The sequence below is a fragment of the Acomys russatus genome, chromosome 23 (genome assembly GCF_903995435.1).
Source record: "Acomys russatus chromosome 23, mAcoRus1.1, whole genome shotgun sequence".
Lineage (NCBI taxonomy): Eukaryota > Metazoa > Chordata > Mammalia > Rodentia > Muridae > Acomys > Acomys russatus.
Window position 1 is genome coordinate 24671865 of NC_067159.1, and position 250287 is coordinate 24922151.

The window sequence follows — 250287 nt, forward strand, 5'->3', positions numbered from 1 at the left end:
AGGGTGATTCTCTTGAGGGCTCAGAAGACAACTGTATGGAAAGCCTGGGCCTTCAAGAGACCATTTAAATGGTCATGGAACTATGAGGTCGAAGGATAACTTGCAGGAGTCATTTTTGTTGTTGTTGTTTGTTTTGTTTTTTTATTCTCCTGCTTCTACTATGGGAGTTCTAGGAGTTGAGTGGCCACCAGCTTCTGTAGAAATTGTCTTAACCCACGGAACCATCTCACCAGCTCTTTCTTCTTATAAAACCACGAATGCAATCATGGGAATGGTGTGTGTGTGTGTGTGTGTGTGTGTGTGTTTCTGTCCTCGTAATCTCATGGAACCCCAATTACCTCCAAAGATGCCACCTTCAAATACAATTGAATTTTTAAGTTTTCGTCCTTTGAGTACAATGGAGATTAAATTTGGAGAGGGAGAGAGACAGACAGACAGACAGACAGAGACAGAGGCAGAAGCAGAGGCAGAGACGCAGACACAGATAGAGACAGAGACAGAGAGTGAAGCAGGATTTCAAGTTGCCTAGGCTGGCCTTGAACACCAAAACTTCCTGCCCAAGGAGTACTTCAATCACTGGTGCGGACCACCGTGCCCAGCTCTATTCCTGCTTTTTACTTGTAGTATTCTAACATTTGTAATTATCATTTGGTATTCATATCACGTATTATTAATTTACTTAAAATCATAAATCAAGGAGCGAGAGAAACGGCTCCATGGTTAAGAGCACTTTCTTCAGATCTGGGGTCTGTTCTCATCACCTATGTGGCAGGTCACAAGTGCCTGCTACTCCACCTCCAGGGACTCTGATGCCCTCTGGCCTCCCTGGGCACTGCACGCATGTACCAAAGCATTCATACACATTAAATAAAATAAATGGAAAAATACCATGAACCAGCAACTGTGCATCCTTCATGTCAGAATCTTATACCATGTAAACAAATCCTTGACAATGTCTTTAGTGGCAATAACGATATGCTGTGCTGAAAACAAACATCAGGGTTAGAATGAATGTTAGGGTTAAAACAGCGCAGCCGGGCACACGGCAGAAGGTAAACACAACTTCAGCTGGGTATATGACCAGAAAGGAGAAAGGACAGAGTTCAAGTCTCCAGGAAGTCCCACTCCTATCCCCAGCCCGGGCAGGTGCAATGACCACTGCCCTTTCCCCTAGTAAATGTCTCAGCTCCGTGGGTGGTTAAGCGCTCACTGAGATTTGTGCAGTTGTGGGTAAGGATGGAGCCTAAGAAATCCTCCACTTGTTCCACAAACGGCATCATCCCAAAGCATCCCGAGGATGGGAAAGGGGAGGAGAGATGGCAGATCAGACCCTGACATTCAAACCAGTCCACCCTCCACTCTGGAGGTCGCATAGACTTTCCACCCTTGCTTTTTCATCTGTTCGAACAAGCCTTGATTATTTGCTTGCTCTACCTGGGACTTGGCATGAATCCTTCTCTTTAGAGAAGACCACAAGGCCCCATAGAACTGCCCTGGTTGGGGTGAGAGAGAGTGTGGGGGTGGGGCATCACTCCTCACCCACAATTTACAGGTCCTCTACTCCAGACTTAATTAGGATTTTTGGCTGGGGCTCAAACCTAGGACCTTGCACACAGCAGGAAAGCACTCTGCCACTGAGTTTTATTCCTAGCTCATTTTTAGCTAAGATTCTAATTCCCGTTCCAAAACCAACGTAGCTCAGACCTTAGGCGTTTCTCAGGGAGTTGGTGAGTTGGTGCTGTCATACAATGTATGCCACCCAGGTCACCGCTAACACAAGGCATTCTGGGGAATACTGGTTGGACTAACTTCCCACCAATAAACATCTTCTCTAACGTTCTAAAATTTAGCAGCTAAAACCACAGGACTGCCCCTTGAATTCAAAGTTCAGAAGTCGAAAGGATTGCCTAGAATGGACTCACACAATTAGGTGTCAATCAGTGACGCTGACACATTCTGAGAAATGTCCCCACTAGGCAGTTGCGCTAAAGTGCATTTATCTTAACTAAGACAGGGATTCCACCAGCTGAAATCTTATGGGGCCTCTGTCATGTGGCACATGGCTAGACTAAAAAAATCATCTTGTTATCCAAAATTAAAATATGTTTTTCAATTTCTTCTACTTAATGTATTATTATTGGGGGAAGCACACATCACAAGGGGCCGAATACAGAGGTCAGAAGTCAATTCCCTGGAGTGGCTTATAGTTCTGCCTTTTTTTTTTTTTTTTTTTTTAAAGATTTATTGATCATGTATACAGTGCTCTGCCTGCATACACACCTGCAGCTCAGAAGGGGGCATCAGGTCACGCTATAAATGGCTGTGAGCCATCATGTGGTTGCTGCGAATTTAACTCAGGACCTCTGGAAGAGCAGCCAGTGCTCTTAACCTCTGAGCCATCTCTCCACCCCCCCCCCAAATTAAAATTTAATAGAGAATCCTGTACTCTCTCTGGAAACATCAACTATCCATGCATTAAACCCCAAGGCCAAGGGCTTCTGAGTACATTTACCTGCACCATGGATTTCAGAGAGTTAGAGAATCCTTGAAGTTGCCCCTAAATGATGCCTCTTTGTTTGTTGTTCAAGATGGGGTTTCTTTTAACCCAGCCTGCCTCACACCCACTCTATATTAGTCAACAAAGACCTTCATCTCCTCATTATCCTGTGCCTACCTCCCAAGGCCCAGAATTACAGACGTGAACCAACAAGCCTGCCTTATATAAAAATATTCTTAATGGTTGTATCCGTAGTGCTTTTCCTGGGGAACAGAAGGGCAGCCTTTATTCGTGAGTCCTAACAAAGAGCTTGCCTTGAGATCTCTTAGGGACCTTTAAAAAAATTAAAACATCTGACAAGGTTCAGAACAGTAGGTAGAAGGTGCCTTGACTTCTCTCTGAAAGAGGAAGGAGCATGGGGCTGGCGGCTCATACCTGCAATCCCAGCACGTGGGAAGCCCAAGTAGCCTGACGGCCCTCAGTTCAGAAACAGCATATCGTACATAGTGAGTTCGAGCCCAGAGAGAGAGAGAAAGAGAGAGAGAGAGAGAGAGAGAGAGAGAGAGAGAGAGAGAGAAGAAGAAGAAGAAGAAGAAGAAGAAGAAGAAGAAGAAGAAGAAGAAGAAGGAAGAGGAGGAGGAGGAGGAGAAAAGGGGGGGGCTTTTAAGTTCATACAGAATACCTGTGGAAGGACTCCCAGGAAAGGAAAACAGGGGAACTACGAGAGATTGAGAAGAAAACGATCTTCCCGCCCACTTAACTTACTCTTTTGTGCTATTTGATTTCCTCACGAGGTACGTGTTTTGTTTATTTAAAAGAGTCTGCAAATACAAATTAACAGTAACGAATATTAGCAGTAACCCAGGCCTCCTCCAGGGACTAGAAAGCCGGAATGTCCAATTCTACAAGTGGATTAGACGTTAGGAGCACACACATTTCTCAGTGCCGTTTACCCTACCAAACAAACAAAACACAAATGCGTACCACTCTCACTCAATACACATCCTCTCTTGAAGGTCCCAGGAAAGAGTCAAAAAGTAGAGTGACTCTCCTCAAGCGGGGCCAGGGGACTTCTGTTTCGAACTGTTTAGAACTGAGCCAAAACACTCGGCACCCCACCGTGGCCAAAACAGGATTCTAGGAAGGGGCTCAGTTGCAGTTGCCGGCTCAGGACAGCAGACTCCTAATTAATGTTTTTAGTCACCAGAGCTTGACAAGAGGTAATTGAGCCTTTATTTATACCCCTAATAAGCAAGCTGCCTTTCTACGCTTGCACTGGGCAGGGCCAAGAATAACAACAGCCGGATGTCCTGCCACTCCTGGAAACTTCCCCTTTCCGGAGTCTTAGGAATCTGCCCAGCCTGCTTCAAGGTGACTCGCCACCTGCTCTTATCTGACTTCACTGCTGCTTATTACCTCGCAAACGCCATTGGAGTGTTAAAAGATTTCCCGATGGGAAACTGCGTCGCCAGCTAGGTTGCCTTGAACAGCCCTGAGATAATCTGTTCTGGAGTCCGCTGCAGAAGTACTGTGTTTTTACTTGTGCCTTCCTCCGTGTCGGCAGAACTGGCAGCCCCAAAGTTCTTTGTGCGCAAACACGCAGTCTGAGGAAACAAACCAAAACAGAACCAAAACAACAACGATGATGACAACGACAAAAAACCCTGCTTGTGGGGCCTGGAGAGTTGGCTCAGCGTTTAAGAGCGGTTGCTGCTCTGTTGCTCTTTTAGAGGACCTGAGGTCGAGTCCCACACTCATGTCAGGCAGGTCCCAACCACCTGTAACTCCTGCCCCTGTGGCTCTCTGCCCTCCACAGGTACCTGCACTCACATGCAGAAACAGACACACATACAAAGAATTAAAAATAAATACAAAAAACGTATGCACACAGACTGTTAAAAAATAATCTGTAAATAATATTCCTTTTCTAAGTGTTCCGTTTTTGCCTCATGTAGCCAGAGGAAAAAAATGCTGCAATTGATACAACACAGTGCGTTTGATTACATTCACAAGGCCACCGCTGCCACTGCGAGGAACCCATGCCCTAGGAACTACGCTAAGTTTCTTTGACAGTAGTCCCAGGATTCTTCCGTCTCTACAGCAGGCCATCTCTGGAGACCATTGTAAGTATTTACTGTATTCTTTAGGAGGTAGAGGTCTAAGGCTCTCTTATTTTTTTTATTTTTTTATTTTTTGTGGGTATGTGGGTGTGGGTGTGTGGGTGTGGGTGTGGGTGCTTTGTCTACATGCATCTTGTTAACCATGTATGTGCCTGGTGTCTGCCAAGACCAGAAGAGGGTGTCGGATTCCCCAGGAACTGGAGTTAGAGGCAGCTGTGAGCTGTGAGCTGCCGGGTGGCTGTTGGGAATAGAATAGCCAGAACAGCAAGCAGCCTAGCTGCTGAGCCGTCTCAGTCTTCTCAGGTGATATTTTAATAAAAAAGATAAATTATAGCAGTGTGACTTTTATTTGTGTGCGGTGCACACATGTGTGTACACGTGTGTTGCTGAAGTTGAGGCCAGAGGTTGACATCAGGTGTATTCCCCCTATCATTGTCCATGCTATTTTTTAAAATTAATTTATTTATGTGTAGGAATGTTTTGCATGCATGTATGTCTGTACACCATGTGTGTGCCTGGTACTCTCAGAGGCTAGAAGAGGAACGTCAGATCCAAACAGTCTCTGTCTGTCTCTCTGTCTGCAGGCATGTGGTTTACATTACAGACAAGCAGGCATACAAACATACACATAAACAAAAATAAATTAAAACGAAAAAAAAATCTTAAAATAATCACCGTGGGATAATATTAACTAGTTACTCTTTGCAAAATAAGAAAAACGACAAGTGCTAATTATTTTAGATTTGCATAATACTCAGAAAGGGGCGTAGGTTACCCTTGACATAAACAATATGTACCCTGGACTAGCCTTGACCTCACAGCCCTTCTAACTAAGCCTCTAGGCATGTGCCACAAGCCCAGTCATAGATCTCTGAAGTAAATAAATGTTCTCAAAGTTGAAATTTTTTGACAGTTCACATGAGACCAGTGTCTGCGATTGCCATTTTAAAACGTGTTCAGAGATCCCATCCCAGTGAAAAACCTTTCCAACTGACTGTACTGACTGCATCCAGGACATGAGGGAGGGAGATACCAGGCTGGAGACAGCGAGTTTGAGGCTAATCTGGGCTATCTAGTAAGATACTTTCATAAAAGCAACCAATAAACAGAATTCAGAAGGATCAAAGCAATGTGACTTCAATAATCTGAGCAGTAAACCAACATGGGTGATAGATTTGTTAATTGTACATTGGACAAAACACAAAAGACAGCAAACTTAAAGTACAGAAGACCTGCCAACAGTGACTCCCAAACTTTTTGGAATCCCCCCTCCTTTTTTTCTTTTTCTTTTTTTCAGGACAGGGTTTCTCTATGTAGCCTTGGCTGTCCTGGACTTGCTTTGTAGACCAGGCTGGCCTGGTCTCTACTCATAGAGATCCACCTGCCTCTTCCTCTGACCCCCAAACTTTTAACATAAACTATAATTTTTTGAGATAGTGTCCAACTATGTAGCTCAAGCTGACCTCAAACACATGATGCTCCTGCCTGCCTCTGCCTCCCATGCAATTACAGGTATGTGCCTCCAGGCTTCTCACTTAACTTTTTCTAGTGCTGCCTTCCAAGAAATAGATACTTGCAGATGACTAATACAGCATATCAAAACAACACATTCCATGTATTCTAGCGTAACAGATACTTTAACAAGGTTTGGATAGGTGTGGAAGACCATAGTAAAAAACCATCCGTGAAAATATATATCCAAAACTCTCAAGAAGCGGGAAGCAGATTAGCCTATATGGAAGGAAATTAAGTTATAAATGCAGAGATAATTTCAGGTTGTGATAACTCTTGTTCAAAATCACACAATGAGGCCTTTACTTTTAGTATTTATTGTGGGGTGTTTGGGGCTGCACACCACGGCACACCTGCGGAAGTCCAAGGACAGTTTGTGGGAGTTGGTTCTTTCCTTCCACCTGCTAGTCCCAGAGAGGGAACTCATGTCCTTAGGCTTGGCCAGGAGCACCTTTGCCCCCTGAGCCATGTCACTGGCTGAGCAGTTAAAGAGTCCTGCTACCACCGGGAGCTGTGATACACGCCTGTAATCCTGGCACTCAAGTAGGCAGAGGCAAGCAGATCGCTGTGAGTTCTAGGTCTACGAAGTGTTTCCAGGACAGCTGAGGTTACACAGAGAAACCTTGTCTCAAAAACAAAACAAAACAAAAACAAAAACCCAAACCAAAAACATAAACAAAAAAAACAAAACCCCAAACACTACCTGTTACCCCAGACCCCATATGGTGAAGGAGAAAAAGGACTCCTAACAGTTGTCCTGAAAATTACACGCTGTGGCACGCGTGTGCCCACACAACATACACAAACTATCACGAACTAACTGATTAATTAAGCACGTTTCTAATTAAGTAATAAGAATTTAAAGTATGGCTCTTACTATTACATGTGTGGAAACAGGATCCATGTTTGATTGACTTTTGACTTTTCCCACTAAGAGGAGAGGGGAGTAGTAGCATTTGATTTTTGCCATGTCTATATTTTCTTTTCTTTTTCTTTTTACATATGCATTTACATTATTACACATATATACAATAAATGACCTACAGCAAGAAAAACCATGAAACAATCAGGAATTATATAAATGTTACATTCATATGTCTATATTTTCAAACAAGTTAGTATGTTGGTATTTCCCAACCATCAAAGGCTCGAGTCAGGTCAGTCACAAAGGCATATTAATCAATTTTTGAGGATGGTAATTAGCCCTGAAATATAATACCTAAGCCTGCATAATCTACTTTGCTTCATTCAAGTTATTTCTTTGAATTCCTTTAAGGAAAACAAAAAGATTTTAGACTTTCCAGACAATTCAATACATCTTGGCTAGTGATAAAGTCATTCCTCATCATAATCAGACAGGACCAGTGTTTGACATCCCAACTCTCACGTGAATGGAGTCGGAACAGCCATATGGGAGTGTGGGCTCTCCTGTTTGCACAACTGTTCTAGCCACATGTTGGCTTGGATATCCTTGTCCTCACATCTGCCATGTCCTTGTGAGGCAGTTTGGTGACCTGCATATGCCTGTTTCCATACCTTCCGTGTTCCAGGGCTGCCCCGGAGCATCTTGTACATGCCTGTTTGCGTGCTGGCCATGTTCCCTGCATGACGTCATCTGATGGCCTGAGCACATCGGCTTGCACGCGTTCTGTGTCCTGGCACTGTGCCGTGGTGGCCGGTGTGTGCCTGTTCACACACTTGCTGTCTCCAGCACTACCACATGGTGGCCTAGACTCCCCTGTCTGCACACGAGCTGTGTCCTGTAAGAGGCCACACTCATGTCCGCCATTACAAGATGGCGTTGACAGCCTGTGCCTCAAACGGATAAACGGATAACCTGCGTGTGAGCAAAGGGACCTTCCACTTGTTGCGCTCTGCCTCTCCCGTGGCGTCATCTCGCCCGATGAGCAACAGCCAATCAGGGACTGACACATCCTAAGCGGAGGACAGTGTCCTATATAAGGAATGGGTTTCTTCAGTTTGGGGTCTCCATTTTACTCGCTGTAAGCTTATGCTCTCCCTCTCAAGATGCATTAAAGCTTTGCTGCAGAAGGATCCTGTACGTGTGCCGCGTCGTTCTTGCTGGCGAAACGGTTACGCGAGTCACAGTGTCCCCAGACAGCCACATAACAGTTCGAGAACAGACTTTCACTCACCTGCCATGCTCCAGAGCCACCAAGTAATGGCATATAGTCACTCCTGTTCTCACTCAGGCTAGGTCCTAAAACTGCCAATTGTCAGCTTAGGCTCACCTGTTGGAACACATACCATTTCCCTGTGCTGTCTGTCATGTGTCAGCATGAGTATATTTGTTCCCATGCCTGCAGTGGCACAGGCACCTTTGTTCACAAGCCTGCGGAGTCACAGCCCATTCACAGGTGAGCCACCATGCTGCAGAGCACCTGGCTGTCATGTTTCAGGGCTGCCAAGAAGGGGAGTGAGTTCACTTGCAAGTTGTGTCCCAGCATCTCCAGGTGGCAGCCAAGCTCACCATGTGGTGGTCTGGCCATCCCTGGTCACAGGCTTGCTGTGTCCCAATGCTGCCACCTGGTGGCCTGTGTGCTCCTCTTCACATGTCTGTTGTGTCTCAGTGCTGCCACCTGGTGGCCAGTTCGTGCCTGTTCCCACATTGGCTGTGCCCTAGCAGTGCCACCTGGTGGTCTATACATGTCGGTTTACTTACTTAGCATGCTCCAAAGCCACCATGTGATGACCTGAGCATACATGTTTGAAGGCCTGTGTTCCAGTGCTGCAATTAGGCTGCCTGGGCATATCTGTTCACATGCATCCTGTGTCCTTATGCTGGCACATGGTGGCCTAAGCTCACCTGTCTATATGCATGCTGAGTCCCGGGGCCAACACACAACTCAGCATGTCCGTACTCAGACCTGCCATATCCTTGCGCCACAGCTTGGTGGCATGGTTGGAAGCCTGCCATGTCCCAGCACTGCCACTTCCTGGCCTGGAGACACGTTTGCATGCCTGCTGTGTTACTGTACCACCAGTGTGATGGCCCGGGCAAGCATGTTACATGATTGCTGTGTCCCAGTGCTACCACACTGTGGCCTGGGTGACCGTATTTGCATGCTTGCTGTGTCCAAGGGCCACAAAGTGATGGCCCTGGGCATGCCTCAGTGTAAGCTCTTGGAGGTCTGAACATGCCTGTTGGTATTCATGTCATTCCCAGAGTCACCATGTTTGGGTGCAGGATCCCCTGTTTGCACATCCACCACATCCCAGTGTGATCCGATGGCAGAGTGGCCACTGGAGATCAAATGTGTGCCACGCTCCATGTTCTGGTCCCACCTGTTCTCATGGGAGCCGTGTCTCAGTGCTGCCATGTGGTGGCACTAGTTTTCCTGTTCACATGATAGCCATGTTTTAGCATTGCCATGTGGGAACTGTGCTTACCTGTTATATTCCAGCTGTGTCCCAGTGCTGCCATGGGCACTGGTTCTGACATGCCCATTTGCTGGCCTTCTGTGTCCAGTGCTGAAACATGGCTACCTGGGCATGCCTGTCACATGGCTGCCATGTTCCAATGCCACTGTGTCATGCCCTGTGTAGGCCTGTGATGACCCAGGGCCTTGACACACGTGCTATTTTCAAGTGCCAACCCATGTTATCACAGGCACACTTGTTCTTATGCCTGCTATGTCCCAAGTGCCACCATGTGTTGGCACAGGCCTCTTGGGTCAGGTGCTTGCAGTGACTCAGGGCTGGGCTGTGGAGGTCTGGGTGACCCAGCTGCATGCAAGCCCCATCCCAGTTCTGCCATGTTGTAGTGCTGGTTCTCCTGTTAGCATGACAGCCATTTTCCAGGGCTGGATTCCCCTGTTAGGAGGCAAGCTGTATCCCTACACCCCCATATGGTGGCAGTGCTTGCTTGGTTGCTCTCCTGCCTTTTCCTCTTGCTGCTATGTGATGACCTAGGTTTCCTGTTTGCATGCCTCTCCTGTTTCTTTGCTACCACCTGTAGCCTGGGCAGGCCTGTCAAATGCCCACCATGTTGTAGTGCCGCCACAGGCACATCCGCTGCATGTCTGCCATATATCACTGATCCCAGGTCACAGCCTGGGCAGCTCTGTTCACCTGCTGTGCCCAGGGGCTGCCAAGTGACGGCAGGCAGGCCTGTTAGCGAACACACTATGCCTTAGGACCATTATGTTTTTACCTGTGTGTGTGAGCCTCTGCAACTATGTGGGACATGTGGACTGTGTCACCAAGAGAAATCAGCATGGAGCTAGAACAAACTGGAGTCGTGTCCAAAGCGTGAAAATTTCAATCTTAATATGGGCAGGAGTAAAAATCGCTCCCTCCCTGTTCTGTGCTTGCATGCCCTGGGAGCACCAGAGCACGTAGGCCCGTGACCCCCACCCCTGGAATTCTCTAGGTAGTCACGTAGCCTAGCTCCTGGAATTCCTCTCTGTGCAAAGGAAGCATTCCCAGCAGCTTGGACCCAGCCAACAATGTTTCACTCACCCGAAAACCCCTTATCTACTTCCCCAACGTTTATATATAGCCCTTATTGGTCCCAATAAAGAGAGCTGTGTCACTGGAAGAGCTGTGTCGCTGAAAAGCACCAAACTGGGATCTAGCAGACCCACCCGCCTAGCTAAGCTTCATTCCTTTGAGCCCAAAACCTGTTCCACTTGGTGCCTGGAAGCTCTGAAGGGAAGGAGCGTACCTGGGCTCTGGACCGCCGTTTATGGGTTCACAAACGTGCTGTGTCCCAGTGCTGCCACATGGTGGCACAGGCTTTTGCACAAGAGCTGTGTCCCAGGGCCACAAAGTCCTGGCTCTGGGCATGCCTGTATACACACCTGCTTTGTCCCAGTGCTGCCACAAACGGCCTTGGCACTCCTGTTCTTAAGCTTGCTAAGTCCTAGCACTACTGCCTGGTTGCCTGAGTATCCCTGCCAAGCACCAGTGCTGCCACGTGGTGGGGTGAGCACACCTATTTGCACACCTACCATGTCCCAGCACTAGCACATGGCAGCATGGGAACGCCTGCTGGCTGAGTATCAGTGCCACCCATGGCTGTATATGCATGTCTGTTTCCACATCTGCCATGTTTGAGTACTACAACTTGGTGGTGAAGGCACTCCTGTTCACATACACACTGTGTCCCAGCACCACCCTATGAGCTCATCTGTTTGCTCAAGTTTTTATAACTAAAAATATAAGATATAAAGCAATTAGATAATCAGGTACTGGATGCCAGATATTAGATTATATGAGGTTCATTAAATGAACATAGGGGAGAAGGAAAGGGGGGAGGGGTACCCCAGAGAGAGAGGGAGAGAGAGACGGACAGACACAGAGAGACAGACAGAAAGAGACAGAGAGACAGAGACAGAGAGACAGAGAGACAAAGACACAGAGAGACAGAAAGAGAGACAGAGACACAGAGACAGAGAGACAGGGAGAGACAGAGAGACAGACAGAGACCGAGAGACAGAGACAGAGACAGAGAGACAGAGACAAGGAAGAGAAGGGAGAGAGAGGAAGAGTAAGAGGGGTAGAGAGAGGGCCACCAGGAGGGTCTGTCCTTTTATATAGCCCTGGGCAGGGCCACACCCCCAAGGCGGGTAGGCAACGACATCACAGGTAAGCAGACTGAAGCCGACTCCCGACACATGTTCCATGCTCCAGCACTGCCACATGAAAATCAGTATCCTTTCTATATATAAATGACAGATGGAGAAAGAAATCAGGGAAACAACACCTTTCACAATAGCCTCAAAAGTATCTTGGGGTAACTCTAACCAAGCAAGTGAAAGACTGTGGTATTTTAAATAGGAATGGCCCCAACGGCTCATATACTTAAATGCTTGGTCATGAGAGAGTGGTGATACTTGAGAGGGATTAGGAAGTGTGGCCTTGTTGGAGCAGGTGTGGTCTTGGAGTGGGTGTGGCCTTGTTGGAGTGGGTGTGGCCTTGTTGAAGGAAGTGTGTCACTGTAGATGGGCTTTCAAGGTTTCAGAAGTTCAAAGCAGGCCCAGTGACTCTCTCTCTCTCTCTCTTCCTGCTGCCTTCTGATCTTGGTGTAGAACTCTCAGCTACCATGTTTGTCTGCCTGCAGCCATGCTCCACACCATGATGAGAATGGACTAACCCTCTGAAACTGTAAGCAAGTCTCAATTAAATGCTTCCTTTTATAAGAGCTGCTGTGGTCATGGTGTGTTTTCACAGCATTAAAACAGTGAGTAAGGCAGACATTGGTACCAGGGACTGGGGTATTGCTGTGACAGCCCTGACCATGCTGTTTGTTGGTGGACTGTGGACTTTGGGACTTTGGATTAGGAAAGCATTTGAATGCTTTATGCAGGGCTCAATGGGCCTTACTAGTAGGACATGGAAGACAGTGGTACTGAGAACAATGTAGGTTATAATAGGCAGGCTCAAAAGGCTTCAAAGAAGAAAAAATATTAATAACTGGCATAGAGACCAGACCATTGCTTTACTGTGGCAAAGAATGTGGCTGCTTTCTTTCCTTGTCCAAAAATCTGCCTGAGGCTAAATTGAAGAGTTTTTGGATAAATGGGTTTGGCAGAGGAGATTTCAAGGCAGTCTAGTGTTGACTCTGCCCTGTGGTTATCAGTGGTTACTCTTATGCAGATCTATAATGGAAAGGAGCAAAGTGAACAAGTAAAAAGACAAAATGTACAGTTTGAGGAGAAAAGGAATGCCAGAAAGTGTAGCAGAGCTGGTCCAGTGCTTAAGGAGATTTTAAAAAGTTGGAAGAAGGCCGAGTATGGTGGCGCACACCTCTAGTTCCAGCACTTGGGAGGCAGAGGCAGGTGATCACTGTGAGTTCAAGGCCAGCTTGGTCTACAAAGAGAGTTCCAGAACAGCCAGGGCTATTACACAGAGAAACCCTGTCTCGAAGAAAAAAAGTTGAAAGAAAAGCCTGATCCTAAATGGAATAAAGAAAATGATTATTTAAGCACAAGATCCCACCCAGCCAAGCCTCCAACTTGTGAAGAGGAATTAAAGAAACACTGACCAATGAAGAAAACTGTCAGTGACAGAAAAACGATACAAATGTAATTGAACAAAGGGGCCAACAAGCAGTAGAACTTGGCAGCTTCAGCCACATGGTTCTGGCTTTAGAGCCAGGGATGGAAGAAAAAGGTTGTGGACTCTCTCTCTGAGACTAAGGAAAGCCACTGAGGCCAGGCATGTGTCAGGGGTGCCTTTGCATGGAGGCTGAGAGAGGCCAATGTGTGAAACTTTGAAGGTGAGGCCTGGGTTGCCTTGGGGACCCCCATGCCTTAGTTAGGGTTTCTATTGTTGTGACCAAACACCGTGACCAAAAGGCAAGTTGAGGACAGAAGGATTTATTTTGGTTTGCACTTCGAGATCATAGTCCATCCTTGGAAGAAATCAGGACAGGAACTCAAGCAGGGCAGGAACCTGGAGGCAGGAGCTGATGCAGAGGCCAGATAGGGATGCTGCTTACTGGCTTGCTTTCTATGGCTTGCTCAGCCTGCTTTCTTATGGAACTCAGAACCACAGGTAGGGCACTTCCCACCTGGGCTGGGTTCGACATCGTTAATCACTAGTTGAGAAAATGCCTTACAGCTGGATCTCTTGGAGGCGTTTCCTGACCTGAGGCTTCCTCTTCTCTGATGAGTCTAGGTTGACACCCCAAAACCAGCCAGCACACCCCAAGATGTTGGAGATGCCAGAGCTCTGAGATACATGCTGAGGAGAGCTGTGGACTGGGTGTGGAACCAACCCAAGGGAGAGAAGTGTGCTGCAGTCAACAAAGCTGGAAGGAGTTGGGGATCTGAAGAGCACTTTGGCATCAGCCATGGAGGTACAGTTTGGAGTTTGCTGTGTTGGTTTTTTGGTTTTGCTTTGGCTCAGTATTTTCCCACTGTGCTCTCGTTCCTCCCTTTTGGCATGATAATGAATAGTCTGTGCCATCGTATGTTAGAAGTATGTCATCTGTTTTTTGATTTTGAATTCACAGAGGATTACAGTTAAGAGATTGCATGAGTCTCAGAAGAGACTTTGCACTGTGGACTTTTTCATTTATTTTATTTTGTTTTATTTTATTTTGTTTTTTGCACTATGGACTTTTATACAGTGGTGTTGGACTGAATGCATTTCTGAATTATGAGATGGCTATAAGCCTACGGGGGCCAGTGATTGGAATGTGGTGAATAAGGATGGCCCCATAGGCTCACATACTTGCGTGTCTGGTCATTAGAGACTGGTGGTACTTGAGAGGGATTAGGAGGCGTGGCCTCATTGGGGGAAGTGTGTCACTGCAGATGGGCTTTGAGGTTTCAAAAGCTCAAACCAGGCCGAGTCTCTCTCTTCCTGCTGCCTTCTGATCTTGACGTAGACCTTAGGTTTCAAAAGCTCAAACTAGGCCGAGTCTCTCTCTTCCTGTTGGATCTTGACATAGACCTTTTAATGACCATGTCAGCCTGCATGCAGCGACATACTACACCATGGTGAGAGTGGACTAAACCTCTGAAACTGTAAGCAAGCTCCAGTTAATTGCTTACTTGTGTAAGAGTTCTGTGGTCATGGTGTCTCTTCACAACAGTAGAACACTAAGACAGATTTGTATGATAAACATTTTAAGACATCGAAGAAAGGAAGTAAAGATATCAGACAATGGAAGGATGCCCCATGTTGATGGATTGGTATGGGTAATATAGAACGAAAGTGGCCATTCTACCAAAAGCAATCTACCATTCAATGAAATAGCAACCAAAATTTTAACACAGAATTTCTTCACAGAAATTTAAAAGGCAAGTTTTGGCTTCATATCAAGATACAAAAAACTAAGCATAAGTAAAACAATTCTGAATAATAAAAGAACTGCAGGAGGTATCACCATTCCAGATCTCAAATCGTATTATAGAGCTATGGTTAAAAAAAAAAAAAAAAAAAAAAAAGGCATTGAAAGAAAGGAAGGAAGGAAGGAAGGAAGAGACGCATTGATCAATGGAATCAAATTGAAGACCTAGACATTAGTCCACAGACTCAGGGACACCTGATTTTCTATAAAGAACCCAGAAGTACACACTGAGGTAACTAAGCATCTTCACCAAACAGTCCTGGCCAAGCTGCATGGGTGCATGTAGAAGAATTCAAAAAGATCCGTGGTCATCACCCTGCACAAAATGCAACTCCAAGTGGACTGAAGGCCTCAACATAAGGCCAGATACTCTGACCCTGATAGAAGAGTCATTGGCACAGGAAAGATGTTCTGAATTGACCCCCGATGGCACAGGCACGAAGAGCAATTAGTAAATGGGACCTCAAAAGCTTCTGCATGGGAAAGTACAGCGTCATTCAGACAAAGTGGCAGGCTACAGAAGGGGAAAAAGGTTTTTGTTTTGTTTTGTTTTTTTAAATTAACTACACATCCCAAACAGGGCTAATAACCAAAATATATAAAGAACTCAAATAAATAGCTATCAAGAAGACAAATAACCCAATTAAAAACGGGGTACAGATATAAACAGAGTTCTAAAAAGAGGAAACACAAATGGCTGAGAGACACTTAAAGGAATATACAACATCTTCAGCCATTAGGGAAATACAAAATCAAAGCTACCTTGAGATTTCATCTGACACCTGTCAGAATGGCTAAGAGCAATAACACAAGTGACAACTCAGGATGGCGAGGATGAGGAGTAAAGGGAGCACTCCTCCATTGCTGGTGGGAGTGCAAACTGGCCCAGCTGCTGTGGGAAACAGTGCGGTGGTTCCTCAGGACGCTGGGACAGTGGTACCTCAAGATCCGCTATATTACTCTTAGGCATGTACCCAAATGACTCTATACCCATGTTGACTGCTGCTGTGTTCACCATAGCCAGATACTGAAAACAGATTAGATAGACGTCCATCAATGGATGAATGGATAAAGAAAATGTGATACATTACGAAACAGAATATTACTCAGCTGTTTAAAAAAAATCACGAAGGGCTGGAGAGATGGCTTAGAGGTTAAGAGCACTGACTGTTCTTACAAAGGTCCTGAGTTCAATTTCCAGCAACCATATGGTTGGCTCACAACCATCTACAATGTGCTCTGACGCCCTCTTCTGGCCTGCAGGTGCACATTCAGGCAGAGCATTGTATACATAATAAATAAATCTTTTTAAAAATTCATGAAATTCACAGGTAAATAGGAGAAGCTAGAGGGTATTTCCTGAGTAAGATAACCCAGACATAAAAGGGCAAATATGGTACGTATTCTCAGCACTGATATAGAGCCCACAAAACCCAAGTACAAGAGCAGTTGCAAGCTCTTGATGTCAGTTTTGCTACAGGGAGAGAAAATGTTTCTTTTTGCCACCCAAAACTACTGAGCTTTGAACACATTCAGACTTGTGAAATCTAAAACTTATCAGTTCTTTAAATTGAGATTAAGTTCCATCCTAGTGATTTATTTCATTGTGTTTTGGGACTATTTAGCTTTACGTTGGCACACACCAGAAGGTGTTGGTGTATTTTCCAGTGCTAAGAAGTAGACTGGGCAGTCAAGTACTAAGTCTATAGCTAAAATATAACATATTGACGCATTCCCTCCCCAGCGGCTCATTCCTTAGTTACAGGACACTGCCACCAGGTGGCAGAGGAGTGTTTCATTTTGTGAAATGGACTACTAAGCAAAAATGATAGCGCTATTTCCTGTGGTTATTTTATAGATTAGACTCAATTGGAGGCAGTATTAGTAACGTAGCACAGTTAACAATATTAATATTAGGAAATTTAAATAACCTCTCTCCTCTATACACCCATGGACTTTTGAACGCACATGTACTGTAGTTAAAAAAACAAAAACAAAAACAAACTAAAACCTTGTTCTTTTGTTGATTGACAAGTGTGCAAATCTGCAACACTACTTCAAAGTCATTTTCTCAAAAATTCAAAAACATTATTTGTCTTTTACATTCTAATTGGGATAAGACTTTCATCTTACTAAAGGAATGCACTATTAATGTATGGCTGTCTTTAATTTTTTTTTTGTTTTGATTCTAATACAATGCATACTAATAGCGATAAGCTATCCTAACAAACATTCCTTGGGACCCTTGGTTACTTTTAAGTGTAAGTGAGTGTTGAGACCAAAATAATTTAGGAGTATAGCTCAGAATTGTAAAGTATCTCTAATTAAACATGTTTCTTTTTCTGTCTTTTCTGTGGACAAAGGTCTCATATTTATATTTGGATTTCATCCTATCACAGACATAGTATGGACAGTGCAAAACAGACTCTTATGAACAGTTTGTTGAAAAATAAAGTATGCCCGAGGAATATTAAAATGAAATGGATGAGGAGACATTCAATATAGTTTTTAAAGGTTACTTATTAAAACCAAGCATTTAAATATTCATTTAAAAAAAAGATTTAAGAATGTGTATGTCTGTGTGGATGTATGCCACATGTGTGGGTACCCTCAAAGGCCAGAAGTGGGAGTTGGGTTCCTTGAAGGTGGAGTTACAGGTGATTATGAGCCATGTGCATTCTGGTCCTTTGGGAGAACAGCAAGAACTCTTAACTACTGAGCCATGTCTCTATCCTCAGGTAAACTTAAGTGTGATTTTGGAATATTTTCATGCCTTTTCATTGTACTTATAGAAAGATACTTTTAATACTAATTAGAATGTATCTCTCCTCATCATTATCTCAACCTGTCAGGTGATGTACCTCAAATAGCTCCAACTGTTCTCATATCCAGCTCTGTTAGAAGACCATGCAGACAGTAAACCTCCTCCAGCCATCAGCTAATTAGCTCTTATTCTAAATTTCTACCTTTTCTTTCCTTCAAATTAGAACAGAGGAGCCTGCTGTTGACTATGACTTTCATGTCCTACAAATATTTTTAACTTGGATATGGATCTTGCTATGTATGTTAGCCTATTTTTAGTATGACATATCTTATTCCGAATACCTTGATTTCCTATGAAAATAATGAGGACTTTTTATAAAGAGTGTGTGCGTGCATCTGTGCACATTCACACCTGTGAGTGCAGGTGTGCACTTGCCACAGCACAAGTGTAGAGAACATAGGCCAGTCTCAGGTGTTGGTTTGTAGCTATCCGGTGCATACAGTAGGCTATCTGGCCTATGAGCTTTGGGAGTTAAAAAAAAAAAAAATCTCTAACTACCATTTTTTTGGAGGAGCAATGAGACTGCAGGTGCACACTACTGTGTCAGACTCTCATGTGGGTGCTGGCAATTAGAGCTCAGGTCTTCACACTTGCACAGTGAGAGTTTTATCCGGTAAAGCCATCTCCCTGGTCCACAAAACAACTTAAGTAAGAGTGCTGTAATAACTTTGAAGTTCTAGCTAGTGAAAGTATATCAGGAACCATGAAAACTAAATATGAGGTTATAATTAATTGTATGCAGGGCACATAATAAATATTTAAGTTGTCTGAGACATGATGGACGGAATGTGGCAACATGTGAAACCGGAAAGGGATGGCTTAAGACTGCAGTGTTGTTTTAGGCTCCGCGTAGAGAGAGCACCCTTCCAAACATCAGCAAGACCCGTGCACTCTAAAGGAGGACGAAGAAGTAGAAAGTGTACAGAAGACCCTTTCTCAAGAAAGGCTGGAGGGACTTAGGGTTGAGCACTCTAGCTATTAAAAGTATCATTAAATTTCATTCCGCTTCTATATGAAAACTACTTGAAGGCTTTCTTCATTTTTCTTTCTAAAATCCTGAGTTAAAAACCGGGCCCTAACTGTACAATAAAGGGAAGGTTTTCAAATTAATTAACTTATTTATTCACTTTACATCTTGATCATAGCCCCCTCCGTCCTCCAGGCTCCCCTCCCTCCCTCTTCTCCCACCTCACCTCCCTTATTCCTCAGAAAAGGGGAGCTCCTCTTACCAACTTGCCCCAGCTCATCAAAGCACCTCAGGACTGAGCACATCCTCTCTCAGGGTGACCTGGCGTGTACCGTTGCTCACAAGTGGCCTGATATGGAGTGAAGGCAGCATCTACTTTCTTCTTTTGTTCAGCACGCGTTCTGGATTTCTCTACAAAGGATGAGGCACCATTCCATGTATGCTTATCTTTTTCTTGGAAACTATCTTTTTTCAAAAAATTTTATTTTATTTACTTATCTTTGTATGTGCATAAACACATGCCTGTGTGTGTGCAGATGTGCTCATGTGTGTGTATGGAGCTGGAAGAGAGTTCTGGAACCCTTGGAGGTGGAGCTGCATGTTGATTAGAGCTGAACTCTGTTCTGCATGCCTGCACAGCACTCTTAACTACTGAGCTCTCCCTCTAGCCCCTGAGTCCATCTGTGTATTTGTCTATACAACAGAAAGTCTTATACATCCAACCCATTATATTTTCATTTATGTTATTTTTCAAAATGTTTGACATAAAAACTGCCATTAAAACTATTGAGAAGTATATTATGATCCTATGATGTTCTCTTAGATAACCAAAACCCTCTTCTGTATCCTGAAAATATTTTACGCATATTATAGTGCAGACACACCTTTCAGTGTGAAACCCTTATATTCCTAACGTCACCTCATTACATTTCCAAAGATACCCGTATATCTAACAACAATGTAACTTGAAAAGAAAACTTAGACTCTTGTCTAGTTGTTAGTGTTGTTTGTTGTTTGTCTTTGTTTTTGAGACAGGGTTTCTCTGTGTAGCCTTGGCTGTCCTGGACTTGCTTTGTAGACCAGGCTGGCCTCGAACTCACAGTGATCTGCCTGCCTCTGCCTCCCGAGTGCTGGGATTAAAGGTGTACACGACCACGCCCGGCCTGCTCTTGTCTATTTTTGCGTGCAACAGAACAGTAAAACATAATTGGCCTAGAAAGAAATAAAATGTTGTTTTTCTCATTTCTAAACCCACAAAGTTTTGTTGTTGTTTTTAAAGGCACAGTTATTGCACTGTGAAAAATTATCAAATCCTTTCCACCACCAAGAGACTGATAGTAAAATTGCCAGTGGAGCTCATGAGTCCCTTCAATGCCTACTTTTTTTCTGGCTGGGTCTGAAAAAATACTTCCGATTTATTTGAGCCATGCCTGGGAAGCAAAGTACTAGTATTGACAGGAGAGAGACTTGCGACTACATTCATTCGTCACATTTTCTTTTTCGACTGCTCCACTTTCCTTTTTGCTTTTTGTATAACAATAATCCTATGATTGTAGTATCAGCCCAGGGTACTCAAATCCACCGTAGATCAGAGCTTGGGGAACTAAGTTAAGACATTAGTCAACTACTGTCTACTGGTGAGTTCTGGAATCCTTTTGAAACTGTGTTCACATCTTTTGGACTCTCCCTCTTCTCTATGATTTGATGCCAAACATTAGAAAATCATCCTTGTGTATAATGGCCTACTGCTACAATTCCCTAGCTCTAGCTGGTCTCCCAAGACAGCAGGAATTGTGAAGCAGATTTTTGGGAGGGAGTTGACACTCCTGTCTATACACTAGCTCTTGATGCCCTTTCATCACAAATCTCTGGTTTCTTCTCAAGGTTAGTGATAGCAAGTTAATACAAGAGTCAACTGTTAAGGTACAAAGAGATGGAAGACAAGTCATACATGAACTGGTGTGCATAATCACTAAACATTGATTTGATAATACACATTAATCTCATAGTCACCTCCCTCTCCCGGCTCCTCAAGGTCCACCTTGGTCTTTGTTATGGTTTCCATGTTGTGATAAGAACACCATGGCGAAGAATGACTTGTGGAGGTAAGGGTTTATTTCAGCTTACATTTCTCAGGAACAGGCCGTCACTGAGGGAAGTTAGGGCAGGAATTCAAGCAGGACAGGAACCTGGAGGTAGGAACTGCATCAGAAACCATGCAGGAGTGCTGCTTACTGGCTTGCTCAGTAAGGCGTATTTAGCCTGCATTCTTATAGCACCCAGGCCCACCAGCTCAGAGGTGATGCCGTGGACAGTGAGCTAGGCCCTCCCACATCAAATATTAATCAGTCAAAAATAAAAACTCAAAACCCCCAAAACAACAGCAGCAGCAGCAGCAGCAACAACAACAAAACCCCACAGGCTTTCCCACAGACTAACTTGGTAGATAATTGAGTAAATAAACAGAAAGAGCTAATTGGCTATGAAGCTAAACTATATAAATACAGGTTTATTGGAAGTGGCACAGGAGGTGGAGAGAAAGGGGGGGCTCACATGGGGCGTGGGGCGTGGGGGGTCGGGGAAGGAGAGAGGGTAGGGAGGTGGGAAAAAAAAGGGAGGCCCTGGAACAAAAATGTCTGGTTTACATAGCGAATCTCTGGGAGAGGGGAAGCTCGGCGCCTAGGTAGAGGGCATGGCCGGCACGGCCTGCCTATAGCGGGACCTAACAGTAGAGATATTTTCTCAGTTGAGTTTCTCTCTTTCCAAACGACTCTAACTTGTGCCACTGGCATAAAACTAACCAGCACCCGTCCATCTGTACCCGTCCAACTTTGTGTCTTCATTACAAAACAAAAGCAAAAACCACAAAACCAAAACCCCTCATTGAGTGCAATTCCTGTTACGCATATGCTCTTGTGCGTATGGCCGTGCACTGGAGCATGTTCCACAGACCAGGGTGTAGGCTCAATTTTCTTAACCAATATATTTTATTACATCTTATTAACCGAGCATACGTCACTTATAACCTGACTAACCGAAACAATAGGAAAAGAGGATTAAGGAACACAATAACAAAACCGTAAGGATATCAGTTCTAAGGAACGATTCTCCTGGCGTAATCAGCAGGATTTCTTCTGCTGGAACCTGGAGTAACCAGCACCCGGAACCTCAGCAGGAGCCTGGAGCACCGAAGCCTTCCCTCAAGCAGTTCTCTCTAGGAGTGTCTCCAAGTGGAGCGATGAACAGCTGAAACTATCCCAGGTCTCCAAAGGGCCCACCTCCAGTTCTGGGCTCATTTATACATCTCCTCCCAGAGTCTGTTCACGGGATCTTTTCAGCTGGCAACAATCAAGCTCCCACACGAGGTGGTTGGTCTTCTAATGGATTAACCTCACCTGTTCTTTCACAAGACCGTTCCGATCCTGTACTTGGGATCCTAAAAAACAAGGTTCTCTCTCCTTCACCAGGGGACACAGCCTTAAAGAAAACCTGTCCTTTCCCAGCAGCTGTCAGCTACCTCAGCTGTGAGTAGGACCACCTCGTCTCTCAATGCTGGGATTTGTTTGGCTCAGGCTTATGCACACTGTCACTACTACTGCGAGTTGATATGTAAAACTACTCTGTAGTGTCCACAAAACATTGTTTCCTTGTAGTCATCCATCGTCTCTGGTTCTTACAATCTTTCTGCCTTCTCTTCAACAATGATCCTTAGGCTATGGGAGGAGGAGGAGGTCTGTTACAGATGCCCCATTTAGGGCTGAACACTCTGAAGTCTCTGGTCCTCTGTACACTGACCACCTGTGGGTCTCTGAGTTAATCATCATACACTGTAAAAAAAAGAGTCTTCTCTAATGAGGTCTGAAAGACACACTAACCTGTGGGCATAACAAGAGGTCACTGAGACTCTGTTTAAAGCCAAGTCTCTTTAACAGAGTAATAGTGTAAGTGCTCCTCGTGTCCAGTCTAGCCACATGTCCTTGGCACCAATAATAGTGCTAACTATGGCTTCCATCTTGTGGAGCAGGCCTTATCTCCCATCAGAACATGGTAGATTACTCCTGTGACATTCCTGCCACTAGTGCGCCAGTGAGTATATCTGCCAGGCCAGGTATTGGAGTGGGTGGGTTTCACAGCTTAGTGAGATTGATGATGACTTTTCTCCTCTCGAATGGCACCTTTCAACACTTTGAAAGCTAGTTAGTTAGGAGGGATGAAGCTTCCAGGTCAATACCAACTGGATCTGTCCACATCCTCTGACCCAAATATGTGGTGTGTTAAACAGTCTGGTCTTATCATCAAACCACGTAAGGAAAGTCAGAACTGTAGGCTCAGGCTGGTTTCACTCTACACCTGCCACTGTCCTTGGCAGTTATTACATGGTCTTAGCATTGCCAGTGTGCTGGGGTCTCCACTGCAACCGAGTCACACATACACATGTCACAGCGACACCCCACTCATGATACCAATCTCTATCTTAGTTTATTTTCTATTGCTGTTATAGAATGTGGAGCTGGGAGCTGTGGGTGCAAGGGAGCTGGTCCAGAGCAAGAGTGGGGTGGAGATGTATCCAAACCCTAGAAATCTGCCTTGAGATTGGCAGGAGCAGATAGCTCTCTCACTTGCCTTGGGCCTGCATGCCCCAGTGCACATAGTCCTGTGGCCCAACCCTTTGCCTTCCCCGAGGAGGTCACATAGCCTGGCAGTCAGGTTAAACTTCCTTTCCCTTTACAAAGTAAAGTCCAGCAGCACCTGGAATTCCTCCTTATGCAAATGAGGTATTCTCAGCAACCTGGTCCTGGCAAATGATATACACTCACCCAGATAGCCCCTATTTATCTCCCAAAGGTTTAAATAACCTCTGTTCCCCCCCATTAAATGAGTTATCTCACCGGAGCTGTTTCCCAAGAATTTTGTTTAGGTCTCCATCCTTCGGTTACTCCTTCCTTGCTCTCACCATCTTAGGATCCAATGTTTGTGAGGTTGGGATCGCCAGCAGGCAGTTGCGCGGTTACAGCTGGGGGAAGTGGGCCAGAAAAGGTGATAGAACACTCTGATCAAACCAACTTAAGTAGAAAAGGGTTTATTTGACTTACACTTTAATATCACAGCCCATATTTAATAGCTCTTATTCAGGTCTACAACTGAAAACAACATGTGGGGCAGGGAAAAAAAAAAAAAAAAAAAAAAAAAGAAATGTATGGTTTGTAGAGAAAATGAGCCCTAGGATGCCTAAGGCTACAGGAAGGGATGTGCTGAGAGAAAGGCTGTTGGAAGAGAATAGTATCACTAAAGAGGGGTCTTCTCAGTACTGAACAGGAAGTGTGCCCTCAGGACAAAACTACTCAGGTCAGTTTTCAACTAGTGAAAGGAGAAAGTGTAAGTTACTTCAACGCACAAAATCTGCAGATAATCTGGCTAACAGGGAAGAGGGTCTGTCTCTCGCAGGAAGTCAATGTTGGCAGTGTCACCCATGTGGTACTGGCTTGGGAGGGGTGAAAGATGTAAGACTGTGTATTGTGGGCAGGGGGTGGGTCGTGGATTCTTCCTCTGTCTTTTCAGAGACCTCCTCCTCCATCTCTTTCTTCTTCTTAACAAACAAACGAAAAACAAAACAAAACAAAACAAAACAAAAACAGAAGAACAGTGAGCTATATTCTTAAACTAATTTTTATTGTTTGTGTATTTTCCTTAGTGTCTATTTTTATAGTTCTGTTCTGCCCTTTTTATATCACCATGACTTTAAAAAAATGTGAGCCTTTAATCTAACCTAACAAGGAGATAAAATGAGTGCCAGACACTTTGATGGTGGTAGATACAGAAAACAAAACATGTCAAGTCATCTCTGATGAGCCTTCAAATTAAATATATTAAACACGCTTTCATCTAATGGCCCCATTTTTTATATCTGATACCACAAATTATTATTAAAGTGGGCAGCAAAAGGCAAAGGCCAGAAGGTGACTAGTTATCAATCGGAAGATAGGTACTTTTAGCTGGTGATTTTTAGGAAATAGTTGGCACCCACAAGTACAAAATAAACGGCTTGCCTTTGCAGGTTCTGCATGGCAATTAATAATAATTCACAGTCTGTGTTGCTGTTGTTTGAGAAAGCTAAATAAGCAACTGCCTTCTCATTGTGATTGGTTCCCAGTTTCGATCGCTCATTCTTAGGGACGAGGGGCACTTAGGGACGAGGGGTACTTTCCTCTGAGCCTCTGAAAGCCCTCTTTAGAGCCCTTTCTTTCCTTCCTCTGTGTATGAGGCAACATCTTTGAGAGCATCTAAGATCTTTTGGAATGCAAACGCTTAGCCTCCACCAAGAGTGTTATCATACAGGGTCTGAGGACCATGGGAGAGATTTGTTTTTCTTTTTTCTTTTTTGGTTTTTCGAGACAGGATTTCCTTTGTAGATCCGCCTGTTTCTGCCTCCCGGAGTCCTCGGATTCCAGGCGTGCACCACTGCGCCCGGCTCACAAGCAGAGATTTTTTCATTTTGCTTTTAACCTATCTTACCTAATGTTCCTACCAACAGCTCTGAAAAGTGTCTTGATTCATGATTTCCTTTGTTCTGTTACTCTGAACGCTTCATGAAAAATTTCACACGTTGGAACATGAATCTGGACGAAAGCTACATCTCTTGTCCCCTCTGAGTTGACAGTTATGTCTTTTGTGTTAACAGTAACGAGGCCAATGTGCAGCACTGAGACCCATCACTGTGATCTCCAGTGATGGCCCCAGCGTGGACCCACTGAGTCTATGAGCTTAAGGATCTTATTTGGTAAATGTGTGTTTGTTTCTTTTTGCTTTCCTAAGTGTTTGTTTTAAGGTATCCATTTTGTTTATTGGCCTTGGAAGTGTTTTGTTTTCTGGCATTCGGTTTGGTTTTGTGTTTGCTTACAGACCTTGGAAGGCGTTTTGGGTTAAGCTTGCTACTGCTCTCCTCTCCCCTCCCAAGGACATTCCTCCGTATATTATCTAAGGAGAGTGTTTGGGGAAACGGTATTTGGGTACTTGGTATTCCAGTTGGTTTTATGTTTGTTTGTTTAGTTTGTCATGAGTGTTATGTTTCAAACAGCAAGTTGAAAAAAAAAGTGAAAATCCAGCTAAATTTAACTTTATATTTCCCTCAATAGGGAACACTATTATCTCTAAAGTGGCTTATTAACTAAAAAGCCTTCAGCAATAAAACTTTTTTAAAAGTCAAAACTGTTTAGCCTGCTTTAATTGGAAAACAAAATAATCTTTAAAAAAGAAATGATAAAATTAGTAATTTACAAAAACAAATAGCTCTAAAACTATTTGTGAGTTTAAAGGTGATACTAAAAGTAAAATAACATTTTAAAAATTTTTAGTGGTTATAAAAGAACTATAGTTAAATTCTGAAATGAGTCTTTTACCTCTTTCTCTGACCTGTTTGTACAAATCTACATCAAAAGAAAAGATTATTATTGACTACTTTAAGACAACATAGATGATGGTGTGGTGGTGGTGGCGCACGCCTTTAATCCCAGCACTCGGGAGGCAGAGGCAGGCAGATCGCTGTGAGTTCAAGGCCAGCCTGGTCTACAAAGTGAGTCCAGGACAGCCAAGGCTAACACAGAGACCCTGTCTAAAAAAAAACAAATACCAAAACAAAAACAAAACAAAACAAAAAAACAGAAAAGATTTTACACTGTATTTAAACATTCCTATCATAAGCCAACCTTGGTAGTGCATGCCTTTAATCCCAGCACTCAGGGAGGCAGAGGGAGACTGATTTTTGTGAGTTCGAGGTCAGCCTGGTCTACAAAGCAAGTCTATGACAACCAGGGCAGTCACACAGAGAAACCCTGTCTCAAATTGGGAAATCTATACTCACAGTTGGATAGCATGTTTGTGTTAAATTTAACATGGTCATTTGCTCTCTATATGCAGACCAGTTGTGGTTTTCTGTGATAGTCTCTGACTGCTGCAAAGAGAAGCTTCTTTCACAAAGAGGGAGAGCCTCACTTTCCTGTGGCCATAAGGGAAAATAATAGAATATAGTTAGGAATTATAGTGGCTTAGTAAAGTGGTGCTAGTTCTCTAAAACTCAAGACCTCACCCAGCATCAGCAGCTTGCTGGGTTTCTCTGATGTTCAGTGGGTCTTACATCCAGTTAGACAGCTGTTGGTTACCGCCCAGATAGGAATGCCACTATTGCACCTTTAAGGTCATTGTTGGAGTTCACAGGTGTCAAATCTGGGTAGGATTATTAGCTGCCTCCACCCCTGAGTTTCTGTGCAGAAAATGAAATAATAATTAGGTCAAAAGCCAGCATGCAGACCATAGAAAAAAAATTTTCCTAACCATGTATCAAAAAATGATTAATATCTATTACATAACGAACCCACAAAACTAAATACCAAGAAGCCTAGCAACTGTATCAATAAATGGGTTAGTGACAGCACAAAGTTCTAATGTCACCAATATGAGAGAAAAGAAAAAGAAAACCTGTCTGGAGAAGTGTGAAGCATTACCAGCAGCAAAAGCTATGACCGGCAGAAGTCAACGTGCTGTTCCCTAGGTAACTGCAGCGCTTCGAGAACTGCATCTTGGTATGGAAGCTTCTGTGAGGTGCAGAATTCATCTTTTCAGAATATTCCTTCTGTGGACTAGCTTCGTCACCACACTCCAGAACTACGGGCACGCTGAGCACTGCCAGGAGATAGGATGGTTTAGAACGTAATTGAATCAGTTCCCTCATCAGAGTAAGAGGAAAGGCCTGAAAATCAGAGGCCGCTAGAAGAAGAAACCCAAGAACAAACTCTAGTTTAGATCTCTTTTACTACACCTCATAGTTAGGTTCTGATGTGGCCTGACTTTTATAAAGCTGATGTGGAAAAGACACTAAAAAAAATAAAAATAAAAATAATAAAAAAATAATAAATGGGTTAGTGAAACGAACAGACATTTCTCAGGATATGAAATACCAATAGTCAATAAAGATATGAAAGATCTCAGCATTCTTAGCCAGCAGAGAAATACAGACTAAACCTAAGTTCAGATCCCAACTCACCCCAGGCAGAATGGCCATTATAAGAAAACAAATAACAAAGGCTGACAAGCATATGGGGAAAATAGAATTTGAGTGCACCCAAGGTGAGCCTGTAAATTTAAATTTATCTAGTCAGTATGGAAATCATTCTGGAGGTTTCTCCAAAAACTAAAACTAGAACTACAGTGTGATACCACTTCTGGATATATATCTAGAGAATTACAGGGCAACGTACCATGTTTATAGACGTCCAAGTTATGGAAAAAACCCTAGATGCCTACCAAAATATGAATGAAGAAAATGTAATAAATATACACAATGGAGCTTTATTCAGCCATAAAGAAAATTTAAATTATGTCATTTGCTGGAAAATGAATGCAACTTGAGAACATTACATTAAGTGAAATAAGCAAGACTTAGAAAAATAAATATTGCACATTTTCTTTCATCTGTGGGTATACGCACATCAGCCATATATACGCAAGCATGTCAGTGTGTGTGTGTGTGTGTGTGTGTGTGTGTGTGTGTGTGTGTGTGTTACTTCAGTTCCTTAGCAGCATCATGGGAGGAAGACAGACATTCTACTTTTTAATAATGCTTTCTTCAGGGTGTGTGTTGGTCCGCAGTAAAACAGTCCTAAATCATAATTGAAATAATACACAGTATAAAGTCATGTCTTTTTCTGTGTCTTGAGTTATGAAGATTTTCCCCCAAGTGTCCCAGTAGATTCCCTTCCATGGTTCCTTCATCAGAAATACATTACACATACTGCTGGCAGGAAGAATGAGATTACCATAATTTTATTAGGAAAACACATGGCCGTCTGAAAGAGGTTAAGTCATCCAAACAAAAACTGATGTTCTGTGGGAAAGTCGGGAGAAGGGACACATGGTGGATTTGTATCCAGCACTAAGGCATTAGCATCTAGCAAGTGACCGACACCAAAAGATACCCCATCCTTCCCCAGGGTTAAGGTATAAAATTAATTTCTGAAAGTAGATTTCATTGGGAGATTCTATGATAAGACAGTCTGAATATTTTCAGTCTGTGGTTATGAAACAGAAGGGACACGATCATAGAACTTGAAGATCAGGTCACAATTGGAGACAAGCTTGTAGAAGTTGAGGAATTTAGTCCCAGTACCTGATAGGAGGGCAATATTCATTGTGTGACCCTGGCTGATGGAATTTGAAGCCTTCTTCCAGAGTGCAGCCATCTCGCTCATGAAAGATAAGTTCCAAGTAATATAGTAGCCAGCCAAATAGCATCTGCCTGCCTATCCCTGCTTCGTTCTTTTGTCAGCTTAGTCTACACATATGCTTTTAAATATCTCATTGGCTTTGCATTCCTCTTATAAGTTTGCTACATCTTTGGCTCTCTTTGTTCACAAGTCTATAATCTACGAATTTTCATGTTTTACTCTTGTCACTGGCAACCAACACTTTTCTTTGCAGTTGGAGAAGTAGAAAGCACTGTAGAAAAATGGGCAACATATGTTTTACCAATAGGACTGGCTGATTCTCTTTGGAACTGACTAATGGGAGTGGCCACATGGGCTAAGTGGAAAATTTAAAGTTCTCAGGAGAAATCTAGAGACGTATATGCTCATAATAGCATGCAAAGCTACTGGGGATTGATTTGACCAATGCATGAAACTTTATGAAAACTCTGAGACACACACTTTGATTTGTGCCCTATAAAAAGTTAATGCAGTTTACTCTAAGGGAAAGAATCTAAAATAGAACAAAGTTAAATTTTCTAAAGGACTGAGATATGACATAAGAGTAAAAAATTGTAACTCTCATTGGTACTGTGTCTCATAGCTTGAGATCAACTTGCAGTCAGAGGGAAGATTTGGGGAAGGAGAAGTCATTGGGTTATCAAAGTCATCAGGGAAGTTTGTCTATTTTGACCTTTTTACACTCTATATCCCACTTTCAATGTCTACCAGCGGCAGAAAGAACAGAAAACTTGACAAGAAAACACAGTGTTCCTGGGAGCTGGCTGATGGTGGAAAAGGTCAGAAAATTCCCATTTCCTTTTCTCAACTATTCCCCAAAGTAATAAAACAAAACTTATTCCAACTCTAACTCTGGAGAGCTATTCTAAACTTTCTAAATGTAACAAAAAGCCTCTCAAGCACATTTCTTCTGTGTGGCTTAAGATTCTAGGGTAGAAACTGATACTTTATAATACATATCGGGGCCTGATATGTTCCTGTTTCAAGGACAAATGTAAACATTTTAACCCATGAGAATCTGCTTATAGATGGCAGAATGCTTTTAAAAGTTGTTATTTGAACAGGAAAGATCAAGGCACTTAAGTATGCCTGAATATACATTGCATGAGAGTCTGTGAAAAATCACAACCTGGATATGTTGCAATTAAACATAAATAAATAGGAATGCAAACGAGCTTTATTGAGGTAAGTACATTGCAATGGTAGTGTGGATACTTTTAGTTTCTAGGTAGAAAGGAAAAAGTTATTAATATTAAACTTCATCAATATTTCAACCTAAAGGTAAATGTAACAAGATTTTTAAAAATTATTTTTATTTTGTTCCTTTAAACCATTAAATTATACACATCTTTAGAAGATGAGGGGATGTTGGATAGATGCACACTAATATGCAAATCAATATTAACATTTTTTTTCTCCTCAAACACACACTGTCACCAAAGTTTTTAGCACATAGTCCAGCAGTTTCAGCAGATTAATCTCCTTGGCCTCCCACCCTGATATGTCAATTAAAGATATAAACAGTGGCAAAAAGTAGGAAAAAAAAAAAGAGAGATGTTTTCTGGTCACATTGGAAGGAAGAACAAATAAAGTTGCCCAGTGACCTTTACTCTACTTTCAGGGTACTGACATGATGTTTAGATTTAAAGAAAGAGCAGGAGGTATGCGTAATTTAACTGTCATGGTCAAAGTTTGGTCTCACTCAACACTGAGCCATCATTGTCTCTACTTCCATCTTGCAAAGTGATCATTAAAGGTGATCTTTTAAGTTGTAAAATCTGTTTCTCATTGTCATGAGCCAGAAGTCCAGTCGTCTTCTGTAAGATGTCCACTTCTGTTCCAGGGTCATTCTCACCCTTATGAAAGTTGTCCTCATCTTGGAGGAGATCAATTCCTGAGGAGTTTTTACTCTTTTTGGAATTCAAAGTGTCTCAAGGGGGAAAGGCTGGTGATAGCTTAGATCTGTGATTCCAGACACAAAATGAAGGCTGAGATGCCAGGGTTTCATCTTGCTTTAAGTCACTGTTGGTGCAAGTGAGCAGTCAAAGGCAGCTTATGAGATCCTCTTTCAATATCTTCTGACTGTATCCTTACTGTGCCTGTTCTGATGTCTTACTCCCATAGCTATAACTTACTACTCATTGGTCATTTTTCTTTGTCCCTTGCATGTACTCTCCACAAACCTAACCATTATTTGTGGGACACATGAAACGTGCATCTGTGGGAACCAGCCTGGAGCAAGAGTGAGCTTGAGATGTGTCCAAACCACCAAAATCTCATCCTGAGCCTGGCAGGAGTAAGGATTACTTCCTCCCTGTTCTGGGCCTGCATGTTCTAGTAGCCTTGTGACCCTCATCTCTGCCACCCTTGAGGTAGTCACAAAGCCTGGTGACCAGGTTTCAGGTTTCCTCATAAAGATATGTCCAGCTAGCACCAGAAATTCCTCTCCATGCAAATGAAGCAATCCCAGCACCTCAGCCCCAGACAATGGTGTACACTCACCCTGAAAACCCCTACCCACTTCCCCAAGGTCTATATAGTCCGTATTTCCCCCAATAAAGGGAACTGTATCACCAGAAAAGCTGTGTCACTGAAAGATCTACATCATAGAAAGCTTCCTCCCTGCACTGAGCACTCACTGGAGGACCAAGATCCTGATAACCCATCTTACTGGTGAAGCTTCATTCCTTCAAGTCTCGCATCTGTACACATCAGTATCTGGATGCCCTGAAGGGAAAAAGCAGGCCCCAGGCTTTGGGACGACAACTATTCGTCTCTCAACTTCTACGAGACATACCTTTTTTTATTCCACACAGCACACAAGTCTTGAGACCTTTCTTTTTTTTTTTTTTTTTCTATGCCTGGCTTATTTCACTTAGTGTAATATCATCTAGATTCATACATGTTGTCACAGGCGATAGGATTTCATTATTTTTTATGACAATATTCTATGTTTGTACATATGCACATATATATGCTGGTTTCTTTATTCTTTCATTATTTGATAGCTTTTTCAGTTGTCTTTACTTTTTCTGACTTTTTTTTTTAATTGTGCTGCAATGAACAGGGAGCTCTTTCGCAATATTCTTCCTGGGGAGATAGAGCAAATATCTGTTCATCTTATATAGAGCACTAAGAATAGACAATGAAACAGCTGTTGACCGCAGTAACTAATGTGAAGTATAATGAATAGTTGTTTTCATTTAATGAAGGGGAAGGAAAGAAACTTAGTGCACAAAACGTCTTCAGACAGCACATGGTACAGAGACCCAGGTAGCTCTTGCCTCTCCCCATTTCAGATCTCTTGTCGTTGTCTGCTAGGGACTGCTATTTCTTTTCGGCCAGTCTCCTTCCCTATTAGATTTGCCTGATCCAAGCCTCCTGATACTAAGGACTTTCTAGCTCACATACATTACTCTCCAATCATTATGGGTGACTCAGTGACCCTCAGCCTTGCCTGCTACCTGACAGGAATACTGTAGTTGCCCATATCATATCCCGGATTGAGACCTAGGACTAGTTCACACTATCAAGAAAATTTGCCCAAAGCTCTTTGATCAAACCACTGCTGTTACAAGACTGTAGCAGAGGAAAAACCATAGAGTTGGGGTGGAGGATTTAGCCCCAAACACCAGACAGGGGACAACAAGATCCCAGCCTTGTTAAGAACTAGTCCCATCCCAAACATTGTAAATACCTCTGCTGGAAAAAGAAAAGTGACTTGAATAACAAAGAAAACTCAACCAACAAACTAACTCCAGGTGCAGAAAATCACAATGCAGAACAAACACAATCCGAAAAAAATCAAAATAACACATCACTGCTAAAAATGACAAATACTACATTGGTGACCCACACTGAAAATTACCTGGAAGAACCCTCAGAAAAATAACTCAAAAGAATGATTATAATTTTGGCTGAACAACTCAAGAAGACAAAGAGATGGGTGAAATAAGGAAGTCAATCCAAGGCATGAAAATGGAGTTGGAATATTTTAAGAAAGCCCAAACTTTGAAACGATGCTGGAAATGAAAAACTGAACAAGACAATTTAAAACCTCAATGGAAGCCTCACTAACAAAATGAATCATGAAAAAATAAAAAAGGTGAGTCAAGGATGGAAGGAATTAGATCACCCAGTAAAAATCTGTGAGCAATTTAGTGTATAGAAACAGAACATGGGAGAATTTTGGTGCACCATGAAATGGCCCAACCTTGGAATTATGGGTATAGAAGAAGAAGAAGAAGAAGGAAGGTATCAAAACATAATTCTCAATAAAACATTTTCCACACCTGAGAAAAAGATGTCCATCCACCTATCAGAGTCCATATGTAGGTGAAGGAAACCAGACACTTATCTCTCATACTGCACAAAAGTCAACTCCAAATAAATGCAAGGTCTCGTTCGAAACCTGAAACTCTAGAACTGCTACAGGAAAAATCAGACAGCACGCTCAAACACACAGGCATGGATAAAGACTTTCTGAGTAGGGCTCCATCCACTCAGGAATTAAGGTCAACAGTGACAAATGGGACTTCCCAAAAGTAAAACAGTCTCTGCATAGCAAAAAAAACACAACAACAACAAAAAAAACCAACAGTCAACGGAATGAAGAAACAGCCTGTAGAATGGAAGAAGATCTTTGTCAACTATACATCTGGGAGAGGATTAATATCTAGGCCATACAAAGAACTCAAAAAGAAAAGCATCAAGAAACCAGACAATTCCTACCTCAAAACAGGCTATAGCTATGAACAGAGTTCTCAAAAACAAAACAAAACAAATAAAACAACAACAACAACAAAAACACAACAAGTTTTCAAATACCTAACAAACATTTTTAAAGTGTTCAACATTATTAGCCATTGGAGAAATGTACATTAAAATGCTCTGAAATTCTCTTTTACCCCAATAAGAATGGCTATTAAGAAATCAAACAAAACAAAACAAGTTTTGGTAAGGACATGGGAAAAGAAGAATTCCTTATTAGTGTTGGTAGAAGTATAAACTGGTACAGCTGTTATGGAAATCAGTATGTAGGTTTCTCAAAAAGATATCAACAGAATTACAACACTAATTATTCCTGGCCACATACTAAAAAAAAAAAAAGAAAGAAAAATCCTACAGTACACTATGGAGACTTTTTAAAAAATCCATGTTAATTGCCATTCTATTCACAATAGCTGGAAAATGGAATAAATCTTGATGACTAATTAGCTGATGAATCTGACTATGAAAAAACATGGTCCATATTAAAGTAATTTTATTCAGTGCTACAAAAACCCATAAATGTTCACATAAATTCACAGAATTAGAAAAAGTATACTGAGAAAAGTCACTAAAAGCTAGAAAGAAGAGTGCCACATGTCCCCTTCACATGTGAAATGAGAAGTACAAATGTACACATAGAAAGGGGGAGTACCAAGGGAGGAAAGGCTGAAGCACACATGCACATGCCTACACACAGGTGCTCACATACATGCAGTTTTAAAAATAAAAGAAGTCATTTAAAAAAAATAGAATACTGGATATTGAAGTGGAACGAGTATTATTTGATTCCAGATTCAGGTGAGATTTATTTACAGGACTCTCTGTCCCCATGCACTTGCACACACTTTTCTAAACATTGTTCCACTTGTCAGAACTGTGAGCCGGCAGCACTCTGTGCTGTTCCCCTCTGGCGGTTCCCTCACAGCTTCTGTTGGGTTGGTTCCCCAAATATGGTGTGCCAATCTCTCCAGCCCATCCCCTATAATCACCAAATTATGATCCCCACTTGAGCCAAACACCATATCTAATTCCTTTCTACTCATTCTTGCACACAGTGTTTTACACATCAGGGCTTCTTAGGAGTTCTGAGGAAACAGTTACTAAAGCTGTATCTCAAGAGATGCCTCCAACTGTCCTTTCTACCTCAATTATGTCCTTATTTTGAATATAAATAATACTGAAAATCAGCTGCATTGGTATCTTCACTTGTGTTTCTAGAAACTGCAACATTTTGGATTCATTATAAAATAACGTCAGAGCACATTTTACAAAACTGTAACGAATAATTTCTTCAGTGTTTTCTGATTTCCCTCCAGTCCCGATGTGTGCTGGGCCTTAAATACATAGGCATGGGTGGTGGTTTGAAGCTGTCAAACTAGTTCAAGGCTAAAAAGTTTTTAAAATCTATAATTCTCATCATTTATTTTTCCAGCATATCTTACCTATAAAGCACATATGTAGAATGATACAATGTCTCCTTTTAATAACATGACTTCAATCCAACCAACCAAAGAATGTTTGTTACAAGTCACTTTATTTGAGTCTTTGGAGGTACAAAAAAAAAATGACCTTTGTCTCCTTTCCCCAGAAAGGAGTTCAAGTAGATAAAGTAGTTCAAGTAGATGCACGCCTCAAAAGCAACACAGTAACTTCCGGGATCAGCATGCCCGATGAGTGTGGGGGCCGTAGAACAGAGGGGAAGAGGAAGCCTAAAGAATCATTTATACGTGTGCTTTTAGGAACATATAGGTCAGATCAGAAGTAGATGCATTTCAAGATATAATTTTCATGCAATCAAGAATATGCTAACGATGAAAGCACTCTTATTACATCTTGCCGAGGCCATGGGAGGAGGGACAGAGTGCTATGGATGACGCCTCCATGCTTTCTCTGCTGTTATCATCAGTCATTAGTGTTTGCGTAAAATCACACAATCTCTCCATTGATGCCTATGAATACAGTTTGAATTTTGGGTTAATAAGTGATGAAACACAAAAGACTTTTAATTTTTTACTCTTTTATTGATGCTCACCTTTAATTATCTCACTGCATATGCAAAGGCACTGAGATTTCAGGATAGGAAATATATGCTGAGCTGTAGCATTGACTCATAAAAATTTTCAAATTGCATCTTGTAACTGCCATCAAGTAAATTTATTGAAAGAAAAATATCGGTTTAATAAGATTTAATGTTAGTTTTTATAATGAATATGTTTGAGAAAGTTCTTCGATTTCTAAAAATATTTATTGCTATTAGTTTAAATTACACATAGGTGTGCATGGCAACATGTGGATATGTGCACATGAGTGCAGGTGCCCTTAGAGGTATTTGGTCCCCTGGAGCTGGAATTGCAGAGGGTTGTGAGCCACCTAATGTGGGTGTTGGGAACTCAACACTGGTCTTCTGGAAGAGGACCAGCAGCAAGTGCTCTCAACTGCTAAGCCATCTCTCCAGCTCCACAGTTCTTAGATTTTTTTTTTTAAATGTCAAAATCCATCTTCTAACAATATTTTTAAAGTTCAAATATGAGGGTTGGTAACAGTAAATCAGTTATCCAAAAGCCTTAAAAACCCCCCAAAATTTACAGAAATAAAACTTTTTGAGATAGGGTTTCTCTGTGCAGCCCTGGCTGTCCTGGAACTCTCTCTGTAGACCAGGCTGGCCTCGAACTCACAGAGATCTGCCTGCCTCTGCCTCCTGAGTGCTGGGATTAAAGGCGTGCGTCACCACACCTGGCTATAAAATTTCTTTTTACCTTATGAATAAGAAACCCAAACTAACTGAGTAGGTTAAAGAATGACAGGAGTTCAAATGCTACACGTGTTGTCATATACCTGTGGTACCATCATGGAGAGAGGAGCCTTGCAGGGTCACAGTTTTAAGGCCGCCTGGGTGACAGAACATGGCTCTGTATCAAAAAACCAAAAAGGAAAAGAGCAAGGAAGAGAGGAGAAGGAAGCTAAATAAAAAGAATATTTAATTACTTTCTCATATATCATGTCCTAAACATCAATTTAAAAAAAGATTTAGTCTTGAATAATATGTATGAGTGTGTGTCTCTGTGAGGGTATGTGGGTGCAATACTTTTTGTTTGTTTGTTTTTTGATACAGTGTGTCTCTTTGTAGCCCTGGCTGTCCTGAGCTTGCTTTGTAGACTAGACTAGCCTTGAACTTACAGCAATATGTCTGCCTCTGCCTCCCGAGTGCTGGGATTAAAGGCATGTGCCACCATGCCAGGCTTGGGTGCAATACATTTTAAAGTGTAGTCTCTGTAAAATTTTGAAAAATTTGAAAAATGTTAAATAGCTACATTATTCTATACCCTTGTTTTGCAAAATCAATCCTATTAGCCATATACTGCAGGATAACCATACTACAATTCACAGACCCAAAGAAGCGAAGTAACAAGAAGGGCCCACTCAGAACAGAAAATAGAATAGAGAGTGGAAGTGGTTGAAAATACAGAATAGGGTAGGAGAGGAAGTGCTGAGGAAAACAAGGATGGAGTTGAGATGTGGGAGAGTAGAGGCAGGAGGACAGAGGGCTTGTGGAGAGAACAGAAACTGGTGGGCAGGGGTTGTCTCTTAGAAAAGCCAGAGACCTAAGACAGGGTAGGCTCCTGGGAGGACATGGACATGACTCTGAGGCCCCTAGTAACAGGGGTCGTGGAGATTGAAGAAGCCACCCTCTAACTAGACAAAACCTTAAGTGATGACACATGCTGGCAAGGATGTGGAGAAAGAGGAACACTCCTCCATTGCTGGTGGGAGTGCAAACTTGTACAAGCACTTTGGAAATCAATCTGGGACCTTCTCAGAAAGTTGGGAATAGCTCTACCTCAAGTCCCAGCCATACCACTCCTGGGCACATACCCAAAAGATGCTCTACCATACAACAAAGGACATTTGCTCAACTATGTTCACAGCAGCTTTATTCGTAATAGCCAGAATCTGGAAATAACCTAGATGTCTCTCAACTGAAGAACCGATAAAGAAACTGTGGTACATTTACACAATGGAATTAGCTCTTAAAAACAAATAAATCATGAAATTTGCAGGCCAATGGATGAAACTAGAAAAGATCATCCTGAGTGAGGTAACCCAGACCCAGAAGGACACACATGGTATGTACTCACTTATAAGCAGATTTTAGCCATATAGTACAGGATAAACATTTTATAATGCACAGACCCAGAGAAGATAAGTAACAAGGAGGAACCAAGGGAAAAAGCTTAAATCTCACTCAGAAGGGGAAATAGAACAGACAGAGGTAGTGGTTGAAGAGAGCAAACAAGGCAGAAGAGGGGCACAGAGGGATATGAGGGGGAAGATCAGACCTGGGGAGAGTTGGAGGGGGGAAAAACAAAAGTCCTGCAGAGAAAAGATAAACTGTGAGTGGGGACATCTCTGTGACAAGCTGGAGATCTAAGTCAGGGCAGGCTTCTGGGAGGATATGAGAGGGACTCTAGCAGAGACTCCTAGTAGCAGGGACCATATTTAGAGGACACCCACTAAGTAGACAAGACTCCTAGTAGAGGAAGGGGACACCAACTCACACATAACAACTTCAACCCAAATTTCACCCTGTCTACAAAGATATGCAGGGATAAAGATTGAGCAGGTAGAGCAGAGATTGAGCGAATGGCCAACCCAATGTCTGGCCCAACCCAAGACCCACCCCATGGGAAAGAGCCAACCTCTGCCACTATTAAGGATAATCTGCTATGCTTGCATACAAGAGCCTAGCAGAGCTGTCCTCTGAGAGGCTTTACCCAGCAGTGGTTTGAAACAGATGCTGAGACTCACAGACAAACATTGGGTGATGCATAGGGAGTCTTGTGGCAAAGTGAGGTGAGGCTGGGGGGCGGGGGGGAGAAAAGTACCTGGAGGTGACAGGAGCTCCACAAGAAGACCAACAGAGCCAGCTCACCGGGGCCCAGAGGGGCTTGCTGAGACTGAAGTACCAACCAAGGACCATGCATGGACTGGACCTAGGCCCCCCACACAGATATAACTAACAGGAATCTCTGGCTTCATGTGGGTCCTTCAGTAAGGGAAACAGGGGGTGTCTCTGACATGGAATCTGTTACTAATTTTTTGATTACTTCCCCCTAGCAGGACTGCCTTGCCAGGCCACAGGGGAAGAGGACATGCTCAGCCCTGATTTGACTTGAGGAGATGGGGTGGATGGGAAGAGGGGGTTCCCCTTTTCTGAGGAATAGGGGAGGGGGAGGGGGAAGAGGAAGGGAGGGTGGAACTAGGAGAAGAGGAGGGATAAGGCTAAAACCAGGATGTAAAGTGGATAAAAATAATCTTGGCTGCAAACAAAAAAAATTCTCACAAGAGCAATAAGAGCAGATTGAGCTCTCCTCCTTTGTTTTTATTTTTTTTTAATGATGGGTGCAACATTCTACAGCCCTCAGATGAAAGGAACAGTACTTCCTTTCTCATGAAATCAAAGCTCCCTGAGAGGTTGGAGTAAACTGACCAGGATGTTTCACTGTCTCCAATACAGCACTTACGTCAATCTCTCCAGCTGCTGGCTGGTCCAGCCCTCCCAGGGCCACTCAGTTCATCAGCGCATCAGTCATACCAATACCAAATTCTCTCTTCTCCCAGGACTCAGAAGAATTCACCTCCCTCCAGAAACACATGCCCCCTCCTTGGACAGAGGCGGTACAGAAAGCCTGCAGACCCCTTCACACTAGAGCCTTGTCTAGTCTTTTGATCGACCTGTGTAATCCCAGACATGAGTTTGATCTCTTCTTTCTTGACAGAACAAACAGCTGAAATTTTCACACTGGAGGAAAAAAACTGTATTTATTACATTTTCCATTTATTTTCAGAAGAAAAAATTCCATCAGATTTAAAATTGGCAGGTCATATTGAAGAATAAGAGTTATTGAAGTAGTTAAGTCTCAATAGCACAGGTTATTTTTAATACTATAGCATGTGTGTGTGGTTGAGTATCATTTTTGTGGCTTACTGTTCTTCAAGGTCTAGAAGAATGTAACTAAATTACTTTGATGTATGCCTAAATTGCACGGACAACTTTTATGCAATACCAAACCAAAGCAACCCCCACAAACCAATCAACAAGCCAACCAACCAACCAACCAACCAACCACAATAGAGCTGACTGTAAAAATAATAATGGAAGAGCGAATATGTTCAAAATACATTCACAGAATTATTTAGTGTGAGCCTGATCAAAGCAAGGCTGCAGACCACTTTCTCTAAGGAAGCATAAAGGCATGTTTACATTCTTAACTTTCCTTCTCATCTCGATCCAAGTCTGAAGACTCTAAGAGTTAAAGGTTGGTTGCGTCGCCTTTAGAAGAAACTGCTAGTGTAGAGCGAAGAAAACCGCTGAGAGTGGAAGGAAGTCCTTTCAGTGAGAATGTGGGAAGCTGGCGGGGCAAAAGAGAAGACAAAGCAGTAGCGTCAAAAAGGAGAATGAGGGGCTGGAGAGATGGCTCAGCGGTTAAGAGCGCTGACTACTCTACCAGAGGTCCAGAGTTCAATTCCCCAACAACCACATGGTGGCTCACAACCACCTATAATGTGATCTGGTGCATACTGTATACATAATGAATAAATCTTTAAAAAAAAAAAAAAAGGAGAATGATTGCAAATACCTCACCCTCTTCTCATCTGCTGCGTTTTCCCAGCTCTAACTCGAGGCTGATACATTTCTGGCAATGATTCTTTTTTCTCTTTCATTTTTCTTCATTAAAAATTTTTTATTTTAAAAATAATTTATTCAGGTTACATCCTCTCACTTGTATCTTCCTCATTCCCCACTCCCCTACATCCCTCTTTTACCCTATTTCCCTCCCCTAGACCTGTGACAGAAGGGGACCTCCTCCCCCACCATATGATCACAGCCTATGAGGTCTCATCTGGATAGCCTGCTTCCCCTTCCTCTGACTGCAACCAGGCCTTCCCACAAAGAGGAAGTGGTCAACTAGGGGGCACCAGAGTTCATGTCAGAGGCAGACCCTGCTTTCCCTACAACCATGGAGAATGATCTGTCCATTGGCTAGATCTGAATAGGGGGTCTAGGTTTACTGCACGCATTGTCCTTGGTTGGTCCAGCAGTTGGGTCATGCCCTCCTGTGTCCAGATCTGCCAGCCTTGATGGACTTCTTGTAGGGTTCCTGGACCCTCTGGGTCCTTCTGTCTCCCCATTCTTCCATACCACTCTCACCTGGAGTCCCAATAGTGAGTTCCAGGATCTGTCTCAATCCCCCGCTGAGTGAAGACTTTGAGGACATCCATGTTGGTTTAGTATCCAATTATAAGTGAGTATAAACCATGTGTGTCTTTCTGGGTCTGGGTTAACTCACTCAGGATGATCATTTCTAGTTCCATCCATTTGCCTGCAAATGTCAAGATTTCCTTGTTTTTCATAGCTGAGTAGTATTCCATAGTGTAACTATACCACAGTTTCTTTATCCATTCTTCAACTGAGGGACATCAGAGGTGCTGGCAGAGCCTTTTCATCACCCAGTGCCAGATCACCCACTGCTTTCTAGACCAGAGCCTCTGCAAGTAGGACATGGGCATGGGCCTTAAAAAATAAGCTCTTCTTGTGGATCTCCTGACACCCTCCCCCACCCCACCCCCACCTCTGACCAGGCTGGTGGATCTGGACCCAGAGAGGCCCACACAAACTGAAGCTGCACTAGCCAAAGACATTGTAACCTAGGACTCTCCCACGCACCCCCCCCCATTCAAATGTAGCCAATGGACAGCCTATTCTCCACATGGGGAAGGGGGTGCGGAACGGGGGACTGCCTCTGCCACTAAGACTGGTGCCCACAATTTGATCATTGCACCTTGGCGAGAGGCCCTGTGGGAACACAGAGGAAGGTGGGGATGCAGGCTATGCAGATGAGACCCCATAAGCTGTGATCAGACAGTAGGGGAGGAGGACCCCACCTGTCAGAGGTCTAGGGGAAAAGAATAGGGCAGAAGTGGGAGGAAGAGTGAGAACAGGAAGATAGAGTGAGGGATTATACTGTGAATAAATTATAAAAATTTTTTAAAAAGAAAAGAAATAATATTTTCCACCAGTTATTCTGAAGCATGCTTTAGTGTAGAAACTATGTTCGCATTGCAATCCCAGCTTCTGGAAAGATTTCACTACCCGAACAGAACCGGCACAGAAAAAGCTCAAACTGGTGGGCATCCTTGTGTGGCTTCATACACTTACTTCTTCTGTAGCTTCTACATTTGTTGAACAAAGTGGGCAAGCCAAGGAGGCCAGCGGCTCCCAACCTTCCTAATGCCGCGGCCCTTTAATATAGTTCCTCACGTTCATTGCTCCTCTATTTATAACACACAGAAACTGGAAATTTTAAAATGAAGATTGCCACATGTATTCACATGTATATAAACAACATCTTCTTCCAAATGCAAATGCCTGTGTTCTAGTCTTTTCTTGTCCCTTTTCTCTAAACTCTAAACTACTTCTCCACCGTCCCTTTGAAAGGGAGCTATTGGTTAAATAGCCCATCCAACAATCACCGCTGGAATTTCCACAGACCACAGAACAGCACCACTTCCTCTTTGATCTTCAGTACATCAGCATCTCTTAATAAATGAAGCATAAATTTACGGCATTTTAAAGATAAAAATAAACAAACGAAACAATGACTGATATTTGAGAATTCTCCTGCAGTTTGAATTTCAGAGATCTCATCTGTAAATTGAGGATAAAACGATGAATTTGTTGAATGTAGAAAACAAATCCAGAAATATATAAATTACATCCTTTATACTGTGCTGGACACATAGTAGTTATCTTTTTCCTTTAATAAACCTCAATAATGTCCCAAAATTAGAAACCAAAATGAAGACATATCCTCAGGGGGTGGGGAAAGGAGAATATTTCACATAGCAACGCAATGTCTTAATATGCTTGTTTAAAATGTCATTGTTTATCTGCCATTAGATGTCCAAGGATGTATTTGGCTTCATTATGAATTCCAGTTCTTGAAAACCTTGGAGGGAAGTCTTTAGTAATGTAGTGTGTCAAATACAAGGTCTGTTATGCTTATTTATACTAAGTAGTTTCTAATCACCAGCTCACTATGCTGCACAAGGTTTATTTGCAAAGCCTTCGGGCAGAGCTAGAGCCCCTCAAGTCCCGAGGAGAGACAAACTCACCACCAGCCCGTGGCTGTGGGTCAGCTCTTCTGATGTGACTGATTTCGGTGTGTTTGCCCACTTGGGTTCAGAAAAATACGGAGTTGTGAATCATGTTTTCCAGCGACAGCTCTTTCATGTATGAAGTATACGATTGAGAATGAAAACTTCACTTCATCGATTAAAGTGCTACACAGATTCTAAGTTAAATTGTGAATACACGAATCTTATATCATCGCTATTTCAGAAAATTGTGCAGTTTTCTGAGTTGTTCTAGTGAACTCAACAGGCTCAGGCTTTGAATATTCAAGCCCGTCCTGTGGATTAACTTGAACCACACCCAGTTCACAGGGTCCTGTTACCCAGCTTTCCTACCTTTTACACAGTAGGAATGAAACTATGTCTACTGCGTAAAGTACACATGACTCTTTGAGATAACTGGAGATGATTTTAGACATTTATTTAATTTTGGTATTCTCACTAAGAGACAATACTAGCTGAAAGAAAACTGGTTTTAAAAAAGCATAAAGGGAATCTAAAATTTAAAAATTTTCGTCTGTGTCTTCAGTATTTTGCCAGGTGTTTTCAGAACATTACCAAAATATAAAAGCAAAGTAAGCATATTTGATTCATATGATTCATCTTGACACTATTTTAGTAGTGAATTCATAAAATTATCTTGCAATTGAGGCACTAACATAATGAAAATTCAGGAATTGGAAAAAACTACTTCCTTCAGGAATCTTAGCTACAGATTTAGTAATAAACTGAGACACAGAGGTTTATTTTGGGATGCCCAGCTTTTCTGCATAATAATATAACCCAAACACATGTAAAATTATACTATTTAAAATTCTTTAATATATATTATCTTAATCATTGGGTTACAAACTTCCATGTATTGAATTCTTTAAAATGTAGGAAGAAACCTATTTTCGTTCTTTATCATTTTGTTTTGTTAGAATTTTTCTGATCCAGAAATAGAGGATTAAAAAAAAAGAAAAGAAAAAAGAAAAAAAACCCAAATAAATAAATAAAATAAAAAAGTGTTTTTTCCTTGCCTGGGCAGCACATTGCCTGGTGGCAGTGGCAGTGGTGGTGGTAGTGGTGGTGATGGTGGTGGCAAAGGTGGTGGCAAAGGTGGTGGTGATGGTGGTGGTGATGGTGGTGGTGGTGATGGTGGTGGTGGTGATGGGCAGTGATGGTGGTGGTGGTGATGGTACTTTCTATGCCCAAACTGGTATTTTCTGTCCTTTCCCTACTGCATTTTGAAGTTAGTGGAAATGAGATGTTACATGTTTGTGTGTGCATAGCAAGGGGATTTTTGTTTGTTTGTTTGTTTCTTGAAAAACTGCCATATATATATATATATAAACACACACACACATACACACTTAATGATAGGGCACAAAGAACAATTGATTTGCAGTAAGATTAGTTGGCTTCTCAAGCTACGTAAAACTCATCTTGGGCAGAAGAACTCAAAGGTTCCCATTATGAAAGCCTCGTGTCAATTTGGTCTCTGGGAGAATTTGCTTATCTCTAGTTAATTACCTAAAAGATGAGTGATACTAACAGCAATACTGTCGGCCCCTTTGCCTCATGGCCATCTTCCAACACACACACGCACATGAGAATCAAATTGTGTCTCTACCATCCTTAGCGCCTCCTAGTCTGGGGTCAGCGGTCCCCCCTTTGTGTTGTTTCTGCTCTTTACTCCGCACAGAGTCAAGATTTTTGAGTTCCCGCATGTGTAGACACATAGGCAGTCCCTAAATAGTCTTTTGGCTAACAGTGAGCAGATTCCAGTACTAGGAGGATTAACGACTCACTGTATTTCTTTTGGAAGGCTTGGCTGTAACCAGAGCCCAACATTTTGTTTATCTTCCAGTGTTTATCTTCCAAGGAACACACTCAAATTCATTCACCATGACAAAGTGCCTGCTATGGAAATATGCCTTAATATTGTGAGGGCTTTTTGATAGAAGACGGATTGTATCTAATTTTGAGAGTGTTTTAATCCTTCCTGGAGGTGGGCAAAATATAAAATTCTTAGCAACTTTAAACACAAAGATTTTAAATCTTCGTTGAAGCAGTCTTTCTAATCACTCTGTAATGTATAAAGCTAAGCAGACCTACCCTTATGGTAAATGGATAATCAAAACCTATAAATATTAACGAATGCTTTTGACCTCCTGCTACAATACCTTTTTTTTTCTTTGACAACTGCTAAAATTAGGAAGAGAAAAGCCTGTGTTCTTGGTCATGTCACAGTGTTGGTTCTAATTAATAGCAAGACCAGAGGCCAGGATGAGAACAAAGAAAAGCAAAAATGAGGTGATGGCAATTAACAGGTTGTACAATTAATCCCTAAATGCCTGAAAATTTATTATTAGTGGGTTTATTTTTTCAATTCTAATTATAGCTAGAAGAATGTAAAATGTATTGTAAGATGCAATTGGAAGGCTCGCTCAGCGACCATTCCTCACCCACAGCATCTTCTTTTGCCCAAAGTGCACTCACATTATTGGAACTATTTAAAGAAATGTATAGTGGAGAGATAGTAAGTTTTTTTTTTAAAGTTTCTTCTCTAAATGTATTTTTATAAAAGTAAGAAATAAAGGAACTCAGTGATTTTATTGTTTGTCCCAATGACTGGGTTTTGGATTTAAACATAAAAAACTCAAATGTGATGTAGGTACTACAATTCAAAATGCATCTTAGAAGACAAAGTACTTTAATAAGGATTAAAATATACACTCTTAACATTCCTTTGACTAAAATTTTATTTAATTAATATTTAACATTTATTGAATATTATATCATCTATTCAATATATTGAATATTATATATTATATGCCAGAATTTTATATTTTAAATATAGGAACTATTATTTCTCATTCCCTTTGCGAACAAATACTATTGAAAAAGTGAGGATTATTGGAAAGAGCCAATAATTTGCCTTGGGGATATGAAAGGAAGAAATAAAAAAAAATTGGTAGAGATCAAAGTTCTGTTGCTAAATGTTAAACAACTGTTATGCCCAGATCATGAGACCCTAAAAAAACCATCAGGAGTCCAAGTCATATGTAAAAGCAAAGAGCCTTTATTCTAGCATGCTGAGGTCTACTGCTCAAACCAAATGGTGATGACTCTGAAGAGAACCTGCTCTTTTAAAGGCCAGAAAGAGGAGTTCCAATGTGGTTAGGTAATCTTTACTTCTATTGGCACAGATCAGGGGCAAGAGTAAGAGTACATCTGGGATTGGTTAGGGCTCTGGTCTGGTGAGAGGGGCTCTCTGAAGTGATTCAAATTGGCCCAAACTGGTAGGTGTTTTGAGGCTACATGAGTGGTCAGGAGATAGGGGCTCTTTAAACTGGTAACTAAGCAACTCTATATTTCTCAGGCCAGGCATTCTCACTGCCCCCCAATTGGCTGTCCGTTGCTAGGGATGATGGTCAAACAGTATCAGAAGTAAGTTGATGGGAAGCACATTCCTGTGGGCTTTCTGACACTGGAGTTCATGCCCAGGCCATTTTCCCTTTAAAATGGAGTTTCCTTTTCAGAAACTGGGTTACACAGGCCTCACACAAAGCACTGAATCTCCATAATTAATATTAACAGAAGTTTAAATGGCCAGTTATCATGGTGTCAATACGAACTCTGTGTCAGATTTCAATCTATCAGTTCTACCAGTTTGACATTTCTGACTGTGGCATAGGAAAGTGGCACATTCTGACCATATGAGGCCATGTCAGCAGATTACTGCTAGTGACCATCATCTAACAACTTTCCAGACACCACAGGAGCCCACTTATGACCACAGAGCCAGAAGAACTGGGGGAATGTGGGTCGGGAGACTGAATCATGTCTGGTAGATGCACTGTGTACCCCTTTACTTGTCTCCTTTATCCTCTGGAATTTAGAGCACCTCCGCACATTAATTTTCTCTATATTTCTCTGTCTTTCTGTGCTTCTGTCCTCTCTCTCTTGCCCTCCTTTTCTCCCTCCTTCCTTCCCTTCCTCCTTTCCTCCTTTTCTTCTTCTCTCCCTACTCCCATTAAGCATTAAGCAGCTGACCTCTGGTTATGCTTTGGGAGGCTAGCACTTACTTCAACCTAGTGTTTCAACTAAGTGACTTCAACTAAGTGTTTCACAATTTTAAAATGGTATGTTGTGGAATCCTACTGTTAAGGTCAAAGTCTGCCATTTCCTAATAACATCTGAGCTAGACTCCCTTTCTCAGCTGGGTTCCCTCTCTGCCTGATCTGGGGAACTCCAGATACCCTAAGGAGTATCATATAACCCTCAGGGAGATTACAAGGCCCATCCTTAGCTGATAAACCCATTCAGCAAGCACCTGGTGATTCCTGGAAACAGCCACCCTATGCTAATGAAATGCCTTGGTGTCTTGGCTTCTAACCAATGACCTTTAACCATACCTGGAGTTCTTCCCCCACCCATAGTGTAATTAAGTACTGCTTTCCCCCTCTCATGATAGGGCTGTGTTGTTACATGTAGATGAACATCCTTGGCTCCCCTAGTCCCAGTGAATCAAACACATTCACCCTCAAAGCCTCTCCCACTGCCCAAGGTTTATAAGTCCCTGTTTTATATGGAATAAACAGGCCAGCATTATCTGTTTCACCAAAGATCATCTAATACTAATAATTTATTCTGAGGAAGGATTCATTGATGAACCCCTGGGGTCCATGTGCAGCTGGCCACCCTTTAGCTTCTGGCATTCACCAAAGTGTCAGTACAGATGGCTGCTGCCATCTTTCTAGCACTGCTCTGCCCACTGCAGTGTCTACCTGTGGGAGCAAGCAGCTGGCTGTTCTCAAAGCAGCCATTTTGTCCGCCATGACAAAACCAGAATGACACCTCTGTATCTCTTGGTTTGGGAGCTCTGACCGAGCCTCTGTTACTGGCTGCTCATGAAGCAGACACAGACTTTCCCAGGCTGGGCCTTCATTGCTATCTGACTTGGGTTTCAGAGCCCTGAGTTCCTTTGACCATGCACTTCACCCTTTCCCACCTCAGAGCATGTCTTTCTGCTTTTATTCTCAAAAAAGGAGTACTGGACAAAGCCTAGGTCCCCACTAGATGCAGAAATGGTAGTATATGCTCACCCACCAATGACGCTATCTCCATGTGACAATTGATTCAAAACACTTTTATGAATCCAATCACTCTTGGGACAAAGTTAAAATGCTTGCAAGAGCTGACAGAGCCATCCATAAGCCAGTCTCTGCCAACTGCTACAGTCACCTCCCCAGGTTCTCCTCCTGGATCTTTTTGCAATACCTCCTTCCTATTTTTCGAACATACTACATATAACATTATACCAGGGTCTTGACATATGTCCTTCATTCCTGAAATGCTTTCTCCATATGTAACATACCTGATTAACTTCTTATCCTTCACCCATCATTCTAAATCTCACTTTAAGAGAGGCATTCCTTAATATTAGCTTAGACTTCTCCCCATTATATGATCTCACAAACACTTATTATTTTATAAATAGTGTGGTACTACATATGTTTGAAGCTAGCTTCCCTCATGAAACTATACCAGATCAAAGACAGTTGATCGTGCTGTTCATCATATCCCTAAACCTTGGCACAGATTCGGAACTTCTAATATTGTCAGAGTTTATTGAAAGATGTCATCTAAAATAAAAAGAAGGATTTGGAAAATTGCTTATGTATATGTATCAATTTGTCTGCTTCTTTGACTGCATAAAATTGACCCTGTAGCCTCATTTTATAGAACATGAAAGAATCTGACTCTAGATACAAGCTACCTATGAAAGACTTCGCTATTAAAAAGAAAGGTTGGCAAACAGAAGATACAGAACATCTCTCTTATCTCCACAGCAATTAAATTTGAAAGTCTACCCTAATAATAAAGATTTTGTTATAGGGATTAACTTGTTGCACATTAGTTTCTCTTTATATTAAGATAATGAGTCTCTAAGGAGATTCCTGAGTTCTTCACTTAAATGGGCTACATAAACCCTGTAGAAATATCCATCAGATATTCCTTATCTATCTTGTACTCTAGCAGAAAATACTGAGCTCTTCTAATACATCTGAGACAAGCTGGCAGTTTCTTGAAATTCTAAATAGTGTTATCATGTTCCCAAGCTAGCATTAGATGTGTCTTTCATTTCCAAATGAAATTAAAATATTTGTGCCCCTCTTAGTTCTTTTCCAAAAAATTAAGGAATTCCTGGAAAGCTACACGTTTTCCAGATTGTACGTATGGCTTTGGTGGCTTGCACAAGTCTCACGCCTAGCGATGACCAGTAGGTAGGAGGGTAGGCTAGTCTAAGAAAGCTCACCAGTTTTCATTATTTTTTCTTGAAGCCAAACCAACACACCAAAACAACACAAAACTTCAAAAAAACCCTTTTATAACATCTATCTACTAATTCTACTAATGGTAAATTTGAATTATATTATTGCAGCATATGAGTAAGTCATAGGGGGTTAAAAAACCCACTGAAGAGATAGCTAAGTGGGCAAACAATCTCTAGACTCACATAGTCTCATGTTCCTCTGTAAAGCAGACGTTAGAGATAGCATCTGCAGAAGCTTACAGGCCTGCTAGCCTGGCCCACAGATGAGTGAACAAGAGACCCTGTGGCAAACACAGAGCAAGATGAAGACTGACACCTGAGATTGTCCTCTGACCTCCACACGAGTGCCATAGCATGTACATGCTCTCTCACACACATGCATTAAGGACTCATGCCAGCATCAAACCTGAAATGACAAAATTTAAACACAGCAGAGAATTCTTTCACAATAGTGTCTATTTCTTTTGCTCCCCCTTGCCAATTTTTTGAAATAATATTTATTGCATTGTCTTTGAAAAGGAGACAACAGAATCTAGCTTGAGAAAGAGATGGTGGTAACCGAGAGCTAGACTAGAAATGGGTCAGCTAAAAGGTAAGATTGAGTACATTTATAATGTACTCATAATGGGAGATGGGGAATACACAGCTAATAGTCTTCCATAATCTTTTAATCAGTTTCTTTTTATGTTAAGCTTGAGGGGAAATAATCTTAGTTGGACAAGTTTACAGTAGGTAGACAATGTCTAGAGCAAAGCTAGTGATTTGGATACTTAGACAAAAGAAAGAAAACACCAGGAGTCCCAGTCTTGTCCATAGAGGCATCAAGGAAGAAGAAAAATCAACCCTGTGGAGCAATAGAAAGACAGGGTCATTTAATGGTGTGGAAATTGCCTTGTTTTTTATATCTTTAACTAGAGTTTTAATCGTGTACACTTTAGTCTTAGGCTAATGGCCCAACTGAGTCACATGGTATTTCAAAGTACCATCATTACTCACTGAAGGAAGCTGTAAAGATTCGATTTCTCAAGTGCACTGTATAGCAGGTCCCTTAATGGCCTGTGAGCTGGAGGTATGATCTGGGTGTCACTTCTTTCCTACTTGCTTTCTTTAGGCTTCCAGCTTGCTTAACCCATGGTTAGCGTCTTCTCCAGAGGGAGGCCAAGGGCTCACAGGACTTACTGCTCAGTGCTCAAGGGCTCCACTAATGGAAACCTTTGAAAAAAATGTAGAAAAGAAAAAAAAAAAAAAAAAGCTCACCAGTAAGTTAGGCCAGTGAATTATTTTTGACATAATTAATTCTGGCCATAACCCTCCATTTTAGAACAACACTTTTGATGGGGCTTCTGTGACGCATTCTGAGAGGGCAGAACATTCTGCATTGGGCTGCTCAGTGTGGTGACCATCATGCGACCTACTAAATTTTAAATGCTATTTTACTCTAATCAATTTTTATATTTCCAAATGGCTCCTTGTAGCTAGTAGACAACACACAGAGCTACAACATGCCCTTCTCTACCTGGAAGGGCAGCACACACTTGTAATCTCACTCCTGGGAAAGCAGAAACAGAAGGACCAGGAGTTTAAGGTCATTCTTAGCTACACAAAACTTTGAGGCCAATCTGGGCTGTGTGAGACCCTGTCCTTTTGTCAGAAAAAGAATGATTATTAATGCCAATATAATTATAAAATTAGTATAGTGGCAGTTCATCTGCAGCCATCTATTTACCTAAATAATGCACTTGTCCTTTATGTCTTTAACTAGAATTTTAATCGTGTACACTTTAGTCTTAGGCTAATGGCCCAACTGAGTCACAGGGAGACTATGATTTATTTAATTTAGCCTAGAGTAGAATACTGAGAAGTTATTACTCCATCCCAATCCTCCAAGCTAGCCTAGCTTCCTCTTAGCGAAAACCCTCATCATACCTGCAGTTTTTAAATCCTCGCCTGGCTCTGGTTCTCTTCTCATGCTTCCTGGACCTCTTCGCATGGCTCAATCTCTTACTTCCTCTCTTTTTCTTCTCCCCTCCCTGGACCCAGATGTCCCACTCTATTCTCTTTATAGCTGAGCATTGCCTGGTCAGCATTTTATTAGCAATGTAGAGAACAAATGGCGAGCATGTTTACACAGACTTGAGACAGGAAATACTTAGAGTAAACATATAGCGAAGCCATGTCCAGATTGAAACCAGACAGTGGGGCAGAGAAATCAGCTTTTGAATAGTATGAGGCTAAGCTATACACCCTGCATAATAACATTATGCTAACAGAACTTCTCTGTTTCTTTCTTATTTTGCTTTCATGTTTGTACAATATAATATTACTAACTGAAAAATCTATTCTTTTGGAAATATGATCACCTTGCATAGATTGAACTATCCTATTGATTCTTGTACTTTGAAGAAAACATCTCACAGTCACATTAATAATATAAAACATTTAGAAGTCAAAAGTTCAACTTTCATACTTGCATAAACCAGCTATAATAGTTAGCTTATAATTATTAGAATTACCTATGCATTAGTACAGATGATTGGCAATAAATTTATTATATAATGGAACAGTTTGCACTGCTTATTAATGTGAAGGATACACAGATAAACTGTGCTTCTTTATCTGTTTATTCAAACCCTGTGCCATGCACTGACCTGGCACTTGAGCCATTTAAAAAACTTGTCCCCAGGAAACTCATTTTCATTTTTAAAGGTATAATAGATACTTAACTGATGTATTTCATATTTTATATTTTATCATAAATAATATTAAACTTCTCCCAAATTAATATGAGCCAATAAAGAGTTTGATATTTTATTTGTGTAATTTATACTGATTACTACTTGCATGACTGCTTTTAGTCTAATATATTTACACATAGTAGCCTATATACATATTTGCAATATTTGCTAAACAGTTTTTCTCTAATCAGTTTTAAAATGTCTCAGTATTTTAATGTTGGTTTAGCCATGTATACAGTATGCCACACTCATGTTCTAATGTAATTGCACAAACCAGTATAAGTACCGCACTGGTTATAAGTGCTACAGACTCAGAAAATTAAGAATAATTTTGCTATATGTACACATGTAAAGAGGAGTCCTAACAGTTTCTTCCTGTGACTTCTTGCAATAGCATTATTTTCATAGTACATATCATTGGTTAAAATGATGAATTGGTTTACATTTAATGAGGGTGACTTTACGTTTTCAGTAATCTAGAGAATGGGCTAAAGAGCCAAACCGTCAATGTGTTCATTCCCAGCTACTTTCCCACTACTAGATAAGGGCCTTGAGCAAGCCATCCAATGTGTCTGTGCGGAGAATGCCTGTCTTCTTATAGAGTTACTATGAGAAAGGAATGTAATATTCATCAAAGCAATTTACACGCCCTCGACACATGGTTAGTATTTGGCAAAAGTTTTATTATTATTTACTATTGCTACTATTATTATTACATGCATGTAAGGTTACATGCATGCATTTGAGACTGTGTCACCTCAGAGGAAAGACTTGGAGCTGAAGGGCCGTGAACCAGACCTGGACATGTCACCTCCACGTCAAAGGAAAGACTTGGAGCTGAAGGGTTGTGAACCAGACCTGGACATGTCACTTCCATTGTCAGCCTCTCTGCAAGGGAAGCCTAAGAGATCAGACTAGAAAGAAAAGCAAAGTGCCACACACTTCTTGATGTTCTATAGATGGATGTAACTCCTTCTTCTCACTCAATGATTAGGTGACCACCCAGAAGCCTTTCTTACCCTCGGTGTAAACAGGAAGCCATCTTCTTTATTGAGTCACCATTATATGCCAGTCTTGGATACACATTTTATATTACTGTTTTATATTTTTGTTTTACATATACATTTATATTATTATACATGTATACAATAAACTAGCTACACCAAGAAGAACCACAAAACAATCAGGAATTATATCAGTGTTACATTCATAGTGTTTTGGCTATTTGCATTTCACAATCTTGAAGAAGACATCTTTCCTATCTTGGTGCCTCTAAAATTCTGAATGTAAATTAATTTCTATCATATCTCATCTCTACCAATTGGAAGTGGAAGTAAATCTTGTATTCTACTTGAGTTGTATGGTTACAATACCTCATGTTAGAGTAGAAATATATATAATGTGTGTGAAGAATAATCTTACATTTGAATTCTATAACAATGCATCAAAATTAAACTTATTTTACATCAATATACAAAATTCTATTCCAGTGAATTAACCTAATTTGTCAGTAACAATTAAGGCATTAAGTTGAGAAGTAGATTCAATAATTTACTTTTTGTCTTATCATCCCTATATAGTTCTATATTCCCCCTTCTTTCTTTCCAACCCCTATCTCCAAACCTAAGAAAGAAAGATAAAGGCAAAGAGAGACAGCCCTGAGTCCAACCTTGTTTTCTCTCTGAATAAGACCTTGGATACACATTTTGAATGCCAAGGTCTGTAGATTGATTGCTCACTTCAAAAAAACAAAGAGAGCTTTATCTTTTTGTTTTTTTATTGGTATTTTCACTGTTTTCTATAGGATGGGATAAAAATTATTTTAATGCATAGAAAAAAGTTGTAAAATGCTGTCGCGCCGCGTGTGGTGACACAGACCTGGAATCTAAGAACCTGCGAGGCTGCAAAGGAGGATCCCAAGTTGAGCCCACCTTGGGCTACATAGCAAAACATTGTCTCAAGAAACAATAAATAAATAAAAATATATTGCACTTTTAAATAAAATGGGTAGAGTACCAATTGAAGGGTAGATATCCTCAGTTCTAATAGTGCAGTCCTTTAATCCCAGCACCCTGGAGGCAGAGTTCAATGTCAGCCTGGTCTACAAAGTGAGTTCCAACTAACTCAACTAAACCAAACCAAACAAAACAACAAACAAAAAACCTCCAAACCAACCAACTAACCACTACCACCACCACCACCACCACCACCAAGCATAAAACAAAAAATAGATATTAGAAATAGCATATATCAGTTCTTTTTCTTTTCAAATATTCACAGATCAGCACATTAGGAAGCTGGTTCCTCAATGATATTGGTTTAATGATCTACGCTATAGCACCAATAGCAGAAGCAGTCCCTGCACTGAGTGACAAGACACCTAACGAATGAAAAGCTAACACACTCCAAAACTGAGAGGTCACTTCCCCTGTATAGTCCATCCACATCTTTTTTCCTTCTTTACTGATAAACAGCAGCAAAATGTTGTAGTCATTTTAGTTTCTCCCTTTTCTCACATCTCTTATCCAAGCATCCAGGAATTCCTATGACCACATCTTAAAGTGAAGAAACAACAAACAAACAAACAGAATATGAACATTTCTCTCAATCTCCACTGCTGCTTCATACATTCTCTCACCTAGATAACTGAAATAGCATGCTGCCTAACACACACACACACACACACACACACACACACACACACAGACAGACAGAGAGGGAGAGGGGGGGGAGAGAGAGAAAGACAGAGGGAGAGAGAGAAAGGGAGAGAGAGACAGAGACAGAGAGAGACAAAGAGAGAGAGAGAGAGAGAGAGAGAGAGAGAGAGAGAGAAAGGGAGAGAGAGGGGAGGGGAGTGAGAAGCGAGACAGAAGGGAGGAGAGAGAGAGAGAGAGAGAGAGAGAGAGAGAGAGAGAGAGAATGCCTTTTCTATATTCTACCAATATTTCTATATTCTATCAATACTGTTCCTCTGGATAGCCCTGACCAATACTGTACCCTATTAGATGTACCACAGTACTACCCACCCATCTACCTACATCTCCTTAACTTACTTTCCTTTTATATGATTTATTATGCTTTCAGATCTACTTTATAATTTGCATACCATTATGCTTATTGCTTGATTCTCTTCCAAAAGCAGGGTTTTAAAATTTTTCACTGCGGTTTCTCTAGTACCTAAAAGAGTACTTGGTCCATGGAAGATACACTACAAGCATTTAATAAATGTAAACCAATATACATCAACTTTATAGATTTCAATATACAATTTGAATATTGTTGGTCCCTCCAGTTCTACTCTCTTAAAAATCACTATTACCTACCAGAGAAATTTAATTAAAATTCTTGGAAACAAAACATCTGAAAACAGTGTTTCTCAACTTGTGGGTTATGACCCCTTTGGCAAACCTCTGTCTCCAAAAATATTTACATTATGAGTCATAACAGTAGCAAAATTACAGTTATGAAGTAGCAATGAAAATAAATTTATGGTTGGGTGTCAGCACAGCATGAGGAACTGTATTAAAGAATCACAGCATTGGGAAAGCTGAGAACCACTGACATAAAGTGTGGTAGAAAGTTTGGAGAGGAAGCGTCTGGTCCCATAGCAGCCTGATATGCCAGGGCAAGTTGACATCCATCAGTGGCCTCCTCTTCTCTGGGCAGACGGGGAGAGGGAGATAAGGAAGATGTCAGAAGGGAAGACTGGGAGAGGAGGAAGGGGCACCACAATCAGGATGTACAGTGAATAAATAGAAATTGATTAAATATGTAAATCAAAAGAAAATTAGATTACATGATGTTCTTGACAGATAAGTGCAATACCTCACTTGTAGAAAGTCACAAGTCATATTATCTTCTCTTGTATATTTTGCTATGAGAAATAAGCCTAACTTCAAGCCAGCATTTCCCAGACTTACTTAGTTTCCTTCCTTTTACACAGAACAACTATGTCTTAATTAGGGTTTCTATTGTTGTGATCAAACACTATGACCAGAAGCATCTAAGGAGGAAAGGGATTACTTCAGTTTACACTTTCAGGCAAGTCCATCACTGAAGGAAGTCAGGATAGGAACTCAAACAGAGCAGGAACCTAGAGTCAGGAGCTGATGCAGAGGCCATAGCGGAGTGCTGCTTAGTGATTTGCTCTCCCGTGGCTTGTTCAGCCTGTGTTCTTATATCACTCAGAACCACTTGCTCAGGGATAGCACCACCCACAGTGAGCTGGACCCTTCCACTACATCAATTTTCAGTCAAGAAAAATGCGCCACAAGCTTGCCCATAGGCCAATGGGGGAATGTATTTTCTTAACTGAGGTTCTCTCATTCCAAATGACTCTGGTTTTTTCCAAGTTGATATACAACTAGCCACCACAAACTACTAGCATTGTATGGAATTATGATCTGAAGATTATACTTGGCAATCCCTGCTCTAGGCCAGTGAAAATAATTTTACAATAAATTGGGTTTAGCTTTGGGATGCATATCTGGTTCAAATGTGAAAAGCATTAATTGTGATAAGCCATGTTCCTGAACAAAGACTGAAAAACACATGATCACCTCAATATATATTGACAAAGTATTTTACAAAATCCAGAGCCTTGTGATATAAAAGCACCGAATAAATTAATGTATATTCATTATATATAAATATACTCAGTGGTAAGAATCTGAATGGCTTTCTTCTATGTTCAGTAACAAAAAGAAATATCTACCTTTTTTTAACGCAACAATAAAATGAAGTCCTAGCTAAGTGACTAGGTGAGGAAAAAAAGTTTTAAATGGAAAAATAAAGATATCTTTATTGCAGTGTTTATTGTTTTTGTGTCATCCTGAGGAAAAACTTAGGACACACTAGGACATTCATACATTCACACACGTGCACAGATACATCTTTATCCATTACAAATAATGCACGAGTTCACTCTATGTTCTATGCCTATTCCTGGTGTGATGGTTCAAATAAGAACGGTTCATATATTTGAGTGCTTAGTCACCAAGGAGTGTCACTATTTAAAGGAATCACAGGGATTAGGAGGTGTGGCCTTGTTGGTGAAACTGTGTCACTGGGAGTGGCCTTTGACTTTTCAAAAGCTCACACTAGGTCTTCTCTCTTCCTGTCCTCTGTCTTTTCCTCCCTCTCTCTCCCCCTCTTCCTCCTCCTCCTCTCACACACCTTCTCTTGGCCTGTCGATTAGCATGTAGCTACTGCTTCAGTACCATGTATGCCGCCATACTCCTGGCATAATAATAATAGACTGACCCCCGGAAACTATAAGCAAGGCCCTAAGTAAATGGTTTCTTCATAGACTTGCCTTGGTCATGGTGTCTCTTCACAGAAATAGAACAGTGAGTAAGACACCCAGGGAACAGTAAACAAATGATATTCACCCCAGATAGGACAGTGACAGAGTAAAGAAATTATTCCATCAAGGTCCAGCTTGGTTCAACAATGAGTACATTGAAGCTATTTATGGACACATGGGTTTATTTACAAGACCATAAGTGACTCAAAAGCCACTGGATCACTGAAAAGTACCATCCCAACAAGAGTAACCCCAAATCTACATCCTAGTGTCTCACCCTCAGCCAACTATACAAATCCTAGTTTTTCCGCTAGTCCCTCCAAAGATAGTGTTTATCTGGAAGGGAGAGAGAAGGTCAAGAAGTGGTGTTTGGGACCTCTGTACAGGGGCTGGTGACCCTTCACGTCTCCTTCCGCTGTGGAATGTCTACAGCTCCGTGGCCTGTACTTTAGAGCTAAACAAAACAATTGTATTGTTTTGCTTATTTTGTTACCATGACTACAGCTCTGCTTCACGATGGCAATGGGCATATTATGCCTGGAGGAAATAACCATACCGTGACATAATGATCATAGAATTCAAGGCCCATGCACAACAGTCAGTTGTGTTACTATCCATTAGCACTGACTAAAAGAGAAATGAACTTGAGAAAATTGAATCATTTGTAACAGTATCAAAAGGAATGGAATATGTAGGCAATCTAACAAAAGAGGTATAACAGGAGTACCTTGAAAATACATAGGACCTTCAGGTAAATGAAAATACAATTAATGATCCCTTCTCCTAGTCCTGTCATGGCTTGTGCCCCTCCCCTCATATAGATGTACTCCGAAAAGGGGGAGTCATCTGGCAAGAATATGACACTGCCAGCTGTCTTCAAAGCTCCCATTCAGCCGAATATAATGAATTTTGTTCACATTAACTTGAGGAAGAACAACAGACATCCGTACGCCTATCAGTAAACCAGCAGGTCATCAGACCAGTGCTGAGTCTTGGGGTACTGGCAGAGCTGTGGCTTGAATTCCCAGAGTTTGAGGAGGTGGGACCCATCATTCTGGCCAGGGTGCCTTTGGAAACATGTGTCGCGGGGCCTGAATGTTCGCACCAACCAAAACCTGGCATGGTTGGCACCTCAGAGTGAACACAACCCAAAAACGATATGCCGTCTACTTTGCTCCGGCTGCCTCAGCCTTAGCAGCTTTGGTAATGTCATCGTACTGAAGACGTTCCTGAGCTGCCTCTGGTGGCTGAAGATAAGGTTGAAGGTTACAAAAAGATACAAGGAGGCTGTTCAGCTTTCTTAAGAAACTTAAAGCTTGCAGTGACATCAGAAAGGTCTATACCTCTCAGAGAATGAGAGCTGGCAAGGGCAAAATGAGAAACCAACGACGAATCGAGCGCAGGGGGCCCTGCATCACCTATAATGAAGCTCATGGTGTCATCAAGGCCTTCGGGAGCATCCCTGGTATTCCTCTGCTTAATGTGAGCAAGCTCAACATTCTGAAACTTGCTCCTGGTGGGCATGTGGGGCATTTCTGCATTTGGACTGAGAGTTGGATGACTTGTACAGTGCTCAGCGTAAGGGGGTTTCTCTCAAGAGTGACTATAACCTTCCCAAGCACAAGATGATGAGCCTAGATCTCAGCAGAATCTTGAAAAGCCCAGAGATCCAAAGAGCCCTCGGAGCACCACGCAAGAAGATTCAGAGTAGAGTCTTTTTTTTTTTTTTTTTTTAAGATCTGGAAATCTCTTTTTTATTATAATAAATTTACACATATTAAATGCCATATTCAACATATCTCGGACAAGCATGAAGGTTGGCATATTTGAGGAAAGGAATCTTTTTAAAAATATATTTTATTAATTTATTCATATTACATCTAAATTGTTATCCCATCCCTTGTATCCTCCCATTCCTCCCTCCCTCCCTCCCATTTCCCCCTTACTCCCCTCCCCAATGACTGTGACTGAGGGGGTCCTCCTCCCCCTGTATATGCTCATAGGATATCAAGTCTCTTTTACCAAGAGGAAGGATAGCAGCGTTGAGTCTTGAAGAAGAAGGCACTGAGGAGCCTGAGAATCGTGTTGAAGCTGAGCCCTTACGCAAACACTATGCGCAGGAACAGTGTTCTTCGCCAGGCCAGAAAGCACAGACTCCGCGTGAGGAATCTAGAAAACAGCAGCATCGGCAGCCACATCTGAGAAGGTCACTACAGAGAAAAGGGACTGCAGATGAGAAGGCTGCAGAAGGCGAGAAAGAGAAGCCTGTCAATGTCAAGGAGCTGAAGACGCCTGCAGGCAAGAAGGCTGCCCCTGCCAAGAAACAGGCAGTGGAGAAGAAACCAGCAGAAAAGAAACCTACTACAGAAAAAAAAAAAAAAAAAAAAAAAGCCTGCTGCATAAACGACTAAAATTTCTTTCATTCCATAAAGCAAATAGAGACAAGCCTATTTGAATAAAAACCTAATCAAAGATGCAGTGAGAAAAAGAAAAAAGCAATTAATGGAAAGACAGCTTTTGCCCATGCTCCAAAAGACTTGTTTATCAAGATGGCAGCTCTTCCCCTGAAGAGTTGTACAGATGCAACACACTGACTACCCAGTTACACACTGATAGTCATGAAAAAGATAACACAGTCTATAAAAAATAACTTTCTTATAGAAACTGACAAACTTGTCTTTAAAATTTGTATGGCGATTCAAGAGTTATAGCAGACATTCTCAAAGAAAAACAAAGACATACTTTGCTTACTGATTTCAACGCTTTTTACAACACTGTAGCAATGAAAACAAGAGAGAACTCGCCATATGTACATCTCTAAACCATTGCTTCTCAGCCTTCCTCTAGAGGTCTTCATGTTGTGGCCATCCCCAACCTCCAAATTACTTTTGTTGCTACTTTATAACTGTAATTTTGCTACTGTAATGAATCATAATGTAAATATTTTTGTAGATAGAGGCTTGCCACAGGGACCACAACCCACAGGTTAGGGACTGCTGCTCCAGACAGGCAGATACAGAGAAAGGTATATATAGATTTAGACATGGATGATATACAATATTATGGTGGGGATTTGGGGTGGGTTGGTGAAAGAATTCACCCTGTACACCAGAGCGGGAAAAAAAGTTTTCATTAGCATACTGCAAAGAGAACCAGAGACAGCAGCAACATAAACGTCTTTTGTGTACAGCAATAGGTTGTGAGGCCTCCATTATGAAGGGGTACTCATCCTGTCGGTCAAGATGAGTCACATATGTAGGTAGTTTTCAGGTATATAATTCTTGACATGCAAATGGCAATGGCCCATGGTATGGGGTTGAAGATAATTTTTGGGATGCAACATTCTTCTATTCTACTTTCACTGATTGAGTAGAATGAGGTCATAGGTTTTTCTTTTTGGGGATCTGCTTTGAACCTGGCTCACACTAGTACTGTGTTATTTTTCTGGTCTTTCAGTCATAGCCTTCCAGTACATTCTACTTTGACGGAGCAAGAAACCCAATCTTGTAACATCAGAGGTCTCTTCTTCAGTAGCTTCTTCAAACTGAGCTGACACACTGACATGCTCACACACACACTCTCTCTCTGTACCTACCATTTGTTTCTCTTGTAGAGGTTCCATGAAGTGCCACAAAAAGTGAACCATACTCAAGGGCAGTTGTTCTCAGTGGTCTGGGCTGTGCGCTGCAGGTGGTTTAAGTAGTGCATCTCATGGCAAAGGTCAAACGCCTGGCTGGAGAATCATCTGAAGATGGAAAGTCTGAACCCCGGAAAGAACAAACTTGGTTAGAAGGTTTAAAATGTGGAGGTAAAGCATAAGATGATTATGAGTGGCCCCAGGAGGGGAAGCAACCGGGACAACTAGGGCTTTTGTTTTTGTCTCAAAATCCCACCAGTCAAATATTCCTTTTGTTCAGTACTCCCCAAGGTCATTGGTGTATGTAATGATATTTTGTTGATTTTGTTGCACTGCTTTGCAGTTTCAGATTTGCTTGTGTGAAAGCAGCATTCTTCTTATAGCATCATGTACGTTCTACCATTAGCTGTAGTCAGCAATTCTAGAGCGGATTGTGCCAGGAGTGTAATTGCTGATATGAATTCAATTGTTCCCCGTGCTGTTGGAAGTTCTTGGGATAGCACAGCTGTTTGGTTTGTGAGTGATATGGATAGTCTTTGAATAATAATAATAATAAAGAAATAGAGGAAAAAGCTTGGCATTAAGGGCAAGTATTTCCCATTAAGGAAGGCACCGTGAAGACAAGAGCCTGCTAGCGTGAGGACAAGAAATTTGGAATTTGGGGAAGACATCATGAAACAGAAGAAAATAAACAGATTTTCATATATGACAATCAGTATGTACCAGTTGCCTTGGTATATATTGGGGATCCTTTATGTCTTGGCTGAAGTTGCTTATCTGAGTGACTGCCTTTGCACGTCTTTTGGGTCACCAGGTCCTTTGGCTGACCTGGGTTATGATAAGCATCATAACTGAAGTCTTGTAGGAATTAATTTTTAGTAATAGTAACTTTTACTCTTTGGTTATTCTTTTCTACTGAATGTTTAAGACTGTGTAGGTGGCCAAGACTAACCTCTTGGTCATGCTGAGACTCCACAAGGGTTGTTTTTGTGGTTTTAGGAGGAGTTCTGTGTGTCCTGCAGTTTTCCTTTACTGGTTGTGTCACCTATTGCGATAGATTGGCTTCTCACAGGCGGTCTTAGTGGTTTCTATTGCTGTTATAAAATACAATGACCAAAAGCAGCTTGGGGAAGAAAGGGTTTATTTCAGCTTACAGCTCTCAGGTAAGAAATTCCATCACTGAAGAAATTCATGGCAGAAACCTGGAGGCAGGAACTGAAGCAAAGGCTATGAAGACTGCTTACTGGCTTGCTTCTCATGGCTTGTTCAGCCTGATTTCTTTTTTTATTTTTCTCTTTTTACATTTACATTTATATTATTATACATATATATAATAAACTACCTACAGCAAGAAGAACCATGAAACAATCAGGAATTATATAAATGTTACATTCATAGTGTTTTGTATACTTGTATTTGGCAGCCTTGAAGAAAACATATTTCCTATCTTGGTGAGTCTAAAATTCTGAATGTAAATCAATATCTATCATATCTCATCTTTATCAACTTAAAACATCTATCAAGACCTAAAAAAAAAAAATCTTAATTCCTAAACAACAAAGCTTAATTATAAAACTAAACTATCTGGTCTTCAAATCCATCAGAGACTTGAGAAGAAATAAAATTATTTACCCGGGTAAACAGGGAGTGCAGGTTAGCAGCTTCCAAAATGAGAAGATGACAGAGACAGTTTGCTGCCTGAACAGTCACCCAAAATTCTCTAAACCTTGGAGCATCATCTTCAGCCTTCTGGCCCAGTATATCTGGCAGACATATTTGTGAGGCAGGAACTATTGAGAACTTGCTTACCCTGTCTTGACAATTCCATCCAGGACCCTCTGCCCAGACATGGCACTGTCCACAGCGTGTGAACCCCTCCACATAAATCATTAATCAAGAAAGTGCCCCCCTCAGGCTTGCTTACAAGCCAGTATGGTGGAGGCATTTTCTCACTTGAGGTTCTCTCTTCCCAAATGATGCTAGCTTGTGCCAAGTTGACATAAAATTAGCCATCCCACTGACCATGCAGCTTGACTTGGAAGTGTTACAGACATTGCTCACTGTAATAGCTTTCCTTTTTTCAGACTGTACACTAGTTAGACTCCATCCTCTGGGGTCTTAGTGATTTCTCTGATCAAGAGAACAAATGACTTGCTAGATTTGTAAGGCTGTTTCAAAGGTGTCCAACCTGGTTCCCTGCTTCCCACTCGATCTGGAAGTAGCTTTCAAGTGAGGTTGTTGGATCTATTATAGCAATCTTTATTTTTCCAAGACAGGGTTTCTCTGTGTAGCCTTGGCTGTCCTGGGCTCGCTTTGTAGACCAGGGTGGCCTCGAACTCACATTGATCTGCCTGTCTCTGCCTCCCTGAGTGCTGGGATTAAAGGCGTGTGCCACCACACCCAAAGAAGGAATAGTAGTTTGAAATTTAGCTGTTTAACATTTAGATAGAGCATGACAAAAACAATCAAACTATTAGGCCAAACTTAACCTGGTTATACTAAGTAGTTTTAATCCTGCTAAACTTCTCAGAAAGCATAATTAATTCTATTTTAAAATGTTTTTATTTATTATTTGCCCCTCTCTGTCTCTCTGTCTCTGTGTCTGTGTCTTTCTGTCTCTGTCTCTGTCTCTGTCTCCCTCTGTGTGTATGTGTGTGTAAGTACATGTGCACATGTCAGAGGACAGTCTTGTGGGGCCAGTTCTCTCTGTCCACCTCGTCATGGGTTCTGGGGACTGAGTACAGATTGCCAGGTTTGTGCAGCAAGCACCTTACAACTGATGTACACTGCTGGCCCATGAGTAACTATGATCTTAGGTTTTTAAGCCAGTTTTTGTAAATGTTACTAAAGTAGGCAGGAAACTGTATTGAAAACAGAAAACTCTTAAATAAAAACTCTAAGAGAAATGTATTAACAGCTTTATAGGTATTTTATGTTGTTTTTTAATCAACAAACATAATAACTAAATTTATGTACTTTTTTATTTGTATGCATTTAAATGAATTTGGACTAAGTACGTACACATTTTCTTACTTCTAAGTCAATTTGAGTCAAACCTTCTTAGGGTGGATTTTATCATTAACATATAGCAAAAGGTAATATACAGAACAAAATCATCAAATTATAGACACAGGCTACCAGTGAGCCAGGAGACGGGATACATGTAATCAATTATATTAAATCAATAATTATGAGTATTCTAATGTGGAAACTCAAAGGATAGTTGACATAGTTATTTTTAATCAGAGTATGCCATTAGTAAATCCAATGAAGAGAATTTTGCAGCCTAAATATTGAGAGGGAGTCAATGAAAGCAAAAAAGCCACAGGTAAAGTTTGTTATGTAGACTTGGGTTAAAGAAGTGAGGCGATTAGTGTTTGAGAGGAAATCCTGAGACAGAAACTAGAAGTAGGCCTTTTACTTTGTGAGGAGAGATATGAAGGCATTTTAATGAACATAAGGCATTTATATCTTAGGGTCTGAGAATTAGATTTACTTCAGTTTCTTTCTTTCTTTCTTTCTTTCTTTTTTTTTTATTTAAAGATTTATTTTATGTATATGAGTGCTCTGTCTGGATGTACACCTGCAGGCCAGAAGAGGGCATCAGATCACAGCATAGATGGTTGTGAGCCACCATGTGGTTGCTGGGAATTGAACTCAGGACCTTTGGAAGAACAGTCAGTGCTCTTAACCTCTGAGCCATCTCTCCAGCCCCTTACTTCAGTTTCTTAGACTACATCTCCGTGGTGAGTCTCAACAGCCAGAAGGGACGTGCGCCATGTTGAGACAACGACCAGTAGCTCCAGTTCCTGCAGGCTAAAGGATTTGTGGTGTTTCTAAGGGACTCAAGACACAACGTTCCAAAAGCCTGTTGTTTCCTGAAAGGAACTCCTGATGGTACCCTTGTTTCATAATAGCTGTCTGGTGCTGGAGCCAACAGTAAAAGCGAGGATGCTGGAACAAGGGAGATCCACCAGATATCAGAGAAATGCTAAGGTGAGTGGGAAGATTGTAGCTACACCTCAGAAAGGACAGCCAAATGTAGTCACAATTTTTTTAACCAAAATATCTTATTAACAACTTATTGACCGAGCCTATGTCAAATATAACCTGCTGAACCAAAACAGTAGGAAATGAGGATTAATTGACACAACAACAAAACCTTAAGGATATTAGTCCCCGAGGAACGATTCTCCGGTCGGGAGCCACAGGATTTCTTCCACTGGAACCGGGGGTAACCAGACCCCAGAGCCTCAGCAGGAGCCGGAGCTCTGAAGCCTTCCCTCCAGTTGTTTTCTCTAGGAGCATCTTGAAGGGCAGCGATGAACAGCCAAATCTATCCCAAGTCTCTAATCCGCGCTGCTGCCAGTTCTGGGCTCATTTTATATCTCCTCCCAGAGTCTGTTCACAGGATCTTTTTCATCTGGTAGCAATTAAGCTCCTGCACGAGATGGTTGCTCTTCTAGTGAATTAACATCACCTGTTCTCTCACTAGACCGTTCGATCCCACACTTGGGATCCTAAAGAACAGGTTTCTCTCCCTCAGTCAAAAGAGAAGGAAGGGAAAATCGACGCATATCTTCTGTAAACTGAACAAGTCCATCCAGCAGTAGCTGCTGCTTGTTATTCAATGGGGGCTGAGAAGAAACAAACAAATGGTCCTGGGGTTCCAGATCCCAAGGAAGAGTTACTTTGGCCAGAGCTCTTTTCTTTCCAGAGGAGGGGGCCCTTTCCACTGAGATATATGTTAATAATGTCAGGTCCTTTGCCCCAGAGGCCTGTGGGAGTTTTTCAAGAGCACAACAGTTTAGTGAAGGTCCTGAGGAAGCCAGAGAATGTTTCCAGAGCAGGTGAGAATTAGTAAGGACCCAAGAATTGAGAGTGCATAAGACAGAAATAAAGACTTTCTCAAACTTAAGACCCATATGAAAATTAAACCCACTGGGAGGTTGAATATATGCTAAAATTCAATTACCATTGTACTATTGTTAAGGATAAAGACCTTAAATTACTGCTCTAGTCTCATGAATTTTTGTGGCTCTAGTCTCATGAATTAATTAATGCTGTTAACACAGGATTGGGTTAAAGATAAAAACAGTGAATTTGGCTTATTTTCTATGTTTTTAATCTCCCCACTCTGTATGTCTATGTATATATGTACATGTGTGTATATATATGGATGAGCATATATGTGCATGTGTGCATATATGCATATGTGTATATGTGTGCATAGATGCATGTGCTTCTGTGTACATGGAGGCCGGGAGAGTATTGGATCCTTCAAAGTTGCAAGCATTTGTGAGATACAGAACTTGTTACATGGGAACTGGGATCCAAGCTCTGGGTTCTGTGACTACCCGGAGAGCAATCTAAGCCACCGAGGCACCTCCCAAGCCCTGGTCGAATTCTCTGTATCTTGTGCATGCTCACTGACCTTCTCACCATGTTGTGTAACAGAAGAAAGGCCTCATGAGATGACAGTGCCATGCTGTCACCCTTCCCAGCCTCCAGAATTGTGAAGCCATTAGTTTCTATCTTTGTAAATTACCCAGTTGATGGTATTCTGCTGCCTCAGGAGAAAAGGGGATAAGATATCTGACATTCTCATCTTTCTTGCCAACATATCACTTTCCACAAGATCAAAAGGAGTGTTACTATGTGGAAAGGAGAGTTTTACATATATGCGTATGCATAGACAATTGCTCAGAACGCTTTGAAGGGCATCAGAACTCTGAAGGTCCTTGGAAACACTTAGTCTCAGAACAAATTTACTAAAAAGACCATCCGAAAGAGTTATCCTCATTCACCGGTAATGTGCAACATTACAAACCTGTCTCATCTGCAACAGAGAGGAAAATGAAATATTCCTACAGTCAAGCCCGAAGCTGACAGTGTTGGAGCACAAAATGGCTTTCTTAAAAAAAAAAAAAAAAAAAAAAAAAACAGAAAACAAAAAAAACAAAACCCTCCCTACTTGACCAATATTCTGTCTTTCCCTTGTCTTAGACAGTAGATTCGCCCACAAGGACGCTGCACAGTCTCTGGCTGCTCAGAGAATACAAAGCCATGTTATCTGCCTGCCAGGAAGCTGTCTGGGGTGGGAGCCTTGTATATCCAGCTGTAGGATTATACCAATGGCAGTTGTTTGACAAGACAAGGGAAGGGTGGCCAGAGACGATTGTGGGGTCATCCTAGGCCAAGCTTCTCAGGTTCTCATCTGTCTCCTTTTAAAGCTCGTAGGGCTAACCACATGTGGGTTGAAGCGCTGATAAAAGTGAACTGTAGGGTGGAAATAAGCACTATATCTGGTGCGCATTTTAGCCTCATTTCTTTGGACACTGACTCCAAACAGTTGCCTTCTGTGGGTGTAGAAATGACTTAGCAATTATTTGTAAAAAATTTGAATTTTACCCAACTATCTGACATAAATGATGTCATTTTAGATCAAACAAATAACATTGGAAAATTTGTATTTCATAGGTTAATAGCCTATTAAATGAATTGCTGAAAGTGCTTAGGTTTCTAAAATTAAAATTTCCCTGCTTATAAAATAGCAATGCTGAAAATTCACCCTTCTTTCTCTGTGTTGATGATATTATGGCGCACACTGTGTATGTGTTTAGGCATGAATGATGTTGCTGAGGGCCAAGATTCCAATGCCTGCTGGGAAGGTTGGGAGCCAAATGTGGAAGACTGATTTGCCATCTTAGCCTTGTTTCTATTTTAATCTTATTTTATTAGCTTTTAACTTATTGTGTCAAATATTTTATAAGCTATCTGCCCCTAATCCTTTTGTAATAAAATAAAGCCACAAATAATCACACTTTAGTGAGGTAGTGAGGTAGTTAGCTAGTTTTGGTTTTTCTGGCCTGTGTGGTATGTAATTATGGGTGTAATTACGGAACAGGAGACAATCCACTGTTTAGGAGCGCCAATATAGTCACCAATTTAATATGATGCAAAGGTTACAAAAAGGAGGTTCTCCGTAACTTCTGGGAGAAATTTTCACCTTATTACGTGGTAGAAGTGACTAGTAAGTCTTGGCTAGTATCTTGGTATATGGGGTACTGTTATGCGCCATAACTGTCAGTGATCTTCTAACTTAGATTCTATTGCTTTCACGGAAGAGAAAAGAGATGTGCGCATGGCTAACTGTCTAGCCCAGACTCTCTGGTGAGAAGCGGCAGCCAGGACCCCACGCCAGCTGGCTGTGGACGAGTGTCTTATGTCACATCATACAACACACAAAACGTACACCATCACTCTGAACAAGACAGCTACACACATCACTTTCTGACTCTACCCTGAAGGCTCAGTCGCATCGACTAGAAAGGGGAGGATAAAGTGTCATTAGGAACTGTGTTCAGATACCATAGATTTTCTAGGAGGCCTATACATGATTATTTTTCTCATGCTCTAGGTGAGAACCACTGAAACAGATGAGTCTTTGGTTTCTATTTATAAGCTATAATATACTTCAAGGACTATATTCTTCTCAGCCTTGTTTACGTCATATATATATGACTGAAATAAAGACAGTGTCATGGTGACAAAACAAACCATGAACCAAAGGAAACCAAACCATATTTAGGTCCTTCACTACCACTCCCTGCCAATAAATGATACCACAGTTGTAATGGGACTGACCCATATTCTAGGGGCAATAAAAATTAAGTAAGAGTGACAACATCCTGAGGAGTCTTCCGAGGACTTTCATTTGTAAAGCATTGCACTGAATAATTTGAAATCCACCAAATGGCAAGGAAATGGTACCAAAAAATCCTGAATATTGGTGACTCAGGCAGTGTGGTACTTTGATTGAGAATGGCTCCCAAAGGACTATGTGATTGAATGCTTGGTCCACAGTTATTGGAACTGTTTGGGAAGGATTAGGAGGTGTGTTCTCTTATTGGAGGAGGTGAATCACTGGGGAAGAGCTTTGAGGTTTCGAAAATCCACTTCAGGCCCAGTCAGAGTCAGTCTGTCTGTGTGTCTGTGTGTCTGTGTGTCTGTGTGTCTGTCTGTCTGTCTGTCTGTCTCTCTCTCTCTCTCTCTCTCCCCGTACTCCTTAAGCTACTGCTCCATCACCATGCCTGCTGGCCTGCTGTAGTGTTTCTTGCTATGACGTTCATGGTCTAAGCCCTCTGATACTCTAAGCAGCCCCTAATTATGTTCCTCTCTATATAGATTGCATTGGTCAAGGTATCTTGACAGGCAGAAACTAAGTTAACATTTTCCCTGACAGAAAACAAATAGTTGACAAGATAGGCTAAAGAAATGCTTTGTAAGATTGCTGAACAAACAGTGCCTTTGTCTGTTTGTTTGTTTGAGACAGTGTTTCTCTGTGTAGCCTTGGCTGTCCTGGACTCGCTTTGTAGACCAGGCTGGCCTCGAACTCACAATGATCCAGCTGCCTTTGCTTCCCCAAATGCTGGGATTAAAAGTGTGCTCCACCACACCCTGCTCATGAATTAAGTGAATCTTTTCAAGGCTCTAAAAGCATCCTCTAGTAACTGGCTTGCTCCCCATGCAGTGTGGAAGGGGCACTATGAAGAAAGGTGTCCACACCTTCACGAATTGTGTTATTCCAGGACTTGGCTTGCCAGGCAGGTCTGATCTATTCTGGAGCTGACGGACATAGAGGCAGATTGCAGAGTGCTGCCCAGCACAGAAGGCTCCATGGCCTGGCTTTGCAATTCAGTGAGCAAACATAGACATTGTAACCATGACGCCAAGCCTTCCATATGCTGACTCATTGTTTACTTTGCTCTTTTGTTTTTTTTTTTCCATTTATGCCTACTTTCAGAGGAAGGAAAAAAAAAACCCAGACTCATTGATGATTAACTTTCAATGGTCTCTTTAGTCAGTTGCTCTGTTTTTTAAATTATTTTTACTTATAAAATGAAGATGCTGATCACTACAAAAACTTTGTTTCATTTTCAAGGGAATGGAGAAATGGTTCAGCAGTTAAGAGCCTTGACTACTCTTCTAGAAGGCATCGGTTGGATTCTCGGAGCCCACATGGCAGCTCACAAACATCTGTAACTCCAGTCCCAAAGGATCTGCCTATCTCTTCTAGCCTCTGCAGTCACTGTACATACATGATGCTTAGACACACAACCCCCCCCCCCACATACAATAAAAATAAAGAGAACAAGAAAGATGTAGATACAAAATAAGTTCTCACACACATAGCTTTGAGTTAATTCCCACCAAAGGAAATTTAACAAATATTTTCATGTTTTTAATCCCATCTGGAATATGAGTTTCATGTGGAAAAAGAAGGGGGGAAAGTCATGAAAAGCTACTTGATGCTGACATGTACTCGGAAAATCAATATCCCATGGCCTACTGTCTCCAAACCCGGAGTGCTGTGACACTTGTCAGGATTGCAAACTATCACAATGGCATAGTTTTTGCCTAAAAAGGAAAAGAATGAAAAGAGAGTTCATGTTTCGAACATGCAGATGTGTTAAATATTATGACAGGGATGTTTACATAATATATCATCTAAATCCCAATAATGGTTTTGTGACATAACTATTTTTACAGGAAAGCCACTTGAAGTGCAGAGAAAGCAAATCCCTTGTCAAGAATACACTGTTAGTAAGCTAGAATTTGACTCTCTAGCTGAAGAGCCTAAGACCCAGCTAAGTCTTTCCGGCTCTCTTGCCTCCACACCATCATGGCTGTGTTTGGTGAGGAGAATAATCTTCACACAGAGAGGTAACAGGGTGTTCTGACTTCTGGCACAATAAGCCTTTACGTTCTCATCATAAAGGCCCCTTTAGAATAACATATATAAAAATACATATTGCCCTCGACAGTAACCCTGTTCCCATAGACAATAGATGGGCTGAGGTCTCACTTCAGCTCCAGGGTGAGTGATCTTTGTTTAATGCCTGGTAATGCGTTTGTCCCATGGTCAAATGGAAAAGTGACAGCAGTGTCAGGTCATAAGTGAAAAAGGAATACAGAAAGGGCACAGCCTGGGGACAAGAAGGCAGCAATGGAAATGCACTTTACAAATGCTGTAGAAAAGTGTCTCAAAACACATCTCAGTTTTGTAGAACAGAGAGGAGGGGGGAGGAGGGAGAGAGAGGGAGAGAGAAAGAGATAGAGGGAGGCAAGGAGGGAGGGAGGGGTGGGGGAGAGAGAGAGAGACGATCTTACTCCTTTGCTATAAAAGGTGGGAAAACCCATAAAGTGACATTGAAAATAATGTTTATATAATTTAAACTCCTTTATGTGTTTGGTTTTTGTAGAAAAAGAATGTACTTATAGGAAAGTCTATAAACACACACACACACACCACAGACATACCGAACACACTACACACACCCCATGCATACTGTCCATGCACACACACCCACACCACATACACGCATAGCACATCCACCCACCACTCACACACACACACAAACACACTCTCCCTCTCTCCCCACCCTCCGTGACTTTTCTCTAAGTAAACACACATAGGTTGACTTTTCTCTAAGTAAACACACATAGGTAACCACTATCCAAGTCAAGAAATAATAATTTGTGATAGCTCCAGAGGTTTCCTCTTGCTGCCAGCCACAAGTCTTTGACTTCTAGTACAGCCTTACTTGAGTCTGACCTTACAAAAAGCAGAATCATGCAGTGTGTGCTCTTGGTGTCTGACTTCTGCTGGGCATAATGGTATGAGCTGTATCATGTAGAAGTTGTTTGTGTTCAGTGCTGAACAACGTGCTGAACAACAAGTAAAACACAACTAATCCATCCTTTCTGAGTTCATGGACATTTCGACTACTGTCAGTTTTTACTTTTGTAAAGGTTTAAGAGTGATACATATTTATGTACCTGGCTTTTGCCACTGTCATTCCCGTATATCCATTGCAGGCACACCTAGAAATGGAATTGCTAAGGGATTGCCTGTCCATTTGTATAGCTTTCATATTTATTTTGGAAATATTTTCCAAAATTGCTTTAATCATTTACACTTGTACTAGGACCATGTTCCAAGTGCTCCACACCTTTCTCGGGCTTGGGATGGTCACTCTGTTAAAGTTTAGCTGTTCTTGAGAGTATGTGGCGGTGTCTTATTGTGGTTTCAGTTTGTACTTCCCCAGTGAAAGATAAGAAAGATAAGCTGAGCACCGTGCACACCACAGTCCCAACACTTAGGAAGAGAGGATGAGTCAAGAGGACAAGGAGTCAGAAGCCAGAAGCCTCAGCTACATAGTGAGTTCAAGACCAGACTGAGCTTTATGAACCTCATGTCTAAAAAATGGAGAAAATTTTATGACTATTGGCACACGGATATGCTTCTTTGTGAGGTGCCCATCAAGAATTCCAGCACCTTTCTGTGTTCTGTGTTCCCTATCTTTTCTTCTCTAAGAATTGAATTGACAGTAAGTGTCCCCCTTTTCTTCTTTCCCATTGGTATTCTGACTGTGAGTCTTGTGCTGTGCACTGTAGTAGTGTGAGTGAGAAATGTCCCCGCAGTCTCTGGCACTTGGACACTTGGGCTCAGTTAGTGGCACTGGCTGGGATGTGCACTTGCTGGAGGGGGTGTGTTACTTGGGATGGGCTTTGAGTTTAAAAATCCTCAAGCCATTGCCAGTTTACTCTTTCTGTTTGTGCTTATGGCTCAGGATGTGAGGCTATGTGTCCCCCATGAAGGACTCCTCTCCCTCTGGAACCACAAACCACAGTAAACTTTGCCTTCCATAAGTCGCTGTGTGTAATTACTAAGTGCATGTGTCATGAATATCATCATTTGTCTTATGAGTTTTCTTTTTACATTCTTAAGTTTATTTTGTTTTTTTAACCAACAGATGGTTTAATATAGCACAATTCATTCTTGACTGGTGTCTCCTCTATCTTGATGAAGAAGACTGTACTTCTCGAGGCTCATAGAGACATTCTTACTTCTGCAAACTGTACTATTTTCTGTTAAATTTTAATCTCAATACCCAGTCTTCTGTCTATGGTGTGGTTTTCCTTTATATTTTCATCTTTTGGAAAACTATCAATTCTAGCCAACTATCCAGGATAAAAGCCAGAGATCATAGTGAACACAAAAATGAAGAAAAATATCCCATTCAGTAGGAAGCAGTCTAAAAATATTCATTATGTTTGGGCTTAACTCTGAGATCCTTCAGAAAATGTATTGGGAGCTGTCACTGCTACCAGTAGCTTTATTCTGCAGAATTCCAAAAGAGAAATAGGGTGATATTTGAACAACAGGGACCATGGAACTGCCAGGTTCTCACTGTGGCAGGAGGTAAAGGTACTACATACTTGGAAAAAAGTTCAGAAGCCTCAGCAAGGATTTTTAGAAACAACAATAACAAAAATAAAGTGGCTCATATGTCATATCTGTCCATGGCCAGCTGGTACCAAGGCAGCTATTCATCTCACTGTGGAAAGTAACACATATCTCCCGGTTGGAAGGGAGGAAGACAGTAGTTGCCACTTCCTCATTCCCAGCAGTCACAGTTCTGCAAGACATGTCATGGGGGGAGAAATGCTATGTGGCTTCTGCCTCACATTTGCTACTCCTCAACTTGACACATTTAGAGGCTTTGGTGAAGGTAAAGCAGATGATGACAAGGTCACTTGGGAACTAAGGAAGTCAAAGATGGACTGCGTTTATAGCTTTGTCAAAGCAAACCTAAATGAAGCAGCTTAATGTTAATATTCCAGAAACTCCGTCATTGTTAAGGGCTCTTAAAAGACCAGAAACAACCTTAAAGTGCTCTCCCAAGTCCAAAAGGTCTAGAAAAGACTGATTTAATTTATTTTATGGATATCTGGCAAATAATATTGATAAATAGAAAGTGTACATGCAGTCTCTTTCTTTATTCATGAAAAAGGGCTTTCCTTTCATTGTACCTAGTATTCCTGAGAATGTTAGGTTTTCAGCTTCCACAAAGTGTAAACCTTGGCCCCAAACTGTAACATCAACCTTGGCCCCAAACTGTAGTGTTGACGTCAGTGTCAAGCTTGTTGAAAGCACTACCGCTCCTGTGAGATGGCTCAGCAGTGACGAGAGCTTGCTGTTTTTGCAGAGCTCTGACTTGGATTCAGTTCCTTGCACCAATGTCATGATGCTCACAACCACTTGTAATTTGAGCTCTCGGTGATCCTTTTCTGGCCTCTTTGGATACCTGCACATGTGTGGTATACACACACACACACACACACACACACACACACACACACACACACTTAAAATTAAAAGAAAGAAACCAATTCTCAGCCCTTCCTTTGATCTACTGACCGAGGACCAGCATCTTAATAAAGTCCACACATGATGCATATTGGCTCTGAGGAATACTGGGCCATGTAGTTAAAATGTCCACTAATATGATAACCAACATCTTTAAGATAAAGTTGAGAGTGGGAGTCAGGGGTGACGAGATTGTCTCAAGAGTTAAGGGCACTTGCAACAAGTCTAGGACCAGATTCTCCTGAGTTGTCCTCTGGCCTTCATGCATCCAGGCTTGTACCCACAGAGAGACAGACAGAAATACAGATAGAGAGACAGACAGAGACAGACAGACAGACACACACACAAACTAAGTATAATTAATTAAGAGCATGAGTAAAGATGTCAAGGCTTATGAAACTGAAGACATTGACGCCGTGTTATGAAATGCTCGTTTCCTTTCACAAAGGATGCTTGGCTTTGAACACACTGCATACTGCATACTATGTTCACCCTTAGGGCTTATGAGCTCCCGACTATGAGTTTTTGGTTAAATGGATAGTAATGGGCATGCGTTTCCTCCTGTAGAGCAGGCCTTAAATCCAACCCATAAGTGGTTAGTGATCCTCCTATAACATTGCGCCTATTGGCATATCTTGCCAGGCCAGTTATTATTATAGTTGGTAGCACTTACAGCTGGGTAAGACAGCTGAGAACTTTCCTCCCGTAGCAGTCTATACAGAACCCTGGCCAGCAGGGAGGAAGCTTCCTGATCATATCAGCTTGTTTTCTCCATGCCCTGGGATCAAAGGGTGTGCCATCTTTAGCAATGGGATTTTACTGTCAAGTTTTGGTGGATTATGAAGAGCAATGTCAATAGCTTGCATCGTTTTGGGGTCTCTGAGATCCCTTTGATCAACAGCTTGAAGAGATGTAGCCTACACCTGGCACTGGCCATTTTGTTTGGCAACCTATGCTTCTGGGATGATCATAATCCTTTATGTAGGCTCTCTCTCTCTCTCTCTCTCTCTCTCTCTCTCTCTCTCTCTCTCTCTCTCTGTGTGTATGTGTGTGTGTGTGTGTGTGTGTATGTGTGTATGTATATGTGTGTGTGTGTGTGTATGTATATGTGTTTTGCCCTATCATCCCATTCTCTTTCCCACCTAAATCTTACTCTTGATTATTTCCCTGTACTCTTCCCTTAAGATCTTTCTTCTTGCCACAGTGGACCTCTTCTTGCTTATTGACTTCCATGGGTTCTTTAGGTTATACATATAGCTCAAATGTTCAATGATAAGGACCCTAAATTTCTTTCTTTCTTTCTTTCTTTCTTTCTTTCTTTCTTTCTTTCTTTCTTAAATATTATTATTCAGATTACATCCTGATAATTATCCCCTCACTTGTATCTTCCTGTTCCCCCCTCCTTCCCTCTTTCATCCTATTCCCATCTCCTAGGCCTGTGACAGAAGGGGACCTCCTCCCCCACCATATGATCACAGCCTATCAGGTGTCATCCTGTTAGTCTGCTTCCCCTTCCTCTGAGTACCACCAGGCCTATCCTCTAAGGGGAAGTGGTCAAATAGGGGGCACCAGAATTCATGAAGGACCCTAAATTTCATCTGACCTTCCATGTATCCCTTTCAGGACATACTCCATGTTGATAGTAATGGGGGAGTTGTGCTTTTAGGTGGTATTTTTGGTCAGTTATTTGTGCAAGAAAACTCTGATGAATAGAATAAATAAAATGACTGAGATCACTGTAGTTCCAGGAGCCTAAAAGTTTGTGAATTTCCGGATGGTATAGTAAAATCTATTAAGTGGATATACCTCTCCTCAAAACTGACTATTAACTGCTACTTTTACTAGAAAAAGTTTGTAAATAAGAACTAACAGAACGGTATTAGTTACTGTTCTATTGATATGACAAAACACCACGACCAAGGCATTTTATAAAAGAAGCCTAAGCACAAACTGAACAAGATAACACTAGTAGACATGCTAACATGGACAGGAAGCCCCCAAGGCCTCAAACCCACAGTCAATTACAGGCAACTAAGGAGTGCTGAGAGTGGGAGAAATAGTTTTCCCTAGGGAAGAATACACCAATTGATTATCCAGTACAAAATGGTCAGCTCTGAAAACATATATACAAATAACATTATACAGATTGAGCAGGTTGTCAAATGCCCTAGCAATGGTTTTACATACATTTTGTATGTACATTCTACAAATCAGGAGGCCTTTCTATCAGTTCTCATTTACTGTACTCCAGAAGTTAAGCTGAATGTGAAGGCCACTATGCTATGAAATCAAAACTAATAGGTTAAGCACTTATAATGTGGGTTCCTACTCAAACAAACATGAAGCCTGCGTGAAAATGATAGTTTCTTGAACTGGCTTCATCCCAGTTCAAGGGCCAAAGAAGGGGAGAGTGGTAATTTATTTAACCTAGTTCATACGTACTTAGTTTGAGATGAGGCCTCTCTGTGTATCCCCAAATGGTCAGCAAGTCACTATATAGCCCAGGCCAGCCTTAAACCTGTGCTCTTTTTGCCTCTGCATACTAGAACAGAGCACAACTTTGAACTTGGTAAAGATGATTTCTGTCCTCTGAGAGGTTCCACCAATCAGTGGATCCAGACAGATGTTGAGACTCACAGCCAAACACTGGGCAAAGCGTAGGGAGTCTTGTGGAAAAGTGTGTGGGGGGGATGCATAGGAGGACCTGGAGGGGACAAGAGCTACACAAAAAGACCAACAGAGCCAACTAATGAGGGCCACAGGAGCTTGCAGAGAATGAAGCACTAACCAGGGACCATGCATGGACTCATGGACTGGACCTAGGCCTCCTACACAGATGTAGCCGATGGGCAGCTCAGGATTTATGTGGATCCTTTAGTAAGGGGAGTGGGAGCGTTCTCTAACATGGACTCTGCTGTCTGCCTTTTGATCACTCCCTGCCCCTGGCAGGGCTGCCTGGCCAGGCCACAGGGGAAGAGGACCAGCTCAGTCCTGATGGGACTTGAAGAGTTGGAGTGGATTCTGGATGAGGACCCCCTTTTTCCCCCTCAGGAATAGGGAAGGGGAGAGGGGGAAGAGGGAGGAAGTTACGATCGGGATGTAAAATGAACAAATAAATATATTAAAAAAAAGATTGGAATGCAGTTGAGATCACAGGCAAAGGCAATGAATGCCTAAGATCTAGTAGTCAGTAGTAGCTCATATTCTAGTTAATAACCGAAGAAAGAAAAATTGGGAAACTGTTGACAAGATGCGTTACTAGAGAGATTGACTTAAATATCAAAGGATTATTATTCTGCTTTTAAAACAGTCTCAAGAGAAAGTTGACATTTTACCCTATTGTCCAGTTCAAGAAAATAATGAAAAATTAATACCAGATTCATTATTAAGGCTAAGAAATAAGTAACTTTTAGATATAACATAACCATGCCTTAAGATGAACTCGTTTTCCCAGAGCTGAGCTTGAAGATTTACGGATGAATTTTCAAATTACTTACAACATGCTATGAAAATGTTTGCTACTTTTCAGTGTATTCATCCTAAGACAATTTTTCTTCTGATATTGACCAGGTAAAGAGCTTTTTTATGTTTCATTATTATTCCTTTTGTACATTAAACAGCAGGCTGGCATGTACTTCACAGTTCACCAGATCAAGGCAGGCACAGTCTGAGAGATCCTAGGAAGTACTGCTTCCAAGGGAGAATTCTGCAGTCACCCAATAACGAGAATTATTGTTGTAATATCAAAAAGGTAGAATGTCAGCTTGGTAAGATTAGAGAGCACCTGGAGCCGTAAACCCATCCTACGATGATGTTCACATGTTTGGACCCTGAGTATGTGATTGATTACACATGCAATTTGAAACAAGTGACGCATCCCCATAGGGACTCTGGGGAGCATTTTCCACTTCTAGGCATGCCCATGAGGCCCATACTTTACAGATGTCCATGCTAATTAAAATAGTGAAAAAAGCTGCATGATGAATTTGCAGGGCTTTACTTATATGAACTTTGGCCTTTCACGTGTAACCTTGTCATTCTTCCTCCTCACATAGTCGAGAGACATTAGTCTTCTTCATGTGACAAGCTGGATTGGCATAACGTCCTTGGGGGACAAGGGAGTAGAAGAAAAGACTATTTTATATGATCTATTACCAGGGATCCTGTCAGGCAAATTAGCTGTAATGCTGTAAGAAATGAAAATGCCAAAATAAGAAGTGTATTTATACAAAACAAATTTGAACCAGGGGAGCCAGTTGCTTATTAATATTTAATTCATAGAGCAACTAAGATTGACAATCTCCTTCTCAGGAAAAGTTAATGTAAAAAAAGATATTGAGAAACACAAAATTAAATGTTTGACAATCAAAGTTAATTAATAAAGATCATGAGGTCAGAGTAAAACCTGGCAACCTATAACAGATCAGATACATTTAAACGAATAGCTCCCCAGTGTTTACCATGTTTTATGAATTTCTCTTCCACGTATGTACTTTTATTCAGTTCTTAATTACTGCATATTAAAAAAATCAGAAATACAAATATTTTTATTTCTTTAATTCTACAACACAAATAATGTGTACAGCTATGACAATTAATGATAGAGTAATTAAAGTTCGGTTTTACATATATATGAGAGTAAGTTACACAGCTTAAGCTCAATACTTATTCACACTAAGAAAAGAGAAATTAGCTGGGTAGTAGTGCACATCTGTAACTCCAGCACTTGGGAAGGCAGAGGCAGGCAGATCGCTGTGAGTTTGGGGCCAGCCTGGTCTACAAAGCTAGTCCAGGACAGCCAAGGCTACACAGAGAAACCCTGCTCGAAGGAAAAAAGAAAGAAAGAAAGAAAGAAAGAAAGAAAGAAAGAAAGAACTGTGAGGAAAAAGAAAAAAGAGAAATTATATTTAAGAATGTTTCAATGTATAAACATACAGGGAAAACAACTGTTTCATCAGAAATATGTGGACAGGTCACAGAATCGTCTCATGTGTTCTAACACTGTAGGTCAACAGTGGCTCATGCTGTCTGGCCACATCTTATCAGGTTGGGAATGCATCCCAGAAAATCATTCTTTTAAAAAAAAACTTTTTAATAAACTGTAAAATCACTCTCCTCATCTAGAGTTAGACTGCTGTAATCACATTCAACTAACTTATAAGATAAAATCAGGGGACTATTATGCAAAGGTACAAACAGCTGCTACAACAAATGTCACTCTAGCCAGGTATTCAGAAATATTATGCAGTTTCCAGCCCCCCCCCCCCGCCCAACGCTTTCAAATACTCCATGCCAAGATGTGCAGGAAAAAGGCCTTTCATATGTCTTTGAAGTTTCAAATAGTACTGGCAAAGGAACTAAATATAGCCATATGTCTATTGCTGTGAAGAAACACCATAACCACAGCAACTCTTCAAAAGGAAAACATTTAATGGGGGCTGGCTTAAGTTTCATAGGTCTAGTCTCTTATTGTCATGGTGGGAAACGTGCAGCATGCAGTCAGAAATGGTGCTGGAGAGGGAGGTAAGAGTTCCACATTTTGGTCAGCAAGCAGCAGGAAAAAGACTGCCACACTGGGCATGGCTTGACCATATGGGAACTGAAAGCTTGCGCTCAGTGACCACTTTCTCCAACAAGGCCATAGCTCCTAATAGTGCCGCTCGCTATAGGCCAAGCATTCACAGACATGAGTCTATGGGTGCCATTCCTGTTCAAACCACCACAACATGCAAAGTAAGAGCAAGTTAGCAAAAAAAGTTGAATTAAAATAGAAGAAAACAGCATACTACATGGTTATAAAGGACCACAATTAAATGTCTTATCCTTATCCTTAGTCCTACAATATCACAGGACTCTTGAAAAGAGAACAAAAAAGGACCCAAAGTTAGAAAGTATTTTTTCCTAGTAAAATTGCATTTGGAGCCTTATATTTTTTTTTTAAAGTGAAATATAGGAGAAAAAATGTTGTTTCTTCTTAAATGCAAAACTTCCTCTTATTTCAACTCAATATAAGTTGGTAAATTTGTTTAATGGCTTTAGATAAAATGGAATGTGTTGTATAGAAAATTGCTATGAGAAAGTGATAGCAAATCTTTCATAAACTAAGATGGCAATAAGAAAAATGGGCGCCAGTAAGTTCTGAAGTCATGGCAAGAAACTGGACCCCTCCCACATCACTCAAGGGAATGAGAAGCGATGCAACTGTTGTGGAGAATGATTGGACAGTTCTTCAAAAGTTAAACAGATGGCTGTCAAATGGCCTGGTAGTTATACTTCTAAATGTTTACCTATGGAAACTGAAGACATGTGTCCTCACAAAATGTGTACATGTTCATAGGGGCATTGTTAATAATGGTCAGAATGTGGGGGAAACCCTAATATATGCAACCAGATGAAACATGGGCAAACAAAACTCACTGTGTCTTCATAAAAAGGAATGATACTACATGCTCAAACCTTGAAAACACTGTACTGTGTGAAAGAAAACAGGCAGTTGCTTTGCAAGCATGAAGACCTGGGTTCAGCTTCTGTAATCCATATAAAAGTTCCCAGGTTCCATGTTATGTGCTTGTAAGCAAACCACTTGGGCATCTCTGGAGATTTCTGACTAGCTGGCCTACTCAACCAACTCCAGGTTCAGTGGGAAACTCTACAGCAAAGGAGATGTTCCTGAAGATGACACCCAAGATAGGCCCCCATATACATGAACACACATGTGTATGTACACACACATACATACACACTGACAGACACAAACATTTAAAAAAGAAAGCAGGTACAAGAGGCTACATGTTGTATAATTGCATTTTCATTAAATAGGTACAAATAGGTAAACGTCTCCCAGTGTGTAGGCTGTTGTTTTGTTCTGTTGACTGTTTCCTTCGCCTTACAGAAGCTTTTCAGTTTCATGAGGTCCCTTTTATTGCTTGTTGATCTTAGAGCCTGAGCTGTTGGTGTTCTGTTCAGGAAGTTGTCTCCTGTGCCAATGTGTTCAAGGCTCCTCCCCACTTTTTCTTCTAACAGATTTAGTGTGCCTGATTTTAAGTGGAGGTCTTTAATCCACTTGGACTTTATTTTTGTGCATGGTGATAAATATGAGTCTATTTGAATTTTTCTACTTGTAGACATACAGTTAGACCAGCACCATTTGTGGCAGATGCTATCTTTTTTTCCATTGTATAGATTTAGCTTCTTTGTTGAAAATCAAATGCCCATAGGTATGTGGGTTTATTTCTGGGTTTTCTGTTCGATTCTACTGATCAGCCAACCTATTTCTATGCCAGTACTATGCCATTTTTTTATTACTGTTGCTCTATGGTACATCTTGAGATCTGGGCTTGAGATTGCTCCAGAAGGTCTTTTATTGTACAAGATTGTTTTAGCTCTTCTGGGTTTTTTGTTTTTCCATATGAAGTTGAGAATTGATCTTTCAAGGTATGTAAAGAATTGTCTTGAAATTTTGATGGCAATTGTATTGAATACCTAAATTGTCTTTGGTAAGAAGGACATTTTTACTATGTTTATCCTCCCAATGCACAAACATGGGAGATCTTTCCATCTTCTGATATCCTCTTCAATTTCGTTCTTTAGAGATTTGAGTTTTTTTCCATATAAGTCTTTCATTTGCTTGGTTAGAGTTAAACCAAGATACTTTATATTATTTGTGGCTATTTGGAGATGGATTCAAAGGTGGCAAACCAACCACTGGGCAAAATGTCCTAGTTTCTGCAACAGACAGAATTCTGCCTAAAGCTGGGCAAACTTGAATGCAGGCAGAGTTGACTGCCAAACTCTGCCAACACAGGGAAGCAAGCCCTCAATAATTTCTGCCTCACAAATATGCCTGTCAGGTATTGGGCCAGAAGGCTCAAGATGATGCTCCAACATTTTAGAGTTTTGGGTGACTGTTCAGGCAGAAAACTGTCTCTGTCATTGTTTCATTTTGGAAGCTGCTAACTTATACTCCTGGTTCACTCAGGTAATTAAGTTTTATTCCTTCTCAAGTCTCTTATAGTATTGAAGACAGATAGTTTCATCTTACAATTAAACTTAGTTGTTTAGGGGCTAAGATGATTTTAGGTCTTGATAGATATTTTAAGTTGTTAGAGATGAGCTACGATAGATATTGATTTACATTCAGAATTTTAGGCGCACCAAGATAGGAAAGATGTTTCCTTTAAGATGGCCAAATAAAAATCGCCAATGTACTATGAATGTAACATTCATATAATTCCTGATTATTTCATGGTTCCTCTTATGGTATATAGTTTATTTTATTTATGTGTAATAATAATAATGCATATGTAAAAAAGAAATATAATAAAAAGAGAAAAAAAACCAAATAGATAAACTTATAAAGGAAGAAAATTGCTTCACTGCCCTTAATAAAGGGAGAGTCAGTGTTTGTTAATAAGAACAGAGCTTATTCTGAGGACCATAGAAATGTTCTAGAATTATTGATGATAGTTCATCAAGTTTTCTACTGAAAACCAATGAACTGTGTACTTCGAAATATATTGTTTATATTATACTATACAAAGCATGGAGGGAAGAACAGAGAATGATCCATCTCTAACTTAGGCTAGACCAGTATCGAGCTATGTTTGTATTTAATGTGCAATGTTGTTTTGAAACATGTGTTCTAAGTATAGAAATCTGTAAGGTAGAGTTGGATTCTACAGCACTGTGAAGAACTTGAGAGCTCATTAGAACTTATCTGAAGTAATGGGAATTAATATACTTTCCCAGCAAAACAGGACACAAAAAGTCAAAGGAGCGAAAGCCATCAGAGTCCAGATGTTGGAAAGGACCGCATCAGTGAGTAAGGAGACATCTTATTTGGTCCTCATAAGAGCAGATGAGGTAATAAGTAGAATGTTAGATGGGGGGAGGAGAGGGAGAGGGAGAGGGAGAGAGAGAGAGAGAGAGAGAGAGAGAGAGAGAGAGAGAGAGAGAGAAAACAGACAACAGACTTTTCTAATGGTTTTTGTATCACAGGAATAGCCTCAATTTTGTCTTGCTTAACATTATCTAGACATACAATTTGGGACATTTTTGTGCTCAAAGACAAGACTGCAAAAGGAATGAGTAATAAAGGGAAGAAGATTAAATCCTGGTCAGGAAGAGGAGATGGATCCAACAAAATGGCAATAAAAACAGCAGCCCCTGACACAGAGCTACAAGTGTGTCAGTGTAGTCTCTGAAAAATTACATAGAAAGAAAGAGAAGTAGATGGTGGGTCCTGTGAAGGCAGCTGCTGCATGAAGCAACGTGAGGACAGAGACAGCTATGCTCGCCTTGCAGAACAGAGGCCATTTGTGGGTTTGCTGGACGCTTTTCTGTGGAGTGGGAAGAGAAGGCAGCACAACAGCAGTGGGTTCAGAAGTACGTCCTGTGAGAAAAAAAAAAAAAATAGAAAAACAGCCAGGGCGTCCAAGTAAAAGAGTCAGAGTACAGACATGAGCAAAGCAAGGAGGAGGAGGTAGAGAAAGCAAGATGGGTATGGGGCTCTGGGGCTCTGCCAAGGAGGTGGGCGAGGAAATAGGCAGAGCTGGCATGCAAGGCAGAGCCAAACAAGCGTTCTTGTCCTGTTTGGTTGTTTAATAAACAAAAGAGAAGGTGTGTCTTAGTTACTATTCTCCTGCTGTAAAGAGACACCATTACCAAGACAACTTGTATAAAAGAAAACATTTATTTTAATTGGGTGGCTTGCTTGCAGCTTCAAAGGATTAAACCATTATCATCATGTGAGAGACTGGGGCAGCAGGCAGGTTCTGGAGAAGTAGCTGAAAGCTACATGCCAGTCTGCAGGCAGCAGGCAGCAGAGAAGGATAAAGATTGCGGGAGGGGGGGGTGAGTGGGAGGTGGGTGGATAGGGGGGAGGTGGTAGGGGGGAAGGATCCTGGGCCTGGTGTAGGCTTTTGAACTCTCAAACACCCTTCCCCTCCCAGTGATATATCGTCTCTAGAAAAGGCCTCATCTACCACCTAATCCTTCCCAAACAGTTCCACTTCCTGGTAACCGAGCTTTCAAACACAAGCCTATAGGTCCAAACTCATTTAAACCTCCACAGGGCAGCTTCATGTTCTGCAGACATTTAATACATATCAGAGAATGAAGTTTCAGGACCGGTGTAGTCATCAGCCTCTCACAGTAGCTTAGACTACGCCCATAGGGGAGGAGCCACAAACTTAAATCCGTGGAGCAGCAGGAAAGGCTAAGTGTGTGGGTCCAGATGTAGAAAGGGTCATAGAATCAGTGGAATTTAACTTTGAAGATAAGGGGGAGAAATGGCTTTAAATCCGTATTTATTTATTCTACGTTCTTATCTCAGCTTCCTCCCCCTTCTTCTCTTCTCAGTTCCTCTCGCATATCTCCCCTCTCCCATTTCCTCCTCCCCTTCTCCTTAGAGAAGGGGAGGCCTCCCATGCATGTCAACCCCTCTCTAGTTGCAGCACAACTAGGCCCATCTTCAATTGAGGCCAGACAAGGCAGCCCGTCTAGGGCAAAGGTATACAAAGTCATGGGATAGAGTCAGGGATCCAGTTGTTCAGGGATCCACATGAGGACCAAGCTGTATATCTGCTACTATGTCTAGGGGACCTAGTTCTGTCCCACGCAGGTTGGTGGCTCAGTTTCTGTGAGGCCCCTATTGACCTAGGTTAGTTGATTCTATAGGTTTTCTGGCCCCTTCAATCCTTCCTCCCTAGTTTCCACAAGGTTCTCCGGGTTTCTGCCTAATGTCTGGCTGTGAGTCTTTGCATCAGTTTGCATATCAGGCGCTTGGCGAAGCCTCTCCGATGGCAGCTATTCTAGGCTCTCCTCTGCATGTAAAGGAGAATAGCATTAATATTGTCAAGGGTTGGCTCTCTCTCATGGGATAGGTCTCAAGTTGGGCCAGTCATTGGTTGGCCATTCCTTCATTTCTGCTCCGTCTTTATCCCCGTGCCTTTTGTAGGCGGGACGAATTTTGGATAGAAGATTTTGTGGGTGGGTTGGTGTCCTCATTCCTTCCATTGCAAGTCTTGCCTTGTTATAGGAGGTGGCTATTTCAGGTTCCGTATCCCCTGTTGCTTAGGAGTCTTAGCTAAGGTCGTCCTCATAGATTCTTGGTAGTTTCCCTTGTCCTTGGTTTCTGGCTCATCTCAGAGATGCCTCCTTCCCCCGATTTCCTTTCTCTCTCCCAGTTCTTTCTTCCTCTGTCCTCCCATGTTTGAGCAGTCCTTTCTTCTGCAGCCCTCTGTGGCATCTGCCTCCAAGTTCTTGCCCTGCTTGAGTTCCTTTGTTGTTGAACTGTGATGTGGAAGAGTAAGCGAATACTCACTCTTCTCCCCCAGCGCCCGCAAGTTGCTTTGGTCATGGTGTTCATCACAGCAAATAGTAGCCCAGACTAGGACAACGGTCATAGAATACCTGTGTCAGCTTTGTCCTTTCTAAGAAGATGAGTCACTGGGAGGTGTGTATATTGCCTAGAGTAACACAGCTAGCTAATGCGAGGACAATACCAGTTTTTAATTTATAGAACAAGTCTAGTAATTTTATAAACTTCTTTTTTACTTCACACACACAAATACCCCCTCACACTTGCCATAAAGCAATAGGCGACTTTTAGTATTTAAAGTATATAAAACAACAAATATGTTCCTCTTAAAGGGATAAACCAAATTCTTGTCATTGCTGAGGAGATCAAAATATCTGCAGATTTTGAATGCAACCTAAAGAAAGATGTTTGCTAAAATGGGTTTTAAATTATTTCTTTTATTTTGGAGATTATAATATAATTACATACTTTCCCCCTTTCTTTTCCTCCCTCCAAACCCTCCCAAGTAGCCCTCTTAAAAAAAAATCAATGACCGGATGGGGAGACCGGGTGGCACTCAGAGGAAGGATAGCAGGCTACCAAGAAGAGACTTGATACCCTATGAGCATATACGGGGGGAGGAGGTCCCCCTCAGTCACAGTCATAGGGGAGAGGAGTATGGGAGGGAGGGAGGAATGGGAGGATACAAGGGATGGGATAACCATTGAGATGTAATATGAATAAATTAATAAAAAATAAATTAAAAAAACCAATGGCCTTATTTTTTCATTAATTGGTGTTGCATATGTATTATGTGTGTATATATGTAAATATATGTATATATATATCTAAGTACATAAATACAACCTTTTCAGTTTGTATAATGTTTCTTGTATGTGTATGCTTTCGTCACTGACCATTTGGCTTTAGATAAGTAGTTGGTGTGGTTTTCCACCACATGGAGACTATTTCTTCACTCTCAGAATTCCTTAATTCTCTATAGTTCTTTCTGTAGGGTTGAGGCCTCTGGGGTTCCCTCCATCCACGTTAGCATGTCTGTTATTGGGGTTGTTCTACACGTCATGTTTAGGCAGTCACATTAGTGACATTTTATGGGTGTAGCTTCTGACATTTCAAGGAGGCACCATCTCATACCAAATGTCCTAGTTATCTGTCTCTTAAAGTCTTTCTAGCCCTCTTCCACAATGATCCCTGAGCCTTAGGTGCAGGAGTTGTGTTGTAGACGCATTAGTTAAGACTTGGCTCCACAGCTCTGCATTCCGATGGACTGCCATTTTCTGTAATGTAATCCATCTGTTGGGAAGACAATTTTCTTCAATGAAGGGTGGAGACTGCATTTATTTGTGGGTACAAGCACAAATATTTTGATGCAATTAGAGATTATGCAGATTTAAGAAAGTTCTGGCTGTAGGCTCTTCTCCAAGATCCACAACTCACTAGCTCTTGAAGAGTTTGCTAGACTTCCAGCACAAAGCAAGATTTCCCTCTTGTTGAATAAGCCTTTTGTCCAACTAAAGAGCTGTTGGTTATCAACATGAGTAACTCATGCTTGTCTTTTTGGGTCTACCTTATCTCACGCAACACAATCGTTTCCAGCTTTATTAATATACACATAAAGTTAGTGATTTATCTTTTTTTTTTTTTAACAGCTGAATTGTATTCTACTGTGTTTAGGCACCACATTTACATTATTCACTTGTCAGTTGAAAGACATTTAGGCTGCATCCATTTCCCACCACTGAATAGAGCAGCTGTGAACAAGGCTGAGCAAGTGTCTGTCGATTAGGTTGTAGAGTTCTTTGGGCATATGTCAAGGAGTGGTATAGCTGGACCATACTGCTAGGCTTATTTATTTTTAGCTTTTAGAGAATTCTCCATACTGATTTCAAGAGTAGCTGGACCCATTTGCAATCCCACAAACAGTGAGTGAGGGTACTTTTTTCACACTTGCCCTCCAGCAGTTGTTACTGGTTGTTTTGCTAGTCTTTGCCATTCTGAGAGGGGTAAGATGAATTTTCAAATTTAAAAGTGGTTTTTATTTGCATTTTCCTAACTGATAGGAATGCTGAACATTTTTTGATGTATTTCTTAGCCATATTTTTCTTCCTTTCTTTTTGTTCAGGTTCCAGGCTAATTTTTTAAAATGGGTATTTTTAAACTCTTTTTAAAAAAAAATTCTTTATATATTCTAGGTATCCTGTCAAATTCATAGAAGCCCATTGATTGATTCTTTCTACCTCTGTGCTTTTTAGTTTTCTGAGGGTCCACTTACCAACTGTTGGCCTTAATTCTTGGGCAAATGAATTCAGGAAGCCCTTCTCTACACCCGTGTCCTGCAGGGCTCTGCCAATGCTTTCTTCTAGCAGTTTCAGCATTGAGGTTCCATATTTAAGTCTTTGGTCCATTGGAGTTGGTTTTTGTGCAAAGAGATAGATAAGGGTCTAGTTTCATCCCTCTGCATGTGGGCATCCATTTACGTTTCCCCTTTCAATTCTGATTCTTTTATTTGGGTTCTATCTTTCTTTCTTTTGGTTAGTTGGACCAAAGGTCTATCAGTCATATTTAGCTTCCCAAAGAATCAATTCTTAGATTCTTGATTTTTTTTCCTACTCTTTTTGTTGTTGTTTTTTTAATATTTCATTAATTTCTGTTCTGGTTTTTAAATTTTTTCTTGCTGTCAACTGAGTTTGGACTTTGTTTTTGTTTTTCGTGTGTGTGTGTGTGTGTGTGTGTGTGTGTGTGTGTGTGTGTTGTATCATTAAGTCATTAGTTTTGTTCTTTTTATTTTTATTTTTGAGATTATAATTTAATTAAAACATTTATTCCTTTCCTCCTTTCAAACCCTCCACATACTTCTTCCTGCTCTTCTTCAAATTTATGTGCTCATTAAAAAAACTAATAGCCTATATATTCCTAAGTTAACTGTTCATTCCATATAATGTTACCCATATGTATCATTTCAGGGTTAACCCTTTGGCATTGCACAAACAATTCATATGCTCTCCCCTGGTGCATTCCACCTTTACCATACCCAGGTTTCTTTGGTTGCCTTTGGTTCTTTATGTAGGGTTGAGACCTTGTTGTCTTTCCTCTGTTTGTTTAGCATCTTCATTTGGTGCCAATCTTGTTCACTTCACATTTGGGCAGTCATATGGGTGAATTTTTATGGGCATAGCTTCTTCATAAAGGCATTCATAGCTGTAAATTTCCCTTGTGGGACTGTTTTTGATGTGTTTCAGAGGTTTTGTTGTGCTGTGTTTTTGTTTTCATTTAGTTCTGGGAAATTCTTTATTTTCTTTCTCAGTTTCTTCTTTGACACATTCATAATTCAATAATGAATTGCTTAATTTCCATGAGTTTGTGTTTGTTTGCTTTTATTATAATTTATTCAGATTACAACCCAATTGTTAGCCCCTCACTTATATCTTTTTTGCCATATTCCCCTCCCCTAGATCTCTGACACAAGGCGGCCTCCTCCCCCACCGTATGGCCACAGCCTATCAGGTCTCATCTGGATAGCCTGCCTCCCCTTCCTCTGTATGCCTCCAGGCCTCCCCACCAAGGGGAAGTGATCAAATTGGGGGCACCAGGGTTCATGTCAGAGGCAGTCCTCACTCTCCCCACACCTTGGAGAATCAGCCGTCCATTGGCTAGATCGGAATCCATTTGCATTTCCCTGATGACTAAGGACATTAAGGATTTCTTTGTGTTCCTCAGCCATTCACTATTCCTCTGTCAAGAATTCTCTGTTTAGCTCTGAACACTATTTCTTAATTGGGTTATTTGGTTTGGTGGAGTTTAATTTCTTCAGTTCTTTATATATTTTGGATATTAGCCCTTTGTCAGATGTACGGTTGGTGAAGATCTTTTCCCATCTGTAGGCTGTCATTTTGTTCTGTTGAAAGTGTCCTTTGTTTTACAGAAGTTTTCAGTTTCATGAGGTCTCATTTATTAATTGTTGATCTCAGAACCTGAGCGGTTGATGTTCTGTTCAGGAAGTTGTCTCCTGTGCCAATGAATTCAAGGCTCTTCCCGATTTTTTCTTCTAACAGATTTAGTATGTCTGGTTTAATGTTGAAGTATTTAATCCACTTGGACTTTAGTTTTGTACATGACAATAAATATGAATCTACTTGCATTTTTCTACATGTAGACATCCAGTGAGACCAGCACCATTTGTTGCAGATGCTATCTTTTTTCCATTGTATGGATTTGGCTTCTTTGTCAAAAATAAAGTGTCCACAGGTGTGTGGATTTATTTCTGGGTCTTTACTTTGATTCCATTGATCAACCAGCCAATTTCTATGGCAGTACCATGCTGTTTTAATTAATGTTGTTCTATGGTATAGCTTGAGATGGAGATTCCCCCAAAAGATCTTTTATTGAACATGATTGTTTTAGGTATTCTGGGCTTTTTTGTTTTTCCACATGAAGTTGAGAATTGATTTTTCAATGTTAAAAATTATGTAGGTATTTTGATAGGAATTGCATTGAATCTGTAGATTGCTTTTGGTCAGATGGCCATTTTTACTAATGTTGATTCTCCTGATCTGCAAACATGGAAGATCTTCTCATCTTTTGATCTCTTCTTCAATTTCCCCCTTTAGAGACTTGAAGTTTTTTCCATACAAGTCTTTCACTTGCTTGGTTAGAGTTACACCAAGATACTTTATATTGTCTGTGGCTATTTTGAAGAGTGAAGTTTTCCTAATTTCTTTCTCATCCCATTTGTCATTTGTGCACAAGAGGACTACTGAATTTTTTGAGTTGATTTTGTGTTCAGCCACTTTGCTGAAGGTGTTCTTGGTGGAATTTTGGGGCTCATTTATGTACACTATCTGTGAAGAGAGATGCTTTGACTTCTTTCTTTCCAATGTGGATCCCCTTGATCTCCTTCTGTTGTCTTACTGCTCTGGCTAGGACTTCAAGTACTATATTGAAGAGATACGGAGAGAGTGGACAGCTGATTTTATTGGAATTTCATTGAGTTTCTCTCCATTTAATTTGATGTTGGCTATTGGCTTGCTGTATATAGCCTTTATTATGTTTAGGTATGTGTCTTGTGTTTATCCCTGATCTCTCTAAGATTTTAAACATGAATGGGTGTTGGATTTTGTCAAATGTTTTTTCAACATGTAAGGCGATGATTATGTATTTTTTTCTTTCAGTTTGTTTATATGGTGGATTACATCGATGGATTTCCTTACACTGAACCATCCTTGCATGCCTGGGATGAAGCCTACTTGGTCATGGTGAATGATATTTTTGATGTGTTCTTAGATTAGGTTTGTGAGTATTTTGAGTATTTTTGCATCAATGTTCTTAAGAGAAATTGGTCTGAAATTCTCTTTCTTTGTTGGGTCTTTGTGTGTTTTAGGTATCAAGATGACTGTGGCCTCATAGAATGAGTTAGTAATGTTCCTTCCATTTATATTTTTATGAAATTGTTTGAAAAGTATTGGTATTAGCTCTTCTTTGAAGGTCTCATAGAATTCTGCCCTGAAACCATCTGACCCTGGGCCTTTTTTGGTTAGGAGACTTGTGATGACTGCTTTTATTTACTTAGGTGATATAGGATTATTTAGTTTGTTTATCTGATCTTGATTCAACTTTGGTAAGTGGAATCTATGTGGAAAATTGTTCATTTCACTTAGATTTTCAATTTTTGTGGCATACAGTAAGTAAGTAAGTAAGACCTAATGATTCTTTGGATTTCTTTGGTGTCTGTTGTTATGTCTATTTTTCATTTCTGATTTTGTTGACTTGAGTAGTGCCTGCTTTTTAATTCATTTGGCTAAGGGTTTGTCTATATTGTTGATTTTCTCAAAGAACCAGCTCTTTGTTTCCTTGATTCTTTGAATTGTTCTTGTTGTTTCTAATTTATTGATTTCAGCCCTGAGTTTAATTATTTGTGGCCATCTAGTCCTCTTGGGCATGTCTTCTTTTTTTTTTCCACCCTTAGGGCTTCCAGATATGCTATTAAGTTGTTTGTATTAGATGCTTCCAATCTCTTTATGAAGGCACTTAGTGCTATGAACTTTAATTTTAGCACTGCTTTCACTGTGTCCCAGAAATTTGGGTATGTTGTCCCTTGATTTTCATTGAATTTTAGGAAGACTATAATTTCTTTATTTCTTCTCTAACCCAGTTGTCATTGAGTAGAGAGTAGTTCAGTTTCCAAGTGTGTGTAGGCTTTTTGTTATTTGTGTTGTTGTTGGGGTCCAGCTTTAGTCCATGGTGGTTTGATAGGCTGCAAGGTATTATTTCCATCTTCTTGTATCTGTTGAGCCTTGGTTTGCGACCTACTTACTATATGGTCACTTTTAGAGAAGGTGCAGTCAGTCACTGATGTCCTGCTGATCAGCCGTATCAGACAAAGTGTGTGTTCGGCACTGCAATTAAGATTGTATGAATTCTTCCACTTGAAGTTTTTAAAGTGTGACTTTGAGTATTAACTAATCTGTATTGCCTGCATTTACAAGAGAAAGGTGAGTGATTCTCTAAACTACAAATTCAAAATCAGTAAACTTCTACTTCTATACATTTGCTTTGAAAATGTCATATCTTTATACTGTTCAGTTCTAGAATCTATTTTACTATATGTATATGGATGTTTTGCCTGCATGTATGTCTCTGCATACTTGGTACCCATGGAGGCCAGAAGAGGGCATTGGATCCCTTGGAGTTATAGATGATTATGAGCTGCTACATGGGTTCTGGGAATCAAATCTAGGTCCTCTATAAAAGTAACAGGTGCTCTTAACTGCTGAGGCATCTGTTCAGCCCCGAGGCAGTGGTTCTCAACCTGTGGGTGCAATCCCTTTGGGGTCACATGACCCTTTTACATGGTTAGCCTAAGACCATTGGAAAGCACAAATATTTACATTATGATTCATAGCAGTGGCAAAACTACAGTAGTGAAGTAGCAACGAAATTATTTTATGGTTGGGGGTCACCATAACCTGAGCAACTGTATTAAAGAGTGGCAGCATTAGGGACGGCTGAGAACCAGTGCAAAAGTCTGCTTTAAATGACTCACGTTTAACCTGCTGTTTACTCCAACATGTCACACCTTCATAGAGTTGACATAAAATTGATCCCCTCTTTCCTATTTCATTCTTAATTAGTCATTTAATGTTTAATCATTCTGGTTAATGTATGGTATTTTCTTTAGAGAATAGAATCAATCTCTCTCTCTCTTTTTTAAAAAGATTTTATTTATTTATTTATTTATTTATTTATTTATTTATTTATTATGTATACAGTGCTCTGCCTGCATGCACGCCAGCAGGCCAGAAGAGGGCATTAGATCACATTATAGATGGTTGTGAGCCACTATGTGGTTGCTGGGAATTGAACTCAGGACCTTTGGAAGAACAGGGGTATAGTCAGTGCTCTTAACCTCTGAGCCATCACTCCAGCCCATAGAATAGAATCTCTTTAATAGAAAGAGAGATGGATTTGTTTCTGGCTTCCTGTTTGTTAAATTTTTTTTTGAGTAGCTAATATTATTTATTAGTAAAAACATGATTCCTCCATTTAACATAATATCCATGTGCAGGCGAAAGGGAAGCTCAGCCCTTCATCCATTTCTTAGGTCGATCTGTGTCATAGACAAGACTTCAAAGCATTGCCAGCAGATGGTTGCCTACACTGTTCATTAAGATCCCCAGGGAAAAATCCCACAGTTGTTTCTCATCCTAAGTCCATCCATGTTGCATCTGCTTGTCAGGAAAATGTGTCTAATATCTGTCCTAAATCACCCTGCATTAATGTGATTTTGTTTCCTCTACACATGACTGTTGTTGATATGAAGAACAGCTGCTTCGTGATCTGTCCAAGGCCTTCCCCTGCGGATATGCCTTGGTACCTCAGGTTAAGTTCCTGGCTGCTGTGAGAGACTTTTGTGAAAAAACTTGTATGTTTGATTTGAGAGAAGGTACCCTGTCTACTCCTGGGATCACTATGACCCAGTTTTATTACGGTTGAGCTGGTTTTGTTCTTTAAATTGAGACTCAGGATCTGACCTAAATTCATGCATTTCAAATAAAAGGATGCACTTAAAAGTTTGTCTGATATTAGGATGCTTGTGTAACAAGTTCAGATATGTACTCCATCAACAGAGAACCGCACCTGGCCCTGTTGCATGGGGAGGTGGTTTTCGTAAGTCTGGTAGAAATCTCAAAGATCACCAAACCAAACCAAACCAAAGAAACTAACAACCATTCAAAGTTTAATTGCTGACAGTTTAACATTCAGTACACTGAAGAACAGTCATTGTACGCTAAGAAATGTCCCATATTTCATTTTAAATTGACCCAACAAATTCCTCCCTAGCAAACCCTTTGCGTGGGTTTCCATGTTGTAACTGTGAAATTTTCTGTTGATAGTGACGGAACACACATTCTAACTCATTATGCAGGCACCCTAATATGTAAGCCTAAAGATTGACCTGCACCCTCATAGTTTAAATGTGAGAATTCAGGTCAGATTCTGACTCTCAGCTTAAAGGACAAAACACACTTAACACCAGCAATACTGCATCTAGGTGTAGTGATTTGGTGAGTGCACAGAATTCCTTCCTTCAAGTTGGTGTAGCAAAGGCTCTCTTCCGTTCCGTGCTTTCCTTCCTCACCCAGTCAGTTGTTTCTTTCGCTGTAGACAAGCAGTTTGGTTTCCTGTGCTCTCAGTCATCACTTGTTAAATCCTAGGTAAACGGAGTTTGATATTCAGAAAGTCCTTTTCTACACTCACATCTTGTAAGGTGTTACCTATGTTTTCGTCTGGCATTTTTAGCACCTCACCTTAAGGTTCAAATTGAGGTCTTTGGTCCACTTGGAATTAATTTTTATGCAAGGTGATAGATGCAGGGATAATTTCGTTTTCATGTATGTGGAAAACAAGTTTTTCAAGCACTACTTGTTGAATATGCTGTCATTTCTCTTGTGTATAGTTTTTTTTTTTTTTTCTGTTTGTTTGGTTGGTTTGTTGTTGTCATCAAGTGTCAGCTGGCTGTAGTTACACAAACTCATGATTGGCTCTAAGTCTGTGTATGTTGAGACATCCCCACCTCTCTTCTGGGATAAACCAACTTGATAGTGGTGGATGAGCTCCTTGATAAGTGCCTATATTCTGTTTGCTAGCATTTATGGAGGAGTTTTTAATCTATATTAATCAGGGTTTTATTGTTGCTTTTCTGTCTTTACCTGGCTTGGATATGAGAGTAATATTCCCTTGTAGGAAAAGCTGGGGCATGCTTTCTTTCTTTCTTTTCTTCCCTTTCTTTAATTCTTCCTTCCTCCCTTCCTCCCTGTTTGTCTGTCCTTTTGAATAATTTAAAAAGTATGGATTTTAGATCATCTTTTAGGGTTTGGTAGAACTCTGCTGCTTTGTTTCTTAGTTTACTCAGCTATCTATGTACTTTGAAGAGTCGAGGCCATTAATAATTATTAACGTGTCTGGGTGTGGAGGTACATGCCTTTAATCCCAGCACTCAGGAGGCAGAGGCAAGTTGATCTTTATTAGTTAGAGGCAGCTGGGTCTACATAGCCAGCCCACACCAGCCGAAGTTGTATAGGGAGATCCTTTCACAAACAACAAAACCTCCCCCCAAACCAAAATACCCAAGGAAAGGCGTATGTAGGTTGTAGAGATGTGTGCGTTTATGTGTGTTTGTTCAGTCTTTGTTTTTTTTTGTTTTTTTGTTTTTTTGTTTTGCTTTGTATTTCATTGATTATAGCTTCCTTTGTTCTCTTCATATAGTTGCTTAGCTATGCTAGCTCCTCTCTTCGGTCTGGAGCATTGCTTCTAGTATTTTCTGTAGAGCAGTTTGGTGGACATGGATTCCTTTTAAAAAGCTGTTTGTATCATGAAAAACTTTTCTTTCCTCTTCCATAATGACAAATAGTTTTGCTGGGTATAGTAGTCTAGCTGGCAGTCAGATTTTTTTTCTTTTCTTTTTTTTTTTTAAAGAATTTGGAGTGCATTGATAGAGAACATTCTGGATTTCAAAGTTCCCATTGAGAAATAAAGCTGCTATTCTGATGGGTTTCTCTTTGCATGTGACTTGAATTTTTTATTTTCTCTCTTTTAGCTTTCGATAATCTTTCTTTGTTCTGTATATTTAGTGTTTTAGTTATGATGTTCTGTAGGGAATCTCTTTTTGTAGTCTTTCCTCTTAATGCTCTGTGTGCTTCTTGTACTTTTTTGAGTGTTTCTTTCTCTATGGAAAAGAGTTCCTCTATGATCTGTTGAATATCTGGTCTATGCTACTGACTTGGGGTTTTTGTTCTTAATCTATACCGGAAAACTTAAGGATTTTGTCTTTTCATGGTGTTATACAGTTTCTGCATATTCATTTTCTGTACTTTGAAGTTTTTTCCACATTCTTTAATTGTTTGGCCTCGTTCCTATATTTTAAGTCTGTTCTGCTTGTGAGGCAGCCTCTTGAGTTCCTTAGCAGGGTTACTGAGTTTCTCCATTCTATTTCCATTTTAACTTGAGTTCTCTTTAGTATCCCCTTATTTAATTCTGATTTCAAATCCTGAATTGTCTTTGTCATTTCCTTCAGACACATATTTGTATTTTCTTGGTCATCTCTCAGGCATTTATTGGTGGTTTCTTAAAGTTCAATGAGGTGTCTGTGTCTTCCTCAACTTTCTGGAATTCTTTGCATAAAGTTTATGAGTGTCCTTTTAAATCTTGTGTTCCGAGGCTTATCCAGGTAATTCTCATTAGAAAACATTTCTACAGGACTAGTGGGTTTGATGGGACACACATTATTTTGTCCGTTCATACTGCGTTTGCAACATGGCTTGTGAAAGTGAACCTCTTTCTGTGGTTGTATGTTTTATGTACGAATTGGCCCTGCCTTAGACTGGGTCAGTGCAGGAGCTGAGTGAAGTGAGCTGGCCCAGGTGGAACACCCACATGACTGCACCTAGGCTAGGCAAAGCTGGTATTCAGACCGGGTTCTGCACTAGACCTGGGGGGTATGGAATTGGCGGCAAGGCTCATGGGACATTAGGAGGAGTGATTTATCAGGCAAAGATGGCTGCCAACCATAGGTCTGGAGGTAGGCCTGTGGGTGTGGAGATGACAGACAACAGAGGAAAGAGTGGGAGAGGGAAGAAACAGCAGCTTGGGAGATGAACCTCAACCCATGCAAGAGAAGGAAGGACCCTTTCCTGGGGGCCTCCTCAAACTAAGGCACCAGCCAAGGAGAATATAGGCAGTAAACTTCGAACCCCTACCAAGACCTAGCCGACAAACAGGATACTCTCCACCGTTGAGTGGAGAGTGAGATCTGACTCTCACATGAACTCTGGTGCCCCTTTTCTGACCACGTTCCCTGGACGGGGAGGCCTGGCGGCACTCAGAGGAAGGATAGCAAGTTACCAAGAAGAGACTCGATATTCTAAGAGCATATATAGGGGGAGGAGGTCTCCCTCAATCACAGACATAGGGGAGGGGAGAAGGGGGGAAATTGGAGGGAGGGAAGAATGGGAGGAAACAGGGGAAGGGCTAACAATCGAGATGTAATATGAATAAATTAATAATAAAAAATAAAAAAATAAAAAATAAAACTATTACTCAAGAAATACATATAGAAATAGATATGTACATATGAGAGAAACCTAATGAATATGGTGATACTTGTGTTCTGTTACTGATTTTTCTCCTTTTCCTAATCTTTGTCTTTCTGTTTAAGTTTGTCTCACACATAGTAGAAAAGGACTAAATTAAGAACTGCACAATTGAGTGGAGAGTGGGGACTGACTTTCACACAAACTCTGGTGCCCCATATTTGACCATGTCCTCTGGAAAGGGAAGCCCGGTGGCACTCAAAGGAAGGATAGCAGACTACCAAGAAGAGACTTGATACCCCATGAGCATATACAAGGGGAGGAAGTCTCCCTCAGTCACAGTCATAGGGGAAGGGAGTAAGGGGAAAATGTGAAGGAGGGAGGAATGGGAGGATATAAGGGATGGGATAACAATTGAGATGTAATATGAATAAATTAATAAAATATATTTTTTAAAAAAGAAAAAAAAGAGAGAGAGAGAGAGAGAGAAGGAAGGACCCTTAACCACTGAGCCATCTCTCCAGCACCTTAAACTTCAAAATGAAGTTGTGTGTGTGTGTGGGGGGCGTCACATAAACAGTCAAGGCCTAATTTCTACTATTATCTCAAAGAGTTTAGTTTTAAATTAAGTGATTTCCTGGTAGGAGGAATGCGTGTGTGTGTGTGTGTGTGTGTGTGTGTGTGTGTGTGTGTGTGTGTGTGTTATAAAGGACACTCGCTAATGAGGGAAAACTCCCTATTCTCTAAGTGCAATTAACATTACTATTGCATTACAAATAACAAACAATATCAGGAGAGAACTGTCATTTTAAAATCTAATATAATTTATCTTGTGTTGCCTTGGTCATGGCATTTTATCACAGCAATAGAAACCTAAGGCAATATTATTTCTGAGATATCGATGTCAGTTAAATATAAATGAGTTAATTTTAAAATAGCCTTATTGGATTTTTTCAGTTGTAAATGAGTAGCTAGTGTTGGTGTTTTCTTTCTTTCTTCTTCTTTTTTTAAAAAATATTTTTATTTAATTTTAATTTATGTGTTTTGGTGTGAGGGTGCCAGATCTTGGAGTTACAGACAGTTGTGAGCTGCCATGTGGGTGCTAGGAATTGAACCTGGGTCCTTTCAAAGAGCAGGCAGTGCTCTTAACCACTGGGCCATCTCGCCAGCCCCAAGTGTTGGTGTTTTCAAGTCAGCATAATCATACAGAGGTATTCTTATTTTCACAATTCACAGGCAAGGACAGGTGGTTGTCATTTTTAAAGTCCCAGGCCCCCTTATCTTGTGCTTTGAAAGGGGAGGTCTTTGGTGTAATTAGTCAACGCACTTCATAACTGATGTCAGCATTAAGCTTGTGTGTGTGTGTGTGTGTGTGTGTGTGTGTGTGTGTGTGTGTGTAATTTATTCACTTTGCATCCTGGTCGTAGTCCCATCCCTCCTCACCTCCCAGAACCCCCCTCCTTCTCTCCCATCCCCCTTCCCCTAGTCCTCAGAAAAAGGGAGCCCCTCCCACCCCACCCCCTTCCACCCCAGCTCCTCAAGTCATATCAGGACTGAGCATGACCTCTTCCCCTGTTGTTGGAAGTTACATCATGAAACATCCAGCAGATTTGTCCTAACGTTTTATGCCTCACTTCTCTCCCTAGCTTGTAGGGTCGGTGGTAGGAGTTCTTGGAGTCACTGGGAGCGCTGGGAGCACTAGGAGCACTGGGAGATAGGTTCTAGGTCCTCTCCTCCAAGAGTTGCTTTAAGGAGAAAAGTAAGGTGCAACTGTTACTGTACTTACTATTAAGAACAAGGAACCCGCTCAGGTTAACATTCTCTCTCACTTTCTAAAGAACCTCACCACCTCTTGCCTTCTGGACTCGGGATGAGTCCTCAAAGTGATCTTCCCTTCCTAGAGAGTAGGACATTGCAAACCCACCCACTGTCAACATTGCTTGCCTAGGGAAGCTGGCTCGGCCCACAGCGCACCCCAGCGGCAGTCTGGATTCCCCCTAGCCCGGGCTACTTGGCTTCCGGAGATTTCGCCAGTCAGCGCCGCGCCTGATGGCTGCACGTTGATCCCCGCGGGACCCCTAGGAAGGCGCCCGCCACCTGGGAACCTCGGGGACCTGGAGGGGCGGGGCAGAGCGGGCTGGAAGGCCCGCCCGCGCCTCTGTGACTTCGCTAAAGGACCGCGGGGCTGAAGAAAAGCAAAAGGGGAGGGTCTCGATCACCGCCGGGCTCTTCTGAGAGCGGGACTCGACCGGGTGGAAATCCTGCACTCGCGAGCCACAGAGACGCGCTGCACCCAACATGGAACAAACCGGCCCCAGCTCCGTGCGGCCGCAGCAGCAGCGGGACCAGGACTGGGTGGAAGCGTGGCTGGATGATCACCCGGACTTTACCTTCTCTTACTTTGTTAGAAAAGCCACCAGGTAAGAAGAGGAGCCACAAAGGACACGGCCAGGGTCTTGGAGCGTGACCTGGGGCTGATCTCTCTTCCCCATAGAATTTCCCCCTTGGTTCAACATTAAACAATCCCAATTCCCAGGCCCTTTGCTTCGGAAGTAGCTTCTTGGTCCCAGTGCGGACTGGAGTCTTCGACTTAAAGCGAGCACAGTTGAAAACTGAGGCGTCGGACTAGATACGACTTGCCCAACGAAGTTAAAAACAAAAGGGTCCACCCGGCCTGGGAGCAAGATTACTTACACGCACGCTCACGGGCCTTCCCCCAGCCCCTCTACACTCACGCCCCCCGCCCCCCAACCGGCTTAGCAAAACCAAAACAAGCCAGAGCCCCTTCCCAGCGGCTCCGGAAGCACCCGCTGCGGGCACGTCCCTGTGGCTGCGCTCCTCCCCTAGCCGGCTTGCTCCGACCCTGGAGGGGCGGGGAAGCCCGGGGGGTCTGGACCGGGCCACCGAGAAGCCAGGGAGGAGCAGCGTGCAGGGGTCGCCCCCAGTAAGGGCTGTCGCCTTTGGGACCCCATGAGGGTCCTCTGAGATCATCCCTCCGTAGGGCTGTGTCGCCACCAGGAGGTTCTTCGCGGAGCGGACACAAAGGACGGGAGGGGGGCGGCCACGGCGGACTCCGGGGCCCCGGGCCCAGGACACCCCAGAGGCCACTTCTTCCTAGTCCCTGGCCAAGCGCCCGGAGGCCGCTGCGTAGGGCGTGGAGGAGGGAGCCTGTCCTCTAGGAGCCCACTGCAGCTGGGGCAGTCGGGGCGCGCACAGACTTCAGAGTAGAACGGAGGGACGAGAGGGTGGAGCGGAGTGCGTGGCGGGCGGGTCCCCCGAAGCTCCTGGAGTCGCTGCGAAGCCCGCGCGCGCGCTTGCCTCCCGCGCGCCGACCTAACAAGCCCTGCTTTGCTTTGGAGAAGGGGCTGGAGCCCCGCCACCGGCGCCTTGGGGCAACGGCCGTCGAGCAGCTGGTGCTGGCCGCCCGAGCCGGGAGGGCGACTCTCGCCGGGCGGGGATGGTGGACAAGCCGGCGGGGACTCGCCCGTGCGCGGCCGCCACTCCGCCGGGCGCTGCCCGCCAGGGGGCGACGCCACGCGGGGTCTGCAGCCGGCGACCCGCAGCGAAGAGGCGGCGGGGGCCGTAGGGGAACCGGCCGTGCACCCTCGGGACTCCGCCGGCCCCCAGAGTCTCCCGAGTTCACCATCCCAGGAGTTCGGAAACGAGCGTCCCACGTTTGCTATGTTGCCCTTTGGAGACAAAACGAGGTATTTCCCTCAACATCCCGCGGGCCACTTTGCCTGGGGAGGGGTGCGGGAGTAGCCAGGGCTGGCGCTGGCACCTCGTACACCTGCGGGGGATTAAGCCTCAAGGTAGATGGGCAGTGTGACTTTGTGTCTTTTCTTGTTTTCTCTCAGAGATACTACTTGGGGGGTCAGTGTTCTCTTTTCCCACCAACCCACTCCCGGACAGTTTCGGCGTTTTGCTTTTGAGTCTAGCCTTTAACTGCTGAGCCATCTCTCCAGCCCAGATATATTTTAAGTACTCAGGTCCCTCCTTTCAAAATTTTCCCCCAGATTATGCATTCTTCCTTCAAATTCTGAGGAGTCAGAAGATAACGCTGAAGAGAGAGCGGTTTCTTTCTAAAACATTACTGGGAGTTTGAGCTGAAGCACCAAGACTGACCATCTCGACCTAGAATTATCGATTCCTGTGAACCAACAGTTTCCAGGGGTCACTAGCTACTCTGAGACCATCTGTCCCCAGCATCCCTTCTCTGCACACTCCCACCCTCTGGTCCCTTTGAATTAGAGCACAGAAAATGGGGGCATGCCAGAGAGCTGGGCTGAGTTTTCAAGTAAGCTTTGGAGATGTTCTTTAGATAGGTTAACAGTTGAAAGCTGAAAATACAGCCAAAAAAAAAAAAAAAAAAAAAATCCCATTCTTTGTTTTCTCTCACCGCTTGAAAGACATAAACATTGGATGGATTACTGGAGGTTTTTGACTAGTCCTAGAAAAGGGCTCTGTCAAAACCTTCCAAAAACCTTGAAAGTGTAGCAACATTGTATTTGACATTATAAAGAGTCGTTTGGTAGATTTAGTATTTTTTTTTCTCTCAAGCAGAATATAATAAAACTCTGAATTTAGACTGAGATTGCAAAAGATTTTTTTCCAGTTAGGGCATTATTCAGTGTGTGTATATTGTGTGTGTGTGTGTGTGTGTGTGTGTGTGTGTTCGCTCTTAAGAGTACAACTTGGAAAATGAAAGTGTAAAATATTTTGAAGCAATTCAGGTCTTCATTTTTAGAAGAAAGTTTGGAAAATTATTAGCATAAAGAATAATAAAATAAGAAATTTTGTGTAGCTTGAGGCCTTCTTCTTGGCCCTGAAGTTTGGCTTCACGCTGGTGACATTAGCTGAAGGCTTTTAACAATAGCCAGCTGAATACCAATTGATTACTATTACTTAAAAAAAAAAAAAGTCACATTACTGAGGCCAGTGTGGATCACGTTGTTGAGATAAAAATTTATTGTATGCGTTTAACTTCAGAGCACATTTCTTTTTAAACTGGAAGCCCGCATCATTTTTGGTGTGCTTTTAAAGTGTAATATATATGTACGTATGTAAAAAAAAAAGTATGTGATTCAGGTAACCCATGAAACAATAGTTCTACAGAGAGGCATGTGGAACATTTAAAAGTTTAAAATAAATTTAGATTCATTTAGATTGCCCATCTGCATCAGAAATCAGGCTTACTGTTGGAAAGGTTTCTGCATTTATTAACTGTTGTAATTTGATACAAATGTATTATACACTCTCCTGTCCCCAGGCCCAATTATCTACATCCACGGATAGTCCTGGAACATAGTGAATCTTCTGGCATTCTTGAATTTTCAAACACCTATTAATTTGGCTTGACCTTGATAGCGGTTATGTTGTCTTTTTTTTTTTTTTTCTTAAAATTACCTTCAAATACACAGCTACACGCTGCACTAATGGCCATATTCTCCAACAAAGGAATGAATGGATGCTTTTTAGTAGTCACAACCTATTTGTATGAATTTGAGTATGAAAGTTGAACAAGTTGTACCGTAACTTATTGGCGTGAAAATTAAACTTTGTTTTTCTAGTGCACTGCAAGTGGAAACCTTCCACCCTCACTAATCTAAACAATTTGGAATCCTCCAGGACTGAGTTAATTGGAGGTTTTACTAGACAGACATTTACAAAGGAAACCTTGGTGTTACAGCCACTCAGCAGCTGTTGTTACTCTTGACAGCATATTTGAATAGTGTTACCTTTCATTAATTACTACTCAGGTCTGTGATGGTGGGTGGTGTTTTAAGCCATGTAGTATTGAAGGGGTGAGATGGTTGGATTTTACTGCTTTGTTTTGTGCCAGGCAAAAGCCTGAGAATGTTTGGCATATAATGGAAAGGAGATTTAGGCGAGGACAGCTTTTATGGCAGGGTAGATCAAAGTCCAGAAACAGAAGTTTTACGGGTCCGCGTTGCCTCCTGTGACATATCTGACACCACAGTGCTGTGCGGATTCGTGGAGTCTCTAGGTCCTGTGTGTGGGATTCTTTGCCGCTCTCTTCTTGACTTTATGTGTTTATTCTTTTCGGTGCAGTACTGGGAACTGATTGCGGCCTTCTGCCCACTGAGCTATATCCTACCCAGCACTCAAGACTTTGTTATTTTTGAGATGAGGTCTTGCTAAGTTGTCCTGTGGATTTGAACTCACTATGTAGCCCAGGCTGACTCTATCTCAGCTTCCCATATACTGAGAAGCTGGTATTATGAGCCTGGGCCAGTATGCCTGGTTCCCTCTTCATTTCTAAAAGATGTGACCACTTTATTTGTCAGGTACATATGGGGGGGGGTGTGAGATAAATATTGCTCTCCCTTTTTAGAACTTATTGTTTCTATACTTACATAAGAATGGAAAGTGTTTTACAGCGTGCAAACAGATACTTTAGTACGCATTGGGAGTGGTGGGGGGGACACTGGTGTTAAAAATAATAAAGTCTTCAGAACATAGGCCCAGTCTGAGTGTGATTGTGTGTGTGTTTAGCTCTTTAGAGCAGTAGTTCGCATACTGTAACAAGTGTTCTTGTGCTGTCCTGTGCTCTGGGTATCTGTGCTGCCTTCTCTCTAGTCTCCTGGAAGCTTCTGACAGGTCTTCCTGCCCAGAAGAACCCATAGACACCCTCTCCCCAGTGCCCTCCTCACTGTAATGTTCTCAGTGTTCTAGACCCTTCTTAGAGCCTGAACTACATGACCGAGATTTGTCAACATGTGTAGTTTTTATGCAGCATTAGTCACGGATGGCTATCTCGAAATAAAGTGTTGTCTGTGTTATAATATAAGCTTAATACGCTTGTAAAATTCTATAGAAACTGCAACTGTCTTCATGACATCACATCCACAGTATTTAAAGATTAGGAACTGTATTGGTGTTTTGCTTACTCTAGGCATCGTGAGTTTGACTTATTTTTCATGCACTTAGACATTGTGCATACAACCCCCAGTGCTACAGGCAAGTAGGTGCGCCACTGGGGAACTAGGTATACACTCAGCCCCCAATTGCCTTTTAAATAGTTCCACCTATGTAGATGATCTCTAGTCTCTTAAATTGCTTCTTTTAAGATAATTAAACTAGGGGCTGGAGAGATGGCTCAGCAGTTAAGAGAACTGGCTGCTTTTCCAAAGGTCCTGAGTTCAGTTCCCAGCAACCACATGGTGGATCACACCCATTTATAATAGGAACTGATACCCTCTTCTGTCTGATGCCCTTTTCTGTCATGAAGACACACATGCGGATAGAGCGCTATATACATAAAAATATTTTTTAAAAAGATAATTAAACCAAAGCACTGTATAAAGTTGTGCACTCACCCCTTGTGGATGACAGACATGTTTCAAGGAGACCCTTTCCACTGCATTTGGAGACACAATTTACAGCTTTGCTCAAGCTGCCTTCGATGTTTTAATAATTCTCCAGAACGATTTCTTTTGTAATGGAAAAGACTAAACAGAGCTGGATAGTATTTATTTGTTTTTACCCCAAACACAATTTATTCAACTTTCAGTTGTGGTTTCTGAGTGACATCTGTTTTTGTTGTTTTCAGAGCTGAATGTAGGGTAAAAATCCTCTTCCAAGTGATGAAAACTTCTCTAGGAAGCCGAGGGACAGTGGGATAAGTCAGTGAGCTTGATTGATCCGGGAGAGTTGAAATGATTAACTTCTGAATCTAGAGAGCAGAAGACCTACAGACTTTCCAAGACTTCCTGTAACCTTAGTGCAGAGGCACAGATGTGGGCTCAGGCGGACTGATGCTACACCCGTGACTGGGAGCTAACTTTCACCTCAGGTTCTCAGGAGTAAGTGAGGGCCCGGGAGCTGCAGCTACAGGAGTCAAAGTGAAGAGAACCTCTCCACATCACCCATTCCTTTGATATTTAGCTCTATAATACTAGTTGCTGACTTGTGATCATATCTTTTTTAAACAACATAAGGACTTTATTCACTTTTTATGAATAATGAATGTAATTTTTGTTTTGTTTTTTGAGATGACTTCTCTGTATAGCCTTGGCTGCCCTGGCCTCACTTTATAGACCAGGCTGGCCTCGAACTCACAGCGATCCTCCTGTCTCTGCCTCCCAAGTACAGGGATTAAAGGCGTGCACCACCATGCCCGGCCTATGAATATAATTTTTAATTACTGCCAATCGAATATTTAAAGTAAGCAAACAGATTGAGTGTTAAGCTTCTAATAAAAATGTTGACAGTTATTGTCATTAGTTTTGGTTTACCGAGACATAGTTTCTCTGTGTAGCTCTGGCTGTCCTGGAACTTGCTCTGTAAACCAGGCTGGCTTCAAACTCACAGAGATCCATCTGTTCTGCCTCCCTCTATTTGGGAGAGGAAAGGATTTTCATTTTATAAAATGTCTTCTCTGAGTAGCTTTGTGTGTTTATTTTTGTCTATGTGTGTGTGGTGGGGGCAATGCTTTAACTGTGGAGGAAAATGATCATCATTTGATATTTCAGTGATATGTGTATATATATACATACATACATATATGTCATCTTCCACATTCACTGCTGAAGTCCTATGTAAGAAAATAAGAATAATATCCTAATTTTGTGAATCATTATAATAATTAAACCCTCCAGATACACACAGAGCAGGATGTGGGGCAGGGGCGGGCAGAGAGTGTGCAAGGGAGAGAGAGAGAGAGTGAGGGAGAGAGAGAGTGAGGAAGAGAGAGAGTAAGGAAGAGAGTGAGAGAGAGTGAGGGGGAGAGAGAGTGAGGGAGAGAGAGTGAGAGTGAGGGGGAGAGAGAGTAAAGGACAGAGTGAGGGAGAGAGAAAGTGAGAGAGAGAGAGAGTGAGGGGGAAAGAGAGAATGACGGGGGGAGAAATGAGGGGGAGAGAGAGAGAGAGAGAGTGAGGGAGAGAGAGAGTGAGGAAGAGAGAGTGAGAGGAAGAGGAGTGAGAGAGTGAGGGGGAGAGAGTGAGGGAGAGAGAGTGAGAGTGAGGGGAGAGAGAGTGAGGGAGAGGAGGAGTGGGAGAGGGAGAGAGAGTGAGGGAGAGAGAAAGTGAGAGAGAGAGAGAGTGAGGGGGACAGAGAGAATGAGGGGGAGAAATGAGGGGGAGAGAGAGAGAGTGAGGGAGAGAGGAGAGAGAGATTAAGAGAAGGAACTGAAGAGTTAGAAGAGATCATATAAGGTAGTGTCTTAAACTTGAGTAATATACCCCGCATGCAGGAGGCCTTGGGTTCAATCCCCAGCGTAAAATAAACAAAAAATAAAATAAAACCCCACTTCTGTTAAACAAAGGCATTCCTACTGATGTCTGGTATAATCGTTATTTGTTCACAAATGACCGAAGCCCAACCTGAGCTGGTATAAAATAGATTGGCACTTGGAATGACCAAGAGTCGCATCAGTTGTGAGTTTACCTGGCAGATAATTTTGTTGAGGTTCTGTTTATTTATTTGTCTTGTCTTTTGGCCTTGAACTTCAGCTCTATTTTCCTGCATGCTCTCTGTGCCTATTGGCAGAGCTCGTCTTTGATGAGTCTTAAGCTTGTGCCCTCAGAGAGGCTCCTCTCACTCTTGGTAGTGCTCCCCACACCACTCTACCCTTACTCAGGTCATCTTCCTACTCTGGACTGTTCACTGTATCCAAGAGTAGGGGAGTCTGACTGCTTTAATAGGGTAGGTAGCCCACCGCCTGAGTTCCCCTTTATGGACAGGCTCAGGGGTGGGGTAGGGAAGGAGAAGGGAGACAAAAGGAGGGACTGTCAAAGTGATGTGGACAGACCCAGTACGCCAGATGCCCCCACCCGCCACCCGCACTTGTTTTCTTTTTGGACAGAGCCTTACTCTGTGTTGCGGGCCGTTCTAGAACTCACTGTGTAGCTATGTAGCTACAGATTCCCAGGGGCTTTCCTGCTTCAGCCTTCTGAGTGCTGGAATTACAGCTGGGAGTAACACCCATCTTTTGGCTTCTTTTCATTTCAAGGTTAAGCTGAATGTGGAACTTTTAAAAGTAAAATAAAAAGATATAATTTAATCATAGTTACAACATTTATGCAATTGCACCCCTAAATAACATTTTAAGTTAATTATGAACAGAATGATAAAACTACAATCAAATGCAGATTGGCAGCATTCATTAAATATCCCTTGCAAAGTCATTATGACCCCCACTGGGATGGTGAGCAGTACAACATGGCCATGAGGCCTTTTCCATTTTGTCCTGCAATAGCTCACTTCACGCACTGGCCCTTGCAACACTCATGTACCTTTTCGTCCTATAGCACAACAGTTTTACGTTTGGATTTCATTTGTCCTGTGGTATGAATGCCTGCTTGCATATTAACTTTGCTTTTCCACTAAAATTGAAGAGCAATACTTGGTAATAAATTGGTGATTCCAATCACGATAAGACATGCTTTTTCTGCCTTTTAATGCTTTAATTATCATCATCATTTGAAAAATGCCAACCTATGCTATAATACCAGAACGTAGGGAGGCAGAGGCAGGTGGATTGCTGTGAGTTTGAAACCAGTCTGGTCTACAAAGCAAGGGCAGGACAGTAGAGGCTATACAGAGAAACCTTGCCTCGAAACAAAACACTGCTCCCCCACCCAAAAACAAAAACAAACAAACAAAACAAAACAAAAACCCAAAAAACAAAACAGCAACAAAAAAAAAAAAAAAAAAAAAAAAGAAAGAAAGAAAAAAAAAGAGAGGAAAAATCAAACTAAAGCACATTTATAGAAATGTACAGATCTTCAAGCTATACTTGTCTTGCGCTCTTAAGACTTTGGGTTGGTAAATGTTCACTTAGCTTAGTTAATTTCTAGACTGCAAACCAATCTATTTATTTATTTAGTGTGTAGGTTTCAGTTCCTGTGCTTTCTTTTGGATTGTAGCAGGTTCTTCTTTAAGCGGTATCGTTCTTTTTTTTTTTTAAGATTTATTTATTTATTATTATGTATACAATGCTCTGCCTGCATGTATACCTGCACACCAGAAGAGGCACCAGATCTCATTATAGATGGCTGTGAGCCATCATGTGGTTGCTGGGATTTGAACTCAGGACCTCTGGAAGAGCAGTCAGTGCTCTTAACCTCTGAGCCATCTCTTCAGCCCCCAGCGGTATCATTCTTACATGCATGCAATTAGGAATGTAAGGAAAAATCCAAAGCAGAATGACTCTTGCAGTCTGGACGTGCAGGCTGCTGGAAGCTGTTCTGCATTTGCTGCATCTGGTCTCGGTACGCTTCCCCTGGAGGGAGCAGTGGGGAAGACCCAAGGACTTTAGGCTGAGGGTTTGTTTCATCGCCATGTCAAACCAAGTGAGGTACTTACTGCCAGCGCATAGACTATGGAGGGTGTGAGGTGCCTCAGATCTACTGTTTCCTTTAATATCCTGATAGCCAGCTAAGTTTTACTCTCTTAAAGTGTGGTGGTACGCATGCCGGTAACCTAGCACTTCGGGAGGCAAAGGCAGGCAGACCACTGTGAGTTCGAGGCCAGCCTGGTCTACAAAGTCCAGGACAAGCCAGGGCTATGCAGAGAAACCCTCATCTCAAAACAAAACAGAACAAAAGAAGACACAGGAAAACAAAACAAGCAATACCAACCAAAGTGCTTCTCAAAAGTGGAGTTTGGGATTTGCCTGAGATGCTTTCGGCCTGAGAAGCTGTCTGTCAAAACTGCAGGGTGAATTGCGTCCTCAGGCCCCGGGCCCTTAATGCCAAGAACGTGCCCAAGATTGTGAAATCGAATCTGTTCCCACACATTTCTGGATTTCCCTCGAGGGCTGCCACCACGACTCAGTTCAGAGCTGTTGTTTTTAAAACCTTTGGAACACATTTCTGCTTGTGGGAATTAGGACCCTTCCAGGTGACAAACTTGGGTGTCAGTTCCTAAGCCATCTTTCTGAGAGAATGTTATTTACTGCCTGTAAGTTAGAGCTGATGGGCTTGGCCGCATAGAGTTCTCAGGACAATTAAAGGAGAGAATGTATGTTCCTGGTTTTTTGTTTTTTTTTTTTAAATAGTCTTTGTTCTTAGTAGTACTTTGGGTTTGTTGTTGTTGTTTGTTTGTTTCTGGTAGTTTATAATTTTCTCACTGAGAATTAATAATACCTAAACCTTGATCATAACAATTGAGAGCCATTTCCTTTTTCTGATAAATGGACATCAGAACAACACAATAGGGACTTCAGAAAGCTTCAAGTGCCCCTCATTTTTAGATGGGTTTTTATTAATGGTTTGAACAAGCCTTATTTGGGGATTGTGTAAGGTTCTAGCAAGCTAATTGGAAGGAATTAGACCGTGAGGTTTTGCTCCCAGCTTCACTGTCAGTGAGGAGGGGGCTGTAAGGACCTGAGAGACAGGACACAGGTTGACTCCTGTGCTCGGATGGGCCCCTCCAGCCGTAACATTTCTTGCTTCTGAGGCGAGCACAGCACCAGCTTCTCTCAAGTTAAACAGTTTCACTCTTGTATTTTTCCAAACTCCAGTAGAGGATCCAGGTCAAATTATGCAAACATTGTAACTAAAACTGTATAAAATAAGGATCTAAGAGCAGGAAAAATAGCCAGCATTATTTTTATGGGAGTTATTTTTGTGGGTTTTTTTTTTCTCCCACAAATAATTTTAGCAGATTTCTTATACAATCATTTTTTCCAGTCTGAGGATTTAGTAGGCTCTTTCTAATTCAGGTAGTAATGATTAATTGATGCAACTGGTGGATAAAGATCACTGGAAAGGACAGAAAACATGACATTTAATAGTATACTTATAAGCACGACCGTGTGCTTGTGTGTTGTGGACTAGCCACACCTGCAAATGTTTCCTCTGTTTTGCGTAAGGCACCCTGGGAAAGCTCTCTTAAAATTCTTTGCTCCAAGAGCTGCTCGGTGGGTACCCTTGAAATCCAGGGGTGCCATTGACCTGCCTTTAGTGTTTCCCTTAAGCTGGGTAAGAGGCAAAATGGGCCACTTCTAAACCCTAACTGCCTGTAACATTTTCATTAAGTTAAAAAAAAAAGTATGCTCAGGTATAGAATTATCATATTTTAAAATATTGCTGTGATTTAGTTATTGTGTATTTTCTAATATATATGGCTAGATAATTTTACCCTTTTAGGAGTTATAGAAAAACAAATTCATGCTTGTAATTTGTTTTCTCAATTAAATGTTTATCTCATAATCTTTATGTAAGATTAAAAGAAGACTGTCATATATTAATGTGGGGGATGTATTTCTTAATTTTGATTTGAAAAATATGTTAAAAATTGTATTTTTCTGCATCTTAAGAGTTTCTGTAAAGATGATGCTTTTATATTTAGTGTGTGTGTGTACAGGTGCACCACAGTCAGTTTACAGAGGTCAGAAGTCAACTTCTCTCTTTCCACCATATGGGTTCTAGGCGTCAAGGTCAGGTCCCCAGGCTTAGAGGCAGATGTCTTACCTGATGAGCCATTTGGCCTACCCCAAATAGTGTTTTTAAATTAAGTGCTTAAAAGGAAGACATGAAGGGCTACGTATGATGGAATATACCTGTAACCCTGGCCTGTGGGAAGCTAGGACTAAGAGATTGTTAAGCCCAAGTCCAGTCTTGATGATTTCTAAACAAAACAGAGGAAGTAACCATAGTTATCCTGTTTAAGTAAATCGAATAAACTCTCGTTATTTAAAAAGGTCAATTGATTTAAAATGTATACAACATTTAGTGTTCAACTAATTATATCATCACTGTATGTACATTGAATTATTTCGTTTCCTGGAGTGAGTGAAGGAAATAATATCTCATTTTGCTGTGGAAGTAAATAATGCACTTACTGTCATAGTCTTTGAAAGAGGTGGTTTGGTTTTGAGTCATGAGTCTATGCAACCAGAGCCCCTTACTAAATACCACACTACACTGAGATTTATTATCAGTCTCATTGGAAGAAAAGCCAAAGCTCACAGATCTAATGCCCTGTGAAATCTCACTCAAGACAGTACTGTCCCTGAGTGTACATTCTTCTGGCCTTCAGATGCACCTGAACATGTTGGTGTGCATGCAGATAGTCGGGTACACATGCCACAAAATAGGTAGGGAGGTAGATCTTTTAAAAATACTAAAAAATGCAGTATACTTTCAATTTAAAAGATTCCTTAATAACATTTGTTTGGGCTGGAGGGATGGTTCAGTGGTTAAGAGCACTGGCTGCTCTTCCAGAGGTTCTGAGTTCAATTCCCAGAAACCACATGGTGGCTCACAACCGTCTATAGTGGGGTACGGTTCCCTCTTATGGCCTGCAAGAGTGAATGCATACAGACAGAGCACTCATATAACTAAAATATTTAAGTAAATGAATCTTTTAAAATGTAACAATAGTTTGGGCAAAAGTATAAAATGCATTAAATTAGTTGCTTTGTAAGCAGATTTTTATCTAATTATATTTTTAACTCAAGAGAGTCATTGGGTTTATATCACACTTTTTTTTTTTGTTTTGTTTTTTTGTTTTTTGTTTTTGGCCTTGTGAGTTTTCCTGTTTCCTTTCCTTACTTTTCTAGATTCCAGGAAATATTCTATGAAACGTAGGCAAAATATTTTATTTTTCCCTGCCAAGACATCTAGAATATTTAGTATGCCTTTGATACCACTGGGCTTGGTTTTATGCAGTTCTGGGGTTTTCTAATGATGGTGTGCTGGTTAGTTTTATGTTAATTTGACAGAAGCTAGAGTTATTTTGGGATGAGAGAACCTCAATTGAAAAAAAAAAAAAATTCCCACCAAGTAGATCTGTGATCAGGCCTGAGGAACCTGTGCCTGATTGGTGACTGGTGTGGGAGGAGGGCCAGCCCACTGTGGGCGGGGCCACCCCTGGGTAGGTGGTCCTGGCTGAGCAAATCATGGACATCAAGCCTGTAAGCAGCATCCTCCATGGCCTGTGCAGTCAGCTCCTGCCTCAGGTTCTGGCCCTGCTTCCGTTCCTGCTGTGACTTCCTTCAGCGACAGGCTGTCACCTGGAGATGTAAAACAAAGAAACCCTATGGCTACCAGTTTGGTTGCAGTGTCTTCTCAGAGCAATATTTAACTCTTAACTAAAGTAGTAGGCAGGCACTCTTTATACTGAGCCGTGTCACTAGCCTCAAACTTAAACGTATTTAAGCTTACTCTCTTTAGATGGCGTTACTAGTTCGGCACCATTTGTCCAACTATTAATTGAATCTATCACATATACTGTTAAATGGAAGCATATGGGATGTGTAAAATGAAATGCATAGCATTTTATTTCTGCTTGTGTGTGATTTCAGCTGTTAAGATCACTGTCAAAATTAATGACAACTCACCTCCTAATCACTTCCTAATATTCCTCTGAACCTCCTGTGATCAACAGTCAGTTGACTCATCCTTCTGTGTACTGTAAGACCTGACTCTCACATCCTGGAGTACATTGCAACTGCCGGAGCCTGGCTAGCACTTGGGATGGACCCCTCATCTCTTCCACCCACGCAGTCACAACATCATGAGACTAAGACTACAAAGAAGCCTGTCTTAGTTAGGGTTTTATTATAAGGCGAAGAAACCCCATCCATGGCCACAGCAGCTCTTACAAAGTAAAACATTTAGTTAGGGCTGGCTTACAGTTCAAAGGTTTTAGTCCATTCTCATCATGGTGGGAAGCATGGCAGCACGCAGGCAGACATGGTGCTGGAGGAGGAGCTGAGAGTTCTTCATCTGGATCAGCAAGCAGCAGGAAGAGAGGGTGACACACTGGCCAGGCTTGAGCATCTGAGACCACAAAGCTCCCCCGCCCCCAGTGACACACTCCCTCCAGCAAGGCCATACTCCCTAATAGTGACACTCCTGTGAGCCTGGGGGGGTCATTTTTATTCAAACCACAAGAAAGCCTCATGAATTGAAAATGTGCTAAGTATGTTCTCAAAGGCAGTGATTGTTACATTAAGTGACTGCATGCATGTTTTGAGATACCAAGCGTCTTCTCTAGAGTAGAAACTTTGAGTTATATATTTCTGGCTAGAGCCATCATCTAAAAGGACTTGAGCTTTAAGATTTAAGTCACCCTTAAGACAGGAACTCGAGGCTTGCTGGTGATAACTTCCAATTGATTTCACTTCTCCTCATCTTACTTATATGGATCTTTGGGTGTTTTCCATGTTAAGTGTATGCTTAATGAGCCCGAACACCATCTATGGTAGACAAGTTTGAAAATACACAGTGTATTCACCATTAGTATTGCCTGAGAGTAGTCATTGCACTGGCACTGATTTTGAGTCCCCAGCTTTGCTTTTGTTATTTTAAGACATACTGTAAAAGCTGAAAAACAAAGCCTAATTCCCCCAACTTGGAATGTGTGTACCATACCACTCACTTACGAAGTAGGAAGTTTGTGTGTGTGTGTGTAATAAGTGACTAGATGGAAATTTGGTGGTGAGGAGAGGGAACATTTTGGACGGGATGTCAACATGAGACCTTGGGCATCAATTATTATTACATTTTTCTTGGTTGTTTCCTTTTGGGTATCTGTCTTTTATTAGCAGCCTTGTAAACGTCAAGATCAAGGAAAAAGATTCAAGCCTCCTGCCTTCTGATGGCTCTCAGGTTCGAAGGGCAGTTAAACATAGGCTTGTATGTGAAAGCCACACACTAAACTGCCAGTGCTTATAGTAAAGAGTAAAAATACCTCTGAGCTTTTTATTCCTTTGCCCAGCTGTTTGTTATGTAATTTAAACCCTACTTCAAGAAGAAAACAAAAATAAAACAAAGCAAAGCAAATAGAAGTGTTCTGAAGAGGATAGTACTTAGAGTGTCTGCTTTGGCCGTGGCCCCGAGTGCCCATGATGGGTGTGGCCAGCATGCACCCAACCTCACTTGTCCCTCTGCCTGTAGGCGTGTCCTATACTTTCCTGATTGGCTGAACTTTATGAAGCTTTATTAGGGTGACGCTTAGGAGATAACACCACCTTATATATTCAGTGACGTTCCGTTCCCTGTGCTTTCTCTGCTTAAATCTGATTTCAACTTTAAGGGAAGAGGTTATGGACTTCTTGCAGATGCATGGTCTAGATTGATTCGCCCATCAACCCTGTGTCAGGAGTCAGGGACTCAGGAGTACTTCCTCCTGTTTAAAAGTGAAGAAGCCAAAGAGCAAAAAGAGGTTCAGTCGCTGGACCCACGACCACCTGCTGGCCGTGGATAACTTAAACTGTCGTGGGGGTCTTAGCTTGTCAGTACAACTGCCATTGTTACCACTGAACAGTTTGACTTCCAGAGTTCTGGGGATAACTGATGGTTGAAAGCTGAGCCCTAACTGGTATCTCTAGGTCATCCCCTCCAAGGCTCAAGGAACATTGTTTTTCCAAGGAGGGGTCAGAAGACTGTAAGAGCTGGAGGAAGGGAAAGGTGTCATGAAACACTTCTTTCTGGATGTGGCACGGCTGCTCACTCTGCGCACCTGTGACCATCAGCATAAGAGCTGCACAGGATCGGGTCCATCCATGTACTGTTAGGGAGGAGAGAGGGGTTCATGAGTCCCCTCCCACCACCACGCAGCTGTGAGGTAGCCATGCTCCTGTAAAGAAGCCCTCACACACACATCTATAAGCAATCTTAATTAAACTCAGTGGGCCACAAAGAAAGAGGCAGTGGGGGGAGGGGAAGAGGAGAGAGGGCGGAAAAGAAGTTCTGACAAGGAAAGAGCGACTGTTTGGGAAGAGAACAGGGCTTAGCAGGAGTGGGGGGAAGACAGGAAAGGGCTGTGGAGGCACAAATATGATCAAAGCGCATTATATGATGAATGAACGTGTCTTAACGAAACCCCTAATTGTAAATAGTTAAGATATGCTAGTAAAAAACGTTTACAAAGGGACTACCTTGACCATTAGAGAAATTGCAGCGTTTCTACTTTAACTTGTATGTCAACCCTGTGTCTCATTAGTGTAGTGTTGAGATTGGATCTGGAAATATCCCCTTCATGCTAGTTGATGTTTTTAACCTCTTACTCTACTGAAGATGGTCCTGTGTCTTTTCCTTTTTGCAGTGAAGTTGGGATGGGGTCGGGTAGAGAGATAGCTCAGAAGTTAAGAGCACTGACTGCTCTTCCAGAGGATCCAGGTTCTAGTCTCGGTGCCCACATGACGGCTCTCATTTGTCTGTAACACCAGTTTCGGGGGATCTGGTACCTGTGACTCCCACAGAGGCCAGATGCACACATAGGGCACAGACATACATGTGGACAGAACACCCGTACACATAAAATAAACAGAAAAAAAGAAGCTGGAATGGTTGGTTTGTGTTTTATGGAGGATGAAATTGAAACTAAAAAAAAAAAAAAAAAAAAAAAGAAAGAAACTTGCTCATTATTGTTTGTGTATCCCATTAGTAACAAATGCTAAGTTTGGAACTTAGAATTGGAGACTGGAAATTTATAAAATTTTGGCAGTTAATAATTTCTCATATTATAAGACCATTTCAGTTCCTGTGGGATATATTATAGATGCAGGTTTGAAAGCAAAACCGGAAAGCTTGGCTTAAGGAGAAATTTTATGCTCTAGTTTTAACGTAACTTAGTCCAAGAACTTTGAAAAGGTCCAGTTATCAGAAACAGAACCACTGTAGTTATCTTTTGTGTGATTTTTAAGTGATAAAGTCAGCAACCTGGCAGCCTGACAACTCATTGGTATACTACATAAAATTTACCTTATCTGTTCAGCAGCAATTACAGGGGAAAAAAAAACCCCAACAACACAGAATGACTAAAGAGGCCAGATGAAATACAGGTCTCCTAGTTAAATTTAAATTTCAAATACCACTTAATAAAATAGTTACTCCTTGTTTTCCGCAAACCCAACATTACCTCGGTCCTTAGTATTTGTAGATATTTTTTTGGTACAGTTTAAACCTTTAGAATGACTATTCTTTCCAATATACACATATCCATTCTTTTCAGTACAATGCTTTTGACTTATAAAATATGCCCTGTTTCCATAGAAACATAGACATGATGGGATTTCCGTAGAGTTTTTTTTGATACAATTCTCAAGAATCTTTTTCTCTGGGTTCTCTGGGTTTTTATTTTTTAATATTATATTTTTAATGTAGCATTAATAATGATCCAATGTAGAGGATTAGAAAATGTGTTATCATGAATGATCATAGCCTCTATGTGCCTTTGTTGTTTAAACTTGTTTTTTAACTCGTCAACTTGCTTAAATCGATGAGCTAGCTCCCTTCTTTATGACAGACAGTGATGGATACTCTGGGGAAGTTTACTCCTGTATTACAGCACCGGAAATAGGAGACCTGGTTTTGCCATCAAATCACTGAATGGATTTGGTTTAGATATGTAAATTCCTTTCATAGTTGAGAAAGTAAGATTGTTAATGTCTGCCTCACCAGGTTTAAATAAAATATACTTTTAAAAAAAAGTAATGGCTATTTCTCGAAATTCCCTAGTATCAAGGAAGAGATAGCAAAGTAGAGAAACTATTCTAGCCTGTAGTGATGATTTACCTTGCCGTCACTAGCACCAAGGCCCAGTGTGAATGAGAGTAGCCCCATAGGGTTGTAAGTTTGAGTACCCGGAACCAGTTGGTGGAATTGTTTGGGAACCATCAGGAGTATGGCCTTGTTGAAAGAAGAATGTTACCAAGGTCAGGCTTTGAGGTTTCAGAAGGCACCATCCTAGTGTGCCTTTCTACCCCCAGCTTGTAGGTCAAGATGTAAACTCTTGGCTGTTCCTGCTGCCACTTCTTTATGGACTCTAACCCTCTGGAACCATAAGCTGCATGTTAAATGCCTTCTTTTTTATAAGTTGGTTTGGTCATGGTGTTTTATCACAGCAAATGGAAAAGTAACTAAGAGAAAAGCTGGAACCAGGATGTGGACTATTGCTGTGACAGGCTTGACCCTAGTGGGTTTTTGGAGGAATGTGGAAGACAAGACCTCGGGACTTTGGATGAGGGAAGCATTCGGTTGCCGTAACCAAGGCTTAATGGGCAATATTAGTAGGATTTAGAAGACAGTAATGCCAAGAGCAGTGTTGGGCTACGCAGGCCCAATTCAAGAGCTTTCAGAGGGGGAACAGTATCAGCAACTGGGCTAGATATTTTGTCAAGAAATATGCCTACATTCTGCCCTTGTCCTACAAATCTGCCTGAGGAGAAATTGACAAGTATTAATATCATTGGTGGAGGAGATTTCAAGACAGCTTAGTATTGTCTCTGACCCATGGTTGTTGGTAATCACTCTTAGGCAGGTCCACAGTGAAAAAGAACAAGCAGGGCAAAAATAAATAAATAAAGAAAGAAAGAAAAATAAAAGGGTAGAGAATGTACAGTTTGAAGAGAAACATATAACCAGGAAATTTAATGTTGCAACCAAGGCTTGTGCTGAAAGAAATGAGAAAAATGAGAGCATTGACCTGATTCCAAAGGGAGAAGGGCTGTCAGGGCAAGACCCCCCCCCCCCCGTCAGCTAAGCTCCCAAGGGAGTTTTCTGTTCCTAAAAGGACACAACAAAGTAAAGCTTCTGCAAAGAACCCACAGTCTGGCACGTGTTGATGACACACTCAAGCTCTGAGGCCCAGTCCCAGCCCATGTGAATATCATTTATGTTAATGTCATACTACTGTTAATGTCAGCCTAGTCTCCATTTGTAGGTACTGCAGTGTATGTAGCCAGCCATCAGCTGTCTTTGCTACAGCAGATAGCACTATAGTCAAATAGCCTTTTGTTTACTTTGTCACCTGGAAAAGGAACTTTAATTTCTTAGAGAAAGAAATTTACACACACACACACACACACACACACACACGTATATGTAAGGATTAGAGAGTGACTACAACTATACATTGACACGATTTTTGCAACTTTAGAAGATGGTACCCATTTTCCTCCAATATCTAACATGTCTATATGTTTTGTTCTGCAGAGAAATGGTCAACGCATGGTTTTCTGAGAGAGTTCACAACATTCCCGTTTGCAAGGAAGGCATCCGAGCCCACACCGAGTCTTGCTCATGCTCTTTGCAGCAAAGTCCTCATGCAGACAATACCAACCCTGGAGCACCAGCCAGAAAAATCTCTGCCTCTGAATTTGACCGGCCCCTCAGACCCATTGTGGTCAAGGATTCCGAAGGAGCCGTGAGCTTTCTCTCTGACTCAGGAAAGAAGGAACAGATGCCACTCACCCCTCCAAGGTTTGATAGCGATGAAGGGGACCAGTGTTCAAGACTCTTGGAGTTAGTAAAAGATATTTCCAGTCATTTGGATGTCACAGCCTTATGCCACAAAATTTTCTTGCATATCCACGGACTTATCTCCGCCGATCGCTATTCCCTGTTCCTTGTTTGTGAGGACAGCTCCAAAGACAAGTTTCTCGTCAGCCGCCTCTTTGATGTGGCCGAAGGTTCTACGCTGGAGGAAGCTTCAAATAACTGTATCCGCTTAGAGTGGAACAAAGGCATTGTGGGACATGTGGCGGCTTTTGGTGAGCCATTGAACATCAAAGATGCCTATGAGGTGAGGAGGGGGCGATAGGGAGGAAAGCGTGGTTAGAACATCCAATAGCGAAGGTGAACGAATGATGAGGCCGTAAGCAAATTGAGATGCAGTCACTTGCACAGTTATTTAAAAACTGGTGTGTAGCCGGGGCTGCAGCTCCGTGGTGGAGTGCTTGTGTGCAAAGTCTTGGATTGAGTCTCCAGCCCTCAGGAGATTGGGGAGATTAAGAAATAATAATAACCAAGTGTGTAGGGTAGGGGCACTATTAGCTTATCAATGCCGGGCTGCCTTCCCTCGTGCTTTAGTTAAGGACAGGGCCCAAGGGAGGAGTTTTCCCTTCCCTTTAAATATAATGTGAGCAACTCCATCTCATATTCGTAGTCTTATGATTCCATGTAACCTATGTAGCTACCGCTATATGAACTTTGTGGTTTTAAACTAAGATTCTAAAGTGATAGGTCTAAAACCTGTGGAGATCAATGAATACGCAAACCTGTCATTTTCTTTTTTTCTGTCGTTCAGGATGCATTTAAGAAGTCACTGCCATCTTTTGAAAGTCGTATTGATACCAAAGTTTAGTTTTCTTTCTTTCCATTTTCGCTTGTCTTTTTTTTTTTCTCTTCAGATGGTACATTTAGGGGCTTCAGCGCAGTTGCAGTTAGGTGGTGATTGAGTTCTGGGAGAGTTGGATGTCTCTCAACTTTTAATATTAAGGTTTTATTTTCAAAGATACTAGGAAGCTTTATGTCCCTACATCTCTGACGTTGGAAATATTGTCAATAAGTAGTCTCATTTTCCTATTTTCTTTAAATTTATAAGAATACACTTTTTTTGGTTTTAAGAATACACTTTATTTTAATGAGCTTACAAATAACAATATCATGCAGCTAGATTAACATAGCCACACAGACAAATACCTGGCTAGTCCCCAACTCTCTATATTTAATGAATAGATAGTATTCTATTAGAATAGCCATTCTGAAGCCATGAAGCTTAGGTTAATATTTTCACTATCAATTATTTTTATATAGTTATCTACTACAAAGGTTATATCCTTTACCTGAATTCTGTCTTTCTTCATCACTGATATTACATTTCATCTTATTCCATAAATGTTCTCACATGTGTTCTTGCATATTTATACATATATATGTAATGTATATATTATTAGTTTTTTTGAGGGCTACTATCTTCAAGAATCTTTTCTCTTTGGGTTCTCTGAGTTCATATTTTTATTATTATATTTATCATGTGGCATTCATTACGATCCAATGTAGAGGGAAAAGGTGTGGAAGTTCTCTAAAAATCTTTCTTCAATTGGATGACCTTGCTAAATATTATACATTCTATGTCTACTCATTTCCCTACAAATTTTTAAATTTCATTTTTCAATAGCGCTGAATGATATTTTATATATTTACCAGATCTTTATTATTATTTTTTTATCTGTTGATGGGCACCTAGGTTGGTTCTATTTCCTTGCTATAGCTAATAAAGCCACAATAAATATGGTATACAATTCTCTCTATGGTAGAGTATGGATCTCTGGGTTTATGCCCAGGAGTGAAATGACTGGGTCATCTGATAGTTCTAATTTTCAATTGTTTTTGGGAATCTCCCAAGACGATTTTCATAATGACTGTAATAATGTGTGCCCTGTTAGCAGCGGTGAGTAGGGGTCCTCTTCTATACATCCCTCAACATTTGTTGTTAGGTTTTTCTTTTTTAAGATTTACGAAAAGTTTATTTTCTGTGCATGAATGTTTCATCTGCATAGATGTATGTGCACTGTGTGCATTCCTGGTGCCTGTGGAAGCCAAAAGAGGGTGCCAGATCCTTTGGAATTAGAGGTACTGATATGTGGATGCTAGGAATCAGACCTGGGTCCTCGGGAAGAGCAGCAAGTTTCCCATCTGCTGAGCCATCTCCTCTCTAATCAGTACCCCCCCCCCCCGCTCCCCCCCCACCGCTCCCCCCCCCCCCGTCAGATGTCTTGATGACAGTGATTCTGAAAGAGTGAGGATGTATTTCAAAGTATTTTTAAATTTGCATTTCTCTAAAGACTAGGGATGTTGAACACTTTAAAATAGTTACTGTCCATTTGTGTTTCTTTCTTTTTTTTTCTTTTTGAAACTGTCTGTTCCATTCATTAGCCCACAGTTCCATTTCCTTGGTATTAAATTTCTGCATTTCTCCATACATTTTGCATGTTAGCCCTTTGCCCGAAGTATAGCTGATAAACATTTTCTCCCATTCTGTGGCTGTCAGTGTGGTCTGCTGACTGGTTTTGGTTTGACATTTACTTTACTATTAAGATAGCTAGGACTGCTTATTTATGGTTTCGATTTGCTTCGTAGTTTATTTTCTGTGTTTTGATATGAATTTTTGGGTATCTTGGCTGGCTAATTGTGTTCCATATATAAACAATATATAATTGGTTCTTGTTTTTTTTTTTTTTTAATCAGTTTCATTAGTCGGTATTTTTAAATTTTAAGTCAAGGCCATTTATATTTAAAGATACTCTAGAAAGGGTTTGCTATTTTCTATAAATTCCTTAGATGTTTTTCTGTTTTGCTGTGTCATTGGTATTTTTTAGGATTTGCTGAGTCTCTGACAGATGTGAGGGTTTCACTTGAGAGTCTAGTTTGTTTTCCCATTACTTTCATAGAGTGCACACTTCCATGTCTTCTTCTAAAGAAAACTGTCTTCTTCGTCCCTGTAAAGTGTTCCATGAAGAATTTCCTTCAGTGCTGGTTTTCTTGTCTCAAATTGCCTTAGTTTGTGTTTTGTCCTGAAATACCCTTATTTCTCCATCACATTTGAAAGATAATTTTGCTGGGTTTAGCATTCTTGGATCACAATTACTTATTTTCGAGACTTGAAATATTTAATTCTATGCTCTTCTAACTTTTATGGTTTCTGAGAATTCTGGGGGTAATTCTGGCACTTTTTCTGCCTTTGGTGTAACTGATGTTCTCATGGTGTTTTTTTTTTTTTTTTTTACTTTTTATTTTTGACAACTTAGCTACAATGGTAACTGGAGAGATTCTTCTTTGTTCATTCAGTTTGGAGTTCTAGAAACATCTTCTGTTTGGGTGTCTATTTCTTTAAGTTTGCTCTTATTATTTCATTAACTAGTCTATTTTATTTAACATTTTGTTTGTTTTTTTGAGACAGGGTTTCTCTGTGTAGCCTTTGCTGTATTGGTCTCACTTTGTAGACCAGGCTGGGCTCAAACTCACAGAGATCTGCCTGCCTCTGCCTTACTGAGTTCTGGGATAATAGGTGCCTGGCTTTTTTATTTAATTTTATATTTGCTCCTTCTTCTGCACTATGAGTATTCAGGGTTAGACCCCAGAATGTATCCCAGAATTCTTGAAAACATCATTTGTGGTAGGCATATGTATATATACACACGTGTGTATTTGCGCGCGCGCGCACACACACACACACACACACACACACACACACACTGCCTTGGCTTTTTTTTCATTCTTGAAATTTATTTATCTTCTCAGTCTTGTCTGTTAATGATAGTCTGTTGTGTTTTTATTTGATTGATCATATTCTTCATTTTAAGTATTTCTATTTGGTTCTTTTTCAGTGTTTCGAGCTCTTTGCTCATTTTTTCCTCCACATTTGGACTTATTTTTCAGTTTACCATGTTATTCACTTTAGAGACCGTCTTGTTTAACTCTTAGATAGATTTCAGTAATTAAATTCATGTGTTTGTTTGAATCTTCTATATGATAATTAATTCTTTTTTAAAGCAAGACTCAGAATTCTTTCCCTGTCATTTCAGCTGTCTCTGTGGTTTTGGGTTCTCTAAATGAGGAGCTGGCCATTGGGAAGGCATCATGGGTGGCAGCTGTGTCACTTGCTTTGCTCGTCTGTTGGACTTGGTTTGTCTTCCAGTTCCTATCTCCCTTTGTTAAGAGTCCACGTGAATGTTTTGTTCTCCATGGGACATTTTCATAAAGTACAGCTCTGGGATTGGTGATGGAGTCCCCAAGGTGACGCTGTGTTAACAATGTGCCAACACCACCAAGGGTAGGCAGTAAAAACTTCAGTCACCCGTTTGATTTTGTGAACCTTCTGGAGGCAAGATACACGATACCCATTCAAGTCTGTCTAGTATGTGGAGGCTGTCATTAGAGTCATGGGCCCAAAGGAAACCACACCCACAGCAGTATAGTCTCTCGTTCTTTCAGGGACCACTGGAACCCCAATGTCAAAATCCCATACCCACAATAACCTCAGAAACCACTGGAGCCGAGTGCCTGTCTCTCAGGGGACCCTGAGCACACTAAAGCTGAAGCTCCAGCCTTGCATTGGTCCTGGAGGCCTCTGGAGCAGGAAATTTGGTCACGTGGTCCATGGTCAGGTCCCACTGGAGCCAGAGGCCTTTTTCTTGTCTTTTTAAACAAATAAACTTATGCATATGTTCTTTTTAAGTGGAAAAATTTGCTCCAAGAGTTTTTTTTTTTTTTTTTAAATGAAAAGCTTTGGTAGTTCTACATTTATTACAGCTCTACACAGTCTTTTAAGTTGTTTTCGAAATTTCCATTTAAATGCATTATACACACACACATACACACACACACACACACACATACACACATACACATATACATATATCTGTGCACTGTGTACATGTAGTGTCTGTAGGGGCCTTCAGATCACCCAGAACAGCAATTATAGGCAGTTGTTAGCCTTCATATGGGTGCTGGGAATGTAATGTATCCTCTGGAAAAGCAGTCAGTGCTCTTAACCGGGGAGCCATCTCTTCAGCCCCTTAAAATGAATTACAAATTTTAAACCTCTTAATTGGGTAAAATGCTACTGTGCCTAGTGATGAGGTAGCTTACATTACCTGGCAGTTGTTCTAGCTATGTGCTGGAACACACTGTGTGGTCCAGCTCACTCCTATGTTCCTGGTGCCTGTTTCAGTGCCTGGCAGATAGGACGATGATATTTGTTGGATTGAGATGACATTAGGTACAACAGATAACTGGAATTTCTAACATAAATATCAAATATCAAGCTGGTCATATTTGTCATAGACAATGTAGTCAGGATCAGGTATGACAGGTAGTGAGGAAGATGGGGAAAGGTTTTTCTGAGAAAGAGCTGCTTGGATGGGCCTTGGAAAAGATGTAGGATTTGAGTGGTTTGGATATTGGCCTGGTGAGATCCAGCAGTAGAGAGAATTGTGAAGGAGATTCTGGTAAATCGGACTGTGGGCTGTAAGGGTCAAAGTGGTGAGCTTCGCGGCTGGTCGGAGATGGCAGTGATAGAAACAAGAACTCAAATGGCTGGAGTTTTGAAGATGGTGGATGAATAATAACACCGAGAATTATCAGGGTCATGGATGAGGCATGATATTTGGTAGTTTAACTCCTACAATATCCCTGTATCCTGAAGCGATTGTGTATATACAATTCTTTACCATGTTGATGCTCTTTGAAAAACTTCAGGGTCTTCCTTGGCAGCGTCCTCTAACCTCTCTTGTGTGCTGCTAGGAATGTTGTACTAAGGCCGACTCCAAGAACCAAGAACACAATTCTCCTACTGCTGACAAATTTGCAGGTTCATTTTCTCTTGTAGGCGACAGATAAGTTTATACTCTTCAGTGGCACCATAGTCCCCAAAACTGTTGGACCATAAATACTCGTTAGCTTTGCTGAGAAAGCCGTTACCCGTTCTGTGGTCTTGTGTGTTTTCAGCTTGCCGGTTCTTCTCTTGCCTATTATTTTACTTAATATCCTTACCATGTTTAAAGTTTGACAATGTGCTTTTGTTTTGTTGTCTGTTGTGGTTTAATTTTTAGGCTGTGGTCTAGGACTAGCAGTTCCTCTCATTTGCACTACTAATCTTAGGATGAAAAAGCCTATTAGCTTTGGATTCCCCGCCGCTTTTCACCCTTGGTGTACCCTATGTCAGAATGTTTATGGTGGCCTTGCAGATTTGCATGTCCATGGATTCCATTATGAGTGTGGAGTTATCTGTGTTCTAATTTGCATTGGGATTAGCACTGGAAATCGTTTGTCTAGTGAAAAACTCAATTCTCATATTTGAGCATAATTAGAGTGATAAAAACACTGTCTCAGAGCCTTTTGTGAAAGTAGTCAGATATGAACATATGCTCCGATGCTTCCTGACTCCCTTAATGATGCACTAGTTAAAAATGACAGTGGTGTCAGCGAGTTTGTTCCTGAAGGTTGCTTGGGTATAGGACACTGTAAAGCTATAATGGAATAATACAGTAGAAATCCAAGAGGTGGCCGTGACATAGAATGGGGCTTGTGTTGAAGCTGAGAACAATTTTCAAAGCTTCGTGGATACTTCAGTTGTGAAGGACTATCAACATTTGAGTCACTACTTAAATATTCACCACAGAAAATGATATACAGTAACACAAGTTCGAAAATACAGTTAACACTGAAAAGCTAAACCATTGCCATTTTTCAAGTATAAGTCACTGTCCTCAGCTTCCCAAGCATTCTGTTAGACCACAAATACCAAGGAGAGGATTAGCCAGCAGCAGATGTGTAAACACTGATGTTGTCTTATGACTTCCTCGTTGTGGAAACTTCTTCAATGTGGAGCGTTTATTGATAGGAAGATGGTATTTCAACATTCACCAGTATAAGGTAAGGAAGCGTTAGCATGTGTAAGATATTGGCTCAATAAGGCATGTCATCATACTAGCAAAAAATCCAATACCCACACAAGCCTGCTTTGAACTGGTCCACTTTCTAAAGGAGATTTCTACCCCCCCTGCCCCCACTTCTACCCCCCCCCACCCCCGCTTCTCTCCTGAATGACTCGCACGCAAACCTCAGATTCCCCACGACAAGCACGCCACGTGGACCTTAACATATATGACGTTAGCGAGCAGGCGCGTCACCATTTCCGCAGCTGGTTCCTCTCTGCCTTTGCTTCCTCCTTCCCTCCCATTCTTTTCCAGGGGGACCAAATCAACTCATCTCACCCTACAGTCCTCACGCCCCCTTCTTAAAGGAGGATGAAGTCTCTCTGGCGAATTCCTAATAAGCACAGTTATTTCCAAAATAAATATTAGAGAAGGAAAGAGCACCAGCAGATGCTTCAATTTAGATAAATCCTGAACCCTTGCGGTGTTACTGTGTCTCCCGGGAGCACAGGCCGGGAACTGCTGTCTGTGCTTGCTCAAGTTCAGTGCTCTAATTTTAGGCATTATCTTTAAAATGCCATTCCTGGAGAAAATGAGCCTTACTTGGCAATTCTTTTTGTTTTGTTTTGTTTTTGTTTTCTGTTATTTTTATTTTGAATTCACGGATCAGTATACAAAACTTCCACACACTGTTTTCTTGGTTCTCCACTTCCCTCTCCGCTTTGCTTCTTCACGGCTCTGTCCTTCCCTCTCTCCCATGGAAGTCACATGCTTAGTATTTTTTTTTTTTTAATAATTAGGTAAGTTGAAGACATTCTTTTACTAAATATTTCATTGTAGCTTTAATTTTTTAAAACTACTGTTTGTGTGTGTGTGTGTGCTTGTTATCACATGTGTGGAAGACAGAGAACAATTTGTGGATTGAACTCAAATTTCCAGGCTTAGTGGCAAGAACTTTTTCCCACCAAGCCATCTTACTGACCCTTTATTTTGTGCTTTTCAGTAAGACCATTCTTCTAGTACAATAAAGTGATCAAATTCAGAAAATTTGGCAATAGTACAATGCTGTTATCTAATGTGCACGAAACATCTCACGGTCCATACTCAAGTTTTTTCAGTTATCTCATTTCTCTGTTATTTTCTTTCCAATCAGGATGAAATTCAGGATGACATTTTGCAAAGACTGTGTTTGTCTTTCTTGATTTAGGTATTTTCGAAGAGTACAGGGCAGTTATTTTTTAGACTGTCTTTCTTGGATAGACTGATGCTAAGCACTTTTGCCAAGGGCACCCACAGATGCCTAAAGTTGAGACCTTGTTTTGATTTTCAAACAACAACCAATTCCCAATTCTCCCTCATGAGGTGGGAGTTTGCATTCTTATTTATGTCTAGTGCTGCTTGGAGGCATACATTCTGTATGTTAAGGTGTCAGTCCGTCCCAGGATGGTCAAGTGGGATCCGAGGCAGCCCACACTTCCTGCATGCTGTGTACAGTAAGAGTTCCCGCAACCTTGTCTGGTTTAGTAATTTGATCAGATGATCCACAGAACCCAGCAAACTTTATACCTTTTGTTAAAACCCAGCATCAGTCAAACTGAAAGGAACACAGCAGGAAAAGTGAGGGAACGGAGATCACTCCCCAGCCCTTTCTGGTGTTTAGGGACCCAGCACACTGATGTGCAGTCAACCTAGAAGTGCGACTAACCTGACGTCCTGTTGCAATCTTGGTGTGGAGATAAAATTCTATTGTGTTGACTAAATAGTTGAGTTTAATCCTCTTCTTTATAAACTGAATTTGTAATTACAACATTCATTAACCAAATTACTAAAATGGTACATTTTTATTCTTCACATTTGATGAGTTGTAAAATAATTCACTAATTGTTAATTTTCACTTCATTAACACATCGCTATCAATATTCTTTCTACTTTTATTGGATACAATGAAGTCTAAAGATAAAATTGTCTAGATATGCAAAGATTAAATAAGAACTGTTTTACTAGAAACATTTAGCCAACACCTCCTGTGTTTCTGAGTAAAACCTGTGCATATTTGCAGAAAAATAAAAATAAAAGAAACAACAAGAATGCAGTGATGTTTATAATGTAAAAATATTTATACTCATTTATCCTTTCCCTTCAAAGCTATCTTCAAAGCCAACTTCATTTCTATCCCCTTGAGAAAATTGGCCTCATTTCTGACCCCATTTGATAGAATCTGGTGTAATCACTGCTCCATTCACAGCTTTGGCTTTGCACGACTTTAGACCAATTTAAAGAAAAAATAGAAATGACCTTCAGAAAATAAGGGCTTTCCCAAGTGAATATTCCATAGTCCTGAGGGGAATTCCAAATACAGCTTTTGGAGCCAGGACACTGTTATTATTAGGTGGAACACAGAGCCAGCTGCGGTCTGTGTGCTGTGAACCACCTGCTTCCATCCCATCCTGACAGTGCACGCTGATACCTGATCTCCTTTCCTAAGATTCCAGTCCTAATGAACAAGGTTTGCTTCGAGGATCACAATGATAAAAATGACCACATCTGATAACGATACTATCATTTATTATAATTCTCCCAATTATTAATCACTACCAAATATTAAGAATACAGCAATGAGTGAAAAAGAGAGATTTAAAAAAAACTGTTACAGAATTTATATCTTTATTATAGATCTTGCTAATCTAAAGATAAATGGAAAACTGCCTGTACTTTAATTTGACTCGCATTTAGAACTTTGACATTTTTTTTTTACACGTATCCTTTGTGATTCTGACCTGTGCACCCCTCTGTGCTTTAGAAAAGAAAAAGTAAAGATGTGCTAGAGAGATGGCTTGGCAACTACTGCATGTGCAGAGGACTAGAGCTTGTTCAGTTCCTGTCCGCCATGGCAGGGTTCACAAAGGGCCTGACTCCAGCTCTGGGGGATCTGGTGCCTTCTGGCCTCCATGGGCACCTGCTTTCATGTGTGTACACACACACACACACACACACACACACACACACACACACACACACACACTCTTTCACATACCATTAAAAAAGAATTTAAGAGCAAAGAGGTTCAAGAGCTAACACCATCCTCACTAACACCCAGTAGCGAAGCGTCCACACTTTGATGGGCAGAGGGAGAAGGCATCGTTCCCCACTGACAGGCTTACGCAGCCCCAAGACTTCCCTTAGACTGTAAAACCAAACAAGGATCCATGGCTTTGATGCAGAAAAGAATTTTAGGACTAGCTGGCTTGTGAAGCAGAGTTGAGGTTCATGAAAGCTGTTTGTACATGAGCTTAAGCTTAAGCGTTAAGGGGTAGAGAGGCACTCAAAAGAAAGGAAGGCAAACCCAAGAGTGTGGGGATGGATCACTCAAAGAGGAGCTGGACTCACTTGTGCTTTAAACAGTCACACCTAGGGCTGGGGTGGAGTTTGAAGCTACTATCTTTAAAGAGTTGCTAAGAAACCTCAATGAGGTCACTGAGTGCTTCTTCCTGGGCAGATTCAGGATGACAGCTGATGAGGTCAGTCTAATCTACAGGCACGAAGGAAGGCATCTTTAGTATAAACAAAGTCACCCTACCTAAAGCCATATACATTTAGGCCTAGGCCATTGTTACTTTAACGTAAGATAGCTGTATAGGAAATGAACAGTAATTCAATGTGCACAGCTTTCATGGACAACGTTGTTTGTGCTAGCACTGGAGGTTTTCATTCAGCTGACAGGGCTTAGCCAGACTGTTGGGTGAAAGCATTCTTTTCTTTTCCATTTCTCTACCATTTCCGCTTCTTACTGTCTTGCCTCGGAAGGACAGGGTGGATGGACAGTACAATCATTACAAAAGGAATTAGGTCATTTATTGGAAAGGTTTTAGAACAGAGTTGCTTTTCTGGGAGTGACATAGTAGCACCAGACAGTGGACAGATGGGGACAGATAGTTTTTGTCAGACATCAGAGAGGCTACTTATTCCTTAGTCATATAGCTCTCTAATTATTTTGTATGTCAACTATTTTTTAAATGATTTTTAAAATGTTGTTTTGGGAGTAGGGTACTTTGTTTTCATAAACACTAGAGCCCTGAAAACAGCCCTAAAACTCATCTTTGTCAAATGCTGTGGACTTTACATGGCCTGATGCCTTTCACAAAGATAAAATCATTACTCAATAGTAACAAGGTAAGTCAAAGGCTAGATTTGTCTAATCTAATGCACGAGAAAAATCAAATCAATCTTTGTACAGGTCAACCAATAAATTGGATTTCTTTTTCCTCCCTAGGATCCCCGGTTCAATGCAGAAGTTGACCAAATTACAGGCTACAAGACACAGAGTATTCTTTGTATGCCAATTAAGAACCACAAGGAAGAGGTAAGCCAATTTCTCATTTTATATATGAGGTCATTTGGAAACACTTTTTATTTTGAAAAAACATGTTTTTTACTCTCACGTGTATGAAGTAATACTATAGCGACAAAGTATTGTTTACATTAATATATACATACTTCAGTATTCTGCTTGAGATTTTTAAAACTGTATTTATAATGTAGAATGCTAATTAGAGACTTTCTCATGACCACTTATTGGAAACAAATTGTGCACATTTCACTTCTTGTCTCCCTTCTGCAATTGGAATGTCTTATTCTATATATGCAATTATGGTGTGATTCTAATGGATTCATTTCACATTGTATGCTATTGTATAAATAATGCTTATTTCATAAATGGTCATCCAGTTCCTGTGGTTATCAGTTGATTTCTTTGGATTCATATTGCAATTTTGAAAAACAAATTCTAACATTTGAAAATGCATTTAATGACATACTTTAGGCATAAAATTATAACCGGTAAGTAAAAATATTTTATATTTTGTCTACCTACAAGATTTGGATTCTGTCAGCACCCAGTTCCCTTTTCATTTTACACGTCTATGAAAAATAGTAAGTTGTCAATTAAACTGAATGTGTGAATTGCACATTCTCAAATCTGAATTCACAATACAATCAACTGGGGGATTCTGAAAGACCGCCAGCTGGGTGAGTCATGGTTTTCTAGATAAAGAAAGTCAATTGGATGCTTATAGATAGTGCCGAGATTTATTATGGAAATTGTCCAACATAATTGGAGGCCAGGAAGTCCACCATCTTCTTTCATCAGCCCCAAGAACCATTACAGTGACTGGTGTAATTCATTGAGACCTGAGCTATCCAAAGGCCATAGGACATAGAGTTCTGATGTATGGAGGTAGGAGGTGACCAGCAAGGCTCCAGGAGAGAGGAAAAATTGCCTCTGCGTCTGTCTATCTAGTCTACCCAGATATCCTGAGTTGGATTGGTCAGTGCCCACCCTCATGGGTGGATGAAGCATCTTCTTCATTAGTCTGTTGATTCAGGTGCTGTTCCTTCTTGAGACACCTCGCAGATACACTCAGCAACAGTTCTACCTGACGGCCGGGTTCACTGAAAGAGGTTGATATGTAAAATTAACCTTTAGCACAAAGTGAGCCAGAATGTTTGTATTAACATGTTTTTCTGTTGCTGCGATAAACTGTCTTGACTGAGGACAACATAAGGAAGAAGTTTTGTTTTGGTTTGTGTTACCAGGGGGAGGGTCTACGATGGTGAGGGAGGCATGTCAGTTTTCCACCAGAGCAGGAAGCTGAGAGATCACATCTTCAAACCCAAGCACAAGGCAGAGAGAGTGAACTGGAAGTGGGACAAAGCTTTGAACTCTCCGTGACCGTCACTGCTGACGTATTTAACCTCCCCATATTCTCCACAAATAACACTACCAACTGGGGACTGAGTATTCAGATCCCCGAGCCTATGGGAGACCGTTCTGATTCAAAGCACCACAAGGTCCTCAGGGATTCTGGGTGCTGGTGTGTTTTCAAAGGCCACTCTAGGTTCCCATGAACTTTGCGCCTGTCTTCACCTCAGCTGCACAGAAGAGTACGGCCTGTGTGGGCAGGGACAGGGAGTGGAGACCCGTGCCTTTCTGATGGTTCATGCTCACATTGAATTTGTAGCCAACAAGGGTCTGATGTCAACCAGACCTGCCTTCAGTTGAATAACATTCCTCTTTTCCTCTTCTTGTCCCAATTAACCTTTCAATCTGTGAGACGGGCCAGTTCTCCTATCGTCCTGAGACTTCACAGACCATGCGCCCCCTAGTTAGGGTGTACCCTTAGTTTGGGGTGTATCTCCAGAATGAATTTGAGAAGCAACCACAGCCCTGATGTTTGTGCTGTTGAGACCTAATTACGTATCCTGGAGGAATGTAACTGTGAGTGTCAAGAAGACTCGTGCAGTTTTATTTTTTTATTTTTATTTATTTTTCTCCATTTTCATCATCACCTTTGTGAATTTCCGAAGCTCTTCTCTTTATTTGAAACAGTGTAAAAGAAGATTTTCTTATTCTTATTTCTTATTTTCTTATTCTTATTTCTCTCCTCTTTTACCGCCATTTGACTACCAGCTGACCAGAAGTCTCTCAAAAAAAATTTTTTTTAATGAAAACCTATAGGCCCAGTTTTCAGAATCCTTGTAAAGATTATTTTGAGCTCAGGTGACATCTTATTGCTCCCAGGGTGACTAATGAGGGTCGATCCCTTTGAGCTTCACTTTCCTTTTCTGCAAAGTGGGGGTAACCAAAGGCCCGCCTCCAGAGCTGTGTTCATGCCTGCAGGGGGCGAGGCATGCTTTGTGACACTGTGAAGATGGCCAGGAAATACCATCTCCTGCTTTCTGAAAGAAGAGGAGTTAGGAACAATAATGGAACCTGGAAGAGAAGAAATGGGCGGAGCCAGAGGCAGCCACTAGCCAGGGTGTAGTCTGCAGGCTGGGCGCAGAGACAGTGGCATAGACTGGGCCTGGTCACTCTGCTCGCTGTCCTCCAACCAGCTGTCAACTTTAAAAGAAACATGGCCTTTTAGTCTTTTTTTTTCCTCATAATGGAGGCAGATGCCTTCTTTTGGTTTAAGCCATTCCTAGTCGTCTCTCTCTCTCTCTCTCTCTCTCTCTCTCTCTCTCTCTCTCTCTCTCTCTCTCTCTCTCCTTCTAACTGCTTCCCAGAGAATCTAGGAGAGCTATGATTATTGAACTGCTGTTTATCTCTTGTTTATAAAACATTTTATACCTTTTAGGGACAGCAGTTTTTCAAGGGAAACAGCCTTGACAGCTGTGTGGATGGGGAAGTTACACGTCACATACTGAAGTCTGTGCTCTGACATAGGCCAGGGCACTGGGGAAGATATTTTGGGTTCGCTAAAATGCTGAGTTTTGCCTCTTGTTACTTATTTATCTGTGTGTTCACACATGCGTGTGAGTGTACAAGCACACACGCATGAAGATCGGAGGGTGACTTTTAAGAGTTGGTTCTCTCCTTCCACCCGCCACATGGACCCTGGGAATTGAACCCATGTCTTTAGGGTTGGTGGCAAGCACCTTACTTGCTGAGCCATCTTACCAGCCCAGCCTCTTGTTCTTGTGAGATATTTTAGCAGATTAAAATGACCGGGAGCTCTTTTCAATACTGTTAAATTATTACGTCATACTCCATTGATGCAATGAATATGGCAACATCACTTCAGAAGTCAGGAACGTAACTACTCACGCTGTGCAGGGAGGAGGGTTTTTTTTTTTGTTCCTCCCTCTTCTCTCTGTTCCCTCTTAAGCTAGGGGTGAGTGGGAAGGGGGGAATAAAAGGACAAGAGAAGCTTGAGGAAGCTAAAATATACTATTTCAGAAAGGTCAAAGAGCTATTAGTCAGAGGCAAATGAATGGCCAAAGGGAAAAAAATAAATCTAAGGAGAGAAGAGCTGCCCAGTGTGGGTATGAGGGTGGTTAAGTGGTGTGGAACAGGACTTGGGACATATTCGCACCATGTGTAGAAAACAGTCGCATGGGCAATATTTCTGGAGCAAATACTGTGGGAATCGTTCTAGGGGCCTGTCATTGTCACAGCACCCTTGGAAGCAGTCATCTTATGCCCTCTTAACAGATGGGAAAACTAAGACTGAAATATTTAGGAGTCTTGGTCACAGTCACATAACTAGAAACTTACAAATCAACACATATAAAGCACGCAGTTGGACCTTGCAGGAAAACAGAGTACTTAGAATTCTGCTATGGCTGACAAGTGTACTGTTGCTCCCACTGGGGCAGAGAGGTACACTGATGTGGTAATGTGAGTCCAGCCAGGGGGCCTGATTGTCTTCTGATGGCCTTTCAATGTCAGGGCTTAAGGCACTGAACAGAAAGCTTCTTTCAAAATATGAGACAAGGCAGGAGGGGGCAAAGAGACACACACATTCTGCAATGCCTTAAGAGGAATCCAAGAGCAAGCGTTTACCAGGGACAGAAGAGTTACAAGAGGGTTTGTGGACTAAGCTGGACCAATGTACCACAGAGAGCAACCATGATACACCCACCAAGCAAACTGGAAGAGAAATTGCAAGTATGTTTTTTCAGGGCTGCTATTAAATTCCATTCAGAATTTAATTCTGGCTTTTTCAGGCAAAGGCACTTGAGACCACTTTTATTGTACTCGCTTGCATTAGTTATTTATGTAAGCAGACAGAATTTCCTTGCGCACCAGAAGCAAGTCTGTACAAGGTGGAAGTTGAGTGGGTTCAGCGTCCACACAAAAGGCTGGACCAAGGAGCTAAGAGCTTGCAGAGCAAGACTGAGAGTCTGCTGCTGGGTCATCTGTGTATCTGCCCACAGACTTTCAGAGGAAACACATGCTCCTGTGATCTGCACCTCAGTGCAAGTAAAGGCAGAAGGTCCCATCCTGACATCTATGCCTGTTGTAGCAGTGGAGACTTTCTCCGATTTGGCAAGGAAATTCAGTACAAGTAAAAACGTTACAGCGTATGCCTATAACCCTTCGACTCCAAGGAAAGTACAATTACAAAACTCGGCAAGGTTTATTAGTAGACTGTCAGTTGGTCTAGGTCTATTTTCGTCTTAAAGAACTGGCTAGCTTTAAAACAAAACAAAACAAAACAAAACAAAAAACCCAAAAAACTTTTAACTTGTTCCCTGAGCCTGTTCCCCCCACAATGCTCTTTCTTGTAGGTTTGTTTTAGAAACAAAATAGAAGTGCTCGGAGCAGTTTCTGTTTGTTCTGGACTGGATGCCGTGATGGTGAAGATTCTTCCCTTTTCCACATTACCACTTAACTAATAAACAAGAGCACTTTCAGAGAGACGGCGACCACTTTCCCAAGAGAGGGGGGATCATTTCCTAAGAATAGCAGATGAGAAACAGTCTCATAGGTGAAATCTTTGCATCTACCCCATGGACTCAGAGTGAAAAGAAAGAGCATAGACAATCCGGACTTGAGGACTCAGTTAGCGTGTGCTCCAGGACTCAAATGGCACCTCATTTGGAATGCTTAGACAGTTTGTTTCCTGCTACTCTTTATTCAGTGGAAGAATCAGCTTCATTGGTATAGTCTGTAACCATTCTGAAGTTTGTTGGAGGTTATTGCATTTTTAGTTTTACAGATCATTCATAGGTTTAGTTTTTGATGAGTTTTATGTAGTCCTTAGGGGTGAGTATTAAGGATATGGAACCATTGCAGAAAAGAATAAATGATTTCTTCATGTAATATCTGACCCAACCCAACACAACTAAACCCTTAGGTAGAGTTTAATATTTTTTCATAAATTCTTGAAGTAATTATCAGTGAAATGACAAGCCTCAACAGACATATGCACCAACATCTATATTCATCTAAGAATTAAAGTTACATAGGCAAAGTGCTTTGTCAAACATGACTCATGTTTCTTTTTTTTAAAGTCCAACTACGTTTTAATATCTATATCACATAAGATTTATGTTAAAACTTCATCTAAAATTCTACTTACTTCTCTACCATAAAGATAAAATTAGTCCTTCAGGCTGAATTTCAAGAGAAAGAGATGTGTCTTAGTTAGGTTTTCTAATGCTGTGATGAAACACCATTACCAAAGCAAGCTGGGGAGGAAAGGGTTTGGTTTTGCCTACATTTCCACATCACAACCCATCAATAATCTCTGTCCCCTTGTGTTTCCTCTTGTCGGGTATTTTTCAAGAAGACTAACCAGTGCCATCAACAATCTCCTTTTATTAATGGGAGAATTTTAACACATGCATATTTCTCCTTTTGTGCTGTGAAGAAATATCCCAGTTCCAAAGAAACTCATTCATTTACAAAGTGAAATTTTGAGAAGAACATTTGGGTGAATTCTGCACAAGTTGATAATATTGGGTATTATTAATGTTGTAGTATTTACGTTATGTTGCAGTGTTCTAGTTTTCTTGGGATGGTGTGGCTTTTGGTTCAGGTCAGACTATCGTACATGAGGCCACAAGGGAGGGATGTCAAGATGTGCAGTCTCTTCCTTTCCTCCCTTCTCTTCTGATTCCACATGGAACATCCGCTGGAAACAAGGAGATGTATTGTGATTGATATGTGACCTCAGCAAATGTCTGGGATTAGCATCTTATTGAATAAGAGGCTGCTCTCTGTGACAGTGATGGGTTGTCCCTGAAATGACCAGCTGTCACAGTCCACATTGCTCGCCCAGAGAGACTCAAGTCCTTCCAAGAGAACATTCAATCCTGTAGGGACATAATGTCTCTTGAAAGTGTGGGGAGTGCCAGTGAAATAGAGGCTCCTTTCTGCCTGAAAACATAGCCTAGGGCACCAGGTAGGCAGCAAGCAAATGGGCTTCTTAGTAATGAATCTGACTTGTAGTGGCTTTGACTCTCAAATGTGGAGTCTGAACATATACTTGCAATAAAAGCTGTCTCCAACAGCTATTTAAAGCCCTGTACTTCATACTTGAAATCCCAGTACTCCAGACCAGGGAACTAGAGGATCAACTTCCCCCCTCCACCCCTAACCCCCCAGTTTTGGCTACATAGTAAGTTCCAGACCAGCCTAAGCTATAATAATATAAGGAGAGACTTTGTCTCAAAAACCAAACAGCAACAAAGTTAACCGCAAAGCAATTAAGAAAACGACCAATTTGTTCAAAGGGCAATCAATAGCAGACTAGGGGAAAAGCCTTTATAGCCACACAAGGAGGGCAGAGAAAGCTAGCTTTGCTCCAGACAGTTGAAATTCAGACCATTTGTGTGTTTGTGTCTTTAGACAACATTATACCATTTCTTTCTTTTGCCCCTGCAATGCTAATGACTGAATTAGGAACCTTGTCGTGATAGACAAATATTATAACACTGAGCTCTAGTCCCAAGTGTCTATTCTTAACCTATTGCTGTATTTTAAGATATGGTCTTACTGTGTAGACCTGTCAGACCTGGAACTTACTATGTAGCCCAAGTTGGCCTTGAAATCTTAGCAGACCTCCTTCCTCAGCCCTCCTAGGGCTTAGAGTACAGATATGTGCTAGTATATGTAGCTACTTGCTTATTTTTAAGGCTTACTTATTATTATGTGCATGCGTGTATTGCCTGCATGTATGTCTATGTGCCATGTGTGTGCCTGATGCTTGCAGAGTTCAGAAGAGGGTTATTGGATCTCTTGAGACTGGAGTTACAAATAGTTGTGAGCTACTATGTGGGTGCTGGGAATCCAAACTGTCTTCGGAAAGAGAAGCCAATGCTCTTAACTGTTGAGCCATCTCTCCAGCTCTCACTTGTTTAATTTTTAATGTAAATATTGTACTCAGTGTTCCTAACTAAAACAAAACAACAGCAAGATACTTCTCATCTGGGCCTACAAGATCATTGTAGAAAAGTAGAAAAATCATTGCCTACCAGAAAGGATGAGTGAGTTATTGTTGGAATAATTCATTCCATGAAATTGTCTTAGTACATATCTTTCTTTACCATTAGAAGAAATTAAATGTAGTCAGCCTTCTGTAACTGGGTTCTGCTTCCACGGATTTAGCCAACTTTAGATAAAAAATATTTGGGAAAAATTGGTTTACTCAGAATTATATATACAAACCTTTTCTTTTGTTATTCTTTAAGTAGTACAGCATAGCACTGACTAAAATTGCGTTTACAATGTTTTAAGCATTATAAGTAATCTGGCAGAGACTGACAGGAGGTGGGGGATGTATGTATGTTGTATACAAACTATATGTCACATTATATGAAAGAGCTTAGTATTCTCAGATTTTGGCATCTGAATGGCAGAAACCTGGAACTAATTCCCTATGGCTTCTTGGGGACAACTGCATAGTAAATGTTTGGTACTAAGGGACACAAAGTAGACTTTGAAGGTTATCAGTTAGACTTCAGAAGACAAAAACAATGTAGAAACCCTAGCATTTTGCAAACTGGTCCAAGATCTAATGTTACCTAAAGCAATGTTTAAACTATACAAGTGAATTCAAAGGGGGCAATGGGGGTGGTGGTGAGGACAACGTCACACTCATGGATCCCTGACGCAAACTGGGGAATCCAAGGTAATGAAAGTGAACTTCCAAAAGCCAAATGGGCTCTTGGAGTCTGAGCTTCCAACATGGGGAGAGTGAAGTGTGTGAGTGTCATTTGTGCCCTGTAGGCGAGTCCAAGTTGCAGATGAGAGGCAAGTGGGCTTAAAGTGAACTCTGTAAAACTGCTCATCTGTAAGAGTCTACATGTGAGCTGAGTTCCTCTCCGGCAATGGTCAGGGCCAGCAGTGGTGGAGCTTGGCTTCTGAGTAAGCCTGTGTCACACACAGGCAGCAAGTAGGAATCCTAACCCTAGTTAGTATCATGCAAATCACTGAACAATACGCCGCACCCACTCTGCCCAAGTTAGAGCCTTCAGAAATGTGCACTAAGGCACCAGTTAGTATCCAAAAAGAAGAAAGAAAACAAACAAAAAAGTGGAAAAAGGGGTTTCATATATAGTATGGCTTCAAAGATAAGTTTTCTTACAACCAGAAAGAAAACTTTTAATCTCATAGTTACAAATAATGCTTACGTATAAATAAAAATCTCTGAGTGTAAAACTGTAAATTAAAACTTAAAGTGTAAGGGAAAGTGTAGAGGGTCACGCCAGCGAATGTTCCATATGAGAGGTGGAGGCAGAGGGATTGCTGCAAGGTCAACAGGCAGTAGGGGGTTCCGGGGGGGGGCGGAATGAGAAAGGCAGGAAAAGAAATAGGAGGGGAAAGGCATGAGAGAAATTGGGCCATAGGTTTTAATAAAGGGAGAGCCCTAGGGACCATCATATGTCTGCTGAAGAAACCTTGTTCCAAGCGCTCTGATACTAAAATGCAAGACACGAGCCACTCCAGGGGGCCAGCAGTATCTTGAGTCTGCTTGTTTGGTGGGACTTGATGTTTGCTGACCCACCCATCCTCTTCTCTTGTGGGTCTCCCTGGTTATTTCAGTCATTGGCCGGGCACCGACCCATAGAGCCCTCTGACCAGGTTAAAGTGTCTATAGCTGGTAGTCTGGGAACTCAGAAACAAATGGCCTGCCTTTACGCTGCCTTCCTTTTCAGGGGACTTCAGGAACCTAATCAAATCACAGTTTTTTTAATGACTCTTAATTTCAGAGTTATACAGCTGATTTTATTTCTTTTAAGACTTTCATGTTGACTTATCTCACTGTCGATTTATGGGGGCATGGACTAAAAGGTTTCTGTAATTTGATTTGGGCTCAGTTTTTGAGTGAGCATGGTATCCTTTCTGAGAGATGACCCCCTGCTGTGTCCCTTAATGTGGACAACAGCGTTGTAAAACTCATCACACGCCCTACCGGTTCTGCACGGGTCTAACTTCGCCCACTGAACTCTGGACTTCTTCCTGGTAATCCTTTCTTCTGCCTGTTATTCTTTGATTTTTTTTTTTTTTTTTAAGTAGCCAGTTTAGCACTTGTTGAATAAGTGAGTAACTGGCCATTTAATATCTGGCTAGACTTGTGCTGCTACATATTAGGACCCCTGCCCCTCAGGCTGTTCTCATTAGTTCTGTTTCAAGTGAAAATCTCCAGCTACAAACCAGCCACGCTCGACCTGAGTGAAAGCCTTTCCCAGGTGTTTGCCATGAAGACAACAGCATCTAGAAATATTAGGAGTGCACAAGGAGCCCGGGAAAGTCAAGGCAACAAAGGCAGTTAGGAGAAATCAATAATTCTTTTTTTTTTTTTTTTGTGGTTTTTTGAGATGGGGTTTCTCTGTGTAGCCTTTGCTGTCCTGGACTCACTTTGTTGAGAGCACCAGCAAACTGCATCTCCTGAAAATGTATCCACTTTTTCCGATCTGCCCTCCTAAGGGGGGAATTTTAAATCATTTTCTTGGCGGTAGAGAACGAGAATGAGGCGGAACAAAGAAAGATGAACCTCACACACGGAATCAAGGCTGTAGTTCCCAGCATCTGAGCGCTTACTTAGGAGGACACAGTTTGTCTTGGTGACACTAAATTGGGAAAATGGGAAAGCAATAGAATTCATATTAAGAGGGAGCTGAAGGAAGTCATAAGTTGTTAGAAACTCAAAGTAATTCCTCAGATGAAAGCTGGAGCTGGGCAAGTTTAATAACCCTCCAAGCTGAAAGATGAGAGCTTTCTCCCAAGTCTTTCTAAACCTTTTGTGGAACTCAAGGCATACGGGCCAAGTTTAGCTTGGCCAACTTGAGTGCAGTTTATCTTTCAGATTCCTTCTGACCTATGTGAAAGTAGTCCTTGCCTGTTAATTCCTGTTTGGGGTTTTTTTTTTTCCTTAATAACTTATTTTCCAAAAAATAATTCTGTTGAAGGTCAAATAATTTTCAAGGCCAGATGTTTCAAAAGAAGCTGAGCTGCATCCCTACATCCCTGCATCCCTACATCCCTACATCCCTGCATCCCTGTATCCCTGTATCCCTGTATCCCTGCATCCCTGTATCCCTGCATCCCTGTATCCTGCATCCATGCATCATTGCATGAGAAATTCTTGTGCTCTAACGACCCCTCTGCGTTCCCCTGTAACTGGCCGCTGGGCCCCGTGTCAGTTTTGGTAAATGAGCACTCAGCCTTTTTTGAAATGGTAGAGCTCAACATAAAATTTTGTTTAGTTATGTATTTTATTGGAAATAGAAAAGATTTTCCTGTTTTTATTGTACTAGAAAACTATGCAGAACATTTACTTAAAACCTAACTACCAGCTAGTTTAATCTGGATGAGGTCTCAAAGTCCAGTGCAGTTTGAGCTCCAGGAAACTAGGAATATTACTGTCCTTATTCAGAATAACAGAATGGACTCAGGAGTTTTGCTTTAGCTTTTCAGCTTTGTGCTCTGAAACAGCCCATATCCTCTATAAACATGTTCACTCTGAGGAACAGGGATAATGGGGGAAAAAACCCATGTCACTCATCTCTTCTTATCCTAGGTCGTCGGTGTAGCCCAGGCCATCAACAAGAAATCAGGAAACGGCGGGACGTTCACTGAAAAAGATGAGAAGGTACCAAACCCTGAGCTTGGCATGATGCCAGCTTAGAAAGATGCTGTTCTTTTTATAGCATATGACCTCTGCAGTGGGCATTGCTGAAATGGTTGCTTGAAAGAAAATTATGGTTAAAAATGATGTGTGTGTGTATGTGTGTGTGTGTGTGTGTGTGTGTGTGTGTGTGTGCGTGCACGCACATCAATAATAGTTAAGGAAGTGGGGGCATGGGAGAAGTTGGAAAGGCAAGAGTGTGGGATGGGAAGGATGGAAATACATACAGTACTTATCCATGAAGTTTTCAACAAAATATTTTTTAACAGTAGAAGAGTAAAACTGATGTGAATTTTAGAAGAATTTCTTGAGCTAACTACAGTGGTCTTTGACCTGAGGGTTCTTGAGTATAAGCAGGGACCCCAAGTTCTCTCCACACTGAGCTCTCTGCAGCCCTCCCCTGAGCTGGGTGCACACAAGGGGTTCTTCAGTCTTTCAGTTATCTCTTTGCATTTTCTCTCAGTGCTGTTCAGAAGTTCATCCTTGAGGGGGAAAAAAGCCTTGCTCTAAGTCCTGCACCATGCGCTGACTGAAAACTGGCATTTTCCTCCTGGTACAGCAAGTTCCCAGTGTTATAAGCTTCACACAGGTGTGCCAGGGTGTAAAATAAGGATGGGTTCTATGAATTCAGCTTCCACGGGAACAGTGATCAGCCTTATCTTACCATTCCCACCCAGCTGCTAAGAAAAACATTCCACACAGCACACTGACAAGATTCCATTCCTGCATCTCCCTTAGGTCTGCTTATACCTTCATTCTCTAGAGATGGATGAGTTTTTCCTATTGAGTATTACTATACATTTGTCAGAGCCCCCTGCGTCTCCGCTGCTCCAAGTCATTGCTACCATGTTGCCCCTCCGAAAATTAGTAGGCGTTTTTTTAAATTTGGAAGACATCCAAACTAGGCGGTTACTTTTGTTTCTGCTATACATATATATGTGTATATATATATACACATATTAACCTCCATGTTTTAGCTGATCTAGGGCATAAGAAGTATCTTTAAAAGCCAGAGTGGTATAGTTGTGCTATTAATAACACTGGATACTTGATAGGAAAGCATGGTAATTAGATAGACTTTATGTCCACTGCTTATATAGTCCATTGGAATAATCCTGCCCTTAATGAATATTTAGACTGTATCACATCTTGACAAAATATATCCGTAGGTATGGATAAACCATGCCGTCTAAAGATTGTTTTCATCACTAATTTAACCATGAGCATATCTCTCTATTGCAGTGTGATAAGGAGTCTAGATTCATATGAAAAAGAATGTGGGCCAGGCATGGTGGCGCACGCCTTTAATCCCAGCACTCGGGAGGCAGAGGCAGGCGGATCACTGTGAGTTCAAGGCCAGCCTGGTCCAGGACAGCCAAGGCTATACAGACAAACCCTGTCTTGAAAAACAAAACAAATTAAAAAGAAAGAAAGAAAGTAAGAAAGAAAGGAAAGAAAAGAAGAATGTGTTTAAACCAATATTTGCAATCTTACGCCACACTTGTTATGGCCAATGTTTTCTTAAATATGTACATTTTCATTTGCTGCAATAATAAGTTATAAGCATCTTATTTGATCCCTCACAGGTGTGAGTCTTAGTGTCATGCACAATACACACCAAATCTTGTATAAGGAAAGTTGTGGTTTCGCCCAGGATTGCCATTTCAGTCCCTCTCCTCTTCTTCAGATAACACGAGACTGAACACTCTGCCATCTGTTACTAGTGCCATCTAGCTTAGCTAGCACCCAGTGTGCATCCCTTCCTGCTTCTATGCCTAATAAGCATCTACATTTCAGCATTTCATATTTACTGCAACTGCAGGTACTTTTATGTCTCAGGCAGTGTGTCTGGGCAGTTTTACGTGCAGTTCTAATGCGGCTGCTGTCATCTCTGCCCTAGGACTTTGCTGCCTATTTGGCGTTCTGCGGCATTGTTCTTCACAACGCTCAACTCTATGAAACGTCCCTGCTGGAGAACAAAAGAAATCAGGTCGGTGGCATTTCTAAAGAGAGCACGGAAGCTCGTTTGTTTAAAAGCACTGTTAAGTTTTTATCCGAATTATGACTGCACACAATTAAAATTCAGTCCCCATGGCTTGGTTTTGTAAACATTGTCGCTGTTTCTTTCTGATAGTCATTTCCTTTTCCATTTTGCTCAGAAGCTCCATCACTGTTGGACAGTGGTCATTGCCTTGAGAGACCTGGATGAATTCATGTCTTTAAATAAAGTGTTTTTAGTTGCTGTGCTTCACCTGTAGCCACCACTCCGTTCCACAGCTTAGACCTGCTATCTGAATCTTTTTCTTATTTATTGCCAAACTTGCTAATGTACATATTGTTCTGCAGCCATGATGAACTTTTATCAAGTTTTGTTTATGTTAATTCTAATGTGTAATTCTGCTGTATACATATCTGTATTGCCTTCGCTATATAGCTTTTTTAGTTTCCCCTGATGTTTCTTAATTCCTTCCTTCGCTTCTTGTTTGCTCAAATGTAATCTCGTCTTCCTGCCCCTCACACATACTCACAACTCTCTCACACATTTTCTAGAGTTCCTCTTTTGTTTTTAAAAGATGTCCAAAATAAGGATTTCCATATTTGTTGTTACCCTAAACTGCCCCTCTCCGCCTCTCTACACATAACTTTCCTTCAAGCTTCTCTTAGAAGAATTCTATTTTCTGGATCTCTCAACTTCTTGTTTATTTAAATGTTTTGTTCCAGCATAGTCTCAGCTAAATGTTTCAGGAACAGTATTGACAAGGTAATCTTCGTGAGTCCTTGCACGTATGAAAATACCTGCTTTACCATTGCACCCCTGTGGCTGGTATGAACCTGTGACCTGGGAAGCTGAGTTTCTCAGCTTTTAAGGGGTGTGCTTTGTCTTCTGATGGGTCACGCTCTGGTTCTGGTTCCTTGCAAACGTTTTGTGCATATCATTTATTATATATAAACATGCATTATATATAAAACCTATAATGTTATATATATATTATTTTATATTTCTAAGCTTTTTATAATGTTTGTGATTGTTTTTTATATCTTAGTTTCATAAGGTCTCTCTCCCTTTTTTTTTTTAAACCATGCCTTTATCTCAGATCACCTGGTAAAGACTACAGATTTAAGTAAACCCTCAATTCTGTGTAATCATTTTTCATTAGTTTTGAATCCATAACCTCCTCCACTCTCTGAGTTTCTCTTTTGAGAATTAATGCTGTGTCTGGTACTATATCTCAGTGGCAGGCCACTTGACTACCATGGGTGAAGCCCTCAGTTCAATTCCCAGCACCAAAAAAAAAAAAAGAAAAAAAAGAAAAATAAAGAAGAAAGATTCAATGCTCTTAAACTGTAGAACTCTCTATATCTCCTCCTCTAATCCTACTACCTTCTTTTTCAGTCCTTAATTTTACAAATCCAGCTTCAACAGCACCATGTCCCTCCTGTACAGTCCAAGCGACCGAGGAGCATGAGGTTTTGTGGGCCTGCCTCTTCTCATGAGGCATGCTTGTCTCCCTGTTTGTCTTCTTGTGCTGTACGTTCCCATAATTCATTTCACTTCCGCTTTTCCGAAATCTTTACCTCCCTGAGTCTACCTCACTGAATCTTGTCCTCCCAAAGCTTACTTAGAATGGTGCTTTATGCAGTAAGTCTTCTGGAGAAAAATTCTTTCTGGTCCTCACCATATAAATTCTTTGTGAGATTCTGGAAAGACTCCCATGGCGCCCAGAAGCAAAAGACAATACTTAGCATGGATCAAGGGGAACTTAAAATTTTTTTTCGTAAAATATATTTGGATTATATTCTTTACTTACTTCAGCTCTTCCCAGATCCTCATCTCCCTAGTCACATAATTTCATATTCTCCCCCTCATCCTGTCTCTCTCTTTATTCCTCCCTCCCTTCCTCCATCTCTCAAAAACCAAACCAAAACAAAAAATACACACACACACACACACACACACACACACACACACACACACACACACACACACACACCACACACTTTGGGCATTGGGCTTGCCTTGAAGTATGGTTATATATGGAGGAGCAGCCATTGGAAAGAACTATTTCCCTTCCTCATCAGGCATCAACTGCTGATAGCTTCTTGGATAGGACTCTGTGTCTCCTTCTCCTTCTCTGTGCTCAGAATTTGTCTGACTTGAACGTGTGAAGGTCTTGTCTCTGTGAGTTTCTACATATATCAGTCCTATTGTGTCTAGAAGGTGCTGGGAGTTGTCCAACACCTCTGGGGCTTACCTTATAAAAATGTTGTTGTTGTTGTTTTGTTGTTGTTGTTGTTGCCTCTTCTCAATAGCTCACTGAGCCTTAATGGGAGGTATTTTATAAAGACACTGATGGCTGAGTGATGCCGTGTCTCTCCTTCTCTTCACATTGTCTAGCTGTGGGCCTCTGTGTTAATTACTACATACTGCAAGAAGAGGCTTTGTAAATGTAACTTTTATTTCCCAGATGTTAATTGTCTTTTTGGAAGCTTACTGCCTCCATCTGCTAACTTAGGCCTAGGCCTGGAAGCTTCTAGCGTCCACACAATCTAATCTGGGCCTAGAATATTTACAGACTTTGAGACTCACGACTGAATGAGCTCACCTTTTCTAGTTCTTTCTGGACTCTTGCCGGCTGGTTCAACTCAGCTATTATGACTCGAACTCCTCTTCAAGCTGACTGATTCAATCTGGCTTCTCTCAGCTTCTCACTGAATTGCTCTGCTTGGCCTCAAACTAACTTTGGCAATATATTCTAATCTTCTGGCTCCTTCACATTCTCCGGCTCATTCTGTCTTCATGTGTCTAGTTTGCTCTTCAGCCTGTTTTTGTGAAACTCTCCCAGTAAAACTGCTTTCTCCTCCTCCTCCTCTTCCTCTTCCTCTTCCTCTTCCTCTTCTTCTTCTTCTTCTTCTTCTTCTTCTTCTTCTTCTTCTTCTTCTTCTTCTTCTCTCTCTCTCTCTCTCTCTCTCTCTCTCTCTCTCTCTCTCTCTCTCTCTCTCTCTCTCTGCACTGCTCTTTCTTAAGTCACCTCTTTCCTGTCTATTCTAATGAGAGTTGGACATATCCTATTCTGTCAAATCTTTCTCTGATTTGCCATTTTGTTGGCCTCAATTAGACATCACTTTCAAACATGGATGCTTCCTTCTACTAACTTTACCTTCATTGTTTTGGATTAAAGGTGTGTACTAAGGGCATGTCTACGTTCCAGCAGGATCACATGGACCTAGAAGGTCTTTGGATGTTATCAGGGCAGCCATGTTGCTGTACTAAAATTCCTCTACAAAGCTTATTTGGTGAGGGTTGAGAAATGTACTGACCTATGGTTATAGCAATATGTCATTAAAATCATTTTATTTCTATCTTCATCTAGGAAAATAATAGTAGTAGGTCTCCCTGCTCTCCAACAGGTCCCATGGGCTATTTAGTCTCATATTCTTGGCCATTTTAGTAGTGTTAGATATTTGTTCCATCTCATAGAGTGGGCCTTAAAAGCCAATAAAAAAAGGTGGTTGGTTACTCTCACAACATTTGTGCCACTGTTACATTATATCTTGCAGGCAATTCAGTTACAGGTCACAAGGTTTGTAGCTGGCTTTTATTGATGCCTGCTTTTCTTTTCTGGTAGCATGCAGAATATCTTCCAGAACTCTGAATACTAGTCGGTCGGAGTGAAGCTCTAGTTGGGCACCAGCTCAATTTCAGTTTCCGTGTCCTATAACGTTAGTTATGTCATCAGCAATAGGGCGTTACCATTGGCTTATGTAGATTAACCAATAGCCAGCAGGGGAGTTTATGGCCAATGACTCAACAAGATGCAACACATTTTTGGCATTAGAAGTTTTTTTTTTTTGTTGTTGGAATAAAATGTCTAGTTGGGGCCGTTTAGATTCCTTTCATATGTATATATATTTTAGAAAACTTCTACAGAAGTAGGTTTTCATATGGTGGCTCAAGAGGCTTTTAATGTTAGGTGTCCTTTGTTCTCCATGGTATCTCCTTTACCCAGCCCTCCTGTTCTCCATGCCCACTTACTCTTCCCTATTCTAGTTCCCCCATTTTCTCTGCTATTTTCCCTTCCTTGGGATATCTTCTACTCCTAGGCCTTTTACTAGCTACCTAACCTCTGGTTATTTGGATTGAAATAAACACACATAAAGTTTAAAAGGTAACATCAATATATAAGAGAAAACATGTAATATTTGCCTTTTTGGGCCTGTGTTACTTCACACAGGATGAACTTTCTTCACTGTGTCCCATAAGTTTGTGTATGTTGTGTTTTCATTTTTATTCAATTCTAGAAAGTTTTAAATTTCCTTCTTGATTTCTGTCTTGGTCCAATTTTCATTCTGTAGCAAGTTGTTTAGCTTCTATGACTTTGTATACTTCCTGCTGTCTGCCGTTTCTCTTGTTGATATCCAGCTTTAATCCATAGTGGTCAGATAGGACACAGGGTGTTCGTCTTAGTCACTGTTCTATCCCTGTGAAGAGATACCATCCCCATATACAACTCTTATGAAAGAAAGCATTTATTTGGGGGCTTATGGTTTCAGAGGGTTAGTCTGTTATCATTATGGCAGCGAGCATGGTGGCACGCAGGCAGGACTGGTGCAAGAGTAGCTGAGAGTAGAAGAGCGTACTTCCTATCCTGTCTGTAGGTAGCAAGCAGAGAGGGAGGGGGGGAGGGAGGGAGGGATGGAGAGAGGGAAGAAGGGAGGGAGAAAGGGAGAGAAAGAAGAGAGAGAGAGAGAGAGAGAGAAGAAGAAGAGAGTATATCCTATCCTGTCTGTAGGTAGCAAGCAGAGGGGGAGAGAGAGAGAGAGAGAAAGAGAGAGAGAGAGAGAGAGAGAGAGAGAGAGAGAGAGAGAGAGAGAGAGATAGATAGCAGGAAGAGAGAGAGAGAGGGAGAGAGAAAAAATATGCCGATCGATCCTTGTGCCTTGCCTGAGCTCTTTTCACACCTCACCTCCAATCCCCCGTGACACACCTCCTCAAACAAGACCACTATCAATAAGGCTTCTTTCTTTTTGCCTTGATTGGCACATCTTTCTCTAGATTTAGGGAGTTTTTTGTTTTCTGTTTGTTTGTTTGTTTGTTTGTTTGTTAAAAAATACTTACTGTGCCTTTGACTTTGGTGTTTCTTTTTCTTCTATACCCATTATTTATAGACTTGTTTCTTTTTCCCCCTAAAGTCTCCCAGAATTCACGGACACTTTGTGCTTGAGTTTTGTGTTTGTTTGTTTTTTTTTGTTTTTTTGTTTTTTGTTTTTTTTTTGCATTAACATTTTCTTTGACTGAGCTATTCATACTTTTCAACTTGTCTTCAAGACCTGATAGTCTGTCTTCCAAGCCATTTAATCTCTTGATGAGGCTTACCTCTGCAGTTTTTGTTTAACATCCAGAGTTTTTCATTTCCACCTTTAGTGCAGTTTGGGTTTTCTTTAGTGATTCTGTTTCTTTGTTTACTTGTACTTTCATGTCTTGAATATTTTCATTATTTCATTCAACTGTTTGTATTTTCACAATCTTAATTGAGGCATTTATTCATATCCTCTTAAATGTCTTTGAACATATTTACAATTACTATTTGAAGCCCTTGCTTTGTACTTCATCTAATTTTGGGGGTGAGCTGGGCTTAATATAATAGGGTCTCTGGCTTCTGGAGGAGGCATATTGCTGTCGTTGCTTTTCTTTTGTATGTTTACAACAAGACCACGGCATCTGGAGTTACGATGTTAAAGTGTTTCTTGGTGTAGTTATCTGGTCTTATTGTTTTGGGGTAGGTGGTCTGGTTTTTGCTTGCTGTTTCCCACTCTGGTTTCTAGCTAAGCATTAAGCATGGTGGCCCTGGTGGCTCTGTTAGAGAGCTGTTCTGCGGGTCAGCAGAGAGTCACAAAAGAATAGAGGTGAATTAGGAGGAAAGAGTCAAAGGAAGGTCTTGGATCTGCAGCTGCAGGCTTAGTCCCCAGGGGATGGAGGGGCCCTGGGACGAGGGGCTTGTGTAGGCAGGCAGCAGTGGGAGTAAGGATAAGTCTGAAGAGGCCAGACTGAGGCCAGGAAGGAGGAGTTTTGAAACTTTGTTTTCCTTTGTACTTTATGAACTAGTAATGATATTGGTAATGCCGATCTTAGAAGCTTACGATGAGAACCGTTCACCATCAGGTAGGTAGCTACTGTTCAACACATCTTGTACACATTAAATTTTATACTCCTGACAACAGTCCAATAATACCTGCCTTTAAAAACTTGCCCTGCCTTACCAAACCTCCAGGAAGAGTTAGCCTAAGCACCTATCATCTTCCTCCTACAATGACCATATTAATGATCCCTGCAGGGTTCCGTTAGCCACACAGCCGCAGTGGGTTTAACACTTGATTGGGAGCTTGCTCATAAGCAAGCTTTAGTCCACTCAATCATTTTAGTCTGTGCACAATCGTAAGCTGCCACCTTTTCTTGCCTAGGTATTACTTGACCTTGCCAGCTTAATTTTCGAAGAGCAGCAATCATTAGAAGTAATTCTGAAGAAAATCGCTGCCACTATCATCTCCTTCATGCAGGTGCAGAAGTGCACCATATTCATCGTGGATGAAGACTGCTCTGTGAGTACAGTGTGACTTCATCTTTTGCAAGATGGAAGCTTATATTTCTGAAAGCGCATTCTGTGTTTAAATGCCATGTTTGCCTTAGAACTCGCCCCAACTCCAACTGCATATGAATACCTATGCGGAACCAGTGCATGGGTGAGCTGTTTTTGAAGTGGGGTGGAGATGAGGGTAGCACGAGCTTTCAGTGCCCTGCCACTGACCATGGACGTCCATGTGCTGCCCCTGCCTGTGGCTGCTCTGTCTTAATGGAGAGACAACTCGGTATTGCAGTGCTCAGGCTAAACTGTTAAGAGCTGTGGTGCCCTGGGAGAACAGGTAGACTGTTATTCTGACTGGGCTGAGTATAATGTTTTCTTTCTTACCAGAAATTATATACAAACCAGAAGGTCTAGGCAGGTGGTGGATAGAACCACAGGTATTTGTAAGTCCTACATTATTTACCAACAACAGGAAATGACCCACTGTTCTAATACATAGATTTTTTTTTTAAGCCCATTGATCTGTAAGGAAGCTTTTTCTGGTGAGAGAGCGATGGAGCACTGTCATAGGGCTAGTTACCTACCCTCAAATGTTATACAGAGTGCCTGCCTTGAGTTTGCCTGAGAATCAGTGCACTGGCTTGCCACAGTCTTCTTTGACGCAGATTTTATCCCTCCTCACTCTTTGAACTACGCAATATTTCTTATGGTAGTAGTTGTTTCTTTCTATAGTCTAAGAGCAGACTATTCATTGGTAGGTTATTAGGAAAAAAGAATAGTACTGTCACTTGAATAGGTCAGTTATAATTCATATGTGATATTTGAGTTGACATTTCTGATAGAAGTAGAATAATGAAAGCCATTCAGTCATACTCATTTTTAATTTGGCTTAGATATGAAGACAACTCGTTATCTTCTTAATTATTGTGTGTGTTAGAATGGATGTGTTGATTAGTGTAAGATACTTATTAGTTTACCAAACAAAAATTCACTGTACCAAAACAATAATCATTCTTTTCATGGCTAGCTATTATTTTATAATTCTCTTTAGTTATAAAATAGTTAATAAAAAATGATTACAAGATCACTTTTTAAAGTTCAGGCCAGAATTTATTAATTCAATATGCCAACTTACTATTTTCCTTCAGTGACCTACTCTTTAGCATTGAATTTTTAAAAAGTTTTAAAAAGCTTTCTATGGAAGCATTCCTTTTTTCAAAAACTGAAATCTCACTTTATGAACATTCAGTGGACTGTTTAGCAGTTAATGCCTATCATGGTAACAAGCTGATTTAGGTCAATGTGGTTTTACCCTCGGCTCAAAAATGTGACTAAGACTATTCTACTCTCTTTTGGGAACATAAAAAGTTACTTGAGTTGATATTAGATTTATTTGTGGATTAAAACAATTTCAAGATGAGTGAAATTAAAAATGTAAGCACTTTCAAATGTACTGTCTGTCCATTCCCAAATTATTCTTTCATTGTCTTATATTTGTGCTTTTTTTCCCCAATTTCTCTTCATTCCATTGTAAGTACAGCATGCAGTGATATGAATTTTGTTTTGTAATACAATGGGAAACTATTTCCTGATATCACTAAAATCTTCACAGTTATTTTAATTTTCTTATAAAATATTAGGAAGGAATTCTTTGGGATGGGGAAATAGCTGCATCAGCAAAGTGCTTGCCTTGAACACTTAGGGACCTGAATTTGAGATCAGAAGCCACATAGCAACGCCAAACATGTAATCCCAGTGTTTGAGAGGCAGAGGCAGGAGGATGCTTAGAGCTCTGCAGTCAGTCAGTGCAGCCTAACTAGTGAGCTTCAGGTTAAAGGAGATTGACAGCCTTCCCAAGGGAGACACCAGAGGCTGTCCTCTGGCCTATGCACACACACATACTCTATTCTCTCTGACACACATGTGTGCACGCACGCGCGCGCACACACACATATATGACAACACATTTGCATATACTCACACTCATGAATACACATTCACATATATATGAACACACATGCATACTCATGAACACATGCACACACATACACAATCTCACACACTCATGAACATACAAGCACATGCACTCATGAACACATGTGCATATGAACACACACACAGACACACATGAACACATGTGTTTTTTTTAAAAAAGGGCCTGAGATTTACTAGCAGCGGAGTGTGTCCTCAAAGAGTGTTCCTCGGGTAAAATCAGAAATAACATGAGCCTTTAACAATAGAAAGCATCTCCGAGGATGTTGTGAATTTAGTGCTTGGATCCATTTAGTCCAAGAATAAGGAAACTATGTTCAAACATTGGTGTCTTCAGTGTTGCACAGCATGCACGTGTGTGTGGTCCGGTCTCCAGTGTCTTGTTAAATGTCTCAGCCTGTGTTGTCACTCTGTTTTCAGGATTCTTTCTCTAGTGTGTTCCACATGGAGTGTGAGGAATTAGGAAAATCATCCGAGACTTTAACAAGGTAAAATAACTTCTCTATTTGTCGTTACCATGAGTATATTGCGCCACTAAACAATTGCTTTGTTACTAGTTTGATTTAAGGCGTGTAAGTGACAGGCTAGGGTCCCTGCAAATGTCATTTTGTTTCTTCGAATACTTTATTTGGTGTTAATAGCAACAGTTTCCCACTACATTGAACTGAGAATTATTTCTTATATCAAATAGTACCCTCATTAATACAGGCCTTATTTTATTGTTATTATGAACGTGTTCAGTTAAGACCTACAAGTACCGTTACTCAGTTATATTTTTCTGTTTGCTTATCTGGAAACATCACAGGTCCTCTGGCAGACTTTTCTGCAATCCTATTCTGAGGTGGAATGAGCCATGAGAATTATCCTAGTAACAGAAGGAGGCCTGTGGCTCTAATCTTAGAAATCTATGTACCTCCTCTGGCTGGATCCAGCCAGATCTTCCACTGGCCTTTCTTCCATGTGCTCCTTTTTCTGTGAGTAGCTCTTACCTTGGGAAGTGAGCGCTGTGTTTGTTTGATGGAGGATGCAGGCGTAGTTAACCCAGTCTGGTGAATGCTTTCTGGAAGACTGTGAAGTGGATTTAGGGAAATCTAATAAATGTTCTTACTTGTATTTTTTTCACCCAAACAAACAAACAAACAAAAAATCAAAACAAAAAACAAACAACAACAACAAAAACCCCTATATTGTTCTCGTATGTGATAGGATATTCTAAAGAATAGAAATACACCAAGACGAGGCACCAGAAATTCCTAGGCATTTATCATATGTTTCACTTCTTAAAAGCTGTATATATGATTTGATTTGATGATGTTACAACTTTGCTGCTTTTGTTTTGATACACAAATAGTGCGTGAGCATTAATTATTGTATGCACTTGCCTTCATCGCCATAGGACAAAGTGAATTAGTCTAATGCTTGTCAAAAAATATAAAACAGGTTACCTAAACTTCCCTTTCAGTACTTAACGCTGCAGCATGGGTCTGTGTAAGTAAATTTTCATATTGACATTTTGATTTTTATTACAAACTCAGTATCTTGTAACAGCTACCGATAGCTGGACAGACCCAGCATAACAGTGACCCCTGCTGGCAAATACACATTAAACCAGCAAAGCAAAGATTGATGTCTGATTTTTCTTTTTGATAAATTCCCTCTGTGGAAGACATTTTACCACTTATAATTGTCTATCATTCCAAGTACCTTGGAAATACTTTTATAAGGGGTAAGTATGCTAGTGTGGTTGTTTTAAAAGAGACAAATTCTGACTGGTTTCGAAACTAGCTGTGTGGCAATGGAAACCGTTCACTGTCAATGGCTTTTGCCCATTGCTTTAAGGTTAGCCTGTATTCTAATGTTGCAGTAAAATACCATTTACCTGTAAGACAAAGTTATTTAAAGCACTTTTTAAATAAAATTATATATCTGGCTTAACTTTATAAAAACTGAACTATAGAAGGTGGTTAGTAACTGACATTTTGAGAAAGTGTTAAGTTGATATTGATACTTAGTGTTTATTATATGATATATTATATTATCTATTATACTTCTATAATCCATTACTGATGGTACGGTGATTTGGTACTCTCTACTTCTTAGTGCTAAACATTCTGCTAGTTAGAACTCATCTATGAGATGAAGTGCTGTGCAGTTTATGTTAACAGTTAAGTAAATCATCTTAATTTTAAAGCTCTTCTCTATTGATTGAAAATCGTGGGTCGTGAACCTAGGGATGCAACCCACTCAATAAAGTACTTGCCAAGCATGCACACAGCCCTGGATGTGATTGATGACACTGCACAGGCCAGGTGAGGCTGCACGCACATGTAATCCTGGCCCTCCAGAGATGGGGATGGTAAGGTGGGAGGATCACATGGTCTCCCTTAACCCCACAGGACGTCAAAGGCCACATGTCTAGAATAATAAAGGATAAAAATGCAGGGCCACTTTAGATTATTTTTCTTTTATATACTTACATAATATGTTGACTACAGTTCTCAAATGTTAGCTATCAAAATATAAACAACTGTTCGGTGAACCCTGTCTATTTTTATTAGAACCGCTACATAAGTGGGCTGACGTTAGTAGTAGGTCCTGGAGAGTTGGCTTGTCACCCCAGATTCGAGAAGTGGGGTGCATTTCCACATGGTGGGGCTTTCCTCTCTGTGCAGCTCACGTTGGAGTCTGTGTTAACCCTTTATTTTAAGTAGATATTCCACTCCTACCGTTCTATCCTATTGATTTCCATTTTTTAAAAAAATCAATGTGCCTTTTAATTATGAAATGATAAGTACGTAGGATTACTCTTTCAGGTTAATCTTGAGCTCTAGATATAGTAGTTAGTACTTGTTATTGATTATTAAATTTGAAAATACAAATGTAGTTCAATTTAAGAAAAACTACATTTTAAAGTGGAAAAAAATTTCTAATGCAAAGATAGCTGGGCACCAAGTGGGAGAATGGAGAACTCAGATGGTATTTAACTGTAGGTTCTGATGCATGCTAGCTATTGCGCCATTTATTTGACCTCTGAAGCCTCGGTTTCTTCCTCTGTAATGAATGAGTGGCAGTAAGTCTTAAAAGACCCTAATGTCTGTAAAGTTTCTTCAAAAAAACCTTCCACGTAGCCTGTAATTGCCACCCTGGGTGTGTTTTTGGTTTGCATTAGCCTGCAATGTTTCCCGTGAAACTCTGCAACTCAGAAAGGCTTATCTCCCCCAAATTCCCTGTCCTCTCCCTCCCCTCTTTCTCAAGAATTCTCTCTCATGCATCTGGGCTGATAATCTGCTAAGCAAATGTTGAAATGTACAACTTAGCCCAGCTCTTCCAAAAGGAGACGCCAAGTCCTGTTGAAATGTGTGACGCTTATTAGAGACCACAGCAAGCTCTAGAAAAATAAAAGGGGAAACAACGTGGGAGAGGCTGGTGGGGAGCCACGAGGCCAGCCTGATTATCTTATCCAGTCTGTGGTCTCGGGTGGGGGTGGGCTGGGTGAGGGGAGGTTGTCTTAGAAAGCTGCAAAGTCTGTGGAAAGCCTCGCAGGGCAGCTGCTGGAGAGAACAATCTTGATTTAGTGTCCTGGTGGGCTTGGAGCATCCCTGGGAGGCATGGCCTTGAGAGTAGGCTCTGGAGATCAGCCAGAGAGACATCAGCCATATGCACTTCATGCAGTTTAATCTCTACGGCACCTTTTAAGACCGCCGTGTTGTTGCTGTTATGTAAAGGATGATGCCCGCATTTGTTGTATTGCGCTTCGAAAGCCTTCCCTCTCTAGTCTATCTAGACAAACATTTTTTGGCCATAAACACCCACTTTACTCTCTGCCCCCTCAACCCCAGAACATTTATTTTTCACTAAGACTTTTCCAGAGGACACAGCTAACCTTGTCACCACCCCAGCCGCCCACCCTCCACCCCCGCGAAGGGTTAGCGCATTCACTGCTACAAAGCGGATCCAAATAGTTTCAAGCACTGGAACCAAACTTAACTGGCAAAGAACATTTTCTATCTGAATCATCATGAAAATGTTTAAGTAAACAAACAAAAGCATCAGAAGGGCAGCGGCGGTGGTTTCGGAATGAAGAGATCATTCACTTTTCATGCTTTTAATCTGACTAGAGTGTAACAAAATGGAAACAGGATTGCTGTTAAACAAAACGTTCACTACAGCATGCTGTGCACACCTGCTCCAAGCCCACCCCCGAGCCCCTTATGCTTCCAACTTAATCACTTCCCAGCCTGTTGCGTGTCACTAAGGAGCTGCAACCTGCCAGCTCGTCGATAAATTAAGCAACAGACCAATATCATATGTGATGGGGGCGGCTGCCGGGCTGCATCCTCTTTAGGCATTCTTTATACATTCTGTGAACACTTTCTATGCATTCATTGCCAGACTCATAGTCAGTGAACGTCCTGCCTTTTGGCCCCTTCGTGGGCTAAACCAGCAAAATGGCGTGAGGCACCGCCCCAGATGCTTTGCTGCAACCTGCCGCTCGCACTGCCGACTCTGTGCGTGTGGGTGGCCAGCAGCACACTTTGTTTTTGACCGTCTGAAGCTATTTTAACATTTCTCAAATGTACGCAGAACTTTCTCATTTCACAAATGTGTTTTAGATTGCTGTTCTTTTATTATTTTTTTTTTCCTGCCTGTTTTCTACCTCACCCTTCATTCCTTATTTCTCTCCCCATTCTGAGGCGTCCCTAGCTTTGCAAGCATTTCTTTCCTAATCTGATCCATTTGGGCGCTATCTGTCATTCTTCTCCACGTGTGGTGTTTTCATTGTCACCAGTAGTATTTAGGAGGGTTAGTTTTAGTTGTGAATCACAAATACACAAAATAAAAACAGCTTTAAAAAGAATGCACGGTAATGTCCTATATATATGACAGTGAACCTGCGCCCTATGATCACAGCAGTCTGGTGGCCTAGATAAGACCTGCATAATGATTAAGGCCAATGACAGGCTAGCGTGGATGAAGACAATCTCATAAGGTCTCATCTGTAGAAGAGCTACAGGCAATTAATGGTTACTAAGACGCAGGGATGAGCCCCTTGATAGGTCATACCATCCCAAGTGGTGAGTCCTAAACACATAGGATCACAGAGGATCACTACTAAGTGGCCTCAGTGGGTTGTATTTACACACACACACACACACACACACACACACACACACACACACACTCACGCATGCACATATATATGTAACAACAAATAATTAAAGAAGTCACAGATTTGAGAGTAGGTGGGGAGACCCAGGAGGAGTTAGACAGTGAAGAAGAGGAAGAAGAGGGAACGGGAATGATGTGACTACAGGACTCATGAGCGCCATTCTCAAAATGCAAAAGTATAAATTTAAAAGGAATGCACTCTAATTACTCTTTCCTGGGTGTGCTTCAAGGTAGGCAGGTCAAGGCTGACATTGGACTGAGATCTCAGATGCCTTCTACCTCAGACCCATTCAGGAGCGAAGATGGAGCCCTAGCCATCCCATCATATCCTGAATCGGGCATCAAGGGGCGAAAGCATATATCAGTATTTTAGAAGTTATCACACATGTGCCTCTGTCATCCTATTGACTGGGACTTACCCCTGTGGTAATGCTAACTCTCCAGGTTGCAGAGTGATACAGCCCTTATTCTGTGTAGCTATGTGTCCATGTAAAGAGGATTTACTTTGGGGGCAGCTGGGCATATCTATACTAGACGCTGCCCAAACAGCATGTGCAGCTAAAAACTCTCTTGCTCTATTACTGCTTCCTGCTGGATCATAAGCTCCTCACCACAGTGACTAACATGTTTAAGCTTGATTTCCTTTCACATGGACCTAAGAGTGGCTCTTGGGGAACAGGTGTTCAGGCTGTATTTATTGAGGCAGGAAGCAATTTATCAACATTTTTCTAAAGTAGGAAATAACCACGGTGTTATGCAACTTTAATAGAACCCATGCTTCGACATCAGCTGCTATTGCTGAGTTAATGGTTCTGGCAAGTTTCCTGGGCATTTTGAGTTGCTTCTGACTCCTGTTGTCACCATTATGATGATGGTAATGGGAAGAAGAGTATAGCTATTGCTGTTTTCATTATTAGTCTACAGGAGACTTTATCTTATATGAAGGCACCCTTCTCTGGTGTCCTTTCTCCTGGCAACAACTTTTTTTTTTCCTGTCTTTATTATGGCTTCTCTTGCTTTCGTTTCCCTAGGCTATTGTTGGTAAAAAGTGATTGTAGTTTCAAGTATTGTTTTATTAGCCTCAAACCTGCACTTGCAGCCTTTCCTTGAATGTCATACAGATAACACATGTAATCAGATCCAGGAGTTCTGTTATGCAAGGCAATGCGCATGCCTTCGAGGTCGAGCTGGAAGTTCATCTCCTGCCCATCTAGTCCTCTGCTACATTCTGTGTTTACATTTTCAGTCTCGTTCATTTATGCACAATACTTTCCAGTGCAAAGAGCTCTTTCTGACCACATTACAATTAAGTCAAAATACAAAAGACAGAAAGGGAATACTGAAATATCTGAGGCGTTGTGGAATGCCATATGTAATCACTCTTCTAAGATAGAGTTTTGGGCACAAAGGACAGTTGACAGGCACCATATTGGAACTTTAAAAATTTAGAACTAGAGAACTTCTTTTCCTAAGACATCTATTTCTTTTTTTCTCATTATAATTTTCTTTATTCTTCAGAATTCCATACATGCATACAATGAAATATGATCTTACCCCATTTCCCTCCTCCAGTTCTTCCATACACCCCTAAAATGTTCTCCGAATTTCATGTTGTTTTTAATAAATCAATAAGTCAATTTAAGGTTGTCCATGTGTGCATGGGTGTGGGGCCATTCACTGGCACATGGGAAACCTGCCAGGTGGGCACACCACCCAAGGGGAATGGTTCTATCTTTCCCAAAAACTGTCACCTGCTCATAACTCTCAGTAAAGAATGGAGCCTGGAGAACACCTTGCCCATCTATGCCTAAATTTTTGGCTGGCTAGATTTTGTGCAGTTCTTGAGCAGGTAAGCATAGGTGCTAAGAGGCAGTGGTTATTATAATAGCTACTGATGTCCAGACAGCATTTCTCTGAGCTCCTCTTCATCTTTCAGCTCTTTCTACTTTCCTCTTCCAGGATATTGCCTGAGCTTTGGTGGGGAAGGGTGACTGGTAAAGATTTCCCACTGGGGCTGAGCACTCAGCCCTTTACTTACAGCTCTTGGACTAATTATACACTAAATGCTGCAGGTCAATGTTGCAGAATGGAGAGTCCAGCAGTTGGTAGACCAGATGTCTTCTTTTTTTTTTTTTTTTTTTTTTTTCCCGAGGTGTGGCCTCAAACTCACACCAATCCGCCAGCCTCTGCCTCCCAAGTGCTGAGATTAAAGGCATGCGCCGTCATGCCCGGCCCAGCAATAAGGTTTTACTGTGTAATTATGTTGGATTGTTTTGGAGCCCCCTGGGGACTCTTTGACCAATAACTCTTTTTTAGATTTAAAACAATGATTACTTTGTATTATTTATTTTTATTTGTTGAGATTACAATATAATTATGCAATGTCTCCCTTTTTTCATTCTCCCTCCAAATTCTCCCATAAATACATCCCTCCTGGTTATCTTTCAAATTCAGTCTCTTTTTTGTTGTTGTTGTCACACAGGGGTGTGTGTGTGTGTGTGTGTGTGTGTGTTGCTAAATACAGAAATATAACCTGCGTAGTCTGTATAATGTTACTTTTATATCCATGTTTTCAAGGCTGACCATTTGGTAAAGGTAGCCAGTTTGTGCATTCTTCCCTTCCCTGTGGAGACTATTCCTCTCACTCTCAACATTCCTTGGTTGCCAGTAGATTTTGTGTGTGTGTAGGATTGGGGCCTTGTGAACTTTTCTCCATCCATATTAGCATGTCTACTGGTGTCAACCTTGTTCAGTTCATGTTTAGGCAATCTTGCTGGTGAGCTTTTATGGGCATAGCTTCTGACATTCCTAGGAGACACACTCACAACACAGTCCCAGATCCTCTGCCTCCTAGAATCTTTCCACCTCTCTTCTACAATGATCCCTGGGCCTTAGGTGCAGGAATTGTGTTGTAGATGTATCCACTGAAATGGGGCTCCACAATTTTGCAGTTTGATTGGTTGTGGCTTTCTGTAATGATCTCCATCAGTTGCAAAAAGAAGTTCCCTTTAAGAGGAGCGAGAACTATACTTATCTGTGGGTATAAGGACAGATACTTAGAATGTAGTTAGAGATCATACTGTTTCCATAAAGCGGTTGCAGTAGGTTCTCCCAAGATCCATGACCTCACTAGCCCCACATGGTTGGCATGAGAACCAGGCATGAGTTCTCATGAGTGCGCCTTAAGTTCAGTTGGAGAGTTATTGGGTACCACTGAGGTATCCATGCCACTACTGCACCTTTGGGGTTATCTTATTCTTTGTTGTGGTCCATAGGCATCATAGCTGGGTTGGGCTGCTAGTCGCTTCCCTCCTTTGGAAGCTAGCATGGTACGTTCTGGAACCATGAAATCTACTTCTCAGGGAGGGGGCATTCACTGACCAATAACATAGGGAGGAATCCCATGCCTAAGGCATATATTCATTTTTAAATATCACCTACTCCTTTTTTATTTCTTCAGTTAGTAAAACTATAACTAAAATAGGCATATCAGGGAAGAAAAAAAAACATAAGAGGAGGAAGATTCAACTAGAGAGAACCTAGTAAAATTCTATTAGGCTTCGACCCTTTAATACAGTTCCTCAGGTCGTGGTGACCCACAGCCATAAAATTATTTCATGACTACTTCATAGCTGTACTTTGGCTACAGTTATGAATTATAATGGAATATCTGATACGCAACACTCCAAGGGGTCGTGACCCACAGGTTGAGAGCCACTGTTATGGACAGCCCAAACTGTGGGTGTTTGCTGTATCAGACTCTTCAGATTGGTGTAATGACTGACCCATAGTAATCCAACACATCTTCAGATTAAGATACTGCTTCCCCCTGTAGTTCACAGCCACCAGTTTCCTCCTTTACCCATTTGTTTAGCACGTCTCCCAGCGCATAGAAGGAACTCACATCTATTATTTCTGCAGGGAACACGATGCAAACAAAATCAATTACATGTACGCTCAATATGTCAAAAACACGATGGAGCCACTTAACATCCCAGATGTCACTAAGGACAGAAGATTTCCCTGGACAGTAAGTAACCTAATTTTAGACCTGATGCTCACAGGCTGTTTTCCTTTCAGACCCATACTTACAGCTGCTCTTTGTCTGAAGGATTGGGCTGGAAACTGGTTATTTAAGGGTGATCTCCATTTTTTTTTTGCTGCTCAGGGGAAGGGTGGTAAAGCAGCTCTAGATGTTCTGGAGAGGCTGTGCTGGGTGTTTTCTCCCTAGGCTTTGTATAGTAACAAGCCAACACTCCAGGTTAAGGCAATTTTAGCAACATAGGGACAGTAACTTTCCTCAGATGGAATTGCTGACTTTATCTGTAAAAATTAAGGACCCTGTGGTTTGGACACACATGACTGGCAATTCTCTTAGTGAGCTGTTCCTGGGGAAGATGGCTATCCATTTGCCTTGGCAGTGAATGTACAGAGATGTGTTCCTCAGACACTAAACACTTTGAATACCTGTGTTTTCTTTAATCTTTCAGAAGCATTAGCTTGGGATACAGCTGCATTGATTCTGTTGCCTGCACATTTGGGACAACTTTTTCAGACATTAGAAATGTAGGCTTCACGTATAGTGGTGTTATTAAGAAGGCCAGTATTGTAATGTGTTCTTTCCAGCCTTTTGGATTATGCCTGCTTTGTTAAATTGAGACCTCTACCTCACTAAGATGGCAGACATTGTATAAAGATTTGACTTACTATTGCTATAAACTCTTTGGAAAGTTTAAACAGAATAAAGAAAATTTGGTATATTGTTCTAATAAAGACTGACTATATTGCCTGTTGTCTGTAGCTAAGATAAGATGAGCATATGAGTTATTTCGCATGTGCCATACATATGGTGTTTGTGGGACCAATCATTTCTTTTGTCTTAGCAGTCTTGTTTTTGTTCTTCTTTAGAATGAAAACACGGGGCATGTAAACACGCACTGTGTTGGAAGTTTGCTTTGCACACCTATAAAAAATGGGAAGAAGAACAAAGTCATAGGTAAGACCTTTCCATTGGCTCAGCCACTCTGCATTTGTGAAAGAAGAGAGTATCCCAGACTACTTTCAACTGTTAATTGTAGATTTAAAGAATAAATTGTCAAAGGAAAGAGAAACTTTAGAGTTAGAAGTTAAAATTTTTATGCTGATAAATTCCTCCATACATGTCAGACATTTTATTAGCTCTACTGTATTTTTTTTTCTTTTTAATAATTAGCACGCAGTTTTGCCTGAGGTTTCTGTTTAAGAATGATACGTTAAAGTCAGTGGACTAGGCTGGCAAAATGGCTCAGTGGGTAATGTCCTTGCCACCAAGCCTGAGTTCTATTCCCAGCACCCGTATCGTAGAAGGAGAGAACCAACTCCAGAACGTTGTCTTCTGACATCCACATCCACACTGTGACACACGGGCACACACACACTTGCACACACATAAAAACATGTTGAAAGTTCATACACTGAGAGGCATCAACTGACAATGTATATTTAGTCTTATTTTCTGACATTTGAAATTTTAAGTTGTATTGATTTGTTTATTCATTTAATCAGTATTTATTGGGCACTTCTGTAGTCTGTGAACTTGGCATAAATCAGTAAGCAAAGCAGAAATCGCTATCCTAAGGTCTTACATTTGTATACAAAGGCTAAAGGACAAACTCCACTACAGAATGGCACAAAAATTCCCTCCCCAGATGATGGAACAATGTTCCCTGCTACTGACGTGTTTACTTCTTGGTGGCCTAGGCTTTATTAAGAGCAGGGCAAACATTGCTGGGCATTGGTAGCACATCACTTTATTCTCAGCACTCAAGAGGCAGAGGCAGGCGGATTTCCGAGTTCGAGGCCAGCCAGGGCTACATAGTGAAACCCTGTCTTTAAAAAGACAGAGGTGGACCAAAAGTGCGTTATTTTATATCCTCGTTACGCACGGTTAACACGGAGAAAGCAGACTGAACTAATAGGATGCTCCCAAAATTGTGCAGCTAAAGGACAGGTAAATGACTTCTAAAGATTAGAATTTGAAACTAATCCTCCCTAATGGAACAACAGTTAGGTATAAATGAACCTTAAAATATCTGAACAGCTTTCAGGTTGCAAGAAAAAGAAGTATTATTTAACATGGAAGCAGGTGTGTGTGTGTGTGTGTGTGTGTGTGTGTGTCGTTTCAAATATTGGAAGTGCCTATCCTCCAAGTTGGACACAACTTAAACTCCCTTGCTAGGAGGCCGTTAAACTTTCCATGAGTCGCCTTGCCTTGTTCTGATTCCAGGCTCACTAATTTGATTTCCCTTATTTGATTTTCCTTCCAACATAGTTCATGGGAAGGGAACCAGTTGTTCTGCAGGTTTGCATGTTTGTGTTCTAAAGATGTATCTGTCTCTTGCCCGTTCCGGGCTTGCTCACCAGTCTTGTCACCCCCCTGTCACAGCATCTATCTCACGGCAAGTCCTGCACCGACCAGGCTCAGGAGCAGACCCCGTGTAAACCCCTAGAAGCTTGGAGCACCCCCTTTGTTGTGCTGTGCAGAGCAGTACTCTTCTGGGCTAGGGGGAAAAAAAAAAAAAAGGTTGGAAGCCGATGAACGTGTCAGCACGTCTGTAAACATTATCATCAACTAGGAGTTCTGCTTTTTAAAAAAAATGATTTTCATGTAAGGATAAAAAACTACCTTTAACTGCCACTGAGAATGTGAAACGAGTTCCTGTGGAGATGTGTCACTTACTAATAGGTTGTCATAGGAATGAAGGAAGGACTGTAGACGGTGGGAGAGGCACAGCTTTGCTTTGTCTCAACAGTGTTTCTGTGAAATCCTAGGTGGGAACGGGAGCTTGCTGAGGAAGGCGCGTGCCTGGTACTTGTGCACTTTACGCATAGTCACAGAGCACACGCCCGGGAAAGTGGCACATAAGCCCTTTGCTTCACCCGTGTAAATGATTTGGAGCATTCAGTAACTCTGTAGACCTGTCAAAATGCACTTTTTAATCTTGCCCGTTTTTCAGAAAAATGAGCAAAATATGTTAAGCTAAGAGTGGGAAGACTTAAGCCGAGTGTGGTGCTACCCAACAAGCAGATCTCTCTGAATTTGAGGTCCATATAGCAAGTTCCAGGATAGCTAGGGCTGCTTGATAGAGAGACCCTGCCTCAAAAAATAAAATAAAATAAAAATAAAAAATAAAAATAAAATCAAAACAAAAAAGGAATAAGAGTAACCAGGCTTGTTCCAGTATGTGGGTTCACACTGTCCTACTGAACAGCAGAGTCAAAAAGCCAGCAAATGCTGTCTTTGAAACTGGAAAGTCTCTGTTTAAAAAGAAATAAATGTGAGTTTGTGGAACAGACAACGTACTCAAGTTCATTGCAAGTGTGAGATGGAGCTGTCCCGGTGTACCCTGCTGTCTTATAAGCGTGGCAAAGCTGGGAGGTTGAGTTCTGCACGTACTTTGATATCCATGGGTACACTGGGGAAAAAAGATCATGGTCTTGTGTGTCACAGACCAGATCCCAATATGCGGCGCTAATGGAGAGTCCCCACAGAGTCCCACGCAGGAAAACAGGCCGCTCCATGTGTGTTCCTGTAATCGTCTTCCTTCCTCTTCATTGGTTTTCATTACTGACGTTTAGATGAAATTATAAACATTAGACCAGTTCAGAGTCGGTTGCATCGTCAACTTTCTTCCCCAGGGTATTGTGTCCTATCAGCACCTGCCCGGCCTTATACAGAATGTTTCCACCACCGCTCGGGAAAAATGTTTCTTGTCCAGCATGCATTCATTTTAACCAGTTGCTTGCCCTGTTGATAAGGCTAAATATCTCCATATCGTATTTTCCAGAAATTTTGATCTCTATTCTCCGTACCAGTTTCAAAGCATATTGTATGTGTGTGTTTGCGTATGATATATATTATGCAACACACACACACACACAAACACACACACACACACACACACACACCATTAACTGCTTCTCCTTTCTGCCTCCAATTCCTCCCACGCAACCCTCCTTTGTTTAGAACATATTTGAAGAAATTACCATTCACAGGAAACACAAAAGCCTTTAGTATGTTCCTGTTTTAGATGGGTTATATTACCATGTTATGAGTAAGAAAATATAATAAAAATAAAAACCATGCTATCCTAGAACCTTGCCTAAGAGCTGTTAGAGGAAGTATGCCCATTACTGTGCATGCTGTAATCTGGGGGTTCTCCTAACTCTCTCTTGTCTATGCTGTAGAAAGCTCCTGTTATCTTGTTTTACTCTATTAATTGTTTGGGCTTTGTTTAAGAAATTACTCACACATGGACTTTAAAGGGTGAGTATTCGGGAGAGGTGGCCTACCCTCTTGTGTTCTATACTAATTTGAAGTTAATGAATGATTATTACAAGATTAAATTTTTAAATTTGGCTTCCAGTTTATTTTACTCATTTCTTTTTGCATTAGGTTTTATTTCTTAGCACTTTAACTTTTTTCTTGTTTTTAAACATTTGCTAAGATTCTCATAGTGCAAATAAAATTAAGTTCTGCACTTTTTTAATAGACCACATTGTTAGGTAGTACTTAAAAGTACCGACCCCTGCGCTGTTCCTAGGTAGAGAATTGCAAATTATGCTCAGTTTTACTATATATCAGGAAATAAAATAATAGTGGAGCGGTAATAATTGGAAGAAAAATAATTAAGAAATCATAGTTGTCAGCACTTGGAAAGGTGCTGCAGGAGGATCACTGCAAGTTCAAGGTCACCCTGGGCTAAGTTGGAAGTTCAAGGTCAGCATGAGCTACATAGTAGTCCTTGTCATAAACAAATGGAAAAGGAGAGCTATTATACAACCCAGCTGTTTAACTGAGCGAACCTAAGTGAGCAGATCACCAGATGTTTGAACATCCATGTTTATTGCTGCAGTATTGCTAATAACCAAGATATGGAACCATTCTAAATCCTCACCACAGAGATGAATGAATTAAAAAAAAAAAGCGATACATATACATAGTGGAGTTGTATTTGATGGTAAAGAATGTCATTGTGCCATTTGTAGGCAAAATAGGTGAAACTGGAGATAATTATTTTAAGTGAAATAAGCCAAGTACAAAAAGACAAATGCCATGCTTTCTGTCATATGCAGAATTTGTGTATGTGTGTACATGTACCCACACGCACGCGCGCGCGCGCGCACACACACACACACACACACACACACACACACACACACGGGCACAAAGATGATGATGAGGAAGTTAGGCAGAGATCTAAAGAAGGAAGAACAGTGAGCATAATTGGGAAGGAAAGCGCAGTAGTCATGTTTCCAGATTGAACTATATGTACACAAATATATGCTATGAAATGATAAGGGAGATTGTTGGGGAAACTAGGGAGACTCGAACAAAGGGGGATGGGGAGGGGATGTGGTCCAAATACATTTATAGGAAAGTGCCTTAATAAAAGCTACTTTCATTAAAATAATTAAAATCAAGAACTTACAGTTTAAAATTATAAAAGTGAAGATCTGCTTTGAGATTTGACTGAAGAATAGAAAACAAGGAAAGTGCTGGAAGAAAAAGAAACAGACTAATATTTAGCATGAAATACTAATATTTCTGAAAAGAATGTTTTATTATTAACCAAGAAATAATGAGATTATTTTAACCTAGTATTCAATTATTCAAAGAAACACCTCTTTCTGTCCTCTTTGTGCTGCCTCTCCTAAGTAAATAGGAAGGATGAAAACAGGAGAATGAAATTGAAAAAAATAATAAACCAAGGAGATGAGGGGAACAATAAGTCTTTAACACATAGAACAGGGACCAGAGAGACAACAAACAAGGACAGTGGGAATGTAACTACAGATAGAGACGGAAACAGTTTTAATTAGGTAATATGATAGACCAATAGCCTGGCATTATGCTACACACTTGTAATCCTACTTTTCTGCAAGGCTAAAAGAGAAAGACCACTTGTGTAAGGCTCAGCCTGAGCAACTCAGCGAGATACTACCTCAAAGTTTTAGGGCATGGCATTGGGAGCAACTGGGCATAGCTTAGAAGGAGAGCTGCCATGCAGCCAAGCAGCCTGTGCAGCATGCTGACTCAGTGCCCAGCACCAAAGGTATGGGGGTAGCATGCGAGGTTGGTTGTGGGGGGGAATGCGGGACGATCACCAATACTTACTGTCATAGAGCTAATTCATAAAGTCATATGTAAGGTTTTATAATGCAATGCATCCATGATGCCAAAAGGATCCTAACCAAAGCAATTAGACAGAAGGTGATGAAATAAAATGAGACATGAAGAGGGAGAAGGCAAACAATGCAGAAAATGACATGTTGGTTTCATGGGAAACCCCATGGTGGTCAACAAGAAGTTATTAAGCAGAGCAGCCAGGCTTAATAGCGTACATCTCCAATCTGAGCAGTTGTTAAGCTGAGGCAGGAAAATTGCTTTCAGTTCAAGGCCAGCCTGTGTTACAGCATGGGAATTTGCCCATAAGCAAATGAACGAACGAATGAATGACAGAATGACAGAAAGAATGAATGAATAAATACATTTAAATTTAATGTTTGGTGGGACATATTTGGTAGAAAATGAGAATGTAAAACAAAATTTCACTTACCAAAGTAGCAGAGAATAAACTTGGCCAGAAATATGTATCATCTGTGTGAAGAAATCTATAAAGTACTGGGTGATTTAAAAATCAAGAAAATAATATTTGTTGAATGATTGGAATTTCTTTGCTGTATATGATCTTTTCCTGGGTTAGATTAGTTTTAATATCTTCTAAGATGGAGGTGGAGACCCTCAAAATAAATATTTACAACTAGAATATATAAAAAAAGAATGAGCTACAGACACAAATGTACATATAGAATTACTTTATCAGAAATAAATTACTATAAATGTAACATGATTGAGATGGGTACATGCGGTAGAAAACATAGTAAGGTTATTGGAAGAAAAAAGAAAGTTTAAGTGCAGCCTAGAGACTAGAGTACGCAATTGTGTTGTGTGTAATAGTGTATAATACAGTTCTTCTAAGAAATGTATTGGCTGAAAGCAACATTTTAGATAATGCAACAATAGAAAAGATCATTTCAATTAACTATGATTAACAGAGATGGATAGGGATGGGGATTTTTTAAGGCAGTTTGCTAGGATAATACCTGGGTAAGTGTCCTGTAGAGTAAATAGTTCAAATCTGCCTCAGCTAAAATTCACTTAACAAGTATATTAAAGAGATATTAATATATTAATGGAGCCAGGGACATAGCTCAGTGGCAGAGTGCCTGCCTAGCATATACATGCTCTTGTAAAATTGAAGATTTAAAAAATACTAAAATATAGGATATATATGTATATTGTTTCAAATATAAATTCAGTATGAAATAAGGTAATGATTCAAGCCATTAGGTAATGGATAACTAGGTGTTGTAAGAGATCACTAGCAAGTTAGGGGGAAAATTAAGATCTTGTAATCCACATGTGTGAAACTGATAAGAATTTTTAGAAGTACTAGGAAAAACAATTCCTCCCAGATCTACTCCATCTTCCCTACTTTGTGCTCATGGACATGTAGTTGTGTGCGTGCGTGCGTGTGTGCGTGCGTGTGTGTGTATGTGTGTGTGTGTGTGTGTGTGTGTTGTCCTTCCACTGAAGCATGAGCCACCTATCAGGGGCCACATTCTCAAAGAAAACTGTCTCTCCCTTTCCCTACTATCTTTCAACTGCCAATAGGCCTTTAACTAAGGTCTGGCTTTTGTTTGTTTGTTTGTTTATTCTGGTCTTGAATACTCACAACTTCTGTGACTTCATGTGTTCAACTGTCTTGTTGTGTCCAGAAGACACTGTTTCCTTCTAATTGTCCACTGTCTGTGACTCCTACAATCTTTCCTTTCCTCCTTTTACGATGATTCCTGAGCCTTGGTTGCATATTATAGATGCCCCATTTAGGGATGTGCATTTTTCAGGCTCTTATTTTTTGCATCTTGAACAGTTGTCTTAATTACCATCAGCTTCAAAAAGAATCTTCTCTGATGAGAATTGAGAGATTCACTAATCCATAAATATAACGGTAAGTTGTTAGTTTAAAATTCTACCCACTTAACAGAGTGAAAAGAAGAGTTTCTCCTTTAGGGCCCTTGACCATTCTAACCATAAGTACTGGTCTCAATAATGGTACTAAGTATAGCTTTCAACTTGTGTAGCAGGCCTTAAATCCAATCAGAAAGTAGTTAGTCCCATGGCATTGGTGCCACTGTTGTACCAGTGAACATATCTTGCCAGGCCAATTATAATTGTAGTTTGCAAGGTTCATAACTGAGTATGGTTGATGATTACTTTTTCTCCTCTGGTACTGTGCATAGATAGCACTTTCCAGTGTTTTAAAAGCTTAACCAACAGGGGTGGAACTTCCAGGTCAGCACCAGCTTCACTTCTCCATGTCTGTGGCTCAAGTATTTGGTGTCTTCAGCACTAGCGTCTTGTCTGAAGAGTAACGAAGAGTGTGAGCAACAGTCCTTAATGTTTGGGGGTCTATGGGGCCTCACTGGCCAAGAGCTACAGAAGAGACAATCCATTCTTGGCACCAATTCTGAGTGAAGCCATCCAGACCCAGAAAGACAAATATCACATGTTTTCTCTCATTTGTGGGGATTAGCTTGGCGGGGCGATGAGTTGATTGGGTTTTGAGACATGGTCTTACTTTGAAGCCCTGGCTGGCATGGAACGTAATACATTTGAATTCACTGAGATCTGCCTACCAAACGCTGGGCTTAAAAGCCTGTGCCACCACTCCCTGCAACATGACTCTTTTAAAATGTTTTTATTAATTTTGAGAACATCGTGCAATGTACTTTGATCCCGTCCACCCCCTAGCTTCTCCCAGACCCACCCCTGCCTCCCTGCCTACCCAACTTCATGTCTGTCTTTCTGTCTTTTTAAACCCATGCAGTCCAGTTCACGCTGCCCCAGTACTGTTGGGTGTGGGACCATTCTCTGGTATGTAATCCACCTGTGATGGGCCACACCCTTAGAAAACTGACTTTTACGGACGTGTTGTGTTATAAGGGGGGAAGAGGACTAACAGAACAGGAAGAGCTAGAAGGGGTGGGTGAAGATGATTGATTTGATTACCTGAAAAAGTAAATATTTTTATATAGAAAAATGTTCCCTAATTAAGATTATTGACAAAAATAAGCACAATTTTTATAAGATTAAATGTTTATATATATGCATCACGACCTAAGATTATTGGCCCAAAATATGAGCAAAAATAATTTTTAGTAAAATTGGTATTAAGATAAACTTGACTTACTTTAAGGCCACATGCTAATTTTGATGTTAATGTTTACAGCAGAGAGAACCTGCGGTGTTAGCAGAGTATATATGTCTTAACCCTGTTATACTGAAAAGCTAGAGGGTTGGAAGTAGACTACGAGTCCCAGAATTACAGAACAGGATGCAGTAGCAGGATTTCAAAACCATCCTCCCTGTGGCTTCCAGAGGAGCTTTGTAGTAGTCAGCTCTTACAACTGCAGCAGCCCCATGAGAGGATGCCCTTTTAAGTGCTCAGTCCACTCCATAATATTAGAGAAGACTCATAATTTACTATTTGGCTTTTTTGTTGCTTCATTTTTCTCCTAATACAGTTCTGGGCATTATGTTACTTTATGATTATATTTATTAGTTGGTATTCACGAGTGTTCTTGTATCTTCGGTTCTATACAGCAACTGTAAGAAATGTAAATGACCCGCATTTCGTCACTACATTGTTTAGCTCTTCTCGCTGATCATTAGTGAAGAAATGGTGGAAATTTAATCTATAAATGTGCCCAAGCCTTAAATTTTCACTGGGAAGAACTCGGTTTGTTTCTTATAAACCTTTCCGTGTAGTTTTTGCTTGCTATAATTAAATTTTCTGAAGGATTTAATGAGATCAGTGGGATAAGCATGAATGCTGCCCAGCCCACTTTTAAGAGATAATTTAATTATATGTTTAAATGGCTGTTTGTCTTCAGTACCCTTTTCTTGCCCTGGGCCTTAATTCTATATTTCTGCACCTGAAGTGGTGGCCTGTAACACAGACACATTTTTTTTTTTCTCTTCTGCAGTGGGCTATGGTTACAGTGGACTTAATATTCACTTGGAATTCCACTTAAATGATTTGTGAGTAATTCCAGAGGCAGAAGTTAATATTCCTTTTTTGTTTGTTTGTTTGTTTGTTTTTGCCTAGAGCTTTGCATATATTAGGCCAGCAGTCTACCACTGCACTACATCTCCAGATCCACTTATACCTCTTAACATATTTGTTCAGTGAATTTTAGGTAGGACAGATTTGAATTACTATGTAAAAGACTTAATTAGCCTGATGGCCTGATGTGCACACCCTAAGCCCTGTGTCACACTTTCCGTTGTGTGCCTGCAGGAACATCTTATTTCTGAGCAATGACTATCATGTCCAAGACAACTTCTGTAAAAGCTGAAAGACACTTCCACTGTGATCTGAGCATAAGAGCGTGAAACACATGGCTTGCAGGAGGATTCCAACTGGGAGGCCGCCAGAGCCTACATAAACAGTTCATAGTTACAACGTGAGGAGCCACAAAGACGAGATGACGTAGCCCTTGTTTTTTTTTTTTTTTTTTAAACCAAATATGGGATATGGGTTGTTAAAACAATGACTACCAAGTGCCACTTTCTGCATGGCTCTTCCCTGCCTTATCACATGCCTTAGGTCATGCTTGAAGTTTTGCTTTATAACAGAATAGTGTTGGAAAGGTGGTCCCCGAAGCACTAACATGGACAGCAAAGCCTGTGGATACCAGAACTACACAGGCAAACAGAAATGAAAAGTGGAGCCCAGATCCTTTGCAGTGTTCAAGTAAAGAGAGTGTGCAACCATGGTGACAAGAGGAATTAGTATGCAATCAGATGTCATCACAGACCATGAAAATCTTTTGTGCTCCAGGAAAAATAAGGGCTAAGAGTTGATATAATCTCCGTGGGAAAGTACCTCGGGTCAGAGCCGGGGAGCCCTGCATCTTTTCATTAACTCAACATTTTTCTTCCTTAAGTTCTTAACTGCCTGCCAGGATTTTGTGAGCTGAGAAAGTGGGATTTGTGGGGAGGGGATCGCTAGACCTAATATACTTAAAGGCAAGAAGTAAACAGAAGTGCAGTCTGCCATTATTCAGCGAACGTTACTGCCCTGTGTGTGAGATGAGAGGGCCTCTTTGTGAAGGAGATTGGGAGGGCACCTGGGAGAAAGGCAGGAGAGCACTGGGCCACAGTGCAGGCTCCAGGGAGACGGAAGGTCCAAGGCAAAGGTGTGAGTGATTGACGTGCCGTCTGAGCATTGCACATGAATGAGCATGTGCACTCAAAGGAGCTAGGCCAAGGTGGGGGTTGATTTTAGACGTGTGTGTGTGTGTGTGTGTGTGTGTGTGTGTGTGTGTGTGTGTGTGAGAGAGAGAGAGAGAGAGAGTGATGCGCACACGCTATGTGGCTATGAGTAATTGCAACAACTTTTTCCTCATTCCTGTAATGGTCCCGCCACCTTCACAAGGAAAATCATGAGGACCAGAGGTTTTGTGTCTAACCAAGTACCCAGTGCCTATCCCACAGCAGGCACATAGAGGAAGCCTTGTATTTAGCGACACCATGATAAAAGTTAACAACACATTTTACTCAATGGCGAGCCGTGTATGCCAACTCCTTGTGCACAGACCTCATCCTGCAGGCACAGAGTTCCATAACAACACCAGCTGAATCAATATTCAGTATAACGTTATGGTAATCCTCCATCCTCGCCCCACTGCAAGGCTGACCTATAAGCAGAGATTAAGATAGTCTTTAGGGACTAACTCTGGTTTTATATCTAAAATAATCATCGTATCTGTGTTTTTTTCTTCACATTTGATTAGCTTATGTATTCGTGTATTGTGTATTTGTATATTTGATTAGCCTGTGTATGTGTGTATTGTGTATTTGTGTATTTGATTAGCTTGTGTATTTGAAAGTTGAAGCTGCCTGTGTGATTTGCCTATTTTCTGCATTCTATTCTGTATGTAATTGCATTTTAAAACTGATTTCTTAGTAAAGGAAGGCAGACCGTGTGGCCCAAATCTCTGATCTGCATCAAAACTGCTCTCTTGGCACATGTGCAAAAATCCAGTTAGTTTCCAAAGGACAAATTGTCTTTAGGGACTCAACTGATCTAAAAGTCATGACCCAATCTGGAGGAAAACAGTTCTCTAGGATTTTTTTTTTCTAATCATAGATGATATACATTCAGGGCTGTGTGAAACTAATGCTTACATAAGTGAACCAGGGTTACTTTTTTAGATTTGTTTGCAGAGGTCCGTGTTCTTACTTGGACATAAAAGGCATTTCAAAGAGAAAACCGTAAGGCTATCCTTGGGCGTGAATGTTGAGGTGGGTTGGAGCTATGGTGACTGGCAGTCATACCTGCTTACTTTCTCGGATCGCTATAGGGGTTTGCCAACTTGTTAATAAGATGGAGGAGAATACTGGCAAGATTAAACCTTTCAACCAAAATGATGAACAATTCCTGGAAGCTTTTGTCATCTTCTGTGGCTTGGGGATCCAGAACACACAGATGTATGAAGCGGTGGAGAGAGCCATGGCCAAGCAAATGGTGACATTAGAGGTAGGACGAACCCTATGGGATTTGGTCAGCTCAGTCACATTGTTAGCTCTCTTTTCCTCCCACACTGTGTGCGTTTGCGTGTGAGTGTGAGTGTGAGTGCCTGCGTGCGTGCATGCATGTGTGCGTGCTGCCTTTGAATCCCCACAGAAAACATGCGATTATTGTGGTGATAACCATATGCTTATTTAAAAGTTAAACCAAGTAGATTCCAAATTTCTAGACTCTTGCCAAGGCTCATATGACCAAGTCAAGACTGTGGTCCATCTCGCTTTTTCTGTAGAGGGCAGTGTTTGCCCTCTGTACTTCATTCACACAGATGCCCACCATCCTTGAGTTTCTTTCCCATTTGTCTCCCTCTTGCATTTCTCTATGAAGATACATTTATACAAAGTTTTAAAAAAAATCCCCCACATGTCTTATAGAATTGAAAGCGAGGCAAAAGAAAGATAAATACAGGAAATAAGTAAAAGGCAGAAACGGGGTCTCTTTCAAACCAGAGGTTCAGGCATATTGCCTTCTGAGCCTTCTGATCCAGTTGGTTTTCTGGAGAGGCCAAAAATACTGTTGCCTTGGTCAAATAGCACTTTAAATTCTTATTTACATATAAAATAAGCCATTTGGACCAACCACAACTTTGGTTTAAAAGGACTCTCTAAGGTAGCCTCTCTTGACTTAGAAATTATCATTTTTGAAAATGAGAATTATGATCCCTATCTCAAGTTAGAAGACTTAAAGAAGCCGTCTTAAGGTAGTTCTGGGTCCTGGTCCCCCATAAACTTAAAAGCTGCAGCGTCCTTAGCTGCTGTTGGTGCTTTCCTTTCTCTGGCTGTGACTCAGAGGCTCTAAGGGCACCTTAAACCTGCCCATGTGACTGAATATTCCAGCAGGCCCTTTCTAGATGAATTCAGTAGTTACTATAGACTTCATCTGAGAGCCATTTCTAAACTACCCCCCCCCACACACACAAATAGCAGCTTAAATACGTCTATTCAGACAAGATGCAAATATATTTCTGAAAAGTGGTTGAAAATAAACTGCCGCATATGAGCCAGTGATCATTTCTAGATCGACTTATAAATAATGTTTGTTATATCAACAGTGTCAGAGTGAAAGTTTCAGAATTTGGCAGTCAGAGGAGCCTAACTGCCTCTTAGGAAGTTGGAGCAGGATTCAAGCCCCATGTTTCGTGTGCATCAGTTGTCCTGCCTGGGTAACCTGGACTCTTGTTTTACCCATAGGTCCTGTCCTATCATGCGTCAGCGGCAGAGGAAGAAACAAGAGAGCTCCAGGCTTTAGCGGTAATTCCTTTTCTTTGAAAACTTCCTGACTACAGCCGTCTAGTTACTATGCAAGTACTTTCACTAGTGGTAGATGTTGGACACTAATTATTTATGTTAATCACCTGTACTTTCTTACTCGGGTACAAAGTACCTGATAATACAAAGATAATACAAAGCATCAATGATTGATGTTGACTTTGTTATTCTGTTCCATTATCTTGATTTCCCCCTTCAGTGGTTGTTACAAAGTTGACATCGTTCTTTCACCAAAATCAACTTAGTTTTCATTTACTGGGGAGATTGAAAGGGGTGACTACAGGCGGTTGGCTATTACCAGTAACCAGCTCTGCATTGTCAAGAACAAAGAACAGTTTGATTTCTGACCATATGGTTTATGGCAAGGTGTTTGAAATCGGGGTCAGCTAAGGTTAGCCTCTGGAGTCAATGTTGTTATTCTGGGAAAGAAAGGCAAGCAGACACAGGTGGACACACGTGCCAGATGCTCTGGGTCTCCGCGGAGAACGCTTTGGGACATGTGAACCGGAGGCAGTTACACGTAGTGCTCTACAGCACACATGTTACACGTTACTCTTGCCATGTTTTCGTTTTCAATTTGTTGCTGTAACATAGCTAGGTCTCTCTGAGACAGGAACCTGTGCGTGGGCGGAATGGCAAGCCTGAGCGGATCATAGAAATTCTCCTCCATTGTTATCTACACTGTAGCCTGCCAGAAGACACTTCCTTATGCTTCATCATCACGTTCTCGTGGAAACTCCAGCTGTGTTGGGAAGACCTCCCTGGTACCTAGAAAAGCCAAAGAGCTTCAAGTTCACCTGGCTGCTTCGTGGTGGAGGGAGTGAGATGGAAGCCTATGCTTCTTTGCAGAGCACAGAACCTAAGGGTTTTAAAAGGCCAGTAGAAACAGTAGAGAGAGGTTCTAAGTTAAACTCTGAGTAGGAACATGAGTCATCTAGCAAGAACGACAAAAGAGAGTCGTTAGGTAACTTTATCTGAAAGGTCACGCAAAGTTTACAGAGGTATTAGGTTTAAAGTATCATCTGCCTTGGGCTAAGTTGACACCTTTTTTTTTGAGACAGGAGACAGGCTCTCACACAGTAGCCTGGCCTGGCCCTCACTTGAATTCCTGACATTCCACTTGCCTCAGTTTCCCAAGTCCTAGAAATATGGGTATGAGCTACCTCCCCCATGTTAATCGGCACGTTTGCCTAGTCCGCCAATAAGAACTAGCTTTCAGCTAACCGTGCACTGTGAGTAGGAAATTGTTCTGTACTTTCAAGACCTGCAAGTTACTGCTGAATGCCAAAGCGAAGATACAGTCATACCGTGACATGTATCAGAAGCGAATCCAACGAACAAACACAGCAATTTGTAAAGCAGTGCTAAAAACATCACTCAAGCATTAAACTTTGTTTCGCACTTCAGAAATAGTGGAGTCTTTCACGAAAGTCCGAACTTGCTTTTCTCAGTGATGCTTGTAATTTTAGCAGGAGAAAACAGTGTGGAACGGCTGAACATTGCTACACTGCACATTGTTCAGAACCATCTGTTGTTTCATTTGGAAAATAGATGTCTGGCAGCTGCGCTGAGAAATGTAGGATTATATCTTTTTGTAGGTCAAGTAATTTATTTAAATTGGTTGAAATTCAGCAACTGATTTCAATTCTAGTTTTATGTCAACCAAATAAAAATTCTTTTACGGCTCCAACTACCCAGGTGTCTGCATCACTCAGCAATTCCCCCAATTCACTGTCTTTGCTGTGTGTCTGCGTGTTTATCTCAGTTCCAACTGCAAAATAAATTCAAAAGCTGCCAACTGTGTTTTGTTTTGAAATTTTACTCTCAAGAGATTAAATAATGCATGTACCAAATGTATATGCCTATATTGAGAGAAATTCTCTTGTCATAACAAAGTGATAGGAAATTCTAACACATTATTATTTTTTTTTCCTGGCTTAATTTGATTTTTTTTTTCAAGACAGGGTTTCTCTGTGTAGCCTTGGATGTCCTGGACTCACTTTGTAGACCAGGCTGGCCTCGAACTCACAGCGATCCGCCTGCTTCTGCCTCCCGAGTGCTGGCCTTCTCTTGGATTACCATCGGGTATAGGAGAAATCGAGCCTTTCAACTGAGCATGTTGTCATGTGTCTTTTTGATGATCTGTAGTCACAGGTGGCTGACAAAGCAATAAAAAAGCCCCTAGTCACCTGATCATGATTTCTAAAAGTTAATTAGGATACCAGAACATGGGGCTAGAAGACGACTTGGCACTTGAGGAGATTAGCTGCTCCTGCACAAGGCCTAGGTTTGGTTCCCAGGATCCTCATGTAGCTTTCAACTATCTGTAACTTCAGTTTCAGGGGTCCAGCGCCCTCTTCTGGCCTCTTCAGGTACCAAGCACACACATTTATACACTAAGATAAAAATAAACAAACACCTTAAGGAAAGATGCCAGAATATAAGTAGTTTTGATTAAATGAATCATTAGACAATTAATGTATTCTTGCTTGGCTGGCTGATGGATTGCTTTTTGGGTCTTCTGGTCCTAAAAGAAAAGAAATAGATATGCGTTAACAAATAAATTATATAATTTATTGTTATAAAATATTAATTAAACCATATTACAAAATAGTAATTAAAGCACTATAATAATTATTAAAAATAAGCTACTTGCTTTGTCACTGAGTCGGTTCTGGTCCATTTAGCCATAGCTTTGCTGCATCTGATAGGATATAGGTGATTTATATAGAAGCTAACAGAATTTTTGACATCTTAAAAAGGCCCTGAGAGTCTTCACTTGAGGCAGAAACTAGAAAGGGCGGTGATAGCCACGTAGATAGGAGTTCACCTACAAAATTCACCTCTCAAAGGAAGAAATGCCATGTGTGCCCAGCCTTGGTCAGGCATGTTGGCCTGTTGCCGGTGGCACGATTAAGGACAGATCGAGACCCCGACCCAAATCTCTGATGCCTAAGTCAGTGTACAGACCACACTTCTTACAGCAAGCAGGATACTCACGGGCTCTTGATTTGGGGAAATCTTTTAAAGACTGACAAATTATAACCTGAAGCTTTTGATGAGATGGTTTAACCAAGAGTTGGCCCAGTGATCTTGATGCTAGCCAGTGCAGTGGCCCATGGCAATGGTAAGGGATTGGCCTCCTTAAACAGGGTCAGAGTCTAAAGCAATTCCTGCCCTCCTTGTTTTATGGAAGTCTGTAACATTAAGACAGCTACATATTTTTCACATGGGCAAAACCTGATTAGGTTATCTATTTGATTCTTCCTATCCCACTTTGATTTTAATAGTGGAGAACTTTCAGGTATAATCCTGTATACGTGTGTGTGTGTGTGTGTGTGTGTGTGTGTGTGTGTGTGTGATATTTATTTTTATATAATTTATATATACTATATAAGCTTATCTCCAAATACAAATAAAGAAGCTGTTACTGAACTTCTCATTCACAATGGCTGTATGTAGTTTGGAAACACCGGTTTTTAAGAAAAGTTTTGTATGCAGAGCTAAGTATCCAACATATTAACCAGATCTGTGTGTATGAAAGTGTGCTCAAGTCCCTACTGTTTATACTTAGACACATTTATATATCTCCATCATCATCATCATCATCATCATTTGACATTTCATGTAGGATCAATTTCAGTAGCTAACTCCTTCTATTCAGACTTATTTTTAATAATCTGTGTATGTATCAGTAGGGAGCCTTTTATCAACAGTTGGCTGTAAAGAGTCGTTTCCAATGATTTTGGAATAAAAGAATGCACAACCACACAGATTGTATAGCCCTGTGACCACATTTTAGTTTCTGCTGAGGTGACCAGAGACATTTCCCACAGGCGAAACAGAATTGTTTTTTAATAAGGCTTTGTCTTGCAAGTCCTAATGCTGTAATAAGCACTCTAGAAATTATACACACAGGTAGGTAGAAAACTTGCAGGGGGGAAGTGAGTCTTGAGTTTTAAGACTAAATTAAAAGCTTGTGTCTTAATAAACTGTAGTGAGTTCTCTACTTGGTCAGCTTAATCTAAAGTGGACTCTTCCGTGTGAGTTTCTACCCTGACTGCTCACGAGTAAGAAATCTTGAGGCCAGCATTCTCTCTTGCTGCATTCCCAGCCTGCATGAGCATACAGGCATCCAACTCACTGATATGCAGACACACTGAAGCTGATGTTTAAAACTATGCCGTACACATAATACAAACAAAAGTTCAATGGTAACTTTACTTTTTCCAACGGAAGCAAGATGACTAGGAGAACTACAAGAGAATAAAATATGTACCACAAGGATTTGTTGTTCCTGTTGCTGAGTGGTTCATTACTGGTACTGACATTTGTATTATAGTGGATTGTAAGTGGTGTTCGTGACATAGCTACATGCTATTAAAAAAAACTGTGGCTGGCCGGGCGTGGTGGCGCACGCCTTTAATCCCAGCACTCGGGAGGCAGAGGCAGGTGGATCGCTGTGAGTTCGAGGCCAGCCTGGTCTACAAAGCGAGTCCATGATGGCCAAGGCTACACAGAGAAACCCTGTCTCAAAAAAAAAAAAAAAAAAAAAAAAAAAAACTGTGGCTGATAAATTTAAAAACCTAGTCTTTACCTCCCAGTCTATACAACATTGTACTAGGTTTTCCAAATATACCAAGAGTGTATTGGGTACAGATATATGGATAGATCTAGATGATAAGAGATAAATAGACAGAGATAGACAGACAGATAGATGATAGATAGATAGATAGATAGATAGATAGATAGATAGATAGATAGAATCACAAATGATAATAACTGACTATGAGAGATATCAGGCATTGTGAAATTATAAAGGTACTCTTTTCTAAGAGACGTGTACATATGCAGCTATACTGTGTCTCGATTTCATTTCTTGCTGCCCTCTTAATCTGTGCTCTAACTTGGGAGAGAGAGGTGGCAGGTCTGATCTCAGTAAGGATTGTAACTCAGGAACCTGCTGAAGACGCATCAGGGTTTTGTCTCTATCAGATTATTTTAGAAAATTCACAAATTCTCTTGCTCTCTCATTATGGTTTGAACCAAAAAACTGGAAGTACAGGGCGGCTTCTGCGTTTCATGCTCCTGAAGCAGCCAGCTCACCCTGCGGTTTCTGCCCATTGGATGTGGTACGGCGGTTACCATTAGATCCACAAAAAGGCATTTCATTAAAGCCAGCCACAGTGACCGCGCAAATGGCTGGGCTGTTTACTGTGGGTGGCCTCTCCTAACGCAGCGGTTCTCACATTTTTACATCCATCAGAGTCACTTGGAAGGTTCATTGCAACACACAGATGGTCAGGGGCCGGCTCCTGCCTCTTCTAATTCAGGAGCTCTGTGTTTACATTTCTCCTTTGGTAGCCTACAGAGTTCCTTCCTGTATCAAAGATGTTAGCGTGTAGAGGTGAAGGCTTTAGGTAGGCACCAGCTTGACTTCTCTATGCTCAGTGAATTTTGTAGGTGTTGTCTTCAGAGCAGAGCCTTGCTGTCAATTTGTGGAGGGCAAAATATGTATTCTTGGCAATAAACTATGGTTTTTGAGATTCCTATGGACCTCTTAGACCAACAGTTCAATTAAACACGAACCGGTTCCAGTACTAGATGCTTTATTAGGTGCTGAGATGTCCATTTGGGGCTTTGTCTCATCATTATTTGAATGTGTGTGTGTGTGTGTGTGTGTGTGTGTGTGTGTGTGTGTGTGTGTGTGAATAATAGATCTGTGTACTACCACTCACGCCCTTAAATTTACCTGTCTCTTCCTATATTCTCTCTCTCTCTCCCCCCATATACTTAATCCTCTCACTCTAGTCTCCCACCATCTATCCATAATGTCTATTCTATTTTTCTTCCCTAGAGAGAGCTCTCTGTAGCCCCTAATTCCTTATTCTACACCTAACCTCTGTAGTTCTAAGGACTGTAGCTTGGTTATCATTGGCCTAATAATTAATATGCACATGTATATGAATACATTACCATATTTGTCTTTCCTGGACTGGGTTAGCTCACAAGGGATGATTTTTTTCCCCTAGTGTCATCCATTTACCTTCAGATTACATTTAATATGTTTTTTTAAATCCATTTATCTGTTGAGGAACATCTAGGCTAGTTCCAATTTCTGGCTATCATCAATATTGTAGCAATAAACATCACTGAACCTGTTTCTCTGGTAGAATGAAGTGTCCTTCAGATTGATGTCCAAGAATGGTACAGCTAGATCTGGAGCAGATCAATTCCCGTCTTTCTGAGGAACTGCTACACTGATTTCCATAGTGGTTGCACAAGTTCCCACTCCCATCAGCAGTGGATGAGTGTTCCCCTTACTCCACGTTCTTGCATGAGCTGTCGTTTGTGTTTATTGCTCTTAGCCATTCTGACAGAGGTAACATGAAATCTCAAAGTAGTTTGGAGATGGCTAAGGGTATTGGACACTTCTTTCAGGCACTCTTGTTACTAATATGAGCGCTCTCCAAGTTTCTAATGTAGGCATTTAGTGCTGTGAACTTGCCCCTTGTGGCCACTTTCATTATGTTCATTAATTTTGGGTATGTTGTGCTTTCAGTTTTATTAAATTCCAGAAAGTTTTAATTTACTAATTTCTGTCTTGACCCATTTCTCATTCAGTAATGAGTTGTTCCGTTTCCATGAAATTATAAGCGTTTTGTTGTTTCTGTTGTTAATATCCAGCTTTAATCCATTGTTGTCAGATACGATGCCAGGTGTTGAGTTCTCTTGTATCTATTATACTTGGCTTTGTGTTCAAGTCTGTGGTCAATTTTGGAAACAACTCCATGAGGTACTGAGAAGAACATATATTCTTTAGTGTTTAGATGAAATATTCTATAAATATCTATAATACTGGTTTATAGTGTCATTTAGCTTCGGCGTTTCTGTTTAGTTTTTGTCTGGGTTGCCTGTCTATTGGTGAGAGTGGGGCATTGAAGTCTCCTACTATCAATGTGGGAGGGTCAGTTTGTGATTTAACCTGTAGTAGTCAATCTGGGTGCCTTTATGTTTGGTGCATAAATGTTAAGAATTGCAGTGTCCTCTTGGGAGATTTTTCCCTGGATGTGTAAGTCCTTTCCTTTGTGGTGTTCTTTCCTATCTTTTTTGACTAGTTTTACTTTAAAGTCTGTTTTGTCAGATATTAAAATAGCCATACCAGTTTACTTCTTAGGTCCATTTACTTGGGACATTTTTCTATCTTTTTACCCAGAAACCATGTTAATCCTCGATAGTAAAGTGTGTTTCTTAGATCCAACAGAAGAATGGATTGGTCTTTTGTTTTGTTTTTTCTTTCATTCTGTTAGTCTGTGTTCTTTTATTGGAGAATTGAGATCCTTGATGAGGATTGAGATCAGTGGGTGGTGTTTGTTGAGTTCTGTTATTTTGGGGTGTGTGTGCATGTGTGTGTGTATGTGTGTGTTGATTTGTTGCTCTGAACATGGTTGATCTCTTTAGGATCTATAGATAAATATTGCTTAAGATCGGTTTTATCATGGAATGTCTTATATTCTCCATCTTTTGTGGTTGAAAATGTTGCTGTGCATATTATTCTGGGTTGCCATCTGTGGCCTTTTCAAGTCTGTAGAACATCTGTCTGGGTCCTTCGGACTTTCAGAGTCACCAGTGAGAAGTCAGGTGCTATTCTAATAAATCTACCTTCATGGTAGTTGGTCTCGTTCCCTCACAGCTTTTAATATTCTTTTTTTTTTTTCTTGTTCTGTATGTTTAGTGTTTTGATTATTATGTGCCAAGAGGAATCTCTTTCCTGCTCCAGTATATTTTATGTCCTTTATGCTTCTTGTACCTTGAGAGGAACCTTCTTCTTTTGGTTAGGGAAAGTTTCTTCTATGATTTTCTTGAAAATATTTTCTGGCCCTTTGACCTGGGTTTCTTCCCCTTTCTCTAGTTCTATTAGATTTGGTTTTTTTCATAGTGTCCCAGATTTCCTGCATGTTCTATTTTTTATTGTATCTTCAGTACTTGAGATTCTTTCTTCCAGTTCTTGTTTTCTGTTGGTGAGTCTTGTTTCTGAGTTCCTGTTTGAATTCCTAAAGTTTTCATTTCCAGATTTTCCTCAGTTTGGTTTTTCGTTTGTTCTTTATTGACTATTTCTAATTTTAGGTCTTGATCTATTTTTATTTATTTCACTCCAGTGTTTGCATTTTCATAGATTCTTTAAGGGACTTATTCATTTCCTCCTTAAGGACTCCATTATATTCATAAAGGCTATTTTAAAGTCTTTATCTTGTGTAAGGAGTTCTTCTGGGGTCTGGATAGGTGTGGCCACTGGAGGTTTAAGGCAAAATGTGTGTCTAGGATTTGGGAACTCACACTTAGGAATGAGGGTCTGATGGGATCCATAGGAGGAAGGAAAGCAGGGTTTTCCACCAGGATCTCGTTAGACCCCTGGGAATGGGCCCAGAGAGTGAGAAGAGGCCATAACAGGTGGTCTGCCGCAGAGCTGAGGAGAAGACTGGGGGATTCGATTTGAAGAGGAGGGAGTGTGGCGATCTGAAACTTGCTTGCCTTGTCTGTAGGCCTACTTGCTTTTCTGGCAAGCCTGGCTGTGGGTTCCCAGGGAGAGCATGCTGGAGTTGGGGCCTGGGATAAGAAAAATGAGTGGAGAGAGGAAAGGTTGGAAGAGGAGGTGTATGTAATTCCCTGGAGCTGAGGGGCCAGGGCGGGAGGGGAGGTGCAGCAGGTGTCAGCTGCAGAACATCGGGATGACAGGAAAAGAGGTGAAGGTCTGAAGTTAGCTTACCTGTTTCCCTGGCTGGCATCTCACTTCCTAAATTCTAATGCACACAGCTGTGAGCAAAAGCTCTGGGAATCTAGAGTTGCCCCTGACTATCATACCCCCAAATACCATGCACTTCAGTCTCTGCTATCAGGAAAACATGGAATATTATATCTTCTGAAGATAGCAAGGAAAACAAATAGAAAAGTTGACAATTTATGTGATGGCAAAGAAGAAAGGTTTTAAGGCATCTCGAACTTTCTCATGCCTCATTGCGGCCAATCCAGGCTCTGAACCTCATATCACTGACTACAAGGCTGTCACGGAAGATGTTTGCATGTCCCTGCTGGGCCAGTTCATTGTCTGCTTGTGCTGTGCTGTGTTTGTGAGTGAAGGAGGAAAGGAAGCTGCTTTCCCCTCAATCTGAGAGGCAATGAATCCATACACAAAGGAGAGGCCTGGGCTGTGTGGGCCACCTTCCTGCAGCTTGAAGAACACACTCTGAGGAAGGGAAGAAAGAAAACGTCGTGCTATAAGAAAGATGATGCCCCAAGAATAAAACATCTGTTCTCCTGTCTGGATGTACTTAGGGAGAGCAGCTGTTATCTGTTTCCTCCCCCAACTGGAGTTGTTCCATCTCTGAGGCTAGAGGCCACTGTAAACAATGAGACCTTTTTCTAAACATTTTCCGTTGTCTTCCTTGTTTCAGCCCACACATAAGTCCCTGGGACTGGCTTTATAGAGTACAAATTTTTATCTTTGGGAAAGAGTCATACAGAATGGAACAAGTCTGGTGTATGTGGGGTGAGAGAAGACAGTCACTATAAGCAGGAGAAACAGCCTCAGAGGTGGAGGGGTTGGCCAGCTCTCAGTAGCGCCAGGAGGTTTTACTATTTTGTTTCTGTTTTTCGAGACAGGGTTTCTCTGTGTAGCCTTGGCTGTCCTAGAACTCAATCTGTAGACCAGGCTGGTCTCAAACTCACAGATATCCTCCTGCCTCTGCCTGCCAACTGCTGGGATTAAAGGCGTGTGCCATGACCTCCTGGTGAGATTTTAGTATTTTCATGGCTTGAGTGAGGGAAGACAGGATAGTGCCATCCGGACACTAAGAAACCTAAGGGATTTGGCAACTGTTTTTATTCTTAATCTTTCTTTTCTAATAAATAAATGGCTCTATCAAGTTACTTTCAGCCTGATCAAGCTAGTGCACTTAATGACACTTAATTGCATGCCCATAGAGTAAATGATCCATGGATGGAGGGGTAGGGGTCATACAAGTTCAAGTAGAAACAAGCTTCAGCAAGAATACAGGAAAAGCCCCAGAGAAGTGAGGCCTCCAGGGCTCCTTGGCCTTCACCAGTTACGCTTTAATTAATACTTTAGAGAAAGCTCAAAATCATGTTGTTATTCATTTTCTCATGTGTAGACAACATAACAAATCAGGCGATTTTTGACATAAGATTAGGATGCAACGGAGGCAGGGTCTTGGTGCACGCCCATGATGCCAGGACTGGCAGGGCTAAGGCAGGAAGATCATGAGTTCTAGGCTAGCCTGAGCTTCTTAGGTGGCCCATCTTTAAGTAAAAGGAAAGCCACTGAGTCACGGTAAGCAAAGAGAATAATTAATAAGTATCTATTGTAATAAATAAAAAAGAATAGGGAACATAAAAGTAAGTTCCAGTTGTTGGTGCCGTTCCATTCAACAGGCGTTCCCAGAGAGGGGCCAGCACCAGGGACACTTAGTCCTACTTGAGATTGTAACTGTGTCCTGGAGGAATGTATCAGTTAAAGAGTGGGCACTCGCAGGAGGGGAAGGTACAAAGGAGGAGAGATTGATGAAGAAGAGCAAGGTATCTCTGAAGACACGCAGGGAGCTTGCTACAGTTAAATGATGGCAAAATCAAAGCCAAAGACTTGGATTTAAAGAACAAGACAAATAAACACGAAACGGAGCCACCTCTTCCAACATACAAACAAAACCAGCTTCCCAAAGCCGCCTGTAATGGGCTAAATGGAAATTCCTTTTTTCTTACCCCAGTACTGTAGGTGATTGTCATGCTCGAGTTTGAGGGAGAATCACCTTTAGTCTTCACTGTAGGCTATGGAGTAACAATGAGGCCAGATCTGAGCTGGCCGCACCGCCCGCAGTGAGCTGTGCCCTGCCACAGCAGTCATCAGTCCCTATGTGCTTGAGTTAGTGTAGCTAGAGAGATGGATGCAGAGTGCCCATAACGTTTTTGTATGAAGGAAATGTACATTGCTTGGGCCTTACCTTGCTTTACTGCTTGACTTCCAGTGATGGAATTCTTCCAGATAGTTCCATCTGTCAAGTGAATAAGACCAGAGGGGGAAGAGCCAGATTACTGGGGTTCTTTGTACTGCTTCCTGTTTGAGGTACAATCTCTTGGTGGCGTGGTTCTCCCCTCTTTCACTTATCTGGAGTCATATTAACACCATGTGACTCAGTTTAAAAGCTGTAGCCACAGCCCCCCCCCACACACATAGCAGATATGCAACTTGGTCATCATGTGGGTCCCCTAACAATTGGAGTAGGGGCTGTCTCTGACTCTGTTGCCTGCCTTTGGATCCCTTTCCCCTGAGCTGGGTTGCCTTGTCTGGCCTCAGTGGGAGAGGATGCACTTAGTCCTGCTGCAATTTGATGTGCCAGGGTGGGTTGGTACTCATGGCTGGGCCTCCCCTTCTCTGAGGAAACGAAAAAGGGGAGTGGGGGAGGGGTGCAAAGGTGGGACTGGGAGGACAGGAGGGAGAGGGCTGGGATCAGGCTATAAAGTGATTAAATAAATTAATTTTAAAAAAGTGTACGGAGATCCTGTGATAAAGATTTTCTAGTGTATTGCAGCTTGCTATTGCTTGACAAAATATCTGAGATAGCCAACTGAAAAAGAAGAAGCTTGTGTGGCCTTATGGTTTTAGGGGTTTGCAGTATGTGATCAACTTGTCTCTACAGCTTTGGGGTCTGAGATTGACAGAGTGCATTATGGGAGAAGCCTGGGAGAGAAAACTTCTTGTTTTGTGACATCTAGGAAATGAAAGAGAAAAAAAAAAAAAAAAAAAAAAAAAAAAAAGATATAGAATTTCCCATTCTATGGCATACATACCACCAATAATTTCATTTTCACCCCTGGGCTCCACAAAATATTTCTCCACCTCCCGTGTGCTGACTAGTTTTATATAAACTTGACACAAGCTAGGAGCCATTTTAGAGGAGGGAACATCAATTTTTTAAAAAGCCCCCACCAAATTGGCATATGGGCAAGCCACTGGTGCATTTTCTTGACTGATGACTGCTGTGGCAGGGTACAGCTCACTGCAGGCAGTGCCATAGCTGAACTGGTGGCCCTGGTGCTATGAGAAAGCAGGTTGACCAAAGTATAAAGATCACATTGTCAAGCAGCACTCCTCCATGGCCTCTGCGTCAGCGCCTGCCACCTGACTTCCTTGGGTGACGTGCAAGTTGTAAGATGTAATAAACCTTTTCTACCCCGAGTTGCTCGTGGTTGTGGTGTTTTACCACAGCAATAGAAACCCTGGCTAAGACATCCCAACAGCGCTAGGCTGGAGAAAAAGCCTTAGCACAAGGGCACGCAAGGAAAACATTCCAGACCCAAACTGTAGCAATATTGAAAGGAAAAAAAATAAATAAATAGTATCTTCTGTTTCCCTATAGAAAAGTAAGGAGGCTTTATGAACAACTCTGCTGTCTTAATTTATAACTTTGTTTTATTTTCTTCTCTTCTTTAAGGCTGCTGTGGTTCCATCTGCCCAAACCCTTAAAATTAGTGACTTCAGCTTCAGTGACTTTGAGCTATCTGATTTGGAAACAGCACTGTGCACCATTCGGATGTTCACTGACCTCAACCTTGTGCAGAACTTCCAGATGAAGCATGAGGTAGGAAGATAATGGGGAGTGTGTGTGTGTGTGTGTGTGTGTGTGTGTGTGTGTGTTTGTGTGTATAAGATAGAAAACTGGATCCGACTACTAACTACCATGTAATAGGGGTTTTAATGACTAACATACCATCATTACCTAAGATAAACCATCAGTCATTAAAAATACTTTTTTTTTTTTTTTTTTTTTGGTTCCTGCCATATGTCGAGCACCAGGTTGAAATATATAGGAGAACTTTACTTAAAGTGACAGGAGTTGTGCAAAAGCAGGTGATGAGAGAGATACCGGGTGGGACACAGATCCAGGGGACCACTCAAACAAGATCATCTCAGTGGAGCAGAAATGAGACCCTTTTGAAGTCCAGTCTCCAAATGCAGATTTCCTGTCTCAAAAGTTACGTGTGTTCCAGGCTTTTATAATACGATTTAGCCTTGCGTTTACCCGTACCATGAAAAGTTGCCGTATGCTCTGTGGGATTCCAACGATAAGTTGGCCCTGCTCTCGAAGGCCTCGCAGAATGGCAAGAAAACTCAGGGTGAATGTAACTAATGTTAATAGAGTGTCGTCTATGTTCCCAGGGATCCTAATGTGATTATTTCTTAAATTTAACCAAAGTTCCTATTACCTCTCTCCTTTGAAAAATGAAAACCAAATAATACAAATAGGCGAGCAATGTATCACTCGTGCCTGAGTGTTAGTTAAGGGACTCCGTGTTGTTGAAATATTGCAACACGCTCTTGTGAATGAGTCCCAGTCACAGGTAAAGAGACCAAGCCAGCATGGACTAGAAGTGTCGTGGACTTCAACCACAGCACTCACATTGATGAGCACACGTTCACTTTGGCAGTTCATCACCCCCCCCCCCCCACATTCTCAGCTTCCTCGCCTCTTAGAGTAAATATGTTACTACCCTATGGGAGTCCATGTGAGTGACATATGCATCTGTGTATTTCTTGCCTGTTAATAGTCTGCTCAACCCAGTTACCTACCTTTAGGCCTAATTTGGTCATGCTAAATCACCATCGCATTTCTCCACTGTACAATATAGGGCTCACTTTAAAAGTCTGCTCCATGGGTGTGAGACGTTGACCGCTAGGGCTAGAAGTCCTAAATGTGGACCACGGTTTTACTTCTTAATACCCTGATCAGATCCATGTGTTTCTGGAGTATCCACATCTGTAACCAGGAGTGACTCTCGTCCAAGGGCTTGGCTAGGACACAGGAATGGGATTCCCTCCGTAAACCGCATATTGTTGATTTACTTTTTGCTTGGCTTGTAGGTAGCGTCTGAGGGTTGTGTAATGCAGACACTCACCCAGTTTCCCTAGCAACCATTTCCTTGGATTCTTATCCATAGGAAAATATTGCTCCTCTAGGTTACCTGCTTCCCTTTTTATATAACCCCTATCTGAATGTACACAAACAAACAATAGATAATTTCAGCGTCGTACAGAGAAACTCATGAACTAAGTCAAAAGTAGAGAGGCAAGGCAATTTCTTTTTGGAAAAAAAAAAAAATAGAACACAGCAACGCAGACCAGGCTAGCAAGCACACCCGGGCGGGAAGTCCGTTTTTATTCTAATGCAGATAGATGGTTGACTCTGTATTTTCCCTCAGCGGCCAGGTTCTGACCATACAGTCTTTGAGACTGGCTAGTTTTAAGAGTCAGCGCAAAGGAAATGAAGGGCAGGGGTGGGCCGCGCCAGACCACAGAGTTCCAAGAATATAGGAGCCCTATCCATAAACAAAAGATTTACCAGGTGGATGAGATTAATACATTTTCATAGAAGTTGTACAAGATGGGGAGATTAAATGATTTTCATTCTTTTGCATACATTTACAAGGTGGAGGAAATTTATAGAATGTTGGCCCTCTGTGGCCTAACTTAGAGTGAAAAACAAAAACAAAAAGGACTTGTTTAAATTTATGCTGGGCAACACTAACCTGGCCCTTAGTACTATTCTGGTTGCATTTCCTGCCCTAGCACCTAGTCTTCTCTTTTATTTCAGATATTATTGTCAATATAATTTTAGGTGGAGAAAATTAAAGTTTCTTGCTAAAGAGAGGGTCCCTACCAAAACATTTCACACTGAACAACAAATTTTCAATGTTAATTTAAATTGCCTGTTACTGGTCTCTGAAAGTCCACTCTATTAGGACAACACACGTTGATTGTGTTTCCACGTCTCTGCTTCATGTCTATTCCCTCCTGAGCTGCGTTTACTGTACTTTCTGCCACCGTTACTGGGGAACATGGGCCCTTTCTGCAGGTTCTTAGTCATGCAGGAAAAGAATTTTTAAACAGACTCAGAAACTTGAGGATCATCTTACTGGAGTTTGAAAGAAACATCAGGGAAGGTAAGTTGTGGCTCTCAGCAGCTGCCAGGAACAGAGGAAGAGAGAAGGTGAGGCCCTATGAGTGGGAGGTCAGAAACCCGCACAGGCTCAGCAGTGGATGTCTGAGAACACCTGCTCCGGAGTGGGAGGACTTCAGTGATGGGATAGCTGGGTTAGGGTTGGGGTCAGCTTGCTTTGGAAAACGGAGAGAGGAAGAGGGGAAAGAAAATGTGAATTCTCTCTGAATTAGCACTCAGAAAGCAGACAAGATTAGCAGTGAGTGGAGGACCGCTGCATCCATGGCAATGGCTTCTTGGGGCTGTAAATGCATGTACATCCCGTCTTAACACATCCTCAGGTACCTCCTGGCGGTAGCTGTCCTCTTGAGACTGTTTTAAGACTAGGCCCCCTACACAGATGTAGCTGATGGGCAGCTCAGGCTTCTTGTGGGTCCTCTAATAATGGGAGCATGGACTGTCTCTGACATGGACTTTGTGCCCAGCTTTTTGATCACTTCCCCCTTGCGGGGTTGCCTTGCCAGGCCACAGGGGGAAAGGACATGCTCAGTCCTGAAAAGACTTGATGAGCTGGGGTAAAACATCTGTCCAGGCAGAGTAAGGAAATCTGTACTGGGATTTCAGAGCTCAGGGAGAGTATGTCCAAAGCAGGTGCACAGACTTGCCTACCCAAGGGCAACTGGGAGGCCCCATAGCTCAGAGATCCCAGGGTTCTTTCTTGGGGAATTCCCTGTGAACTGATGTGAGAACTAGAAGAAAAGCCGTAAGAAGGAAAGGGATTGTGCCAAGCCCTCTGTGACTGAGCAGCTTCTGCCAGCAGCAAGGAGACTCCGCTCAGGCCCCAGAGCCAATCGCAGGGCTGGACACTTGGAAAGCTGCATTCTTTTTCCTTGTGCTTTTCCAATCCCGAGGCGATGCTCTTTGTGTCTGCAGTAGCCCAGAGACACACTCATGGAAAGCACATACTTGTCTTTGCAAAAATAAAGCAAACTGTTCCGATTGTAAGAAAGACCGAGTGTCAACACACACAGAATGATCACGCTTACGTCATGAGCCCCTGAGGAATTTACTTAATAGTCCACTTAGAAGTTACATTAAACCCATCTTGGGATGCTTGCTGGAACAATTTTGCCTTACTCCCCACTTCCTATCTCTTACAATAATTTTTTTTTCCATGTGGGTGCCAGGAGTTTTATACATTATTTTCAGATGTTTTATCTCTTGGTAAACATTATTTTCAGTTGTTAACTGTGCCTAACACTTAGGCAGAACCTAAAGTGGAGAGGGTTAATAAAGAGGACATTAAGACCTGCCATTTCAGTGTGTCCTGAGACTTGAGCTAGATATCTCAACCCCAGCCTACCTCATATCCTTGCACTAAATACCTTCACAAGTGTGCAACGTGAGAGGGTGGAAAGAACGCATTCCCTAACAGTCACACACACATGACTCCGCAGCCTAAAGATCACGTGGGGAAATTTTTTTTATAAAGGTAGTTGGTGTCCTACCCATGATGAAATACTTTTCTTTAAAAATACTGCCTACTTTTACTAGGTTAGCTTGGTAGGTTCTGGATTGAACTGGTAACATTTGAATTCTGGCCCCGCCCCATTGTGAATGGCCACCGCTGGTTGCCTACCTGTCTGCGAGTTGGTCTCTTCCTCTGTAAAATGATCAGAATAGTCATGTGTGCCTCCCCCATGCTTGTAAGGATTGAATGTGGACACTGCAAGGTGCCTGGGACTTAGAAAATGTGTGACGAACTTGGCAATCACTGTCACTCCTTGTATTTTCATTTCCTACAGGTTCTTTGCAGATGGATTCTAAGTGTTAAGAAGAATTACCGGAAAAACGTTGCCTACCACAATTGGAGACATGCCTTTAACACGGCACAGTGTATGTTTGCTGCTCTGAAAGCAGGCAAGATTCAGGTACTCCATGGGGGCCATTCAGATCCCCGCTTAGTAGACCTGACAGCGTTTCTTTTCAGTTTGTTTTTAATGCACACTTACGGCAATTGAATAATTTACCACATGGAGACTCATGGAAGATGAGCGCAGCAGAAAAGTCGGCTACTAACTTTCTTTCACTTGTAATAAATATGACCTAATAGAATGCCCCAGCTTCGTGCTACAGGTTAGTCATCCTTGGGGAAATAAGTATTTCCGTCAGAAGACACTGAAATACAAACATCGCAGTTCTCATAGTTCACAGTCAACTTCTCTATAGTAGAATTAGTCAAAAATCGCCAAGTGCCGTCATAGACAAGTTCATTGCCTGTAGTGCTCGGAGGGGAAGGCTGTCACTTCTGCAAGTGCTATCTCAGGCATGTTTCGTGCACCTTGATCAGAGGCTGAGTAAAAGGAAGAGCAGAGCAGAAAACACTCACATAAAGCACCATTTCCAGCCAAATCCTAGGATAGCTCCGTCCTTAGTTTCCATCTTCTGAGGACGTTTATGCCCTGACTAGCTATTTCAGGTAAGCGATCCTGGGCATCCACTACGTAATTTAAGTCCAGAGCCTCCCAGGTTTAAAAGGTAAAATTTAAAAACATTATTCTCTGCCAAATAGCCTACTCTTGTGTGTTACACATTTTAAGTGGCCAGTTTAAAAAGAAATGACAGGGTTTGGGTTGGGCTTTGTGATCTAACATTTTGCGTAGCCCGTGTAAGCCCTTGCATTTGATTGCAGAACTGCAGAAAATAAGCAAAGAGTCGTTGTCCAAGAAGCCGTGCAGAAGAACACTGTAGCTATTTTACCCCGTAGGAAAGTGTGTAAGGCCAGGATAACCTACTGTGGGCTGTGGAAGAGTGGATTACGCCTGCTGAAGCCAAGCTTGGTTCTCATGGTGAAGAGCGCGGTGGCAGATTCCATGTGCTTCCAAGCTTACAGTATGGGGAGCTCCCGTAGGACAGAGTAGCATGGCAGCTCAGCTGGCTTTCCACTGTTGGTGATGGGGATAGTGCTGTAAAAATGTAAATGGCAAGTACTCAAAAATAATCAGTACGCAGCTTGGGGGTATTACACACATTTTCAAAGACGTTCGCTCCCCCTCCCCCCGCCATCCCGCAGTAATCCCGTTTCTACTATTTCATTTAAAAGTCATGTTGTCTGGGTTCCTTAGCAATATAGTAGTCATCACAGGGAGCAAAACAGTGGTTACATAAAACAAAAGAAAAATATTAAAGTTTGATACAGTCATCCCATGTGTGTAAAAATTAAGATTCGTGACTTTTCTTTTTACTTAAAAAAATATGTAGTGTGTGTATGTGTTTGTTTGCATGTGTCATGGCACGTGTGTAGAGGTCAGAGGATAAGTTTTGGGAGCCGGTTGTCTCCCATTGCCAGGACTGCACTCATGTTGACAAGCCTGCACAGCAAACACCGTTACCCACTGAGCCAGCTTACTGGTCCCGTATTATTATTCATTTTTGAAGCCTCTCAGCCTTTTCTGTTGTTCACTGAGATGTGTAATAGCTTATTGTAAGTGACAGTATGAAACACTGCTCCCTGCTCGCTTGCAGGGCAGAGTTTGTGGAGAGCAGCCTGTGACCACACGGAGGTGCAGGAATAAATACAGACAAGTCTCAGGAGAATGCCTTGCTCCACGCTTTGTCTTTCCTTTTCTTTACTTCCATGCCTTCGCACGCAGAACAAGCTGACGGATCTGGAGACCCTCGCCTTGCTGATCGCTGCTTTAAGCCATGATCTGGATCACCGTGGGGTGAACAACTCTTACATACAGCGGTAAGTAGCTCCTCCGATAAAACAAGAGTATGTCTCCTCTAAATTATTGAAGTGTGCTTTCAAAGTTAGAGCTGCAAAACAAACAAACAAACAAACAAACAAGCAAAAAGGTACAAAGTCTCAGTTGGTCAGGTTTCATTACAGTCTGGCTATGCTTAGGAAAATAAGAAGTGAATGCAAGTGTGATGTGGTGTTATTCACACTTCGGACCTGAAGTTCAAACAGTATTTATGCTGAGAACCTTATTCCATAAGCACTGCAACTTTTGCTTTAGTTGTTATGCACCCAGCTCAAGAGCTTCTTTTGAAAGCTATGAAGGCTGGTGATGCACACCTTTAATCCCAGCACCAGGGAGCCAGAGGCAGGTGGATCTCTGTGAGTTGGAAGCCAGCCAGGCAGCCAAGGATACATATAGAAAGTTATCTTGAACAACCACAACCAAAAAGAAGGAGGAGGAAAAGGAAGAAAGAGGGAGAGAAAGAAAGAAAAAAGAGAGCGAGGGAGAGAGAAGAAAGAAAGAAAAGAAAGAAAAACAAAACTATGAAGAATAATCCAGAAGGAATAGAATTTTTACTGTGGAGTGGAAAAGACAGTATCTGAAAAAGTGTTTAGCTTGGCCCTGCTTACGATGCTCAGTAGACTTAAGGTTTTCAGTTTTAGAGGAATTATATCACACAGTACTTGAGTTCTGTGGTCAGGCTATAGCTTGGCCAGAGTTCCTGGGTAGGCTTGGGCAATGAAGCTGATAGCTCTATACTTAATTTCCTTAAAAGACAGAGGTAATGGAGTGCCCCTATTACAAGGTTAGTGTATGCTTCCAGAGACCACACACATCGTCACCATGGCGTATTTGTGTTAAATCCTAGCAGTAGTTACCAGAGATGGTTGTATCAAGCACAATACTCTCACCAGCAGATCTTAAGTGTAAGATTCTGACTGCCAGGACAGGAATTTTCAGGTACCATTGAGCACCACACTTCAGTGGCATTTTTTTTTTTAATGATAACTGAGCTAATACAACTGATAGTAGTTTTCATCAAATCATCGAGCCCCTGTTGCAGTCTCTTTGTCTTCTCGTAGCAATTTGGTCGAAAAGTCTGCCTTTTCATGTTAGCGCTGACCTTCTGTAAGTGTGCTGGTGATTTGACTGGTCAGTCTCATAAGGAAATTCCAATGTGTCCAGGGTGGTTCATCGCCCCCTGACCTGATAAACACAAGGCTTTGTTGTAAGAAGTGTAGGGGCGTACACCCATGCCCTGCGGGGCTCTTTATGAAACAGCACTCTCGCCTGTCGCAGGCCAGCTGTTTCCAACTGAGAACCTAATGGCCTGGAGATGTAACTCTATGACAAGACCTTTGTCAATGTGCCTTATGTGACTGTGATCCTGAGTGTCACAGAAGCAGCACTGATGAGAGGGACAGGAAAAGACCGGCAGTGTGTTCAGTCCATATCTATAGGTTGGCTACACTTCCTACCTACCTCAGGAAGGAATATCATGTTATCAGTACATATTCTGTTAATTATTGTAGAAATTACTCCCATGTTGTTCTAGATAAGTGAAAAAAATTGGGACTTTTATTTTAAAATTGTTACTATTAAACTGCTTTTTAATCTATTAAGTTTTGTTCATCTAAAAATAATGACCTAGAAGAACATATGGAGAGATGGCATCTTCTCTTTAGGTAAAAAGTCCCAAGACAGGGAAGGGGCCACGGGGTGCGGGGCTGCATAGACTGCAAAATCTTACTTTCAAACACACAAAGTAATAACTCTTCAAAAAGGTAAAACAGTTCAGAGACTTTTATTTCTTCCCACATCCCTGCGCTTGGATTAAAAAAAAAAAAACCAACAACAAAAAAAAAAAACCAAAAAACAAAAAACAAAAAAACAGGACCTTTTCTTTCCTTACTGCTAATGACTGGTACAAAAGGTAGGATTTTCTTTCCAAGCGGCCACTCAAGGTGGTAAAGTACTGTAAGCACCCCATCCATATAAAGTTTTTTCTTCTAGAGAGGCATACAGTACCCAGATCCCGCAAGGTGTCCAAACTGACACATAATTTAAAACAGAAAAACAAATAAAAAGAAAGTACAGAAATAACAGTCAGACAGAAGAAGGTGTTGATGGGTAATGGAGAGAGAAACTAAAATCCTCCTCCTCCTTCTTAAGTGACTTTGAGGGAACTACTGTGAGGTAAGGCTTTCCTTAGCTATCTCTGTGGGCTACCTTGCCCCCTGGTATCCTGTGATACACTTAAGTGCACTGCTTCCACTTATTTTTCTCGTATAGGAGCGAAAGAAGAATGCTCTCAGAACTGGGAACTGGGAACATGCACTGGTGTAGCCTGTGGGTGTAGGTCAGTTGGTACACTGCTTGCCTCAGTATGCCTGGCACTCTGGGTTTGACCCTTTACCATGTAATCCAGACTTGGTGATACACTCAGGAGGCAGAGACAGGAGGATAGGATGACGCTGAAGGTTAACCTCAGTTGTATAGCAAGTCTGAGGCTAGCCTGAGCTACATGAGGCTCTGCCTCGAAATAAAATGAGTGGGTGGTCAGAACACAGTAGCTAAAATACAAACGTTCACCTCTTTATAACAAAGTTATAAAATTTGTATTACATAGAGAAAGGTCTGTCATCAATATCATAAGACTTGCATGTGCATTTGTTTGCTCAGTTTCAAGTCCAATGATAATAAAATGATTGACCAAAATTATGCTACATGTTGGGCTTATGCATGATGAACAATTGCTAGAGCTCTGTTTCTTTGCTAGTCAGAAAGAAAGCTCATGACACAAACAATGCCATTCCTGACCCTTGAAATGACAATGAAATAGAGGCTAGAGAGATGGCTCAGAGATTAAGAGCACTGACTGCTCTCCCAGAGGACCCGAGGTCAATTCCCAGCAGCCACATGGTGGCTCATAGCCATCTATTATGTGATCTAATGCCCTCTTCTGGTGTGCAGGCATACACGCAGGCAGATAAATAAATAAATCTTTCCTTTTTAAATGACAGTGAAAAATTATCTCATGAGTCCCGAGTCTTAGATGAAGTTAACTTCAAGTGCTCATAAGGGAAGAAGATTGCCCAAGCACAGTGAAGTCTATCTTCATTATCCATAGGGAAAATGAGACATACGGTGGATGCTGGAAACTGGGTGGGTTTTCAGAAAAAAAAAAAAAGAAAAGAAAAGAAAAGATATTCCAGGATGCTGTAAAGGGGGAAGTTTGTGGAAAAGCAGTGATGGAGCAGCAAGAAAATAGGCGAGCAGGACACAACAGAGCCCTTCAAGGGAGGGGGTAACACTAAGCAGTCTATAGTAAAATTGATAGAATCTGTTTTTTTTTTTTCTTAAAAAAGCTATTACCATAGGCAATAAAAACATCATTTAGGAAAAATGTCACAGCAAGATCCACGTGATAAACAGGGTGAAATTAGAACCGTGGACTTCAGTTAGAAAACTACCACAAGAAGCCAGGTGTAGGACGACTATCACACTGAATAGAGGAGGAAGAGGCCAAAAGAAAAATGGTAATTTAGTGTAGGGAGGCTAGTCATATAGGAAGGATTAAAAAAAAAATCATGAAGCTTCTAGTCTAAAACATTGGAACAACACTGGTGCCGGGAAGAGTGTGGAGAAGTGGGGATGTTGCTTACAAAACAATGGAGATTCCAGCCCAGGGTGACAGGCAGAATCAAGAACACTGTGGTGGTGGCCTGGGTGACAAGGCTGTTTTTCTCACAGGACATTTATTTGGACTCATTTTCTAAGGCTTTCTGTTTCTAGTATATTTCCCAATACTGCTGTCCAAAGATAGACCAATAACCATGCCAGACAGAGGAAAATGCCGAGAAAGAATGCGAGCCCATTGATGCTCACTGACATTAGCGTGGGAATAAAATTCCACAGCGGCAGTGGCTTAAATAGGTCCTTCTGATGTGGCCTCAAATAGCGCCAACATGAATACATTGGTTTCCGTGATTTTTTTTTTTTTTGTAAACAGGAAATCTGAGGCATTTTCACCCATGGCTGGATTCATGAAATTGTATTTTTAGAATGTAAGTAAAGAGAACACATTTTGGCATTTGTCTGTCTCAGAAGCCCCCCCCCCAAAAAAAAATCCTCTCTAATGCAAAGCAGCTCTTTCTGCCTCACCTAAAAATGGAAAGTGTGTTTGAATTTCCAACTTCTTTGCATTATATGCACACCGCATTGCATCTCCTGGGCCAGCTCCACACTAGACACCGTGTGGGGCCCCGCGGACCCATGACGGTGCAAGGCAATGAGAGGAACGACTTACACTCCATCCAGCTCTGTCATTTATCTCGTCATTGAGTAAGCAACATACTCTATGGGAACATTTGGCCATCTAAACTACCCCACGCAGAGATGCGCATAGTCTTGCAGTTTCAGCCTAGGTCCCTCTGAAACCCTAGTTGGAGATGAATTGGCTATATGTAGCTTATTGGTGAATACGACCTCAAGGAGCAGGGAGAAAGGCCTGGAAAGAAGGATGGAGAGATACATTATCCTGATAGACACACATTTGAGCAGCTGGTACTCAATCCTGCCGGAGGTGATTTGGGAGGAAAGCCAGAGTCGCTCAGCTTTAAGGCAGAAAGTGGGTATCTGTGAGTCCCCTCAGCCTGTTAGTCAGCACTGGGTCCCACTGCACTCCTGTGGGCACAGAGGCAAGGTACCCAGGGTACGCCAAGACAAGGTAGAGAGCTTTCTGATTGGCACCTGCCTCCAAGCCTGATAAAGTGGGAAGGAAACACTGCATCAGTGGCCAAAGTTCCCGGTGCGTGTGAGTAATCCCATACAGTGCTTACACAGTCATGTGCAACAGTAATAAGCCAGGTACCACAGTGCCTGCTATCTTACGAATGGAAACTGTTACCACTGAGGAAAACAAACAAGAGCAAAATCAAATGGCTGACAGTCTGATGGGGTGAAAGATTTGTAAGCCGCTAACATCTAGCTGACTACACCGATATTAAAGTAACGCTATAGCCTCTAAGTTTCCAAGCTGCCTGTGTTACATTTCTGTGAGTTGGTGACTTAGTTGGCTGACAAGTTCCCATCTTGTATCCTAGGCTGGCCTCTAACTAAAGCTCCTCCAGCCTCAGTTTCCCTAGTGCACCACCCTGCTCTCGTGCTCTTTCCTTTTTCTATAAGTGAAAATAACAAGACACCTAGGAGCCTTTCTTTCTGTTATGCCTGAAGTGAACAGGGTGGGGTGGGGGTGACCATTGTTCTGACTTTACTATGGGAGAGCAGAGGAATGGGGGTTCCATGGGAAGGTGCAAAAGAGAGCTCACTGACCTTCTTTATCATAGCCTGTTCTCATTACAGGCCACAACCCTGTCAGCCCCCACGCGATCCACCCCCCTCAGAGAGCTCACTTCCCCTTCCTTATGGCTGCCACCACTTTAACTGAGGCACTCTCACTTGAGCCACTCTAAGTGTCCCATGGTGCCCTAACTGACCCCGGGTAGTCAGTCCACACATCACTGCAAACTGTTTCCAACAAATCCGTTCATGCACGTCGGTTTCATGGTCTGTTTGTTTTTCTGAGGTTGAGCATGGCTCCCGATCCAGTGAGCCAGTGAGGAAATAGCAAACCATTCATATTTTTTTTAGCGCTGTATTCCTATCCATTTGAGGAGTGAGGACTTATAGAATATCCCTTCATATTTTGCAGGAGTAATAGAGGAGAGCGTGGGTTTTTCACATGTGAAGGGTCATGAGAAATGAAATGGAAGCCTCTTCCTGCCGAGCTTTAGAAGTTGTTTTGTGACTACAGTCCCACACATACAGTAAACAGTGCAGTGCCCTCCCCCCCACCCTCAATTTACCCGGCAGGAAGTCTTCACAGCTTCTCCCAAGTTCGGCCTAGAAAATGCTTCTGGCTGCTCTGCACTCAAACAACCCCTGTGACTCAGCATCCTCCTTCCTGCTTCCCTCCCTTTATCCCTCCCTCTTCCCCCCACCCCACTCCTGTCCAAGGCTGAGGACTTACTGCCCCCCTCCGTCTTGCCTGCTTTCCATCACATTGACCCCCATCTCAGCGGGTTCTTACATGCAGGCACACGGGGAATAAGCTAGCCTTCAGCCTGAGCATTGTTGCAGAGAGGATAGCAACAGGGGTTTGCTGTAGGTTTGAAGTCAATTGCAACATTGCAACTGAAAAAAATGAATACAGTAGCACGTGTTGTGGAGCAGGACCAGGCTGTGCCTAGGCCTGACCTTATTCCTCACCTGGGTTGCCCCCCATCCCCCCCCACCCGTTTCAAACCAGGGAAACTGTTCTTCCAAGCAGCAGCAGCAGCAGCCTTATTTGAAAACAGTTTGCGTCAGTACTTATTTCTGAGAGGTTACCGCACTCCCCTCGGCAGGGGAGAAAATTATTAGTTTGGTTAGTTTCGAGATCATTTCAGTTGATAATCATAACGAATTGGTGACGTGGCATGTTTAGGAACTCTTTGCTTCTTTCTCTCTCCCCCGGGGCGGCGCCCAGAAGCGAGCACCCGCTGGCGCAGCTGTACTGCCACTCCATCATGGAGCACCATCACTTTGACCAGTGCTTGATGATTCTGAACAGCCCAGTAAGTATATCGTTTATTGTGAATTCTAAAAGAGAGCTTTGTAAATGCCGTTTTATTTTTAGGTTTTGGACTTATTCCCGGCATCATAAATTCTTGAGCATTCTCTATTCCTTTTTGGGTAAGGGAGGAATAGCACAAACGTTGACCTCTCTGCAGCTTCGTCTCTCTGTGCAGTGAGAGCTATCTAGTGTTGCCCACAAGGGAAATCTGGTTACTGACCTTCGGTTACTCCAAACTAGAAACCAAGCTGGTATCTTATTGGCTCCTGCTTAACTTTTTTTTGTTGTTTTAAACAAATGCGATCAGTATCTGTTTGTTCTTTTTTCCCCTTTGGCTGTGCTGGGATTGAACCTAAGGCTTTGCACCTGCTAAGCGGGAGTTTCTCCGCTCAGCTGTAACCCCAGCCCTTGGTTTCCTTGGTGCTTCCAGCTGCTCACAAGCTGTTTTCTTAAGGACTGAGAAAGCTGTTCGACACCCTGGATGATTGAATGTGTGTAAATGTAAGAAAATCATGTGGTACAGTTTGCTAAGTGAACACACGTTGAAGGTCATGCATCGACATAATGCACATCACATTGTTTGTCTAATGAAACTGTTGATAGTTTTTATTTTTCTTATTGGATTATTATTTATTCACATTATTTGTTGTCTACCTGTGTTAATTTTATAAGGAAAAAAAAAAAAAAAAAAAGGAAGAAAGGTTTTATTAGTACACCGAGCACAGTCACAGTGCATGGTACATAATCCCAGGCAGTTACATCACAATATCTTTATATTTCCTGAAGTTGGGTCTAGTTTTTTCTTTGGATACCAGAGAACAAGGGAATCATATTCTGGTCACTATTATTAGGTCCAGCCATATAATATCCCGTTCTCATGTCACAAACCAAAATGGCCACTCCAGGATGACAGTTCACGCTGTGGGCCCATTCTTCCTTCGCTGGTCCCACCAGTGTGTCTGGCTCTTTACAGTGCGTGTCCTCTAGCCCTTCCTTACTTCCAAGACCCTGTGTAGTTTCCTACCTTTGATCATTTCCCCTTGGCGGAGCAGCATTGCTGGCACATGCAGGAAGGGGATGCAGGCAGTCCTGATGAGACCTGATAGGTTGTGGCCATATGGTGGAGAAGGTAGCCCCCCATCAGAGGTCTAGGGGAGGAATTGGCCAGAAGATGGAGGGAGGGTGGGAACAGGAAGATACAAGTGAGGGGTTAACAATCAGGGTGTGATGTGAATAAATTATAATAAAATTTAAAATGAGGGGGAAAAAAAGAGAATATTTGAAGAGTGAGGAGGGCCCTCGTCTGTGGCCGGTGTGAGGCTCTTGGCACTGCTTGTCCTTTGTCGATCAATTCCTGTCCACGCTTCTTCTCGCCCCACAGCCCAGCATTTCCCTCCATTGCTCTTGTGTGCTGTCAGGACACTGGGAGGGAGCCTCTAGGCCTGCTGGGCCAACTCACCTCCAGAGAGCACATCTCTTGGTTTGCTTTGTGCTCTGGTTTCAAAGTGCTATAGGTTTTGAGTGATCTGCCCAAACATTGCACTTCCCGTATGCTATGTTATTTTTAGTGAACAATTTTCCAAAATCGAGACTGAGAAACATATGAATGTTAGAGAACAAACACCTGTACTTTCCTTGGGAAAATGCTCTGTAGCTAAGGTTTTTTATTTACTTTTTTGGTAGGGGAAGGAGTTGATTTTTTTTTTTTTAACATGGGCTCATATACCTCGACCTAACCTCCCTCTCACTGAATAGAGGAAAGCTGGTCTTGATCCCCTAATCCTCCTGCCTCACCTTCCAAGTGCAGGGATTGCAGGAGTGTGCTACTACACCCTGCTCAACAATGTCCTGTAGGTGTCTTATTTCAAGTTTAGTTCCAAAGGAAATAAATTACTAACTTTTAGAAAGGTGTACTAAATATTTTGTCATACTTCCTTTGTTAGATAATATATAAATTGTTATATAGTATGTTATTTACTTACCATGACACACGAGAAATCTGGTTGTACATTTTGCTGACCTAAGTTATAGGAGCTGTCTATAAATTCTGTCTTTGTAAGCACAATTAAATAAAAAAAAAAAAAAAGAAAAAAGAAAAAAGCCAGACTGTGCTCTTCAAGGAAAAACTGAGGCTGCAGAATCAAAAAGACATTTCAATTTCCCCTGGAAGTTGTTTTATTTGAAAAATAAGTAAAGGCTTCAGAAGTTTCCTGAATAGTTTCATCTGGCCTAAAGCTACAATGATGAACTATTTAAAAAGAGTGACTGTGGCTGTAATTATGGTTTCTGGTCATTCATTTGATGCATGTTAGGTTCAGAATCTCATCCCCATAATCACTGTCTCCTCTCCCAGCTGAGCAAACCAGCCCTTCCCTGGCTCCATTCTTGCCTCCAGCTCTCCTCTCCAAAGCTCTGTGTGAGTTCCTGTCTCTGAGACCTAGAAAGCCATATGATTCAGTTTACACGTGTTTTGAAGAGATTTGGAGTGGCCGAGCTGTGTGCTTTGTTTAGTTCAGGATCAAAGAGCTGCTCTGCTTTAAATTATAGACAAAAAAAAATACAAGATGTTACATAACAAAAACCTTCAGCAGGGCGTGGTGGCGCACGCCTGTAATCCCAACGCTCAGGAGGCAGAGGCAGGCAGATCACTGTGAGTTTGAGGCCATCCTGGTCTACAAAGTGAGTCCAGGACAGCCAAGGTTACACAGAGAAACCCTGTCACAAAAAAGCCAAAACCCCCAAAACAAACAAACAAACAAACAAGCAAAACAAAATAACAAAAACACTTCAGTCGTGTTTACACATAGGTTGTCTCCATTGCCCCCGACGCTTTTCTTAGAAGAATATTTTACAAATATGGGAAACATGGCCTACAAAAATTCCTCCACTAATAGTCCTAGTTCATGGAAAAATTAGCATGATTCTTTTTATTATTCTCTTGGGGGAAGTTTGTAATATAATTGCATCATTTCATTTTGTCCTTTCCTCCCTCCTACCCCGCCCATCCACCCCTTCTTCTTCTTTTTCAAATTCATGGCTTTTTACCCCATTAACTATTGGTGTGTGTATGTGTGTGTGTGTGTGTGTGTGTGTGTGTGTGTGTGTGTGTTCCTAGATATGTAAATACAACCTATGCAGTCTGTATAAGGTCACTTGCATGGTAAGGTTTCCGGTTGATCATCTGGTATTGAATAACCAGTTGCTGTGCCCTGGGAAAGACTGCTTTGCCTCCTCTCCATGTATGCATTCCTCCCCTTTAAGCATCCCTGGCAGACCTTTGAGCTCATGCTCTCTTAGCTCACCGACTAGTAAGCACTTTGGCTCAAGCCTGCTAAACCACACATATCGTTGTGTTCATAACGACCGGTACAGCTCTCGGTAAGGTCTATAGATGTGAGCCAGAAGTGGTACCCAGTTCGTTACAGGAGACACAGGTGAGTGACTCTTTACTAATCAAGTATCTAGAAGCTTCCCCATGCCATTCCTTGTGTTCATTAATACAATCTTCAGTTTTCAGAGTGTCACGTGCTGTTATATTATGGCAATTAACCTTCCCAGAGGAAAAGGACATACTTAGTTAGTTTTTAGATTTCAATTCAGTCTCAAGGAGGTTATGCATTGGAACCACATGTGTACGGAGGTGGGGATGATGTCAGATGGCTGTTTTTATTTTATCTGGCAGGGCGGTGCATGGTGAGGTGAACAGGAATCATACTGCTTCATAGCTTATACTTTTAAAAAAGCAGGCTCAGAGTACGAGGCGTGTGTCTGTCATACAACTGTGTCTTCAGAATTTGTTCCTGACAGCAGTTCCTGCGGGAGAATACTAACAATGCTTTTCTTTTTCTAAAGGGCAACCAGATTCTCAGTGGCCTCTCCATTGAAGAATATAAGACCACACTGAAAATGATCAAGCAAGCAATTTTAGCCACAGACCTAGCACTGTACATTAAGTAAGTTTTAAGAAGTGATGCCCTCCAAAGTAGGTCTTGACAACATTTTTTTTTTTTTCATGTCCACACTGGGAAATCTTTATAAAAGCTGTTACCAGACTGGTTGTATTTCAACACGGGCGGTCAAAAGAGTCTACTCCTGTGTGCACATTGCTACAAATGGTAGCACAGGGTATGCATGATGCTCTTCTGTTGCTGTGTCTCTGAAACTGCCCTGGGGCATCAGGGTGGGTTATCCAGTCTAAACCTTCTAAGGGATGCTGGTTTTCCTCCTTTCCCTCACTGGCCACTCTCTCCCCATTCATGCTTCTTTTATGTTATCACCAAGCCTAAGGGGGGACAGGCAAAGAACATCGAAAATAATCCTTGTTTCTTTTCACTTGACTTTTGAGGGAGACTGTTAACGGAGAGCTGTGCCATTGTCCTAACGGAAGACGGTGCTGTCTCTGGTTGGGCTTGTCATGATTATTGTGCCCTTCTAAAAGCTAGGAAATGCTCGCCAGCATTTGGACAGCCCATCTGTAGATTGCTGCCTCCGATTCATGTGTGGACTCACACGCCCTGACCTTTCCTCTCAGTGTCTATCTCTTTCCCTGGACATGGGAGTCAAAGCCACGCTGTTAGTCTCTCCTGTGAGAAATTAAAAGACTACAACAGCCACACACAAAGTTAGGCCACATACCCAGTGCTCGGTGTCTCCTAATGTGCGTGTGTCTGCTTCACTGAGATTTTGAGTCAGTTTATGGTGAGTCAGAAGAGAAGGAGATGCAACAAACTTCAGATTGATGAAAAGTCATTTCAGAATAGTGGTCATCAAGTCACGAAGATCTTGAAAACTATCATGGTCTGCACAGGCTTCCCATTTTTATGCTGTGTGGGGCTCTCCTCTGTGTGTGGAACTCACTCCCACTTTTGTTAGTCAATCATACACGGTCTGTTTTATCTTGTAAGTTTATCTTTTGATTGGTCTTGTTGATGTTGGGCACATAGGAGGTCTTTCCTAGGCACTGGTGACTCTTATGTCCATGGAATGATAAGAAATACTATTTAAAACTTGCTCTTTGCTTCCAAAGCATTTCACATCTTTTTTTTTTTTTTTTTCTGTACCAAGATATGGCTGGATTGGAGACCATAGACCCTCCTACCCCACGCACTTAGGAGATCTTAAATCATTCTTGCCATCAAATTTTAGCTCACACTATTCTGGTTTGTGTGTGTGTGTGTGTGTGTGTTTAATAAAAACTATTCCTGAGTTGAAACTGCCATTATTTGTGATCAGGAGTTAAAAACAATGTGCCTTTAAAAAAATATCCTTTGAAAGTAAAGCAGAAGAGTGGAGGTACTGAGCGCTGATGAAGCTTTGGTGTTGGGTTCTGAGATGGGAAAAATGCAGATTTGCAAGTCTGTCCTTCCCAAGTCTTGTAGAGCAAGGAGGAAGAGCCCGAGGTCTCACCATAACCACCATACTTTTCTTATTTTTTTTAAGGAGACGAGGAGAATTTTTTGAACTTATAAGAAAAAATGAATTCAGTTTTGAAGATCCTCTTCAAAAGGAGTTGTTTCTGTAAGTTGGCTTTACTGTCTGAGCGCGCCTTGCTACCCAGTTAATTTTCTCTGATTGCTTGTTAATTGGCATCGTTATATATAATGACTTTTGAGGTTGTCGGCTGCTCTAGAGCGCAAGTATGAAGGGATGGATGTGGTCATTGGCAAGTTGAAGGAAGCAGATTGTTGCTTTGCTGAAGACAGATAGGTACAATGGAGAAGTGAAGAGTTGATGGCTAAAGGATTAGCCTTTCGCTTCGTTTCTCACTTCCTTTGGAAAGGAAAAGCAAAACTTAACACCCTATAGGTTGTGAGAACAAGCGGGGGGTGGGGGGGGCACAGGGGGGCCGGGGGCTGCAAAGTATCCACTTCTTTTGTGCCACAGCACAGCAGTGCTTCCTAGTGAACCCTTCAAGTTGACTGCTCCTCTTCTTCAGTCCACGGATTCCTTCCTCCTTCTGTCTCTGTGGCTGCTTGCCACCGTCTTTGCCATGGCAATAACTTGTATCAGTAAAACAGAACCAGGAAACCACTGTAAGTTGGCTTTGAATCAGTTTAAGGGACACTTGGAAGGATGAAGGAAAATGAATACCACAAGTTCAGTGCCACACAGGGATATAAATGTTGATGCCCTGTCTTAAACAATAAAACAAAACAAAACAAAAGCCAATGACTAAAGGTACTGTAGAATTACAGATAGTGTTGACGTCAACATTTCTTTAAAGAAACTGAGATTGCTTAGCCTGCAAAACAAATAGGCCAACTAAAAGAAAACAACTTATAAGTACCTAGCTGCCTGTTCTGTATAGTCATGCTTTCCTTATCACCAACTTTTCTTTCAGAGTAGTGCCTTAGAAATGTGTGGGCCTGCTCCTGTGACTAATGTGAGTGCTATAATAACAAAGAGAGAAATACCACAAAGCTCCAAGTTTGAGCCAATTTTCTCTTTCACAGATAGGTTTATAATCAAGATCCTATGGTCAGTCACCTTTGGCAGGCACAGTTATCTTGGCAAGTATGGTCGAAATCCTTCCTGACAGTGGGTTCCACTTGTGGTTAAAAATACGTCCAGCATATTCATTCCTGTAGAAGAGTTAGAATAACAGAGAATATGGCAGCAATAGCCTCCTGTGGTTCCAGGCTGAATATCTCTAAAGGGACAAATGATATTTTACCGAGACTGTTTGTTTTGCAAGAATTGCCTTTTTTGTCTGTTTTCCCCCAAACAGTGTAAAGGGACTGTTAAATACACATTTGAAAATGATTCAGGGAAAGACAGCTGAAGTCGGACATTGAGCTTAGGGATGTAGCCCAAGCTGGTAGAAGGCTTTTGTAACAATCCTCAGAGTTTGGGTTCAATCCTTAGCCGAGCATAACACAGGTGAGGTGGCCACACCTCTAAACTCAGAATTTTGGTGGTGCATCATTCTAGGCTGTATAGTACAGTGGAGGTCCTCTCAGAGTGTGTGAGAGCCTCCCCATCCCCCACGAGGTTATTTTCACAGCTGTGTTGTTCTATTCCAAGGCACATTGTTAATAGCCTGGGGACTGTTCCCACTGCTCTAACCAGAGGAGAGCTAACAGCATCACCCCCCCCCCTTTTCCTTTTCCCTGCTGGGGAAAAAGACCCTCTACCATATACTGCTCTGCCTTGAAAGTGTTATTACATAGACAGCCCGGCATGTGGCGAGTGAATTAAGGTGGCTCACTATAAATAAACAGGTCTGTCCTCATTAGGATGTTTAATGTTATCTTTGTGGTTAATCAGTGTGGTTTCATCTCACTATCAATGTGGAAAAGCTAGTGATACCAGGCAAGTTTTTACCCCAAGGACAAAATAACTCACAGGGCAACCAAAATAGCAAGGCAGCATCCCAGTCACAACAGCCAGGTTCTCGGAATAAATTGTTTCTCCTCTGTAGTTTTTAAATTTTGGATCTTCTGTTTTTAAGTGATTTCAATTTAATATTTTATAAGTAACAACTTTACTGAGAATAAATATTCACAGATTGGGGGGTTTCTTTCTCCCGTAACAGAGCAATGCTGATGACTGCCTGTGACCTCTCTGCGATTACTAAGCCCTGGCCTATTCAACAACGGGTATGTTGCTCAGTGGTGATCAAAGCAGAACAAAAAAGTCAAAATAAGAAAAGTCGCTTCACGTAAAGGTAGCCTTGGAAGTAAACAAACTTCGATTTGTTTTTGTATAAGATGGAGGGGCATACCTCATAACATTGTTTTAATGATTAAATGGCAATGCTTCACACAAAGTATGTTTCATTGCAGCTACCTCTTCCACCTCAGCTGTGGTGAAGATAGCAATGTCACGGGGGCACTGCTGTTTTTCATCACAAGTAGCAGCATTCACCCTTTGTATTCTTATTCTTTCATGCCTCTAAAAACAGCAGTAGGTGGAAAACACTGCCAAGTTCAGCTGCCAGCTTGGAGTGGACCCTGGTCTCCACCTCCATCAGGAATGGAGCCTGATGGGCCTCCAGCAGGTCTTATATTGTTTAGGATAGTTTTAACTATTCTAGGGCTCTTTTCTGAGGGGTATTTCCTTATGAAGTTTAATATTATTTCTTCAATTCCTGTGAAGAATAGTGGTGGAATTATGTTGAATTTATTGACTACTTTGATAGGTGGCCAATTTCCCAATATTAATTCTAACAATCTGTACCCATAGGAAGTCTTTCCATCTTCTGGTATCTTCTTCCACTTCTTCATTCTGTGTCTTAAATTTTTTACTAAATAAGTATTTCACTTCCTTACTTTATTTAAATAATTTTTAAAAGTTTTTAAGAATGAAATTGTTGCCAGGCATAGTGGAACAGGCCTTTAATCCCAGCACCTAGGAGGGAGAGGCAGAGGCAGAGGCAGGCGGATCATCGTGAGTTCGAGGCCAGCCTGGTCTACAAAGAGACTCCAGGACAGCCGAAGCTTACACAGAGAAACCCTGTCTCAGGGGGAGGAGGGACAGAATTGTTTTTCTTATTTCTTTCTTTGTATATTTGCTGTTCGTATTTAAAAAAAAAAAAACTACTGCTTTGTGTGTTAATTTTGTATACTGCTCCTTTACTGAGTGTATTTATCAGCTGTGGGAGTTTTCTGTTAGAGTCGTTAGAGTTTTCTCTGTATGGAACTACATCATCTGCAGATAAAGATACTTTAACTTTGTTTTTGCTATTTATATCCCTTTTTTTACCTCCTTCTTCTGTCTTATTGCTCTAATTAAGATGTCAAGCACTATATTTGATAGGAATGGAGAGACTACGCATCCTTGTCTTAATCCTAAATGCTTAAGTCCTTAATCCTTAAACGCTTTCAGTTTCTCTCCATTAGAATGATGCTTGCTGTGGGTTTATTGTACGTTTTCTGTATTATGTTGTAATGTGTCTCTCGTATCCCTGGTTTCTTTGGGACATTCATCTTGAAAGTATATCATACTTGGTTGAAAACTTTTTCTGCAACTAAGACATTTGCATGATTTCTGTCCTTGAGTCTACTTATGTGTAGATTACATTTATTAATTTATATATACTGAACCATCCCTGCATCGTTTGGATCAATCTAGCTTGCTCATGGTGGATAATCTTTCTAATGTGCTTTTGAATTGGGTTTGCAAGTTTTCTTTCTTTTTTTTTTTTTTTTCGAGACAGGGTTTCTCTGTGTAGCCTTGGACATCCCGGACTCTGTAGACCAGGCTGGCTTTGAACTCACAGCGATCCGCCTGCCTCTGCCTCCCGAGTGCTGGGATTAAAGGCGTGCGCCACCATGCCCGGCTGGGTTTGCAAGTTTTCATTGAGAATTTACATACTGGCCTGTGGTTGAATCTTTGTGTGGTATTGGTATCAAGGTAATACTGATTTTATTTTTTTTAAATGGAAATAATCCTTCCACTTCTATTTTACAGAATAATTTGAAAGGTATCGATGTTAGTTTTTCTTTTAATATATGGTAGAAATCTTTTGTGAATCTATGTGGCTGTGGGATTTTTTTTACATGGGAATTTTTTTAAATTACTGCTTCAATATCATTGGATATTATGGGCCTATTTAAATTCTTTACCCCATCTCAATTGAACATTGTTAGATTATATATGTCTAGAGAGTTATCCACTTCTTGTAGGTTTTCCTGTTTAGTAGAATACAGATTTTAAAGTATAGGCTTACAATTCTCTGAATTTCCTCAGTGTCTATTGTAATGTCTCCCATTTTGTCTTTATTTTTTTTTTCCATTTTAAAATTAGAGTTATTTTATCTGCCTGAGTGTTTTGCCTCCATGTATGCACCATGTGCATGTCTGGTGCTCTTGGAATCAGAAGAGGATGTCAGATCTCTTGGAACTGATGTTGCAGGTGGCTGGGAGCCGTCATGTGGGTGCTGGGAACCAAATTGGTCTTCTGCAGGAGTAGCGGCCGCTCTTAAGCATTGAGCCGTCTCCAGCCTCCTATTCTCTCATTTCATGTTTTGGGTCCCCTCTGGTTGTGTGTCAGTTTGGCTAAAGGTTTACCATGTCCTAAGGGTTTTGTTTGTTTGTTGTTGTTTTTTTTTTAAGGCCCAACTCTTGTATTCTATTTAAAATTTTTATTTCATTAACTTCAGCCTGGGTTTGATTCTTTCTTCCCATTTGCTCTTTTTAGGTGTCATTTGTTACTTTTTTTAAAAAAAAAGCTTTCGGGTGTATAATTAAGTCATTAATATGAAATTTCCCCAGTTCTTTTTATGTAGGCACTTAATGCTATAAACTTGGTACGGCATTCATGTATTTCCATACATTTCAGTATGCTGTATTTTCATTTCCATTCTATGTAGGAAGTTTTCAATTTCCTTTGATTTCTTCTTCACCTGATTGTTATTTATTAGTGTGTGTTTTTTCCCAATTTGTGTACTATTCGCCCATTCTGTTGTTGATATCTGGCTTTATTATTTTGTGTTTAGGCAAGATGAAAGATGTCATTTAGCTTTTCCTATAGTTTTAAAGACTTGTTTTGTGTCCTAATATGTGGTCAGTTTTAAAGAAAGTTCCATGGGCTGCTGTGAAAAGGATGCATTTATCTTCAGGACTGGTGTTCTGTAAATGTCTGATTTGATTTATGATATCATTTAACTCTAAAGTCTCTCTGTTTAATTTCTGTCCACATGACCTGCCTATCGGGGAGAATATTAAAATCACCCACTGTCATTATGGTGGGGTCAATCTATGATGTTAAATCTAAAAATGACTCTTTTATGAAGTTAGGTTTCCATGTGTTTGGTATGTACATGTTTAGGATTATAATATCCTCTTGGTGGATTTTTCCTTTAACACATATGAAATGTCCTGCCTGGCTCCTCTGACTAGCTTTGGTTTGAAGTCTGTGCCTGCTTGTTTCTTAGTTCTATTTTTGGACTAAAATTTTCCATTCTTTTACTCTGTGGTGGTATCTGTCCTTGATAGTGGGGTGCATTTCTTGCAGGCAACATAAAAATGGATTTCTTTTTTGTAATCTAATTGGTTTGTTTGTGCTGTGCCTTTTTATTGAGGAACCAAGACTATTAATATTAAGTTACTAGTGAACAGTGTTTTTTAATTACTGTATTTTGTTATAGTGGTGTAGCTTTTTATGCCTTTTTTGGTTAACTGTTCTTGAATCATTTATTCCTTGTATCCATTTGGGAGTTTTAAATCTTATCATCAGACTTTAGCCAGACACAAAATCTCTATATGTGATGGCTGATCTTGGTTGTCAACCTGACTGCATCTGGAGTCACCTAAAACCTAAACAACTAGGAATACCTTCAAAGGATTGTCTCCATCTGACCATTAGAGATTGGAAGATTTACCCTAAATCTGATCATTCGACGTAAAAAAAACATACCCTAAATCTGAGCCACACCTTCTGGCGGCAGACTAGATAAAAGGACATGGAAAAAGGAAGCTTTTGGTTTTTGCCTGCTTGCCCTCACTCTGGATGGCAAGTTCATCTCTCCCGCTGTTGAAGCATCTCTTCACTGGCATTACGACCGACTTCAGGGTTCCAACAAAGACCAAAGATTAGCTGGGTCAGCCCTGTGACAGAACAACTACTGAATTCTTGGGAAACAGCCACTGTCAGACATCTTGCAGCACAACCTGTAGGCCACTCTTAATAAGCGCTATCTTAATATAATATATACATATTAATATATATGAATATTCATTTATTCCATCAATTCTCTGCCTCTAAGGAAACCTGACTAGTACAGATTGTGGTACCAGAAATGGTTCTACAGAAAGATAATTATAAGTATGGATTTTTAAGAGTCTGGAACAGGCTTTCCAACTTGCTGGCATCTTCAGTTACTGGAACCTCCTAGAAGCTCTGCTCTGAGCAAATCCATGCTATGAACTACTTGAGGAATATGCCAAGATAAATACATTTGCTTATTCTGCCTGACCTATTGGGAAGAGGAAGGAATTTAGTGACTCTATGCATAAAACTTTGACAATTTGTAGAAAAATAAGGAAAATAACACTGTAGTCTCTTTGCTTCTAATATATCTGTGTATATTAACAAAAGGGAGAGAAAAAAAGAACTTCCTGATAAAAGTAACCACCTTCTAGCATCTCAGTACACAGTGACAAGGAAAACAACGAAGTCTATGATGCAGAGCTCCAGATGCTTGTGAGCAGCCTAAAGGTTTCCAAGTGTGCCCTGGACGAGAGTCTTCTCTCCAGCAGCCACAGAACTTATGATGCAGAAAATCAAACGGAATCCCTCATTATAAGCATGGCTGAATTACAGTGAAAAGCCAAGTCCCGGTCACAGGGTGTCATCAGTCACAGGGAGGGCACTGACTGGTAAGGAATCGGATACTGTGTCTTGGGATGGAGATGTGTAGGAGGACCCCTCAGAGGCTGAAGACTTTGAACTCTCAGCTTCTGAAGGGCTTATCTCAGTGGAGAAAGCAGTCAGTCCACCTCTAGCGGAGGATGCGCGTCTCCCCTGATGCTGCAGAGTGCCATATTGCCCTCTCTGCTGTTGCCTGAGAGAATGAATCCTTCTTTGTCTCTGAATCAGCAGTGACTTTCCCTGAAGGCGATGGCAGGCAAGACAATTCTGATGCCCCTCAGGGCCCAACATTATTTGCCTCTAGACCTACCACCAGACCTAAGGCTAAACAGGCTCCTTGAGGGGAGATAGAAAGTGCAGTTGGTGAGGAGGAATGGTATACCACAGAAGAGCTTATGAATTTGCTAACTAATTCGAGCTGAAGTCTGGGGACTCTTATATGGGAAAGATTTTAAGGGTATGGGCTAATGGTGGAAGGCACATATATACCAGATAGGCTTAGTTTATTGATAGGGGGCTCTGAGTCTAGGTTTAATAACACACAGTTTTTGGTCCACTATATCAATGACATTGTGCTGATTGGGCCAAGGGAAGGTTAGGTAGCAACCACTTTTGACAATACATATGCACATTAGAGGATGGAGAAGAAATCCAAGCAAATTTCTAGGGCCTTCTATCCCAGTGAAATTTCTAGGAGCCCAGGGACGTGGGCCATGCAGAGAAAGTCCTCCTTCTAAGGTGAAGGATAAGTTAGTGTACTTGGACCCTCCCACCACCAAGAAAGAAGCACAGTGCTTAGTGGGCCTGTTTGGAATCTGGAGACAGCACATTTCTCACTTGATGTGTGACTGTGGTCCATGTACTGAGTAGCAAGGAAAGGCGCTAGGTGTGAGTGGGGCCTGGAACAGAAGGCTCTCCCAGCAAGTCTAGGCTGCTGTGCAGGCTGCTCTACCTCTTGGACCACATGCTCCAGCTGACCCGATGGCCCTTCAGGCATCAGTGGCTCATAGGGATGCTGTTTGGAGCCTGTGACGGATGACTGGCCGAATCACAGAGGAGAGCTCTGTTTCTCTAGAGAAAGCTCCGAACATCTCAGTGAACTTCTGTACAGTTAAGAGTGTTCATTCCAAAAGTGTGGACCTTCAGGTTAAATTTTATACACTCATTATCAGTTATATTTTTGTGCATGTATCCACCAGCCAAAAGGGAAAGGAAGAAAGATAGGAAGGAAACAAAAATAATAATAATCAAAGACAGATTTGATAGAACTAGAAAAATAATAGCCAAGGAAATTCTAAGGAGTAAGCGTACTTCCAGGAGTAGCACAACCTAACTGCAAATTATATTACGGAGCTATAGTGATCAAGACTGCCTGGTACTGCCGTAAGAATCAACAGGGCAGCACTTGCTGCTCTCTAGAGGATCTGGCTTCAATTACAAGCATCCACATAGCAGCTTACAGCTTTCTGCAATTCCAGTCCCGGGGGATCTGATGGCTGCTTCTCAACTGTGTAGGCACTGGGTCTGCATGTGGTGTACATACATAAATGCAGGCAGAACACCCATACATGTAATTTTTTAAAAGTAGACAGTGACTCCAATGGAATGGATAAGAGGACCCAGAAATAAAACGTATAGCTATGCTCATGTGAGTTTTCACAAAGGGTAAGAAACATACATTTGGGATATGGAGGGGGGGGGGGTGTCGGGAAAGAAGGTAGCCTGTTCAACAAGTGCTACTGACAACATCTGCTGCACACCTTCAAGAGAATGAAGTAAATTCATATCTTTCAACACTTGTCTAAAGCCAACTCAAAATAGATCAAAGACTTTTAATGTAAGTCCCCAAATACAGAGACTGCTACATGAAAGCTCCTCATGACAGGGAATACTCCTCAAGACAGTGGGGACTTCTACCGCACAGAACCTGGCCCCAAGCATTACCAGCAACTACATGGGCCTGTTTGAAATGAAAAGGGTTCTGCACAGCAAAGGAAACTACAAGCAGAGCAGACAGACAGCACCCAGAATGGGAGAGGGTCTGTACCAGTGATGTCCAATAACTATTTTTAAAAGTGTTCAATATCCTTAGCCATCAAGGAGATGCAAATTAAAACAATTTTTGAGATACCATCTTACCTCAGTCAGAATGGTTCTCATCAACAAATTTAACAACAAATGTTGGTGACAATATGGAGTACAGGGAGCCGTTATTCACTGCCGGGGGGGGGGGGGGGTGCAGGTTAGTACAGCCATTATGGAAGTTAGTTTGGAGGTTCTTCCAAAACTTAAAAGTAGAACTATCATTTGACCCACATGCCTGGGCATATAGTCACAGGACTCTGTAGCATATCGCAGAGATGTTTGCGTACTCATGTTTATTGCTGGTTTGATCCCTATAGCAAATGATAGCAATCAACGTAGTTGTCTATCAGCAGATGAGCAGGGCTTGAAAATATGGTACAAATATAAACTAGAGTACTGTCAACTCTAAAGAAAAATGAAATCACAACAGTTTCGTGAAAATGAGTGGCCTTGGAATGTATAATGTTAAGCCAGGCCACACGGTCTCAGAAAGAAAAACTAAAACTATGTTCTCCCTCATATGTGGATCCTAGCCTATAATGTATAGACGCAGATATGGATATAGATGATACAAATATATCATGTAGATAGAGTATACTATAAAAGAGAACAAGAAAGAGTCAAAGTTAGGTGATGGAAGAAATTCAAGTAATGAGCACATGAATCATAAAGGGACATGAACACAATTTGGAGCATCCATGGCTCCATCAAGACATGACTAGTTGAACTACAGAGCAAGAAAATGGGCACAGACAGCCTTGTTACCATGAAAGCAAGGAAGTTACTAGAAAGTACTAGAGTTGTGCTTAGAGAACAGAGACCTGGTCCAGAAGCTTGCACTGGCAGAATGGAAGAAGCTGCCTCCAGAAGGACTGCAACACACAGAGATGTTTAAACCCCCAAAATTCAAATAATAAAAGTATTAGCAAAACGGAAACCTTCTAGTGTCATCTTTGATAGATGCTTGCGAATCAAGTGGGTTTTTAATGGGTACACTGGAAAGAAACTTGTTTTCTTAAATATGAATTACACCGAAGCATAATCAAATAATTGATAATGGGAAACTTTTTCGGTATTTAAACAAATACAACAAACCTAAAAAATATTGCCTTTGACTGTCACCCTTGTGGAAACCCCCAAATAAATGGACGCCAGAAAACATCAATAATTATGACTATCACAAAAAGAGGGACAGACTTCATATAATTAGCCACTACTGCCTAAGGAGCCAGGCTAAGAAGAAAATGAGCTAGTTTAGCTGAGCCTTGAGAAAGCCATCAGTGGCATTACAAGAATGTGGTCTGTGGAATCCAGACTCTGAGAAACTATAAGAAAAACAAACCAGAATGCTCAACAACAACGGAAATTGCAAGAAAAGGTCAAAAGAGATTACAAGAAACCTAAAGGGCCTGTCAACCAGTTGCAATACAGCATTCGGTGCTGTTTTTCATTCATCTTTTATAGTTGGTGCTTTAGAACATAGAGTTGGCTGTGACATTGTGTCTCCTAGGAATGTCAAGTCTCATCAACATGACTGCCCAAATGTGAGCTGAACAAGGATGACCCCAATAGGCTTGATAACATGGCTGGTGGGGGGAAAGCTCACAAGGCCTTAAGCCTTCACAAAGAACTGCAGGTGACTAAAGTGTGTGTGTGTGGCAGAGGGGGGTGGCGAGGGGTTGGCGGGGGGGGGGGGGGGGGCACAGGAGAAAGGATTTTCCCCAGCTGGGAGAGAGCACACCAGCTGGTTGTTCGGTACCAGAGGATCAGCCCTGAAACACACACACAAGTTACACTACACTGACTGAGAAGTGTTTAGAAATAAATCTGAGGCCGTGGATTTGAAAACAAGCTAGGAAGGGTATATGGAAAGTCTTGGAAGGAAGAAAGAGAACAAGAAGAGGTAGGGTGGATCTGGGAACGGTTGTGGGAAGAGGGTGAATATGATCAAAATGCATCGTATGAAATCCTCAAGGAACTAGGTGCTTTTTTTAAAAAAATGAAAGAAATGGATGCTTAATAAATAGCTTGCTGGTTACCATACAGATGAGCAGACTCGCCCTAGACTCGCAAAACTGAAGCCTCTTGCTTCCTGCTTAGTTAAGGAGTGTCAAGTAGTTGTGAGGGCGTGGTTACAGCAAATGTGGCATAATTTCTGTTTCTCATCACTGTGTCATCCTAATGCTACCCATGTGCTGGAAACAACAGGTTTGCTAGACTTCATTATCTCACTCACAGTCTCTGTCTCGAAGACCGACCTGCTCCTCCCCTCACCCCACACCTTGCTCCTCCCTCCACCCCCCCCCCACCCCAACACTCAGTCTGTTGTCTGTTTCAGATAGCAGAACTTGTAGCAGCTGAATTTTTTGATCAAGGAGACAGGGAGAGAAAAGAACTCAACATCGAGCCTGCTGTAAGTACGCGGTTCTCTTGGTGGGAACTACTCGCCACATTTTAAAATTATATACTTGTCTTAGACTGGTTCTTATTGTGTACATTAAGCTAGTCTCCATCATAAAATCCATTTGCCTCAGCTTCTTGGTGCCGGTGTTACAAGCATGTGCCCACGCTTCGCTAAAGCGTATACTGCTTCTTAATACGTCTATGATACGTTTCCTTGGGAATGCAGTTTCTCGTTTCACTTTTTAACAAACTCCTTTTAGAAGAATCATACATGCTGACTCAAAAGCAAAAGCAAGCTAGGGAGGTGAAAATTGCTTAGACACTAGGTCCTAATGGTGTATATGGATCATAATTACAGGAAATAAATGCAGCCACAACTTAATTCACTTCCTTTGCTCTAGTATTTGCCATGTTCATTATTATACACAGAAAAGTGATAAACAGTTGCATTGCTTTTCTGCATTATTTTGTGAGGATAAATACCCATAAGAGAACAGTGACTTTAAGAGTGTTTGATTTTCTGGGCGTGGTGGTGCACGCCTTTAATCCCAGCATTCGGGAAGCAGAGGCAGGCTGATGTGAGTTCAAGGCCAACCGGCTCTACAGAGCAAGTCCAGGCTAGCCAGGGTTACAAGAGAAACTCTATCTTAAAAAACAAAAAACAAAAAACAAAAAACAAAAAACAAAAAACAAAAAAACAAACAAAAAGTATGTATTGGGGCTAGAGAGATGGCTCAGAGGTTAAGAGCACTGGCTGTTCTTCCAAAGGTCCTGAGTGCAATTCCCATGGTGGCTCATAACCATCTTATAATAAGAACTGGTGCCCTCTTCTGGCATGCAGGCACACATGCAGGCAGAACACTGCATAAATAATAAGTAAATAAATCTTCTTAAAAATTGATACATACTGCCTTTTAATATAGAGGTACAGATCTCAAATGTGAAAAAAGGATCTTTTCAAACCATTTATTTGTTTCAGTTTCTTCCTTTTCTTTGTAGGGTTTGGGTGTGTGTGTGTGTGTGTGTTTTCTATCTGACCTCTTTGAGCTAACCACTGATCATCTGTTTACAGCCAACCTTCCCTGTGGCCTTTGAGTAAATGCAGATCTGTCTGTGTGTATTTTCAGGATCTAATGAACAGGGAGAAGAAAAATAAAATTCCAAGCATGCAAGTTGGGTTCATAGACGCCATCTGCTTGCAGCTATATGAGGTACTCACAGGGAAAACACTAGATTGCTAAAGTTGGGTTGTGTTGTGAATTGAATCTGAAGTATGTTGAAAAGATTAGCACTGGATGCATATTTTTGCTTCTAAGCCAAAAACTGTAATTATCACTGCTATTGTTTCTTTTTGCTGACGAGTGTGAGGTCTGTAGCGAACAAGGGACGTGGTTCGCATTGACTCACTCTGGGTATAAATATCTGCTGAGCACCCAGCGTGTGCTGGTCACCAACATGTTAATTTAGGGGGTGCTAAGGGGCACTTGCTGTTGCTGCCCTTGAAGGGATATGCCCTGCATACTCTGTCTCTGCACTGTCTTTCTAAAGTTTAATTTTAGCCTAAGCACAAAAAATAGTCGCCCAACTTTTTTTTTCTTCACTGTCATATTGTGGCTTAGATATTATTAAGGGAAGTTTTCTGAGGACTTTTTAAAAGGAGGAGGTTACTGGAATATGGTCCAATCTCCATCCTTCTGCCATTTTCACTTCTTGGTTTTGTTTTTTTTTGTTTTGTTTTGTTTTTTTGGGTTTTTTTTTGTAGCTTTTGTTGTTCTGGCGAAAGTTCCTTCTAATATTCAATGCACTGATTTAAATGTTTATTACCCCAGTTCACAAGGAGATGCCGCCTTTGTTTCTAAAAGTTCGAGTGGATTTAAGTTTCATTTGCTTGAGAAATTATCCTGGGATTGTCATAAAAGGTTAAGGCCAAACAAAAAATACAAATTTTCTAATCCAGATATTGCAGATTTAGTAATTGGATGTGTAAAGTTCATCTGGGGGGGGGGAAGAGAATATTTACCCCAAATATGTAGTTAATGCAGAGCCCAGTTGAGAGTCCAGTTCCCGTCCTTAGTCCAGGGTTCCAGTATTAGTCAGGGTCCTATTATGTGAAGAATCGCCATGACCAAGGTGAATCTTAGAAAGGAAAGCATTCAGTTGGGGGGCTCGATTACAGTCCCACAGGTTCAGTCCATGATCATCATTGCCAGAAGCAGACGCGCATCCTACTTGAATAGTTGAGAAGTAGTTGAGAGCTACATCCTGATCCATAGTTAGAGGGGAGGGCATGGGAGGGAGGAAGGGAGGGGAGGAGAGAGCAAGAATGAAACTGGTCCTAGTTCTAGGCTTTTGAAACCTCAATGCCCACCCCCAGTGACGCACTTCCCCCAAACAAGACCACACCTCCTTCTCAAATAGTGCCACTCCCTGGGGAGTAAGAGTGCAAATACAGGAGCCTATGGAGGCCATTCGTAACCAAACCACCAAAAGCACTGACAGGTTTAACAGACAATCCTGCTGATGAGGATGAAGGGCATGGTAGAACAGAAGACACACCTGCCTCCCCATGGTCCTCAGGGTCCATTTGGCCAGGCTTCTCCTCAGTGCAGAAGTTCTTCCTCAGATGCTGCCAGGAGCCGTGTTTCAGGTATCCTCAAACCTCCTGTGTATGCCAGACCCGTTCCCTGCTCGTTAGGTAAAGAGTTCTTCTCAGCTGATGATACCATGGCTCTTGATTTTTCCCATCCCTGTAACCAGAAAGAATAATATAATCAGAAGAGCCATTTTAGATTTCACTCTGTTGTGTAGTTTGTGTAAGCACTCTTTATGCTGCTGGGAATTCTATATGATCTTGAAAGGTGCCTTTATCATGAAAGTGGCATGTTCTCACTGCAGATCAAACAGAAAGTCCTGGGAAGCAAACTGGCAGATTAAAATCTCTCATAGTCTTACTATTCAGAGATAGCTATTGATGCTGTGTGCACTGTAAGCTGTTCTCGGGTCATTTAATAAAACTTGGTTTTTAAACTCCATGATACAGCATACATGTCAGATGTGAGCCTGAGACATTCATAATGATCATAAAGCACTTACCAAGTATTACTAAGCCTTGTTGGGTATTTGTCATTTCTGTATTACAAAGAAAGCCACAGCAAATGTTCTTGTAACTAAATGGCGCCATGCTTGGTAAATAATAATAACCTTTATGAGATTGTGTAAAACACAGGAACAGTTTCTCACAGCACCCTCAGGAAGTGTCTGCTAGCATAAACAGCAGACCCAAACAAATGGCTCTCCCATGCCTCGCTGTTGATGTATTTTAAAGATTCACTTTTATCTTTAATCATGTGCATGTCTTTGTGTGGGTATGTGCAAAAGAGTACAGCTGTTCCTAGAGGCCAGGAGCAATGGACCCTCTGGAGTGCTAGGCAGCCGTGAGTGCTGGGACCCGAGCTCACGTCCTAAACAAGAGCACAACATGCTCTTAGCTGCCAAGCCGCCGTTGCCCCAGCCTCACCGTCAAGACCCCCTCAGTGTTGTCCTCACCTGTCCCAAAGTATGCCTCCTCAACTATGTAGCTTAAGCGGGAATCCTTGGCCAATACCCCGTGTGTGTTTCTAGGACTTAATGAGATTGCCAGCCGTGGGCTGCTCGTGTAATGACTGTGGCCCTTGGTGACAAGCCTGTGGCAGAGGCTGGCGTCTAGTTGTTCCTTTTCTTTTCCTTAGGCCCTGACCCACGTGTCGAAGGACTGTTTGCCCTTGCTGGACGGCTGCAGAAAGAACAGACAGAAGTGGCAGGCCCTTGCGGAGCAGCAGGAGAAGACACTGATTAACAGGGACAGTAGCCAGGCCAAACGAGACTGACTGCCTCCGCCGTGCAAACTGCCACAGGCCCGGTTTCACCATACACTATGAAAATTTGTGTGCACTTTGCCGCTGCTGTATTTTGTTTTTGCACAGCTCCTGTGAGCATAGCATGACGTGTTTTAGAGACTGCTACCAACTTTGTATACTTTCGTTTTATGCCACTGAAGTGAAATGAAGAGTCACACTCACTCTGAACAACGTTGATAAGAATGCTGCAAGCGGCATTCCTACACTCCGCTCAGCTTTGCTTGGGGGTTATAAATAACTGGCCTTTTTGTTTCTGAGTCACCAGTCTTTCAAACACGTCAGGAATCTTTCCCAAAAGTGGATTCGAGGCCAATTGAATGCGTTCTGGGACCTTTAAAGCCATTGTGAGATGAATGCTGACTCAGTGGATTTTAGGGAGAAATGAATGTAAACTTGTCAGAAGGGTCTTAACCAAGTTAAGACGTGAAACAAGACACTGTGGTAGCTAATCTCTGCGGTCTTTCTGTGATGGGGAGGACTTGCAGGACACCCCATCTACATGATGGGGCAAATTGAAATTACAACCTATCCATGTGGTGGCCCTTCAGCACACAGTCTCAGCACCCTTTCTAAAGCCTGGGACCAGATGATTCCCCACTGACTGTCCCAAAATTGTTTGCCAGATGTGGGAGGGCCCTGGAGAGCCCTCAGCCAAAAGAAATGTTTCACTGAAAGGTCTTTCTGGCAATCTACATTTTAAATGCTGAAAATTTTTAAAACAAATTATTATTATTATTATTATTTTACTTTTCATCTCCTTAACTCAACAATTTAAGTTTGAAAAGAAAAGTGGCCATAGGAGTACTTGCCTGAAGTCACAAAATAGACCTCGATTGTTCTGTCAACTGAAATTTATAGGAAAAATAAAGTGATATGAGTAATAGAAGTTTGCCTCCAATAGGGAGGTCAAACAAAGAATTCAAAGGAGCAGTGTGTGAAAAGCTTCCGGCCTGAATCAAATACCACTCAGTATTGGAAGTAGATCATGAGTCAGGTGGAGCATCTGAGCCAGGGGAAGAGTATCTGTTCCAAATGTGCAGAAATGTTTACCTTTGAGAAGAATTAGAGGGACTTGATTTATTAAGGTCCACCCTTTTCCCACATCTTCCCAAAGAAGCTGAAGTATTTGGTCTGTGTTTCTGACATTAATTTGAGTTAAAATGGTTTTTTTCCCCTTTCCTCTTTGCTTAAACTTTAACATATCCATTTTAGATCCTGTGTGTGTGTATGTGACTGTGGCTTAGATATGAAAAGGCTAAGCAGGTTATGCTAGCATTGCTTTGTATTGGTAATGGCTAGGCCAAGAGACTTGTCACCCAATGCTAGCTGTACTATGGTTGCAATACTCGCATTTTTCAGAATATTGTTTTATTTGTATTTCATGTCCTATAGATGAAATCTGTAAGGTTGCCTCTAGTACACTGGTTTGTCAGTTACACAGACTGTCACTAATAATAGTCATATCAATATACTTCCATATGCCTGTGGACGAGTGTTAATTCCTGAGTATAGACACACTGCTTAGATGACATGCTGTAAGCCTAGCGTTGTACCCCACACATTGTAAGTGCTTAGTTATGCTAAATGCAGACATGTACATTTGTAGCTTCTTCACACTCCTCTGACTTAAGGCACTGAGAATATTTTTAAAGAGGCCGATTATATGTGGAGGATTTGTCAGATATATTAACAGGCAAAGGGTCATATGTTTTGATTTGAGTAATGATTTGTTTTACATACTAGTACAGCATTAATATAGGAAAATATGGGAAAAGCGGTGCCACGCCCATGCTATTTTATTGCTGCGTAGTTTAGTTCATACACAAGAGAATACTATTTTATTCAAATGATTTTTGTTTTATAGGAAAAAACCATTCCATACATGGATTTCTGTCTGTGGTACAAGAACACAAACCATTGTTTCTGTTCTTACTGTGAATATCCCCTTTCTAGTATCCACTGAAGTTGGACTGTATTTATCATGTTATGTTACTGTAAGTGCTCCCTCATGCTGCCATCTGTTGACAGTGCCCATAATGAACAAGAAGTTGCTCTTGTCCTGGACTGTTTGTTTGATGAATTGTTTGGCTGGCTGTGGTAAAATCGTATGATGACATTTCCTTTTAATTGTCAGCCAGAAAAATCCCTGTGTTTTGCTAAGTTTTCCACAGAGCTTTCTGATCTCACGAGGTTAGAAGAGTCACCTTTTGCCAAGCATGACACTGTGAATGTGTGTAAGTCACTTAAGCTCCGCACCCAACGAGGCTGCGTTCCTAAGGTAGTTAGGTTTGGACAAAGCCTGTGTTCAAGGGGCATGTCCCAGGAGCCAGCTAGCTCTTTAAGCCTTCCTTGTGGGCCTTTGAGACCACTGTTGGAAAACGGGGTATTGAAGTAGAGTGATCTCATTGCACAGGTCATTTCTTATGTTGCGTTCCCTAGACGGAAAAGAAATACATTTAATCCACTCCATACAGACCTGGCTCGGAGCGTAAACCCAGTCTGATGCTTCCTTGCTAGTTGGTTAATTATGAAAAAGAGTTTCTCTTAGTAGCATCCTGGAGATAAGGACATGTATGAAAATGTACTGGAAATAACGGCTTCGTGGAGGAACTTGAGTCGCGGACAACTCTTGCCGACCAGTCAAGTGCCTTTACTCTCAGAGTGTTGCAGAAGTGTGAACCTTGGCCACTATTACACTTCCAAACTCCCTGTGTTTCTCACTGTATCACACTCCTAAACCTTATCAGGGAAGCAGTATGGCTTTTTCCTTTAACCTGATTTAAGCTGAGAAAGGACGAAGTGTTCCTTTGCTCTCCTGTAAACAGCTGTTTCAAGTAAGGGGCCAGAATTGATTTACTCAGTGTCAGCCATGCATCAGCCCACCCTTCATTAAATCCTCTCCTCAGTGTTAGGTTCAGTGTCTGCTGTGGAAGCAAGGCAGCAACTCTGAGGAGCTCACCGGCTGCGCGGGAAGTCACTAAGGGCACATAGAATGCCAACTTAATAGCGTGAAAGCATAGGGGGCTTTCTATCACTTTTCCTCTGTAACATACAGACTATGAACTTTTTTTTTTTCTTTTTCGAGACAGGGTTTCTCTGTGTATCCGTGGCTGTCCTAGACTCGCTTTGTAGACCAGGCTGGCCTCGAACTCACAGCTATACGCCTGCCTCTGCCTCTGCTTCTGCCTCCCCGAGTGCTGGGATTACAGGTGTGCGCCACTGCACCCAGCTCAGACAATGAACTTTTATCCAAAATTTCTTTAAGCATATGCCAGTGGACATTCTGTCTTCCTGTCAGCATGGGTCATTTACCTTGCTGATAGCTTTAAGAACACCTTATGTAAGGAGTCACATGACATAGATCATGTTTCCATAGCCAAGCAGAGAAAGAGAGACTAGCGTTCTCACAGACTATTCAACTGCAGATTTGGACCCTTTCTGCCTTCTGGCAGAGCAAAGAAGGAAATATTAAAGCTTACCTCGCCTGTCCATGTTCTTACCAAAAGCCTGTGTAGACATGTCTTGAATGTCATTGAAAGTGATGTAAATAGCTGAAAATATAAATTTCTATTACAGTTTAAGAACTCTAATGATCCATCACTTGCTACTGTTGATTTCTATTGTATTCTTACGTCTTTTCAATATATCCAAACAAATACATAGTTTCTGGCACTATTTTTATACTAGCATAAAAGAATTACTATGTAAATTGTGTTTGTTGTGAGGTTGTTTAAAATGGTTGAAATGTTGCTCTCTTTCTTCTCCTCTCCCCACACTGTAAACTGTCTCCAGTGATCCTTCTGTGAGAGGGTCTCCTCTGGGGGAGCACACGGCCCCCCTGCCCCTGGTCCTGGTGGAATTGGACATGGTCAAGGTGGTTTGTCATTGTGTGAACTCGCCACGTGTCGATTGTTTTCTCATTTTGCAGTGTTGTAAAAATAAAACAAAAGAGGAGGAACTGAATGTGGTGTGATTATTAGGGGACATGGAGTTGTCGGACTGAGGAAGTGATAGGAAAATTGAGTTTTCCACTGGGAGAGCTAGTCCAATTAATTTGAGAGAATTTTACACTGTGGTTTGATAAACATTTAGTCTTTAAATAGACTCGTCAATACTAGTTGTTTGTGTTTTGTTTTTATTGGTAATGCCTTATGTTACCAATTTGAGGGCTCTGTTTCCCACCATAACAGCACGGGGGGACAGGTGGTTATTAACAACCTGATTACATGGGGAGCTAAAACTTCAGCGCGTCCTTCTTGCCTAATGGCTTGAACTGGAGTCAAGCCCAGATTTTTAAAATACAAAGTTCTAAAAGCCCCACATTCATTCTTACTGGCCCGGATGTGCCGTCTGGAAGCATTACAAACAACAGGTCTCTCGGCAACTTTTGTTTTGTTTCGCTTCTCTGGATATATCATGCCTTTAGTTTGGCTGATAATGCCTCAAGGGACTCCTGACACTCACTGGAGTTCCTGGTATAAAAATAGACATCGTGGTGAAGATAATTGGATTTTGCTTTGTTTTTGGTGCTACTAGGCTAGCCCTCTGGGGCAGGGGGTGTACTGGAGTAATTTTTAATTATTCTACATTTTTAAATGTTTATTGTTACTAAAATTTCAAAATAAACACATTCAGTTCTATGACTTGAGGTCTTGAGGCACAATTTAAAACACTGAAACTTAGACAAAGGTTTTGTTGTTGTTGTTGTTGTTTGTTTGTTTGTTTGTTTGTTTCCCCCTGCCTAGAAGGCTAGGAAGTACAAGGTCACAGCACTAAAAATTCTCATTTTAGTCAGCTCCTTCTTTCACTGGATCCACCTTCTGATTGGAGTGTTTCAGAGAACAATCGTCGTAGGCTCCCATCCCGTCCTTCTCTTCACTGCTTCCAGTGTCTGTTCTACTTGCTCTTCTGACTGGGAATTAAGCATCCTCCTTAGAGTCCTCCTTGTTATTTAGCTCCTTTAGGTCTGTGGATCAAGCCCTCTTTAATTGATCAGAAAACACCGCATGAAGGAAGAGAGTGCCAATATGCATAAAAGAATACTTGAAATTTCTGGCCATGAGAGGGCGCCAGAATTTCATTTGTATTTAAAAAAGTAATAACTAGCCATAAAGAATAATTAAAAACTGCTTTTTCAAACATTTTTTGAGACTACAAATGAGAGAACTCCACTTGATATCCAGTTCCTAGCATAGCATTTTGATTACTTTGACCTGCTGGATTGTTTAGACCTGTTTGTGTGCTTCTGTGCAGTTCTATGTAATAGTGCTAACTATTGCTAGTTCTTTTATACATTTAAGCTGTTAGGATGCAAAGCTTAGGAAAATACTTTACCAAGATGATGTCCTCTAAAATAGAATTGATGATGATGCTAACATTCTCCAAGTTTTATGTTTGTGTCTTCTAAATCATACTATGATTATTCTTTTTAGCAAAGATAATTAGACAGGCTCTAAAACTGAGTGCCTATGTGAGTGCTGGCTAATAAGTAAGTAGTTTTGGACATTGATAAGCCTATAAAGGAACACTTCATTTTCAAATTATTTTTACTCTTTGTTTATTTTACAAAATTTTGTAACTATTGTCAGTTAGCACTCTGCAAAAGTATTTGCTTTTCATAGTTGTGTTTTTATAAAGCTTTATATTAATCATTGTTTATCTGCCACAGAAGTATAGTTTCTGACAAAGAAACCCTAATAAATAGCTAGAAGGTAAGAAATACCCTTAGCATAAGCAGAATGGACATCATGCATGTCACTCCTTCCTGTTGCTTTAAACTGGCCATAAAGACTTTAATAGCACTAACTCCTTAGTATCTGTCAGTGACCCACCCCCACCCCCATGCAAGATCAAATCATACCAACCAGGACAAATATTATCCTGGGGACAAGGGAAAATAGAGAACAGACTACCAGATGGTCAGTCACCAACGTCTTCAGAGAACATCTTTCACAACCAAGGGGGACATTGGTAGCACTTGCTTGTAGTCCCAGCTACCCTGTAGTCCCAGCACAGGGTAACCGAAGCTGGAGAACTGTAGGTTAGAGTCCAGCACGGGCTTTATGGTAGTACCTTGTCTCAAATCAACAAGATGGGTTTGCTTATTCCAGCCCTTCCAAGAGTAACTGAAAACAAAGTAATTTTAGAGAAATTGTTTGTTCTTAATGCAGGTTACATGAAACTAACTGAATGTCACTTAACTTTAATTCATACTTGTATTCCATTCATAATATTTGCTTCTTGCAGATGTTTGGCTAGTAATGGTTGTCATAGACACATATATTTGAAATCTTGGTCCCCAGTTGGTAGAATAGTTTGGAAAACATTAGGAGGTGTGGCCTTGTTGGAGGAGGTATGTGGCTAAGCTTTGAGGTTTCAAACGCCCAGATCATTCCCAGTTAACTCTGTCATGCTTGTGAATCAGGGTCAGTTACCTCTCCAGTACTGTGTCTGCTGCTGTGCTCCCCACCATGATACTCATGGACTCACCCTCTGAAACTATAAGCACCCCCTCCATAAAGTCCTTATTCCATAAGTTGTGTTGGCCATGGTGTCTTATGGCAGTAAAAAACAAAACACGACAAAACAAAACAAAAACCCAAGGCAGGCATATTCCAGCTCAACATTGGGATGTTTCAACAAAGAGTGGGGGGAGGTAACTGGGCTGGCAGGAAAGGGAGTATTCTAAGGAGACCTTTGTGATCCTTCCATTTAATTCTGAGACTGTTGAAACAACGGAACACAAGGAATTAGAACTTCTCCAGCAATATCATGGCGGGAGAAGGGAAACACTGGAAGTTTGGGGTCAACCAGAACTTATTTCCTGGAAAGGGATTTCACATAGTTCTAACAAACTTGCCAGACCACATTGCAGGGTGAGAATGAAGTCAGTGATGGTTCAATCATGTGCAGGACGACATGAATTTTTAATTATGTTTATCTCTCACCTTCTATTTAAATCATATCTGTGTTGGGATCCCATAGGTGGACTTGGGAGTTAGTAAAATGTTGCTAGATCACTTTGTACTTCTTTCCAATAGGGTCACATTGAATAAACTCCATTATTTGGTTTTGTTGTTGTTGTTTTCTTTCTTTCTTTCTTTCTTCCTTTCTTTCTTTTGTATTATTAGTTGTTTGTTTCATTGGCTTATTAAGGCTGGGTATTCCAACTGGGTCAACTTGGAATGTCATGGCCCAGGCTCTGACCCTGAGTAACTCCAATAACAGTCCTAAACAACCGGCTCAGAATAAACTAACAGAACATCAAACCAAATCAAAAGAAGTCTGAGCCCCAGCACCAATTCATCAACAATCACCCAAGCTGGCCATGCCAGGTGACTGGGCACAAGGGGTTCATGTTGTTACCAGATCCAATCCGGTGCCTCTTCTGGTGAAAAATAGATTGCCGGGGTGGTAGGAGGGGAATGCCAGGCACCATAACAAATAATGGAAAACAGACCAGATCTCACCTCAAAGGGGATAAGAGATATTTTGTTCTAGAGCCGAATATGGGTGACCATGACCTACAAACACGAAGACTAGAAATGTCATACTCCAAAATGGTGACTGTTGTATAGAGTTTTGTAGTAACAGAACAAGAAGCTTATAATTCAATACACTTTTAGGATGCGTTGGTGGCTGTGTGGGGAGCGGATATTATCAGTGCCACACAAAGGAAGAGGGAAAGTAGCTCAGCAAGGCAATTTGTTTTTTACAAAATGGATGCACAATCCAGACCAGGTTAAAAAGCACTGGGTGGTGGTGAGGAGGCAAGAAGCTTACCTGGTTTTTATTCTAAGGCAGATCGATGATGGCTGTGTCTTTTTCTCCACTGGCTGGGGTCCAACTGTGGAGTCTCACATAATTGGCTAGTTTTAAAAGAATTTGTGCAAAGGAAATGAAGAGAAGTGGGAATAGGGAAGTCGGGAAATAAGAGAGGGCCTTTGCATAAACAAAAATTTCACCCTATATGAGAGATTTTAAATTTGCATAACAATTATATAAAATAAGGAAGATTAAAAGACTGGCATAAAAGTTTTACAAAGTAGGACAGATTCATAATATATTGGCCCTTTGATGACTACCTGCCCTTGATAGGAAAAAAAAAGATATTTTTCTCACAGGTAAATTGGGTAGGCAGGTTACAACAAAGTGGAGACCTCTGTTATAAGCATATGTTATCTAGTGGAAGGAACTCTTAGCTTTTAAGTAGGGGGAAGGTAGGGCTGTTTGTACAGTGTACAGTCCAGAAAGCTATTAAGCTACACACAAGAGTGGGAAGCAAATGGTTATTCAATGGGCCAAGATAACCCAAGATGCTTGGCTCTGCAACATTTAAAACTGTAATCACTCATGTTCTAGTCATTCAATCAGCTTTGTAGGTGTAACTTCCCAGGAACGTTGAATGAAGTTTAAATAGAAGGCAAAAGGTATGCACAGCTGAGCGGGCTCTCACGGTGTGGTCTCCTACCTATGGCCCTTGCCTTAGCTCCAAGCTCTGTTGCAAAGCCAGTCTGTGTCGTAAGGTATTCTGATAGGTTGTGAAGTTTTCTTCCTCGGACACTTCCTCGTCTGGCTGAGGACCATTGTCTTTCCATCCCTCATGTGCTGGGGAAATTCCAGTTCCACGGGGTCTGACAGGCAAAGGGAGGGGCACAGCTGTCTCTTTACAACGTCCTCATTTCTGCCAGGGCATTTTTCATCCAGATTGTCTTCTTGTCTTTTTGTGGTTTAGTAACTCATTTCTTTTTGAGTTTTGAATAATACTCCTTACTAAGTGAGAACTGCTGGAAAGAAGCTGCCTGCATAGGCTGCTTGATTGAAAAATGGCAAACGAGAATTTGGAAAGTTTTTCTCAGCTAATTGTAATGTCTTGGGCTGTTTGTGTTCCCCTAAAGATCAATTCCTTGCCCACCTCTGTATCAGACCTAACATCCTGATAAACAGATAAAACCCTTTCGAATGTATTAATGTCACAAAACTCTATTCTCCACCACGGAAGGACTAAGAATGCTACCAGACAACCTATAAGACCTATCAACTTACGAGGTTCTTCTGCCTGCTGTCAATGCCCACGCAATATGTTTACTGATGTAATTTTTATTTTTTAAGGCTTTTTATTTTAATGGCTGATGCAACCCTGAGGCCATCTATGTACAGATATGAGGGGAACTTTATTTCTTGGTCTCTTTCTCCTTGGATAGAGGCTGTCGACCCATGAGCCTCAGCCCAGTACGCCAGGAGCTCCTGCTTGGCCTTGTCTGACTTTAGCTTGTTTGTTTGTTTGTTTTGTTGTTTTTAAAAAATACATTCTGTTAGATTTCTGAGGCAGTATAAAGAGACAGACAGCAGAAAGAGACAGGAATCTGACCTTCAACAGATGGGACTGTGTACAACAAAGGGCTTCTTTCCTGCAGGAAATCAAGAAGTCTGCCAGGGGGAAAAAAGATGGCTCTGACCCTTTATCGAGGTGGGGAGGGGAGGCTTAGGAATGAGGGAAATGTTGCAGCATGTAGCCCGTGTTTCTCACCTGGAGTGTCTTCTTCCTAAGTTGTTTGCCCAAGGTGAGACAGGCTGTCCAAACAGACACTCTTTTCTATGATGACCCAGCAAGGGCCTCTGTGACCTGGTAGGAATTCTGTTTTATAGGCGAGGCACTCTATCACATTCCTTTTTGTAAGGGTCCAAAATTCGCTGAAGAAGAAAGACCCCAGACTCAAATGGTTTGTAAAAATAAGGAGAATGCAGAAACAGCCTGCATGCAGGGGTCCATCAGCCATCCGTACAAAATGGTGGAAACACCCAGGCAGGGAGCTTGTGGGCTCTTTTAAAGGCTTCTGGGAGAATCACATCTGTGGCTAAGTGACTCTAACTGGGATTGATCGTTGCCTGTGGAGGTGGACCAGTGCTCATAAAGGCTATGTGACTCTAGCCATGGACCTTTTAGCACTGTCCGGTCCTCTCACCTTCACCTCCAGGTTCAGGCTGTGACATCTGTGGCGGTCAGGCTTGTTGGATTCATGGTTATCTCCTGAGAAGCCAGCTCAGCTTCTACATCCTTCTCAACCAAATCACCTTCTTGGGCATCTGAGCACTGGCAGTGCCCTTCTGCTTCCATATGCCCATGTGCCTGTCCCTTTGTGGAACTAAGGTGTTCTTCCAGAATCTAGCTCAAGAATGGCCAGTCACAGGCTTCCGGATGACCAGTCCATCTTTGGTCCAGATCTGCAGACAGGACTTGGTGTGGGCGAGTCTACTATCTCACTGGAATTCAACCAGCAACCAGATCTTCATGTTGCCGCAGTGGAGGACACTAGAGGTAAAGGTTCCTCTGAAGCCTGGGAGTGCTCACGGGTGGAGCTGCAGCAATGGACCTTGATTTATAGCCTTCTTTGCTCTGTTACTACACAAACTCCACAGAACCATTTCTGCACTGGAACACGGAACCTGGGGTAACCTGTGGCTTCCTGGGACATGGATGTTCAAATTTGGCTCCAGAATAAACCATCTCTTAGTCTCTTTGAAGTGAGAGCTATGTGTTTTTCATCAACGGCATTCATGATATTTATTGATATGCTACCTTTTCTCCAGTGTGGGAACTGCACTTAGGGTGACATGAAGGCTAGCAAACTCTAATATCATTGAATTATTCTCCCATCCTTGTTACTACATCTGATGTGTGAATAAGCAGGATCTTTTCACATTCTGTGGGCCCCCCTGGCCCAGAACTTCAAGAAAAACTTAAACGTTGTTCATTCCTCGTAAACAGACTTTACGAATGTTTTGTTGATTCTGTCATTGTTGTGTTTATTATATTTATTTATTGTGTGTGTTTGGATCTAAGAAGACTGACTGCCATGTGAAACACAGCGCCAACCTGAAGGTGAAAAGGAAGTGACAGAGCATCTCACCTGTGAGACAGGACTCCTACAAGATTCCAGAGGACCTTGCTGGGTCACCATCCTGTGAAAGGACATGAGGACAGAGGACAACTCATGGGAGCCAATTATCTCCTTCCCCCATGTACATCCTTAAAATCAACAGGTTTGGTTGAAAGTGAATACGCATGGCCAAAAGTGCTTTACTCACTGAGCTATCTAGCTGATCCAAGGCATTTGAAGATGTTTAGAAGATAAAATACAATTAGTGATGACCAGGTAGATTATTATCATCACTATTAGGATGATGACCTAAATGATGGAGATTTCAAAACCAATCCTAGTGGCTCAAATGGACGCTTTTAGGCTCAAGTAGATAACATTTGGAGACCGAAAACACAGTAAGGTAAGCCAAAACTGTTCTGCTTTCTACCTTGGGAAACTTGCATCTTCCCAGCAATTCTGCATGAAAAGATTGCATTCACTTCTGCTGGAGTGTGGTGTGCCTGCAGTTGAACATCCAGATCCCCTGGAACTGGAGTTGTAGGTGATTGTGAGCTTCTGGGTGGGCAGGTGCTGAGAATACAGTGTTCTTACGCATTGAACCATCTCTCTAGTTCTAACAAGGCGGCGTCTGGGCAGCCCATATAACAAGTCCTCGGATCATTCTGAGGCAATGTTAAATCGGTTAAATGTTAAATCTAAATATCTTACATCAGTTAAAACCGCTGATTAAGATGTGACCTTTTAATCTAATTGGTTATGATTTACAGATTCGAGTGACAGCAAGTGTGTGTGTGTGTGTGTGTGTGTGTGTGTGTGTGTGTGTGTGTGTGTGTAGGGGGTTCTGATTAGTTCAGTAGTTGTGTGTGATCCAATGATTGAAGGCAATTAAAAAGGCTTCTAGAAATTTAACTAGCAAACTCACTGAAGACTTTGTTCAATCTCTATCTGGAATTTTATTCACAGCAGCAGAGGCCCACTTATGCAGGGAAGCATCCAAGAATGATAGTCACTCTTCAGAAGGTTCTTCTGAATTATCTGCAGTTGCTTAGGCGGAACCTTGAGAGATTAGCCCTGCTATCAGTTCACTTACTTTGGGGAACACTTAGCTGTACAGGCCAGAATGATGACAGTAAGCCTTGGGGGTAGGGGTGAGGGGCGGGGCCAGGGGTTGAGATTGCAAGTGGCATGTCATGGGCCAAGAAGGGCAAAGGCAAAGCTGGCATTTTATCTGGCCTGAGATTACTTACTAGTAATTTCACCAAATTGCTCCTAGTGACTAAGAGTAGAGGGCAAAGGTGTTGTTTTTAACTTATCATCTAAATAGACCCTGACGTCAGAAGCACATAAAAGCCTTTGCTAAAACCCACCTGGGCCCACACAGTCAATTTCAAGCATGCAACAGCCCATCACCTCTGCTTGGCTCCTTTACTTTCACAGGGCCATCCTGCTAATATTGCCAGGAGTACCAATAAATATCTCGCAGGCTGGTTAGATCGCAGCCAAGATGGCAGCAACACTCTTAAGATGGAGGGCTGTACTCCGGAATAGAAGTCACCATCAGATACAAACCAGATGCTTCTCTTAAGTTGACAGAGGAACCTCTTATAGACCCAGAGTTGACACCAGATCTGACTGATCATGTGGAATTCTTGACCCATTTCTTCTTCAATTTAAACCTGTATCACTTCTCACCTCTTTAATTTGTGTACTGGAACGAGTGGAGTGGCTGAGCATAGCCTGTTGGGGTTCTGGAAGCCAGGACATTTTACCCTAAAACTTTATTTATACAAATACATTGAATTAAAAAAAATGAATACACTGAATTAATATTTTCAAACAATGAGAGTGGCTTAGGATGCTCAGCTGCCACACCATGGAGGGTCTAAGATCAACAGTCACTGTCAACATGAAAGGAATAGTTGTTGGAAAGAAGCCCTAGGAAGTTAAGGGGGGGGGGGTGACAGAGAGTGTCCCCAGGGGAAGCAGTCTGCTTCTTGCCAGAGAGTAGCGATTTCTTAAAAGGGAAGGGGAGGCCAGTGGTGCTTTCATCAGGAGGTAAAAAATGCAGGGCAGAGCTAGTACCTGACTTAGCCCTAGGCTTTCCTTGATGCTCTGGTTTACAGACTCTTCAAAATCTGGGGCCAATGCAGATGAGAATAGAGCTGTCAAGTATGTGGGGGGGAAATGATGCTCTTCAGATAGGCAAGAGACCTAGTGACTGAGGCTGGCACTAGTGCAGTTAAGCATCTTTTCCACCAAGTCTGCACCTTAGCCAATAGCTGCATTTAATCTGTCTACTCAAAACAACCATTAGGCAACATCATGGCTCAAGAGGGCTTTCCTATGGACCAGCCATATGGCAGCTCTCTGCCTTATGGAAAAGCAGAGCAGAATAAAGAGAGATAAAGCCGTTCGTGAGCAGTAACTGTGTGCCAAGCCTTCCCATTCCCTACAATCACATTAGGGAGATTTTTGATCCCATTCTTAGACCAGGAAGTAATGTAAGAAAGACTAGGTGACTAGTTACAAACAACATGGATTCAAAGAGTCAGAAGGAGCATGTGATTGGGGCTCAGAGGCTACACTCTTCTCCTCACTATACCAGCACTGCAGAATGGGCTGACTTCCTGCTTCTGGGAGGAGGAAGAACACATCCTCTGAATTGTCAGCCATGAATAGCAATTATAGTTCAGAGAACATGTATGCCATCTTTCTTGGCTTCATACTAATGCCTTCATTTTACAGATTTAAGAGAATTGTTATGTATGTCTTCTGCCACCTATAGAAAGAGTTGGAGGGCCAGTGAGATGACTCAGTGTATAACAGCATTTGCCATACAAATCTGACAACTTGAATTTAATCTGTAGTTTCCATGGTGAAAGGAGGGAAAGGACTCCTGAACGTTGTCCTCTGACTTCCACACATACTCCATGAGCGTGCGTGCGCGCGCGCGCGCGCACACACACACACACACACAAACGCGTGCATGCAATAACAAATAAAATTTAAAATATTTTAATAGGAGTTGGAGGCCACAGACATCCACTTGGGAGTTTTTCTCAGGAATGATCTCTCTTCATGCAGCTATTCCTCATTCTGCATTTCTATCTGCTAAACAGAAATCTGCCATCAGGAGTTTTGTTATCTCTTACATGGGGGGAAAGGGCTAAGGTGAGTGCTTTATTGTTCAGATAATCAGGGTGCTTGCTAGAGTCTGCTGGTCTCAGCATAAGCATCTGTGTTCTCAGCGTTCCCCGAGTAAGCTTGAGATATGGAGTGCTCGTTATCACCGACCGTATTTGAGGCCGTTAATGGTTCATTTGTCAGACAGGCTCTTTGGAGTTTATTTTTTTTATTCTCAAATGGCCAAACTAACCCTTTAAAAAAATAGAGCTACATATCTACACACACACGCACACGCACACTTCCTTACTAGCCGTCTATTAGCTATCAAAGAATCTCTCAGTGATCTCCCGCTACAACTGCATCTTTGCTTTGAAGAGCTGCTTATCAGGACAGCTCCATGGCAGAATCCAGCCCTGCACAGCTGAGCTCCCTGATGTGTGGCTTTCCAGAGCAGAAACAGCTGGACTAGGAAGGAAGCACTTTCACGCCAGCAGATATGCTCCCACCTGGTTTAGCATTAGGAACACATGTGTCTATGTGAGAGCTGGCTTGACTGGGACTAGCTCTCCAACAAGTCAGCTTCGAGGAGTTCTCAAAAACAGAGATATACACTGTAAGAAAGGAAGTTTCAAACAGTACAACTATATGTCCCCTGAACTAATTACAATATAAGATATTTATATAAAATAACACCATACAGACATTAAAATTATTTATAACAGTTTCCATTGAAGTAGTTTATTTTGACATTTATTCATCTTGTGTACATGTATACATACATATTTGTGTGCAAGCCTGCTTATGTGCTGTGGCACATGTGTGGAGGGCAGAGGACAAACTGTGTCCAGCCTTTATATGATTTTAAGAACATTTTTTAAAGAAAAGATGTGATTGCATTACATGATGCTGCTAAAAATGGCTCTCAGAATAGGGAGAAGCAGTTATATTGTTGAGCTAGGTGTTCTTGCTGTTTTCTATGTTCTGTCTGTCTTTTTGAGAAAGGCGTGTATTGATTTTGTGATCCAAAGCAGTAGAAAACACAACAAAAGTATTCTGGCAAGGATCCCAGGGGACTTTAGGTGGATTCCACGTCCACCTGCCCATCTGGCTGAGAGGCAGGGAGCAGCATGCTTGTAAGCTGCCACGGTAGTCTCACTTGGTTCCACATTGCAGCTACACCCACTTTTATGGTGGGCATCGTCTGTGAACTACAAATAGAAGCTGTGAATTGGTCGTTGATTTTGGCACACGTGCCCTTTCTCCTTGTACACTTTGGTCACTGATGCTGCTGACTCACTTGCCCATAGTCTCCTAAAGGTTGATTAGCTTAACACAGATTAAGAAATGTTTATTTAGATGACTTTAGTTGGTATCATGATTTTCTATAGCAGGTAATTGAGTCTATAAGACTCTCCAGCAAAAGGAATTTTTGAATTGGACTTTTCTGTTTCCCGGGGCCTCACCAAGCATCTCCAAATGTTATCTTCTGAGAGGAGTAGAATTCTCATTTGATTCCATACCACAAAGCTCTGTATTGTAACAAGAATACCAGGCCTACATTAATGAGTTAGTGTTTCACACAACTTTGAATTTTCATAAGAATCTGTAAGGAGTGCATTGCTGTCCATTCTAAACATGTTAAAACTGGAGTCGCCAGGGCATAAAATTAATAACTAGAAAAAATTTATGATAGTTTAAACAACATGATTTTTCCAATCCTCATTTCTTAACTGATGTATTTCATAACATGGCAAAATTTAATTAACGTAACAAATATAAACAAAAAAATTCTGAGTTAGAAGTAAGCTTAGTGATGATAGGCAAACTTTAAAGCATTGGAGAATAAAATTCACAGTAAAAGCTGCAAATGAATACAATACTTACATAAATGTGATGAAGGAAGGAGAAATACTCTTTAAAGAATGTCTTAATATAGGTTGAATTGTAGTGAAAGTTTTGGTTTCTTTTATGTGTTTTTTGTTTTGCTCCCAAGTATGAGACATGGGAATGTCTTTCCACTCTTGAAGACAGTCTCATGACTTTTGTTAGTGGAAAATAGACTTTGAGAGGTCAGATGGAGTTTAGAAAGAATATTAATAGAACGTCACGGACAGTGAAAGGACGCTTTGGCATTGCTACACCCTTTGATGGTCTACATCGCTTTGCTGGTCTTTGCCGGTCTTCGCTTCACAGACAGAAACATTCCAGAGAACTTCTCGTGGTACTCTGTTTGAGTCTGGCTGCCTCCGTTGACTCGTGCTGATTCGGCAGAGCCTTGCTGTTTCTGTTGGATTGTGCCTCTGCTACTGACACATGTTGCTGTTTGGTGTTTGCTATTGGACTGGACTGCTGGTATCCTGGCAATGCAGAGTGGAACCAGCCCAAGGAACTGTGTCTAAAAAGGTCCACATCCACCACTTCTATTGACCTTTGTTCTCCCCTACCTCTAATCAGCGGGTTGGAAAGGAAAACATTTAAGAGCCCTAAATAAAGTAGGATTTTGAAAAATCAAAGCCTACAATGCATAACAATTTTCCAGTTGTAGGAACAAATTATGCTTAAAGAAATGAGGAATAATTGTCAGTCTGGACATGTGTCAGACCTGGGGCAGTATGAGCATGAGCCCAAGCAATGCTGTTAGGGAAGATAGGCCTTGTTACATGTGAAAATTTCCCATTCCTCCGCCTGCGTGGTGGCCCCTGCTATCCTAATAAAACAACTCTTCTGCATATGCAGACAATTGTCCTTAATTTGCAACAACTCAAATCTGAATTCACAATTTCTCTCAAATGAGGTGAGGAGTTTCGAAGAAGGTAAGAGATTCAGGCAGTATCTGGAGGGGGGTATATACGTGCAAGAGGATGTCATAATCTTTGGTAAATTAATCAGGAAAATGCCCTAGAGCAGGTGATTCTGAGCCTTCCTAATGCTTTGAGAGCTGCCTTTAAGGCAGCTGTTGTGGTGATCCCTCAACCATACAATCACTTCACTGCTACTTTACAACTGTAATTTTGCTACTGTCGTGGATTGTAATGTAAATATCTGAGGGGCGGGATGTCTGATACAAGCAGGTGAGACCAACAGGTTGAGAGCCACTGCCCTAGGGACATGCAGACAAGCTGGTCTGATGGAAGCAGCTCCTCAGGTGAGGTTCCCCTTTCCCATGTAACTAATTTGTGCCAAGTTGACAAAAATTAGCCTAGCACATGACCTAACGGCCTCTTATAGGCCACATCTTCTAATACCACTATACTGGCAATTAGATTTCAACAGAAATTTGGAAGAAGAAACATTCAAGTCCCCAGAAAACATGGTCACACAGTTCTGAGTCACAGACTGTCCAGTTGCAAATAATTTGAGAAGTGGTCTGGGAATGCAGAGTCTAAAATGGGCTTGGAGATATGTAATACCAACCAGGCAAAAGACAATGAAAACTGCTTCATTAATGAGATCTATAATCGATAAAACTCGTGTGGCAGATAAAGATGGAATCCCAATAGAAGGGAGTGAACTTACGGGCATCGTATCCTAGCCAATTATGAGGTCTGATTCATTAGAACAAGAAGTTCTCAAATCTATTGTTGCATGCTATCTGTATACTGGAGGAAGACAGTAAAATGCTGAAGAGGAATTGCCAATATATGCTGAAGTATAAACATTAGAGGGCTTTCTGAAAGGCCCAAAGACAAAACCAAAACCAAAAATGAAACAAAAACTAAAGATTTGTGGCTAAGACCTTTACAAAGACGCCAGAGCTCTAGAGACACCAAATCCCCAATCGTGGCAAGTTTATTGTGCCATTGTTGGGACCATGGGTGAAAGTGGTAGAGGTATCATAGAGCCTAGGTTGGAGCTATCCAATCTGTTTTACCCAAACGTTGAAAATCATCAGGTTATGGTATTGCTGAGGGTATTGTGGTGACCTAAATGATAAGAGAGAATGGGTGACAGGGACATTTCTGTTGTTGAGATGTTCTGTGGTGATGAGCATTTGAAGGTGAGGGCCCAGGAGATGCTGGGAGAGAATTCATCTTCCTGGTAGAAATGGAAATAGGATGGTGCTAAAGCAAGTAGAAGCCTGGTAGCAACGCTTAGCCATCAGGATGAAGAGCAAAGGGAAGTGGCAAATGGGAAGCCTGACTGTGGTCACAACAGCTGGATAATAAACAGGAGATTCCCAGAGGCAAGACAGGCAAACAACTGTGGCTCCCTGCTCTCTAAGTTAGGTGTAAGAACCACTTTTAGAGATCTTAACGGTATGGAAATGATGACCCGGATTGTATCCCCATCTAATTAATCAGGCTGGCTACTACAGAAACGGAAAGGTCCTGGAGGATGGCAGTCCACTAAAACAAAGCATAGCCACCCATCCCACCCCCAAAAAGTCAACAAAGAAGTATCAAAAACCATGATCCATGGAAGAGTATAAATTTATAATTTTTCTTGAGAATTTTGTTAACTAACTCAAAGAAATCATATGCCTTAAACATGATTTTTTAAAATTTGATTTGTATTTGTATTTTATGCATGTTGTAAAAACCTGGTGGCTCTTCATCCACAAAAATAAAGACATCAAGACCTTTTAATATTTCAAACTTAGGCCTTGGATGGACAGACTCTCAACTATCTCATCTAAGTTAATCCGACCTCCTAGCCCCAACCAGATACATGGTGGCTATACTTTCCAGGCCTATAGTTATGTTCGTCTTCTCTTGTGTCTTCTGGCAAAAAGCCTTTCCTTGTTCTTCCCAGAGTTTCTTTCTTTCTCCCAGAAAGTCCCACCTTCCACTTCTCTCTCTGCACAACTATAGAATGTCAGCAACTTTTATTATCCAATCAAGGACAATTTGGGAGGCAAGGTTCGCACAATGTGTTCCTGAATTTGCCTGCGGGACAACAAAGATCCTGGGTGGCAAACAACCAACACTTGAACGCATAGTAGTTCCAGATCAACGCCGACATATGTGCATTGGTGTTTTGCCTTTATTCTGTAAGGGTATCAGATCACTTAGAGCTGCAGCTACAGACAGTTTTGAGCTACCACGCAGGTGCTGGGAATTGAACCTGGCTCCTCTGGAAGAGAAGCCATTGCTCTTAACCACCTTAAACTTCTAATGAACATCATATTGGCTAATTGTATTGATAGCATCATGTTAATGGGGCAGACAAACAAGAAGTATAAAGTATGTTGGCAGCTTGTATATAACACATAAGGTCCAGAAGCAGTAGTACATTGAGGGGCATGTTGAGACATGGCTTCAAAAGTAAAGAAGGAAATTATTTTTAACTCATATCTCCCATGTTGAAGAAGGAAGCACACCACCAGTGAGTGAGGCTTAGAGTAGACAAGAGCCACACAGCAGTTGCAGGCTTCAATGCAAGCAGCCCTGCTGTTTAGCCTTTAGGTCCCAGTAAGTCCTCTGGTATTAAATATAATAGCAAGAGTAAAAGAAATGCTCCAATGTAGGAATCATGATGGAGACATTTATGTTTCTAAAATGAGGCCACATCATTTTTAGAGGGTCTCTATTTAATATCCCCATTTTAAAAATCAGCTCTTGACGTGTTTCTGGCAAAGACAGAGATCCTGACCATGGAACATAAGGGACAATAAGATCAGCCAAAGCCATTCTTCATGATCTGAGCTCCATTAGAATAGTGACATTGAACCAGGGGAGGTCCCTACCCTGCTAGGGATATTTGGTAATGTCTTTAACAGTTTGGGTTGTCACAACAAAGAGGGGGTACATTTGTCATCTAGGAGTGCATAGAGGTTAGGGGTGCTGCACAGTGCTGATTTTTACATGAGGAGAAAGAGGACACTCCAAACAACCCCCACACCTTTTAAGATGATGCCAATCCAATTTCTGTGAGCAGAGGCAGCCCATATCATTTAATCTCCTCCTCAATGCTCTACTGCTTAGTGTCAATGCATTGCTGATTAAGACTCAATAGGAATATTGGAAAGAATCCAAACCATAGCACTCACTGTTCAGTTCTTCATGACATCCCATCCTGGAGTGTGTGTGGAGGAGGAGGAGGAGGAGGAGGAGGAGGAGGAGGGAACTCAGAACGGAAGGAGAAAAGTCTATATAGGTTAAGTCAATACTCAAGTTACTACTGGAATAGAATTCACTGGGATCTCTTGAAGACTACATAAACTACACCTCAAAGTCATACTACACAAAGGCAGAGTAGCTTAGTTATACATATACCAGCTCACACCCATTACTTGTTGAGTGCTCCTGCTAGTGGCCTGAATTCCTTGGCATTTCCAACATGCCCTGTCCACAGGAGCTGAACAAGGTTCTCAGGCCTCAGCCATCCTCATAAGCCAAGCATTGCAGATCCTGAGGAAAAAGTCATTATAACACAATGAGAGCCAGGGGGAGGGGATATGTGAGCTTATTCTTTCTAAATTGAGAGTAGTTAAAGTTATATACTCATGATACATGCCTTTAATTTCAGCACTTGGGAGACAGGTGGATTTCTGTGAATTTGAGGCCAGCCTTCTTTATTGTTAGTTCTGCATAAAACAAAAAAAATAAATAAAATAAAAAAAAAAAGAAAGAAAGAAAGAAAAAGAAAGAAAAGAAAAGAAAAAAAATTGTGTATGTGTGTGCATATGTGTATATGTGTGAAAAAGAAATAGACAATATATACATTTATAATGCTTACTGTGTTATTCTCAATACTAAATATATGTAAAGTAATTTTTATATGTTAAAACTCATTCTATAAATCTGTAAATTTTTTTTGAATCACCAGTTATCTTCTTGACAATATTTTGTTAGAAATTGACTCCTGGAAGGAGTTCATTCTCACTGTTCTACTCTCTGGCAGAAATAGGGCCATGGTCTTCTTGGGATCTGTGCTGTTCTTTGAACAGGTTGCCTTATTTTGAACAAATATGATCTTTTACAAAGCAACGGGGACTCATCTCAAAAGAAGAAACACCCTTTAAACAGCATGGTATGAAATTTAATTCTATTCAGTTTTTGTGTCTATTTTTATAGTGTATGAGTCATGTTTACATAGTAGGATTTTGGTAATCAGGGATGCAGAGGCTAAGGCAACTTCTTGGGCTATAATTAATAAACTTACTATAAGGTTATATAGAGTAATCGCTAGCTCTGGCAATAGTCTGTGATGTTTTGAGGGGATAGCTGTGGGACTTTTTAAGGTAATGACTTGACAAGATTTAACTCATTCTGAGCCCTGGAGGCCTCAGTTGGTGGCATAAGATGTCTGGTTGGGGCCTTGTCTTTCACATTCTATGGAGATTCCATTTAAATTTCTTTCAGATATGGATGTATTTTGGGAGACTTTTCCATCCTACTTTACCCTGCCTTCCCTCCCTCCTCTCCACTTAATCCTCTTATTCTAGTTCTAGTTTCCTTTTTTTGTTGTTTTGTTTTACTTTGTTTTGTTCAAGACAGGGTTTCCCTGTGTAGCCTTGGCTGTCCTAGACTCACTGTCTAGTACAGGGATGCTTGCACTGTCCTAGACCAGGCTGGCCTTGAACTCACAGAGACCCGCCTGCCTCTGCATCCCTGAGGGCTAGGATTGCTGGTTCTAGTTTCCTCTTTATCTCTTTGTAACACTATGTTCTATTTCTTCCTTGGAAGACTCAACCATTCCCCCCCTTTGATCCCTTACTAGCTTCCGAATCTCTGTAGTTCCTCAGGTTGAAACAAACACATCTAAAGCTTAAAGACTAACATCAACATATAAGAGAAACATACAATATTTGTCTTTTTGGGTCTGGGTTACCTCACTTTGGAGCAGTATTTCCATTCACTTATCTGCAAATTTCATCTTTCTTAACAGTTGAATAATATTCCATTGTGTAAATGTACCATAACATCTTAGGCAGAAACAGCTTTATAAAATTCTCCTTTGTGTAGTTGTGAGTAAAAAATGAAGACATGATTGCTCTTGAGAGGACTGGACATTGCTAAAAGACCTCCAAGAGCACCAGCTGCCTCCACAGGCATGGCCAATCCCAGTTAGAGTCATGTAGCCACAGATAGGATTCTTTAGCTCCTCTTTAGGTCATCACCATTTTCTGTGGATAGATGGTTGACCCCTGCATGTAGGCTGTTTCTGCAGAATAGATGCTTTGTTTTTACATACTATTTGAGTCTGAGGTCTTTCTTCGGTTATTTTCAGACCCTTACACTCCAAGCTATGGTTGAGGAGAATTGTAGATACATGGGAGAGAATAGTCAGTAGGCTGAACCCAGCCATGAGAAGAAAGAGAGAGGGGGAAAGGAAGAGAGAGAAGTGGATAAGGCAAGAACTAAAGGCCAAGAGAGCTCCTAAGCCAAGAGCACACATAGGATCAAGAGAGCTCCAAGAGTGGAGCCAGCCAGGAGCCAAAAAGAGAGGTGGGCAGGGCAAGCAGACCCAGAGATGAGCTAGGCCAAGAGCACAAGAGCAAGCCAAGGGGACAAGAGGACCAAGAGAGCTCATGAGAACAAAGATATCCTGTGGCTAAATGGATGAGTTATATAGGGAAGAGAACCTGTGGGGAAGGGAAGCAGAAGGCTTGCCCCTGGTAGGGGAAGGTTTAGTGTAGAGGGCGGGTAAGAACTTGGGGGGTGCAGCCATAGGCACTGAGTGATACTGAGAGAGCTGATCAGGGTCTGCTTTATTATGCTAATAGGCACCTTAGCCAGGTGTGCCAAGTTTCATTGAGACCTAACAGGTGGCATGTTACAGGTTATATAGCCTGAACTAAGCCAGCGTCATTCCAGACTGCAGGGCAGAGCAGGGTTGTTCAACTGACCAGTTTATAGACCACACACACAGAACAATATGGGCAGAAGTGCCTTAAATATATTTTACAGAGTTATTCTTCACCATTCAAAATTGTTAAAACCTATATCTTAAGGTTTTTCAGCTTTTAAGATGCTTTTGTAGTACTTTTCACGGCCAGTTCAATAGCAAGGCAAGAACCAAAGTTTAGCACTAGAAAAATTTCTTTCAAACTTTTTACAAATTGAAAAAAGAACTCAAAGACCATCAAAGCCATTAACAACTTCCCCGCCAAATATCTGAAGAGTAATAAAAATCACCATTAACAAAGAAAACAGAGAATTTATTGCTCTGAGATCCTTAATTTTCTCTAAACAAGCCAGGGCCACCAGTCTGTACCCGAAGGTGGATATTTATTGACACTGACCGCTAACCTGTAGCATAAACTGACTCACAACAACTTCAAAGATCAGCCCTGTGGGATAGAAACCTTAGGGCAGAGTAGTTATTGACAACGATAAAAAGAGTAAAGTAACGCATTGCTACTGCACTAGTTGGTGGCATGAACCTGGGAGAGTGGAACCTAGAAATGTGGCTGCCTAAAGTCTCGCTCAATAGACAACTTTATTCAGAGCATCAGACAATTTATATTCTGAGAGTATTCTGAGGGGTAAGCAAGATCACATGAGCAGAGGGCACGTGAGTTTAGGCTATATCCAGTCATGTGGACAATCCATGCTTGACACCAACATCTGAATAATAAGAGTAGACGTTGTATAATCTCAAGTAAACCCACTCCTGTTTACTACACCCGGGAACACATTCCAAGAACAGCCCACGCTTACAAGGAACAGAGGTCACAAGACTTTTGTCTTGTTTTCTTGGCGTTTGCTCACAAGCTCCATTTACAGACTGCGAGAGCCAAAGTTCTGTTTTAAGTTTTAATTGCTGTGCCTAAGAGAATTTATTGCTCTGAGATCCTTAATTTTTTCTAAACAAGCCAGGGCCACCAGTGAACGAGAATACCCCTAACCACTAAGTCCCTTGCTCAAAGACACATCCTTCCTGGAATGCTGGAGGCTATTGTTTATGGGGGAAAACAAGCCATTAGTTTTCACTCCCTTAATCAAGTTTGTTTGACCCAACTACATTGTATGTGCTTGAACACATGGAGGTGGGAGGTATGGTAGGCAGAAAGTACACCAGGTTCTATGCTTGCCGTAGGATACAGGATTGGACTCGATGAATATGGGTTTGCCTTTATAAGCTTCTGTAAAAGATAACTGGTAGTCATTTTCTGGGAACCAAGAAATGGACTTGGCCAGAGCCCATCATCCTGGCCAGTATTTAATGAAAACTTGCTTCAAATTTGGCTCAAAATTGTAGTAGTTGTCTTTTTTCTCACCTGGTAGGATTAACACAAGCTATCACTTTCTTCAGTTTTACATGTATAGTTTGTTTCCAGGGCGTACTGAATAAGTGTTTTCTTTATAAACAGTTTGGACAAGCTTAATTTAAGTTGAACTCTTTGCTTTCTTTCTTTCTTTTTCTTTCTTTCTTTCTTTCTTTCTTTCTTTCTTTCTTTCTTTCTTTCTTTCTTTCTTTCTAACTAGGTTTCTCTATGCAGCTATGGCTATCTTAGAACTTGCTCTGTAGACCAGGCTGGCCTTGAACTCAGAGATCTGCCTGCTTCTGCCTCCTGACTAAAGGCATTCAGCGCTACTGCTCAGCTTAAATTGAACATTTTTAGTGAAAACAAAAATCTCTTAGTGGAAGATAAAGAAGGAAATTAGAGACTTGGGATTTAGCTCCGTATGTAAAGCGCTTGCCTTGCAATTGTGAGGAACTGAGTTTCAAATCCCTAGAAGCCGCACAGGCAAACACAGTAGCATGTGTCTGTACCCTCATCATTCCTACAGCGAAATGGAAGGTGGTGCCAGGAGAACATGCGGAAGCTCGCGGCCACTGCCCCCGAGTTACACAGCTGCAGAACAAGCAGCTCTTCAACCAGGTGGAAGATGGGAATAACAGTCAAGGCTGGCTGTCCTCTGACTTCAAAACCGGTGTCCTGGCACCCATGTGTTCACACTGACATGCACAATTATGCACAAACCCATGCACATACAAAATACACACTTGTGTACCCACTATACAAGAAAGAGTAATGAAAACATTAATTTGCATTTCACTCAAACCCCATAAATTATGTTTGTTCAAGGCATAATTAGGGAATGGATTAGATAGTTGATAGATGGATAAACAGTGAGAGGTCAATTTAAATTATTAAGGAAACAGTTTCCATTAAAATTAGACTGTATCCCTAGCAGAAAAGTGATTTGGGAGGCAAATTCTGACTGAAAGGATAGAGACACTGTGAGCAAGTGTTAAAGTCTAATTGACTGCCTGTTTCAAAGGTTGACTTTCTGTCTCAAAGGGAATTCTGTGCTCAGATGTGATATCAGGTCCATATTCCCCAGGCATAAGTAGCAGCCACTGTCACCCAGGACAGCACCCAGTGGTTACCTTTACTCACTCTTCTTTGCATCACCTGAATTTTAGCCTTTATTTCCCAGTAAGGTTATAATAATGTTTGACTAACTCTACCCAATGAACTCCTGAAATATTTTTATGTTTTCTAAATCATCACGCATTGCTCATTAGCCTGTATTTTCATTATTTAAAAATTTAAGAAAGTAAGGGCTCAGGAGATGCTCAGTCTGTAAATTGTTAATCATGAAAGCATAGAATATGGATTCAGATCCCTAGAGCCTATATAAAAAAATCAAACATGACCATGCATGCCTGTAACCCCTGAAGATCATTGGTTAGCCAGTCTAGCCAAATGAACTTCAATGAGAGTCTGGCTCAAAAAATAAAGGGTGAAAAATGATCGACAGAAGTCATTCATCATTTAGCTATGCAAGTACATAAGCCTCCACATGTGCAGATATCACATATATGCAAACCATGTGTGTGCACGTGCACACACACACACACACACACACACATACACCACATAAAATAAAGGAACTTCTAAAGATAAGAACATGTTGCCATAGTACTTTTTGCTTGTCTTATTTTCGTGTTTTCTTTTGAGATAAGGTCTCACTATGCCCTTGCTGGTCTGGAACTCAGTATGCAGCCCTGACTCATTTTATAAGGAGCCAAAGTCCCTTGGAGAACCCTGCCATCTAGATAGTATCTGAGCCATCTATCTTCAATCAAATTTCTTTGGATGAGCATGCAGATAGGAACTCCTCAATTAAGCTGCAAAAGAGGTGAGAAGTCAAAATCTTATGCTGGGGAAACAGGACCTTGTAGCATAGAAGATAGAAGTATATAGTTTGTGATGAGGTAACAAACACATCAAATGATCAAACACAGACAGTCTGTCCCCTCATGGAAATGGATATATTTTTGAACACACAAATGGGTGAAAGAATTAAGAAAGAAATAGCAAGTTGCTTTAAAACTGAGAAGGCATAAAGTTAGGGGAGTGTCCTGCAGGCCATCTGCTGAGGACAAGGGTAAAAGGCTATAAAGTGACTAAAGCTGCAGAGCTTGTTATAATGCAGAAGAACACACAGAAGTCCTGCCAACCAGGCAGATGATAAGGGTGGAACTAAAACCTATGAGCGTGTAACAGCACCCGCATTACCAGGAAAAAGCATGGAGGAGTTGTTTTGTCTTGTTTTGATTGACAAGTACATACTGATTGGGATGGAGAATGCAGGTGAAACAAGGAGGGACTCTGGCTTGAGGGAAAACTGTTGACTGAAATTCTCTTCAGACTGTTAAAAACAAAGAACAAGCTTGAATCACAAAACATGAGCAAGTCAAACTAAGTGAAAGCGGCTTGCCAAGGCAATTCTATTTGTAAAAATGGTGTGCCAGCACCCCAACCTGCCTAGCAAGCACACAGGGCCAAGATGGCTGCCATCTTTTATCCCTGACCTAGGTGGTGACTCCATGTTATTGGATTGGTGAGAGCTTCACAATCTGCCTCGATTGGCTACAGAAAGGAAGAGGAAGGCTCAGGAAATAAGAGTCCCTACTGGACTAATTACCTTTGATAGTATGTATATGTATATATCTTTGATAGAGAAAATGGAACTATCTTTGATAGAGAAAATAATTACCTTTGATAGAGAAAATAGCACTAACTTCAATAGAACACAAAACAAGATTTTTCTTACAGAACTAAGAGCTGATACTGTGGGAAAAGCAAAGGATGAAAGCTCTGGTTGTAGTGTTGTGTGCTGGAAAGTGTGTGAGAATGATGACACATTACAGGACATAGTGGTGGGTTTAAGTAGGTAAAGCAATGAAGTAAAGATGGAGTTAAGGAAGTGTAAGGCCAGAGAGATGTGGTTTATCCACATGGACTTTGAGGTCACTCAAGATGATTGCACACCAAGGCTTTCATTAATAGGAGGCAGATAAAATGAGATAGTAGACAGCTGATAATTCTAGATAGTGCTCTGTGATAGCCAAGAGATGGTACAAGATGGTAGATAGCAATGTGGGATAGGGTGGGAGATAATAGAGCAAAATTAAAGTGGAGGCAAAAAAGAGGCTCTCATAATACACACACACACACACACACACACATACATACACACACATGTGTGTCATGAAATGTGGTTGATATATATATACACACACTATATAGTGTGTATGTGCGATATATGTATGTGCATACATGTACATTTGTGACAATTTGATTATTTCCGGAAGTGAGGAGCTATGATATTGCAAATTTATCTTTTTTCATATGTGATATAAGACACTTGGGGGATGAACATCCTCCTATCTCCATTGCTTAAAGAGAGCCCACTCTCAGGATAGACTCATACCATGGAGAAGTCATACTTCCTCAGGTGTAATGGCTCAACTTGGTGGACATGCCAGGAATTCTAAGCCTTGGGAATGGAGGCAAGGAGATCTCAAGTCCAAGGCCTGATTGAGCTCCACAGCAAAACCCTGTTTCAGAAAAACAGAGGAGGAAAAAGGAAATCCTCCAAAAGCACTATTTTAGACATCCCCTACATGCTGCCAAACCCATAGCTTTTGAAAGGAAGCCAACCAGTCATTTCAAACTCTGAAACATAAGTAAGTCTTGATACTCTGTTAACACAGAATGCAGTGGTTTTTGCTGGCAAATTTTAGAACATCCTCATTTCCCGTTCCTTGCTAAGGATGCACAGTAATCTTAAGACTTCTCTGTTATTCCGATCTTTTGCAGTGTATCTGTTAGTCTTTGATTTGTAAAAGCTGAACAATTTGGGATAAAGAAACAGAACCCATAAATTCTGAGGTAATTACAGCATGCCTTATATTCTTCTTCTTCTTCTTCTTCTTCTTCTTCTTCTTCTTCTTCTTCTTCTTCTTCTTCTTCTTCTTCTTCCTTAAAGGATTTATTTATTTATTATGTATACAGTGCACATTAGATGACATATAGATGGTTGTGAGCCACCATGTGGTTGCTGGGAATTGAATTCAGGACCATTGGAAAAGCACTTAGTGCTCTTAACTGCTGAGCCATCTCTCTAGCCCCTCTTTTTTGTCTTATGATATATACAAAGTAAGAATCTGTAAATGTTCTTTCCCATCATTCAGTGAGGCAAAGGGATTTCTGTGAGGCTGGGACATCTCCTTCTCTTGCTGGTGTCATCTCTACACATGGAGATAATGGTTTTGGTTGTTACCATGAATCTACTGTTTGTCTTTTAGACTCCCCCTTGGCAGCTGAGAGCTGGCTCAGCAGAGCAGTCAGTGGCCATACTGGAAAACCCTGGAGTACACAGTGAGGAATGGAGACAGGCTATACAAGCAACTGAAGAACCCATGCTAAAGAATGCAGTTTCCACTTTCCTTTGGAGACACGGGTATGAGTCAACAGGAGTTTTTGCCAATTTCCATTTCTTCCAGACCACTCATAGGGATGAGGGCTGCAGAGCCCAGAGGGAGGGCAGCCAAATTCCATTGTATCCATAGCATTTGCAGCCACATTCCTATACTTTCCTCAAACCCTAAGATGCTAAGTCTTGTAGTTCTGTAAGAACAGTCGCCATCACCTCCCTCCAACTCCCTTAATGGTCCCTACCCCATGCCCCCCCCCCAAATTCATGTTGTCCTCTGGTGTTGTTGTGATTATAATATTTGTTGCCCCTATATCCATGGATGTAAGTCTACCTATTGGAGCATAGGTAACCTACTAGCCAAGTCCCCAGAGGACACAGTCTCTCCCTCCTCCCTCAGAAACCTTGTCTGAGAAGCTGTTTCATAGGCTTGAGCGCTTAGGCCTATCCAATAATTTGACATTGCAGCATGACTATGTGATGTCGCTTATAAAGTTCATGATGGAGAACTGAGCAATCAACTTTTCACAAAGACTGCAAGAACAATCCCATAATGCCTTAAGAGAGTTTGCAGTTTTAAAGTGGGAGGTGTTCATATCTATACTCATTGGCCTCAGGTTAGACATACCTTCTAGAAAAATCCACAAACTTTCAAATTTCCTTCCAAATTAAAAGTATGCTAGTTTTTTTTTTTTTTCTTTCATGATTTGGAAATGATAAGGCTTCATTATCTTTGAGGACACAATGATGACAGCTGACTTTATTAAATTTGAGATTGTGATCTAATTTTTCAAAGTACTGTTCAGGTTTGTAGGAAGGAAATCTTAGCAGGACTTGAGCTTCTCTGATGGCCCTGAGTTAATGAGACATTCTCTGAGCACACTCATTTATAATAAGTCTCTTTTCAGTGACTGACATAAGACTCGGTAACAATCAAGACTTGGTACTTCATGCTACAAGTTTTTGTTGACTCTGTTTCTTAGCAATTAAACTTTATTATACAACCCAACTAGCTTATACAAGAAGGAAAAAGGTTAAAGGGACAAAAGAGTGAACCTTCCGGTAGCTGTTCCACGGGACGGGTCCTTAGGTGTCTCTCTGGCCCACGTGCTGGTCCAGCTGGTCCGCCGCTCTCACGCTCTCTCACCCAGCTGACTTTGTTGTTCTCTCTTCCCCAACTGCCTGAGTCACGTGGGAAGGACCGTCTCCTTCTCCCGGTGAGGGTCCATTAGAAAGACAATAGT

General features: G+C 41.5%; 1 protein-coding gene and 1 pseudogene across 1 annotated transcript; both read left to right on the forward strand.

Annotated features, from left to right (window-relative positions):
* The first annotated feature begins 58121 nt into the window (after window positions 1–58121).
* LOC127206172 (60S ribosomal protein L4-like) lies at window positions 58122–59738 on the forward strand (annotated as a pseudogene).
* A 39382-nt stretch (window positions 59739–99120) lies between these two features.
* Pde5a (phosphodiesterase 5A) lies at window positions 99121–220408 on the forward strand. Its single transcript, XM_051166056.1, has 21 exons — window positions 99121–99505; window positions 117998–118586; window positions 129494–129583; window positions 140532–140603; window positions 142540–142629; window positions 149100–149237; window positions 151634–151701; window positions 160304–160412; window positions 161291–161378; window positions 172856–173031; window positions 174270–174329; window positions 186854–187000; window positions 191161–191286; window positions 193009–193103; window positions 199631–199718; window positions 203570–203670; window positions 205157–205234; window positions 207252–207315; window positions 216453–216527; window positions 217645–217728; window positions 220246–220408. The coding sequence occupies exons 1-21, from the start codon at window positions 99384–99386 to the stop codon at window positions 220381–220383; spliced, it is 2598 nt and encodes an 865-aa protein (XP_051022013.1). The 5' UTR covers window positions 99121–99383; the 3' UTR covers window positions 220384–220408.
* The last annotated feature ends 29879 nt before the right edge of the window (window positions 220409–250287 follow it).

Bases quoted from the DNA above. Each gene is read 5' to 3' on its own strand.
- Pde5a (XM_051166056.1), top strand. From the start codon at position 99,384: ATGGAACAAACCGGCCCCAGCTCCGTGCGGCCGCAGCAGCAGCGGGAC. The intron at 161,379-172,855 runs GTAAGACCTTTC...GGATCGCTATAG, and splicing joins GAAGAAGAACAAAGTCATAG to GGGTTTGCCAACTTGTTAAT. The intron at 187,001-191,160 runs GTAGGAAGATAA...CATTTCCTACAG, and splicing joins ACTTCCAGATGAAGCATGAG to GTTCTTTGCAGATGGATTCT.